The sequence below is a fragment of the Vulpes vulpes genome, chromosome 12 (genome assembly GCF_048418805.1).
Source record: "Vulpes vulpes isolate BD-2025 chromosome 12, VulVul3, whole genome shotgun sequence".
NCBI lineage: Eukaryota > Metazoa > Chordata > Mammalia > Carnivora > Canidae > Vulpes > Vulpes vulpes.
In genome coordinates, this window is record NC_132791.1 from 19721353 (window position 1) to 20008764 (window position 287412).

Here is a 287412-nt window from a genome sequence, read left to right on the forward strand (position 1 = left end):
AACTATTTACAAAACACATTATCTGATAAAGGACTGAGATGCAAAATACACAAAGAACTTTTCAAATTCAACGGGAAGAAAATAAACAATTATCAAATTTAAAAATGGGCAGAAGAGCTGAAGAGACATCTGAGCAAAGATGATGTAATGATGGCAAATAAGCATGTCCAAAATACACAAGGAACTCCTAACACTCAACAATATCTCAAATTGTAAACAAAATCTCAGAAACAAAACAAACTCATTAACTTAAGAAAAAATACCTCAAACAAACCATCTAAAAAAATGGGCAATAAAAAAGTATGGGCAATAGATCTGAACAGATATCAAAGAAGATAAGCAGATGGCATTAAGCACATGGAAAGATGTTCAACATCATATATCATTAGGGAACTGCAAATTAAAGCCACAATGAAACACCACCAAACACCCATTAGAAGGATTAATGCAAAAAACTCCTGATATATCAAATGCTGACAATGGTGTGGAACAGGAATGTTCCTGGCAGGAATGCAAAATAGTACAACCATTCCAGAAGTCAATTTGCCAGTTTCTTAAAAAGCTAAACATAGTCCTACCATATGATCCAGCAATCATGCTACTATATATTTACCCAACAAGAGCTGAAAACATGTCTACATAAAAACCTGCACACAGATATTTAACAGGAACTAATAACTGCCCCCAACTGGAAGCAACTGAAAGGTCCTTTAATAGGTGAATGGAAAAACAAACCATGATACTTCCAGATTATGGGTACTATTCAGCAATATAAAAAAAATGAGCTATCTAGCCACAAAAACACAGAGAAACTTTAAATACAAATTGCTAGATGAAAGAGGCCAGTCTGAGAAGGCTACATACAATGTATTTCTAACTCTTTGACATTCTGGAAAGGACAAAACTATAGAAAGGGTAAAAAGATCAGTAGTTATCAGTGTTTGGGGGAGAAAGAGAGAGAAGAATAGCTGAAACATGGGATCCAAGCATTGTACAACTATTCTGCATGATATAATGGTGGATACAGGTCACTATGCATTTGCCAAAATTCATAAATTGTATGACAGAAAAAGTAAAACCTAATGTAAACTACGGATTTCAGTTGTTAATAATGTGGACCGGTATTGGTCCATAAATTTTAGCAAATGAACCACACTATTACAAGATGTTAAAAATAGAGTAAACTGTCAGGGTAGGTGGGGTGGGATATATGGGAATTTGGTGCTGCTTGCTCAATTTGTCTATAAATCTAAAACTGCTCTAAAATATAAAGTCTAACTTTTAAGTGTTAAAAAGTGAGACATTTTAAGAAAAAACAGATAGTACAGAAAGTCAATTGTAGCTTATCTACTTTAATTATTAATTGACTGCAACTACTCATATCAGGATCCATTTTTTTATGTTAATTGGTTTTTGGCCCAGATTCTAATTTACTGACTATGGATTCTGCTATTGTAAATTTTAGGGATTATTATTTTTACCAAGTCATTTTTCTGAGGTCAAATTATGCATATCAAAATGTTTTTCAAATATATTTTTTCTTCTACTAATTTTTAGTCAACAATAAATCATGAACTTCACCATAAGCTGTTTAATAAAACTGTTAGTTTTATTTTGTGTGTTATTATTTTAACTAGTATATGAATAGAGGCACTGAGAGGGTCATACACCATGGGGTCAACAGATTCTATTCTTTGATTTACAGAGATATAATTTTGACTCAGCTTTTTAGGAACATGTTGCCTGCTTAAAAGACTTTGCAACCCCACCTCTACCCACCCCATTTATGAAAGAGAAAAGGTTTTTCTCAGATCTTCTGATAAGGGACAAGCAGAGGAAAGCCAGCACTGTGGTTCCCATCATTCTGCTGGAAGCCCAAAGTAGAGGTCCCACTCACGCACTACAGTTTAGAACTGAGACTCTGCTCTGTGAATGAGATGCTGTGGATGCCCCATGCACGTGAAAAGAACCCTCTCTTCTCTTTATCATGGAGTTCCACAATTTTCATTCCCCCTTTGCTTAAAAACCAACAATTTTAATTTGGGTGGCAATTCAACAAACGGAAAGACTAAAGTTCCTAATCTCTGGGGCAGCTCAAGACAAAGTGCAGGCCAATGACATGTGATCAGGGTGTGGTGTGGGACTTCAGGGAGGCCAGCCAGGTGGCACAGACACAGCTGGGAGGGCCTCTTTTGCCCTCCTCCTTCCCTCCTGCCTGCTGTCTCAAGTGCAGACCTGGTGGCTGGTCCAGGCTGGAGTTCCAGCAGCCCCCCTGGACCGGGGCAGACTTGATGGTGGAAACCACATGCTCAGATGCTGGAGAAAGACCGATGACCTGGGGTCTTCCTGACGAGCAGTCCAGGATCAGTAAGGACTGCCCACTTCTAGAGTTTTTTGGAGGCTTGGGGGCTTTGGTTTGGTTTTGGTTTTGTTTTATGAGCAAATGTCCTGCTCTGCAGGCGATGTGAAAAAGTTTTACTAATACAGAAAAGGGCGGGTTACAGGGGACAACCCATCTTCCTGGACATAAGTGCTTTTCTCTGGTTATTTTAAGTCACAAATAAACCAGTGCTATTGTCCAATTGCCTAGGGTGAGGGTCCCTGGCATTGTCCCACAACAGATTGTTCTTTTATATGAGAAGGAGATAAATCTCTCTCTTGTTTATGCCCATTATTATTATTTTTTTACTACATATAGGCAAATCTAAGCCTAACCAAACTATGAGCTTTGCCATGGAATCGCTGTGTTATCTTGGACAAAATGGGTCCCTTCTCTGGGGACAGCCCCTTGTGCATAGTGGCAGAGACAGATATGGAGGCAGCTTGCATAGTTCTGAGACTGGGTGCTTTTGCCTGGCTGATAATCATGTCCTCTTCTTCTGGGAACAGTTCATCAGTATTTCTTTGGGGAATTGCCCTTCCGCACCCTCTGTCCTAGTTACATGAGACTGACACCCCTCCCTGGGTCCGGTGGTGAACATGTGACCCAGGCCTCAGCAGCTGTGGGGTGCACAGAACTGACTGAAGGAGACCAACCTCATGTGTGGAGCCCCTTGTGCAATGCACATGTGTACACGTCAACTCACGTGTATGCATCTTCTTGGCTCTTCCCTAGAGCCCGTTTGTGTGTGCCTAGCAGCCATGCACTATGTTCCTTTCTGCACCCACGCCATTCCACCCTGACATCCCAGCCTGTTTTGATGGAGCCTGACCTCACTGAACATTCACTTATGTGGTTCTATATCCAGTCTCTTCTTGCACAATTGGGAAACTGAGGCCCAGAGTGAGTCAGGGACTGGTCTGGGACCCAAGAGGTAAGCAGAGTCTAAAGGAAAAGGAAGAGTTTTAGCCCAGGGCTCAATATCTCCCTAGGGGATTTACTTGATGGTGAGAGCCTCTAAGATCCTAGGGGGACCCCTGTCTATACTCTCTCCATATAAGATCATGTTCCTCTCCACTCCCTCATACATGCACAGGCACCCTCACTCATACTGACTTCTCAGGTTGGGGACATGGAGGCGTGGTCAAGAAACAACAGACACAGGAGAACTTATGAGCAGGAGAGTAGAAATAGGTTGGAGGCAGCTCTGTCATGGGGCAGTGGCATCCGTTTTCCGGATACCTGCTCAATAGGTGAATCCCTAAGGTCCCAAGGGTAGCTTTGAGAAGACAGAACTGGGGTCTTGCAGTCCACCTCTGGAACTACAATGAACTCACAGCCCCTAGTGTGGACAGTGGCGTCAGGAGAGCCAGGTCAGTGACAGGTCAGAGGACAGGTGATGCAGAGTGAGGGACAAGTGATGAGGACGGGACATGCCTGGTGGGGGTGGGGAATGGCAGGGGCCAGAAGCAAGGCCAGGGCTCCTTCCAGGTTCCCCTTCACCATGGTCTCACTCATGCTTCTTGGGATAATTTCCAAAACAAATGAGTTGTCCTCAAGTCCTTGTCCACTTTGGGGGAAACAAAAATTATGCTGGGGTTCTATACTGGCTGTGTGCCTTTGAGCAGGTTGACTCAGCCTTCTGGACTTGAGTCTCTACACCTGCAAAATGGGGGCAAAAGCCTACCTCATCAAGTCATTAACAGAGGTAAAGCATGGGAAAATCCAAACTAATACAAAGTCAAAACACAAACCAGGTAAAAGAAACAGGAGTTGAAGTCAAGAAAGGAATGTACACAGCCCATCCAAGTGCCACGGAAAGCTCCTGACCAATGAGACTTGGCATGGTTAGGCCACCTAATCCAGGAAGATAGAATCAACAAGGAAGATAGCACAATGGAGACTTCCAGAGAGAAAGATATGAGTCTCACAAGATCTAAGGGGCCCATGCCTAGAAGATTTTCCTCAAAATGTTATAATTTGGTCAGGCAAATTGCCAGACAGATACCCAATCAAGACTGGATTAATTCTTTGTTGGTTGCATGGCTGTAATTATTTTATACTATTAAACACAAAATATATTTGTGCCCATACATTTTAATTATTTTGTTTTCCAAGATGGAAGTGCCAAGCATGCCTATTGGAATTATGTCCTCTGACATACTGGTCTCTATTTTAAGTGGCCCACTCCTGTGACCCACCATCCCTGCTAATCATGTGGAACTCCCCTTTCACCTCTGTCCTCCTCATTGGAAATGATCTCCACATGGGCAGGGACCACACCATGTCCTGGTCACTGATGAAGCACAGTGCTGGGTATAGAGCAGGGATGGATGGATGGATGGATGGATGGATGGATGAATGGATGAACAGATGGACAGATGGAGAGAGAAGGAATCTATAAAAAATAAGCCTTTACATGGGGAGGGTTGAGGGTGTTACAAGTACAGGCTCTGGATGGTATGCACGGAACGCTTCCAGCTGTCCTTCCAGCACTGAGCCACCTTCACCTGTGACATGTTGTCATCCTGGATCTTCTTCAGCTCCTCTTCAAATAGTGCTAAATATTTCTGGGAGCAAAGCAGCAGGAGGAGGCAGATGAGAAGGGAATTCTGCACTCTGTGCCCTAAAGGAATGCTATAAGCCGCTGGCAAGTAGCTTTTAATCTACTCCAGGCACTGGCAAGAGTTCCTCAAATCATCTCACATGTAATCTGCCAACCACCCATCAGGCAGGTCCAGTTGTTTTCTTCATTTTAGAGATGGGGAAACTGAGGCTCAAAACCTTGCCTGGGGCCACCCCGCTAGAAAGAGTCTAAGCAGGAACTAGGATCCACTTCCCTGACTTTGGATTGCACTCGTTCCTAACTGCCATCCTGCACTGCGGCCTCCTTGGAGCTCAAGGGTCTCAGCTTCCCTTGTAAGGCTGATCCCTCTACATCTTGAGCCCTCACTGAACACACCAGAGTTGTCCCCTCTACCCTGGGTTTGGCGTGGTGGCCAGGGCAGGGCCTGGGCTCTCCGAGTACAGGGATAAGCCTATCTTGTCTGCAGGCAAGACAATGTTCCTCTCTGGGCACCAGAACCAAAGCTCCCACAGGTGGCATCTGGGCAGAGCCTCCTCTTCAGGCAGGCCCCATGGGTGTCTAATAGGCACTGGATTCAAATCCTGCCTTTGCTACTTCAGAGTGGCATGAGGGGGACACATTCCTGTAAGCCTCAGTGTCCTCACCAATAATGAGGACACATCTACCTTCCTCGTGGGATACTTGTGAGGAGTCAACAAGATACCTCGTGTTGAGGAAAGAAGCTACCGCAGGTGCTTAGTAACTGCCGCCTCTTCCACCCACTGCCACCCACTGCTCCCATGGCCACTGTGCCTCTTCCTACTGTACCCCCTCACTCTGACTCAACTGCTCCTCCAGAAGGTCCTCCTTTATCCCCCAATCTGGGTATGGTGTCCCTTGGCAGGGTTCCCTCAGCACTGGGGCCCAAGCCATCAGACCCACACTCTCACTGAGACTGGACATTACCCACAGACCCCATCCTTGGGTCTGAGAACATTAACTGTCTTGAGCATTGGCACTGTGCCCTGGGGCACCCTGCCAAGGGTCATCTGCTCCATGGGCCAGACATCAGGGCACCCTGTGATGGGATGCTCCTTTCTTCCCAAGGCAGCCACACTGAGCCACCCTGTGCTCCCTGGGACATGCACGCCCCTGCCCTGTCTGTCAGCTCACCAGGTAGACGGCATCTCGGGCTTCCACAGCTGCCAGGTGGCCCAGGGTTGTTTTGGTGGTGGTGATGGATGATGTTTTCCGGAGGAGAATCTTATATTGGATGGTGACATCAGTGGGTTTGATTCCTGGCCACTTCCTACAAATAAACATGTATGTAAAAGCCTGATGGGCTTGTCATCCTCATGGTTCACAGTGTACCCTCCAATCCTGGTGGGAATGTTTAGCATATCTTTTTTTTTTTTTTTTAAAGATCATGTTTGAAACATCTTCATTAAAAGGAAAACCCTATTGAGCACTTAACGTTAAGCTTCTTTAAGTTCTTTCTTGTACTTTCACACTGTTTAAGTCCAGTGCATGTAGAGGGTCTGGGTTCTGCGTGGAGGGGGAGGGGAGGCCTGCCACAGCTCTGGCTGTCTCCCTTTTCCAGGCCTGTCTCCTCAGGAGGGGGCCAGCCGGGTGGCAGGCCCATTTTTCCTGGCCTATTTTTCCTACTGTGCTGGGCAAATCACTGCCTGACTTCTCCTAGAGCCACATTCTTGGGGCACAGGCAACAAACTGTGCAACACTGTGGCAGCTCACGCACGGTGACTCACAGTGCTATGAGCGACTCGAGACTGTGCCCCACATTGGGAGGGGCCTCCCTTTCTTTGCAGGCCGCTTTGTTGGTTCTTATAAAGGGAACTAATAGCTGCTGAGCTCTTACTATGTGCCAGGGGCACTCTAAAGACAATCTCCTTAAACTTTCTCTTTATAATAATACCATGGAAGGTAGGCTGACGTGCCCATTTCACAGGTAAGGAAACTGAGGCTTAGAACATAGTGCCTTTCTAAGGCTTCCAGGTGCCCCTAACCAGTCCACTGCACTGTGCTCCAGCAAACACAGCCGTGGGTGGTATTCCTCAATGCTCTTGGCTCTTACCTGCTCCCCCGTTCAATCAGGGGCTTCTCACTTTCTTCCTTCAGGGAAAGCCTAGCGAGTTTCCTCCGTATGAGGATTGATGTCTTCTGTTTGGGGGACTCCATCTCTAGCAGGCAAAAGACAGGTTATGACCATGGCCTCATTCACAGGCTGACATCAAGAGGATTTCCCCCTGACCTTACGTCTGGAGGGATGAGGGCTTGTTTGTTCCTCTCTTCCCCACTTGGAATCTCCAGTGGGACGCAGAGCCTGGCCCCACAGAGAAGCTGAAAGCACCAAATCTGTGGGCCTGGGGTGGAGGCAGGGGGGCGGCCAGTGGCAGCAGGCAGAGGGTCTGGCTGATGGATGGGGGGGTACGGTTTCAGTGCTCTTCTGCGCTCCATCGTGCAGAGCACGATGCTCTGACCTTTGTGCAGCTTCCATGAGCTTCCAGATAAGATTCTTTGGTTTATACTATCTCAAATGGGTTCTGAACTAAGAACTACCCCTGGGGCAAACATATACTTGTTGTCCTTCTGATGTCTGGCTCGCTGACTGTCCTTTGTTGTGTTTTCCCAAGGGGGCTGTGCCAGTGGTGTGCAAGCCAGCAGACAGCAGCAGCCCTGATCTGCCTGCTGTGGAGGGCAGGGCCATGCTGCTCGGCTGGGAAGCCTGACTTATAGCAAGAGAGGCTTCTCTGGGGCTGCTCCAGGGGGGCCCCCCAGCTCTATGGTTCCTTCCAAGGTATCAAGAGTGCCTTCCCTCTTGGGCCTCATCGCTAGTGCCTTGGCAGGTGCTGCTTCCTCAACAAAAGACCTCCAGAAAATGCTTGATACCTCAAAATGCGTATGCATTTTGACCCAAAAAAGTCCACTTCTAGGAACCTATTGCCCCAGAATAGAGATCTAAGGATGCAGATGTTCCCTTCAGCACAAGGATGGAGTGAAAAACAGGAAATGGCCCAACGTTCGACTGCAGGGGAGTAACTAATAAATTACAACACCCAGCAAGAGAAATCGCTCAAGGAGGTGACTGACTGGCTTGGCCAACGTCACCTGAGGGTGAATTAAGTTATAAGAGAGCACACACCCAGTAACACTCCCCAACACACACACACAGGCAGACACACTCCGGCCTGTGCCCCAAAGGAAAGAACTGGAAGGATGGACAACAAATGTTAAGGGCACTTAGTTGTGGGTAGAAGGACTGTGCTCTTCACCTCCTTTGAAACTGATATTTTTAGTTTTACTATAAAAAAATTCTTATTGTCCTTGTAATAAAAAACTTTTAAAAATAAAAATATTTTAATTACTAAGTGATAAATGGATAACATTTAATATATGATTCAAATCTTTATATAGTTGTAAAAGTAATACAGACATGATGAAAATTTAAACATCACCTAACGGGGCGGGGGGGAATAAACAATTTTAGGAGTCTCTCACGGTTCCACCCACCAGAGCTGATCACTGTCAGCAGTCCTGTACCCGTCCCTCAGGCTCTGTCTCTCTCACTCTCTATGTCTCTCTGTCTCTGTCTGTGTCTCACACAGATTCATTTATATATATGTAAGTGCACATGTTTATATCACATATGCAATTTTTTAAAAAAAAATGCTATCATAGGTAAATACCAATTATCGACTTGTTTTTCCCATAACAGTATCCCCCCAACTTTCCACATTGGCATGTGGAGACCCACTGCACCCACTTTGACAGCTGCATCATACGTACTCATACATTGGACCATAATTTACTGACCCAATCCTCTATACATGGATGTTAGTGTCATTTTCAATTCTCTGCAATCTCAAACAGGGCTGTGGTGAATATACTTGAAAAGGTATGCTTGAAAAATTAGGTAAGTATTTCTGTCGCATAAATTCCTGGGGTTAGAACTGCTAGGTCAAAGGTACACACGCTCCCAGTTGTGACAGGTACTGACAGAGGCTTCTCTGACACAGCGATACTGACATGTGCTTCTCCAAGGGTCTCTGTGGTGCTTGGGCTTTCTGACATCCTCACCAGGGCTGCTTGTCACTAAATTTGAAAACCTTGCCAGGCTGTGGGTGAAAATGATATCTTAATAGATGTCTTTGTTCTCATGATTCATCCTCACCGTCAAGGTCAAGCATCTTTTATACTCACTGGCTGTACGAATTGCTTCTCTTCTGAACTGCACATGTTTGTCCTTTGGCTCTTTTTACAAATTTAACCTATGCCACAGGGATGTTAGGTCTTTTTTTGACCTATGGCTTATTAAGAATATCTGTTCAGCTTGTGGTGTATTTTTCAATTTTTCAACATTTTTCTTTGTTTTTATTTTGGCCATAGAGGAGTGCCTGCCATTTCCTTAATGACTTCTGGCTCTCATCTCATACTTAGGAAAGCTATCCCTACCCCAAGATTATGAAAATATTTACTATTAGGGTTTTATTTTTTTACATATAATCTTTGACCCTTTGAGTGTTTTCTTCTTTTTTTTTCTTTTCTTTCTTTCTTTCTTTCTTTTTTTTTTTTTTTTTTTTTTGAGGGAGAGGTGTTTGCTTTTTTAATTAAAAAAAAAAACCTTACTTTTAATGAAAACAAAAATTCATCAGTCCTCTCAGTGGAGAATCTGTTTTCATTCTGGTGGAATTGGGGAAAAACAAATGCCCCCAGCCCATCACCCTCCATTCACCAACCCCCTGGGCCCCAGGCACAAGGCTGGTGGTACCACTTACTTGCAACCCGGACATCATCGATGGTGACCACTTCATCCAACTGCAGCAAGAACTTCTCGGCAAAGGTGGCCAAGCTGGCTATGAAAAACCGGCCATATTTCCTGGTGAATTCCTGAGTGAAACATGGGGAATCTGGTGTTGCAGGGAGAGGAGCTTGCCTCTCACGGCAGGCTGAGGGAGGACTTGGGGAGCCAGCAGGTGAGACAAGACCAAAGCCATGTGTCAGCTATGTCCAAGGTACGTGGCATCTGGTCCTCAGCCAAGAGGCCTCTCCCAAGAGCTGACTGGGCTTCAAGATAGGAAATGATTCAACAATGGCCACACACAAACAATTCACTGAAGAGTAATAAATAGACATGGATCTCAAAAAAAAAAAAAAAAAAAGATTCCCATTGATAATTTTGTGGTTAATTAATTTAGAAATCAAAGATTCTCACTAAGCCAGCAAATAGTAAGCAGCCAACCCTCTAAGACCTGTGGGCTTTCATGCCCCCCCTTCCACCAGGGTGCCAGCTAGGGGCCATACTCAGCGCTGTTGCTGGACTGTCAGCCAGGGGAATCTCCCTGGGGGTAGTACAGCCCTCAGCACCCACACCTGGGAGTTGATGGCACCACTGACCTCAAGCTTCTCCCTGGTTGTCATAATCACAGTGTCTAAATCGTCCTGCCTTTTCTCTTCCACTTGACACAGAGACTCCATTTCTTGGAAATGTGCAGGATGTCCGAGATTTTGATGGAGCTTGTGGGCATTTTCATCCTTCAAACAATCCATAAATTAGTGGGGACTTTGACTTGGTCTTTAGGTCAGGACCAAAATGTCATTGGCCCATGTCCTCTGCTAATAATCATGGCCATGGCCAGAATGATGTGTGCCCTGACCTGGGTGTATGAAGGGCCATGGATGAGCAGAGAAGAGGCAGAGAAGGTAAGATAGGGCCATGGCTGGAGCTGACACTGAGGGCTAGGGACTGGGAGAACTGAGCAGTTGCTTTAGTACAACCAGGTCCTTAGTCCAATAAAATCAATGGCATCTATGTCCCATGCCACCAAGGACCAGTAAGACCATTGTTGTTCATGTCAAGGATCACACTCCCAAAGAAACAGCAGACCCACCCAGTAAATCTAAAAAGAAGTTTATTGAACACCTTCTATGAAGAAGGCATTTCTCTAATGTTCCGTGCCCATCAGCCCCCTATCCAACAACCCCAGCCAAGCCAGTTCTGCCTATGCCCCACCTCCATTTCTGAGCTCCCAGGGCTCTTGGTCCCAGAGAGGAAGGATTGGTCCTGGGGCTCCCACCTTTCTTTTTTCCAGCTTCTCCTGATAATCCCAGAACTGTCCTCGGATCTCATTGGCAGAGGCGCAGAATCTTTTCCAGTGGTGTTCCTTGAAGTTCTCCATTACCAGCCAGCACACTTGGGGCAGCAGCTCCTCAAATCTCCTCATCTGGGCCCGCAATTCTATAGTAATTGGAGGTGGGGGACCAGAGGAAGGGACAGAGCAAAACCAAGGTTCTGAAGGAATCACTCCCACAAAATCCCAAAGCAGTGACCCAAAGAGAAAGACTTGATTTACAACATGGCAATAACTATCTCATCAGAAGGGGTCATGTGGTCAGAGCAGTATAGAAAACACTGGATTAAGCAAATTCAAAGGACTTTTCTTCAACACTCTACAGCTGAAGAAAAGTGCAGCAAGTCTTGAGGAGTTGTCCTTCAAAGACTGCCTCAACTCTAGGCCCCTTCTGTCCCTCCAGACCCCTAGGCAGCTCTATGTTAGACCTACCTTTTCATCAATATCCCTTTACATCTCACCCAGATTGTCATCTCTTTATTTTTCTCTGTTGAATTTTAGATATTTTCTTTGATAGTAAAGCCATTCATAATTTAAAAATCTCAACTATTTATTCTTCCAATATAGAAGTTCTATGTGGTTTTCTTTCCTATCTACTTAGTCCCTTCTTATTTGTGCTTCCAGTATCCTTTTCTAGTTAATTCAAATAAAGACATGATTTTATATTCTGTGTCTGATATGTTCAATCCGAAGTCTCTACTGATCTCATTCTTCTGCCTCATGCTAAAGGGGCCCTTTACGTGTGTGTGTGTGTGTGTGTGTGTGTGTGTGTGTGTGTGTGTGTGTGTGTTTTACTGGGAGCTCTTATTCTGGGCATTTGATTTGTGAGAATCCTTAGAGGTCTGAATTGAAGGCGAGTTTTTTTTTTTTTTTTCTAGAGAGGGTTTGTAGTGTCTCTACCAGATAAGCATCTGGGGACAACTAAAATCATTTTAAAAATCATTTTAAGCTAAATTATCAGCTAGAAGTCTTTTGGATGATCCACAAAAATAAAGTCGAACTCAGGCACAGAGGCTGCTTTACAGTGATGGATTCTTGTTGGAGTTTTCCTTCTGCTTTACCTGGTAGCAGAGTTTTTAATAAGACCATTTCTTTTGGGGCACTTGGGTGGCTCAGTGGTTGAGCATCTGCCTTTGGCTCAGGGCATGATCCCAGGGTCCTGGGATGGAGTCCCATATCAGGATCCCATCAGGGATCCTGCTTCTCCCTCTGCCTGTGTCTCTGCCTCTCTCTGTGTGTCTCTTATGAATAAACAAATAAAATCTTTTTTTTTTTAATTTTATTTATTTATGATAGTCACACAGAGAGAGAGAGAGGCAGAGACACAGGCAGAGGGAGAAGCAGGCTCCATGCACCAGGAGCCCGATGTGGGATTCGATCCCGGCTCTCCAGGATTGCGTCCTGGGCCAAAGGCAGGCGCCAAACCGCTGCGCCACCCAGGGATCCCACAAATAAAATCTTGAAAAAAAAAAACAAAAAAAACAAAAAAAACAAAAAAAAAAAAAAAGAAAAAAAAAACAATTCCTTCTGGTCACTGGTGGTGGCAGTGGTGTGGGAGTGGAAAGGGGGACTTGGTTTCTGTCTCATTCACCCTACTCTGCAGCAGTTGCCCTGTGAGGGGGGTGGGGCAGTTTTCTGTGGCTTTTGTCCTTCCAGACTTTCCATCTTGGGTGGTCTGGGGCTTTGTCTCCTGTTCCCAAGGCCCTGGAGGCCATAGAAACAAAGCTCAAATTCACCTGGGAGTCAGCAAAGGCCTTCAGGCAATGTGTTACTGTACAATTTCTCTCCTGGAGTTTCTATTTTCACTCAATCTGAGGGCCTTGTTATATTTCTTGCTTTATGGGTAGTTCATCAATACATTTAAAAGACTTTATCACTGGGATCCCTGGGTGGCGCAGCGGTTTGGCGCCTGCCTTTGGCCCAGGGCGCGATCCTGGAGACCCAGGATGGAGTCCCACGTCGGGTTCCCAGTGCATGGAGCCTGCTTCTCCCTCTGCCTATGTCTCTGCCTCTCTCTCATCTTTCTCTGTGTGACTATCATAAATAAATAAGCTTAAAAGAAATTTAAAAAAAATAAAAGACTTTATCACAAAAATGTTATATCCAATACTTTTAAATGTTTTCATTGGGAGAGTTGGTCAGGATACTGGACTCCCACTGACTTCCTACAGAAGCTTTCTTTTGAGGAAGGTCATAGAGGATGGGATCCCAGAGTTCACGTGGGGAAATTCTGAGCTAGAGAAACAAAATGCTGCAGTACTTTGAATTCCAGTCACTCCACAGTGACAGCCACCATGGATGATCTTCCCTGGATGTGGCAGGTCTCTGCAGCCAGCTTAATCCTCAGAAAACCCCTGCATGTGAGTGCTGTCTTAATCTCCAGTGTACAGACAAGGAAACTGAGGTGAGGTGACTGGGTTGAGGTCATAAGGCAGGGAGACGGCAGTGCTGGGTCTTGACCCTAGGTCTGGCTGTCCCCTAATCCTCTCCCTCTTCTACCCATGCTGCCCCTCAACCAAGACAGCAGGCCTTAGAGGCAGGAACAATTAGGACTTACAACTGTATACAACATACATGGCTATAGACAAAGATGCAGAGGAACATGGAGAAATGAGCAAAGGTAGGCACCGGGTATGTTTTCACAGCTTCTTTAATGTTGTTAGAATAAATGTGAATGGCACAATGCAGTCTATCTGCCTGTGTTCATGTCCCTCTTCTCTAAGAGGCTGTGTTTATCAGGGTCATTAGAGCCCAGCACAGGCTAGGCATACAGTAGGCTCTTAACAAATACCTGTGGAAAGTTTTCTTCAAACGGTCAAATACAGAGTTACCATATGCCCCAGGAATCCCACTCCTAGTCATACAGCCGAGACATATGTCCACACAAAACGTGTGTGTGAATGTTTGTGGCAACGTTATTCACGGTAGCCAAAGGGCAAAGCAGCCAGATGTCTACCAATGAATGGATAAAAAAAATTGCAGTACACGCACACAATAGAAAAAGAGTCAGCCATAAAAAAGGAATGACATTCTGACACCTGCAATGAAATGGACGAACTTTGAAAACATTATGCAAAATGAAAGAAGACCACATGGTATATGTTCCATTCATTTGCAAGCCCACAATAGGAAAATCTAAAGAGGGAGTAGCTGAGTGGTGCTTAGGGCTGAGGCAGGGATGAAGGGACAGGGTTTTTTTGTTGTTTTTTTTTTTCAGATTTTATTTATTTATTCATGAGAGACACACAGAGAGAGGCAAAGACACAGGAAGAGGAAGAAGCAGGCTCCCTGCGGGGAGCCCCATGTGGGACTCGATCCCAGGACTCCAAGATCACACCCTGGGCTGAAGGCAGGCGCTAAACCGCTGAGCCACCCAGGGATCCCATGGCACAGGGTTTTAAAACTGACAGCAGTGATGGTTGCCCAACTCTGTGAATATACTAAAATCCATTGAATTGTACACTTTACGTGGGCAAATTGTAATGGTATGTATCTCAATAGAACTGTCAAAATCATCTGTGCAATGAACAAAACATTCTTAGTGATACGAACCACCAGATTTCTCAAGAACGGTGATTTTTTTCAACGTTGTTTCTTCCAGTTAAATCTGATCAATGTTTTTACCTCATTCTAAGATGCTAGCTTTTCACAGGGGAGCTCCTGGGCGTCCCCCCCGCCGGTGGCCTCCAGGTCAGGGAGGCGTCCTCCAGGCTGTGAGGCTCAGGCCCTGCTCAGTGGGTGGCACAGGTCACACCCTTGACCTGCCTGCCCACCTGCCTCCCGCACTCACCTATGAGGCAGGAGTTATGGTACTCCTCTGTCTGGGCGTGGTACTCCAGGATCTTCTTGCAAATGTTCTCTGCGCACTGGTCAAAGTTTTCATACATGCAGTCAGGCCTGGTGACTGAGCGCTTCTCTCTGCGGTAAAACTCCTGCAAGAGAGGTTGACGATGTATGGGCGAGGACCTTCACCAGGAGGCTCTGGTCCATGCTCCCCCAACCTCCACCCTGTTCCCCATACCACCTAGCCCTTTCTCCTCATGTCACCTCCACTTGTGACACTTCCTACCCAGCCGCCCTTTACTCTGCTGTCATTATCCCAGTATGCAAGGCATAAGGGACCAAATGGCAAAACTCTATTTGTCCTTCAAGACCCAAATGGAATCTTATTTCAATGACCAGGTTGAGAGGTTTCCATGAAGCTTTCTATGAAATACCACGCTGGGTACTAGACCAAGCCACAAATATGGAAGATCCTACAGAATTTGCAGCCCCGTGGGAGGCTGACAGGAACATGCACAGACACCCCTATGTAGCTCCCACTGAAGGCCCCCCCGGGTGCCTGCTCCAGCACCCCCACCCATCTCCCTCTGGTACCACCATCTCTGTTGCCCATCTGCAGGGTGCTTGCCTCCCAGGGACAGAAATTGGGCTTGTTCCGCTTGGGCCACCCAATATCTGACACACAGTATCCAGGAAATGTCTGGTGGCTCAATATATGGTAAATGAATGAATGAGGTTTAATTTCTAGGAAAACACATTAGGTGACAGAAGCTGGGTAGCTGTGGTCGTGGGAGCTGAAATCCCATTTCCTCAGTTTCACCCACAAGGGCATTATCAGCAGAACACAAGAGGCAGAGGCAGCTGGGGATGTGTGGCCAGCAGCCGGCCAAGAGACAGACAGAGGCCTGTGGGTAGCAGCCCTCACCTCCACAACGTTTAGCAGATGCTCATTGCTCTCCCAGAGGAGGGTCAGGATGATCCCTTTAAAATCCCTGCAACACACAAAAGACAGATCCCTGAGAAGCCTTGTCTAATCTTACCAAATGCTGTGGACTAAACCAAATGGATAGCACATTCTGAGTGCTCAGCAGCCTACCTAGAATTGGACGGTTCATGTGATGCCCAGGTTCTCTCACCTGATATTCCTATTTGCCTAGTTTAATGCCTCTTGTATGTGACAAGCTGGGTTTGGCCTCTTCCAAGAGTCTATTCTCTTTTGGCCTCATCACTTCTTAAAGCTAGCTATGTGCTCCTGCCCCAGGACCTTTGCATACACCAATGCCTCTCCAGAGAACACTGTTAACTTTCCTATTGGTCATATTTGCTACTGCTCTTCCTCAGATCCCAGTTTGGTGGCAATTCCTGACCATCCTATTCCCATGCTCTCAGAGTGGTCCCTAGCCCTATAACACTCCCCACAGGGGGATTTGGGATTGATTTGTGTGACTGGCTGATTAACCTCTCTCTCTCTCCCAGAAAAATGGTAAAGTCCACCTGGACACAGAGTGTTGTGTCTATTTTTGCTCACCAAGAAATCCCCGCCCCCATCCCACTACAATGTCTGCACTTGTCAGTGCGTCAGTATTGGTTGAAAGAACAATTTCTTATAATTATTAATTAAATGAGCAAGACTTCCTGTAGGACCAAACATCTTCCTTCTGCCACTTCTGGCCTTGAGGCTGACTGTGCACACACTGCGGCTTTGTTAAACAAATTTGCACAGACCCATTGGATATTCTTGTCCAGTTAGGTCAACCTTCTCTATAGTTGGAGTGAAACAAGGGAGAGGTGTCTTAGAACCGCATGTAGCTGTAGGACACTTGATTTTTCAGTTTCTGTTAAGTGATTCCCCAACTGTTGTTCACGTACATTGTTGGCCAATTTCTAAAATAAATGTGTATAGGTCACTTGATGTTTCATTTGAGAATTCACTCATCACAATTAAAGAAAATTAGTAATATACTGAAGAGCAAAGGGAAAAAAGGCCAACATTTTATCATGTTTACTTCTGCTGCTTTTAAAATCAGTTTGGAATTAGGTTCATGTGTATTTCACATTCTGTTCACTTGTTAAGTGTTCCCCCACATTACGATATCTTTTTAAATGCCTGTGTAACACCATCAAGTATGGAAGCAGCATGGTTTACAATCCCCTATTTTTGAACTCTTAGGGTTTCCCATTTTTAACTGGGATAAAGAGTATTCCACGGTGTATGTTTTTGTGCAAGTTTTCTCTTCTTGATAGGATGGTTTCCTTGGGAGAGACACCTAAGGAGTTGCACATAAAGGCATAACCTTTACTATCTTCCCAAACTGCTTTCTGGAAAGATCATTTGCTGTTGGCCATGACAAAAACTGTTCTTGGCCAAGTGTTAGGCAGGCTCCTTCATATGTTTTCACCATCCTTTCCCGAACAGTATTTCATTGTGCGATTCATGCCACTGGCATGATTTTACTAAGGATAATGTGGAATCTCACTGGCTTCTCTGGGAAACTTCACATCTCTCCAGACTGGCCCATCTAAGCCCTCTGCCCTCACCTCACCTCTGCTCCTTGAACTCCTCCTCTTACCACCTCCATCTCCCCTTTGGTTTCCTGGTACCTGGTTCATTACGCCCCTGCAAGTGCCACCTCTGTCCACCTTGCAAGACCCCTCCTTTCCCACTCCCTGCCCTCAGTTCCCACAATCCCTTGAACTTTGGGATTCCCGTCCCCCCTGGGGTTCTTAGAGGACCCTAAAAACAAATACCTGAGATTGAAAAGGAAAAAGGGCTAATTGGAAACAGGCTGAGTGTTTTAGCTACTTGTATGCACCCCAGGATTTGAAAACTTGTCGAGTATACCTCTTTTCATGGCAATAAATCTATTCACATGAGTTCAGTAAGAATCATCCTTCTTATAATGGGACATAACTGGTAATGCTGATATATAACCAAGGCTTTGACTGGGATGTCATATGGAGAAGGACACATAGAATCAGATATGACCAGACAATTTTAAGGAGCTAAGGTCAACTTTATGGACCCAACGCTCACAAAGCCCTCTTGGGAAAACCAGCCTGTACCTGGTTTACAGGGTTCCTAGCCTTATAGGTGAGTAAGGAAGGCCCCTTCCTGGCAAGCCCAGGAATATTAGGATATTGTGGGGGCCTCAAAAAGAGAGGTTTCACCTAAATCTAGAGGGATTACTGGTGAAATCTGGCCTCGTTTCCTAGCCTCAAGAGGCTTTTAAAAGTCTAATCTTATGAATGGGTAAAGAATATGTGACACACACACACACACACACACACACACACACACGCATGCAATGGAATATTACTCAGCTATCAAAAAGAATGAAATCTTGCTATTTGAGATGGTGTGGATGGAACTAGAGGGTATTATGCTAAGCAAAATGTCAGAGGAATATAAAATTCATATGATTTCACTCGTATGTAGCATTTAAGAAACAAAATGGCTGAACATAGAGGAAGAGAAGGAAAAATAAAACAAAAACAGGGAGGGAGACAAACACATAAGACACTCAACTAATAAGAAACAAACTGAGTTGCATGAGGGGACGTGGGTAAGAGGAAGGGGTAACTAGGTAATGAGCATTAGGAGGGTACATGATGTGATGAGCACTGTATGTTATATGCAACTGATGAATCACTGAACTCTACCCCTGAAACTAATAATATACTATATGTTAATTAAATTGAACTTAAATTTTATTTATTATTTTGTTTTTACTTTTTTGTATATATTATTTTTTATTTTTTTGTATATATTTTTTAAAGATTTTATTTATTTATTCATGAGACACACACACACACACACACACACACACAGAGGCAGAGACACAGGCAGAGGGAGAAGCAGACTCCATGCAGGGAGCCCAACAGGGGATCGAGTCCCCAGGATCAAGCCCTGCCTAGGCGGAAGGTGGTGCTAAACCACTGGGCCACCAGGGCTGCCCATTTTTGTATGTTTTTTTTATTGGAGTTTGATTTGCCAACATACAGCATATCACCCAGTGCTCATCCAATCAAGTGCCTCCCTCAGTGCCTGTCACCCAGTCATCCCCAACCCCTGCCCACCTCCCATTCCACCACCCTTTGTTCATTTCCTGGATTTAGGAATCTCTCATGTCCTGTCACTCTCTCTGGTATTTCCCACTCATTTTCTCTCCTTTCCTCTTTATTCTCTTTCATTATTTTTTATATTCCCCAAATGAATGAGACCATATAATGTTTGTCCTTCTCTGATTGACTTCCTTCACTCAGCATAATACCCTCCAGTTCCAACCACGTTGAAGCAAATGGTGGGTATTCGTCGTGTCTAATGGCTGAGTAATATTCCATTGTATACATAAACCACATCTTCTTTATCCATTCATCTTTCGATGGACACCGAGGCTCCTTCCACAGTTGGGCTATTGTGGACATTACTGCTATAAACATTGGGGTGCAGGTGTCCCGGCGTTTCACTGCCTCTGTATCTTTGGGGTAAATCCGCAGCAGTGCAATTGCTGGGTCGTAGGGCAGGTCTATTTTTAACTCTTTGAGGAACCTCCACACAGTTTTCCAGAGTGGCTGCACCAGTTCACATTCCCACCAACAGTGCAGGAGGGTTCCCCTTTCTCCACATCCTCTCCAACATTTGTTGTTTCCTGTCTTGTTAATTTTCACCATTCTCACTGGTGTGAGGTGGTATCTCATTGTGGTTTTGATTTGTGTGAGCTTAATTTTTTTTTGAAGTCTCATCTGAAATTCTTTAATGAAGAGTTCCAGCAACACAAACTTAAAAAAATCTTCTCCTACATCTACATTAATAATCAGATCAAATCTGAAGGGATCAGGTTTCTTTTGTAGGCAAGCATCAGAAAAAGGAGTGACAGAAGTTTTATGCCTCAGTGGAAAACTATAGCACAGTCTTGTGGGGTAGAAAATTCTCATACTGTTCACTGTCTTTGAGATTTTGTTACTTGCCTGTAAAGTGGACTGGGATCTTGCCGTCTGCCACATTTTTTTCAGTTCTCACCAACCTCTCAATTCTTCTAGTTTTCTTCAATTCGTGGCTACAACTCCTCACATTAATATTTCCAAATTCTCTCCCACCCTCCTGATTTGATGCCGCTGAGAACTTGATGCCTGGATCTTTATTGAGACTTTTTGCATTGTATAGCTGGCTTTTCCTCCAAAATATAACAAAGTCCAACAAGCTGATGCTGGATGATGGACAACTGTAATGCCTGAAGCTGCTCCTGTGTGGGCCACTCAGGATGCCTCAGGCCCAACATCTAGAAATCTTGGCTGGCTACCCTACTACCAAGTCTCAACACATGGTTCACCTGGTCTTTAACAAATGAAAGCTGACTGAATGAGAAATGAACTGATACTGTCCAAAGACAAGAAGAATTAATCTTTCCTTGAATAAGAGGAGCGGGATCCCTGGGTGGCGCAGCGGTTTAGCGCCTGCCTTTGGCCCTGGAGACCCGAGATCGAATCCCACGTCGGGCTCCCGGTGCATGGAGCCTGCTTCTCCCTCTGCCTATGTCTCTGCCTCTCTCTCTCTCTCTCTCTTTCTGTGACTGTCATAAATAAATTTAAAAAAATTTAAAAAAAAGAATAAGAGGAGGGACTGACCATGACTCCCTGCTTGACCAAACTTTAGACAGGCTCTCCTGAGCCTCCTTCTCGACTAGGCCTCATCCTTGGGCACCCCCGCTGGGTCCTATGTTAGCAAGTAAGTTAGTTTAGTTTATTTTTTAAAGATTTCGTTTATTTATTCATGAGAGACACAGAGAGGGAGGCAGAGACATAGGCAGAGAGAGAAGCAGACTCCCCGCGGGGAGCCTGATGTGGGACTTGATCCCAGGACCCCGGGATCACAACCTGAGCCAAAGGCAGATGTTCAACCACTGAGCCACCGAGGTGTCCCAGCAAGTAAGCCAGTTTATGCACAACCCCCCACCCTGATATCTGATCACCTTTGATATCTGATCACCATGGCCTGCCTGTACCAAGAATCCTACCAAGCAGGCTTAGCAAGACTCCCATCCGCTGACCCCTTGCTCTGCACATTGGTTAGAAATCTTCTCTTGCCCTTACTGTGTTCTGAGTTGAGCCCTATCTCTCCCCTATTGGAATAGTCTTAACATCTATTGCAACAGTCCTGCACAAAGCCTTACTATTTTAACAAGCATCAGAACAATTTTTCCCTTAACACCTTGCACAGGTGTGCCTGGGAGGGACCATCCATACCCTCCCTTAATAAACTGAGAACTTCTTCTAAAGTCTATTTACATATTCCTTAATCTCAGGCAAAATATAAAATGGATTTGTTCCCTTTACATTTGTTTGCATTCTAGTGAGAATTAGTGTCTTCTCCACATGTTTATTCCTAATTTTATTTTCTCCTTGCATGTGATCTCTTCCAATTCTCCCCTTACCCTACCGAGTGCTGGTAATTTCCTTAGCAATTTGCTGGGTCAAAGGAGCAGGGAGAAGAGCCAATTTGTCCTTTGTTGGCCTTATTTCCCACTACTGTGTCTTGGCTGGTTGCTGTCTAATTTTTAATTGCATTTTACCTCAAAAGAGTTTAAAAATTTATTTGACAAAATTTTCCATCTTTTTCTTTGCGGTTTCATCTAGCGCTTCTTGGGGTGATGATCCTGTATACTCAAAGGAGGCCTATGGGTGACACACTGGCTCCTCTCCACAGCTTCAAGGGGAGGATTCTCTTCTATCCGCAGTACACAAAGAAGATGAAGGCTTGGGACTTAACCAGAGTCGCAGTATGGGGGTAAAAACATCAGCAGTCTGATTCCATTTTCTGACCAATTCACCACTGTGCTAGGGCCAGGAAAGTCTCTTCCCTTTCAGAGATTTCATAAATGTGGGATGCCTGGATGGCTCAATGGTTGAGCATCTGCCTTCGGCTCAGGTCATGATCCTGGGGTCCTGGGATCGAGTCCCACATCAGGCTCCCCACAGGCCTGCTTCTCCCTCTGCCTATGTCTCTGTCTCTCTCTCTGAGTCTCTCATGAATAAATAAATAAATAAAATCTTTAAAAAGAGAGAGAAAGATTTCATAAGTGCTCGATTTATTTATTACATTTTCTGGTTAGCCTGTGATTTTTTTTTTTTTACCACTAAAATACTGTGGTGTATCCATATGGTGGCTAACTATTTAGCAATATAAAGGGATGAACTATTGATACATGTGACCACTTGGGTGGATCTCAAAGGGCCTTTATGTTAAGTGCAAAAAGCCACTCTGAGAAGGTCACACAGTATGTAAGACCGTTCATATGACGCTCTTGAAGTGACAAAATGATAAGGATGGTACACAGATTAGTGGTTGCTCAGGGTTAGGGATGGTGAGGGAGAGGGTGGGTATGGCTATAATGGGGTAGTGAGAGGGACAGAACAGTTGTGGTGATGGTACAGTTCTGTTTCTGGATAGTGCTGATGGTTACGTGAATATACACAAGTGATAAGATGACAGAACCATACACAATTGAGAGAGAGTCAAGGTTTTTAATGATAAAGAATGTCTTTTTTGTGGGGGGGTGGGGGATAAGGGAGCATCTAGCTGATGACCTAGGACCCAACTTCTGGGCCACATGAAGTGAAAGCCACCCTTTTTTTTTTTTCAAAGTTCACAAAACCCCAAAGATAAGACCAGTGGGGCAAAAAGACTAATAAGTAGGGGTGTTAAGATGGTGAGTTCCCTGTTCAAGGGGTACGTGTGTGTCCATGTCCACTGTAGATCTTGACTTTCTCTGAGTGCTCCTAATTTTCTAAAGTTGAAATCCTGCTTGTTTGCTTGAAGGGTAGCCATATTACGTGGAACAGTGTTTGTTTTAATCAGTGAAATTGGGCAGCCTGGGTGGCTCAGCGGTTTAGCGCCGCCTTCAGCCCAGGGCCTGATTCTGCAGACCGGGGATTGAGTCCCAAGTCAGGCTCCCTGCGTGGAGCCTGCTTCTCCCTCTGCCTGTGTCTCTGCCTCTCTCTGTGTGTCTCTCATGAATACATAAATAAAATCTTAAAAAAAAAATCAGTGAAATTAAAATAAAGGAAAAGAGGAATGGGAAAGGTGAGGCATTAGAAAAAAAAATTTTTAAACCCCACAAACAAACCTCAAACTTGAAAGGGGTATGTTACTCTGCTACCCCAAAAACCTTAGCTTGGAGGATGTAAAATTTTGGTGAAAATGTCTCTTGGGATGAGACACACTGACCTTGACCCCTTCCTGTCCCCTCACCTACCTCTTGTGCTCTGCCCATCCCCCCCCCTCCCCCGCTTTCTTGGTTTCCCTCAGTTGTGTCAAGGTGAGCCACCCCCTGACTGAGACAATGGGTTAAAATGGAGTTGGCACTTACTCAGCAGGAGGCGGCGGCTTCTCCCCCAGCACCTGGTACTTTCTGTCCATGCGGTTGGGCGGCTTGGAGTACCGCGTGAAGCTGTGAGACACAGGGGAGTCAGCGCTCTGGAGGCTGGCGTAGGCAGGCTGGTCTGCGGGAGCCCCACCTACCTGGCTGGGGCTCTGGGTCGGCTTGTGTGACACTGTGACTCCCAGGTCTGAGGCTGACTCCTTCAAAATACTTCTCTACTCCTCCACAGCTGTGGAGACAACCTTAGCGGGGGGGGGGGGGGGGGGGGGGGGGGGGGGGGGGGTGGTGAAGGGGTGGGGTATGTGTATGGGGGGGGTGAAGTTCTTATGGCTAAAACTGACCTAAGGCCCCTGAGGGGGGTAACGAAGGCCCAGAGATATGTGTCCTTGCTTCCCTGTGGTGAGGACCCAAAGAAAAACAGGTGGAAGTGCTTTTTAAATAAAAATACAATATGTCCAGGGACACCCAGGTGGCTCAGCGGTTAAGCACCTGCCTTTGGCCCAGGGCGTGATCCTGGAGTCCCAGGACCAAGTCCCACATTGGGTTCCCTGCAGGGAGCCTGCTTTTCCCTCTGTGTCTCTGCCTCTCTCTGTGTGTGTCTCTCATGAATAAATAAATAAAATCTTAAAAAAAATACAATATATCCAGTTAACCTTGAATTTCATGGAAGCAGGGAGTAATTTTTGGTGTATGTCCCATATAACACCAGACAGCCCCAGCAACATGGACTTCATTTTGTAACCACTGAGAGACTGAATATATGAACGGATAATAGCTGGACTGTACCTAAGTACAGAGCTCTGACCCAGAACCTGCAGCAACCTGCCTGGGAAACCAGCTCCTTGTCTACAGTGAACACTTCAGGAAGTCAGCCTGATGCAGGTCAGGCTTGCCGGAAGCCATGTTGTTCTCTCTCATGGCAATCCAAAGTGCTAAGCAATAACTCCTGTGACAATCAGCTCCAAATGGTTGAGACTTGATTACTAACTGACAGCTTCCCTAAATTTTGTCCCTGCTTCTAACCTAGGACCAACCAGAGAAAGCCAGATTTGCAGCTGTAAATAATCACACTGAATGCCTGCTGCTAGCTAGCCTGCTTCTAGCTTCCCTACATCAACAGCCTCCAATAAAAGCACACCTAAAGCCCTTCCTTTCTCCACCATACAGTCTCCCTTGCCTGCTTTTGAGTCTCTACTAAAACCTAAATGGTGATGGTTGACCCCCTTGCTGTACCAAGCTCCGAATAAATAGCCTTTGCTTTTCTCACCCGGTTGGTCTTAGGTTTATTTCCACATTGCAGATGGCATTCGTCCTCAAGAGGACCTCTCGGAGGTATGCAAAGCAGGAGATTCCTCACTGCTACTTCCTCAAAACCAGGAATTAAACCACATCAATGGTTCCCACAGAGAACACAGAAGTCAGTTCAACCACTGGCTCTATTACTCGCCTTCTATAACATCAGCATTGGGGGACAGTGGGGCCCCACCTGCAATGGACCATGAGTCTGACGACCCCGATGGGGGCATAGTGGGCAGAGTACACGGCCAGAATGCAGAAGTCTCGGATTCTTCCAACAAGCCATCTCCAATGTCCCTCTTTTTTTTTTTTTTTTTTAACCAGGATGATGGGTATGGGCAGAGGGCTGGGATTGCCCACTGTACTCATGGAAAACCACTGAACACCCAGATGGGTTCTCAAGGTGGAAGCCTATGTGAGCTGTGGCACTCAGCGGGAGTGAGCACAGAACTTCAGAGTCAACCGCTCACTGGGTCCCTTAGGGTCTCAGAGCTGTGAGCACAGGCGTTGCATTCTGAGGAGAGTCTGGTGAAGCAACAGGGTGGCCTCTGGCCTATGCCTAGGGGGTTGGGGAATGCACCTGGAAGGGGAGATCCTGGGCAGCCCAGCATCCCTACCTTCCTGCTGAAGTGGCACTGGCACTGGACAGGGCTTTTCTCACTGCATGTTCTCCTCGATTCTGGTGTCGCTTCAAGCCTTTGATTGATGAGGACCCAGGAAAAGAAGAGAGGACCTGGTGAGGATGGACCAGGTGGCAATACTGGCTTCCCCACCACCGGTGCTCTGACACCCACAGGCCTATTAGCCTCTACCTGTCTGGGACCGGTCTTTGTCACACTGCTGGTTTGAGCATTTTGTGTCAGGAAACCTGAAACCAAAGGAAAGGACATGAGCTTTTCCCCAGTGACCATGAGGACAGCTCAAGTCAGGCACTGGGTAACATCTCAGCCCACAATATCATGTGTACCTGTCTTATTATGACCCCCATTTCCGAGGGAGAAACTGAGGCTCAAGAGGAGTGGCCCTTATATGAAGTCACAGGCTGTCAGGGGTGGGAACCTCATATGTGGGAGCCCACAGATGGTCCCTGGAGACTCTGGGCCATGAGGTTTGGTGGCAGGGCCCTGTTGTACACCCCATGGCCACTCACTGCAGGATCTTCTTGACCACTTCCACAGCTGGGTCTTCAATCATGGGCTTCCCCATGTGGCTCGGCTGGGCGAAGGACTCGGGGGTGACCAAGTCTAACTTGGCCTCCTCTTCAAGGGCTTCTGAAGATACCAGGATGTCACTCTCCACCTCCAGGTCAGTCATGATATTGTCCTACAGGCCCAAGAGAAGAGTCTGAGTGTATGAGCCCTGCCTAGGTGCTATGGATACAGGCAGGTTGGGTTCATGTCCCATTACTACCTCACCCAGGTCCTGCAGCTGGAAGCCAGCTGCCTGATTCTTTGAGCTTCTATTTTTCTTCTAAAAAAATGGCAATGGTCATAACTTTAGATGGTCATTCATTCATTCATGCATGCATTCATCTATGCGCGCATGTTGGCTTTCGAAATGTTTCCCAAGTACCTGCTTCCTGCAAGGCTCTGCCTGGGTCCTGGGACACAGTGTAGGGAGGTAACATGTGACCCTTGTCTTTACGGGGCTTAAAGTCTGGTCAGACAGCAAGCATTTAATATGAACTCTACAAATAAATGTTTGGTCAAAATTGGGACCAGTGCTGTGAAGAAGTTCCAGAGTCTTCCATGAAACTGAGGGCCATAGACCTACGAAGCCAGCCTGTAGATATGCCTAGGCACTGTTCTTGAAAGGGATGAGTGAATGAAAGTGTGCACAAGTAAGTGGTCAACACCCCCTACAAGTTGGACCTTTGAGAAAGGGTAGGGGTGGTGGCCCACAATGAGTGCTTAGTTAGGCTATTCCTTATTTTATTTGAGCCCCGGCTCAGTAATGGACTGTAACAGGGAAAGACTCCAGATGGACTCCTGAGTTCTGTCGTGAAGGGTGCACTGCTAGTGGCATGATGGAGGCTTAGTATTGGTGATACGGTGTGAAGAGCTTCTCCATAGAAGGGAGGGCTGGTTCAAAACATGGCAGTGAGAGGGTAGCCAGAGCAGAAGTGGAGGGGTGTCCACTTATGCCCACATTGGTATATGTGGGTATGGGTATCCACTTATGCCCACACTCCCCCCCTGGAATTTAATTGAGTGCCTCTGGCATTCAAAGCCTGGAGTCAGAGGCTGAATGTGAGGTGAGGTTGACACAAGCTCTGCCCGTTTAGGCAGAGTCTAGAGAGACAGCTCTTAAAATGGAGATCTTCACTGTCTGGTCTCGTCTAACTGTCTGGTCTGAGAGAAAGCCCAGGGGAAAATGATGTCTTTGGGGTGGGAGTGAGGGCAAGAAATGAAGAGGCCATGGAGGGAAGACTGAAGAGCCTGCTGTAAAGGCCCAGTCCAAGGGTCTGGATTTTACCCTGAGGACAGAAGAGTGACACAGTCAGACCAACTTTCTTCAGTGTCAGGTCTGGTTTCAGCTCAGGGAATGGATCATGAGGGGAAGTGAGAGAAAAAGGGCACCAAGTGGGCGAGAAGGGGCGGTGGGGGTCGGGTGGGGAGAAGCCAGTGGTTGTTCCTAGATGTGGGTAGGAAGGAAGAGGCTGAAAGTTAAGGTTGCCTGAGAACCAGTGGGTGGGGTAAGCTGAAGGTCCTGGTGGACATGAGGAGATGGTGTCAAGAGGTGAGGGGTCTCTGAGGAGACCAAGGCAGGGAAGTGAACTATCTGGGATTTGAACCCTGATCTGAAGGGGGAGCCCATAGTCTTCCCAAGGCATTTCTGGCCTGGTGTCCAGCAGAAGCCTGGGAGCCTCCTCTTCCCTTAGGCTCTGCTGAGCCCTGCTGGTCTCCTAGGAGCCTGGACCAGACAGCTCACCCACCCTTCCCCACTGCCCAACCCCTTTCTTTACTGTCTGTGCCTTACGGTAAAGACCACTTGAGTCACGGACACTGTGTCTAGCCTGCAGTTGAGGTACTGAATCCTCTGGCCAAGTCTTTCCTTCCAAGTCTGGACGAAGCCAAGGATGTCTTCTGTGGTCACCATCTAAGGGAAGAAAGCCACAGAAAGCAGGTTGCAGGAGGGCCAATTGTCTCCATCTGAACTGTCAGCCTCTTGGTTCTTTGGATCTGGGAGAGCGGGGAATGCTGGCTGGCTCTCTTGGGCAGCTGCACTGGGGCAGGGAATCTTTTACTGATGGGGCATCAAGAGTTCTAGTCCTGGTTTTATGGGTTCATTCTGGGCAAATCATTTAGATTGCTCAACTCAGTTTCCTCATCCATAGGGTGGGGGCCCAGAATACTCTCTGGGGTCTCTTTTAGCTCTGAAACTCTTAGAAGGAAATGTTTGGCCCAAGATGGCCAGGCTGTGTAGAAGTGAAATGACCACAGCCTTTCTGGAAGGTGACCTAACAAGGTCACATACACATCCCCCTGTAGCAGCAATCTCACAGACCGTGCCCCGAGGTATGCCAGGAAGCACCTGTAAGGATGTTCACCTTCACTGTGCATCTCACCACATCACTCAGAAGTCCTCATTCATGGTCCCCTGAATCTTTAACTGACCTACATAGATGACCCAGGCCAGGGTGTTCCTTGGCCTCTTCTGCTTCCTTCATTTCCAGTGCACTCTGAGTCCTAACCATTTATTTGCTACTCAACTCTGGAACCAGAAGGTGTCTCTCCTGGTACCTTAGCCAGGCCACCATTCTCTCTGCCTCAGTCTCCCTGCCTCTCTCCTCTGTCCTTCCTGCCTTTCTGCACACAGCAGCCAGGAGGCCTTCTTCACAGGCCACGGAGCACATAATCATGACCACACCTGTCCCTGGCATCTGATGCATCATTTTCATCTCCCAATCAATGCTTTTCAGAAATATTCAACCAGTTGCTTCCATCAACACACAATTGCCTGCCCACCCAAGCTCATGCTCCCCTGACCTGGCCAGGTGGCTGTGCAAGCCACAGGCATCCTGTCCAATACCCTGACACCACCAGAGAGGACAATGAAGGGGATGGAGAAGTGAGGAAATGTGGAAGAGCGAATGTTTCTGCTCTGGAGAGGCAGAGGGGTCCCTAGAGGGTCTGTTGAAGGGGTTACTTCAGATTAATCTGGTTTCTTCATGCTGCCCGGGGGATGTGCATGAATAACTGCACAAAAATACAGAGGTCGCTGCAGACTGCAAAAAAGTAATAACATGAGGGACATGTACTCACTCTATGTTTTGTGGATGTTCAAACTTTCTTCACGAAGCATGTGTTACTATGCAAGAAAGAGCAATAAAGATAGAAACCAAATGTCCTCTCAGTGTTAACAAAAAAATAAAACCTCAACTCAACTGAAATGGAAAAGACAGAGCTTGGTGAGGAAAGACCATCCCACTAAGACAGCTCCAGCTGAGACATCTGGTTCTCAAGCGCCTGGTTGAGCTGTTGAGAAAACATTGCCCAGGGAGGCCAGGATGGATGTGGACCGGGGACAGAGATGTGTGCGCAAGGCGGAAAAAAGCAAGTAAACAACATAAACATCCAGAGACCTGCTGTGCTGATCCATTTTGCTCTCATTTGGCCTTTTCACAGTTCATATGTAGAGAAAACAGAAGTAACCAGTTTATGTGCAATGGTCAAAAACACCAGCAAATGAAAAATCAAACAAAAAGTGGTTGTGCAGAAGGCATAATTCTGCTTCTGTGTTTCCTCTATGGCTGAGTTCCAATTACAGGAGGGATGCCTCGTGCCCTCAGAGGAGGAGTGAGGTCAGACCGCAGCCCCACACTCACTGGACTCTGCCTGCCAGGGAGGGGCTGGGGGCTGGAGGAGGGCTGTGTTTTCTTTTCTTCCTTGATTCCATTGAATGGAACAAGGGTTAAGTAGGATGGCTCAGAGGCCCTCTGGAGCTGGAGAAATCTTGATGACAGATATAAGTTTACTTCCAGTTTATAATTCTTGGATAATGCAGGGGATCCCTGGGTGGCTCAGTGGTTTAGCACCTGCCTTTGGTGTGGGGCGTGGTCCTGGAGTCCTGGGATCGAGTCCCACATCGGGCTCCCTGCATGGAGCCTGCTTCTCCCTCTGCCTGTGTCTCTGCCTCCCTCTCTCTCTCTCTCTCTCACACTGTCGCTCAGGAATAAATAAATAAAATCTTAAAAAAAAAATTCTTGGGTAATGCATCTTTACTATTCATAGCTCAGCAAATACCGAATACTTACTTTTTTATCTCCCTTTGAGCTTCGACACATTTCTATTTTCCTTTGGAGCTGTTCCAGAGAAGAATTTAATCCATCTGTTTGTAAATTAGACTTTGCAACCTAGAAAAACCAGAGGCTCCATGATTTTTTTTTTCTAGAATACTTATTCTGATCAGGAAAATGTTCAGCAAAACATACTGAGATGAATTCAGTATTGGAAAAATGAAATGGGGGAGGTGGGGTGGGAAATGCACCATGTTATCAGAAACTAGATCAATGCAAATGTAAAAGGGCTTGGTTTTGTTTTCTTTTTTACTCTCAAACAAATAAGGTTTAAAAATAAAATCAACAACCCACAGTAGCAGTTGAGGGCATTGTCCCACTGGTGACAGTTGTCTGAGTCACCTGGAAAACACGAAGAGCCTTAAAACATTCATGAGCTGCCCCAGTAATTCCAACTCTGGGAGATACCCTATGGACATATAATCAGAGTTTCCTATGCAAGGGTGTTTACAATGCCATTGGTATAATCATAAATGAAATCCACCAAATGCTCTTCCAAAAAAAGAATAGATGAGTGAAAACGGCAACACACTCAGGAGAGGAAAGTTATCACAGCAGGGGTTTTGAAAGAATCTTTAAAGATTCTATAGCCTAAGAAACTGTATAAATAGCAAGAGGTCAGTTTTGTTCTTTGTGCATATACACATACACATGTACATGTATTATATTATATATAATGTGTATTATGTGTATTATACACTTTATATATTATATAATATATATAAAATCTTTCCATATATAGAAAAAAAGCTTAAAAATAAGTCAGTCATTCCTGGCTTTATTGAGAGACAATTGACATAACATTATGTAAGCTTAAGGCATACACGATGTGTTGATTTGATACACTTAGATGTTGCAAAATAATTATCACTCTAGCATTAACTGATACCTCCAACCACATCAAATAATTACCATTTCTTTTTTGTGATGAAAACATGCAAGATCTACTCTCTTACCAACTTTCACATATACCATATAATATTATTAACTATAATACCATGCTGCATCTTAGATCCCTAGAACCTATTTGTCTTATAACTGGAAGTTTTTACCCACTGCCCCTTATCTCCACATTTCCCATACCACTCAGTCCCTAGTAACCACCATTCTACTCTCTGTTTCTATGAGTTTGGCTTTTGTAGATTCTACATATAAGTGAGATCATACAGTTTTTGTCTTTCTTTCTCTGACTTATTTCACTATGCATAATGCCCTCAAGGTCCATACATGTTGTCACAAATGGTAGGATTTCCTTCCTTTTCGTGGTCAAATACATATCTTCTTTATCTGTTTGTCTGTTGACACTCTGCCTTTTTCCACATCTGTTTCCACACCTTGGCTATTGTGAATAATGCTGCAGTGAAGCATTATTCAAGACCATATTTTCATTTCCTTTGAATATATACCCAAAAATGGGATTGCTAGAGCATACGGTGATTCTATTTTTATTTTGTTGAGGAAACTCCATACTGTTGTCCACAGTGGCTGCACCAGTCTGCACTCCCACCAAAAGTGCACAAGGTTTCTTTTTTCTCCACACCTTTGTAATCAGTTATTATCCCTTGTTATTTTGGTGGCAGCCATTGTAAGAAGTATGAGGTGATACCTCATTGTCATTGGTCTTTCCCTGATGATGAGTGATGTTGAACACCTTTTCATATACCTATTGGCTATTCATATGTCCTTTTTGGAAAAATGTCTAATCAGTTTCTCTGCCCATTTTCAAACCACATTGTTTGCTTCTTTTGCTCTTGAGTTATATGAATTCTTTTTTTTAAAGATTATTTATTTATTTATTCATGAGAGACAGAGAGAGGCAGAGACACAGGCAGAGGGAGAAGCAGGCTCCCTGTGGGGAGCCAGATGTGGAACTTGATCCCAGGACTCCAGGATCACACCCTGAGCCCAAGGCAGATGCTCGAACACTGAGCCACCCAGGCGAACCAGAGTTATAGGAGTTCTTTATATATTTTGGATATTAACCACTTATAGGATACATTATTTGCAAATATTTTCTCCTATTCCATAGGTTACCTTTTCATTTTATTGTTTCTTTTGCTATGCAGAAGCTATTCAATGTGATGCAGTCCTACCTGCTAATTTTTGCTTCTGTTGCTTGTGCCTTTGGTGTCACATCCACAAAATCATTGCCAAGACGAATGTCAAGGAGTTTTTCCCCATATTTTTTTCCAGAGTTTTATGATTTAGAGTCTTACGCTTAGGACTTTAATCCATTTTGGGTTAATTTTTGTGCATGGTATAAGATAGGGGTTCAATTTCATTCTTCTGTAGTGTTTATGCAGTTTCCCCACACCATTTAAGTGTTTGAGTATAGTACACTGAAATAAGGAATTGTGACGCTTTGCTCTACTTTCTCAGGAATGCTTTAGCTATTCATACTCTATCACTGTTACATACAAGTTTTAGGATGGATTTTCCTATTCCTGTGAAAAATTCCACTGGGATTTCATTTTTACTTGGCTTATACTTTTTTGTTTTTGGTATTTTTTTTTTATTGGAATTCGATTTGCCAACATATAGTATAACACCCAGTGCTTATCCCATCAGGTGCCCCCCTCAGTGCCCATCACCCAGTCACTCCATTCCCCCGACAACTTCCCCTTCCACTACCCCTTGTTCGTTTTCCAGAGTTAGGGGTCTCTCATGCTTTGTCTCCCTCTCTGATATTTCCCATTCATTTTCTTTCCTTTCCCTTATCCACTGGGATTTTGATAGAGAATGCACTGAATCTATAGATAGGTTTGGGTAGTATGGATATTTTAATAATGTTAATTCTTCTGATCTATGAACATGGGATATCTTTCCATTTGTGTCTTCTTCAATTTCTTTCATTAAATTCTTGTAGTTTTCAGTGTATAGATCTTTCATTTCCTTTGTTACATTTATTACCAAGTGTTTTATTGTTTTTGGTGCTATCGTGAATGAGATTGTTTTCTTTATTTCTTTTTTAGATATTTTTACTATTAGTATATACAAATACGACTGATCTCTTGATGTTGATTTTGTATCCTACAACTTTACTGAATTTGTTGATCAGCTCTAACAGTTTTTTGCTGGATTTTCTATATAAAAGATCATTTGTTCTGCAAACAAAAACATTCTTACTTCTTCCTTTTCTTTTTGGATGCTTTTTATTTCTTTTTCTTGCCTGATCATTTGGGTACTATGTTCCAGTACTATGTTGAATAGGTGTGGTAGACAGAGTACCCTTGTCTTGTTCCTGATCTTAGAGGAAACACTTTGAACTATTCATTGTTGAGTATGATATTAGCTTGTCACATATGGCCTTTATTATACTTAGTGTGTTCCTCCTTTACCTAATTTGTTTAACATATTTATCAAGAAAAGACGTACATTGTCAAGTGTTTTTTGCATCTATTGTGATGATTAAATGATTTTTATCTTTCATTATTTCATTAATCTTTCATTATCTTTCATTAATATGGTGTCACATTGATTGATTTGTATATTTAGAACCATACTTGCATCCTAGAGATAAATGACACTGGATCATGATGTATGATCCTTTTCATGTGCTGTTGAATCTGGTGTGCTAATTTTTCTTAAGGATTTTTGCATCTCTATCCATCAGGGACATTGGTCTGTAGTTTCCTTGTAATGTTCTTATCTGTCTTTGCTATCAGGGTAATTCTGGCTTTGTAAAATGAATTTGGGAGTATTGCCTCCTGTTCTATTTTTTGGAAGAGTTTGAGAAGAATTGGTGTTTTCTTTAAGTGTTTGGTAGAATTCACCCATGAAACCATTGGGTCCTAAGTTTTCTTTGTTGGGAAGTTTTTGATTACTGATTCAATCTCCTTACTTATTATTGGTCTGTTCATGATTTGTCATATTTGTTCATGATTCTGTCATATTTGCTCATGATTCTGTTTCTAGAACTTTTTCCATTTCTTATCCAATTTATTGGTATGTAATTAGTCATAGTAGGCTTAAAATTCTTGTAGTTCTGCAGTATCATTTGCATTGTCTTCTCTTTCATTTCTGGTTTTATTCAAGTCCTTTCTCTTTTTTCTGTGTCTAGCTAAAGGTTTGTTGATTTTGTTTATCATTGAAAAACCATTTCTAGCTTCATTGATCCTTTCTATTGTTTTTCTGGTCTTTATTCCATTTATTTCTGATCTGATCTTTGTGATTTACTTCATTTTGCTAACTCTGGGTTTAATTTTTTTTTCAAATTCCTTAAGGTGTACAGTTAGGTCATTTATTTAAGATCATTGACCTCAGTTCACATTTTGACTTCACATTCGAGAGTTCTGTGTTCTTGTTCTAAGTCACTTAATTACTCTCCGCCTCAGTTTCTTTGCCTCTAAAATAGGGGGGCAAATACTTGCTTCATATAGTTCTTGTGAGGACTAACATAGGTGATCAAAACAAGTCAGTTAGCAGGATGTATGGTACATAATAACTCAATGAATCCTAGAGGCTATAATGATTTAACATCTGTCTTCTGGCTGGAGTTCAAATCCCATGGGGCAGAGCCCACAGTTGTATTCCCAGCACTTGGGACAGTGCCTGGTATGCAGGTAAAGAATGAATCTGTCCTACCTCACACTTGATGTTCACTTGCAGATTTGTCAGCAACCGCTGGATTTTCTCTATGAAAACAAGATCCACAGATAGGTTATGGAATTTGCTTTCAAACTTGTTGATGACATCATTGGCCTGTGAAGAAATATAAAAAAGTAAAGGAGGGGGGTTTAATTTGGAACTTACAGACTTTGGAAGCAGAGGGAGACAGGCTCAATTTTTTGGAATGGGGGCTTGGCAGGCCTGTCAGGCAATGAGCAAGGATGTCTAGGACCTGGCTGGAGGTCAAGGGCAGGGCTCTCCCACCTGGTCCAGGTATTCACTTTCCATCTTCTCCATGTTGATCATGATTAAACTTTCAACAAACTCTATTCGGGAAGCTTCCTTCTCCAGTCGATGACACAGTGAGTCAATTTCTTCAGAAGAAAAGTTGCCTCCCTCAGAAAACAATCTGAAAATAGTTCAAGAGAAATAAAAGCCACTGATCAGACCTGAAACTTCCCACCCATCCCAAACACTGTGGTTGATAAAGCTTTATATTAAAAGTATAAGACATAGAAAAATGAATAGAGGTGGTTCAAAGATAGAAGCAGTGAAATAACCCAAATATCTTTAAGGGATGAACAGAGAAACAACATGTGGTATATACACACAAAGGAGTAGTATTCAGCTTTAAGAAGGAATGAAATTCTGACACATGCCACATGATGAGTGTTGATGACATTAAGTGAAATAAGCCAGACACACAAAAGGACAAATACTGTATGATTTCATTTATATGAGGCACCTACAGTAGTCAAATTCATAGAGACAAGAAAAAAAAAAAGGAATTCTGCTGCCAAGGGCTGGCAGAAGAGAATGGGAGTTAGTGTTTAATGCATTCAGAGTTTGAATTTATGAAGATGAAAAATGTTGGAGATGGTTGGTGTTGATGGTTGCACAACAGTGTGAATGAACTTAGTGCCACTGAACTAACTGCACACCTGAAAGACAGATGAATGGATAATTTTATGTCCTATATTTTGCCATAATAAAAAAATTAAAGGGGGAAACAAGACCACTTCTCAACAGAGAAAGCCCAGTGCCCACAGAGGCCCCCGATGCTGGCTCCCACCTGCAGTGCTTGATGAACTCAATGTTGGTTAAGCAAAGCTTGCCCAGGCTCTCCTCCAAGTACTGGCGGAAGCTGCGCAGGGACACTTGGATGACATCCACATAGCTAAGCAGCTCCTGGTGCAGTGTGCTGCTCAGAGCAACCAGCCTAGGGGACACAGGAGGCCAGGGTGGTGACCCAGGGATGGAAGGGCACCCTGGGGGCCACTTGAGCTCCATTGCTGTGCCCAGCTGTGGAGCCACCACAACCACAGCCATGTTACTCTCAGTAGAAAAAGAGGCCAAAAGGAAGTTCAAAATGCCAGTGTGTGCAGGACACAGCATGGGACTCTCAGTGTGCTGTATCAGAGGACATCTGTCTCCTCTCTCTGGCCCTTGCCGCCAAATTACTAAAGGAATCCCCGTTCCTACTGGATCTTTGCCCTCCCTGCAGTGCTCGCTCTCTCTAGCTCACAGCAGTGTGGCTCCTGTGGCTGGTGCTCTCCCAGAGGAGCACCCTGCAGGTTTCCTCTTCACCTTTAAGACCACCCTAACCAGCTGCCTATTATGTCTGACTGCTCCTGTGAGGTCCCCTCATGTTACCTGACTGAGGTCTCCCTGAGTTCACCAGAGCCTCCATCTCAATTCCCCGAATGGTCTCCTTGGAAGCCCTTGCTCTGCTGTGAGCACACCCCCACCCCAAGCTGGGTCAGTGCTCCTTCCTGAGGTGAAAACTCTGTCTCCTCTTTACCGTCCTCCATCCCAGGCCCTCCTGCAGGAAGCTCTTCCTGATTTCCCTTGAAGGAAGTGGTTTCTTCCAGCATGGACATTTCGGGGCTGGTTAGGAACATCCCTGCACCCTGACCACATGCACCCTTTTCTGTTCCTGGCTGCTCACCCAGCCCCCAGCCCCCAGCCCGACATTCACACAGTTGGACTCTTACTTGTGTGAAGAGGTGAGCTGAAAAGAGGAGGTTGCTATAGGGCCTAGACAACTGACTCTTATCCACCAGGGTGGGACCACTCCTTTGAGAGCAGCTAAAGGCTGGCATTTCGTGTCTGGGATTCTAGGCCCTCAAGACTTCCAGGGCCCTCACCTCTGGCTCTTCGTGGCATTCAAGAAGATGTGCTCCATGTCGTAAATCTTGCGGCGGAAGTTTTTGCTCCTTATGTTCTGCTCCTCTTGGAATTGGAGGAACATCAGCCTCTCCTTCCTTAGCGTCTCGGTCACCCCAGCACAGTGGCTGTCCAGCCGCTCTTGATGGAGCAAGAGCTCAGCTGAAAAAGGATGAGGGGGAGCTGAGGCCCTCCAGGATCTCAAGTCACCTCAGGACATTCCTCTCCTGGATGGTGACCGTTGCCCTCGGTGTGGCTTGGGAATGGGTGCAGATCTGAGAAAGGCCATCTGAGACTGCCCCAGCGTCTCTAACTGGAAAGGAGGCTGTCCAGGCTGTGAGTGAGAGGTCGCTGCTTGCAAAGACACCCAGGAGCAGGGGGATGGGTGGAGGGTGTTGGGAAGGTGGGGAGTCTGGTGAGAGAGTCTGGAGAAAACAATCAGCACAACGCTGGGCAGTCTGAGTTTGTTCCTTTCTACCAGTGGCTACTCTTTCCGGGAAGCTTGAATTCCATAGGACTTCTAGGGTGGGCTAAACAGAACCAGGATTTAGCTTCAAGAGCTCCATCGTAGGCCTTTCGAGCTGCAGACAGCCTCAGATCAGCCCACCCCATCTTCCTGCTGCCTGGAAGGGAAAGTGCTGCCATCCCGCTCTGCCAAAAAGGAGTGCAGGGACTCTGGGACCTTGTTTCTCTGACCTTGATCTCAGCATCATGCACTGGGGCAGGGAGCCACGGAAGGGGCAGGAAGACAGTCTTCACGAAGTGTCTCAATTTATACTTATATTTAATGAACACATTTTCCAGATGAACACAATGAGGTTCCAAAGGCAGGGCAGCCTGGGTGGCTCAGCGGTTTAGTGCTGCTTTCAGCCTAGGGCGTGATCCTGGAGACCCAGAATCGAGTCCCACGTTGGGCTCCCTGCAGGGAGCATGCTTCTCCCTCTGCCTGTGTCTGTGCCTCTCTCTCTCTCTGTCTCTCATGAATAAATAAATAAAAGCTTTAAAAACAAAACAAAGTCAAGCAGGGTTCCCAAGGCCCCAAGCAGGGGGACTCCGGGCTGGGCTGGCTGATTCCTTAACTCAACTGTCACTGCTCCAGACAGGAGGAGTTCGGTTGGGACCATGTGAGGTCACTCTGGAAGCTCAAAGGGTCATGAAGAAACTTGAAGTGTGACACAAGTGAAAACCCAAAACAGTCATTGAGGATCCAACTAAAAATATGTTACCCACTAATGGAGCCCTGTGCCTAAGTGCAAGATGGCACCTCTTTTTAAGTTATAAATTATAAGCTTAAATTAATGGGTAACAGTTGCTTAGGATTCCTCACTGTACCCTTTCAGGGACAGTTAATTACCACCAGAAGTATCCTCTTCTGCAAGGGAAGGAGGGATCAGAGAAGTCAGGTAACTTGTCCAGAGTCACACAGCTAGAGAGGCTGAGCCTGGTGGCTCTGATTCGTGAGCTCAGGTTTACCCCTAGAGCATCTGAATGCAGGTGTATATCTGATAGATGTGTGAACAGATCATCTATTCACGCTGCTAAAATAGGACTATACTCTTCATTTTGGCATCTAAATCCTTGTTTAAAAAAATTTTTTTTTAAATCTCAAATGCAGGTTCTAAGAACTGTCTTCTCTGCCAGTCTGGAGGTGAAACCCTCACAGAGGGGCATCTACTGAATGCAGAACTGATACCAGCTGTCTGGGACAGGGTGGTCTTCCCAAGCAGGGTCCATACCTGCCCTGACATTATGGATGTCCTTTTCAATGCGCTCAGCTCTTAGCTCATGTAGGTGCAGACGCAGCTCCAATTCTGAATCAAGTTCATCAATCTTGGTGGCCACGGTGACCCGGGTTTTGAGGACACATTGGTCAAACCACTTCTCTAGGTGCTCAAAAAAGCCAGTTCGAAGCCTGAGGAAGATACCAGTGACAGTCAGCTCTGCCAGTGGCAGTGACCAGGGAGAGAGCTTTCCATATCGATACATAAAGTGCTTCCCCCTATCACTTCTTCCTCCCCCCCCCCACTATATTATATTCCTTTGTCTGGATGGACCACCATTAATTTAACCAGACTCGGCCAAAGGACATTAGATGGTTTCCAACCATTTGTTCTTCAAAAAAGGCTACAATGAATAACCTTGTGCGTAAGTCAAGTGTAGAAGCATTTCTACAGGATATATTCCCTAAACTGGAATTGCTGAATCAAAGGCTAAAATACATCTGTGGTTCTTAAAGATATGGCTTAACTGCTTTCATGGCAAGGCACCCAGAACTGCCATCCACAATGAATAATCATTTCCCTTTCTCCACAGCCTTGGAGTGGATTGCCATACTTTTGAATTTGACAATTTCATCATGTTATGATTGAAACTGAACATACTGGCATCTGTTTAAGACTATTTAATTTCTTTTTCTACATACTATTCATGAAAATCTTTTGCCCATTTTTTCTCTATTGTGTAGATGCTGTTTTTCTTACCAATCTCTTTATATGGGCACTCCTTATATATTGGGAACATGAGATCATTTGACTATGATGTGAGTTGCAAATATTTTTCCCAACTTACCACTTCTTCCTTTTCAAAATTTATGTTATTATTAAGATGCCCATGTATTGTTAAGGTGTTGGTTGTCCCCAAATTTATCTATAGATTCAATGCAATAAAATTTATCTATACATTCAATTCAATCAGGGTGCCTGGGAGGGGCTCAGTCGGTTAAGCATCTGCCTCTTGGTTTCAGCTCAGGTTATGATCTCAGGGTTGTGAGATCAAGCCTCATGTCAGGCTCCATGCTCGGCGGGGAGTCTGCTTGAAAATTCTCTTCCTCTGTCCCTACCCCCCACCCTTGCGTGCACACACTCTCCTCTCTAAAATAAACGAGTAAATCTTTAAAAAATAAGAAATAAAAATAAAAAGCATAGCAGATGTCTTCCTCTAGAAACTGATAAGCTGATCTCAAGTTTATGTAGAAATGCAAATGGCCAAGGAGAAGACCAAAGCTGGAGAACTTACACTACCAGATATTGACTTAGTATACAACTACAGGAACCAGGCAGGGTGAGGCAGTGATGTGTCAGAGACACAGAGATAGAAAGGAAGTCTGGCAGAGCGGTGGGGACACTCCAGCCTTCTGGAGTCAAGTGGTTATCCACATGGAAAGACATGAATCTGACTCCTATCTCGCACATAAACAAAATTAATTACAGGTAGATTATACATCTCCATGTGGAAATTTAAAATGATAACATTTGTAGTAAATCCCATAGGAGGATATTTTCAGGGCCTTGGGGCAAGCACAGATTTCTCAGATAAGACAGGAAGTACATTAACCTTAATGAAAAAAATTGATGAATAGGATCTTATTGCAAATAAGAATTTCTCTTCATCAAAAGATTCCTTTAGGAGAGAAAAAAAAAAAAAAGGCAAGCACAGAGAGGGATAACCATTTGCCACGTATTAACCTGAAAACTCTTTGGTACTATCTTTGGTTGTATCTTCTCAAGAGGGACACACATAGAATCCTATGTCCCAACAATTCCACTCTCAGTTATGTATCTAACAGAAATGGAGACATATGTTCACCAAAAGACTTGCACAAGAATGCTCAGAGCAGCACTGTTCCATTCCCCAAAGAAAAACAACTCAACTATGCATCAGCAGTAGAATGGATAAAGAAAATGGATTATGTATTTTTATAATGGAATACTACACAGAAATAAAAATGAGCTAAGACCACATTCAAAAATACATACGAATCTTGCAAACATAATGAAAGGATTCCAACATAAAAGAGTATGTTTTCTATGATTCCATCTAAATAAAGTTCAAAAACAAGCAAAACTAATTCAGAAGTTAAAATATTGGCTATCTTTGAGGAGGAGAGGGCAATGACTTGAAATGAATACATGAGGGAGAGTTGGTAATGTTCTATTTTGGGGGAAGTACTGGTTACCAGGTGTGTTCCCTTTGGGTAATTCATTGAGCTATACGTTCATGATTTCCATACTTTTCAGTATTGTATCCTTCAACATGCAAATCAAATCAGTTTAACACAGAACTATTTTTCTGGTTAATCCCAAGGCCAGATGGCATAAATGTTTGGCTCAAGACTCTGGAATCACATGGTCTAGATTTACATCCTAGATCCAACCACTTCCTATCTCAGAGATCTTATCAAAATAGCTAACTCCCTGAGCTTCAGTTTCTTTGTCCATAAGATAATTATAATTATAAGCTAATTATAGTACCCCTTTCATAGTTATTTCATAGGTATTTCACAGTTATTGAGAGTATCAAATCCTCTCAATAAATATTAGTTCTTGTGGTGGTCCTTGCTTTTATTCTTTAAGGAGAAGACAGGCAATGGCCTGTGACAGATGAAGGAGAAAGGATGAGTTTCAAGTCAAGAGACATTTTCAAGGTGAGATGATGCTGAGGTGAAAGAAAAGAGTTCAAAAAGCCTGACTTAACCCCTTCAACTCCCTGCCAATGTCTATACATAGGAGGTAGACTAATCAGGTGATCTCTAGCTGGTGAGTCCTAGCTATGACATTGTAGAGTCAGAGTGCAGTGGAAATGCTATCTGAAGCCAATTGCAAATTTCCACATTGGGTCCAAATTCTAACACAGAGGCCCAGAAAATTGGGGGTTAGGGGAAGTAAATTCTCAGTGGCAGAATTATGGGTCATTTTTATATTTTTTATTATACTTTTTTCAATTTTCTAATTTTCTGCAATTATAGTGTTATATAATCAGAGCTAAATACCATATTGATATATACTCATATATACTCAGGAGGGAGGGAAAGAAAGGAAAGAAAGAAAGAAAGAAAGAAAGAAAGAAAGAAAGAAAGAAAGGAAGGAAGTGGCAAGATTACACATGTGCCAGGGGTTCTAATATCTTGCAGGAAAACACTATTTCTTACATACAAGGCCCAGGCCAGCAGGCATCCTGGGACAGACGAAGGGGGTCACTCTCACAGAAGATATCTGTGTCTACAAATAATTCCTGGAAATTTACTTTTTATTGTTTCTCATCTCAACCCTCAGTTACCTACAAATTTTCTTTTTCCAGCTGAAACTAGGCCAATCTTTTGTTGTAATACCTCACCTGGTTAACAAAACTTAGGAGAATGAGAATAAAAGGGGTTTTTACTCACTGTTTCTTAATTTGTAAAACTAGTCTGGGTGGAATGATCACTTGTTCTAGGAAGTTGGCATTGGACATGTCATTGATGAGAATGGTAGAAAGGTTGGAATGGGACCACTTGCAACTCTCTTCTTCTTGTTCCAGGGTTAGGAAGACAAAATAAGTGTGTCCACTGGAGGTAGTGAAGGACTCCATGTCCTCATGGGAGATCTCCCCCAGACTCTCTTCCTGGGCTTCAGCCTATGCAGAATAGAAGATTTTAGACTTTATGTCATCAAACAGACCTGGGGATCCAACCATAGGATCTTGAATATCAAGGTTGTAAACCTGTGGGCTGAATCTTGCCTGTAATTATTTTTTCCCCAGTATAATGCTTTCAAAATTGGGAAATTCTACAAATAATTTGGATTTCTGATTTCTCTTAGAAATCAGAAAATTTGTCAATTCTGAGTCTCCATTCCCACATGGCATTATTGGTTGGAGCTGAGTAATGACTGCACAGTTGCCTTAGACTGAATGTTGGGTGTTCTCTGAAATTCAATGTGTTGGTATTTGGAGGTGGATTTTTAGGAGGTGATTAGGTCAGGAAGACAGAGTTCTCATGAATGGGATTAATGCCCTTATAAAAGAGTTGGTTCTTTCCACCATATGAAGACACAGTGAGAAGATGGCTGTATATAAACCAGGAAGTGGGCCCTCACCACTCACCAAATCTGCTGGCACCTTGATCTTAGACTTCCCAGCCTTCAGAACTGTGAGAAATTTGTTGTTCATAAACTGCCCAATCTGTGATATTCTGTTATAGCAGCTCCAACAGACTAAGACAATAGTCTTATTTTATACTTGGTCTCCAGACCTTTTTTCTATTACATGCCTATGGGCATTTGAAATAGGGATCCCTGCACAAGATTTAATAATGAGAGTAACTTCCCTGCACTCCAAGGAGACCTCTGTCTGCCAACTTGGATATGGATCTTTTGTGCTACACAGGAGAATGGAAAGAGAGAAAGAATAGAGAGAGGTTAAGTTGGTCTATACAGGAAAGAGGAGCTCGGAAAGAGATGACTAGGGAAGGACAAAGAAAGCAATACAGTTAAGGGGTGACTTCAGAGTAGATTGCAGGATAAGATGTTAGGAGAAGAAAGTAAATTTTAAAAAGCTTTGTTGTGAGATAAGAATTGGATTCCTGTTGACAAAATAAAAGACGTGCATACGTTTGTAAATCCCCGTGAAGACTGCACGGCCGGGGACCCCAGCTTGGGATATGCAGAGCCTAGCACGCTTTCCCCATACCAAGAATGAATACATTGCTGGCCTACCTCATCCATAGATAAACTCTCATGTTCTTCTTCCTCCTCCTCCTCCCTTTGCTTCTCTTCCTCTTCATGCTTCTCCTCTTCCTCTTCCTCCTCTTTCTTCTCCTCCTCTTCCTTCTCCTCCTCCTTCTCCTTCTTTTTCTTCTTCTCACTCTCCTTCACTTTTTCTTTCTCTTCCTCCTTGTCCTCCTCCTTTTTCTCCTCCTCCTCTATCTCCTCTTCTTGAACCATCACGTTTTCCCGGTTTGGGGATGGTTTTAAGGAGCTGTCTCGTTCAACTTGCATTTTTTCTGATTCCTGGACAGATTCCTCACTGAACTCATCCATCTTGTCACTCAGTAGAGATTGTTCCTGCTGGCTTACTACCATCTCTTCAGTTAAGGAAGACTCCATTTCTTGATCTTCTTCCATCTCTTCTGCTGACCTGGAGGAACTTGTCTCTCTTTCACTTTCTTCACTTTTGCTCATTTCCACTTTAGCCCTCTGTTTGCACCTCAGTTTTCTCATACTGTCCTGGGAGCGCTTTTCGTGCGCTTCTGTGATGACCAATCCCAAAGCACAAGGAAAAACAGGTTACTAAGGTGGCCTGGATTGGGCCCACCCAGCCCATAAATGTACAAGAGTGAAGTCAGAGAGGATCAGACTTGAATTATAATGGTGTTACCTGGTTCCCTGCATTTGAAAATGACTTCCCCCTCCAAGGTCTACAAGGAAAAAACACAGGACACTGAGTGAGCAGCACTGCCCTTTTCCAGAGCGCTACTTCGGACGTCATTTTTCATTTAAGTAAAATGGCCGACACATCGCCTTTAACATCTGATGCAAGCCTTGACTTTTTATTGTTTCTTGTTTCAACCTGCTTCTTACTCCTTATTTCATTGTGGTCATCAGAGTGTTCCCAAACCAGGGAATCAGTTTTCCTTAATCCCAAGCAGGCTAGCAAGACTTTTTATCACACATTAGGCATTAGTAAATAAACTCTCATTTTGTAGTGATGTGAGACAAAGAGCAAGAAAGTATAAATTGGTGGATGTAGAAAAAGGGGCAGGAATCTGCTGCTCTCGGTGCTGGATGTGAACATACAGAATGAACATGATTTATGTCACCTGAGAGCCCCTTCATTAACCCTACAAATTCCCTGTTTCACAGACTCTAGATGAATTCATGAATATACTGTGTCATGGATAACAGTGTGGGCTCTAGGTCTGGATTTGAATCCCAGCTCCATGACCTTGGCCAAGCTCCTTAAGCTCTATAGGACTCAGTCTCCTCACTTATGACACGGAGATCATAATAGCACCTGAATTTGAACCCAGGCAACCAGACCGATCTCAAGGTGCAACTGGTGATCTCACTCTCCTATAGCTTGAGCTCCACCTCAACCTACATACCAGAGAAAGCATTTATTAACAATTGAAATAAAGGTTCCTCCTCTCTGGAGGGGTTCTCTGAGGAGCTGGCAATCCTGTATATATGAGAAAGTCTCAGCTAGGTTCAGTGATAACCACAAGTATTGTTGGGTCTGGCCATATAGGACTCTGGCTGACTGTGTGGGAAAGGGATAAACTCTAGGAGTGTCAGATCAGGACATTCCAGCTATGCATGCATTTACCCAGGGAACAGTCACTGTGTCTGAACCACGTGCAAGATGCTGTGCAAAGGGCAACTGAAGCTGAATCAGAATTAGTGACCATATACCTGCCCTTCAGGAAACACCTACTCTGGATGTTCTGAACTCTGGTATTTGTCAGAACCACCATACAAGCACATCCAGAGACAAGAGAGGGGTCAGGGGGTGAGGGAAGTGAGTGGCCGGGACACTTGCCACTGGTAGTGGAAGGCTGGCTGGGTCTGGGATGTGTGGATGCCAGCAGAGGAGCAGGGTGAGGGAGGCCAGGGGGGCAGGGTGAGGGGGCATATGCAGGAAGAGTGGAGAGTTGGCTGAAGCAGGAAGGGTCCGGGTGGGGGGAACCAGACGTGGGGGCCTCTGTGCTCATCTAGGACTGGGAGTTGGACTTGGCAGGGGCTGCAGAGTTGGTGAGGGACTTTTGAGCCAGAGAGAGGGCAGGGCAGAGTGGTGGTAGGAGGGTGATGGGGTAGTTAGTGGTGAGGAGGATGAATGGAACTCAGAGTTTTAGAAAATAGTCTTTCCATCATAATTCCAGACAAACCTGAGTTCTGAGCCTTTCATCCTCTTTTAATCTAAGAAAGAAATGGTGTCTTTTAGAGATACCTTCTGCTTCTTACTCCTTAATGCCTGACAGATTCAAAGGTGTGAAAAGTTAAGGCAGATCAAAACTAGAAGATATCCTTTCCCCTTTGCTTCTCGGTGAGTGGCTGGGTATTTGCACCCCTGTCCATACCTGTTCAAAGATCTCACGGACGTAGAAGTGTTGGCTAAGGGTGGAGCTGTAAGAGTTCAGTTCTTTCAGTATGGTCACTGGGTACTCCATCACTTCCTTTATCAGGAGCTTGTGGAAACACTCATACCTGGGAGGGAGGGAGACAAGACCACTGCCTAAGGGGCGGTTCTACCGAGTGTGGGAGACCCCAACCAAGAGTCGCACCCCAGGATGCACCAAGATGGGCTGGAAGCCCACCTAGGTCATTCTGCACAGAGCCACTGCACATGCTTCCTTTCACTCTGGTAATCCTTGGTTTTGCTATTTTTCTGATCACACAAGGAATACATACTCTTTTGTAGAACATTTGTAAAACGCACACAGGAGAGTTCTCTATTGTAACATGGGTTCCCGTTTCCTGTCCACTGTCCTAACACAGTCTTTGAACTTTACCTACATCATCCATTCAAACCCTCCTGTGTCCCAGGGATCAGACTTTATCTGTTTCCCAGGTAAGGAGACAAGGCTAGGGGGTAGGGAGGTGACTTATTTGTCTCAAGATACACTTCTGAAACTAAGTGCTGCAATCATTTGGCAGTGTGGTTTCATTTCTATGAATGGTCCCTATAGAATTCATTGTACAAAGGCACAAAGATACACGACAGTTCACAGAGAAGTGTTTTTAATATTGAGAAACTGGAACCAATCTTAAAAAGCTAATCCATTGGGGGATGATTAGACCATTATGAAGCACCTGTACTGATTGATTCTACATGGTCATTAGAAAATGGACATCTACCTGCAGTTACAGATCTACTTGCATGGCATGATCCAATTTTTATTTTAAAAACACTGTATATCAGGCAGCCCAGGTGGCTCAGCGGTTTGGCGCCGCCTTCAGCCCAGGGCGTAATCCTGGAGACCTGGGATTGAGTCCCACGTCAGGCTCCCAGGATGGAGCCTGCTTCTCTCTCTGCCTGTGTCTCTGCCGCTCTCTCTCTCTCTCTCTCAAGAATGGATAAATAAAATCTTTAAAATAAATAAATTAATTAATTAATTAAAATACTGTATATCTATTTATATCCACATAAACGTACATGCCAACGAAAAGGAAGAGGTGGGCAGGAATGAGGGGGAAAGTTCTACATGTTTGTGTCAGTTAACTTTTTTTTCTTTAACAAAGAGCACAAATGTTTTAAAATTTGAAAAGGGAGTGAGACGGCCCATGCTCTTGACCTTTAAACTACATGGCCTTGAGATCTCCCTCCATAAATTTTTCCGATCAGAATTCCCCCTGGAAGCTTCTGTGTTGGCTGAGAGCAGAGCTGCAAAGGACCACGAGGATCTTCTCCAAAGCTAGATGCAACATTTTCATCATGAGCTTGCTGAGCACACCCTGGGCTCCTAAGCAGACGGCCTCAGCTCTTGAGTATGTATGTCAGACCATTCCCTTCTTTCAGGATCTGGTCTGCCTACCTGAATTTCATATTCTTCAGAAAATCTTTGGCTTTTTCCAGGTGAATCTTCAATGTTTCCTCATGGCTTTGCTGCCTCAGTTGGTCCAAGAGCTTATCAAGGCGGGCCTCCTGGGCCTGGCAGCAGCATCCAAAATAGGAGGAAGAAGCAGACATGAATTACCAAAACTCAAAACTCACAGAGTGCATGTGAGTGACATGCAGAGACCCTGACACCCGAGCTGAGGTGCGAGTATCTCAGGAATTTCTCCTCCACAAAGGGACACCAAATGTGTCACTACGCTTACCCTCAATGCTCCAGGCTCTTCTCTGTCGATAATGTTCTGCTCTGTCTACTTTACATCCCTGGAGACCCAGCTCAGATGGGACTCCTCAGGGACATGTCCCTTACACCTGTCCCACCTGGGCAGGCCCATGCTACACCTTCCCATGGCACCTGCCCCTTGCTCTCCTTGACATCAATTGTATTTGAGATCAGATGCTGGGTGTGGCCCTCCACTCCCTAGACTGTGTGAAGGCAGGTAGGGTTGGGGCCCAGCGCATCTCCTGTGGGCACAGGGTGACTGCCAGAGGTAGATGCTCCGCACTTGCCCCCACCCAGTCTGTCTGTCTCTCATGCGCACTCTCTAACAGACACATTTGGGTCCAGGGACCCATCACTAGCTCACACCTGACTGACAGATTTGTTCTACTCCCATCCAGGCCTATGGGGAAGGTGAGCCTCAATTTCTCTATCTGTGTTTTATAGCTAAGGTTTCACATTTGAGTCTAAGATAAGTCTGGGGTTAATTTTTAGCTATGCTGTGAAGTAAATATGGTGGGAACTTTTTTCTTTTTTCATCTGAATGCTGGCTGAGGTTACCTGCCACCAAGCAGAGCCATTGGGGCAGCTGACAGTCTGGGTGTGGCCCCTGCCTCATGCCCTGCAGAGGCTCCCCTGGGCCCTAGGAGCCACACCTGTTCCTCTAGGCTGTGCTTCTGCCGCTGCAGCTCCATTCTCTTCTCGAGCTCCAGGTCCTGCACCGACAGCATGTTCTGATGTGCCTCCCACAGCTGCACAGCCTCTTGGAAGTAGTTGAAGAGATCTGAGCTCTGCCATTCTGTCTGCTTTGCCAGGCCCTCGAAGGATTTCTGCAGTGGCAGGACCCAGAGAAGGGGGCTTGAAAGCCAACTGGCCCAGGATAAGGAGAAGCCCCCCCACCCAGGGCTCCCTTGCCAGCCAGTGGAGGCCCCACATCTCCAAGTACTGGTCATCACTGCCCAGGCACCATCCTTCAAGGGCATCTTCCTGGGTCACACATTGGCTCCTGGCCCTCCCTCCTCTGCTGACCCCGAATCCCCATCTTGGTACCAGGAAGGCCACAGCCATCTCAGCCTGGGCAGCTTTCCTTCTTCAGAATCCCCTGATTCTTCATAGCTGAGCCAAACACCACACTCTGCTATTAAATCCTCACCTATCCCCATTTTATAGGTGTATTGTATGCTTCCATTGGGGTGAGGCTCAGCAAACTTGGCCTAGGAAACTAAAGTTGGCTCTCTGCCTTTCTTATTTGCTTGGCCCTGAGAGAAGCATAGATTTTACATTTTCTAACTGTTGGGAGAAAAAAAATCAAACAAGGATATTTAATGATGTGGAAATTATATGAAATTCAAATTTCAGTGTTCACAAATGAAATTTTATTGAAGCCCAGCCACACTCATTTATTCTTGCATTGCCCACAGCAGCTTTTGTGTGACAACAGCAGAGTGAGAATCTGTTACTGAGACCTGATGGCCCACAGAGAACTGAAATATTTACTATCTGGCCCTCAGCAGACAGTGCTTCCCAGCCAGCTCCAGGTGCTAAGCGTCCTGGGGCAGCATTACCCCTTGTGGCCCTTTAGCACCCAGACTCAGCAATGATTCCAAGGAGTACCCACTACCCGAGCCGCATGCAGCATGGGTGCCAGCGGGCAGCTGGGGGGCCAGGGGTGAGACTGGAGCACCCGGCACAGAGGAACCACTCCAGAGCCCGGCCAGGACAAAGGAAAATGGACTTGCTAGTGACAAGGAAGTCGGAGCCCCCGGACTCTGGTCTTCTCATAGCCTGGCACTCGGGCGACACCCCTCCCCGCCCACCCTGCTCCCCAGCTGTGGGTCCCCAGCTACGTACATCTAAGAGCTCCAGCTCCTCCTCCACCTTGCTCTGCAGCGTTCCCACCACCTGGAAGAAGTGTGGGCTCACCAGGCTCTCTGCCTCCTCCTCAGTGAAGGCTTTCCAGTCCAGCAGCTGCTTCTGGAGGCAAATAAGACAAGAGCCTGGCTTAGGTCTGGTGAGGGCTTCACCTAGGGGCCTGTCCCTGTTCCCTGAGCTCTGCTTGTCACCTAGCCTCAGGGGAAACCCTCCTAGTGGTAAGAGATGATCTATATTTTTGGTCCACCCAGCTTGTCTAGGTGCTGCTTACTACCCATGGTCTCACTGAACCCCCTGAAGGTGTCCTCATCAGTCTCATTCCACAGATGAGGAAACCAAGGCTCAGAGAAGTGAAGACACTTGCTGGAGGCCGCCCATCTGGCAAGTAGTGGGGCTGGGATCTGAACTCAGAACCAACAGACCCTAAAGGTATAATCAGCCATCCTGCAGCCTCAGCATTGCTGAGAGTCAAAGAGGGCTATTTCCTATGACTGAATCCCTATTATGCCAACTGGAAAGCTGGCTCTTCATAGTAATAAAGCCTTGGTTTATGCACAAAATCTAATGTAAACCAACCTCCCCCAAATAAAAATGGTCTATAGTCATATACTTCCAATGCTGCTGAATAGGGATACCAAGCACCCTTCCTCTGTCGGGGCTAATACACTCTTGGGGTATATGCTGGCTGCAACTTATCCCCTGCCGTGTCTTACAAGGGGAAATGAGAATGGGCACAAGGATTGGCACCCGGGACCAAGGGCCACTGAGCTCCCCAGCGAGGTCCCAGGAGGCAGTGGGGGGAAGGGGAAGAAACTGCCAGGGGCACGGTGCTGGGAAGCCTCTCCTAGGGCAAAGGTTTCCCTCCCTCCTCTCCGTCCAGGCCTTGTTTCTGAGGCTTGACACCCTGAAAAAGCAGACTGAGAGGCATGTGGCTGCCCCTAAGGCCACAGTGCAAATGGGCAGCCCCTGGGCTTCTGGAGAACTTGGTCTTCTCATCTACAGATGGAGCTGGTGATACCTGCCCTGTAGGACCTTGCAGGATTCAATGTGAGCGTGTGCAAGTGGGTGGCACAGCCCCTGGGGAGGCTGCATGGACCATAAAGGCTCTGCTCCCTGTGAATTCTGCTCACCTGGGAGTCTCGGTGGCAGAACCACAGGTCTACAGACTCAGGAGGGGTGGAGTAGCAGGAACTTGCTGGAGCCAGGAAGCAGGGAGGGGTCATGTTAACAAAATATCTCTGTGGACCCCCAGAAAACCAGGCTTTGTCATTGAAGTGGTCTGCCAGTAAACTCACTGTCTCACCCTGTGACAAAGGCGGACGGGGTGGACAGAAGTCTTGGATGTGACAGCAGTGGCACCACTACTTGCAAAAGTGAAGCCCTGGAAATAACCCCTGGGATGCAACCTCCCTGGAAGCAATAATGTCAGGTGCTCTAAGTGGTGCAGATGGTCAAGGTTGAAGTCTGACGTGCTCAGAGAGTGTATACCTCTATCAGGGAGGTCTTCCTGGAGGAGGTCATGCTGGACTACCCCTTGAGTGACGATGGGTGGGCAGAGCTGAGGAGGAGGGGTCTAGGCACAGGGATGCCCGAGGCCAGTGAAGGCCTGGGGCCTATGAGGGAGGAAAGCAGGGGATCCAGGCTGGAGAGAGGCAGGGGCGGGGCCAGGAGGGGCGCCCACCTTGCACTTCTGCACATGCACCAGGCACTCCTGCCAGGTCTTCTCGTACTGCAGGCGGATCCGCATCATGCAGTCTATGTGGTAGTTATCTCCGTGGGCAGAAAGAAAACATGTTAGCTGCTCTTCCAGGAGGAAGAGGGGAGATCAGAGTTTCCCCCTTCACAAGGGAGGCAGCTTCTCCCTTTAGCAGAGGTAACTGAGGTGAGATCAGTGGTTCCAGTTCAGATCAGGGGCTGGAATCGCCTTCCCCACAAAGTCCCCGACACCCCCAAGAGAAGGGCCTTGAGGGAGTTGTCTTTATCTGTTCTGAATCTATTCTAACCCTGATTCTTGACTCTGCTTCAAGGCCAATAAGATTCTTTTCAGATGGTTGCACCAAATCATAATACAATATCAAGGGTGTAAATTAATGAGGGTTCACAGATCACATCTGTGGCTAATTCCATAAGAAGCGGACGGGCTAGCAGAACACTCAGAAGCTGGCCGATCAATTTTCACCCCTCCTGTCTACTGATTCCCACTTTCTAATAAACTCAGTGTGACTCTTGGTGTCTAAGATAAGCAGCTGAAGTTTAACGTTCCTGGCAGTTCTAGAAACCAAAAGACAGCACAAAAATTCTGTGGTGGTCGTTTTTTGAGAAGGGCGAGGAGGATGACAGGGCAGATGGAAGCAGGGTAATGTAGGACACCAGGAAGGGCAGATATGCGGTGGAACCGACCAGGAGAAGCTCTAAAGCTGGTGTCTCCATCTGCAGGGCGACTTCCTAGGCCAGCACATCCCTACCTGTCCAGTCCGGTGAAGTCCCTGTGGGGTCCTGAGGCTCTTACCCTTGGTATTATAATTATAATACCTTTGTAATTCTAAACCTAAGAGCCCTGGGAGCAATGATACTTTTAACCAAAGTACCCAGGTCACAGGCAGGTGTGACTTCATTAGCTGTGTGACCATGGGCAGAATACCTCACCTCTCTATGCCTCTGAGTCCTTCTCCATCACAGGGGGACAATGACACTACTGACCTCACCAGGTTGCTGTAAGCCTCAAAAGACATGGAAATATCCTAAATCTTCCAGAACAAGGCTTGGCAAACATTTTCTGTTAAGGGTGAGATAGTAGATATTGCCAGCTTTGCCAGCCATGAAGTCTCTGTTGCAACTACCCATTTCTGAGGCAGTAGAGCAGAAGCAACCAGAGACTACATGTGAACAAACGAGCACAGCTATGTTCCAATGAAACTCGCAAACAAGCAGAGGCCCACGGGTGGGAGTTTGAGGACCCTTGATATAGAGCATTTTTAAACATTATGATTTATTATTGAGCACTCAACTAGACCGCAGGAGGCAATCCTCACAACAACCCCACAAGGTAGGTACCTTTATTATTCCTCTGGAGATCCCCATTTTATAGAGGAGCAGTTTGAGGCCAAGAGTGGCCATAACTTCCCCAAAGTCACACAGCTGGGATGGTACAGAGCTGGGGGTCAAACCCACGTCTCTCTGACTACAAGACTTCATGCTTGGCATCTCATATGACCAGGATCTGGCCCGCAAGCTGTCCTCACAGGAGGTCATCAAAGCCATCCTTCTGGCTCCTTGCTATAGTCAAGATTCAGGGTCAGAGTGTGTGGCTGGCAGCCATGCCAGCTGGGCAGTGACCAGGAAGCTATGGGAGGGAGAGGGCTCTACCAGCAAGGTTTTAGAGACCCTATATGAACCCTCAGAGTTCACTCTTCCATCTACATTCCCTCCCTCCTCCAGGGGGGCCTGCCCCCACTCCTGAGTTAACGATGGACTCTAACATAAATGATTGGCTACTACTTGACCCGGATTCTGAAGAGACCCACGTGGTATCCCACAAACCTCACTCACCGAGGTTCTTATTTAAGAAGCTGAGAGCAGAATGCCATTCAGTCAGCTGAGTTCTGCTGTAATTGGGGGGCAGAAGGTCACTGGGGAAGGAAGATATGACAAGTAAGCCATGCTTGAATAAAACGTTCACTTGCCGGAGTTGACAGCATCTTTCAGGCATGTAGCCCCAGAGTAGTAACTATGTAAACATCGAACAAACAATTGACTTGCTAGGGATTTCCTGGTGCCAAAAATATAACCCATAAAAGGTCTATCAATCTTAACAAGTCTGTTACTTAGAAAATAAAACCAGGGACACCTGGGTGGCTCAGTCTGTTAAATCCCAGACTCTTGATTTCTCCTCAGGTCATAATTTCAGGGTCATGAGATGGAGTTGGTGTAGGGGCTCCTCCCTGGGCATGGAGACTGTTTAATATTCTCTTTCTCTCCCTCTCCCTCTTCCCTTCCCCTCCCCTACCTCACATGGGTACACTCTCTCTCTCAAAAAGAAAGAAAAAGAAAGAAAGAAAGAAAGAAAGAAAGAAAGAAAGAAAGAAAGAAAGAAAGAAAGAAAGAGAAAAAGAATGGAATTTTCCCAATGGGAAAAAGCAAATGGTTCACATCAATTGACAAAGGAAACCTACTTGCCTTCTTCTAGGAACCGAATCTGAGATAACGATGCATACAAAGTTTATGCCTAACAGTACTGTTTATAAGCACTCAAGAAATCACAAACTTCATATCCAACAAGAGTGTTCTAAATACAGTACAGTGAATTCTCTGAAGTCATTAAGAATAGTGTGGCAGATTGAAAAACCTGACAAAATCATTAGCTGCTGCCTCAGTCTATTTCTGGGGCGGGGCTGAGTTGGGTCACGTGATTTGCTTAAGCCAATGAGACATTAGCAAGCATGACAGTGAATTGGAAAGGCTTGGGTACCCTCTTGCCCTCTCTTGTTGCAGGGAGTTTTGCCACCACCGCCAGAGAAGCTCCAGCTGTTCGAGCCCAGGCTCCAGACTTGGGAGTGAGGACATTCTAGACCACCCAGTCCCAGCCGATCAGCCCAGACTGGAGGAAACACCTGTGGGAAACAGCCCACAGAACAGTGAAAAACAAGAAATGCTTGTTGTTTTAAGCCACTAAATTTTGAGTAGTGTTTAATAGTATGGAAAGATGCATATAACTAGGAGGACCACATAACTTATTGTCCAAACTGGGATATTTTTGACAATGAAGGAAGGGATTCTATTAACGATTATACCAGGACAAGACGTGTAACCCACGGTGGTCTTGGGCACCCTACTTATGGTGGACCCGTAAAGAGCAAAAGACAACTGAAATAGTGTGCACAGCATATCCTCACATCTAAACACTACAGTAAGTGCAGTATTGTGTCTTGGAATGAGTCTTGGAACAGAAAAAGGACGGTGGTAGAAAAACTGGTAAAATCTGAAAATGCCTGGTGTCTAGGTGATGGGAATGCATGCAAGTTCATTTCTGTTTTGTATGTAAGAGAACAATATTAGGGGAAACTAGTTAAGGGGAAAACAGGAATCCTGTGTGCTATCTTTGTAAGTTTTCCATAAATCTAACATTATTCCAAAATAAAAGTTGAATCTAAAAAATTATTTTTAAATGATATGCACATGATCATTGGGTCCAAGGAAATCCATGGGAACTTTCCCAGGACTTTGGAAAACTCTCTCTTGGGAGCCATGGGAATCTTATCAAGACACTCCAGTCCTATGACACCACTGCCCACAAGCTGCAGAGCACCTGCATGAGCAGAGAAGCAAGGTCTGGGACTATGGGGTTTCAGGAGTAAGGCCTGGAACTATGGGTCAGGATGGGGTATGGAATCCCGTAGGAGGCAGTTCCTGGGACAGCTCCTTGGGCTTGATTAAAAGGCTCCCTAGCTCCTTGACAGGGTAAGAAGACATAGGTGGCTGTCTGAACAGTGTGCTTTGAGGGTGCTGTCAAGACCTCCTTGTACAAACAAACCACAAACCCAAACCTTCGCTCTTGATGTTGACTGGAATTCTATGCTCAGGCTTTGCAACTTTACTATTAAGTTCTACATTTGAGCTTGTGTTTGCAGTACACACTTCCAGACACAGACTGTGTCCTAGCTTTACTCCTTTCTATAGTCCCACTGAGAAGGAGCTGCTGGGTCCTGTACATGCATACTCTTGCCTCTGACTTCACAGAGTTGCCCTCAACTTCCTCAGGTCAGATCAAGTCACCCACCAGCTCCATGCTCTGCATGCAGACACTGCCATTACATGGTGTTTCCCAGCAGTGGCCAGGAACACCAGGAAATGCATTTTCCTGCATGTCTTTGGCCCTGTCCCTCCCTTCTCTCAGGCAGGTAGCCAGCCAGCCCTCTGTTCACAGCCTGTGTGAGGGATGTGGCAGGGTAGAAAAGACAGCAGCCTAGATATCTTTCTGGATTTGGTTCTCAAAATCTAATTTTTCAGGAGAGTCTAGAGCACTGGGGAGGGGAAGCCTTGGTGGAAGTAGGCCAGGAGTCCTGGGAGGGGGGCTGGGGGAGCAGCTAAGAACTGAGGACCAGGACTCTCTCCTCACCCAAAGGAAGGGGGCTGGGAGCAGGGGCAGACTCAGAGGACAGAAGTTGCCTGGCAGTGGGAGCCTGGGTCCTCCTTCCTGGTGGAAGGCCATGGGGGCCAGCTCTAAGACCCAGGTATCTGCAACAGCTGCCTGGGTGTGGGGACACAAGGGTGCAGAGTAGCCTCCTCAAGATTCCTGCATCCAGCTGTCTTGATGCTGTGATGGTTGCCCCAGGGCATGTGGGTGGATCAAATACAGAGGAACAGACCCCTTCCCCAGGTCTGTGATGGGTGGGGATTCGCGGCTTCACCTGGATGGATACAACCCCAAGAAAGACTGAGTTTGGCCCAGCTTAATAAACAGGGACTCTGGGACACTGGGGTGGCTCAGCGGTTGAGCATCTGCCTTCGGCTCAGGTCGTGATCCCAGGGCCCCAGGATCGAGTCCCATATCGGGCTTCCTTCATGGAGCCTGTTTTTCCCCCTGCCTATGTCTCTGCCTCTCTCTGTGTCTCTCATGGGTAAATAAATAAAATTTTTAAAAAACAAATAAATAAACAGGGACTCAGTCAGAAAAAGTGGAGTTACAGAAAACAAGAAAAACACTTTACCTTATGCTGAGGTTTTTATCCAGCACCTTGTGAGTTTTATACCTGCTTAAAAATGTGCCTGCCCTGGAGGAGACTGTGTGGGGTTCTAATTGTCACTGATATCCTAGGAGAATTTAGGCGCTATGGTGGGGGGACCAGAGGGTAACCCAGGGTTACCAGGGTTATGAGTGGGTGGGACCAAGTTTCCCAGGAAGGGGAGGAGCATCTCCCAGCACGCGAAGCGTCTCTACTTGCAGGTCTGTGCAGGTTCCATCCTGCTGTTGAGAGTGGATGCTACAGGATTCCCAAGGCTTCCTGGGTCTAGGACATTCACTGTGCCCCTCACCAAACAGCTTATTAAGGAATCAGAGCTAGGTGAGCCCAGGTCTGAGGGGCGCATCCAGGGTTCCTGTCTAATGGCAGCAGCCTCCTCGCTGACTTCCAGGCTCCAGACTCAGACCCTCCAACTTACCCTCCAAACTGCAAGGCTGATGGAGCCACTCTGCTCCCTACCAACCCTTAGGAAAAAGTCCAACCCCTTAACCTCTCCCCCTCAACCCCCACTCTCCCCGCCCCCTTTGCCACTGCCTCCTCCCACATTTTTGGCTCAGTCACACTAGACTTCCCCAGCAAATGTGTCATGTTCTTTGTTGCCATTAGGGCTGAAACACCCCAGAAAGTGGGCCCAGGCAGCCAGCACAGGACTAGGGAACAAGGAGATGACCTGGCCTGGAGGATGCCTTAGGAGAATGGTCAATGCTGAGGACTGTGCCTGCCTCCTCCATAGCATCCCTTGCTACAGCCTCTTCCCAGTGTACCAGATGGTGCAGAGATGCTCCAGTCGCTTTTCCTGCAGGACTTTCTGGTTCTTCAGCATGCTCTCCATCTCCTTCTTCACAGCCGGAGGAGCCTGGATCCTCTCACTGGCCATGAACTCACTGGGCATCCAGACACACGTTGGCACCATGGAGAGGAGAGGAGGGGCAGGAGAGGTGGGAGAGTGGGCTTGAGATGCATGGTGAGGACATTCCGAACCTAAGTACCCTTATACCACTCCTGCTGCTTCCTCCCCATTGGGGGCCTCTGGGACAATGATGAAAGGAGGGAGTGAGGGAAGTGGAAGAAAAGAATCACAGAAACCCTCACACTGGCCCATCATCATGTCTGCCTTGCATAAGGAATAAAAGGCTCTAAAACGTTCAAGTACTTGATCAAGTTCACAGGGAAAATACAGGTGAAGCCAGGCCTTAGTACATCCATGAGGATGTACCTTTTCTTTCATCTAGGCCTTTTCTTTCATCCTCAGTGTCAGACTCTGAGGTTCTCCATCTGGAAATTCAGGTGTGCAGATGGGCCTCCCCTCCCCAGACCCACAGTGCAGATGGACAGACATTCTTTGGCATCCATCCTCCATGGATACCATGGCCCAACGAGCAAAGAAAGCCTTGCTTGTTGGCCGGATTAACAAAAATGCCACCTGGTGGAGGAAGCATGGAGATAGGCCTTCTCCCTCCCTCCCAGAGATGAAACTACCAGAGGCCAGGAAGTACTAAAGCCCAAGAGAGCACCATTCTCAGCTCAGTACTACAGGGTTACATGTAACAGTAGAGTGGAAATTGGGCAGATAACAGGCAGATGTTTTCAAACAATTGGTACTATGCTCAGAAAATGCTTATGTGATATGTTTATGAAGAAAATAAGATATAGAGCGACATATGCAGTTTGGCTCTAAAGAAGGTTGGGAGGAAATATACCAAAATATCAGCTGTGCTTCTCCCTGTGGTGAGAGATTAGTAGTGATTTTTAATTTCTTCTTTACATCGTTATCTACTGTACCTTTAAAAAAAGAAAAGAGCACATGGCTTTACCCCCCAAAAGAACAGCAGCATTTTGGAGTATGGAAAATAGGAGGGCAGGGCCACCTGCTTGCTGTGCCAGCCTTCCAGGTGGGCCAGGGAAGAGCTGTGGGCAGTGCAGGCAGTCACAGACCTGAAACTCTGCACCAGCACCTGCTTCTTGAGAGCCTTCCAGGAGTCCACCAGGCTCTGCCAGCGATGGTGGCTCTTGAGCTCCTGCTGCAGCGTGGCCTCCATCAGGTTGATGAACAGCTGGGCGATGGCCCTCCGGTTGGCCAGTAGGGCTTGGTTTATAACCTGTGGTACAGGTGGGCAGGCTCTACATGAGGCAGAGGCTTTCCAAAGTGAGAACTGGGCTGGGTTGGAGAGGGATGGCGGGGGGCTGCGGTGGGGGGGGGCCAGGTGAGGTGCAGGCTGAGGGCCTGGGGCCTAGTGGGGCTGAGTAGGGCTGTGGCGGCATCTAAGGGACACTAAGGGGTCACTGGACACTCGATGAAGTTGCCAGGGGCTGAGCAGCCCTGGTCAGTGACAGGGGTCTTTCTTGAAGGCTTACCTATGAATCCTGACTTACCTATGTACCTTCAACCCAGTCCCAAGACCATAGCAGATTGTTAAAGAAGCTGGTTTTAGTTCACTGGAGATAAGCACTCTATGGGCTCTTAGTGTTTAAATGTTTGGGTTGGGTTTTTTGGTTTTTTTTTAATGAATTTGTTCCAAAAGCAGAATGCTCATGCCATCAGGGACCAGTCACATTTGGTTGTGAGGAGAATGAAGAACCCAATTGCCAAATGAGGCCAGAGCTAGAACGTTCTTCCACAGTCCTCCCAGTGATCCTCCCCTGGGCATCCTTGGCAAGGCAGTGGGGACAATTCTTCATTTTTGTGGCACTGTTCTGCCACTGAGTAGCCTTCCCCCTTTCTGAGAGCAGTCTCTCCCATGGCCCCCCAGGAGTGCAACAGCCAAATGTCCCCATAACTGCCCCAAGCCCTCAAGGGACCACCTTGAGCAAGGGTGAGAACCTGCCAAGCTCAACAGGTAGAAATCCCAGTAACAATTTTCACTGGAATCTGAGGTTTGTTGCCAGCTATACTTCCTAGCTGGGGGGCACTGGCAGGTTTTTCCTAAGCCTCCAATTCTGCTGCCATCATGTGAGGCTATTGCTATTGGCATCACAGGGATTTTGTGAAATTAAATGAGATAGATGCACGTAGAGTAAGTAGCCAGTGCTAGTTGTTATAATGAGTAAAATAAGCATGTGGAAGTAAAGCAATGAAACATCCCTGGGATGCTGCTAACTCTGACTCCCCTAATAGATCCATTGCATGAAAGTTAGGCATTCTTGCTTGTCTCACATGACCACGGCCACTGCTAAGCTCTCTTTTACCACCTCCTTCCCCCAACAGGTATTGGTCTTTAAGGATCATTCCTCCCATTTTATGGATAGGGAGTTCAAGGTACAAGAACGGACTTATTTCAGGAGCTTGTGTATCTGGGTAGTGGAGCAGGGGGTCTGTGTCAGCTCCCTGTCTGTGCTTTGTCCAGGACTCTGAGGTGCAGACCTGACCCAGAGCCCCTCTGGGATTCTGAGCACTGTGCTCCTTTCACCCTGTGACTGCCAGGAGGCCCGTGATCTGGCAAGCCCTGCTTACTGCAGGGGACCTGGAAGCCCATGCAAGCAAAATGTGCTCCTGAGTAGCCAGAGGAAGCAACAACATGGATGGGCATAGAGGGTGAAATGCTAAGTAAGTCAGACAGAGAAAGGCAAATATCATATGATTTGACTCATGTCGAATTTAAGAAACAAAACAAATGAATAAAGAAAAAAAAATGCCTAAAAACCTCCCAGATTCTTAATATAGAGAACCTGTGGCCACCAGAGGGGAGGTGGGCAGGGGGTGGGTGAAACAGCCCAAGGGGATTAACAGCACGTTAGTCACGATGAGCACTGAGTGATGTACAGGATCGCGGGATCACGGTACTGAACGCCTGGGACTGACATCACACCGTGTGCTAATTACACTTGAAGAAAACACGTACATACGTACATAGGTGTCCTTTCACATGGTGGAGGAGTGAGGCTTAACTCTGACTTTGGAGGCATTTTGGACAACCTCAAATTTCTTGTTTTCTACACCCAAAGAAAGCAGCTGGGCAAGGGTGGGGTGTGAACAGGGAAGCAGCAGGGACAGAGCCAGGAGGTAGACATGGTTTAACAGTAGACACTGACAGCCCACAGGAAGGCAGATGAGAACCACTAGAAAAATAAACAGAGCAGGCTGGGGTCGCCGATGAGGGCACAAACCACCCTGAGGGCAGGACAGCTCCATCATCCAGCACCTAATGCACTGCACCCAGGTAAGCTGAGACGGGGCCCAGCAGTGCTTGTAAAATCATCAGTGCTCAAACCAGTGACACTGGGCTAGGTAACTGGGATTAAGACAGCAGGGATGTTTGCCATGTACTTTAGAAAGATTTCTATTGGAAGTACTTAACTCTGGTTCTGAACCCAAGTGACCAGCTTGAGTTACTTGGAAATGTGACCCATGAGAAAACCATCATTCCCAAGACATAGGGCTCTGGGGCATCCTCAGGCCCTGCTCCACCTGTGGGCTGATCCCGTAGTACATGCAAACCACTCACCATCGCTTCCTTATTTATCAGCCCGTACACGTCGGGCTGCACGAGGTAGGATGTTTTCTCTATGATTTCCATGTATTTCTTCAACACGCTTTTGAGCTAGAAACAAGGTGCCATTGTTAGCGACTCTCTTTTCCTGGAGACCTACAAGGATACAGACGAGGCCTCACACATTCCACAGGTGAAAACCACCACAAGCCCACCTGCAGGCCAACTCACTTTATCTGCCCGGGAGAACTCGGCCTTGTGGAGGGCCTCATCCAGCTTCTTGATCCCCTGCTTCTGGAACTGGAACTTCTCTGCCACCTGCTCCCACAGCTCCAACAGGGTCTATGCCAAGAAGCATAGGGTCAGGCTAGGAGGACAGATGGCAGGGAAGGAAAGAGCAGGACCTGGGTGGGACGGGCCTGGCCACAGGGAACCCCTACTTGGATGGTGTAGTCTTCAAGGTTGGTGTTGCTTTCCACCTTTTTGAAGAGTTGGTCCATGTCTTCATTAGACTTGGCCAGCTTTTTTAAAAGAAGTATTCCTGGCTCCAAGATGAAGGGTTCCATTTCCTAAAACAGGCCAGTAGGGCAATGGCCATGGTATTGACACCACCAGGATGGGTTGGGGGGGGGGGGGAGTGTCCCTTCCCCACCACCCCCTACCCTGTGATGGGGAAGTGTCAGGTGTGGTCCTGCCTCAAACTGATAATCATTACCTAGGCCTGAGGAGGTACGGTGTACTAATTAGTTCACAGCCTGAGCACAAGGTCAGGCACCATTTATTCAGTGCTGGGTGCTCTGCTCCTGGCTGAGCCCTTGTCCTCAGACCTACTTGGTCCTCATCACAGCCCATGAAGTAGGTGCTGACATCAGGCCAGGCCCATGGTTGGGGCTTAACAAATATTCATTAAAGAAGTGGCCAGTGATAGAATTCCAAGTTTACTTCCAATGAGGAAACTGGGGCTCAGTTATGTTGCACAACCAAAGCCACAGAGTCATGGGCAAAAGTAGAGCTCATGTACACCTGGGACAGATGAGTGAAATCACGACTGGCTGGGAGTGGGAAGACGAGTACCCCCCAGCAGGATTGAGCAGGGAGCTCAAGGGCTGGGCTCTGGCATCAGCCCTGGAGCCCAGTTCCCACCTGGCCCCTTATGTGCCAAGTCATGCAAGACCTTCTGGGTCTCATCTGTAAAGTAGGAGTAAAAAGTACCTGACTCAGAGAGCTGTGCTCATAACAAGCACTAATGATGAGCCACTCAAACATGGCTACTCTGATTCTGTCTACACCACTGTGAGCCACTCAGGACCTCTGAGCTGGAGGAGAGGGGTTAGGAGGGTGGGTGCAGTGACAAGCCCACGTTGGGAATGGCCCGAAGGGGAGAGAGGGAGGACTCTCACCATCCCAATCTGAGCAATCTCCTCCTTAAAGCTCCCCAGAGCATTCTCGTAGCCTTGCCTCTTAGAGTCTACACCGGTGGTCCCCAGGGAGGTGGCGCAGATCCTCTCAGGAACTGGGGGAGAACAACAGAGATGAGGAGGCTGCCCTCAGAGTTTCAAGGCAAGAAGAGAGTTCCCAGGAAAAGTCAGCAAGGCAGAAAATGCCTTGGTTCAGGAGAATGACCCCAAAACCAGGCCACAGTGTCAGAGGCTTAAGGAAAAAGGAGAAAAGACAAAGGTGATCCCTAAGCGTTATAAGAAACGAAGTCTCGCTTCAACAGTTAAATGCCAGAAAAAATTTCCAAATGGTATGTATAGGATGGGACCATTTATGTTTAAAAAAAGTTTTATGGAAGCAAATACATATACAGATAAGAATAACCAACACTTAGCACTTACCAAGTACCAGGCATTGTTCTAACTCAACTAGCGCTCCTGAAGAGGCCGAGAGGCAAGTTCTATTTTATCAGCCTCATTTTACAAGTTAGGACACTCAGACATGGGGGATAAAGAACAAACACAGTCAGTGGCTGAGCAGGGGTTTGGATGTGTGCTCTAGGGTATGCATTCCTGCCCTGTGCTCTGCTGTCCCCTGAATCTATGTGGGAACCTCAACACCATATGCCCCATGTGGTTTCACAGCAGGTGACACTCTTGGGAGGAGAAGCAGTGCTATGTGAAGGGAGAATCTTTACTTTCTGCTTATTTCCTTCTTTTGTTTTTCCACAAAAGCATGTACTAGGGGGTGCCTGTTATAAGTTCAAACCCCACGTTGCGTGTAGAAATTACTTATAGTGAGCATGTATTATTTTTTTAATCAGGAAGAAAAAGAGCCTTCCTCCATAGTATGAAGACAATGTAGACTGAGATCCTCTTGTGACATTGCAGTAAAGCAAGCAACATCCATTACTGATTTTCATCAGTAAATGCTGAGTGTGCAGAGCCCCTTGCTCCCTCCCCAGCTCCCTGCATTGAGGAGAAGGCCCAGGAGAAGAGGCTCGGGCAAGGAGGCGGAGGGGAGAAAGCCAGGCCTGCTCTCAAGGTTGAACAGAGGCTCACCGATGGTGTCCATGAGGCCCCGGACCTCTCGGGCAGCAGCAGTGCTCTCACTTTCTTGATATTTTTTCTTCTTGATCATTTCCTTTTCCCTGAAGTACAAGCAGAGAAGACAGTAAACCCCCAGCTGCCTCCCCCACACCAGGGCACCTCTGGCACAGAAGGGAATCTTCAGAGGGATCCTGGGTATTGGCGATAACCCAGGCCTACCCTGTCCCAGACAGCCCTGAGGCTGTACCCATCCATCTCCCAACAGACACTGCCCAGGCATCTACTGCCAGTAGGCTCCACGGTCCCTAGACAGGTAACCAAAGTCTGCTTCTGCTCTGGCCGCAAACCAAGTGTGGGTAGTAAGCAAGAGCCCTTTCTACATGGGGAAACTGAGGACCAGAAGGGGCGTGGCCAGCCTGGGAAAGCCAGGCCAGTGCTAAGCATTTAGCATTTGCTCCTTCAGCAAACCATCCTATGAGGCATTTGGGGTAACCCCATTGTGCAGGATGGGGGAGGGGGCTTAGAGAAGTCATGGTACAAAGCAGAGCTGAGACTCCTAGACCCATATGTGAGAGGCCAAGGTCCATGGTCCATGGGGTTTCAGCATGGGAGGAGAAAGCTAAGACCCAGGGTGGTCAAGTATCTCAGCAGGGGGGACCAGGGTGGGTGAGCATGACCTTAGCTTTGGAATAACACTGTCTACAGGACAAACAGCACAGAAACACAACAGGTCTCAATGACACCTGTCATGCCTCAGGGCCCCCACATGTGCAGTGCTTTCTACTCATTTCTCACGCAGTCCTCACTGCAGCCTTATTAGCGAGGAAGATCACAGGGCTTGGGCTGACCCTCCAGAGGAGGGTTTTTCTACCTTGTCAGTTAGGTGCCCATGGGAGCCCCAGGTACTCTGACTACAGGAATGCTGATGGCTCTGGCTTCTCGGCCACTTGACCCAAGAACTTGACACTGGTGCTGTTCTACCCCTACCTTGGGCTCCTCTTCCACTCACCCAGAGGCCCTGTCCTGGGTGAAGGAACAAACTGGTTGGCTTTGGCTGGCTGAATTTTCAAGAAGGGGACAAGGCCCTCCAGAGAGATGCCAATGCTGAGTCAGTGACCCTAGTCATCTGAGGGCAGCATAGCCTGGCAGGTTACAAACACATCTTTCTTCCTGCCACAGGCCACAGGGAGTTGTCCTCTGGATCTGGGTCCAGGGCAGAGCTGTCTTTGTCTGTTCCAGAAAACAAGCACAGCACAGTGCCAGCACCTTCCATGAGAAGTGCCTTTCTTAAAATACTGTCCTGTGGGGCAAAAAGCTCCTGACTGATGCTCTATCCGGTTATGGGATAACGGGTGGTCCTAGGCTAAACCCTGGGGAAGCGGGGATTGGTGGGAGGCACAGGTAACTCTCAAGTCAACTGAGAGGGGGCTTAGACCTTTGTGGGAGTCAGAGTTACAGCCAGGCTGCAGGACAGTCCTCCTGGGAAGTAGGGGTACGTCGGCTGGCACCCACCTCTGTGCCTCTGGATCCCTGCACTGGGCATCAGATACAGGGCCTAGAGAACACTGACTTCTAGTCTGGGCTTCGGTGACAGTGGGTTTGCCCATCTGGAGGTAGCTAAGGGTGCTGAGGGTCATAAACCTCAGGAGAGGGACACGTGAGTGGCTCAGTGGTTGAGCACCTGCCTTTGGCTCAGGTCGTGATCCTGGAGTCCTGGAATCAAGCCCTGAATCTGGCTCCCCATAGAGAGCCTGCTTCTCCCTCTGCCTGTGTATCTGCCTCTTTCTGTGTGTCTCTCATGAATAAGTAAATAAAATCTTGAAGAGAAGAGAAAGAAGAGAAGAGAAGAGAAGAGAAGAGAAGAGAAGAGAAGAGAAGAGAAGAGAAGAGAAGAGAAGAGGAGAAAAGAGGAGAGGAGAGGAGAGGAGAGGAGAGGAGAGGAGAGGAGAGGAGAGGAGAGAAGAGAAGAGAAGAGAAGAGAAGAGAAGAGAAGAGAAGAGAAGAGAAGAGAAGAGAAGAGAAGAGAAGAGAAGAGAAGAGAAACCTCAGGGGAGATTTCCCTGGGAAAAGTCAAAGGTAGGTCAGGGCAAAGACCTTTACCCAGCATTGGCTCAATCTCTGTCCCAAAGTAGGTGAGAGAGAAAACAAAGGCAGGGAGAGAAAGACTGACTTCCCCTTCAGAGCCCCAGACCAGGGAAGGGTCTATTGGCTTGTGCAGAGCTTGGAGAGCCAAGGGAAGCTCAGCCCCAGTGCCCCGGTGAGGTAGATGCAGATTCTCTTTTTCCTCTTCTTTCCTTTTTCCCTGCTTGAGGAGTCTGAGCTCAGGAATCTCAAGTTAACTTCTAAAGGTGGAGGTTCAGGAGGAACTCCCAGTCTCCAGCCCCAATACCATAGCCGCCCATCTCAAGGAATGGCGCCTCGGTTGTCCACGCAAGTGCTCAAGCCACAGACCTTGGACTCTCAGGAGCCCACTCCTCCCATCCAATCCACCACCTAGACTGGTGGGTTCTGCCTCCAAAATATATGTGAAGTGCCCTACTCTCTGTCTTGCAGCCCCACCAGGCTTATAGTGACAGCAGCAGCCTCCTCTCTGGCCTCCCTGCCAGGACCTTGCAGCTCCCCACATTCTGCACACGGCAGCCAGAGGCCTCAGATAGGTAAATCAGTGCTCACTTCAGTAGTCCAATATCCCGACTGCGGTCAGCAAGCCTCTCCTAGCCTCATCTCCCACCCTTCTCTCCAGGCCCACTGACTTCTTCAGCCTTCTGGATTGGACTGAGCTCTTCCTGCCTCAGAGCCTTGCCCCATGCTTCCCTTCCCTCATCCTCTGGTCTCAGGGGCTTTCCTGACTTCTGGGCCCCCATTCATCCTCTGGGTCAGAGTCTTCCCACCGTTGGGGGGACTTGTTTATTTATTTACTATCAAGGCCTCAAGTTCCAGGAGAGTGGGATCCCATACCCAGCACCCAGCCCTGGCACTCAATCAGTAATTACTGAGGAGGAAGGAAGAGGAATGGAGGGAGAAGCCTAGAGTTCTGCAAAGGAGGTGCTGTTACTTCTCTCTTTCTGAAGAGGTACCTGGGACTTCATTCCTACCTGGCCCTCATCTTGCATGAGATCTTTCTGAGTCTTTGAAGACTCTGACACACCTCCAGTGTGTGGAGGTGCAGTGTGGACCACAGGACCTACCTGTAGAGAACAGGGTTTTCTGTGATCCAGTCATTGGGTAGGCTGTGTGCCCACTTCTGCTGCCGAGCAGACAACATCTCCCCTTCAGGGATACCCATCCTCTTCATCAAGGGCTTCTTGCCATTTTGGGGGGTCATGGACCGCTCCACAGCATGCTTCCTGGTGGCCGCCAGAGAGCGGACCAGCTGTGCCTGTATCCACAAAAGATCCCAGTGGATTCCCCAAACATCCCAAAACTTCCACTCTCCAGCACCCTGGCCTGACCAGGCAGTCTTATAAGGTCACGGGAGAACTTGCCAGAAGGAAGACAATTTGCAGGGAGGCCTTCAACCCCAGGGTATTTGCCATGCAGGCACCCCACCCCCAAATATTCAGCCATCTAGAAAGGTATCTCTCAAGAAATTTTAATGAGGGCCAAGACGCTTATGCCAGCATCTTTCATAATCACAAGGAATTAGAAAAATGGGGCTGTCCAATTTTAGGGGACTGGTTGAGTAAACTTGCCATGTCCTTTCAATGGAATGTTAGGTATTTATTAAGAACAAAGGCTTTTTTTTATGACATGGGGAAATGCTTTTGATATACCACAAAACATATCAATTAAAAGCATAAATTAAAAATTATAACCAAAATTATACAGTATGATTTCAAAACTTTAAACTCTTAGAAAAATGACCCACAGAAAGTGTGCTAAATGTGAAGAATGGTGTGTTGCTTCCAGGCAGCAGGGTCACATGAGTAATTTGTTTCTGTGCTCTCCTTATGCTTGTACAATTTCCAAGTCTTCTACAGAAAGCATTATTTAGGGCTTAAAGTAGGAATGAAAACTCCCTTTTAAATAAGCAGTTACAGAACTTCAAAGGAAGGGTTCAAGTTTGTGTGTTTCTTTTAAGATATCTTGTCCGTGCAGTTTTTTATAGGCTTTTTATAGACAACAAGGCAATCCCAGCAACCTATACGGTTGTCAAGAGGGTGTTACTTGAATACATTATGGTAAGTCCTAGATTAACAATAAGGCAACCTCTCAGCATCCTGAAATACATGACTGCCTCTTGGCATGGGGAAGGTCTGTGTGATACTGTTAATAGGGGAAAAGCAGGTTTCAAAACACTGGCATTGAATCAAACCCATTTTTAAATAGAAAAAAAAAAAAAAAAAACTAGGAATGCTTTTGTGCATAGAAAAAGGTTCCAAGATATCCAGTGGTTAATTCTGGCTATTTCTGAATAATTTAAGCTTAAATTTAATCTAATTTAATTACAATTTTAATGTAAATTCTTTGCTTTTCAAGAATAGAGATTCTGATTTTGTATTCCTATGTTTTAAGAACCAATAAGAATTATTTTTAAAATGAAAGCAATTTCAAAGCCTTATTTCATTGGATTCCCAGGTGACAAAGGCCTTCAGCAGGAGGAAAGTTTGGGGAGCAGAGGGAAGAGGGTCAGACCTACCTCAGCCTCGAAGATCTGCTGGTAGAGTTTCCCACTGGGAACCTGGGTCACCTTCCCCACTGAGGACATGTTGACCTTGGCTGCTGGCTGGACACCCCTGTTGGGAATTCATTGTCCAGGAATCCTGTCTGGGGTTTGATCTCTATTCTGACCCACAGAGGTTGAAAAACTGACACCCCAACCCCAGGACAAGTCCTCTGCCTAGGACCAGACCCATCTAGGCAACCGGGCTGGGGCATGACCCACCGCACTGTCTGAGAGAAAGCATGGGGTTCCGCTCAGGCATCGGGGTTTTCATTTTAAACAAAAAGAGGGGAGGGGCAAAGAAGCCAAAAGGAAACAAACCTCAGGCAAGAGCAGAATTCAGAGAAGGCAGGCTCTTCCCGCTGCGCAGGGTGCAAATCCCAGAGGGACTTTGGGGGCAGAGATTAATGACAAATTATTGTTTTGTGCTTCACCGTCCCAAGCTTTCCTGGGAAAAGTCAGCATGCCCGAGGTGTCAGCTTGGATTTCAGCCTGGCCTTGAACTCCCAACCTGGAGCTCAACGTGGTTACAAGGACCCTTGCCGGGCCCCCTCCGCCACTCCCCGCCAAGAGTGGACACAGAGAGGGGGCACCGGAGGGAGGGCGCAGCCTGACTCTGGCCATGCTAATTAGGCACCTACTGTATGCTGAGAAGACCCAGCAGGCCCCTCTGCGCCACCAGCCCCGCCAGCCTACGGAGGAGCCTGGGGGTGGGGGACGGTCCCCGGCCTGGCCCCCTGAGCCCGGCCGAGGGGGAGGCCCTGAGCCCCGGCGCCCGGCATCCCACCTGCAAGAAGGCACCACGCCGGTCAGCCAGGCCCGGTCCAGCTTCAACTGCAGCTGGACGCACTTGGTCTCCAAGGCAACGCAGAGGGGGGGAGCCCCGCCGGCCCCGCCCTCACTTCCTTTCCGAGGTGGGCGGGGATTGCCCGCGGCCCAGGGAGCCGAGCCCTGAAACTGTTAGAAACCCGAGGGACGCCTGGGTGGCGCAGCGGTTTGGCGCCTGCCTTTGGCCCAGGGCGCGATCCTGGAGACCCGGGATCGAATCCCACGTCGGGCTCCCGGTGCATGGAGCCTGCTTCTCCCTCTGCCTGTGTCTCTGCCTCTCTCTCTCTCTCTCTCTCTCCCCCTCTCTGACTATCATAAATAAATAAAAATTTATTAAAAGAGAAGAAAGGAAGAAACCCGAGGGACGCCTGGGTGGCTCAGAGGTTGAGCATCTACCTTTGGCCCAGGGTGTGATCCCGGGGTCCTGGGATCGAGTCCCACATCGGGCTCCCTGCATGGAGCCTGCTCCTCCCTCTGCCTACCCCTCTGCTGTGTCTCTCCTGAATGAATAAAATCTTGCAAATTGAACTCCAATTAAAAAGGGAAAGAAAGAAAGAAACCCATTCCTCCTTGCCAGTTCTTCCTGGGTGCCAGGGGGCACCTCAGGAGCCTCCAGAGCAACACGCCAAATGTTCTGAAACTGAAAGAAAACAGGAGCTGTAACTCCCAGCCATGGTAGTCAAGAAAATCCATCCCATCTGCTTTGCTAGGTTAAACCAACCTGTGCTGTCAACTATCAGCACAGTGCTTGGCTGTAAGAAGCTGAACGCATCTCTAAAAAAGACCATCTTGTTGAAGATGAAGTGCTCAGAATTCAGACCTCAGGCTTGTCTGGAATTAGGATGAAAAGATTATTTTCTAAAACTCTGAGTTCCATTCATCCTCCTCACCACTAACTACCCCATCACCCTCCTACCACCACTCTGCCCTGCCCTCTCTCTGGCTCAAAAGTCCCTCACCAACTCTGCAGCCCCTGCCAAGTCCAACTCCCAGAACTAGATGAGCACAGAGGCCCCCACGTCTGGTTCCCACCCGGACTCTTCCTGCTTCAGCCAAGTCTCCACTCTTCCTGCATATGGCCCCTCGCCCTGCCCCCCTGGCCTCCCTCACCCTGCTCCTCTGCTGGCATCCACACATCCCAGACCCAGCCAGCCTTCCACTACCAGTGGCAAGTGTCCCGGCCACTTACTTCCCTCACCCCCTGGCCCCTCTCCTGTCTCTGGATGTGCTTGTATGGTGGTTGCTGGCAAATGCCGGAGTTCAGAACATCCAGAGTAGGTGTTTCCTGAAGGGCAGGTATATGGTCACTAATTCTGATTCAGCTTCAGTTGCCCTTTGCACAGCATCTTGCATGTGGTTCAGACACAGTGACTGTTCCCTGGGTAAATGCATGCATAGCTGGAATGTCCTGATCTGACACTCCTAGAGTTTGTCCCTTTCCCACACAGCCAGCCAGAGTCCTACATGGCCAGACCTGACAACACGGGGTTATTGCTGAACCTGACTTGAAGGTTTTCTGCGCTTTGTGAGGTACCTAACTCCCAAGAAAACTCCTCCCCTTAGCAGAGATCTCTGTTCCAATTGCTAGTAAATGCACCCTATTACAACTTCCTACAGCAAGTGATCATTCCATCCAGACTAGTTTCAGAAATTAAAAAACAGTGGGTAAAAAACCCTTTTATTCCCCTTTTTTGGTCCTGGGTTTTATTAACAAGGTGAAATATTGAACTAATTTTAGCTGGAAAAAGAGGAAAGTGTAGATAACTGAGGGAAGGGGTGAAAACCACAGTAAAAACTAGGACATATGGGAACACCTGGGTTAAGCATCTGACTCTCGATTTCAGTGCAGGTCATGATCTCAGGGTCCTGGGGTTGAGCCCCATGTCAGGCTCTGCTCCAGGCATAGAGCCTGCTTAGGATTCTCTCTCTCTCTCTCTCCCTCTCTCTCACACACTCTACCCACCCCCCCCCCTCAACAGGAAATGTGCAGGAATTATTTGCAGTCATCCATACCTCTGTCTTGTCTCAGGACATCCTGCTGGCTAGGCCCTTGCACATCAGAAGCAATGTTTTCCCTGTCCAGATATTTTCTGGATTCCAGTTTCTGGCACATCTATAACCTGGGTTTTTATATATTTTTTTACATATACAGATATAAATATGTAGGCACAGATATATCATGTTCAGTGTTTTGTTCTGAGTAAGAAACACACTTATTGTATAAAATATAAAAATATTCCATGGAGAATGTAAAAATAACCCATAGTCTCACCACTGAGAATTTACCTCCCTTAACTCCTGAGTTTGGGTCTTTGTGTTTGAATTTGGATCAAACGTGAGAATTTGTGTTTGGCTTTTGGATGCCATTTGCATTGCCCTTCCAACTCTGCAGTGTGATAGCCAGAAGACTAACCAGCCAGAGATCACCTGGTCGGTTCCTGCCCCATGTTAGAGGTGGGCAGGAGGTGAGAGACAGGGAGTGGACCTTAGAGGAGTCCTTAGTGGAGCCAAGCCTTTGCACTCTTTTTCTGTACCTCACCATCGTATCATCCCTCTCAGCCTTCACCTTGAAAATGTCTCCTTTCTTTTTTTTAAGATTTTGTTTTTAAACAATTGGGTATACCCAATGCAGGGTTCAAACTCACAACCCCGAGATCAGGAGTTGTGTGCACTACAGACTGAGTCAGCCATGCACTCCAAAAATATCTCTTGACCAGAGTTTCATCTATTCCTTCCTCTTCCACTGGTCATTATCCATTTCTCCACAGTCCATAGAACAAAAACCAACAAGGACCAACAAGAACGAATATTTCTTGAGAGGATTTAATCCCCTTAATAAGTATACACAGGTAGCATAAATGTCTATTTTATAGATGAAGAAACTAAAGCTCAGAGAGTGAATTACTTGGCCAAGATCTCCAAGATAGGAAGTGGTTAGATCCAGGATGAACCAAAATCAATGAATTCTAGAGTCTTGAACCAAATACTATGCCATCTGGCTTGGTACTAACCAGAAAAAAATTCTGGATTGGTTTTGCATGTTGAATCATAGCATTCATACCAAAAAGGTTGGAAATCATAAGTGTACAGCTTAATAAATTACCCAAAGGTAACATACCTGGTAACCAGTACCCCCAAGAAATAGAACATTACCAATTCTCCAGGAGCCCCCTCATCTACTCATTCCAAGTCACTGCCCTCTCTTTCCCAAGAATAACAAATATTCTAACTTCTGAATTAGTTTTGCTTGTTTTTGAACTTTATTTAAATGGAATCATACAAATGTACTCTCTTACATCAGACTTTTTTCATATGTTTGTAAGATTTCAAACATTTTTTAATGTGGCTCTAAGTTCCTTTTCATTTCTGTATAGCACCCCATTATTTTTTAAATGCCCCCATTTTATTTATCCTTTCTATTATTGATGCACATTTGGTTTCTTTCCTGTTTAGAAAATTACCAAATCAGGTTGCTGTGACCATTCTTTAGCATGGTGAACATATGTTGGCATTTATACTGGGTATTTACCTAAGAGTGGGATTTGGGGGTCGTAGAGTATGTGCAAATCCATCTTTAGCAGATACTACAAGAGTTTTTGAAAGTGGTTGTATGCATTTACACCAGTTGCTTCACATCCTCATCAACATTTGGCACTGTCAGTATTTATTTTTCGCCATTCTTGTTTACGTGTAGTGGTGTTTCATTATGGTTTTAATTTGCACTTCCCTGGTGAGTAATGATGTTGTGTAACCTTTTATATACTTTTTTGGCCAGTTGGTTATTTTTCTGTGAAATATCTGGTCAAATATTTTGCCCATTTTTTCTGGTGGATTGCCTCTTTCTCTTATTAATTCATAGGAGTCAGTTACATATCCTATCTGATGCTTTTTTCCCAGATACATATATGACAAGTGTCTATTCCCATTCTGTTCTTGCCTTCTAATTCTCCGGAAAGTAAAGAGAAATTCTTAGTAAGGTCCAATTTATTAATTTTTATCTTAATAATGTAATTTATACCCTATGAAATTTTTGCCTGCCCAAGGTCATGAAAATATTCTCCTACATTATCTACTACAAATGTTATTGTTTTAAGCTTACATATTTAGATTTAAAACCCACCTTTAGTTGGTTTGGTTTATGATGGGAGGTAGGAGTCAAGATTAGTTTTGTTTCCATATGGATAATCAATGACACTGGCCATGTACTGAGAAGACTATCTTCTCTCCATCATTCTGTGTACCTCTTTTGATATATACAAAATGTTCATATGTGTGGGTCTCAGTTGGACTCTTTCTTTTGCTCCTTCTGTCTGTCCTTGCACTATTATAGCGCATTGCCCTGATTACTGTTGCTTTATACTAAGGCTTACCATCTGGTAGTGTAAGCCCTCCAAGTTGGTTCTTCTTTGAGATTGTCTTGACTATTCTTGGCCACTTGTATTTCTATGGAAATTTTGAAATCATCCAGTTCATGTCCACAAGACAACTGCTGACATACTTTACTGCAGCTATATGAACCTAAATATCAGTTTGGGGAGAAATGACACCTTAATGACACATAGAAAAACAAGCAAACACACACGCCAAAAACAGAGATGAAAACACCACCAAACTGACCAAAAAATCCTAATAAAAGAGAAAGAAATTATAAACTGGGAATAAATATTTGCAATTCATATTACAAAGGGGTCACATCCCTCATACTTAAAGAGTTCCTAGAAATCAATTAGCACAAGAACACACATACCATGGGAAATTTGGCAAAAGACATGAAACCACAGTCTATAGGGAAAGAAATATAAATAGCCTTAAATATATGAAAATAGGCTCAGGCTCAGTCATAATATGACAAAATTGTGAAGGTTAAAAATTTGACAATACATTCTAAAGCTAAAAAGGGAAAGATAGAAAAGCAATTGTTTCTTCCCAGGGTCTCCAGGCCCACCAGGTCAGTTCCCTGCAGACCCACCTGATTGCATGGGGGGTGTCCATAGGGCTCCAAAGGACTCAGGGTGCTCAGATATGGCAGGTGGGGAGATTACAAAGAACTCACTTGACCAGAGCCATTAGTCCAGTGAGCAGGTGTACATAGTGGGCTCAGCTAGAGAAAGCAGAGCTTCCCGTCACAGCTCATTCTCCCCGCATTTCCAGGAATGCTGGATCCTCAGGAGCTTCTCCTTACTGCATGCCATTCACTGTCTGAAGAAGACATGGGAGAAGTTTCCAGGTCGGAGGCCTCTCTCCATAGGAGCGGGGTGACTGAGGAATCTCCCACATGGGTAGCATTGCCCTTTCTTTCAGCTGATACCTTCTGGGAGGCAGCCAACCATTGGAACAGGGACTGAGCCGGCTGTGGGACCTCTAAGCCTCCCTAGAACCAGCTCTGCTTCAGGAATCAGTTCCCTTCCAATGTCAGAGATTGGGCTGAGTCAAACTGGAGATTTTCAAGTGTTCACTTTATAGCAACAAATTCTATGTCCACTTAGAACCAAAACCAGTCAAAATAATGCTGCTTGGAAGAAATGAAAATGGAAGCCTTAACATGAAGACCAACTTGAAGGCTCCCCTCCCAAGGCCCATGGAGCTCTTTGAGCTCAAAGGAAACCAGTGGAAACCCTCATCTGGACAGTTTTGATCTTTTGAGTTCTCAAAAAGGAAAAAACTATTTACACTCACACCCTTCCCATCATTGCCCAAATTTTCCTTCCTTCTTTTCTTTCTTTTCCCCTCAGAAGAGTTCTTGAAAATTTCAAAAACTTAGTAGCAAAGACAACCCACCTGGTAAGGTAGAGTGGAGGCTAGAGATCTGGAAAGAGAGAAGGTGGGGAGGGGGGCCATGGTTTTCTCACTTGATCTTTCTTTGAAAATTTTTAGTCTTGTCTACATTACAGAGCGAAGGAACTGTTTGGCCTATGAGCAGGTGGCGGGGGGGGGGGGGCACTTGTGGGGCAGAAGGCCCTGGTCATGGGATACAGCGGTAGCAGCTGGGCTGTTCCAGGAGGGGTTGCTGAGCCAGCAGAATTAGCAGGTGTCTGGGTTCCATGCTGGTCCATCCTGCTGGCACTTAGTTTCCTCCAGGCTGTTGGGGGTCAGTGTGGGTTTCTTTCTTCCCTATATAAGCCCAGCCTGTCTTCAGGAAGCCAGGCTCCCCTGCTTCTCCAGTATTCACTCCATCTCCAAGAGGAGGTCACCCTACCCACACCAAGGTGGGAGCTGTAGGGGAGTCCCATGGGCCAGGTGGACAATGGCTGCCTAACCTTGGGTGCAAATGGCTGGACCAGGGACAGATAGATGTGCATTCTGTGACTTCCTACTTTGGCCCTGAAACATCACTGCTAATGAGTCACAGTCAGGAGTCTCATCTGAGTGTCTAGTTGACCATGACATACGTCCTAGATACCTTCTCAGAGTCTGGGGAACTGATGGATTCTTAGTGGGTCCTTCCTGAATGGAAGTCAGAAGCTTCAAAAAGAGGAAGTAAGATGTTCCCACCCTGTGCCCTGGATGCCCGTTCCCCTATCAGAGATAGCACCTCAGCAGCCCCTTCTGAGTGGATGAAGGAAGATTGCTGTGCAGGACAATGTCCTGTGGGGTACCTTGGAGAGGTGAAGCCTTCGGCATGGCCTTGGGCCCAGCCTGGGTGGCAGAAACTCTGGTGGGTTGGGCAGGCAGGGACCACTCAGTCAGGCTTCCAAGACCCCTGTCCCTCTTCATCCATGGCTTGGCCACATTAGGGACCTGGACTCACATTGAGAACCCAGAGGACAAGACTCTGGTCAGTGGTGGGGCAGGGCTGGGGTGAAGGCAGCTAGGGCATGGCCTGTGGCTGGGGATGGAAGTGGCATCTCCTCTGTAGGCCTCTGAGTAAATCATTGCCCCTCTTCAGAGCTCTGTCTCCTCCTCAGGAAAATGGAAGGTGATGATCTTGTGGTGCAGGCCTCATAAGGTGGGGTGTTAAGATCAAAGGGAGGGAAGGAATGTGTTGGGGTGTGAGGGAAGAACAATGATGATAGTAATAAGATACTGAGTCCTCGAAGACCCGGTAAGGTAAGTGGGTTCTCCTCACACTTTTCAGATAAGGAAACAGGCTCAGGGAGGCCAGGCCACAGGCCCAAGGCCACATATTCGGTGAGTATCAGAGCCAGGATTATTCTAGAATCAGGGCACTATGGAAGACAGAGTAGCACTCAGGTTAGTTGTCCAGAGGGTGGGGTTAGGGAATATCCTGGAAGAAATGGGCTGAGGAGACAATGGCCTCACCAACTTTGCCCTTGACCCTGGCGTGAAGGGATCTCCAAGTTTGACACCCTGGAGATGATCCCTCAGAAATCCCAGAAGAGGCAGCAGCAGAGGTGAGAATGCTTGTGGGGAAGGGGCCTCAGGGTCAGAAGAGAGGGGGTTCTTTCCTTCTAAACAGAGGCCTCCACACCAAGAGAGGAAGGGCCTCCCCCCTCCAGCTCTGCCTCCTGTTGCCACAGCGCCAGAAACTCCCCATTAGAAGTGACACCAGGACCTGGCACCACGTCCCCTGTGATTGCCAAAAGCAGGCCCTGGGAAGTGACTAGCAGGAGTCTGCTATTCTTGGAGGGTGATGGGAGGACTGAGGGTGCTGGACGTGGGAATCCTGCGGTGGAGGCTGAGGGGGAGGGGTCTTCAGGGGAGGGTCCCTGGGGGCACCCGAGAGCCAGAGCTCATCCCCACCCACGACCTGATGTCACAGGGTGTGTTCTTCCTTGGCACGTTTCTCACTGACCTGGGGACACCGTACCCAGCAATGCAGGATTATCTGCAGCTGAGAGAACCTGGGGAGGGGGGGGGGGGTGGACAGCAGGGCCAGGATGGGGGGCCCCTGCTGAGTCCTGAGGCACCGCCCCTGGCACACCTCTCCCCAGTGGGGATGTCATACTCCTCTTGGGGGATGGCCGAAAGGAGGCACGTCCTGGTTCCCCGGGCTGGGGAAGCTGCAGAGCTGCAGGAGGGGGACCCGGCCTCCCCTTCAGGAGGTTTGCATGGAGGGGAGAGAGATGTGGGGTTCCTCCCAGTCGGGCAACACACAGCGGCTGGGCAGTCACTTCTGCCTGAGGCCTTAGTCTCCCATCTGTCGTCAGAGTGGGTTGTGCTAGCCTTGTCCCAGAGTTTCTGCTCTTCTGTCCTCGTGTCTCTGGAGCCAGAGCCTGGCCTAGGTCCCAGTCCTGTTTTCTGTGCAAGCCCCGCCCCCTGGAGGGCCTCGGCGGTCCTGCAACATGAGAACGGGGTACGGGAAGGGACTCTAGTTCTGGGCTGGGGGCTCCTTCTCCTTTCCTTTTTTTTAATTTTATTTTTTTTTTTCCTTCTCCTTTCCTATCCTTTCCTGTCCTGCCTTGTCCTGCCCTCTCCTGTCCTTTCTTGTCCTTTCCTGTCCTGTCCCGTCATTTCCTTTCCTTTCCTGTCCTGTCCTTTCCTGTCCTGTCCTTGTCCTTTCCTGTCCTGGTCCTGTCCTGATCCTGTCCTTTCCTTTCCTTTATTTTCCTCCTCCTTTCCTTTCCTCCTTTCCTCTTCCCTTTCTTCTTTCTTTCTATCCCTTAAGATTTTATTTATTTATTCACAAGTGACACAGAGAGAGAGGCAGAGACACAGGCAGAGGGAGAAGCAGGCTCCCTGCGATAGTCCAATGTGGGACTTGATCCCAGGACCCTGAGATCACAACTTAAGCTGAAGGCAGACACTCAACCATTGAGCCACCCAGGTGGCCCTAGGGGCTCTTTCTAATGGGCCTTGGCTGTTTGCCTCCCAGGGGACTCCGACCATCCTCCAGAAAAGGAAACGAGGTGAACATCTGTGGCACTCACTGCAGGGGGAGCATGCCAGGGGGTGGAGGGAGCAGGACACTCCCTGGGAGTTTGAAAACAGAGAAGTGGGAGACCCATCAATTTGGTGGGTGGAGTATGTCCAACTTCTTAAGGAGGGACTATTTACACTCATCTCTGAAAATAGGTAGGACCTGGATGGAATTAGAGTGTTTCCAGTGTACAAAGAAGACCCAAGACTGCCCCCTTGCCTCTCTCCTCATCCCCATAATGCCCCTATAGCACCCCCTACCCATGCCCTGTCTTCATCTGTCCTTCCCTCTGACCCCAGGAATACAAAGTAATGAGGAAGATCCAGCTGCTCCATAGGGCTGCAAATCATTATGACCTTGAGCCCAGGGAGCAGTTTGAGGCTGGGTTCCAGGATATGGAGCCATTCAGGGAGATTAGAGGTGAGACCAGGCGGGAGTTGAGCAATAGTGGGTACAGACTGTCCCTAGTGGCTGGTTCCAGAGAGCCTCTGGCCATGACTCCCCTGCTGAGCCCAGACCTTGTTGCATGGTGAACGCTGGGGCACCTGGACTCCAGCTGCTGAGCAGGCAACAGGAGGGACACCTGACATGTGGCTTCTGGTAGCCTCATCGGTTCCACTCTGTCCCATAGCTATAGCTTGTCCTGCCAGGGAAACTCCAGTCCTCTTTGGCCAGCAGAACACTCAAGGCTAAAAAGAACTTGCTACCAATAAGCTCAGGCCTGAGGGAGCATCCAGGCTTGGCAGTAGCTGGACCCTGGGGGCTGAAGGTGAAACTTCAGATGAAACGTGGTTAATGGGCAGTGAGATCCCAGCTCCATTACTGACCAGTCCTGTGCCTGGAATGATTCATCCCAGGTTTCTGGGACTCGGCTTCCTCGTCTGTGAAATAGGTGATGCTAATTGATCACTCACGTGGCAGGGACAAATGGGGTACTGTTGACTGACCAAGCACTCAGCACAGCATTTGGAGCACAGTGCCATGAGGGCAGGGTGGGCAGGGTGGGCCATGACCCTGGGGGAGGCTCCCCCAAGGTAACCCCTCTCTTCTAGCCAGCCACCAAGTCCTCAGCAGAGCCCAGAGGCAGGCCACACTCCTGAGTTCCCCAGCAGCCGGGACCCTCAGAGTGCACTGGGTCAGCTACCCTGTCTGAGGTGCAGGAGAACATTGAGCCTTTTCTGACTCCCCTGACAGAAAATAAGAGGTGACCCTGCTTGCTCTTCCCCAAAGCCTGTTTACCTACCGTGGTATATCTATTTGTTGCAAAAAGTAAATGCTGGGTTTGAATACTAATATATTAAAATCCTTTTTTTTTTTTAACAGCCTGAGAATTAAGGTTTAGTTCTTTCGCTTCCAATGCTAATTTAAATGAGATACAGACTTTCACATTCCTTCTTGAACCAAGAAATCCTGCAGGGTCACCAGCTTATAGTATGCGGGAGAAAGGAAGCAGGCCAGGCCCCTCCCTCACTAGTGGAGGAGACCCCCCAAGCTCTCCTTCCTCAGAGGACAAGGCCTATCACCAACCTGGGCCAGGAGCAGAGACAGCCCCTCAGAGCTCCGGGGGTTCAGAGTTCACAGGCATTGCAACCAGGGAAACCTGAGTGGCTACAAATAACACTCTCCAGGCCCGCTCTGCCCGCCCCCCGCCCCCCCACAGTGGCTGGCTTTCCACAGCTTTGAAGGAAGAGGAAACATCTTCTGTTTCTCTTGTTGAGGTTTCTTTTGGCCAAACCTTAGGTTTAACCGCTGAGCCACCCAGGCGTCCCTTGGCCAGACCTTAGGAACTTGTCGTCTTCTAGGTCAGTCTCTGGAGTTGCATCAGCATGAAGTAGAGGAATAAACGTGAAGAGATCAAACCTTGCACGTGGAAAGGACAAGACCAGAGGAAGATAGTTCACAAGTGGACTAAGTCTCAGGACTCTCCAATCTCAGTCCCCCCACCTAGGGACTCCGTGTTTCCTCCTGACCTACATTAGAATCCTCCTGGGAGCTTTGCCCATGACCTCCATGCTCCTTTCCCCACTTGCATCATGTCTAGGGCAAAGATTTGTGAGGTCCCTTTCAAGCCAACAGCTGGGCCTCGTTCCATAAACATTTGCATACCTATGCATTAGGATTTCCAGCATTTCTGCACCTCCTTATATAATTCTTTTTAAGACATTCCCTAGAGGCTCCAGCCTGTCAGGTATATAGAGGCCACTCTTCCCTGGTCAGCACCTGATGGATCACAAATGACTTCTGAATTGCCAGGCTTTGGGTCCATATGCTTGGCCATGGGCAGACCCCCATACTCTTCCTTGCTGGCCAAGATGACTTCTGGGGCTAAGTCTGCTAGTAGGTCTAGAAGCAAGCAGAGGTCCTGAGGAAAACTGACAGTACTTTGGGTAGCAACTACCTCAGGGGAGACTCTTTTCTCCCAGCTGAGAGCATTGTGAGAGGTAAACAGACATTAATCACATCACCACGAAGTATTAATATTGCAAATAACAATAACTGATATTTATTGAATGTAGGATGTATCAGGGACTAGCTTAGGGAACATGAGAGACTCCTAACTCTGGGAAACGAACAAGGGGTAGTGGAAAGGGAGTGGGTGGGGGGATGGGGTGACTGGGTGATGGGCACTGAGGGGGGCACTTGATGGGATGAGCATTGGGTGTTGTGCTATATGTTGGCTAATCAAACTCCAATAAAAAATATACAAAAAAAAAAAAAAGAAATAAAGGATCACTGCAAAAAAAAGGAGTGTCTGTGGGTATTAACTCATTTTATCCTCAAAATAATTTGGAGTGTTACAAGCATTGCCCTGTTTATTCATAAGGAAAAAGCAGCACAGAAAGGCAAAGTCATATAGCCGGCGTCACATAGCTAAAAGTGGTGGTAAGGGATCCCAACACTCTCACTCCAGTTGTCTCAGTTTCTAAAGCAGAATGACAGAGTTTAGAGCTTGCGAAGGTTAAATTAAAAGAAGTCTGGCAAACACATCTAGCAACAGGACTAAGTTTACAGTAAGTGCTCGATAATGATTACAGGATTTCAATGGCTCTGCGACTGGTGAGATGGATGGGGACCTCCCTCGCCCTGTTGGTAGGTCCTCTTGGCATTTGCATAGGCTTCATGACGGCCTTGGTCACTCTGCATGAGTCCTGAGCCATCAGAGACATTATGCATGGGTGCAAAGACTCAGGGTAAGTACTGGGCCCGCTGTACAAAGAGAAATGTCCAGGCTTCCCAGCCTGGCATCTGGGCCTCCCCAGGTGGTCTAACCAGGCCCCGATGCCCTGCACTGCGAACACCAGAGGCCTCCCCTCCTCAAACATGCCTGGGGCTGTCCTGCTCCCACACCTTTGCCCCCAACTAAAATGCCAGCCCACTCACATCTCTGCCTCCGCAGATAGACAGCTTTCCCAGGGGAGCCCCTCCTTGTCAGATCTGTAGATCTATTTTGTGACCAAGGCCAGATCAGTTCTGATCTGTTCCTCATCCCAGTGGCCATGACAGGGACAGCCTACTGTGTGCCTGCTGACCCTATCAGATCAGAGGCTGGGGACATGGATTTCCTTCTCTCCTATCACCAGAAGGCCCGGGAAGGGGGAAGCAGTGAGAATGCTGTTGGATTAAGGCCATATTTTCTTCCAGAGAAAAACTGTGTCAAACAGTTAAGCTCTCCTGGTGTAGACATTTTACCAACTTCTTCAGTGATACAAAGTTCTATCCCGTGGTCTAAGCTGCTTGCCCACATAGAACTCCCCAACACTGCCTCCTAACCATAGATAGGGGAAACCATTATTGAGAAAAGATTGTTCAACGGAAATTCTCTTTAATTCTCGATCTTTTTACTAAGGGAGTGGATTATTAGACCAGAGACTTCATGGTTCAATTCAGCCCCGGTGCCATCCCATGAGTGTCCGGTGCTGTGGACAGTGGACAGTGACTGCATCCCATCAACATTGCAGGGGACAGAGGCTGGGTAGCTTGGGCCTTGTCGTGGGGCAGTCATCCTGGAATGGCCTTGCAGCAATGCTGGAGGTTACCGTCAGCATGTCAACAGAATCTGGGTAAACTCCCGAGAGCCGTGACCTGGTCTTGATTTTCTGAGCATGACTAGTCTGGGGTTGTTGACCAGGGTCTGCAGCAGGAGCCACCGCGTCCTGGACCTGGTTGAGATTCGGGGACCTAGGAGTGAACCAGAGCAGACAGACTTGGGAGATGGGTCAGCTTGTCTCTGTCCTTCTCAGAAGCTCTAGGGGAAGCTGACTGTTAGGTGTGAGGTGCCAGAGAAGGAGCAGGACCAAGACGTGAAGATGGCTGGAGGGTTGTGAGTTTGTCCCAGAACCGGATATCTGCAGTTGGGAACAGTGAGGAACATAGTCCAGACTAATACTCACGAGACAATTGGTGGGTTTCCCAGCAGGAGGTAGAGCAGAGTAATAGGGATGGGAGGAGTGGAGTAGACAGTAGAGACCCTTGAAGGGGCAGGGGATGGTGACCAGCAGAACTGAGTCCCATCTTGGAGGGCATCTGGCCTGAAGTCTGGGATATAGGTGGGATCTCAAACAAATGGACTGGAGGACTCAGCAGAACTAGAGCTCATTTCTGGGAACAAGAATCCACTTAGAAGGATGGAAACACTAGGCCTCAGGGTGGCTGCAAGCTGTGCATCCTGATCTCCTAGGTAGAAGGTTCCCCAGGGCATGGGGTATGGAGGAAGGTGGGCAGGGAAGAGGGAAGCGGGGACATCTCCGGGATCCCAGAGAAACCTTAGGGTACTTGTTTCCTACCATGCAGCCCCAGCATAGGTTCGAACAGGAGCCTTACCTGCTGACTGATTTAGGTACCAGTATTTGATGGCTCGCTGCAGCCTCCTCTCCCTGTGCCCTATGATCAGGATGTTACAAAAGCTGACGAGCACAGGGTTGGTATGATAATGATCCACATAGAGCATGCCGATCCAGGCATTGAATCCTGAAATGCAGAAGGTGAGTCAGGCCGTGCAGTATGCCCTGTGTCCCAGGATGCTCGACACCTGTGCTTTCGATAACAGAATTGGACTGTCACCTTGTTCCTAAACGATACCCATGTTTTCACTGAGAATCTAGAAAATTAGGTATAAAGAACTCTTAAGCTCTTAAGGGTTCTTAAGATAGCATCCTAATCTATCCATTTTATGGGGAGCTTGCAGCTGAAATCAGGAGGAGCTGTGGCTGATACGCAGAAGCTTCCAGTCACAATGAATGGATGAGTGAATGAATGGACACAGGTCAGATATAAAACAAAAATGATTTTTTGCTCTGTAGAAGTGGCTTGATTTTGGAGTCTTTCAACTGAACAGACCATTTTCTTAACTAAATTTCCAACTAATGACACCAGTAATTCTGAGATATGTTCTTTCTCAAAATTTTCAGAGCTGTGCATTCATAAAACAATTACTTTCTAACTGTTGAGATGGAATTCTAGTACTTCTTACTGCTCTCCATGATACCTCAGAGGCCTTCAAATATGCAGCCATTTACTAGCCTGAATTCTCTTTTGACCATTAGGCCGAATATTTTTTTCTGCTCAGTGTTACAACTTCCATGAGAAGCAGAGCTCTGAGCAGAATGAAGAGTGTGAAGGCTAGGCCTCTGGTACCCAACCTGCAGGCAGCTTCCATAAAGCTGCAAGACCAGCACCCCCCCCCCCTCCCGTGCCTCACCCTGACTCAATGAGCAGCCACTGGGGGACCAGCCACTTACCCATGTCTGCCCCCTCATAGCCATTCTGCATGATGGTCCTGTCGATACGCGCGATCAGCCACGTGCCCAGGATGCAGCTGATGAGCAGCCGGGAGAGGCAGGCGCCCAGTCCCAGCAGCACGTTGTAGAAGAACAGAAAGTAGTTGAAGTTGTGGAATACTCTCCTGCAAACAGAAGGAGACAGAGGGGCTGCACCCTTTCAGTATGAGGAGGTGGCTAGGCAGGCTGGCTCAGGGCCCCAGGCCTATAGTCAAATCCTGCAGCTCCCATCTCCTAGCTATGTGATCTTGATTGTCCCTGCCACACAGCACTGGTATGGGCACTGGCCCAGTACATCATAGAAGGCACTGAGCCCATTGCAGGGTCAATGTCAGTAGTGGCTGTGATATTTCATGGGCTCTTTGGGTTTTGAGGTTTCCTGTACAAGAAAGAAATCTCATGTGGCCGTAGCTGACTTCGTGGTTACAGCAGAGGTTGTGGCTCTCCCACCTTCTGTAGTAACAATGACCTGCCCCAGCTGGAACTGCTCCAAGTCCTCCAAATGGAATTTCCTGAATGACCACTGGATCATGTGGTTTCCTGTTGCCTAGGGGATGAAGCCTGAACTCAGCATCCTGGTTTTCTGGGCCACTTCTGAGAGGGGCCATTTTTGGGGTCATCCCTTTGTGCACTTTCTCTGCCCCTCTCCATCCAAGGCCAGTGCATGGTCACCATATTGGATTATCACTGTTCTCTCCATCTGCCTTGCCCTTTGAGGCTGCCTGCCTGCATCTGCAGAGTGAGGGCTGCCAGCCACACCTTCTCCTCAGAGCCACCTGTAGGAACCCCACCACCCTATGGACTATAGCTCCAACATTCCATGTGCAGCTGAATGAACCATTCCTGCCTCTCTTTCTCCAGTACCTGGGTCACTCTTGTGAGGCTTTCACCCCCTCTGGAGTCTACTGTCACCACATCTGTGTCTACTGGCTCCTGTGGCCCAAGAGCTTCCTCAAGAGGGTCATGTGGGGATATCTCTGTATCCTTAGTGCCAGGACTTTGAATGAGTGAATCACAAAGGGTCCCCATGGGCCAGGCACTGTTGTTCTAAGTTCATACTTAAACACATTTCATTCTCAGGATACCTCTTTGAGGTGCACAATTATTTGTAAAAGGAGCAAATTGCACTTGATAAGGGTTTGGAATGGTCACCTAGGATCCCATAGCTCATAAGGGGTGCAGCCAGGATTTGGACCCAGGAGTTGGGTTTCAGAGCCCACTCTCGAAGCATGGCCCCTCACCCTGTCAGAGAGGGTACAGACCACCCAGGATCCTGCCAAAGGTGAAGAGGAAGGAACTAGAGACTGCTGAAGCCAAAGCCTCCAATCCCCATTCCTTCCTTTGCCCTCACTGGTTGTCGAGTGCCAAGGGCTTCTGCTTGTCAGCCGCTCTCATCTTTGGCTGCAGGAAGAAGCTGGAGGCGATCCACACCTGCAGGATCATGATACCCAAGACGATGGATATGGTGAGGCTGCAACACAGGGCAAAGACCGTCCTCAGGTGGCCTTGTCCAAGCACTGCTCCAATGGCCAGTGATAGGACAGAGATGGGACAGTCCACTGGGAACAAAAGTAGCTCAGGTCTGTGCTGTAGGCCTCTAAAGTATTTTCCCACCTATTATTGAGAAAATTGAGGCTTGGGTGCCTGGGTGGCTCAGTTGGTTAACCATCTGCCTTTGGCTCAGGTCATGATCCCAGGGTCCTGGGATGGAGTTCCACATTGGGCTCCTTGTTCAGTGGGAAGTCTGTTTCTCTTTCTCCCTCTGCCCTTCCCCCTTGCTTGTGCACTCTCTCTCTCTCTCTCTCTTTAATAAATAAATAAAATCAGAGAAGAAGAAGAAGAAGAAGAAGAAGAAGAAGAAGAAGAAGAAGAAGAAGAAGAAGAAAGAAGAAGAGGAGGAGGAAGAAGAAGAGGAGGAGGAGGAAGAGGAGGAGGAGGAGGAGGAGGAGGAAGAAGAAGAAGAAGAAGAAGAAGAAGAAGAAGAAGAAGAAGAAGAAGAAGAAGAAGAAGAAAATAATTGAGGCTCGTGAAGGGGAGATGACTTTCTCAAAGCCGCACAGTCAGGTCTTGGCTCCAGATCAGAACTCCAGGATTTAATTAAGTCCTTTTGTCCACAAGTGGTAGCTGAGATGCATGTTTAACAGCATGGAAATCAAAGAACAGCATGGAGTTTTTAAAAAGAGTTCATGAAGGCCCTGAGAATGGACGGACAGGCTCTGCCCAGCCTCCCACGTGGCTCTAGAGGAGAATGGAACCAAGAAGCTCAGATCAGGGAGTTCCCAGAGAGGGCCACATCCTGTATTTGCATTCCCTGAGCAGCAGTGTGGGACGGCAGTTAAGCGGGGCCCTGGCTTCAGATTGCTAGCTCACAACCCTGCCTCTTCCCCTCCTTGGACAAATTAGTTAGCCTTCTGTGCCTCTGTTTCTTTGTCTGAAAAATGGGTGTTAACATGAGATCTAACCTTCAAAGGGTTCTTAAGAGAAAAGATGCATGGTGAATTCTCAGTAATTCTGTCTTTTACTGAAAAGTCAGCCTTCACTTTTATCTTCTATCTGGGTAAACTGAGGCTCAGGGAAGCAATTTACCCAAGATCACACAGCTGATCTAGAACCTAAGCTCAGATTCCCTCTCTTCTTCCACTACACTGCTGTGACCCTCAGGTCACCTCCCTGAACTTCAATCTTCCCAGCTATAAAATGGACATATGCCTATCCGCCCCCTGACACAATTGTGAGCGCCCCAATGAACAGTGTCAACTGTATGGTGCCCATTGTGATGAGTTGCTAGTCTGGCCCATCCTTGGGTCAGAGTTGAGAGAGCAAGGGTCCAGGAATTGGTGAGAACCCAACAGGGAAGGATCAATCTGAACAGGAGCTTCAAGGGTCCTCCAACTCCTAGGCCCTGGGAGTTGACAGGGAACCCACCCAGCACTTACGTCCCAATGCCCAGTCCTTGGAGCATCTCCAGGCCCTGGTTGTGGATGATAGGCAACACCAGGCCGTACATGATCAGCATGCCGCATAGGCTCTGTACCACGTGGATGATGAGGTAGCCTGTGGGCCAAGGGAACCCACGGTCATTCGAGGCCCTTTATGACCTGTCATACATGCCCCTCCCTGAAGTTCCCCCTCTAACCTCTTCCCACCAAAGGTCCTGGCATTTTCACTTATGCTGTTTCCTCTGCCTGGCATTGCTGTCTTCCTGCTGACCTTCTGCACCTCCTGCCAGATGCCGTTCAAATGTCAAGTCCACTAGAAAGCATTTGTGTCCTGTCCTGGATATGGAGAGTCACCTCCTCCTCTATATCACCACTGCCTTTAGCATTTCCAGCCCATGGACTTAGGGCAGGAGGTAATGAGAGCTATGTGAGAGTGGGATTCTCTTTCATTCCAGAAGGAGGAAGAACAAGGACTGCTTCTTCCTCACCTCTCTTCTAACTACAAACAGCCAGGACTCTGCAGGTGCCTGCAGAATGGGTGCTGAATTGAATAGGTCACATGATGGCACTTACCCCACAGAATATAGGCTATTTGCCAGCCAGAGTACCTTGCAATGGCCACCTGAGATTTAAAAAAAGAAAAAGGGGTTTCAGAAGGAAGAAAACACTGATCACCTGTAACACACGGGTCCCACATCCCTGCCTCATCTGAGGTTCAGGTGTCATGATGGTCTTCGTTTTACAGATGAGGAAACCAAGGGCCAGATGGGGACAGTGACTATCCTGAGTCACCCAGCAGCAGAACAGACTAGAAGTGAGGCCTCTGGACTCCCAGTCCAGGGCTCTCCCTACCCCAGGATGCTGCTCTTGTCCCAGGGGCAGGAGAGCAGGATTCAGCCGATCACTTAGTTTCAGAGCAGAGAGAGGCCTCTGAGGACTTACCACACTCTCTGCTGAGGAAGGATTATGGAACTTCGAAGGAAGAAAGTGTTTATTTCCTGCCCACAACCTCTTCATGTGCTTTCTAGAGAAAAAGTGGGAAATTAGTGATGTTCATAACCACGGCTCCTTATGTACCTGGGACTCAACAGATGTAAACAGAAAAGCCTGTGGAAGGAGATGGTGGTCAGCTCGGCTTCCCTGTATTGACCACAGCTTGTGGGACAGTTCTCATGAGCCTTAAAAATATTTTAAAGTACTTTTTAAATTGAGATATAGTTGATATAATACATAAAGTTTCAGATGTAGAACATAATGATTCTATATTTGTGTATATTGCAAAATGGTCACCACAATGAGTCTACTTACCATCCATCACCTCGCATAGTTACAAGTTTGTTTTTCTTGTGAGGGGAGCTGTTAAGAGCTACATCAGGAACTTTCAAATATGTGGTACAGTACTATTATCTATAGTCACCATGCTGAATATGACATCCCATGACATTTATTTTATAACTGGAAGCTTATACATTTTGACTTCCTTCACCTACACCCACCCACCACCTCCACCTCTCACAATCTCAAATCTGTTCTTTTTACCTGTTAGCTTGGTTTTTTTTATTTTTTTAGATTCCACATGCAAGTAAGATCATACAGTATTTGTCTTTGTCTAACTTTCTTCATGAAACATAATGCCTTTTAAGGTCCATCCATGTTCTGCAAAAGGCAAGATTTCATTCATTTTTATGTCTGAATAGTATTCCACTGTGTGTGTGTGTGTGTGTGTGTGTGTGTGTGACATCCTTTAGCCCATTCATCCCTCAATGGATACTTAAGTTGTTTCCATATCTTGAATATTGTAAATAACATGGTAGTAAACATGGATGGGTGCAAATATCTTTTCGAAATAGTGTTTTTTGTTTTCCTCCGATAAATACCCAGAAATGAAATTGCTAGACCATCTGGTAGTTCTATTTTTTTTTTTTTTTTGAAGAACCTCCAGACCATTTCCCGCAGTGGCTACACCAATATATATCCCCACCAACAGGGCATGCTCCTTTTTCTCCACATTCTTGCCAATGGTTGTTACTTCTTGTGGTTCGGGGACTAGCCATTGTAACAGATGTGAGGTGATGCCTCATTGTGGTCTTTTTTTTTTTTTTTTTTTTTTTTTTTTATGATAGTCACAGAGAGAGAGAGAGAGGCAGAGACATAGGCAGAGGGAGAAGCAGGCTCCATGCACCAAGAGCCCGACGTGGGACTCGATCCCGGGTCTCCAGGATCGCGCCCTGGGCCAAAGGCAGGCGCTAAACCGCTGCACCACCCAGGGATCCCCCTCATTGTGGTCTTAACATGGCCACGCATTTCCCTGATGATTTAAAAATCTTAACATATTTTTTAAAAATAATATGTAGTTACCCAGTCTTCATGATGACTGAATGTGATCATTGAGACTCTATATGTGGCTTTTATTTTCTTCATTTGCTATATTTTCTTTTTTTTCTGTGATGAATATGTATCACTTATGTAATAATATTTCAAAACAGGTAATAATGGAAAACCATTTTTAATGATAAATCCACCTTATAACAACATAAATGAAACTGAAAAAGGTACCAGAGCCCCTCATACTCCCAGCACCCCTGCAAGCCTCCACATGCCTTCCCCTGTGCTAGTCTCAGCCTGGCCCCTTGTGTAAAGATTAGGTTGGTCATGGCTATGTTCATGGTCCATGTTCACATCTGTGTCCTGCTTTTTTCCTTAACATCCTATATCTAGCATTTTCCAGGATGTTTTGCAATTTTATGACCACTACATTGGGAAAACTTAGTATGAAATGAAGGATATGAATATCTCATTAATAGTTTATATACTTATTACATGATGAAATGATGGTTTGGGGCTATGTTGGATTAACTAAAATATATTATTAAATTATCTTCACCTCCTTTTTCACTTTTTACAAGTGTCTATTAGAAAATCCAAAATTGCATCTATGGTTTTCATTATGTTTCAGCTCAGCAGGACTGGAGTGGAGTATGCCACCAGGAATACAAACATACAGATATATTTGCATGATGTACAGAGAATTTTTGGAAGGACGCAGAAAATGAATAATGTTTAGCTCTAAGGCAACAAATTGGGGTCTGACTGAGAGAAAAATTTTACACTAAATATTTTTATAACATTTTTTTAAAAGAGACTGCAGGGATACCTGGATGGCTCAGTGGTTGAGCATCTGCCTTTGGCTCAGGGGGTGATCCTAGAGACCTGGAATCGAGACCCGGATCGGGCTCCCTGCAGGGAGCCTGCTTCTCCCTCTGCCTATGTCTCTACCTCTCTCTTTCTGTGTCTCTCATGAACAAATAAATAAAATCTTTAAAAAAAAATAAAAAGAGACTGCATATAGGTTGGAATAATTCTAAGAAAAATAAAAATACTGGCACAGTACTAGTGCTGTCCAGCTGTAGGTTTTTCTTATCCACTCTTTCCTTTGCCCCATGGTCCTGTAAAGCCAACAGGGCAGGGATCATCAGTCCTCAGTGACAGGTATGGGAGGGAGGGGCCAGCCTGGGCAAGAATAAGGCTTCCCTGTTACAGGTACCTTCTCTTCCCTGTGCCCTCCACCCATGTCAGTGCAGCCAGCTCTAAAAGGTGGTTGTGACTGGTTGTGGTCCAATGTCTCACTGATAATCTCCCAGGCACTGTCAGGCCAATGAAGGAAGGAGTAGGGATATCCCCGCAAGAGGCAGGGCAGGGGGGAGCGCCAGTGTCCAGTCCACCCCCGGGGTCCGGGGAGAAGAAAGGAGAGAGAGGCAGCAAGCTAGGGCTGTTATGGAGAGCTGGGGCCTCTTCGTGCCAGGAGAGTCCTTACTGCAAAAGATCCATCCTTGGGCAGCCAGATAGTAAGGATGTGAGGCAGGATGCTTCGGAAGGGTAGGAGTTGGCCCTAGGCTTTCTGTGACTGCATGTGAGCTAGAGACTGAGGGGGGACAAGGGAGGAACAGACAGGGGTGGGGGAGAGAGGGAGGGGTGGGGAGAGAGGAGGGCAGTTACCTAAAATTCAACTATCTGCAGTGAAATGCTCACTTCATATTGAAGGCCATCCCCTCCTGCTCTGCTCTTCTAGAGACTGATGCACCTGGTATCCTTGACCTGCTCTCCTTTGATGCTCCCTTGAGCCAGATGTACCTGCTGGGAACTCAGTGTGGTTAGTCCTGGAGACCAGAGCAGGTCTGACACTCAAAAGAGATGCTTAGTGTACAAGAAGCAATAAGGCCTCTCAGGGCAGAAGACATGGCCAGCTGCTAATGGCTTGGGTGAGTTATTTTGTTGAGTCTCAATCTTTTCAGCTGAAAAAACAGAGACAAAATTACCTCTCAGGGTTATGGTGAAAATCAAAAGATTATCTTTTTTAAATATTGATTGATTGATTGATTGATTTGAGAGAGAAAAAGAGAGCATGCTCACTAGGGAAGGAGCAGAGGGAGAGGGAGAAGGAGAGGAGCAGATGCCCCCCTGAGTGGGAAGCCAGATGTGGTACAGGGCTCAATGCCAGGACCCTGAGATTGTGACCTGAGCTGAAACCAAGAGGTGGCTGCTTAACCAATCATGCCACCCAGAAGCCCCTTAAAATCAGGAGCCTAATAAGCACAATGTCAAGTTTATAGTAGAAGCTCAAATCAACAGTGTTTTGGTTTGGGGTTTTCTGTTCTACAACCAATAGATGTGGCTGTTCCTGGGCCACATATACATTTCTGGTTCCAATTTGGGCACTGCTGTCACTGCTCAGGAATTTTTAGAAAATTCTGGCTGAAGACACACAAATGACTCCCAGGGCCCTCCTACCTGTAACAGGCCAATATGTGGAACAGATAGCTGACGCACGTGAAAGAGGCGGGCAAGATGGTCACCAGCCAGACTCCTGAAATAGAAAAAGTCACAGGACAGGCCTGAGAAGATGAGTCAGAAATTTATTTTCAAAATGCAGATGCTCGGGCAGCCTGCGTGGCTCAGAAGTTTAGCGCCGCCTTCAGCCCAGGGCCGGATCCTGGAGACCCAGGATCGAGTCCCATGTCGGGCTCCCTGCATGGAGCCTGCTTCTCCCTCTGCCTGTGTCTCTGCCTCTCTTTCTCCCACTCTGTGTGTCTGTCATGAATAAATAAATAAAATCTTAAAAAAAAAAAGGCAGATGCTCACATCTGAAAGGGCTGGGCAAATACATTTTACTTTCTTACTTTCTTTTTTACCCACATTTCTTGTGTAAATAAAGTTTTGTTTATATTTCTGTTTCATTTCAGACACACACACCCTCACTATACTTCACTTCTTGCACATGCCTCTCCTTTGGTATTAATATTTTCCATCTAGAGTGAGTAATGGGAAGAGAAAATTAGGGAATATACACATCGTAGTTACCTTCTGTCCTCGTAAAACCATTAATAGTTGAGTTCTATTTGCCACCCCCAGTAAAGAGCAACCACATACAAGGATAACTCGAATCAAGTGGTCTTGACTATTCTTTCAACCCTCTTTTGGCAAGTTTTTAATATGCTGTATCTGGTTTGCTTTCACGTGATCCTGTGTGCTTGTGAGAAACGGATGGAGAAACAGGTGAGGGAGATGATACGTAGGTATAAAAGCTTCTGGACAATCTGTTTATTAGTTGGTCCGCAAGAAACATTTCTTAAAAATCCAACACCTCTTCATAATTAAAAACACTCCATAGTGTAGAAACAGAAGAGAACTTCCTCAACTTGATTAAAAAGTATCTGCAAAAAATCCACAACTAACATCATACTAAACAAGAAAAGACTGACTGCATTCCCCCCACGTTCGGACACAAGAAAATCAATATCCACTCTCACCAATTCTATCCAACAGTGTACTGGAGGGTCTAGTCGGGGAAATTAGGCAAGAAAATGCAGCCAGGCTGTAAAGGAGGAAATAAAACTATCTCTGTTCACCAGGGTTCTTATGGTTAAAAAGTCCCAAGAAATAAACTCATTAACAAATGAGTTCAGCAATGTTGCAGGTTACAAGGCAAATATATGAAAATCAACTGTATTTCTATACACTAGCAATGAACAATCTGAACATGAAGAAAAAATTACGTTTGCATTAGTATCAAAAAGAAATATTTAAGAACAAACTTAAGAAATATACAACTTGTACACTGAAAACTATGAAAGACTGTTGAAAGAAATTAAAGAAGATGGAGATTAATGGAAAGACATGCCATATTCATGTATAGGATGTTCGCTAACATGGCAATATTCTCTAAATTGATCCAAAGATTCAACCCAATACCTATCAAAATTCCAATGCCATTTTTGCATAAATTGACAAGCTAATCCTAAGATTCATATAAAAATGAAGGGACCCAGAATAGGTATTGCCAATCTTGAAAAGGAAGAAGAAAATTGCAGGACTCAACCTCTTGATTTCAAATTTACTACGAAGCTACAGTAATGAAGATAGTGTGGTATTGCCATAAGAATAGAAGGGAAGGGAGAAGAAGTGTGTGGGAAATATCAGAAAGGGAGACAGAACATAAAGACTCCTAACTCTGGGAAACGAACTAGGGGTGGTGGAAGGGGAGGAGGGCGGGGGGTGGGGGTGAATGGGTGACGGGCACTGAGGGGGGCTCTTGACGGGATGAGCACTGGGTGTTATTCTGTAAGTTGGCAAATTGAACACCAATAAAAAATAAATTTATTATTAAAAAAACGAAAAAAATCATGATTGATAATACGAAAAAAAAAAAAAGAATAGATAGATGTGTAGGATCAATGTAATAAGAATTCAGAAGTTAGCCCGCATCATCAAATATTTTCAACAAGGATAAAAAAGACAATTCAATGAAGAAAAAATATGCTTTTCAACAAACGGCACTGGGTCACTGACACTCACATGCAAAACAATGAAGTTAGAATCTTACCTCACAGCATATACAAAAATTAACTCAAAGTGGTTTAAATGTAAAAGGTTTAAATTTAATGTAAAAGCTAAAATTATAAAAGTCTCAGAAGAAAATAGAATAAATTTTTGTGACCTCACGTTAGGCAACATTTCCTTAGATACACACACGTGTATAAAAGAAAAATGAATATACTGAACTCCATCAAAGTTAAAAACATCTATGTTTCAAAGGACACCATCAAAAAAGTAAAAAAGCAACCTACAGAATGGGAGAAAATACCTGGAAATTATATCTCTTAAGGGATTCTTATAGCTCAATAATCAATAAAGAATTCAATTTATTTTTTTAATTTTATTTATTCATGAGAGACACACAGAGAGAAAGGCAGAGACACAGGCAGAGGGAGAAGCAGGCTCCATGCAGGGAGCCTGACGTGGGATTCGATCCATGGGTCTCCAGGATCAGGCCCTGGGCTGAAGGCGGCACTAAACCGCTGAGCCACCCGGGCTGCCCAAGAATTCAATTTAGGCAAAGAATCTCCAAAGATATTACTCACAGATGATGTACAATTGGCCAATAAAGACATGAAAAGATTTTCAACATCTAGATATCACTTAGAAATGAAAATCAAAACCACAATAAAATGCCATTTCACACTTACTAGATGGCTATCATTAAAAAAAAAAAAAAAAAAAAAGACATATCATGTTGGTAAAGATATGGAGAAACCGGACCCCTGATACATTGCTGGTGGGAACACAAAGTGATGCAGCTGCTTTTGGAAACAGTCTGCCAATTCCTTGAGAGGTTAAACATAGTTGCCATATGATTCAGAATTCCACTCCTAGATATACACCCAAGATATATGAGAATATGTGAAAAATTTGGAGGTGAATGTTCATAGCAGGATTACTCATAATAGCCAGAAAGTTGAAACAACTCAGATTTCCATCAACCGATGAACGGATAAATACAATGTGATATATTCATACAACAGAATCAATTCCAGCAATAAAAAAAAAAGCAGAGTTCAGTCACATGCTATGACATAGATGGACTTTGTAGACATTTGCTATGTGGGCAAAGTCAATCAAAAAAGACCACATATCGTGTGATTCCATTTATGTAAGAAGTCCAGAAGAGCCAAATCATTGAGTCAGAAAAGAGTAGTGATCTAGGGCTGAGAATGTTGAAGGGAAATGGGGAGTGATTACAAATGGCCATGATTTCTTTACAGGGTGATGACATGTTCTAAATGTGATGGTGGTGATAGTCACACAATGGTGATAGTTGAGAATATACTAAAACCACAGAATTGTACTTGGGAGTTCAATGGATGGATTGCAAGGTATGTGAATTATATCTTTGAAAAGTTGTCTTAAAAAGAAGGAAAAAGAAAGCTGATCTCTATTTCTTTTAAGTTTTAAATGTGTCTCTCCCCCAGCATCACCAGGATTACACAATTGCTATATCCCAAATTTCAACCAACACAAAGGGTGCAGGTAAACCACCATAAGCTCACCCCTGTGGGCACATGGATCCTTGAAGAAAGGATGGGAGGAGTCTTGCCACAAGCAGAATGAGTGCAGACTTGCTCCAGCCAGCAGCAAGGGCATGACTCAATGCACACCTTTAATTTAATGCTTTTATCTACCCAAAGATGAAGCATTTTCAGCTTAAAAGTCTCTCTTGGTCAGAGGACAGCTGCTTTAAAGCTGGAAAAGATGAAGATAGAATAAAAAAAAATTTCATTCTATGAAAATTTTCTTTCTTTTCATGCATTGATTCTCAAATTAACTAAACATGTGAGAAATACATGAAAGAGGGCGTACAACATGAGGGAATATAGTGACATATTTACTCCAGTTCACCCAGAGCAAGTACCTGAGGTTGTCATTAAAAACTTGCCATACGAAAAAAAAAAAAAACTTGCCAGAAGAGGGGGGATGGGGAATGAAATTTTTAAAAAACTATGACTTAAAAATTATATGACTAAACTTAAAGATTAGACCACGCGTGCTGCATGGTGTACTCAGGGACTCGTCGTGCTGAGCATAAACCTGCATTAAAGATTGATACAGGGCACCTGGGTGGCTCAGTGCTTGAGCGCCTGTCTTCCCCTCAGATTGTGATCCCCAGGGTCCTAGGATCAAGTCCCTCACTGGGCTTCCTGTAGGGAGCCTGCTTCTCCCTCTGCCTATGTCTCTGTCTCTGTGTCTCTCATGAATAAATAAATAAAATCTTTAAATAAAAAAAAAAAAAGATGGATACAAATGGAGCACCTGGATGGCTCAGTTGGTTAAGCATCTGCCTTTGGCTCAGGTCATGATCCCAAGGTTCTGGGATCGAGCCCCACATCAGGTTCCCTGCTCAGCGGGGAGTCTTCTCCCTCTCCCTGCCACTCCCTATGCTGCTGCTCTGTATGCATGTGTGTGTGTGTCAAATAAATAATAAAATCATTTTTAAAAAGATGAATACAAAAAAATAAATAAATAAAAAGTAAAAAGATGAATACAAATGTTCAAGGGCAACGATAAACTATGGTGGTATGGAAAAAAGTGGTCCCTGCCCCAGCGCTCATGTAAAAGTAACTTTCCATGTCACATGCAAGAAAGAGAATTTCCCTCAAATAATTCACAGGAGATCTATATCCTTCTGGTTGCAATATTCCACCAGATTATGAGTCTTAAGTAAAAATATCATTTGCAACACCTGTTTCATGGCTTAAGGAACATTTAGCAATTTACAGCCATTAACTAATTGTCAGTGGCTTTTAGGAACCACTTAGCACCCTGTTTCAAGTTCCCATTTAAAGATAAGCAAGTCGAGGCCAAGAGAGTAATGACTTGTAATGACACAGAGCTTACCTGACATCTTGTCCAGGGCCTTTTTCAAGAGGAAAGAGGGAAGAACTCTCCTCCCTCCATAGGCAATGGACATAGAATTACAATATTGTTTTCAAAGAAAGCTGCTATTTTAAGGTAAAGTGACCACTATGGACAGATTCATATGTCAAAACCCTAACCTCAGGGACGCCTGGGTGGCTCAGCAGTTGAGCGTCTGCCTTTGGCTCGGGGCATGATCCCGGGGTCCAGGGATCGACTCCCACGTCGGGCTCCCTGCAAGGAGCTTGCTTTTCCCTCTGCCTGTGTCTCTGCCTCTCTCTCTCTCTCATAAATAAATAAATAAATAAATAAATAAATAAATAAATAAATAAATAAATAAAATATTTTTTTAAAAAAAACCCCAAACCTTAACCCCTAGTATGATGGTACTAGAGATGTGGCTTTTGGGAGTACTGCCCTTAGAAGAAGAGACAGGAGCCAGCCTGCTTCCTCTCCCGACTCTCTAGCATTGAGGATACAAAGAGAAGGCCATCTGGAAATCAGGAAGCAGGCTCTGAACAGACACCAGGTCTGCTGGCACCTGGAACTCCCCAGTCTCCTGAACTGGCAAATATGTGTTTGCTGTTTCTACTACCTGGTCTATGGCAATTTGTTACAGCAGTGTGAACTAAGCAGAAATTAAATTTGAACAACATATATAGATTTTTCATATAATCCTAAAGAAAAGCCAAGACTTGCTGTTTTATTTTTTCCAAAGTGAAAAAGATATGATGATTTCAGTTTGTTTCCACTGGCATCAAAACAAAACGGGCTATGTAAAATGGGAAAACTCTCAGGGCCTGTTCAACTCAGCTCCAAACAGGTTTTCACAAAATGGCCTAGATCCTGACCCCATTGGCCTTCTAATCACCCAGAGAGGCATGTTATCAGTTGTAACCCACTTTTCTCCAAAACCAGTCACCTTGTGCAGGTAATAGCAATCCTAGAGCAATCATTATCCCAGGTGTGCACCTGCCACTATCTCTCAGTTTCCCACACCTTCCCAGCAAAGGTGGCAGGACGGTGTTACCTTTGCTGACGCTCATCAGCTCTTTCACCTGCAGGATGACTGGGGTCAGGGTCCCCGTCTGGTTCATGGAGGCGATGTAGTTCTCCAGCTCCCCTTCAAACACATCCAGCTCGTCTCTCACAAACACGAACATGCAGAACTCAATGACAATGAACTGGTACAAAGAGCAAACATTTCAAAGTCTCTCCTGAGTCCAGCCCACTAGGTGAATAACACATGGATCTTTCTTTGGTTTTGAGGTCAAAACTCTTTGAAGTACAAAACTCATCTGAAATAGACTCTAAACAGTACCAAGATGAGTGGGATTATGACTTCTTTGGAGTCACCCCAAACTCTTTTCTTCACCCTATAGCATACAAGACTAGGTCCTACAAGGGCTCAGGGAACTCTTCCAACATTTATTACATCAAACTGAAATGAATGCCTGTGAATAAGGAGCGATATTGGGGACAACTCTAGCCGAATCTGCTCTCCTTCTTGGTGGTAACCAAGTTACAGAAGTACTGTTTCCTGTATATAGTATCTTGGTAGTAACCACATTATAGGAAGTACTGTTTTCCGTAAACATGTCACACGTGCTCACTCCCATCATCCTGGCATCATGCCTTCATGCCACCTACTAGCATACCAAAACTTCTAGAGTTCCCACTACCATTTTACTTCATCAACCAAATTTTGTCTGTTTTTGAATGCGCAGCCAAATGTTACCATCTTCAGGGAGCTTCTCAAACTAGAACAATTCACTAAACTTTCAGAGTACTTTCATCTTTTTTTTTTTTCTCTCTTTACATGGCAGGTACTTCATACCACATTGTATCCCCATCTCTTAGACCAGGTCTCTCCCAGACCAAGACTCTTCTGAATCAGCTGTCTTCTCTCTTCCAGGTCTGAGCATGGTGCTTGGCATACAGTAGATAACCATGAAAGACTTAAGGAACACAGTAACACCAAGTCATGTTGCAGAAAATTCCAGTTGTCCATTAAAACCCATTCTCTCATTCTTTGGGCACAAAGCTGGACTACATTTCCCAGCCTCCCTTGAGTTAGATGTGGCCACATGGCATGGTTCTTGCCCATGGAAGAGGAGTGGAAGGAATGTGTGCTATTCCACACAGGTCTTTGAACCTCCCCCCCCACCCCATGCATTTCTCCATATACCTTCCCCTTCTGCTGACTAGATGCAGAGGGTGAGGGATCATAAGGCATATGGTGGAAGAATCTGGGTTATGGAAAAACACACAGAGGACTGCTGCCCCCCTCAAATATGAATACCCACTCAACATTGTTATATGGGCAAATATACATATAGTGCTAAGTCACTGAAATTTAGGGGTTTATGTGGTACTTCAGCATTACCTACCTAGTACATTCATCTAAAACTCAATCACAGGATGAATTTATATAGGTATCATCCAAAAGATAACTTGGGGGCAGCCCGGGTGGCTCAGCAGTTTAGCGCCACTTTCAGCCCAGGGCCTGATCCTGGAGACCCAGGATCGAGTCCCACATCGGGCTCCCTACATGGAGCCTGCTACTCCCTCTGCCTGTGTCTCTGCTTCTCTCTCTCTCTCTCTGTATCTCTCATGAATAAATAAAATCTTTAAAAACAATAACAACAAAAGACAACTTGGTCTTGCCAGTTCTATCTCTCCATGTTCACCCCACTTTTGACTCAGACAAGTTACCTCAGGTAACTGACCACATGAAGTGTTTTGATCCTGTGTTTAATAAAATATTAAAGTCAGGGTGATCCCTGGGTGGCTCAGCGGTTTAGTGCCTGCCTTCGGCCCGGGGCGTGATCCCAGGGTCCCGGAGTAAGTCCCACATCAAGGCTCCCTGCATGGAGCCTGCTTCTCCCTCTGCCTGTGTCTCTGCGTCTCTCTGTCTCTCACAAATAGATAAATAAAATCTTAAAAAAATATATTAAAGTCAGAATTATGCCAACATTAAAAATTTTTATTGAGAAAACACACTTAAATAACACACCTATGCCAAAACATGATTATCATCCAAGCTCCATAGTTCACACGAGGGTGTGAACAATTCACTAAATTTTCAGAGTACTTTCATCTTTTTTTTTTTACTTTCATCTTTTACTGTCTCCATAATTTTGCCTTTCAAAATGTCACACAGTTGGAATAATATAATATGTGACCTTCTCAAATTGGCATCTTTCACTTACTATTATGCATGTAAGTTTCTTCCATGTCTTTTCAGGGCTTGATAGTTCATTTCCTTGTAGTGTATCCCCTTGTCTGGATGTACCAAAGATTATTTATCCACCCACTGAAGGGCTCTCGGTCACTCCCATTTTTAGCAATAATGTATAAAGCTGCTACAAATATCCACATGCAGGAAAACTGACTTTTTAGTATGTTAACCTTATACCCTGCAACCTTGCTGTAGCTGCTTATTAGTTCCAGTTGAGTTTTTTTTTAAGACTTTAAGTAATCTCTATACCCAACGGGGGCTTAAATTTACAACCCCAAGATCAAGAGTCACATGCTCTACTGACTGAACCAGCCAGGTGCCTCTTCTGGAGTTTTTTGTTGCTGTTGTTGATTCTTTTGGGTTTTCCACATACACAATCCTGTTATCTGTGAACAAAGACATTTTTGCTCCTCCCTCCCCGATTGGTATTCCTTTTATTTCCTTTGTCTTGTTACTTAGCTAGGATTTCCTAAGTAAATGTTGACTGGTGAGGGGAACAGTCTTGCCTTCTCCCAGATCTTAGTAGGAAAGCTTCTAATTTCTCACCATAAAGTATGATGTTAACTGTAGATTTTTTGTTGATATTCTTTATCAGATTAAGAAAGTTTCCCTCTATGCCTAGGTTGCTGAAAAATTTTCTCACGACCTGGTGTTGGATTTTTTTTTAATGTTTCTTCTACATCTATTGGTATGATCACATGATTTTTCTTCTTTCGGTCAGTGATGTGATTGATTACATTAATTGACTTTTTAACATTTACCAGGCTTGCATACTTGAGATAAATCCCACTTGGTTGTGGTTTATAATTCTTTCCATACATTGCTGGATTGATATGTTCCATTCCATTGTGGTTCTTTTATCTACCCGTCTCCAATTGTAGGGGCGGTAGTTTGTACCATGACTTCTCTTCTTTTATGGATCTAAGAACTGGATTTTTCAATTTGTTCAGATTTTTACTTGCTGTTAGAATGGAGTGGCATCTTGTGAGTTCTTTCCATGGTCAAAAGTTCTTTGACCCAGCTTTTAAAGAATCACCCCTGCCCTAAACCATCCACCCCCACTTATAAAAAAGAAAAGAATTTGTTCAGATATACTTACAAGGTACAGGCATATGAAAGCCAACACAATGGTTCCAATCATTCTGCTTGGGAACTGAAAGCAAGGGTCCCACTCATATATTCTGGTTTGGAACCAGGACTTTTTAGACTCCCTGTGAGTGAATAAATAACAAGAAAAGAGAGGCTGTGGTTGATAAACAAATGCCTGATTCTTCTGAAAATAACTTCATTGCCTCTGCTTATCTTAGAATCTAATGAGGAGAAAGAACACTGGTGGATTCTAGCTTTCTTTCTCCCCTTATTCTTAAGAACAGAGACTCAATTTTACTCAGTAGAGCAATTCACCAAACTAAAGGGCTATCACTCCTGAACTCTCTTACAGCTAAGAGTGACCAAGACTAAGCACAGGCCAATCAGATGTGACCACAGTGTGGTGTGGCGCTTTGGGGAAGGCGCTGAAGTGGAATTGACACAGCTGAGAGGGACCCTATTGCCCTTCCTTCGTTTTTCCTGCCTGCTGTCTGAAATGCAGACATGGTGGCCAGTCCAAGCTGGAGCCTTCCCAGCATCTACCTTGGACATGGACAGCCTTCGTGATGAAAATCATAAGAATGATCAGCAAAGTTCCATGGTGGGCAGTTCAGGGTCGGTATGAACTACCTGCCTCCAAAATTCTTTCACATGAGAAAGAAATCTCCCTCTTGCGTGTCCCACCATTATTTTGTGTTTTCTGCTACATGTAAGCAAATGTAGTTCCAACCAATGTACAAGCTTCGTCAGTGTATGACCTTGGACTAGCCACGTCCCTCCTCTGGGGTACATCCTCTTATACATGGTGGCAGTGGCACCATTTATTTTTGGTCACTGAAGACCAGGTGCTTTTGCTTGGCCATGAGCTGTGTCTTCTTGTATTAGTAACAGCACTGCAGTCTTTCTCTAGGAACCTGCTCCCTCCCATCAGTCCTTGTGGTTAAGTGAGGCTGAACCACTTCCTATGTTCCAACGGTGAATATGTGACAGGCTTAACAATCCACTTAATCTAATCACCCTGCCATAGCAATTGGTTTGGGGAAGGCTTGGGGTCCAATTGATCTAATAAATCACAATGGGAGTTTGGTTTGAATTATCAGAAAGAAAAATTTCTTTTTTTCTGGGATCTTAAACCAGGAGGGTTTAAGCTTAGAGATTCTGGGGGCCACCACAGGGAGGAAGCCCACCTCACTATGAGGCTAACACAGGCTAAGAGAAAATGAGGCAACCAGCCCTGGTTCTGATAACAAGGAAGTCACTGGCTCCATCTGCATCGGAGCTGACCACCTCTAGACTTTTAGTTACGGAAGGCCATGCATTTCTGTTTTCTCTTTAATTTAGCCCGAGTTGAGTGTCTGTCTTTAGCAAACAAACGTCCTGACTACTATGCGCCCTTCCAGTCATCTCACGGTCTGCCACACTGTCAGGGCTCGTCAGCGCTGGTGCAAACACCGAGGGGTGACTGAGGCACCCTGGGGCTTACTGCAGGGGGGGCTTCCTCAGGAGCCGTTTGACGTGCTCTGCCTGGTGAGCTTCCAGGAAAGGCTTTTCTTCCTGTGAGGCGAGAGAAGGGTGTATGCTTAGGCTCACAAATTCTTGTCAGGGTTTGGTCTCTTTAACTGGCTACTGTCACAGAGGCCAGGAATTTGGGTAAAGTTGCTCTTTTGGATTGAGAACAGCAGTTAAGAGAGAGCCTCAAGCCCTGAGCTCTCTGGGTCCAGTTCTGGCTCTGTTCCAGACCAGCTGCGTGACCTCGGCCAGTGCGACTCCCCTCCCTGGGTCCGCCTTTCCCCACGTAGAATGGGAGAAGTAGAACCTGCGCCTCCCTCACAAGGCGGTTGTGCCCACTAGACCTGCGGGGACACACACGGGGCTCCCCCTCAGTACTCACCATCGGCAGCTCCCAGCCCAGGTGGACCCTCAGAGACTTGACAAACATGTGCAGGAAGCGGCCCAGCAGGAAGGCCAGGCACAGCAGTGAAGGCCAGTAGAACATGACTGTCTCGTACCTCCCCAAAAACTGCAACAGAAGCAGAGCGTGGGGTGCAGGCTGTAGGTGGGCTGAGGCCAGGCCACCGGTAAAGCTGCGGACAGGGGTCTGCCTGTCTGCCCACTCCCTCAGAGTTGGGCGGCCAGTGGTCAATCTCTGCTCACCCGGTCCCGTGGCATGAGCAGTGGGCCTACAGTCTAGCAGCCCTGGGTGTGAGTCGTAGCACTTCCATTGTATTTTATACAAAGGGATTTCATGGCTTTTTCTTTCTTTTTTTTTTAATATTTTATTTTTTTATTCATGAGAGACACAGAGAGAGAGGCAGAGACATAGGCAGAGGGAGAAGCAGGCTCCCTGTGAGGAGCCTGATGCTGGACTTGATCCCAGGACCCCAGGATCACACCCTGAGCCAAAGGCAGATGTTCAACCACTGAGCCACCCAGGTACCCCACGGCTTTTTCTGATCAGGTATCAAATACTGCTACTTTTGGAAAATACACATAACAGAGAGAGATATAGAAAGAGGGGTAATGAGGAGAAACAGGGAGAGGAGGGTCAGAGAGGAGAAAAAAAGAGAGAGAAGGAGAAACAGAAAGAGAAGAAGGGAAAAAAAGGAAGGAAGGAAGGAAGGAAGGAAGGAAGGAAGGAAGGAAGGAAGGGCAGGAAGGCTTCATAACTGCCATCATGTTGGCAGCAACAGAAGTTCTCAAGAGTACAGGTCTCTCAAGATATTGTTCATAGTTTTTTTGTAATTTTAGTTTCATTTTAATGGGAAAAAAACCCACACAAAGTATTTTTTCACTATTTTAAGACAAATAATATTGTGACTTATCTTTCACAATTTAGTGATTAGTTTCATGGGGGTTTTTGTTTTTAAAGATTAATTAATTTATTTCAGAGAGAGTGAGTGTGAGTGGGGGGAAGGGCAGAGAGAGAGATAGAGAGAGAGAGAGAATCCCATGCAGACTCTGCACCCACTGCAGAGCCAGGTGCAGGGCTTGATCCCACGACCCCAAGATCAAGACCCAAGCCAAAAAGAAAAGTCAGACATTTAACTGATGGAACCACTCAGATGCCCCTGGTTTCATGTTTTTTATGTTTCCTGAGTACTTGCCCCCATGGGGAGTTAGGTTTTGATGCTGTGATGTTCAGGTACCAGGCAGAAGCATGCTGAGATGTGGGCACTCATGTCTCCCCCTCATCCTCACCACTGTATGCTCACCACTCAGACATCAAACATCACCACTACCAATATTCCAGTGTCTTTTCTTTGTATCTATCCTTACATATATGTCTATTATAAATTGAAATTATGGGATGCCTGGGTAGCTCAGCAGTTGAGCATCTGCTTCCAGTTCAAGGCATGATCCTGGCATCTTGGGATCGAGTTCCCCATTGTGCTCCCCACAGGGAGCCTGCTTCTCCCTTGCTTCTATTTCTGCCTCTCTCTGTGTATCTCATGAATAAATAAATAAATCTTTAAAAAAAATAAATTGAAATTATACCAAATACATATGCCTGTATACATCATAATCAGCTCCCCATGTGCTTACAAATTATTTGCAAATGTCACTTTTAATGCTCCGTAATACTGCATTACTTAGATGATCCAATTTTATTTAAAGTTTCTCCTAATATTTGACATTTTTTACTCTTCCAATGTCTCATTTTCATACATAGTGCTTCCATGAACACATTTGAGAACATTTGAGAATAAAGATGAAATCTTTATTATTACCTTGATCTGGATTCTAGTCCCATGATTTTTAACTCATAAGTCCCATTAGCCCCTGAGTCTAACTTTCTTATTTATTGGTGAGCTGGGTATAGCACTACCATACAGCCTTCAAAGTACCTTGAAGCGCCTTGAATCATGCAATAGTTAATCTGGGGGCCTGAGCCTAGGACAGCACCTAGAATAGCAGTTCTTAACATTAGTGACTGAGCATAGAGGTAAGAGCCTGCCATTTCCCTTAATTGACCATGAATATTTCGAACTTCAGAAGAACCTCAGGAAGTCTGGAACCTCTCCAAAGAAAATGTCTGTGATCTGGAATATCTGGCACTGTGAGCAGGGTGGAGGGTATCTCTTTGGGCAGAGGTATGTTAGAATGTTCTCGTGCATTTCAGCACAGAGATGCAGAGGGAAGGCCCAGCCCTCAAGCTTGTTTTCCAATCCAGCTCCATCACATCCTCCATGGTTAGTGAAACCTGGGAGAGACTTTGACAAGGCTCCCATTGGCTCCTGCTCCCGGTGGCCTCCTGATGCTCACCCCCCCCACCTGCCTAGCAACACTTCTAGATGTTGCTAGGCAACATCTAGAAAGATGTGACACTCTCTTTCATCTTGCTCCTTTTCCTAGCATACAAGGCTACACAGATGAACCAGTTTCTCAATTCCAAGAAGGACAATGCATGGCAAAGCTGGAGGGTTTATCCAGCCCAAGTCTCCCATTTTATAGACAGAGAAAGTAAGGCTATGTGAAGGAGTCAGCCAGACCTGGTCTCAACTCTCAAAATCTGCTACTACTTTAGAGCTACTTAATACACTTGGGCCTCAGTTTCCTCACCTATGAAATAGGTCTGCTGAGGAGTTCCCCACCTTAAGGGGCTGCTGTGAACATCAACTGAGAGAACATCTGTCTATGAATGAGCACCTTGATGAATAAAAGATGCTGTACAAATGGAATATCGTGAATGGCTCCAACTTTCCTTTTGCTCACACAAGGAAACTGAGGCCCAGAGAGTGGCAGAGGCTTGTCCAATACCACACAACAAACTGGTCACGGTGACAGGACTGAATACTCTAAACATAGCTCAGTGGGGACTCACCTGCCCATGGGGACACTCTGTGATGTAAAGGATGGTGACAGCAAACCTGCAGGACAAAAACAGGGTTTGGGGTACTATGGCTGCTCCCAGCATATTCCCTGTGAAGAAGCCCAAACGAAATCAGAGAGGGAGACAAGCCATAAGAGGCTCTTAACTCTAGGAAACAACTGAGGGTTGCTGGAGGGGAGGGGGGTGGGGGGATGGGATAACAGGGTGATGGGCATTAAGGAGGGCATCGGATGTGATCAGCACTCGGCCTTGTATGCAATTGATGAATCTCTGACCTCTATATCCAAAACTAATAATACACTATACATTACTTAATTGAATTTAAATAAAATAATTTTTAAACGATGAAAAAAAAAAAAAGAGGTCCAGATCCCATCAGCCTGGAGCTACAACCTCCCCTTCCCTTCCTCCTCGGGAAGGCCTCTGTGTACATCCTTCCCAGATCAGACACCCTGCTTATGCCAAAGTACATGCCCCAAATTCATTTAATATGCCTCGAATAGGACCCAATCCCAGAATCCACAGAGCAGAGCCCCTGAGTGATCTCCTTCCTCTGTCACTCAGGTGGGCAAGCCAAAGCCCACAGAGGGACAGGAATTTTTCCAGAGTCACACTTGGAGCCAGGACCAAGGCCCAGGTCTCCCGACTCTGGCATCTAGGCTCCTTCTGCCCAGACTGGCTTCATTTGTAAACACTGCCCTGAGGAAGGAGCCTAAAGCTTTTGCCCACTGGACGCACAATCCTCTTTGTGTTCCAGCCTGATTCATCTTCTGGGGAGCACAGGTTGCTGAGCCAGTCCCACTACCCTCTCCTCCCCGGGGTGAAGATTTGTCAGAGGCTGACAGACGGTACTGTATTACTCCAAGTCTGACCCTGGATACTCTTTTAATTTTATAGAACGAGCCATTTACAAACTTGGGAATTGTAGTCGCTGGTGCGTCAGCTGCTTGCAAGCCCCCGAGGTGGCCTGCACACGGGCCTAAGGATCCCTCTGTCACAGAAAGTGCTGCAGTGCTTGGGGCGGGGGGGCGGAGAACCAGCTCAGTGAGGGGGACAAACGCTCAAATCCTCTGGCCAGAATGCCTGTGGGATTATTCAATCAGCAAGTAGTCCTGGGGCCAGCTCCATGCTGGTGCTGAGGACATAGACATCAACCAGAAGGTCAAGAAGTTCTCCATCTGTGGGGTCAACAATCCATGAAGGAAGAGCATGTATCTATCACTAGGCCAAGTAGGGGAGGCTGATCCACAGGGGGAACAGCCACATATAGACAAGGAGGTCAGAATGCATGAACCACAAGGGTCCCTCTTATTCTCTAACATGTTCCCTGGGGCACAGCGAGGATATGACAGCATGTCTGCTGAGTTAGTGAGTAAACGAAGGAATGCAGGAGTGTGGTATGACCTGAGGTGTGTGCTAGAGATCGTGGGGGATGGAGAGAGAGGGGAGGCCAGACTGCAATGGCCCTCAATGTTGAGCTGAGGTGCATGGATTTTCTCCTGGGCTCCCAGGAGATATGTGACAATGCAGGGAAACATCATTCACACAGGACTCCTGCATCCCCCTATGGGATCCTTGGCAGTTTACAGAAATGAAGTTTGCTATATCCCTGACTTCTGGGAATAGTCTAATCATGAGTGGCCCATGAAGCAGAAAGAATGGTGCCCTGACCTTCTGCAGCCTTCAATGCAGGCCCACAGAGAGGCCACAATGGGACCTGGGACCAGTCACCCTGCCTGCCCATCATGAGCCTCAGGTCTGGGCAAAGATCCTCAGGGAGCTCTCAGGTCACCTCCAGCCCTTTGTCCAAGTTCAGCCATGGCCAAAGGAGTCACAGGAAGGCAGACAGGCAGCATCCGTCTTACCAGATCAGAGAGTAGCTGAAGCCGAGGATGGAGCTGACCAGCTGGAACTCCGACGAGAGGCAGGCAAAGAAGGGGAAGTGGGACAGGCCGACTTCCATGCCTCCAATCAGCAGCACAAAGGCTGGGAGAGACAGAGCCAGAGACGCTGTGAGTCCACTTCTCCCGGGCTCAGGGTGTCCCAAGGAAGCTATGGGACTTCTCACCGACTTCCAGTCACAGGCCTCAGGACCCAAGGAGATGAGAGGACAAGCCCCAGCTTAGCAAGAAGGAATGCAGGAATGTCTTTCTGTCTTGCAACAGACCTTCCCTGGGACTCTTCCATGCCAGGCACTGGCTAAGTATTGAGATGTAGAAGACCTGGCCCCTGCCTCTGGCCAGCTCACAGTATGATGTGTGGAGACAGGCCATATAAGTGAACAAACAGCAATCACCAAGAGAAGAGCCCTGCAAATACACCATAGCAACACAATGACTGGTGATGTGTGTGTGCAATACCTCTTGCAACCACTACCTACTTTCTAAACAAGGCAATGATAATATTCATTCTACCACTGACTCACTCTTAGAGGATCTAACAGGATCCAGGAAAATCTAACCATGCAAGATGACCTCTACAAAGTATCTGCTTTGAGCCAGGTTCAGAGCCAGGCACTCAGGCTATGGGAAGAATGAACAAGTTCCTTGCTCTGAGATGCTTACAGCCCCAAATAGAAGACAGGGAGGAAGGTGAGTGTTGTATTACCAGAGACATAGTCAACCTGCTGTGGGGACAAAAAGTAGAAGCCAATGACTTCACCTGGGGTCTGTGTCAGGGAAGGCTTCCCAGAGGTGGTGACATTTAGCAAGGCCAGGAAATGCAAGCAAGAGTTTGTAAGATGGAGAGGAGAAGGGAAGGAAGGGCATTCCTCACTCAGAGGAGGGGGGATGGCCAGCTGGGGTTGGTCAATATTTATGTGCATGTGAGCTATGGGAGGCTGGCAGGGACAGACTATATACAAGGAAGAATTTATGTAAGGATAGAAGCCACAACAGCATCATTTTGCAATCTACCTGAAATCCCCATCACAGAAGCAGACAGAGCAACTAAGATGGCAAAACCAAACCCAGAGACAACACCCATCAGAAATCTAGGTCTCGAGACCATTTGGTATCAATACCCGAGTAAGAAGAAGCAGAAGAAGGCAGTGGGACGTCTGAAGGGCCCAACAGTAGAATCCCAAAGTGCCAGCAGACACAAGACACCAAAGCTGAAATCCCAGCTGAAAGCAGGCAAGGTGCTGAAGGCTGAGATTCGCAGGTGAGAAGAAGCACGGTATGCTGGTGTTGGAGTGGGCAGGCCTGTGTCCTCCCTATGCTGAATACCTCAGGCCCCTGCTGGGATGGGGCCCCCCAAGGAGGTGGCCTGCGTACAGTAAACTCCAAAGTGGGAGGACCGTAAGACTCCTAGGAGCTGGGAAACAGCGTGTCCAGACACAAGTGGAGGAAAGAAGTTGACTCAGAAAGTATGAGGATAACAGGAGGATACGCCTCTATAATCACTATGTGAAAAAGAAGAGAGGAATCTAGAGCCATGAAGCAGGAAATGATGTTCTGACCCTGCCAGATGCTGCACAGCATTGGTCTTTAGGGACCTGTAAATCCAGACAGCAATTAGATACTAAGATACACACAGATACACATACTAAGATTGCTGTAATTGTTTTAAAAATAGAAAATACTGTTGGGGAGGATGTGGAGAGACTGAAGCCCTCCCATGCTGCAGGTCGATGGACCAGAGCAGAGTCCAGAAACAGACCCATATGTATGTAGCCAACTGGTGCCGACAAAAGTCCAAAGGCAATTTTGTGGGCAAAGGGTAGGTTTTTTAAATAAGCCGTGCTAGAAAAAATGGGTAACTAAAGGCAAAAAACAAACAAAAACCCCCCCAAAACCCTTCAATCTATACCTTACATTATATGCAAAAAATTAATTCAAAATGTATCATAAACTTAAATGCAAAATATCATAACTATAAAACTTCCAGCAAAAACACAGGAGAAAATCTAAATGACCTCAGATTAGGCAAAGATTTCTTCTATGAGACTGTAAGCATGATCCATAAAAGAAAATGAATAAATTAGATTTCATCAAAACTTTAAGTGAGAAAAAAAAAACTTTAAGTGAGCTTTCAAAATAAATTGTTGGAGCAAATGCAGTTCAGACATCTGATAACGGACTTATATACAGAACTAGATCTAGAACTATCAAAACTCAATATGAAGAAAACAAAAACCCTAATTTTTATTAATAAGGAAAGTGATTTGGACCTTCACCAAAGAAGCTAGAGGGACAGCAAATGAGCACATGAAAATATGCTCAATATCATCAGTCATTATGAAAATGCAAATGAAAACCACAATAAGACATGACTATGTGCCTCTTAGAGTGGCTAAAATTAAAAAGACTTTGTTTCGTTTGTTTTTTAGGTTCCACATATGAATCAAATCAGATGGTGTTTGTCTTTCTCAGTCTCACTTCACTTAGCATTAGACACTCTTGGTCCATCCACATTATTGCAAATGGCAAAATCTCATCCTTTTTATGGCTGAGTAATATTCCTACGTGTGCGCGTGCGTGCGTGTGTAGCACATCTTCTTTATTCATTTATCGATGGGCACTTGGGATGCTCCCATTTCTTGCCTATTGTAAATAACACAGGGTGCTTGTATCTTTTTAACTTAGTGTTTTCATTTTCTTTGGGTACATACCCAGCAGTGGAATTACTGGATCATCTAGTAATTCTATTTTTAATTATTTAGGACTCTCCATACTGTTTTCCACAGTGGCTGTACCAATTTACATTCCCACCAACAGTGCATGAAGGTTCTTTCTTCTCTACATCCTCGCCAACATTTGTTATTTCTTAAACAAACAAACAAACAAAAAGTAGAATTAGATCTATATTTACAGAGAACAAACTGATGGTTGCCAGCAAGGGAGTGCAAAGTGGATGAAAGGGACTTCCAGCCTGCCAGTTATGGAATGAATAATGAACAGGTCACAGGACTAAAAGGCACAGCACAGGGAAGATAGTCAGCGATATTGTAATAGTGCTGTATGGCGATAGATGGTAGCTACATTTGCCTGGAGCAGAGCATAACATACAGAGATGTTGAATCACTAGGGCTGTATACCTGAACCTAATGTAACATTGTGCATCAACTATACCCGGAATAATTTTTTTTGTGTGGAGAGAGAGTGCATGCACAAGTGGGAGTGGGAGAGAGGGGCAGAGAAAGGAGAAAGAGAACCCTTTTAAAAAAAGATTTATTTATTTATTTGAGAGAGAGAGGGAGTGCGGCAGGGAGGAGCAGAGAGAGAAGAGAGAGAGAATCTTAAGTAGGTTCTACCCTACTAAAACAGAGCCAGACCGCCAGACATGGTGTTCAGTCTCACAACCCTGAGATCATGACCTGTGGTGAAATCAAGAGTCAGGTGTTTAACTGACTGAGCCACACAGGTGCCCCCCAAGTTTTTAAATAAAGAGAACTGACAACAACAATATAAATAAAAAATAAAAAGACTGACCATGTGTTACCAAGGACATAGAGAAACCGGAAGTCTCACATATCAATGATGGTTATCTAAAATGGAACAATCACTTTGGAAAACAGTTTGACGATTTCTTTTTAAAAATATGATCTGGAGCATTGGAGTGGTTCAGTGGTTTACCGTCTGCCTTTGGCTCAGGTGGTGATCCTGGGGTCCTGGGATCGAGACTCACATCAGGCTTCCCACAGGGAGCCTGCTTCTCCCTTTGCCTATGTCTCTGCCTCTCTCTCTGTGTCTCTCATGAATGAATAAAGAAACTTTTTTTTTTTTTTTTAATCTTTTTTTTTTTTTTTTTTTATTTATTTTTTTTATGATAGTCACAGAGAGAGAGAGAGAGGCAGAGACACAGGCAGAGGGAGAAGCAGACTCCATGCACCGGGAGCCCGATGTGGGATTCGATCCCGGGTCTCCAGGATCGCGCCCTGGGCCAAAGGCAGGCGCCAAACCGCTGCGCCACCCAGGGATCCCTAAAGAAACTTTTTAAAAACTTTTTTTAAAAATCTAAAAATAAAAAAGTATGATCTACTACATGAAGTATATGATCTAGCCATTCCATTCAAAGGTAAAATGGAAACCAGGAAAAATGGAAGCACAGGTACACACAAAGATTTGTACACAAATATTCATAGCAGCTTTACTTACAATAGCTAAAAATGCGAATAAATCAAATGTCCATCAAGAGTTGAATGGGCAGGCACCTGGGTGGTGTGGCTGGTTACAAGACCAACTTTTGGTTTCAGCTCAGGTCATGGTCTCAGGGTCATGGAATTGAGCCCCACTTTGGGCTCCAGCTCAGTGCAGAATCTGCTTGAGATTCTCTCTCTCCTTCTCCTCCTGCCCCTCCCCCCCCACTCACTCACTTTCTCTCTCTCTCTCATCAATAAATAAATCTTAAAAAAAAAAAAAAGAGGTGAATGGGCACAGGAACTCTGTTTTCTCCATATAGTAGAACACAACTTAGCAATAAAAAAGAATGAATTTCTGGCATGTGTTAAATGTGTATGAATCTCAAAATAACTATGCCATGTGAAAGAAGCTATACCCCAAAGAAAAGTACATTCTGTATAATTCCATTTAAATTTTTATTTATTTATTTATGATAGTCACACAGAGAGAGAGAGAGAGAGAGAGAGAGAGAGAGGCAAAGACACAGGCAGAGGGAGAAGCAGGCTCCATGCACTGGGAGCCTGACGTGGGATTCGATCCCAGGTCTCCAGGATCGCGCCCTGGGCCAAAGGCAGGTGCCAAACCACTGCGCCACCCAGGGATCCCCCATTTAAATAATTTTTAATAAAAGATCAGAAATGAGGGCAGTAATGGAATAGGGGGAAGGAGAGATTACAAAAGAGGACAAGGAAACTTATGGGGTTCATTGTCTCAATTGTGGTCATGATTTCATGAATATAAACATTTGTCAAAACTTATCAAATTATATATGTCAAAGAGATATGTGATAGTATATCATTTCAGTTTTAATTTGCATTTCCCTAAAGACTAATGAGATCTTGATAGACATTTGCTCAGACAGGCCTGGAGGCCCTGAGAGAGGTGGGACAGAGAGGTTCAGAGTCACTGTATTAGGGTGACTGAATCTGTATACTAGAGTGATCCTTCAGGGAGAATGTGAGGCATGGGAAATGAAGAGGCTTCAGACCAATGGCCCCAGAAATAAGCATTGTTCTGTAAGGAGGAATCCCAGGGCTTGTTGATATGAAGAAGGCAGCAATGGCTAGGACTCAAGAGAGTTATGGGGTAGGTAATGATGAATCTAATTTTGAGCCTTTGTTCTATGTCTAAAGGAGCTCTAAATCTCACTGGGAGAAAGCCCCACAAACAAGCTTTGAGACCTGGCAAGCTAGACATTTGCCTTGGGCAAGTAACAGCTAGGGAAGAACACTGACTCTCATAACATTTATCCTTTGATCTCAGGGAACCTGTGCCAGGCGGTCTCTGAGAGCAAGACCTGCCATGGCAAAATGCCCAGCAGGTATGAGGCAGCCTTTACCTTGGGCCCACTGCGGGATCTGCAAGGGCTGGTAGCCTTCTGAGAACAAGAACATGACCTTGTTGGCCGTGGCCCCAAAGGCGATGCCATAGGACCACCGGTTACTAAAGGTGCCCACGAAGTCCAGAGGTCTGTGAACAAGAGAAACAGCTTGTGAGGCCAGAGAGTGGCTCATTCCCACAGGCCATCTCCAAGATAGCAATCTCACCCTGAGGAGGGATTACTGGGTAGTGAATTATTCATTTCAACTGACATTTTCTGAGACCCTCAGCTCCAATTCTGGGGTAAGTGTGGATTCAGGGTACTGAAGCAGGAAGACAAAAATATTTGCCCTTGAGAAGCTCAAGTCCTGGGGGAGGGGGACACAAGCAAGGACACCACTAGCCATGACAACAAACAAAATAGGATGAGTTTCACCTATGAGAGGCACAGGCAATAGGACTTAAGAGACCTAAACAAGGAGTATGTGCTTGGCAGGCTTGGGGGACCATGCCCTGCACCCTGCCACTGTGAGGGTTCCAATACCCCTAGGAAGATCTGGGTAGCATTAGCTGGGCTGGTTCCATGCAAGCCTACCTTCTCAGCCAAAGCTGATTGGACCAGGGGTGACCACCTGACTTTGGATGGGCCAATCAGATGCCTGGCCTTGCATTTTGGGTTTCTGACGCTGAGAACAGGAACCAGTCAGCTGTTAAAATTCTGTTCTGGGGAATCCTGGGTGGCGCAGCAGTTTGGCGCCTGCCTTTGGTCCAGGGCGCGATCCTGGAGACCCGGGATCGAGTCCCACGTCGTGCTCCCGGTGCATGGAGCCTGCTTCTCCCTCTGCCTGTGTCTCTGCCTCTCTCTCTCTCTCTGTGTGTGTGTGACTGTCATAAATAAATAAAAATTTGAAAAAAAATTCTGTTCTGGAAAGACATGCCAGGTTGGAATCAGAGTCGGGAGCAATGCATGGAGGCAGGGACCTGGGGGCAGGATCTGGATCTCACCTCCTGCCTCGCTTGTCTTGCTGTCTCCCCCTTCAAGGCTTAGCTCAATGAGCACCTCCTCTGGGAAGCCCCCCCCCCCCATCACCCAAACTACTCCCAGCAGGCCCAGCGGGTTGCTGCCTTGCCTGTGTCCCCTCAGCATGAACAGTGTGGCCATATTTCAGCACACCTCTCTTGCTATCTGTTGGTCTAGGAAACAAGAAGCTCCAAGGGGTGGGCACCTAGCACAGGCCATTGGAGAGAGTAAGTGCTCACTACATGTTCGCAGACACGCATTTTGTTGATGTGAACCAAACTTAATCAGTACCTCAGAGATATATGAGACTATTGCCATATCTTTAAAACAGATAGCAACCCCTGCTCCACTCATGTCAGAGACACTGTGGGTGACAAATGAAGAAATACTTGACAAACTGTCGTGTGCCATGCACATGTGAGGGGCTTTCAATGAGAACTACTCAGAAAAGCAGGGGTTTTGATGGGAAAGTGGCCAGGGAGCAAGCAAGTTGTGCCGTTAGCAACTGAATTCAAAGTAGTTCAACATGACCCATACAGAGCTCTTACCGCTTAAAAAGTCCTGCACCAGGCCCTGCGTGTCCAATACCTGGGAGGATATACCTCTGCGCCCCACCCTGTGTGGCTCAGACCCAGCAGTTTGGGAGCGGTTGAGCCCTCCATTGGGTGGTATCCAGAATGAGTCTGCTAGTCAGAGCTGGTACAGGGACTCCCTGGACACTGCAGGTGGATTTGTCACCGTGAAGCCTTAGGTCACCATTAGCCTTGGTCTTGACACCCTGGCTTCCTCTCCCTTCTCCAGATCCCACGGCGGAGACCTTCGCATGTTTACAGGCTTGAGCCTGCTCAGCATATGATACTGGGGGAATCAGAGCAAATATCAACCAGACCTCGGTTAAAGCTCTTGTCACTTAGTTAGCTGTGTGGACTTGGGCAAGTCACTTAACCTCTCTGAGTCTGAGTTTGCTCATCCACTACATGAGGATAAGAACCGCCAGCATGCTAGGTTGGCAAAAGGGTTCATCCATGGAATGTAGGCAAAACAAATGGTTCAGTGCCCAGGCCACGGTCCCTGTGCAATAACTGTTATCTGCTTTATTATCATTATTATTTTGAATTATTAAGGGGTGATGCAGCAGAGATATGAACAATTAGAGCTTAAGGAGAAACTGATAGCGGGTGCAGAGACAGGATGGCTGAGCCAGCACAGCCCGGAAAGCAGCCTGGTCCAAGCAGATCTCCCTGTGAGTGACTCATGGCACCATCCCAGCATGAATGCTTGCTGCTGCAGGCACCGACCCAGAACTCTTCCTCCTGCTTCCTGAGGCAGCCATAGTGCTGGGTGTGGGAAGGCCCTTCCCATAGTGAGCTGAGCCTCCTTGAGATGTTTTCATCACATCTGGGCAGCCCTGGGTGCTGAGACTACATGAGCTTGGACACCGATTCCGAACTCCCAGAACTGGGCTGGGGTGAGGCAGGAGGGGAAGAAGTAGGGGGAGGAGGCAAGGCCCCTTGCCTTGCCTGGAGAGGCAGTGGGGAGCAACCCTGGCCTTATAACAGGTGTTGGCCCCAAACACAGGGCACCCCAAGCTGTAGTGATCAGCCCTAGCTCCACTCACATGATGATTTCAAAGCGCTTTCCCAGGAGGTGGGAAGTTTCATCTCTCTGCTTACGGTGATCTCGTTTTTGGAGAAAGGACAAGACCAAAATGATGAAGAGCTAGGGGAAGAGAAGATGGGAGTGTCAGTGGGAAAATTCATCCTCAGTGCAGCCCTGGGGCCCTTCCCTGAAAGAGAAAGTGAGGGTCAGGAGAGGACGTAGAGTGTCTGACTCCTCAGACCCCCCCAACCCCAAGTCGAGGAGCTGGCTGCACATACCCCTGAGTTTTCAGAATTTTTTTTTAAGACTTTATTTATTTATTTATTTATTTATTTATTTATTTATTTATGATAGACAGAGAGAGAGAGGCAGAGACACAGGCAGAAGGCAAAGCAAGCTCCATGCTGGGAGCCTGATGTGGGACTCAATCCCGGGACTCCAGGATCGTGCCCTGGGCCAAAGGCAGGCACTAAACCACTGAGCTACCTAGGGATCCCCTTCAGAATGTTTTGTTTTTAAACAATTTTTTTTATTTTATTATTTATTTATGATAGTCATACAGAGAGAGAGAGAGAGAGGCAGAGACACAGGCAGAGGGAGAAGCAGGCTCCATGCACCGGGAGCCTGACGTGGGACTCGATCCCGGGTCTCCAGGATCGCGCCCTGGGCCAAAGGCAGGCGCCAAACCACTGCGCCACCCAGGGATCCCCCCTTCAGAATGTTTTGTATTGAGTTTTCCTCTGTGTTGCCCTGAACAGGTTCAGGTCTCGTCTCCCCCACATATTGACTGGAAGAGAGACCTAACTTCTCTGAACTTCCATTTCCTTATCTGTAAAAAGGGGTTAATGCCTGTCAGGTTGCAAATCCTTCTTTGCTTTTTTTTTTTTTTTTCTTTTCCTCCTCCTGTGGATTCAATCATATTCTTACATCCTTAATGCCCCTTTATCAGAAACTTCTTGAGGATTGTCTACACTTGCTGTCTTCATATCCTCACTTCTCACTTGCTCTTCAGCCCCTAACCTGGCTTCACACCCATCCATGGAAACAGCTCTGGTCAAAGCCAAAAATTATCATCAATCCAATGGAAACCTGAAGCTCAAATCTGGTTTGATCACTCAGCCGAGTTTCACCAGGTTGACCACTTCCTCCTCTTAGAAACACCCTCTTCCCTAGGCTTCCAACAACCATGAATTTCTGGGTGCTGTCCGTTACCTCTCAACCTCCTCTGCTGGATCATTCTTTATTCAACCACGAAAGTCCAGAGTTCTTCATAGTTTAATCCAAAGACCGCTCCTTCTACTATCGCATCCTCTCATACATGTCCATGCTTTCAATGGCCACCAAAGCACAGAAGACTCACAAGGCCACCAAAGCACAGAAGACTCTTCAGCCTAGACCTTGTACGTGAGCTCCACAACTGTTTATCTAACTACAGGGTTGGCATTTCTTTTTGACATGTTGAGAATTTCTTAAATTCAGTATGTCTTAAATGGAACTCATAATTTGCATCCCTGCCCTGTACCTTCAACCACCCAAATGCTGATCTATTCTGGCTCCCCTTAACTAGCGAACAGCAGGTACCACCATCCTTCTGGCTGCACAAGTTAGAAACCCATGTCATCCTCAACCCTTCCTCTCCCTAACTTCTTTATCCTACACGCTACCCAGTCCTAGTGTTTTACCTCCCAGATGTCTTGAGCTCACCACCACCATCCAGGATGAGATAAAATGTGACCCACAATGTGACCAGAATGATCATTTTAAAAGGGAAATCTGATCACACCAGCCGCATGCTAGAAACACTCCAGTTACTTCCCACTGCACTAAAAATGCAGGTACCACTCTCACTCTCCATTCCCCTCCTCCACAGGGCCTTTGCACATGCTCTTCCCTCTGCTTAAAAGGCTCTTCACCACATCTCCCTTCAGATCTCAGCTGTTATTGCTTCCTTAGAAGAGTCTTTTTTGACTCCCCTAAAAACCAATGTCCTTTACTCTTCAGCCCTTAAAAGCCTTCTTCTACCTGCCTTTTTGGTGCATAATACAAGAGAGCTAGTCAAGAAAATTCAGCTGATATCTCTCTGCTGATCTATTCAGGCCACTTTGGGAGTCTGTATATGGGGGTGACCCAATTCCCCCCACCCTCTGCTCCACACTCTCCCCTGCCTCTACTTACTGATGGGATGAGAGAATAATGGAGGAAGAGCTCCAAGTCCACTGAGCCAACACAGGTGCCATTTAGCTGCCTGATTCTGAAAAACAGCCAAAAACACATTCTCATCATCAGTCACTGCTGCAATCACTGACCCATCAGCCTTGAGCATCACTGTTAGGAGTGCAGCTTGTACCCTACTAAGATCATCTAATCTTTCTTAACTTTGCTTCCTCAGGGCTGATACTGCCTACCTGGGATGTGTCTTCCCTAGGTGAATTCATCTTCATTCATATTTCTTTCTCCACCTTGATTATCTATCCAACTTTCCTGCTAACTGGATCTAACTCCCCTCTTTAAAAAAAAAAATATTTTTAAAGTAATCTCTACACTTAACATGGGGCTCAAACTCAGGACCCCAAGACCAAGAGATCCATCAACTGAGCCAGTCAGGCATCCCTAACTCCTTCCTTTCTTGATGACATAGTTGGGGATAGATTCAGGCTCTGTGAGGCCCAAAGCTTCTATAATTTGGACATTTTTTTTCCAAATAGAACTATAAAGTAATCTTAAAAGTAATCTTACCTTTTTATATTTTCAGGAAAACATACCACCATGAAACACTTAACAAAGGTGCCCACCTCTCCCCCCAAGCCTTGGAAGGGCCCTCCCTAAGCAGTGAGGCTTGAGCTTCACTAACTTCACAGGAAAGCCACGGTCATTTGGACCACAGGCTGTGGACTGTGTCCCCTCCAGGCTTCCTTCTGCAGGACTGGGATGCTGGGGGGCCTCGTGTCTAAAACATAAGACAGCAGTTCCAAACTTCTCTTGACAGGGACCCTCTCCTTTCTGGGCTCCTTCATACTTTGTTCTTGATGCTCAGATGCCACCACACCCCCTCAGCATGCTCACCAGTGCCCATAGATCCATGCTGACTCTGTCCCCCATCCCTAAACCATCTGTCTGACCATCTCCAGGCTTCCTTCCCCAGCCAGCTCCAGCCTTTCCCTCGGAGGGAAAAGAGTGCTCCTTGGGGAAACCCATGAGCAGGGCACATTCCCTCTAGTTTTTAAAAATCCTGATATTCCCCAGTTATATCTAACCATGAGTCTGAAAGATCAAGAAGTGGTGGGGAAGGTATGGGAACCCTGGGTCATCAGAAATGTGATAGAACTATACGGTCCCGCTTCTGCCTTTAGGAAGGTACACAGAGCACATATATTAGCCTCCCCATCCCGCACAAAACCCTTAAAATGATAAAGATGTGGTTTTTCATTTTTATTTTTTTTTTTAAGATTTATCTATTTTGAGAGAGAGAGAGAGAGTACAAGCAGGGGAAGGGCAGAGGGAGAGGGAGAAGCAGACTCGCTACTGAGTAGGGAGCCTGACATGGGGCTTGATCCCAGGACCCCGGGATCACAAGCTGAGCTGAAATCAAGAGTCTGCTGCCCAACCGACTGAACCAGCCAGGCATCCCAAGATTTTTTTTTTTAAGAGAAAGAAAGAAAACAGAGATATTCAAAAGCAAGAAGGGAATCTATTAGGGACAGAACCTATGAGAAGACTCTGAATTATGAAGGGCATTTAGGATTACAGCAAAGAGAAAAGGCATGAGCCAATAAGGCTACAGTGTGGGACCCCACACAAAGGGCTCTACATCCACAGTGCCAGAGGGGAAGCAGGACAGGGTTGCCAACAGCCCACCCAATGATGAACTGGGGTCTCACAGAGACACAACTGTCCTCCCCGCTGTCTGCTGACCACCCAGGGGCAATGGAGGTTGTGGCCAGTAGTGTAGATGGGTCACAGAGAGAGAGACAGGTAGTGCTCTGGATCACGGGTTGTCCTGCGATAGACCAGGAGCTTCAGCTTCCAGATGGCCAGTCCCTGGGGCACTCCCCCAATGGTGCCTCCCCCTCCAACCTGCTGCCTTGACAACAGCCTTAGGACTAGCCACCTTCCACGAAGCAGGTAACCCACCCTCACCCCCCTAGTGGCCACTCCGTCACAAAGACGAGCACACAATCAAGAGGCATCAAACATCTGAGGAAAGATTACACCACAAAAGGGAGGCAAAAGTTCAAGAAGGAGAAACTTACTCTTGAGGAGACATGAGTTAATACAGAACCTCTCTGAGATCATTACTACAGAAAATCCTCTACAAGAAGCATAAATCTTGGAGGAAGCAGAGGAGTTCAAAGAGCTACAGCAGGAAAAGGACTTAGCAAAACTTACTGTTAACCCTGAGCACAGGATTTTAAGTAAATATATATTTAAATAAATATAGATAGATAGATAGATGATAGATAGATAGATAGATAGATAGATAGATAGATAGATAACATTCTTAGAAATACAAGGCCTCAAAAGACCCTCTGGGGAAAAAAAGAGACAGAAATTCTCAAGAAATAAGAGGATTCTAGGAAGAAGGAGAAGGGTTTAAAAGCAACAGCCAACAGAAAAATGAGTGAAATATATTGTTAAATATCAGGGTGCCTTGGTGGCTCACACCCTTGATTTCAGCTCAGGTCATGATCTCAGAGCTGTGAGATCCAGCCCCACATCTGGCTCTGTGCTTAGCATGGAGTCTGCTGGGGATTCTCTCCCTCTCGCTCTGCCCCTACCTCTACTCATTCTCTAAACAAACAAACAAACAAACAAACAAACAAACATCTTGGTAAGTAGTTACTGTGACAAAAAATGTGTGAAATGCCAATTTGGAGGTAAAACACTGGGCCATATCCCGCAGCGGGGGGGTGGGAGGGGCCCAAATATGCAATAAGTTCTTAAAATTATAACTAGTAGTAAAAGTAGAAGATAAAATGCTATCTTATCTATTAAATTGGGAATTATTTTTTTAATAGTAAATTTATTTTTTATTGGTGTTCAATTTGCCAACATACAGAATAACACCCAGTGCTCATCCCGTCAAGTGCCCCCCTCAGTGCCCGCCACCCAGTCACCCCCACCTCCCGCCCTCCTCCCGTTCCACCGCCCCTAGTTTGTTTCCCAGAGTTAGAAGTCTCTCATGTTCTGTCTCCCTTTCTGATATTTCCCACCCATTTCTTCTCCCTTCTAAATTGGGAATTATTTAAAATACTACCCAGTATTAACTGAAGGTTAAGACAAGTTACTATCCATTTGCTGGTAGTAAGAGTGTAAACAGGTATAACCATTCTGTGGATTAATTTTAAAATATATACACCAGGAATCTTCAAAACACAATACCACTTCTAAGAATTCTACTTTTGAAAAATAGAAGCTAAGGAAGTACTCAGAAAGCTACCTAAAGATATGCTCAGATTCTCTCTCTCTCTATCCCTCACTCTGCCAATCTCTAAGTATATAACACTTGAAATGTAATATATGCTCATTGTAAAACACTCAAAATATTTACAAATGTATAAAGTAGTAAATAAAAAGTCCTTCTCCTTTATAACCTTTATAGTACTAAGCAAAAATGGGATCTGACTACACTTGATTTCTTCATTTAATCAAGGAAAGAAGACGCATTTACTAAAGAAAGGAAATTTCTTGTGTCAGTATATACAGATGCATCAGACTCTTCTGGATGGGTGACTGCCACACAGATTCACCAGCAGGCCTGTGTCCTGCTTGGAGGGGCTGAGCCAAGAGCTGGTCTGGAAACAGGTGAGCTCATGTAGCCCCGGGGCTACATTTCCTCCCAGCAGCCACCACCTTGAACATCTGAAGCCTACCACAGGCAACCCAAGTTCGAAAACCACTGAGACCCCTTCCTGGTCTCTGCTACTCATACTGCTTCCTGGTGGGTAGAGGGCTGGTGGGCAGGTGGCTAAAGGGTGAACACCTATAGGGCAGCAGCAAAGCAACACCCCCAAATGTAGAAGATCCTCTTTCCATGGATGATGCCTTGGGAATGTGTTTCTGATATACTGCTAAGTGAAAGAAAATTCCTTCTTGATCCCAAGTTGTGAATAGTGGGCATCTCTAGGTAGTGGGATTTCAGGTCATGGTACTGTCTTCTTATGATTTTTTTTCTGAACTGCAGTACACAGAGATATGCTGCTTGACAGCTGTGTCCTTCTATCCGGATGAGTGCTAAGAACAGTGTCTAGCACGTAATAGAGGCAATAAACATGTGCTCTGTAATCTGGGGAAAAAATGAATGGTTGTCCTTAAGCCATAAAACACCATTCTGAAGTGAAGATGTGTGTGAAATCAGCATAAAGTGAAAATATGCAAGGTTTGTGGTGGTATAAATTACAAATCTTTAATTAAAAAAATGTTTTTTAAAGGTTTTATTTATTTATTCATGAGAGACACAAAGAGAGAAGCAGAGACACAGAGGGAGAAGCAGGATCCTTGCAGGGAGCCCGATGCGGGACTTGATCCCTGGACCCCGGGATTAGGACCTGAGCCAAAGGCAGATGCTCAACTGGTGAGCCATCCAGGCGTCCCTAATTTTTAAAAATTCTTAATAAAATGCTGTGAGGGCCAACCTGAGGCGTGCTATATACTGCTCCCTTTGGCCCTAACATTATCACTCTATAGAAATAAGTTAAACATAGGACAACAGCCCTCCTTGACAGATGGGTGTCACTTAACTGTGTGTCGGCTATGGCCGAGGCATTCTGCAATTTTAGATTACCTAATCTTAGCAGGAATCTCGTGTTATCTCCTAAAATTAAGAAGTGAAGCCAGGAGAGGCTTCATAGCCCGCCCAGAAGAAGGTGAGGCTGCCCATCACCACCCTCCCAGTCCCAGCTGCCAACTCACAGGGCTCCCTGGAGCTGCTATAGTAGCCTGGCCTCCCAGCCTGTGGCTGACCCATCTCCCACTCCCAGGGGCAGCCTGGCACCTGGCACAGAGAGGCCGAGGAATGCCTGCTACATTTAAGAAACAAAACAGAGGATTAGGATCACAGGGAAAGGGAGGGAAAAAGAAAACAAGAAGAAATCAGAGAGGGAGATAAACCATAAGAGACTCATCATAGGAAACAAACTGAGGGTTGCTGGAGGGGGGAAGAGTGGGGAGAGGGGGTAACTGGGTTTTGGACATTAAGGAGGGCATGTGATGTAATGAGCACTGGGTGCTATATACACCTGATGAATCACTGACCTCTACCTCTGAAACCAAGAATACATTATATGTTAATTAACTGAATTCAAGTTTAAAAAAATAAATAAATATGAAGGAGAAAAAAAAAAAAAGGAATTGGCACTGGGGAATGTTGAGTCTATTGATTTGGGTGAGGTCAGCTCCCTCTGAGTTGCTTGAGCAGAAGAGTGCCTTCTGCTTCACCTCCCAACTATCAAGTTTTAAGTAAGTAAATACTTTAGATCAAAAAAAAAAAAATTCCAAGGGAACTTCCCTCAAGAATCAGGCCCAGAGAGGGCCAGCGAGCAGAAGAAGTCAGGAGCCCAGGACTATTTCAGGCATAGCCCAGTGAGTTCAGGCACTGGCCTCCTCATGGGCAGCAGCAGCAGGACTGCTCAGTGTGGAGAAGGATTAGGGAAGGAGGAAGAGGTCTCTGTCTGTCCGTGTGTGTGTGTACGTGTGTGTGTGTGTGTGTGTGTACGTGTGTGTCTACATGGGTGCAGGCGCCTGCCTGTCCATGTGATACCTCCAGGAGGGCAGTAGTCTGTGTGTTGGGGTGTGTGATGTGCCAGCCCGGACCCACCTCTGTGAATCCCATCAACCCCCTCATGCACAGCCTCCCTGAGGGTTCAGGGCAGATGTAATGGTTTGCTCAGGCTGGCTTGTACCAGCTTGGGACTGTCCCATCATCAGGAATCTTGCCAGCCAGTTGCTCAAGACCAGCACTGTTAAAAAATAAAATATATAAATTTATAATTAAATAAGCCATATTAAAAAGAAAGGTAGGAAACACTCAACCATTATTTTACTATCATCTATGCTTTTGAGGTTATTTACATCTATTGTATCCATATGATGGAAACTATGTTACAGGGTGCCACTGAGCATCTCTTCCCATATTCACTTTCAGGGACATCAAGCTGGGAATATTTACATCATGTTGGGAATATTTACATGGTGGAAACAGGGAAACACTACAAATCAGGGCTTGCTTTATTGTTTTGTAGATTGACTATAAAGTGGCAGAGAAAATGTTAATAATGCAGATTACATTTAAACATGTTTGTAGCCATGGCACTGTAAATAGCGAAAAAAAAATTTTTTTTTTGAGGAAGTACTCTTCCAGAATTTAAAAACTCTTATCCTATTCATCTAAGAAATAGTTTCCATCAGTTGATAAATAAGTGAATTTCTGACCCATCCCTTGTCTTCATTGTTTCATATGGGTCTTACTCATTAATGTAAATAAAATGATCAAATAACATTCATGTCGAAACTATGCTCATTCATCAATTGCAGGTTAGCTACAGATAAGAGTTCAGCAAAAAATCAATGAAAGCATTCCACGAGAATTAATTGGTTGTATGGAATCTGTACTAAAGAGTGTTGTATATTTCATTATTTGTAAGTTGTGTGATACATCTGTTCTATTAGTACCATGTATGTTAAACATATATATTTTTTTCCAGAGAGCCAGTTTTTACACATTCCCTGGCACACCACTGGGCAGATGTGGCCCTGGCCCTGGGCATGGACGAAAAAAATGAGGATGTTGGAGTTTGGAAACTGATGTTGATATAAAATATGCTTTGGGAGAAAGATAAGTTTAGAGGAAAAAAACACAGGAGGGAGCCAGTGCCCTGACCTACTCTCTTCTCCCCATGCTCTGCAAAATGAGAGAATTGGATCAGTTTAGTATTTTTAAGTTTTTTTGACTATGAGTCATAGTTGTGGTCAAGTACACAATAGCCGTGACCCAGTTCACTTGTGTATGTGTGCGAGCACACGTAAAACAAATTTTCCCAACACAGTACTCTTCATATGCACAGTATCCTCTAGTATTTTTAATTTGATTCAATTCTATTCATTTTGCTCTGGTCCATTCCATTTTGTAAAATGCCGGTCATAACCACTAAATTAATTGTACAGCCCACTAACGGTTCTCAATCAGCAGTTTGTTAAAAACCTGACTATGAGGTCATTGCCAGGGCAGGGGCCCCCATCCCTGAAGGCCTCTGACTCACGGCACCTGCTGCAAGCATTTGTCCTTACACTGAGGGTTCCCAAACACCAGGCCTTGCTCTGATGTGTAACAGCAGGTGAGATCATCTGGAAACTTTAGATGAGGCCCTTATCAGCCTGCCCTTGGGGGCATTGCACCAGCCTCCTGGCCCTGGCTCACCTCCCTGGTGCCAGAGTCCATCCCTCTGCCCTCCCCTGGGAAGGTCTCTCCGCAGCTCCTTAGCCACGTGGCTCTCTGGTACTCATCACCTGTACTTCCTGTTGCTGGTGACTTCTTCAGGCCTGAGCTCTCACTCTCAGCCTGGGCTTTTCCAAAGCAAGAAAAGTTTCACTCAACTTCAAACTCCAACCATTTCCCATCCCAGCTCTACCCCCAGCTTTTAACTTGGGACAGATACATAACAAACCCAGTACGTGCTAAATGAATGTATGAAAAAAGATGGAAAGAAGGAAGGTAGAGGGAGAGAGAATGAGAAACACAGCACTGACACGGTGGGCTTGTGTGTGGCACAGCTATGCCCTGTCCACCTGAGGGAAAACGCTCTCATCCACCCATCATGGAGTCACAGACCTCCGCCCAGTCACCAGAAGTTTCTGGAATCCAACCCGTTTGGATGCCTGAATGCCTTCTAGGACCCTCCCCAGAACCCATACCGACACCCAGGCAGCCATGGTGTCTCATTTGGGCACTTCCCCACAAAGCCAACCCTTCCATTTCACTGAGTCTTTGGAGCCGGACAGACCTGAGAGGGAGCCCAGTTCCATGTTTCAGCAGCTGTGTGACGGTGGCCAACCATGCCTTCCTGGGCCATACTCTCCTCATCCTGAAAGTGGATCTGATGCTTCCCCTCTGGGCTGCCTGACAATTAGACACAGTGAGAGTCAAGTGCCCATCTCAAGTTCAGTGAGAACTGATGTTCTTTTTCATCCCTTTCCTGCTTTGGCACAGCTCTGACCAAAGAAAAGAGATTTGCCTTCAGTTGGGCTGAAAAGGTACTCTTGCTGGCCAACCCTGTCTGCTCCTCTGTCCTTGGAGTGTCTATGGTCAGCCCTTCTCAATCCACTGCACGGCACAGTCTGGCATCCCCAGCCTCTTGCTAGGCATGAGGGTATCGGGGACTCCCCTGCCATTGGCCCCCTGACCATGCAATGGACTGAAGTCCTTCACCTGGTTAACCAGTAGCCACAGTGTCTGCTACGCTTGGCCCTGTGACCGCCTCTCACTTCCATGCTACTGGCAGGGTGGCCAAAGCACAGCACCTTTACCCAGAAAAGCCCCACTGCCCCTTAGAGCCACCAGCTTCTGAGACCCTCACATAAAGAGGCCTGGCCAGGCATGACTGCTTCAAGGTCACCTAGCTGTGCCGCAGGTGCCACAGCTCCTTTAGCCCAGAGACCACACTTCTGTTTGGTCACTTGTGAACTAAGAAGGTTGAACTGCTTGGGGCACAGCCCACTACCACAGAAGCCAGCCCACTGCTTGCAAGTGTCTTTTCCTGGTTCTGCATCCCCCTGGATGGGGAGCTCCCTGGTGGCTGAGACCCTTCGCATTTATCTCTAGGTGCCTGGCTCCTGGGTGCACCAATAGGTGCTCACAAGAGTTCCCTAAGTGGTTGGAGGGATGGCTACCATTTTCTCAGGGCCCACTGTGTACCAAGCCACACTTTAAGGGTTGTACAATATTAGCTAACTTCATCCTCATGACAGCCCTGTGACAGAGGCACTACGATCACCCCACTTCACAGATGGGGAAATGCAGAGGCACTGAAAGGTCAGGAAGTTCATCTAAGCCTCCTCAGCTAGTAAGTGGAGGAGCCAGCAGGACTCGAACCCTGGCAATGTGGACCATCACATAAGAACCTTCTGTTACATTCTAGGACTCTTCGATGTCGTATTCCAGTTCCATGGTCAGGGCAATCTGAACTCTCTCAAAGACCAGAGTTGCACGGGGGCCTGTGAAGGACTGACTTTGTGTGCCAGGTCATTTGTGCACAGATTTAAGAGTTCCATGGGGGGAAGCAAACTTCCTTTCAAGCCTGAGATCCACGATGAAATGATAGGCTGTCAGGAGGAGTGGGGAGTGGGAGGGGTTCCCCAGAAAACCAGTCTAGCTGTGGGATTGGTGATGGGAAGACATGGGTTCAATACACTATTCCCATATCAGAAAGGGAGACAGAACATGAGAGACTCCTAACTCTGGGAAACGAACTAGGGGTGGTGGAAGGGGAGGTGGGTGGGGGGGTGGGGGCAACTGGGTGACGGTCATTGGGGGGGCACTTGATGGGATGAGCACTGGGTGTTATTCTATATGTTGGCAAATTGAACACCAATAAAAAATAAATTTACAAAAAAATACACTATTCCCTCCTCTGTTATAAATATGTACTTCCAATTTTAAAACTTTAAACTGTTTAAATAAAATAAAATTAAGTCCATGACTATCATAAAACCCACACGGGTGGCCGCCTGGCGGACGATCTCTTGTTTTCTTCCCTGCCTCACTACCCCACTCCAGGCCTACCTCTGACAGCCTTTCCAGAAAAGTCATATGTGTCTTCCGTCTGTTTCTCTCTTACTGTCTGCCTGCTGGTTTGTCTCTGTCACTTTCTGTGACCCTGAGAACCAGGGGAAAGCTATGTAATGAAAGATATCCACACACTCTGTTTTTATTCCACTTTTTTCCCGGGGCGTCTGTCTTCTCTGTGTCCAAATCCATTTCCTTCTCTTTTGCCTTGACTACTGTCATTCATTTTGCCCTTGCTGTACAGCTGGAAATGGTCGGTTCTGGGTCAGTAACCTCCTTAAGAGGGCATGTATAGGCTTATTTTTTATGTTCTTGTGGAACCTCAGATCTGTCTGGAGGGAAGAGTCTGGGATTTGGAGTCAAGCACCTTGCAACCTGGGGTGACTCATTTCTCCTCCCTGCAGCCTGGACTGCCTGTCTGCGGAATGGGTAGAGTGCCAGCACTTCCCTAGATCATTAAAGAATGGATATGGATGGTGCATTGTTAACTGAGGCCCACGTCCCCCTTCCCTATAGCTGCCCCCTCAATGCCTCAGGTGGATTCCAAGCAGCAGCCTGGGACCCTGGGGCACTCTCCTTGGGTGGCACCAGCAGCAGCATCGAGAGACACAGAAGCCACTGTACCAAAATCCTGACTGGGTGCCCCGGCTCCACCAGTGTCTCAGGGAGACCAGATCAGCTCGACCAGGTTGGGAACAGAGCTCTTCACTGGAACATAGGAACCATGGGGTCTTCCCCTGTGTCAGCTAGGGGGTACCTCGGGAAGGAACAGGGCTCTTCAGTTCCCAAATCATTCTCACTCCCAAGGTCTGGCTGGATCCTTAGAGAAGGAGCTTCAGAGAGAGGCTGTCACTTGTCCACAGGAGCGGAGGGGGGACTCCAACACAGGTACTGACTTCAAGCTCTGAGGATCAGAGTTGAGGTATTAATGGGCCTTTCATGCCTTTATTCCATTTTCTCCCAGGGCCTCTTATTTTCCCCACCATGTGCCAGGTCTTTATTCTCTGTGAGCAGAGCCAGACAACCAGCCTGGGTCCAGGGAGATGACCATGATAATGAGGAGGTCCTGGGAGGGGCACATGGAGGCCATGAGGGCATGAGGCTGACCTCAAAAGAATGTCAGGGGCCCAGAGGGCACAACAGCCCCATGAGGTACATCACATTCTCTGAGGGCAGCTCAGACTTCTATTCTGAGTCCAGACCATATAGCCAATTGCCTGCCTTTTCGTTATCTCGGTTTGGACGTCCCAAGCACTCCAGTCCAACCTGTCCCAACTGAACACTCCTGCCAACCTGCTCCTCCTCAGGGATCCTCAGGTCAGGAGTAGCATCACCGCCCGTCCATTAGGCCAAGCCAGAGGCCCAGAGGCATGCTCTCTAATCCACCCCTAGATCAAGCCCGGTCAGGAGGACTCTCCAATCCTTACTGAATTCAGACACGCCTCCATCCCCCCAGTCACCACCACAGTCTAGGCTACCCTCATCCTCACCTGGACTTCAGGATAGAATTCCCACCATGTCCTACACCTCCTGCACTGCCCCCCTCATCTGTCCTCTACCCTGTGACCAGAGGGACCTCCCGAAGTCCACATCCAACCACACCCCGTTGCTTCCTCTTACTGCTTCCTCTTAATGCTTCCCTCTGAGCCCAAGGAGTCCAGCTGGAGAGAGGGGAGAGAGAGACCAGCCAGCATCCTCAGGCTTCCTAGTTCACATCCCCCAGCACTCAGCTGACTCCCCTCTCTGTCCACTTGTCCTTCAGGACACCCTCTGGTCTGTTCCCTGTCCCACATCCTTCTCCACCCACTGCCCTCAGGCTTCCTCCCTCTTTCCCCATACCTAGGTCTCCAGGTACAGGTATGCTCTTCTTTTCAAAAACTCACATTAGGCCACCTTGCTTTTATAAAAGCCCTACGTTAGTACTCGTTTTCACTAACCAAAAGAAACCCAAAGGGGGTTTTCCCCTTTATGAAAAAAGGCCAAAAGCAAAAAAAAAAAAAAAAAAAAAAAAAAAAAACAGTGTTCAGCGTTTGTTTTATAGCAAGTTGTTATAGAAGCAGCAGGGACCCCAGTTATCGAGACGCACCCCCAGCCCCCCGCCTGCTCCTTCCCCAGGAAACACATTCATCATCTCCATCAAGCTGCCAGAGCTTGGAACTGTGTCTGTGAGCACTGGTGCTTTATCTTGATTTATTTTGTGCATCTGTTAGCAAGATGTGTCCTAAGATAACAGAAAAGCCTAAGAGAGTTTAGTTCTGGGGTCTGGGAACACTCAAAAATTTTTCTACATAACGGCTTTACAGCACTCTGGCTTATGAAAAGTTTAGTAACAGACAGCCTGCTTCCTCAAGGGACTCCCGTCATGTCTGTCTGTCCATGACTCCTCTTCTGTCACTCACCCTCCACGGCATCCCTCAACAACCTAACCAGACACACTATGACACCAGAAAGTGACAGTTCTACTTTCTGTCATATTTTGGGCTACTCTTTTCAGGTCTTAGATTATTTAAGATGAAAGGTTTAAGTTCCAATGTTTGAATGAGAGTTCTTAATCGCTGGCATTTGGACAGGACTTTATAGATCTCAAAGTCCTTTCACATCCTCTTCTCATATGATCTTTTTTTTTTTCTCATACGATCTTTACAAAGTTGGGGTTCAGTTGGACCAGAGTTATTACACCTGATTTATAAATGAGGAAACTGAGGCATTTGGATTTTCCAGAAACTACAGAGCCAGGATTCCAACTCAGGTCCTCCAACACCATCCCTGGGCTCTTCCCATTTGACTCTGGCTCCAAATTGAAGGTAAATAGAAATCTGTTCACTGACCCAGGAACCCATCCATGGTTCCTGTCTACATGCCAGCCTACCGACAAATCAGCTAAATCTATGCCTTTCTCCCAGTTTCTGTGAACCACCAACATCAAAGAAGACAGCTGACAAGAACAAGTGGTTGTCCAGCACGACTTGTCTTGAATCCGACTCTGATAACTCACCTTGAGTTTGTAGAAAGCATCTCGGTGGGAAAGCAGTTGCCTGCAACCCCAGTGAGCAATCTGCTTCTCTGGATTGTGCTGTGAGCTTCTCTGGCCTCTTGGTTATCAACTGCTTCTGATATTCTGGTGTTGTGCCCAGTTGCCTTCACAGCACCCAAAAACCCTAGAGAAAAGGCAAACATCCAGTCAAATATTTACCAAAGAAATGAAAGCAGGCAGGTGGCTTTCTTCCTTGTTTTGGAAGACAAACGGCTATTTTTCTGCTCTTCCTCCCCTTCTCCTGCTTTCTCAGGTAAAGCAGGAACGTCCCTCCCATTTGCTCTCTCCTGGACACTTGCTATCTTTTTTAGCCCCCTGGGGTGGGCGCCGGAGTGGGGGGGGGCTGCTGAACTATCAGAACTTTGCCCAGCAGCTAAGGCCTCTTTGGCTAGCTATAAAAATTATTATAGGCAATAAAGTAGGACTCTGTCTCGAGGCAATAAACCAGGAAATGAGGACCACTGGCTTCAAGATTCTCCCTGGAAACGAGGCCACCCATTGCCAGGAGAAGAGGCTAGGGACAAGTTCAAAACTGAACCCCACCCATGCAGCAGAACTGGCTTGCTGGCCGCCAGGATTCCTGATCCTTTTCCATAAAATGAGACTGTTGCTCAGAAGGAGCTGCCCAGCCAGGGCCATACTCCCCAGACTCCCCAGGCCCTGGCTTCTAGGAACAGACATGGAGCTAAGGCTCACCAAAGGAATGTGAGCAGAGGTGACAGGGGTTACTTCTGGGCCAAGACAGTTAAGAAGCAAGTGTGTCTTTTCCACCTTCCCCTTCCCCATCTGCTGGCTTAGAACACAAAGGACCTAAAGAAATGGGATGGACCAAGCCTGGGTCCCTGAATCACTATGTAAAGGAATCTGTTCTCTGCACCAGCGGACCTCTCACACACTGGTCCGTGGGCAAGAAATAAAGTTCTACTGTAACAAGCCAGGGAAGCACAGGCTTTTGTCACGACAAATGTTGCCCTCGCTGATGCAGCACAGAATGTGGAGGACTTATAACCATCATGAGGTCCAGGTCCTTTATTCTAAAGGTAAGAAAGCTAAGGTTTAAGGAAGAGAAGTGGACTAAAAGGACTGGCCAAGCCTCGGAAACCCTGCTGTGCCCGCAGAGCTGTGCCAAGGGCATGAGCAGCCATGTGGATGTCACAGGTAGAGACCCCAGGGCACTGCTGATTGGACCAAATGCCCGACCCCAGACAGCCAGTCATAAACTGCATCAACCTATTATCTGTGATGGACACTCTGCCCAGCGGGTCACTTGTCTCGGGAGTCTGACCTCGAGACAGAGCAAGAGCTGAGTGTTGGTCATTGGGACCAAGAACCAAGTGACACATAGATGCAGGACATAAGGAGGGGTGGCGGCCCGATCAGGGCCGAGCATGCCTCTCCTGCAGCTGAGAACAGTTATGATTTCCCAGGTACCGCAGCAGCCACGGATTCTAAATGGCTTCGCCGTTTCCAAATGGTCTGATTGGGAAGGAGAGGCCAGGTGTCCCCGTCTGTCAGTGCCCCCTGTGCCCAGCTCCAGGCCAGGCCAGGCACCACCCGCCCTCCTCCCCTCTCTCACTCCGGCCCCTCTCACACACCCCTTCCCCAAGCCCGGAGGGGGCCCACATCACAACGGTGCAGGCACAACCCGGAATGAGCCGGGGTCCTGCATCAACACTGGGGGATGGGAAATACCTGTTTGAGGTTCTCCAGGATTAAGGAGTAAATGTCCATCACGTTCGAGTCATTACGCGCGGTGGAGGCGGCTTGCTACAGCTGCTGGTCCGCATCCTCACGGACACCCCGGCCTTTCCGCTCCAGCCTCAGCTGGTGCCGATGACCTCGGAGCTCCCTGCCCCTCGCTGCCCCCCCTCCCCCTCGCTCAGGACAGGGCACATCTCCTCCCAGGCGCCGCTCAGGCGCTCCTGCCCTTGCCCAGCGCCCTCCCAGGGCCTACACTCCTGCCCTCCCTCCTCAGGGCCCTTCCAAACCTTCCAGGGAGTCGCTTCCACCTTCTTCTCTGGCCTTGTCTCCACTAGTTTCCTGCCACATTACGTTCTCTGTGAGTTGTAGTCCATCCCTAAGCACAACCTTCCATGCTCCTCTGGATCTTCAGGGAGCAAGGAACAGAGATCTACTCAAGGTGCCTGGGGTTAGTGGGGTTTCCTACTACTCCCCTGCAGGGTCCCAACCCGGGAAGGCTCTGGAAACTCAAACCAGCTCTTGAGAATTGTTCTTCTACCTCCCTCGCCGAGAGCCCTCTCTTGTCTCTCTCCCTTTGGGTATTTTTGCTTCTCTTTATGGTTCAGTCTCTTTGCTTTTTTATGGCTTCTGCTGTCTCGTGGTTTCAACTCACCACTGTCCTGAGGATTATCTTTTCAACTTCTACCCCCAAAGGTCACCCCCTCCTCTGCAGTTCCCTCAGTTGGAAGTGCTCACAGTAAAGCTCCGTCCTGGTTTATCTTTACCCCATGTAGGTCATAGACAAGTCTACGTTCTTCTGTCTTTGGCTCATGCAGCCCTTGTATATACTTTGCTAGGGCTGCCATAACAAATACCACACACAGGGTTGCTTAAACAACAGAAATGTAATCTTTCACAGTTCTGGAAGCAGGAAGAACCAGATCAAGGTGTCAGCAGGTTTGGTTTCTACTGAGGTCTCTGGCTTGCAGAGCATTGCCTCCTCACTGTCCCTGCGCCACCTTTCCACTGCACACGTGCATCACCAGTGTCTCTCTCTGTGTCCTAATCTCCCCTTCTTAGGCGAACACCAATTAGATTGGATTGGAGCCCACCCTAATGGCTCCATTTTAACTTGACTATTTCTTTAGATGGCCCATCTCCAAATACAGTTGTATTAGAAAATACTGGGGGTTAGGGCTTCAACATATGAATATGCGGGGGGACATGAGTCAGTCCATCACAGCTGGTCTAATCAGCTCTGGTGGAGTGGGAAAGGGTCACGTAAGCAGTAAACAGACACCATAACTGACAAATTCAGACCATTTGTTTTTTATCCCTTTATTCCTACATTAAACACCTCCTTCTCCTGCTTATCCCCATTGTTCTTGTTCAGTAAGTCCTACCTCAAGCGTAGTATCTGGCATGAAGTGTCACTGGTCACTACAGTATAACCTTATTTGTCTTGGTGTGGTCTGCAGCTCTTTTATGGCACATATTAGGTCTTCTTCATTTGCTATAGGACACATACTTATGGAACAATGGGTGCAGTGGTTCCGAGTGTGGCCTCTGGGACCAACTTCATTGTGAACTAGCTGCATAATCTTGACCAAGTTACTGTTACCCTCTCTGATCACTGGTTTCATCTGAGATAAGGTATACAATGCTGCGTGGTCACCTGAGGTTGAAATGAGCAAATACCCATGAAGCATTTAGGTGGGTGCCTGACACCCAGTAAGCACTCGATGGACATTAGCCATTTGGGGGCACCCCCAGTCTGCTGGGTGCTGACTGGGACTCGGAGTATATAGTCACATCCCAGGTCACTGTGTCCAGTTCCCCCAGTAGATCACAGTGACTTGGAAGCCAGCACTAGATCGGCTCAATGCAAAGTCTGCAATACAGGGGAGGCTTTGTAAATGCTTATTCTTGGAATTGAAAATAACAAAAGGAAAATGAAAAAGAGACAAAGGAGGATCAAGCCCAACACAACTCTGGTACCGGATGTCTAGAAACAAGGAAACACTGTAAATGTGTTTCCTCTAAAACCAGGCCCTCTCCTTCCTGGGAAGGAGCGGTTCTTGCCGTGTCCATGCCACATGGTTCAGAGGAAAGAACTGCAGAGCTCTTCTCCCTCCAGATACATGGAGATGCCATCTCTTCCAGGAGCCAGGTGCTTCCTGGCTTCATGGCCCAGGCTTCAAACGGCTATTTTAAATTCTTGGATTATAATGGTGGTTTCCCTCAATTCTACAATTCTTCTCTTCACACCATTCAGGAAAAGTCATTATTGAATTGCCACTGACCGCCCTGGGAAGGATGGGAACAGCCACTTCAAAGTGGGAGAAACGCTAACATGCTTGAGCTAAAATGCTCAAGTTCAGCAAAATTTCATCTGCAATAATAAGCACCCATTTCTAAGCAGCTATGATGTTCCAGACGTGGCCCCTCTGAACAGGAGGAAGCCCTCTCTGGTAGATTCCATTTTCTTTCTCTCAAGCCTTCTCATTTTAGTGTTCAATCGAAACAAAGAACCTGATGGGCATCTGTAGAACGTTTCAACATTTGATTTTTCTCTACCAGTCTAACTTATGCAAACCTTTCAGAATATTGCTTCTTCTATCCAAAGCACATTAATTCCTTCTTGAAGTTTTGGGGCACCTGAATACTTATGCTGAGTTCATCCAGGTTATTGATAAAAAAAACACTGATTATAGAGCCCTACAGCACTCCACCAGAGACCTCTTTCCAGCAGCGATGCGATGGTGCTGCAGTTGGCAGAGAGTGAGGACAGAGATGAGCAGCTACACCAGAACCCAGGTTAGGCTGGCTTACTGTCTTGCAGCTGTGTATTTAGCAGGGTTCAGAGTTTGGTGACAGGACAGAAGGGAACTCAGCACTGCATCTCAAAGGCTGTGCTTGTTCCCTGAGCGTGGGGAGCTTATCATAGGACAGCCTCTACTTATTCCAGACACGTGGCTGGCTTAATTATTAAATTTAGAAACAAAAGAGCCCAGCTATCCAGATGATCTAGTGCAATTTCTCCATTAAGTAGCTATGATGTGGGGCACCTGGGTGGCTCAGTGGTTGAGCATCTGCCTTTGGCTCAGGTTGTGATCCCAGGGTCCTAGGATTGAGTCCCTCATTGAGCTCCCTGCAGGGAGCCTGCTTCTCCCTCTGCCTGTGTCTCTCCCTCCCTCCGTCCCTCTCTCTCTCTCTCTCTCTCTCTCGAATAAGTAAATAAAATCTTTAAAAAAAAAAAAAGTAGCTATGACAGCTTTCTAGAGCAGGGATATCCCTTGACTAGGGACAATTTTCTCACTTAGAAAAAGAAGGAAACTAATCTATGTTCCAATCCTGCTCCTTCTCCATTGCAGACCAGCCTGGCTCCGCCTGCTAGGAGAATGAAGACAAACTTAACTGGGCATTCAGCGACCTTTGTGACCTGGCCCCAGTTTATCTTCCCAGACTAGACTCAACTTTGGACAAGTCCTCAGGAGATCAGGACTGACCTCTCAGGTACCATCCATTTCCCCTGCAATCACCCATTCATTCTTGTCACAAATATTTACGAAGTACCTGTGTGCCAAGAAGAATGCCAGTCCCTGAGGATAGGTACTCTAGAGACACATCTTGGGCCCTCTTCCCATTAGCCAAGAGCCTGGCTGAGGCACAGTGTGCTCCCTGGGGAGGGTTCTGGTACTCTGTAATTGCTCACAGATGGGATGCAGAGAATGAGATGACTACACCAGGAGGCTGGGCTGGGGTTACACAGGGACAGACCAGAGCAGCAGATCAGACTCTGCAAAGGCCATTTCTAGAGCATCAGGAGGGGGACCCAGTTAAACTCAAAGCCAACCACATATGGGAAAAGGAGTTCTGCGCTGGGACACCCAGAGACCCGGGTCTTCCCCTCAGCTCTGCCCTGCAGGGCTCTGGAACTTTGAGCAAGTTTCTTCCCATTCTGGCTCCAGTCACCCCCTTTTTAAAGTGAAGATGTCAGAGGTGGTCTCTAAAGACCCCTTCTCCCCACCTGACCCAGCTCTGATGAAGCCTTCCCTGAGCTCCCTCAAGAACCCCACTGCTTCAGATGGACTCATACCTCTGGAGCACGCTGTGATTATCTGTATCCATTTCTGTTCTCTTCTCCTAACCAAGAGTGCTTTATGCCAGCACCTTGGTTCATCTGAATGATTAGGGAGCGGGACACCTGGGTGGCTCAGTGGTTGAGCGCCTACCTTCGGCTCAGGGCGTGATCCTGGGGTCCTGAGATCGAGTCCTGCATCGGGCTCCCTGCATGGAGCCTGCTTCTCCCTCCGCCTGTGTCTCTGCCTCTCTGTGTGTGTCTCTCTCATGAATAAATAAAATAAAATGAATGATTAGGGAGCATAGATTGAACTAAATGAAGGAGGTACAAGGTCATTTCTAGGTCTGTAATCCCGAGCTTGTCCACAAGGTGGCACTGTGCACAGGTGGCCTTAACGCAAGCCTCGCGTTTGGTGGAAGCAAGCCCTGGGAAAGATGCTGATGGCAAAACACAGAGAACCAGGGATTTTCCTTAAAGATTTATCCTCTGACTCCCCGGTGGGTATGTACTATCCCTTTCCTCCCCATCTTTAAGGTGTCGGTCTGTCAGACAGCAACACAGACCTGAGCTACAGGGCTGAGGCCTGGATCCCATGTTTCCAAGCTCCTCAGCCGGCAGGACCAGCACGCTGACCTCACCAGCCTCAGCACTTCCCACTGCCCCGCAGCTGGGCTGAGCCTCCTCCTTGCTCCTGACTGTGCCATGCTCTCTCTGGTCTTCATGCCTTCAGACACTCCGTTCCCTTTCTCTGCCCTCCCAGACAGCATCTACTGGCCCCTCGAGGCTCAGTTTAGAGAGTGCCTTCTCCAGAAGGTGGACTCTTTGCCCCCAGCGCTTTTCTGTAGTCCTGTTTATTGCACTGAAATTGCTTCCAATTTGCCTTCCAGAGGCCACCCTCTTGAGCACACAGCGCCCGGCTTACCCTGCTGCCCTGCACCTGCCTGGCAAGCAGTAGCAGGCCCTCTGAGAGCTTGCCACATGAAGAATGAGTCAATGAATCTACAAATTAGGGACGTGATGGAGCAAGACAGAGAACCATCTCCCCTCCAACAGGGAGACACTTGAGAATAAGAAAAAAAACAACTACAGGGAGGGGCAAGATGGCGGCAGAGCAGGGTCCCCAAGTCACCTGTCCTCAACAAATTACCTAGAAAACCATCCAATCATCCTGAAAATCTACGAATTCGGCCTGAGATTCAAAGAGAGACCAGCCGAAACGCTACAGGGAGAAGAGTTCGCGCTTCCATCAAGGTAGGAAGACGGGGAAAAAGAAATAAAGACACAAAAGGCCTCCGAGGGGGAGGGGCCCCGCGAGGAGCCGGGCTGAGGCCGGGGCGAGTGTCCCCAGGACAGGAGAGCCCCGTCCCGGAGGAGCAGGAGCTGCACCGACCTTCCCCGCGGAAAGGCCTCCCGGGGAATTGGAGCAGGACCCAGGAGGGCGGGGATGCCCTCGGGCTCCCGGGGACAGTAACAGAGGAACTGCGCCCCGGAGAGTGCGCCGAGCTCCCTAAGGGCTGCAGCGCTCGGCGGGACCCGGAGCAGCTCGGAGGGGCTCGGGCGGCGGCTCCGCGGAGGGGGCTGCGGGGCGGGAGCGCGAATCCAACAGCGCAGGCCCCGGAGCACAGGGCGCCGGGACACAGCCCAGGATCCGGCCTCCCCCCGGGACAGGCAGAGGCCGGGAGGGCCCAGGACAGCGAGGACGCTCCTGCCTGGAGCTGAGCAGATCAGCGGCCCCGCCCGGAGCCTCCAGGCCCTGCAGACGGAGAGCCCCGGAGCTACTGCGGGAGCTGACCCCAGGGTCCCAGAGCTGCCCCCGCCACTGTGGCTTCCTCCTGGGGCCTCACGGGGTGAACAACCCCCACTGAGCCCTGCACCAGGCGGGGGGCAGAGCAGCTCCCCCAAGTGCTAACACCTGAGAATCAGCACAGCAGGCCCCTCCCCCAGAAGACCAGCGACACGGACCAGTTCCAGGGGAAGTCAAGGGACTTAAAGTACACAGAATCGGAAGATACTCCCCTGTGGGTTTTTTTTGTTTTGTTTTGTTTTTGTTTTGTTTTGTGCTTTTTTCTTTCTTTCTTTCTTTCTTCTTGATTTCTGATTGCTTCCCCCACCCCACCCCCTTTTTTTTTCTCCTTTCTTTCTCTTTCTCTTTTTCTTCTCTTCCCCCCCCCCTTTTTTTCTTATTTCTCTTTTTTCTTTTTCTCTTTTCTTTCCTTCTCTCTCTTTTTCTCCTTTTCCCAATACAACTTGTTTTTGGCCACTCTGCACTGAGCAAAATGACTAGAAGGAAAACCTCACCTCAAGAAAAAGAATCAGGAACAGCCCTCTCTCCCACAGGGTTACAAAATCTGGATTACAAGTCAATGTCAGAAAGCCAATTCAGAAGCACTATTATACAGCTACTGGTGGCTCTAGAAAAAACCATAAAGGACTCAAGAGACTTCATGACTGCAGAATTTAGATCCAATCAGGCAGAAATTAAAAATCAATTAAATGAGATGCAATCCAAGCTAGAAGTCCTAACGACGAGGGTTAACGAGGTGGAAGAACGAGTGAGTGACATAGAAGACAAGTTGATGGCAAAGAGGGAAACTGAGGAAAAAAGAGACAGGCAATTAAAAGATCATGAGGATAGATTAAGGGAAATAAATGACAGCCTGAGGAAGAAAAACCTACGTTTAATTGGGGTTCCCGAGGGCGCCGAAAGGGACAGAGGGCCAGAATACGTATTTGAACAAATCCTAGCTGAAAACTTTCCGAATCTGGGAAGGGAAACAGGCATTCAGATCCAGGAAATAGAGAGATCCCCCCCTAAAATCAACAAAAACCGTTCAACACCTCGACATTTAATAGTGAAGCTTGCAAATTCCAAAGATAAGGAGAAGATCCTTAAAGCAGCAAGAGAAAAAAAGTCCCTGACTTTTATGGGGAGGAATATTAGGGTAACAGCAGACCTCTCCACAGAGACCTGGCAGGCCAGAAAGGGCTGGCAGGATATATTCAGGGTCCTAAATGAAAAGAACATGCAACCAAGAATACTTTATCCAGCAAGGCTTTCATTCAAAATGGAAGGAGAGATAAAGAGCTTCCAAGACAGGCAGGAACTGAAAGAATATGTGACCTCCAAACCAGCTCTGCAAGAAATTTTAAGGGGGACTCTTAAAATTCCCCTTTAAGAAGAAGTTCAGTGGAACAATCCACAAAAACAAGGACTGAATAGATATGATGGCACTAAACTCATATCTATCAATAGTAACTCTGAACGTGAATGGGCTTAATGACCCCATCAAAAGGCGCAGGGTTTCAGACTGGATAAAAAAGCAGGACCCATCTATTTGCTGTCTACAAGAGACTCATTTTAGACAGAAGGACACCTACAACCTGAAAATAAAAGGTTGGAGAACCATTTACCATTCAAATGGTCCTCAAAAGAAAGCAGGGGTTGCCATCCTTATATCAGATAAATTAAAATTTACCCCGAAGACTATAGTGAGAGATGAAGAGGGACACTATCTCATACTCAAAGGATCTATCCAACAAGAGGACTTAACAATCCTCAATATATATGCCCCGAATGTGGGAGCTGCCAAATATTTAAACCAATTAATAACCAAACTGAAGAAATACTTTGATAATAATACACTTATACTTGGTGACTTCAATCTAGCTCTCTCTATACTAGATAGGTCTTCTAAGCACAACATCTCCAAAGAAACGAGAGCTTTAAATGATACACTGGACCAGATGGATTTCACAGATATCTACAGAACTTTACATCCAAACTCAACTGAATACACATTCTTCTCAAGTGCACATGGAACTTTCTCCAGAATAGACCACATACTGGGTCACAAATCGGGTCTGAACCGATACCAAAAGATCGGGATAGTCCCCTGTATATTCTCCGACCATAATGCCTTGAAATTAGAACTCAATCACAACAAGAAGTTTGGAAGGACCACAAACACGTGGAGGTTAAGGACCATCCTGCTAAAAGATGAAAAGGTCAACCAGGAAATTAAGGAAGAATTAAAAAGATTCATGGAAACTAATGAGAATGAAGATACAACCGTTCAAAATCTTTGGGATGCAGCAAAAGCAGTCCTGAGGGGGAAATACATCGCAATACAAGCATCCATTCAAAAACTGGAAAGATCTCAAATTCAAAAGCTCACCTTACACATAAAGGAACTAGAGAAAAAGCAACAAATAGACCCCACCCCCAGCAGAAGAAGACAGTTAATTAAAATTCGAGCAGAACTCAATGATATCGAGACCAAAAGAACTGTGGAACAGATCAACAGAACCAGGAGTTGGTTCTTTGAAAGAATTAACAAGATAGATAAACCATTAGCCAACCTTATTAAAAAGAAGAGAGAGAAGACTCAAATTAATAAAATCATGAATGAGAAAGGAGAGATCACTACCAACACCAAGGAAATACAAACGATTTTAAAAACATATTATGAACAGCTGTACGCCAATAAATTAGGAAATCTAGAAGAAATGGACGCATTCCTGGAAAGCCACAAACTACCAAAACTGAAGCAGGAAGAAATAGAAAACCTGAACAGGCCAATAACCAGGGAGGAAATTGAAGCAGTCATCAAAAACCTCCCAAGACACAAGAGTCCAGGGCCAGATGGCTTCCCAGGGGAATTCTATCAAACGTTTAAAGAAGAAATCATACCTATTCTACTAAAGCTGTTTGGAAAGATAGAAAGAGATGGAGTACTTCCAAATTCGTTCTATGAGGCCAGCATCACCTTAATTCCGAAACCAGACAAAGACCCCACCAAAAAGGAGAATTACAGACCAATATCCCTGATGAACATGGATGCAAAAATTCTCAACAAGATACTAGCTAATAGGATCCAACAACACATTAAGAAAATTATTCACCATGACCAAGTAGGATTTATCCCTGGGACACAAGGCTGGTTCAACACTCGTAAAACCATCAATGTGATTCATCATATCAGCAAGAGAAAAACCAAGAACTATATGATACTCTCATTAGATGCAGAGAAAGCATTTGACAAAATACAGCATCCATTCCTGATCAAAACCCTTCAGAGTGTTGGGATAGAGGGAACTTTCCTCGACATCTTAAAAGCCATTTACGAAAAGCCCACAGCAAATATCATTCTCAATGGGGAAGCACTGGGAGCCTTTCCCCTAAGATCAGGAACAAGACAGGGATGTCCACTCTCACCACTGCTGTTCAACATAGTTCTGGAAGTCCTCGCCTCAGCAATCAGACAACAAAAAGACATTAAAGGCATTCAAATTGGCAAAGAAGAAGTCAAACTCTCCCTCTTCGCCGATGACATGATACTCTACATAGAAAACCCAAAAGCCTCCACCCCAAGATTGCTAGAACTCATACAGCAATTTGGTAGCGTGGCAGGATACAAAATCAATGCCCAGAAATCAATGGCATTTCTATACACTAACAATGAGACTGAAGAAAGAGAAATTAAGGAGTCAATCCCATTTACAATTGCACCCAAAAGCATAAGATACCTAGGAATAAACCTAACCAAAGAGGTAAAAGATCTATACCCTAAAAACTATAGAACACTTCTGAAAGAAATTGAGGAAGACACAAAGAGATGGAAAAATATTCCATGCTCATGGATTGGCAGAATTAATATTGTAAAAATGTCAATGTTACCCAGGGCAATTTATACGTTTAATGCAATCCCTATCAAAATACCATGGACTTTCTTCAGAGAGCTAGAACAAATTATTTTAAGATTTGTGTGGAATCAGAAAAGACCCCGAATAGCCAGGGGAATTTTAAAAAAGAAAACCATATCTGGGGGCATCACAATGCCAGATTTCAGGTTGTACTACAAAGCTGTAGTCATCAAGACAGTGTGGTACTGGCACAAAAACAGACACATAGATCAATGGAACAGAATAGAGAACCCAGAAGTGGACCCTGAAATGTATGGTCAACTAATATTTGATAAAGGAGGAAAGACTATCCATTGGAAGAAAGACAGTCTCTTCAATAAATGGTGCTGGGAAAATTGGACATCCACATGCAGAAGAATGAAACTGGACCACTCTCTTTCACCATACACAAAGATAAACTCAAAATGGATGAGAGATCTAAATGTGAGACAAGAGTCCATCAAAATCATAGAAGAGAACACAGGCAACACCCTTTTTGAGCTCGGCCACAGTAACTTCTTGCAAGATACATCCACAAAGGCAAAAGAAACAAAAGCAAAAATGAACTATTGGGACTTCATCAAGATAAGAAGCTTTTGCACAGCAAAGGATACAGTCAACAAAACTAAAAGACAACCTACAGAATGGGAGAAGATATTTGCAAATGACATATCAGATAAAGGGCTAGTTTCCAAAATCTATAAAGAACTTATTAAACTCAACACCAAAGAAGCAAACAATCCAATCATGAAATGGGCAAAAGACATGAAGAGAAATCTCACAGAGGAAGACATAGACATGGCCAACATGCACATGAGAAAATGCTCTGCATCACTTGCCATCAGGGAAATACAAATCAAAACCACAATGAGATACCACCTCACACCAGTGAGAATGGGGAAAATTAACAAGACAGGAAACCACAAATGTTGGAGAGGATGTGGAGAAAGGGGAACCCTCTTACACTGTTGGTGGGAATGTGAACTGGTGCAGCCACTCTGGAAAACTGTGTGGAGGTTCCTCAAAGAGTTAAAAATAGACCTGCCCTACGACCCAGCAATTGCACTGTTGGGGATTTACCCCAAAGATTCAGATGCAATGAAACGTCGGGACACCTGCACCCCGATGTTTCTATCAGCAATGGCCGCAATAGCCAAACTGTGGAAGGAGCCTCGATGTCCATCGAAAGATGAATGGATAAAGAAGATGTGGTCTATGTATACAATGGAATATTACTCAGCAATTAGAAACGACAAATACCCACCATTTGCTTCTACGTGGATGGAACTGGAGGGTGTTATGCTGAGTGCAGTAAGTCAATCGGAGAAGGACAAACAGTGTATGTTCTCATTCATTTGGGGAATATAAATAATAGTGAAAGGGAATATAAAGGAAGGGAAAAGAAATGTTGGGAAATATCAGGAAGGGAGACAGAACATAAAGACTCCTAACTCGGGGAAACGAACTAAGGGTGGTGGAAGGGGAGGAGGGCGGGTGTTGGAGGGGAATGGGTGACGGGCACTGAGGTGGACACTTGACGGGATGAGCACTGGGTGTTTTTCTGTATGTTGGTAAATTGAACACCAATAAAAATTAATTAAAAAATAAAAAAATAAAAAAATAAAAGAAAAAAACAACTACAGGTGACCCTTGAACAACATGGAGCGGGTAGGTAGGGGCACTGACCATCTGCATAGCTGAAAATCTGCATATAGGGACGCCTGATGGCTCAGTGGTTGGGTCTGCGTTCGGCTCAGGCCGTGGTCCCAGAGTCCTGGGATCGAGTCCTGCATCGGGCTCCCTGCATGGAGCCTGCTTCTCCTTCCTCTTCCTGTGTCTCTGCCTCTCTCTGTGTGTCTCTCATAAAATAAATAAAATCTTTTTTAAAATCTGCATATAGCTTCTGATTCCCTGAAACTGAACTACTGTTAGCTCACTGTCGATCAGAAGTCTTACCAATAACGCAGGCGACTAACACATGTTTTGTATGTCCTATGTATTGAATGCTGAATTCTTACAATAAGGTGAACTTGAGAAAAGAAAATATTAAGAAACATCACAAGGAAAACGCATTTACAGTACTGTAGTATATAAAAGAAACCTGCCTACTTTAAATCCGTGTTGCTGGAGGATCCACTGTACATTTTTATGTTGACACTGGCTCAGGAAGAGACCAAATACTCCTTAGCACAATAAGAACACACTATTACTTTGAAAAGAGTAGAGCCAAGGGCATGTTAAAAGGAGGTAAATGCTTTCCTCTAGTGAGACTAGGCTGTGCTGTCCTCTAAGAAAATGAATCCTCCCCATGGCAAGGTGACTTCTCTTTCAATTATTTATGAGGAAATTGGTGGCAGCTGCTAACTCTCCTGGTTTAAAAAAAAAAAAGTTCCAGGGGCTTCCACTAGTCCCTGCCTCTTCTAATAGTCCACATTCCATATGTCACAAAACTGATGTTGGGATTTGGCCAGTTGCCAAATGTGTCTATTCACTGTGGATTTTTAAATAAAGATTTATTTATTTTAGGGAGAGAGAGAGGGAGCAGGGAGGAAGGGCAGAGGGAGAGAGAGAGAATCCCAAGCAGACTCCCTGCTGAGTGGGTAGCCTGACACAGGGCTCAATCTCATGACCCTGAGATTAGGGCCTGAGCTGAAGTCAAGAGTTGGACGCTTAACCAACTGAGACACCCAGGCGCCCCATGGTTCACTGTGATTTGAACATGGACCCTGAGTCCTGCAAGGCCTCCTTTGACTGTGGACTACAGTGAGCCACTCTAGTAAATGGTCAGAGGTCCTTCTGGGAAGGCTTTGAAGGAGGACTTAATAGAATTTGTATAGCATCCTTGTGTAAGGGATCTGGCCTCCCCTTCTAATTAGGCCTGCAAATTGGAAAAGAGAACCTAGTGATTCAAATCAGCTTCTAGACACCAGACCTGGAGCTTTTTCCCATTGTACACAGCAAGTAACATTTTAGTAGGATGCTCACTATTTCATTCCTAGGGACACTGTGACAACCAGACAATGCCAAAGATCCCTGTGAGTCAAAACCAGGATGTCCACTTCATCCTGCTGTCCATCATGGTAACTGCACCCTGCCATGCCTTTGGCAGTTAAGTGCTACCACTTGGCCTCTGCTCTCCTGCAATCTCACCATCCCCAGAGGACTCAGGGAGCCCCTTTCAATGGTGGCATCTCTCATCATCAAATGTGGCCAACAGAGGAGAGCACCCAAAGAGTTTTTCAAAGATAACAGTGCTCCCCTTGCTAATGAATTTCTCAGTGTCACAAGGAATGAGTGGTCCTCTGGATCCCCTTGGGGAATGTAGTAGGTGGTTGTGCGGTTGTCCATAATAAATCTATTTCAACATCTCCCCTAAGCCTTTTAATTTTCTCCTTTGCAACACCCTAAGGAAGTATTGGCATCTCAATTTAATTCAGTGCAGATCATCATTAAGCCTCAGTTTCACTTAAACAAGCTAAGTAAACTATAGAGTCACTACCAGCTACACAAACTGACACACTGAATCCACTGCACCTGTATCAACGCTATAAAAAGTTATATTCTGTTTTCTTTGGTCCCTCACCCTTAGAATCCATTCTTGCACATACTCCTCAAGTTGCTGCAATGTAATTTAGCAAAATCTTGGCATTCTTGTATATCTTCTTAGATCAGACTTTGTACTTGCCCTGCTCAAGCATATGGAACTCTAATGCCACTTGTGAGTCAGGGGCCACAGGAGGCAAGTGGAGTAGGTCTCGAAGAGAGAAGGTATGCCTGGGCAGCCCCAGGTGGCTCAGGGGTTTAGCTCTACCTTCAGCCCAGGGCGTGATCCCGGAGACCCTGGATCGAGTCCCATGTCGGGCTCCCTGCATGGAGCCTGCTTCTCCCTCTGCCTGTGTCTCTGCCCCTCTCTCTCTCTCTCTCTCTCTGTGTGTGTCTCTCATGAATGAACAAATAAAATATTTAAATATATACATATATAATTTAAAAAAGGAAAAAAGAAAAGGTATGCCTTGCAAGGTAACAGCCTTAAACAAGGGAAAGTGAATCTTCTCAGACATAATCTGCAAACTGCTTCCACTGGGGAGGGAGGAGGCAGGGAAGGCTCTGAATAACTCAGAGGCTCAAGATTCTTAACTTCATCTGAGTCCACCCAGATATCCCCATTCCAGGTCCAGCACCTACACTATGTCTGGGTTTTATAGTTATCTACAACAGGAGGGCAAACCCTCTATCATATCTTGGCTGCTTAGCATCTAAGTGTCCATCTTTGCAGAGCTCCACATCTTGCTATGTTCCCTCTGACACAGTATTGAATTGAAATCACAGTATTGAATTGAAATCTGTCCCTCCACAACTCCCACCCTTCATGCATGAAAACCCACCCCTCTCTCTGCTCTGAAACATCCCACCAGAAAACTGGAGACAGAGATTTTGTTTTCCCTCAGCCTTCTATGATCGGCCTGTTAAGCTTGAGATTCAAGACTATGGCCCATTTATGATCCCTGGGTGGCTCAGCGGTTTAGTGCCTGCCTTCCGCCCAAGGCGCAATTCTGGAGTCCCGGGATCAAGTCCCGCATCGGGCTCTCTGCATGGAGCCTGCTTCTCTCTCTGCCTATGTCTCTGCCTCTCTCTCTCTCTCTCTGTGTCTCTCATGAATGAATGAATAAATAAAATCTTTTAAAAAAAAAAAAACTATGGAGAAACTTCTCCTCACCTTAGGTCCTCAGACTGGGACAGTCACACCCACTTCAACAGCTGCTGAGTGTGCATGTATCCATCCTAACCGCATTATGAGCTAGTCTCCTATGTGTGCCAACTGTGAGCAGAGGAGGTAGAAATTCACACCATGGCAGCTCACTACCTAGCAGACAGCAGAGGTACCTCAACCCTCTTCCCTGCCAGGAGAACTCATCTTTTCTTTTACCCATAATCTTATGGGGCCCACAGATGTCACCCTCTGTGTTAACTGGCACTCTGGGAACCAGAGTTCACTGGGCTATGGGCTTGCAGGCAGTTTTAAAGGAAATGGACACCAATCCAAAAGGCTTCTCCATCTCTAAGAGTTCAGAAAAGAAAGAAAACTGCACACGGCAAATCAGGATTAAGGGGTGAGCAGGAAAAGCCATCCACACAGCTGAGTCAACAAGCCTCTCCCTCCACCCCACGTCTTCACTTCACCATACATCCAACTCCAGCAATCAGGACTCCCTAGGGTTTACTTTGCCGGTACCCTGCCAGGACGGAGCCAGGGAGAGGATCCACAGCCTGGCTGCCAGCAGGGGCCACGTGAATAAATAACTGACGACATGCTACCGTGTCTTTCCAACATGCACTCCCCACTAACCACGGGTATACTGACACCTGCGCGCCAGGACATTCATCACAGCATTATTTGTAGTAACGAAAGGACTCAAAACTGGCTAAATAATTGCAGTTTTCATGCAATTAAACACTATGCAAAGTTTAAAAGTCTGAGGCTAATCCAAAATAGATCATCAGATCTCATCACAACCAAAGTCACTTTTGACTGTGAAATATATCAGGGTTTTAGTAGCATTCAGGGGAGGAAACCAAATAACGCTGCATTGTTTGTAGAAGCCCCCTTTCCGAGACAGTAAGGGGCGGGGACACTACGGGAACTACTATGGATGGAAAAACCAAGTGCAGAGTAACATGCAGGCCACGCCACCGTGTGTGTGCGGGTGTGGGATCGGAAGGAGGGGCTTCACGGCCGTACGTGCTTTAATGGGCTACGAAATTTCTGCAAACACGCAAGAACCTGATAACGAGTGGCCTCTTGAGGCTGGGCTGGGTCACTGGGTCACAGGGTGCAAGGGAAACTCTTTTCACCATTACGCCCATTCGTAAAAACTCTGACGTTTTAAACCTTACAGGCGCTTTTCAAAAACACGACACTTGAAAACTCCTAAATGCAAACTAAAATTACGAAGCGCATCCTGTTGGGAGCGTCAGTGGACCTGGAGCCCGCACGCCCAGTCCCGGCGCTACGGCGGCGACCTCGGGCGACCTCGGGCGAGCTCCCGCCGCAGGGCCCCGGGCCTAGGGGCGCGGGCTCCGGGCGCCGCTCCGCCGAGCGCACCCGCCGCGCGGGTCCCGGGCCCCGAGGCCGGCGGCGGCGCCCCGCGGCGGGGGCCCGGCCAATCAGCGGCCAATCAGCGGCCGCGAGGCGGGCGGGGGGCGGGGGGCGGCGCGGCGCGCGCCGGGCGCAGCGCGAGCAGAGGCGCCGCGGCCGTCCCGAAGCCGACCATGGCTCGCCGCCGCCCGCTCGGCCCGCTGCTGCTCCCGCTGCTGCTCCCGCTGCTGCTGCCGCCGCTGGCCCGGGGCCTGGGGCTCCGCGCGGCCGGCGGCCGGCTCCCCGCGTGCGGCCCGTGCCGGCCGGAGCGCTGCCCCGCGCCCGCCAGCTGCCCGGCGCCCGGGATCGCGGCGCGCGACGAGTGCGGCTGCTGCGCGCGCTGCCTGGGCGCCGAGGGCGCGAGCTGCGGGGGGCGGGCGGGCGCGCGCTGCGGCCCCGGCCTGGTGTGCGCCAGCCGCGCCGCGGGGGCGGCGCCCGAGGGCACCGGGCTCTGCGTGTGCGCGCAGCGCGGCGCCGTCTGCGGCTCCGACGGCCGCTCCTACCCCAGCATCTGCGCGCTGCGCCTGCGCGCCCGGCACGCGCCCCGCCCGCACCCCGGCCACCTGCACAAGGCGCGCGACGGCCCCTGCGAATTCGGTGAGTCCCGCCTCTGTGCCGCGGTGCTGGGGCAGGAGGAGAAATAGGGACCCCAGCCCCCGCCCCCCGCCCCCCCGGAATGTGGAGCAGAGGATCCCTGCACGCACCGTGATCCGTAGAGCCTCGGTTCTCCCTTCAGAAGCAGTGTTTCCTACCTGGCCAGGTGCTCCAGGAGACTTGGGACAGGAATCCACGTCCTGGCCCCTTCCTTGCCAGGCTCATGGAGATACAAGCCCCTGCGCTGGTCAGAATTTTGGTGAGCCTGCTGTCCCTTTTGGTACTTGCCTGCCGAAAGGCCTGCAGTTAGTGCCGCCTGCCATGGATGCCTCCAGCTGACCGGGGGGGGGGGGGGGGGGGGGGGGGGGGTAGTGTCCTACTGGGTGGAAGTTCCCCGAACTGGCACTGGGCCGCGCAGGGTGGGGTTGATGAATGAAGAGGGAGGGAAGGTGAAGATGCTGGAGGAGGAGGCACTCCAGACAGGGGACTTGGGAATCACGGCCAGAACCCCAGGGTTGGGACCCTGCTAGGAGGACCTGAGGGATCTCCCACCCAGGACAGTTAAGACCTTTGAGGACCTAAGCTCTGAAAAGAGGATGGTGCCATCAGGGCCGGATCTGGATTTTGCAGGTCCAAGGCTCATATGATTTGAAGGGTAAAGGAATGGAAATGTTTTCATTGCTGGGTACCTAGAAACTTAAGGTTTATTAACATCCCAGTAAAGTCATCTATGGGTGCCGTTGTTGCCCAACTCTATATGGAATTTTTAAAACTCAAACAAAAATAGATCGAAAACATCAGTATAGGGATGCCCAGTGAAGCACCCTGATGGCCCACTAGGTTTTGGAGAACTGCCCCCGTCTACACTGCCTGGAGGGGGCAGTGGAGAGTTGGTGAGTGAGCTGGTGGCCAGGAAGTTCCAAGGAGTCTGGTTGGGGGTTCTGGCCTGGGCCTCCAGACCCAAGTCTAGACCTAAATGCCTAAATCAGTGTAATGACTTTAGCTCCAACAGGAAAGCCTTGGGGGTAGGAGTCCACCTTTTCCAGGCCCTGGGTAATTTTTAGTATTATTTCCCACCCCCTAAGCATTCCAGGTACGTGCACTCAAGTACAGGAGACCCAGAGGGTTGTTGGGGATGGGGTGGGAAGGTTCCTATCTCTGGAAACACAAAAACAATGTGCTGCCCATTGAGGGGGCTGCAGCAGCCCCGGAGCACAGGAGAGTCACCGTTGGCTATTCCTGGCCAGGGCTCCCAGGAAAAAGAAGGGAGGAAAGAGCTGGCAGGTGCTTCCCGAGTTGCTGCTGGTTCCCTGAGCGACCTTGGGCTGGTCCCTGACCCTCTCTGGGCCCCGACAGCCCGGTGAAGCCACTGTTGAGGTCCCTTCCACTTTGAACCTTTGTCTCTGCCCCGTGGCATTTAAACAGTCCTGCCTCCTTCCTTCTTCTAGCTCCCATCACTCCTTTTTACAATCTGCTTTCCTTAGCAGTTAATTCACAGGCAGTTCTCTTTGTCTCCAGACAGGCCACACTTTCACTCCACACGCTGGAGACACAAGAAATGCTGACCAAGTCCCCAGAATCTAGCCGGTGCTGATGGTCTCAGATTATTTCTCCCTGGAGTGATATTCTGTTCCTAAGACAGAGCCACCTTGAAGACACGTAGACCAAATCTGCTATTGTGCAGAGGAGACTAAGACCTGGGGTGGGGGTGGGGGCGCAGGGGACACAGCCAGGATGACCAGTAAAGCCTGACGGGCATCCGGGACCCCGACACCCTGTGTAGTGCTCTTTCGGGACAGGACTTGATAGTGTTAAGTCAGGCAGGTGGTGGTTGCCATGGTTACCAGAGTGCGGCCAGATGGCAGATGGAAACCCCATACCCCTAATTCACTGAAAATTACCAAATGACAAGTAAATGTGACAGCCCCTCCACTCTGATCTATGGGCTCTGAGGCCCACCCCGGGCACAGGCCCCGAGAGTAAAGATGTTCAAGGGACTAAAAGGAAGGAAAGTCAGAAACTGCTTTTAATGATCTCGTTAGTGACAGGCATCAGGCCTCCCCAGAATTTAGCTCTCCTTCCCCACCAGCAACGATGTCATCTGCCACAGACTCAGGCACTCTTGTTCCATCTCTTTTCGTCCCGAAATGTGCTTGTGGCCCCTGCCTTCGTGTCCTGGTGAAGCATGAAGGTGTGGATAGGGACCTCTTTCCCAGCCAGTGAAGGGGGCATCTCCTTGTGTGCGTCCCTAAAGCCATCCTTTATTCAGACGACACAGCAGGGGTACTTTTTAACAATGCCCCTAGGGACCCCGGTGGAAGGGAAACAGGCTGAGTCATAGTGGCAGCTGTTCTGCTTCAATATTGTTAATAAAATCACCCCTCCTCGGCGCTCACCTATCGTTCTGCAAGCGAGCACCTGACTTTAATGGAATGAGACCCCCGTAAATATTTATCAGGTTCCGAAAGGTGCGGGAAGTGTTCTTACACATGCCTCTGTGGGGCATTTGGAAACCATTTGCAGGCTTAAATTCTGACCTTTTCCTATGCTCTGAAACTCCCCCTGAACACCTAACAATAAGAGCAATCCTCTGATTAACACATTTAAGGAAGACTCACCCTGTTCGCTTAGATGAGGAATTCTTGACTGTTGAAAATCGCTCTTGCATCTCTTCTTACGCAGTTTTCAGAACACCAGCCCCTGGGCCAGATCTTACTCCTCTTTTCTTTTTTTTAAGGATTTTATTTATTTATTCATCAGAGATACAGAGAGAGAGAGAGAGAGGCAGAGATGTAGGCAGGGGAAGAAGCAGGCTCCATGTAGGGAGCCCGATCCGGGACTGGATCCCAGGACCCCGGGATCACAACCTGAACTGAAGGCGGATGCTCAACCACTGAGCCACCCAGGTGCCCTCACTCCTCTTTAATAGAAAGGAGAACGGAGGCACACAGAAGGGAGTTCCATGGAGCTGCTTGGCTAGCTCCTAGCTGAGGTGGGGCCTCAGCCTGGCTTTGCCCGGCTCTCTTCACACGGAGCCAGGCACGTCTAGCCTACTGGCCTCCTGATCAGGATGGGGCTGCAAATTGGCTACCCTTGAATCTTGAGGGTTTCTGGGTCTGGATCCACCTTCTGCTTTTCCCTCAAGGCTTGTTGCTGGCTCCTCTCTTCAGGGATAGCTTCACGAGGGGAAAATATCCGAGAGGAACCTTGAAGGACTTTTAGAAAATTCTTGGGGAGAGAGGGGAATGGGGAGGTCCTTAGGTGGGTGCAAACCTTGGCTGCTATGGGGGAGGCAGGTACCTAGCGATTGCCAGGGCTGCCATTGCCTTGGCAGGTATGGGGGAGGGGGTGTGCCTGGGGCCGGGGGTGAGGCCCATAGAGGTTTGGGGCCGAGACATTGCCAGCCTTGAGCACCAGGCTGAGGGATGAAGCTTCGTTCTGTACTAAGTTAGTGGTTTTGTTCTGAGCTGTAAAGTGGCATGGTGTCGTTGCTGCTGTCATTACTTTAAAAGGCTGTGTCGTTCCCTGCGTGCTCCCTGGCCATTTGCTGACACGGGGAGGGAACTGGGATCCTGCAGGCAGCAGGTTGCTAGCCGGTTCTGAATGCTAAATCAGATAGGATCAGGGTCCCCGGCCAGTACCCACCAGAGTCCTGGGCCCCCGAAGCTTCACTGAGCTCTTGAGATCCTGAATCTTAGAAAATCCACCTCCGTTGACATTCCAGCTCCACTTAGAAATCGCAGCCTGAGCGAGACGCGTGTTACCAGGTAACCAGGAGAGGCTGCAAGCGCCACTTTGTGAGAGGGACAAAGACGGGGGCCTCGTGCTCAACTGCCTTTCATGCCGAGGGAGGGGGTGTGCGGCATGGGCTGCGGGGAGCCGGATTAAGCTGTTTCTCCTTCCACATCCTAACATGACTATTAGCATAAATTATCAGGGCTGTTCAATGCGTTGATGATTAAACTCTTTGGTTGTGCACTTCTTTGTACAAGCAGATGGGGTCCTGGAGGACGACTTTTGATATTCTTTCTTTCCTCGGCACCATTGACTTGAAAGGAACCTCAGAGGCTTTTGGGAAGATCTTTCATTCTAGCCTTCAAGGACAGATCTAGTTGACAGTGTGGGGGGGACAGATCACCACACACTAGAAAAATACTGTCGACCCCTCTCACTCGTATAGACCCACATGGTTAATAATTCAGTCACATCCATCCTCTCCCTTTACCCCAGAGCAGACTCGAGTAGCAGTGACTGTCTTCATTTGCAGACAAGGAGGAAATGGTTGATGACTTGCCCAAGCTGCCATGGTTGGCACCGGGACCCTGGGGCATTTGAGTTTCCCTCTATGCATGCCCAGCGCTACCTCTGTAGGTGCACATGTGGGTGACTATTCTATTACCTGATGGGTGGATCTGTGCCATCCCAGCTTTTCTAGAGCTGTTGCTGGCATGGACAGAAGGAAGCAAGTATTTAGCCAGAAAGAGCTAGAGATACAAAGCTGGCACATTCACAGACTGGGCCCACCAGGCACCATCCTTCCTCCTGAAATCCACATCACTTTCGTCAAACGCAGGTAGAAAGGAAAGCGCTGGCTCTTCCAGGAGTGTGGCAGCCCTGGCAATCACTAGGTGAGAGGCTGTGCCCCAGGCTGGCCAGAAAGAAGGCTGTGGGCATGGGGTCTGGAACCTCTGGGCAAGGGCCCACCCAGAGGCCTGCTCTCCCGGAGGCCAGGAGGCGGTCTGGAGGAGGAGATTCCCCATGGGGCAGCACAGCCTGCCGTGTCCAGTTGCCTTTTATGGTTTGCAAGGGTTCTTAGAGCTCTTCCTCCCTAGGGGGAGGGAAGGAGAGGAGAGAGGAAGGAGAGTAGACACCACAGAAGAAATTGAGACCAAGTCACAGCATTGCAGGTGTAGCAGAGGCAGGATTTGAACCTAGGTCTACTCTGCCTGTAGGAGTCATGATGTTGGGAGCACCCCAGCACCACACTCGAATGAGCCCTTGGCGACAGCAGGATTGGGAATGTCCTGCTAGTGTAAAAGACACATCACCCATTTAATAGTGTCTTCACAAGAGCTGTTCCCTGGGGTGGTTTGGAGGGATTTTCCCCCTTCCACCACCACCACCACCACCACCATGCAGAAGAGAGTAAACAGAGCAGGCCTGGGACTTATCCTTACCTTAGAAAGGCCTCTGGTCAGGTTGACAATGGCTGGTGTCTGGGAACTTGGATTTCAAGAAGGTTCCTGCCATTTTCACACTGATGCCTAAACCGTACAAACAACCCGCTTTATGCTGCACGCCTGCTCTTCTTCTGGGACCCTGGAATTTTGGTCAAGCAGAGGGTGCCCAGGTGACCTGCCCCCAACAAAATTCCCGGGCATGGAGTCTCTAGGGAGCCTCCCTGGCAGATGGCATTTCACACGTGCTGTCACCATTCACTATCGGGGGATTAGTTGTGTCCTGTGTGATCCACCAGGAGAGGCTCCGGGAAGCTCATGCCTGGTTTTCCCTCTTGACCCTGTGAGCTCCTTTTCCCTTTGCTGTTTGCTTTGTCTCCTTTCGCTGTAACAAATTATAGCCGTGTGTAAAACTGCTGAGGCCTGTAAGTCGTCCTAGCAAATCACTGAACCTGGGGATTGTCTTAGGGATCCTCAATGCAGTCCCTAAGGAGCTCTTTCATATTCTGGAATGGAGTCCATACAGACCACATATGTTTCACTTTAAAACTCAGTGGAGAGTTGATGGGATCAGGGTGCCTGGGTTTGAGTCCCTGTTCCTCCAGGCCCTTCACCTTGCTGAGCCTTGGTTTATCTCATCTGTAGAATGGGGATAGAAGCACCTGCTTAGAAGAGTAGGTTTAAGGATAAAAGGAGTAGTGTACAGGTAAGTGTCATCCAAGTAGAGGACAAGACTCTGTGGGGCAAAGCTCAGAACCAGAGCCCTGGGCTCAAAGTCTCACCCAACCATTTAAGCCTGGGTAGCCCTCGCTAGCTCCACAGCTGATGAAATTTCTGCAAAGATGGAGTGAGTTAATCCCTGGGAGCAGACTAGAGTGCCTAGCACACAGCAAGCTCTCTGAGTTAGGTGGTGGCATTATTACCATTATTACTATGATGATGGTGGTGGCTGATTATGAGAAGCTATGATGGATAAAAATATTTTAAATTAAAAATCAGATAGGTTAATATTAAAACCAGATTCCTGTGACAAAGAGCAACATGAGGGAATTTTTTGCAGTAACTGGACTCTTCTAAATCTTGGTTGTGGTGGTGGTTACACGACCGTAGGCATTTGTCAAAACTCGAGAGTTGCACTCCACAAGGAATAAATGTGCTGTATGTAAATTTTAAAATCAATAAAAATGTGAACCTTACTTTATCATCAAAAGCCGGGGGCTCTTTTGTCAAGGAAGTGATATTTTCTGCCACAAGATCAGTAGCAAAGACACTGTTTCCACGACAGTCTTCAAAAGAGGGAGAGGGAAAATTTGAGGCACGAGAACATCGAAATGTGATTTACTGGTTTATTCGTTTAGGCCTGAGAGAGATTGATGAAATCTCATTTAAAATTTATGACTTTACATGAATGAAAGTAAAACATGTTGATTGAGTGTCCCTTTGGAATCCATTGAGGGCTTTGGAATAAGATAGGGTTCTGATTGTTCCCCCAGCGAGCTATTTGAGGAGTGTTGGGCTCCAGGGGAGGGGATGTTGGTGGGAGGGTGCGGATAAATTAGACTCTCTTTGTCATGTTGCAGATGGGGCCCCTGCTGGAGAGGAGGGGTGTTGTGGTTCTTTGTGGCAGTTTGCAGGTGGCTGAGATGCTTCTGACAATGTTAGAAGCCTAGGGCCTTGGTTCAACAAGGGCACTTTGGCTGCACTCAGCGTTGTGGGTAGAGCCATGGTGCTTGGAAAGCAATCAAATGGGCACAACTGAGGAAGCTGGCTGATGAGGCTGAGGGAGGAGAAAGCAGTGGGGGAGGGGGGAGGGATGTTAGTGTCTGTATTCCATAGAGGCCCATGGGGCACCCAGGAAGCTATAGGGCTCCAGTGAAGCAGCCCTACGATCAACATGTGGGATTTACAAGCAGGTGAGTTTTAGCTCCAGGTGAAGACAAACTTTCTTACCAGCAGGGCTCTCCTAGGATGGAAAGGCCTGGCTCTATAGGTAGTGAGCTCTCTGTCACTGGAGGCATGCAAGTGGATGGTAAACTGAACACATCATAGATGGTTAGGCACAGGATCTTGGGGGAGTTGGGGCCCTCCGGTTTGAAACTCTGGTTCTAAGACAATTTTCCGGAGGTTTTTTTTTGTTTGTTTGTTTGGTTTTTTTTTTGTACCAGCTTGACAAGTCTGTGTGCAGGGGCCAGACCAATCTTATTTCTGTGCCCTTTCACTTCTGGCCCTCCCCCTGCTCCTGCGGCCTTCTCCCTCCCTCCCCTGGCTCTCCTTTTTTATTGCAGCTGCACCCAGACAGGCAAGGGCCCCGTCCCTCTCCAGGAGAACACATGAGTCACAAGGCAAAGCCCCGGGAGCATAAACCCTGCAGTTTGTTTGCTCCTTCTTTGCCATGTGTTTCTTCATCTAGTCATCTGTTTACCAGACCTGCTCCTGATGCCCACTTATACGTCCTGGTAACTTAAACCACTACTCTCACACTCATCCCAGGGTAAGATCAGCTCAACAGCCCTGCGAGCAGGGGGTATGATCCCCATCTTACCGATGCCGAGCAGGGAGCATTGTCCTCACCAGGCCTCCGCACTGCATCTTGTCCTAGACGCTGCTGTGCCGGATGCAGGGGTGAGTCCCGCTGCTGTCAAGGCCAGGGGAGGCCAGGGGAAGCACCTGGACTGCCTGCCGGCTGTCATCCAGCAGGTCAGAGGGGTACAGACACCCTGGTCCTGGATTCAGACACACACCCTCCAGGTCCTGCGGGATGGGGAGCTGTCCCCTATGGACTTGGGGGGTCATGCATGCCAAGCAGAGGGGAGGCAGGCAGTGCGGGCAGGTCCGTCGAGGGCCTGGGTGCAGGGCCTGGAAGCTGAGGTGGCCGGACTTGATTCTTTTAGCGCCATTGCGAGCAGAGCACGTGGAGGGCACTGAGAGGAGGGCAGTGTGGAGTGCCAGCTAAGTACTTCCGACTCGGATACCCCATGGTCTCGGGCCCAGCCAGCCAGCACCGCCCCCCCTTTTCTGTAATGTTCTGGCAGCCTAGAGTGGCACTGCCTGGGTAGGGTGGTCCCAGGAGGTCGCCCCTCTCGGGGTGTCCTCAGACCCTGTGCAGGGGCTTCGGTGCCTGAGCTCTGCCCCAGGAGGCCAGGAGGCTGTGGGGAGGGGAGGCCCGTGGAGTCTGGAGTCTGTGATATGCAAACGAGCGTCTGGAAGGGCCCGCAGGGGGTCTCAGCTCGGGAGTGCAGCTGTTCCGCGGCCTAGTCTTTGAACCGCCCTCCACGTGCAAGGAGAAAAGCCCATCTGTCAGAAGGCTTGGCGTTGGTGAGGTGACACCAGCCCCTCCGTGAGCAGATGGCAGCCGGGGTCCCGGAAGGGGCCCTGGGCACGGGGGTGACGAGCCCCAAGCTCTGCCGCCGACGTGGTGGCGGATTTGGGAGGTCGCCTTTCCTCTCCAGATCCCTGTGTTGCTGTTGGTAGAACAAAGGCGATGGGCGAGGAAGCACGTAGGCGGCCCCCCAGGTCTGAGGGAACCGGGGTTGGCCTGCGAGCCAGCTCTTTGTGGCAGCTCCTTGCTGCCGCTCCCCTCACGCGGGGCTGCGGGCAGGATAAAGGTCGTGACCCCTTGTCATCCCTTGTCTTCTTCCTCCAGCTCCTGTGGTCATCATTCCACCCCGGAGTGTTCACAACGTCACCGGGGCACAGGTGTACCTGTCCTGTGAGGTGAGGGCTGTGCCCACCCCTGTCATCATGTGGAGGAAGGTATTTATGTCCAAGAATTCTGTGTGTGTGTGTGTGTGTGTGTGTGAGAGAGAGAGAGAGAGAGAGAGAAAGAGAGAGAGAGAGATCCGTGTGCTTGTATGTCTGTATCTGTGGAACGGATGGTTTAAAAAAAGATACCGCACGTGTCACTCTTCTACCTCCAAGTGTATATGCCTCAGAACTTTTACCCCGGAGCTCTCCCCAGAGAGGGGGACTAGCCAGCTTTTCCTTGTGCCATTTGCTCCCTCGGCCCCTCAGCTGTCCAGAAAGTTCGCCGTTTATCTAGCCTAGATGCACTGGAATGAAGTTAGAGCCTACTTCACGGGGTCTGGGTTTTAGAAAGACTCTCCAAATCCTATTCCAAAACTAGATCTTCCTGCAGATCAATTTGTGAGAGGCTGGCGTGGGTCATAGCGTAGCTTGTGCACCCAGCTCAACAGCCCCGGAAGGGTCACGAAACTCTGAACCACTTCTGTGGGATAACGGTGGTGTCGGCATCGTTACTGTCCAGCAGGGGGTGCTGTCTGCACAGACACTTAGGTTTATAAAGCCACTGACGTATTTTTACTGGGAATAAGAGGTGCTAGGATATGGCCTTTGAGTCAGTCGGAAGATGATGACAGTAAGGATGCTTTTTCTAAACCACCCATGGTTTTTCTGTCCTCTGCAGGTCACACAGTCTCCTGAGGGTACCCGGGTGCTGGAGGACCTGCCTGGGGACCACGTCAATATAGCCGTGCAGGTGCGAGGGGGCCCTTCTGACCATGAGGCCACAGCCTGGATTTTGGTGAGTATCTCATTTGTTTAGGATTATTGGCTATTATTGACTGGCCCTTATAAAGTACTGCTTATATTTCTATAGCACATTACACATTTCAAAGCTGTTTTTTTTTTTAAGATTTTTATCCATTTATTCATGAGAGACACAGAAACATAGGCAGAGAGATAGCAGGGAGCCGGTTGTGGAACCCGATCCCAAGACCCCAGGATCATGACCTGAGCCAAAGGCAGATGCTCAACCGCTGAGCCACCCAGGCGTCCCCTCAGAGCTGTTCTTATCATTTTCTCGTTGGACCCTGCAATAACTATGAGGGAAGTTTAACCCCTGAGAACATAAGTGACCTTCAGTGGTGTTCAGAATTATGGCCCCGGAAAGCTATCCACATCCCAGTCCCCAGAATCTGAGGATCTGTTATATGCAAGAGGGGCTTAAGGTTGCAGATGGAATTAAGGGTGTTCATGACCCAACTTTAATAAGGGAATTATCCTGGATGATCTGGGTGGGCCCAGGATAATTACAAGAGCCCTTTAAATGCTGAAGAGGGGGACGCCTGGGCGGCTCAGTGGTTGAACGTCTGCCTTTGGCTTAGGGCGTGATCCCAGAATGCTGGGATTGAGTCCCACATCAGGCTCCCAGCATGGAGGCTGCTTCTCCCTCTGCCTATGTCTCTGCCTCTGTGTGTCTCTCGTGAATAAATAAATAAAATCGTAAAAAATAATAATAAAAAAATAAATGCTGAAGAGGGAGGCAGGAGGGAAGGAGCCAGAGTGATGCCAGCATAGGGGAGATATGAGCCACCATCTCCTGCTTCAGAGATGGAAGAGGAGAGCCATAAGCCAAGGAATGCCGCCAACCTCTAGGATGGGAAAGGCAAGAAATGGATTTTCCCCTAGGACCCCTTAGAAGAAGGCAGCTCTGGTGATACCTTCTATCCTCAAGAACTAAATATAGGGGCGCCTGGCTGGCTCAGTTGGTGGAGTGTGTGACTCTCCATCTCTTGGGGTTGCGAGCTCAAGCCTCACATTGAGCAAAGAGATTGCTTAAAAATAAAATCTTTAGGGGCGCCTGGGTGGTTCAGTGGGTTGAGCATCTGCCTTTGGTTCAGGTCACGATCCCAAGGTCCTGCTTAGCAGGGAATCTGCCTCTCCTTCTCCCCTCCCCACCGCTTATGTGTGCTCTCTCTAATAAATGAATAAAATCTTAAAAAAAATAATATCTGTAATAAGATTTTTTTAAAAAAGAACTAAATATAATAAATTTGTGTTGTTTTAAGCCATGAAGTATGTGGTGATTAGTTACAGCAGCCACAGGAGGCTAATAACACTCGCCCAAGACCATGTGGCCGATAAAGAGGGAAGTCAGCACACTGGTGCCCCACCCCCACCCCCACCCCCGCTGGGCTCTCCTATGCCACTTGCAAGCAGTTTCGCTAAGTCACAGGAACACACTGTATTTGAAAGAGTGAGGGAGTGACGGGACAGGGATGGGTGTAGGGCTAGTCACTCTACCCTTGAGCTTCAGGTTCACAATTGTACGAGGAGGGCTTTGGACTACAGACGATCCAGGGGCCCTGTGACCCAGTAGTCTGTGACTTACCTGCCAATCTCCTGCAATATCAGGATGATGATGCCCCCCTTCCCCCACTATAAGCATGAGTTCAAAACGAAGTGCTGTGCGTAACGCCTGCCCAGTCTGCAGAGTGGCCCGTGGTGGACAGAGGTGGTTCTACCAAGAGAAAGCAAGAGAGTAGAGAGCCAGTGTGGGCCTGCTCTTCCGGGGCGCAAGGACAGGCTGCTCTCGGACAGTGCCCACCTCATTTCACTCCCATCTCTGCAATGTTTGGTGACTCCTCCACCTGGCCCAGACACTCAGAGTGCCGTCGTGCCCATGGCTTTTTCAAATCAAGCACATTCCCGTTTATCACACGAACGGGTAGAGGAAAATGTTATCCCTCTTGTTATTTTGTAAGTCTGTCTCCACTGAAAGCACTTACGAGTCATTCTTTGGTCAGTAGAGTTTTCTTTTAACTTGCTATATTTTCCTTGTGATGTATACCTATCACCTTCAATAAAAGGGCCGGGTAGCCCACAGTTAAAGGTGGGAATGCAAAGGAACCATTAAAATGAGAGCCCCAAGAGAGAAGGTACAGAGAATAAAATTTAACTCTTTAGGGTTAGGGTTAGGGTTACCTAAGACAAGAAGAGGAATAGCGAGCTCAAGCTGATTTTGAAAAATCAGTGTTCAGACATATCATTAGGAACTAAATAAGCCATATGTAACTACAGAAACGTGCCTGTTTTGTTTCTAGATCAACCCACTGAGAAAGGAAGACGAGGGTGTGTACCTGTGCCATTCAGCCAACGCGGTTGGGGAGGCCGAGACCCAGGGCACGGTGACAGTTATAGATCTGAGTAAATACAACGCGCCCCGCCTCCCAGCTCCAGACGACCGCATGTGATGGAGTAATGTACGTGGTCTAAGTCATTTCTGGTATTTATACACCTGTCTCACAAGAGATCGAGGTGGCGTACAGTAACGAGGCGCCTGGGTGGCTCAGAGGTTGAGCATCCGCCTTCAGCTCAGGGCGTGACCCCTGGGTCCTAGGATCGAGTTCCGCATCGGGCTCCTGCAGGGAGCCTGCTTCTCCCTCTGCCTGTGTCTCTGCCTCTCTCTCTGTGTCTCTCATGAATACACTTTTTAAAAATAATAAACTCTTTTATAAAATAAGATGTATAATAACAAAGAGGAAAACATACATAAATCAAGGAAACCAGAGGAATACCAAACGGAAGTAGGAACATATTGCAATTAGCAGATAGACTCTAGTTCAACACACCTACCACCCTGGGCTTCTCACACAGTGTGCAAACTCAAGAGCTGTGAACTCTGTGGGTGTCCATAGGTGGGGAAGACCAGGGTTGTTTTTTTTTTCCTGTTTCTGAAGCAGAAGAGAATATTTCCTTCAAGTCCTGCACAGAGAGCAGTGTGACGACGTGCCCACAGCGGAGACAGTCTGAGCGTCATTTGTCTGTCCCCAGGTTCTTGCTGGCGGGCAGCTCTGCTGTCTCCAGGCCGTACCTCCCTGTCCTCAACACCGAACGTGCTCAGCAGCGTGTCCAGGAAAATCTGCATCTCCCCTGGCCCCAGGGCTCTCAGTCCTTATTGCGCCCCCGGGTGAGAGCTGGGGTTGCATCTGTCCCCTGCCGACAGGTGGGCCATGAACCTAGGAAATCAGCCCCTTAATTAGCCGGCTTTTGCTGCATAACAACCCCAGAGCCCGCTGGTGCACAGCCACCAACGTGTATGTCTTGCTCACGTTCCTTGTCATGGCTGCCACGTGGCTGGCTGTGGCTCTGCGCCATGTGTCTTGTCATCCTGGCACCCAGCTGGAGGAGCGGCCCCAGCGTGGACTATGTCCATTCTTGTGGCGGAGGGAGTGTGCAAGACACTGAGCCAGGTACACAATCTCAGATTGTGAGATTCTGCTCAGGGCAGCCTGGGTGGCTCAGTGGTTTAGAGCCACCTTCAGCCCAGGGCATGATCCTGGAGACCCGCGATCGAGTCCCACATCGGGCTCCCTGCGAGGAGCCTGCTTCTCCCTCTGCCTGTGTCTCTGCCTCTCTCTCTCTCTCTTTCTCTTTCTCTCTCTCTGTCTCTGTCTCTGTCTCTCATGAATAAATAAAATTTTTTAAAAATTAAAAAATAAATAAATAAAGATTCTGCTCGGATGTGGCGTATGTCACGTCTGCTTACGTCCCGCCACGCCCAGCATCAGTGGGGTAGAGGACCCTGCTCCTGTCACTGGAGCCCCGGGGCCAGGCACGCAGGACTTTGCTGTGCTTGCATCCATATTCTTTCATATTTAGCCACTGTCGGTGTGTACCTTCTGTGCACAAGGCCGTACATCGAGTCTGCAGGGATGCACAGAAAAGCAAAACAGTGAACGTCACTAAGATACAAGAAGTGCAGTGTTAAGGAAGCGAGGGGTGTGCACGAGTTTGAGGCGAGAGAATCGGCTTAGAACCGGGTAGAACAAAATCACAAGGGGATCCCTGGGTGGCTCAGTGGTTTAACACCTGCCTTCGGCCCAGGGTATAATCCTGGAGTTCCAGGATCGAGTCCCGCATCGGGCTCCCTGCATGGAGCCTGCTTCTCCCTCTGCCCGTGTCTCTGCCTCTCTCTCTCTCTCTCTCTCTCATGAATAAGTAAAATCTTAAAAAAAAAAAAAGAACCTGGGAGAGCAGGGGTGAGTGGCACCAAGGAAGTGGTGTGGATGAGGTAGTTAGAGCTGCTGGAAACGAGAGGGAAATAGAAGGTGGGAAATCGTCAAGTAGGAATTCAGGCAGGAGATGGTTCTTTGTTTTCTATGGATGCGTATTGTTATATGTTATCATGTTGCATATCAGGACTTTGGTCCTGCACACTTGTATGCATATATATGTGTGTACATCTGTGTGTGTGCCTCTCTATATATTTCATGTTTTAAATATATATACAATTTTTGGGATCCCTGGGTGGTGCAGCGCTTTAGCGCCTGCCTTTGGCCCAGGGCGCGATCCTGGAGACCCGGGATCGAATCCCATTCGGGCTCCCGGTTCATGGAGCCTGCTTCTCCCTCTGCCTATGTCTCTGCCTCTCTCTCTCTCTCTGTGTGTGTGTGACTATCATAAATAAAAATTTAAAAAAATAAAAAAGTAAAAAATATATATACAATTTTTTAATGTATATATTTTTCAAAAACACACACACACCATGGTACCAGGCTATGAATGTAGTCTATTACAGATGAGTTTTCAAAAGGGAGCTACAAAGCACTATGGAACTTTAAGACCATCGCCACGCAGTTCTTCATTTTCCCCTGCAACATGCAGTATTTGCCAGCTCTTGTTTGCATACCTCCAGTAATGTGGAGCTCACTACCACTGACATCCATCTTTGGATTTTCCAGTAGTTGAAAGTTCTTCTTCGTGTTCAGCTGCATCCTGCCTCCCTGCAATGTCCACCCAGTGGTCCCACGTGCACTTTTGCATGCCCCCAGTGCCCCTCTGGTCCTCACCAGCACTACCCCTTGCCAGGATGATTTAGAGTTCAGGATCATTTCCCCCATTTTCCATTTACCACGTAGTTGATTATGACAAAGCAGCTTCTTTCATCTCATGCTTTTCTCTCTTTCCTTCCAGGGTCTTAGAAACATTGATGACAGGATGTTGGAAAAGTCGTCATGGATCGTTTTCTTTGTGAAGATTTGGAGAAACCTGTGTTTGTAGATGACCCCTTTTATATGTTTTTACAAACTAGATGCCAACTAGATTCGTATGCAGATGTAGTTTTTAGCAGGACAGGCATTGGGAAACCAGACTGCATGTGGCTTTTTTATACTTTTGAAACGAATTGCTCTGTGAGAATTCTTTTGTAACTAATCCCTCCCAGGGAAGGTCACCTGGTGGTGTATTCGTAATTCTAAAGGGCTGGAACCAGGCCTGTGTCATCCATGAGTCTTTACTTCATTTGTCTGTGACTGATTAGCGTGAGTTGTAGGAGGAGGGGGTAGGGTAGTGTCCTCTGCCTTTCTCTGACATGCTGTGTGGCCTGGACAGGCCCTTCCCCTCTCTGGGCCTTTTCTTCTTCACCTGGGAACCTGGTGTTTGGACTAAATGTTCCTGGGTCCCTTCGAGCCGTGTCATTCTAGTGAAATGGTCCTGTGGAAAAATACGAGAGACAGAGTCTTCGCATTCCTTTTATGTGGCAGTCCCTCAAAAAACAGCTGCAAGGCTGTGGAGCTGGCCTCGGCGCTCCCTTTCCTGCCATTTCCCGCCTTAAAGAGATGAAGCCCTGGGTAGGATACGTTCCCTAACTCGGGAGCCCCTTGGCTGGATGTTTGGGGACCAAGATGTCCCCTTGTCCACAAGCCCAGCACTTTCTAACCAGGTGGCAGTGGCTTCTGGACATCAAGCGGAGGAAAGGGGGTCAGATGCTTCTTTCTCTGGGATTAGAGTGTAACAAAATAATTTTACTTGGAGATGTTTTCACCTTACCTAGGAATAAGGCGGGCTGGCTTGCTTTCTTACTTTTCCTTTCTTTTCTTTTCCTTTCTTTTCTTTCTTTCTTTTTTTAATGGGAAGAGTATTTAATATCTGGGTGAAAAAATAGATCCCTTAGGTGATCAAAATTTTTTTAAGTCAGGACTGGGATCTCCCTTGTGTCTAGTCCTTCAAGCTCCTGAGCGCTTCTCTGTCTGTGGTCCCTCCATCTCCAGGAAGGCAGGCAGGGCTGCGCCCCCTCTTTGCAGATGAAGGAACTAGGCTCAGAGAGGGAGGTACCGACCTAAGGACTGAAGGCCTCCAAGAAGGACCAGAACTCAGGGCACTTGGCCCTCCTGGGCCCCCTCCCCTGCCATGGTGCTGCTTCTCAGGCAATCTCATAGCTACATGATGGAAGGTTCTGGAGGGTTCCAGGGATTCTTAGCACTGTCCCACTCAGCTTTTATAGCACACTCCCATGCCACTCCCGCTGGGCATTATATTCTGGAATCCTTTTTGGAATTAAGTTTTCTGCCTTTGAGCCTGGCCATTCCATCTCTGAAACACTGGGGTGGCATCACCCTGATGTACAACATGGCAGGAGCATGGCCTGGGAATCCAGAAACATGAGCTCCATTTGGGAATTCATCCCTGGCTTGCTGCCCAACTGCAAGCAAGTCCCCTTCACCTTCTGGACCCAGGTTTCCTCATTTCAATAAGAAGGAAATGACACTAGATGGGTGGTTTGCAAACTTTAAAACATCAGAACCCCTTTCTTTGAATAAGATCAGAGCTGAAACAGATTAACTGGAAGCTGTGCATGTCTGTTGGAGGTCGGGGCTGCAGGGGAACCCGCTCACATCCTCCCTACTCTGCACCCCCTCCTCTCTCCCCACCCCACCTTGGGGGTTTCTTATCCAAGGTCTGCAGCTAAGTCTTCTGTGATTTGAATAGTGAGAAGAATTGGTAAGGCACTTAGCGAAACTGTCAGGAGAAGTAGGGATGCTTTGGCCCTGGAGAAGGTACTAGAACAATCGCACATCTGCTGATAAATGCATTCAGCGAGATCGCTTGACTCCCCTCCCATTTGCCCAGTCACAGTTGGAGAGCTGGGTCTAGATGCCAAGAGCAGGGGGGCAGACGGAACGCTTGGTTGGCAGAGCTAAACATCAAAACCGCAGGAGGCTGGGTGAATGTTGTAATGATGTGCAAAATAATAGTGATCATCTCGCACTCTCTGAAATTTTCACCAAAACCAAAAAGATTAACAGGATTGTTCCAACCTAATGACTTTTCAACTAGGAGAGTCCAGAGACATTCCCCGCTCCGTCCCCAAGGCCGAGAGGACTATGCGATGGCTGTTGCCCTTCAGAAACATGATGCCCCCAGAGCCTGTGTCTTCTGCTCTGTTTTTATAAATGGTATGATGTCACATGACCCCTGCACCTAAAAATAAATGTTTTTAAGGACAGTCTTGGTGGTCTCTTTGTTCTTAGAATACTGCTGTGGGTGGGAGCAGGTCCCTCAGATACGTCTCCAACACCCCTGACACCCCTTGCCCTTTTCTTGCCCACATCAGCTACTTTGATCCGAATCCTCCTCTCCCCTCACACCTGGGCGGCCTTGCTCACAGTGTTTAACTAGTGCTAATTGCCTCCTGCCGGCCTGATCCTTCTAACTCCCTCAGAACTTGTATCTCCCACTGAATACTCATCCAAGTATTTCAGTCACTCAGAGACCTGTGCCCTCTGTCATCTCCCACATGCACACAGGGTGGTGTTTTCGAGAGGCCAGAAAGATGCAGACACTGGCAATATGAAGGTGAGTGGCGGGACGCCTGAGTGGCTCAGTGACTGAGCATCTGCCTTTGGCTCAGAGAGTGATACCGGAGTCCTGGGATCGAGTCCCACATCAGGCTCCCGGCATGGAGCCTGCTTCTCCCACTGCCTAGGTCTCTGCCTCTCTCTCTGTCTCTGTGTGTGTTTCTCACGAATAAATAAATAAAATGTTAAAAAAAAAAAAAAAGGTGGGTGGGACCTGGGCCCTCAGATGAGACTCAAGTGGGGAGGGGTGGGATGAGGTTACAGTCCTGCCAGGCAACACAAGGTGTCTGCTTTGTGATCAGCTCAGGGGGAAGTCAGAGAAGACTTCCTGGAAGAGGAGGCATCTGAGCTGGGGATTGGAGTAGGTATGGGGAACTCTGAGCTAGGGAAAGAGCATGTGAAAGGAGCAGGGGTGGAGAAGTGAAGGGTAGCTTGTGAAGGGGAGTAGTGACCTGTGGTAGATGCCTGGAGCTGTAGTGGCAGGTGGGGGACAGTGGTTTTCGGCCACACCCCTCACTGCCATCCAAGGAGGTTGGACCTGAAGCTGCAGGAGGTCGGCAGCCTGAATCTCAGTCTCCTATTGCTAAATGAGTTATAACTGGGCTTAAGGGAGATCATTCGAAAGACAATGTTCAATCCCAAATGTACCCACTTCCCACCTTATACAAAACGCCTGATTTTTAGTCAAAATGGATTTTTTTTTCCTTCGGATTTTATGGTAAAATTAATTCTATGTCTTTAAAAAACATTGCCCTCCCTTCTCCCCCAGGGATGGATGACACAGGAAAATTTAATAAGAACGAGCAAATCAATCGACAGTGAACAGTCCCCTCTAATGAATTTCCTCGTTCCCAGCCTTTGCCAGGGTCTCCTGAACATTAAATCAGAGAATTTTTATTATGTGATATTTTAATTAATTGAGGGAGGCTAAAGTGGCCTGGTGTCTGGAGCTGAATCATGACTTTGAGACGTGGAGCCTGTCACCCAGGGCAGGACCAGAGAGCGTGGTTACCCAGCCTTGGCAGGGTGGGACTGGCCTCTGTCCTCTGGAGTGTGGACTTTATGAGTCCAGGCTACCTCTGAGTTCAGGCGCAACTGCGTCCAGAGGCTGAGGACAGTGTGCCTGGTGGCAGGGGCACAGGAACACAGAGCAGACATGCTGGGGGTCTGTGGAAGACACAGTCCAGTAGGACCAAAAAATCAGACCCAGGGGCGCCAGAGTGGCTCAGTCAGTTGAGTGTCTGCCTTCAGCTCAGGTCATGGTCCCAGGGTCTTGGGATCGAGCCCTGTGTCCAGTTCTGAGTGGGGAGCCTGTTTGTCTCCCTCTCTCTGCCTCTCCCCCTGCTTGTGCTCTCTCTCTCTCTCAAATAAATAAATATCTTTTAAAAAAAATCAGACCCTTTTCATTATATGCTAACAAAAAAGAGCCATCACAGAACAACACTAAATGAAAGGTGGGCATTATGAGCCCCAAGGGGCCAGAGATGGCAGATTAAAACAGCCAGAGAAAGCATCCCGGGGGAGCCAGGCCTTCAGCAGGGCTCTCAGAAATCGGGCTGACTTCAGAGGGCAAAGAAGTAAGGAGGAAGGAAGAGCAGGAGCGAGGCTGGAAGGGAGTGAGCGAATGGTCCATGAAAGGACTAAAGTCTAAAACTATGTACGTGAGGAACACCGTAATCCTAGTGCAGACCCGCCTGATGGCGCGATGTGTCAGGGCGAGCTGCCCGCTGCACGTCGTGGCCCTTTCCACGGTGCCAGCGGGTCCCTGTAACTACAGCTCCCTGCCTCCCCCAGCACCTCAGTTGGGTCAGGTCATTTTGGCCAGTGGACTGAATGGAAACCAGGGCTTTAAAAAGTAAGTGGGGGGCATCTCGGTGGCTCAGTTAAACATCCAACCCTTGATTTGGGCTCAGGCCATGATCTCAGGGTCATGAGATTGAGCCCCAAGACAGGCCCTGCCCTCCATGGGGAGTCCACTTGAGAGTCTCTCTCTCCCTCTTTGCTCACACATTCTCTCTTTCTCAAAAAAACTAAAATAAAAAAAAAAAGTAGGTGGGCCTCTTTCACACTTTCGTCCCCATTACCACCTGACAGGGAGGCCTCTGAGGCCCCACACAAAGGTTTTCACTTGGGTCTGTGGACCCCCTAGATGGTTTCGTGGGGTCTATGAGCCCCTTGAAAGTGTGCAAAATTTTGTGTGGATGGGCATAGGTGCAGTTTTTTCTAGTAGCTTTCATTAGCTTCCCAAAGGAATATAGGACATAAAAATGGTTAAGAACCATTGTTGACAGGGGAGCCACCAGCTGCAAGGAACCTGTGCTTCTGAATCTCCATGTGGAAGACAAGGGCCAATTAACTAGGCACCTGCACTAGATTAGTGTAAGAGATTAACCAATTGGCCATCATTAATCATTAACCCTGGTTGACCATTGGTTAATTGCCTAACCAAGATTAAGCAAGAAATAAACAGTTGTTGCTTTGACCCCCTCGACTTGGGGGCTTGTTTGTTGTGGCACTCGTGTCACACTGGGACCCGTGGGAAGAGTACATGGCTGGGGGCCAGGAGACCTGTATCCAGGCCACACTCAGGCACCGCAGAGCCCTGTGGTCTAGCACTGGTTACTCGGTCCACCCTCTGCTTAAGTGAGTGGGAAGACCAGAGCTTCTCCGAGGCCCTCATAATGTGCCTTCTTGCTTCCAAGGTCTTCCAACTCTGGGATCAATGTACAGACCTTTGGGGCTTAGGGGGATTTAGTGGTGCTCTCAACCTACAGTGGTCTGGCTTCTGTCCCTACCCTTCCACATGAACTACCCTTTCCAAGTCTCCAGGGACCCATGGCTTCAGCCAGGGGACGCTTCCGAGTCCTCTTACCTGACTTCTCGGAACCACTTGACTCTGCCTATGGCTCCCGCCTTTTGCAAACTCCTGCCTTCCTAGGCTTCTTGACTTCGGTCTCTCAGGTCTTCCTTCTTGGCTTCTCAGCTGCTTCTCCTTGGCATCCTTTATGGAATTCTCATTCTCCATGCACTCTCATCAGAATGGAGCTATGTTGTCCTCCCTGCAATTTGCTGTCAACAAGGCAGCTCCAGTGATCCTTTTAAAACGTGTCAGATCATGTCACTGCTCTGTTCACAACCCTCCGATGGCTCCTTCATCATTCAGAGTAAAGGCCCCAATTGGCACAGTGACCTTCAAAGCTCCATGTGCCCCTACCCCAGACCCTCTACCTCTCTACCTCCATCTCTAGCCCTTGCTTACTCCACTCTGGCTCCTTGGCTTTGTGTTCCCAGAATCTCCAGATGTGCTCCAGTCTCAGGCCCTTTGCACCTGCCACTTCCATACCTCTTCAGTTCTTTGTCATCTCTTCAGTAAAACCATCTCTGAGCACTTTATTGAAAACTACAGTTCCTTCCCCACCCCACCCCCCTCACTCATGTTCCCTATTCTCCTTCCCAGTAGGACTTTTCTCCACAAGAACCTTATCTACCCGATGGACTAAATGTTTCACTTATCTTACTTGTGGTCAGTGTTCCCCATCAGGGAGAGTGCACAGGACTCATGTTTTGCTCCCTGCCGTGTCCCAGCACCTGGAATAGCTCACCTCTGGGCTGGAGGATCTACTGCCCATCCTCACACCAGGCTCAGGTCAGCATCACTTTGGCATTGGCGGTAGCAACCAGCTCCAGGTCGACCCCTCAACCCATCCTCCCACTGAAGCATAACCAGCTTTAAAAACCAAAATACAATCTTATCACTTTCCTTGGGAAGCCCTCCTGGCTTCCCATTACTGGACAGCCTGTGACTTCCTTGCAGGGCCTCCAGCCCCTTTACAATGCAGCATCTGCCTCCTCCCAGGTTTCTGTTTTCCTCACACCATTCCTACACCCCCCCCCACACACACACACACATACTTCCTCTCTCTCTGCTTGCTTACCTCCTTCTCCTCCAGCAGATCCCACGTCCCTCCCTCTGGGCCTGTCCCTTGGGCTGAGCTGGGTGCAGGAGAGAGTCAGGAGCCCTGAGCTGGAACCCTGGCTCCACTCACTGGCTGAACACCTCTGGGCCTCCACATTTACTTAGCAAGTGGAATGCCAATAACAAGTACCTTGAAGGTGGTTAGAAGCACTACATGAGATCATAGATATTGGATGTGCCTTATAAATATAGTGTGGGCTTCACATTATTCCTTTCTTTCTGTGATCTCATGGTCTCTGTGCTTCTACTTATCACAGACTTTTCTCCTCTTCTGAGAATGGCCTCTCTGCCAGGCTGAGAGCTCCTGCAGGGCAGGGACTGTTTCATTCAATTCTCTTTTTCTCTTTCCCCACAATCTGCCCAGAACTGGCACCTGAGCCTTTTTTTTTTTTTTTTTTTTTAAATCAATGACTAACCTGAGCAAATTGACTAACAGAGTGGCCACCAGAGGTCAGCCTCACACCCAGAATAGAACCAACCCAAACTAGAGCTCTCAAAAGGCCCAGGATCTGGGATCTGGGATCTGATCTAGAGAAGCCCTGGTGGATCCAGCAGAGAAGTAGGGTGTTTGCACTTGTTCAGCAGCTGCTGAACTGCTCTGGGCTCCTGAGACTTCTTGAGGCGTGATTAGATGCTCTGTCAGTTTGGCCCCCTTTCTGGGCCCTAGTGTATGCACAGAAGAACCTGAGTCCAAACGAGCCTCATGCTAAACCCCTCAGCTTCCACTTCCTCATCTAAAAAGAGGGTCACCCCACGGCCTCCTTTATGGGATTGTGAGGCTTCAGTGGCACGTAAAGACGACTGGTAGAGATCGTGTTGGACAGAGTAAGCGCTTGGTGTAAGCTTGTGGAATGGGTGCTGGCCCAGAGTCGCATCTATGACCAGGTGCAATTGTGTACTTAATGAGACCTGGTTCAACCTCCTGCTCACACCTCCTGCAGTGACAGCAACGAAGGAGGACAGAGGGGCCTTGGGGCTCAGCTGACTAGGAATCTGACCTGACTAGTCAAGCTCAGAATTTCAGGGATGAAGTGAAGGACCTAGAAGGAACCCCCACACATTGGGACACTCTCTAACAGTTCCTCTTGGCTTGGAAGTACCAAGAAGCAGATGACGATGTTGCTTGTTAGTTTGGGAAACCCCTGTTTCCTTCTTCCTCCCACCTTCCCAGGCTGTTGCTCACTATGCAAATGTGCCAACAGCCTCCAGAGAAAAAGATAAAAGGTGCGCTTTGGGGGACAGTCAGGGTCACCCCAGGCTTAGACAAATGGTGCAGAAAGGAGGCCCTAGGAAGGGGAGACTAGGGACCTGAACAGACCCGGAGTTCGCAGGAAGCAGGGTCGGGCCCACTCCTAAAGACACAGAACAAAGTCATCCCGATGCCTCAGTGAGGGAACAGGACATTAAAGAGATGACCAGGGCTGTGCATTCCCATGACTGGGTCTACTTGAGTGAACCAAGAAGTGTAATGAGCAACCTGGTCTAGAAAGATGGAAGACAAGGAGAGAGAGGATCGACATTGTTGTGGACCGTGGTCTGGCTGGCTTGGATTCACTCCCTTCTGACAGGGAATGAAGTTGGAAGACTAACAACAAATACACTCAACTCTGAAGTTTAAAAATCTGGAAACCAGGGCTCCTGGGTGCCTCAGTCAGCTGAGCATCCAACTCTTGATTTCGGCTCAGGTCGTGATCTCAGGGTCCTGGGATCAGCAGGTGTCAGGCTCTGTGCTCCAGAGGGAGACTACTTCTCTCTCTCCCTCTGCCCACCTCCACCCCTCCCTCACATGCACAAGTACTCATGCATGCTCTCCCTCTCTCTCTCTCTCTCTCTCAAATCTTTAAAAAATAAAAATAAATAAAATTCTGGAACCCCCTAGCATGTCAGAATGGCTGTGATGCAGGGCTCTGCTTGAGGGGTGGTGTGCCTGGTTAGGGGCTGGGGGAGAGTGTGGAACCCTAAAATGGGGACCCAAATGGACTTGTTCTAGGCAGGAACCAGGACTTTTCTCTGTGGGCCTTCAGACTGCACTTTGTCACCCAGCCAAGGGAAAACAAAAATGCAACTAGAAATATTGGGGAGGGAACTTTTGCACCTGGCTGGGGGTTGACTACATGACTACTTGTGTCCCTTCTGTTACCTCAACTCTAAAATTTTCAGTTAGAAGAGAATATTGGCACCCAATGGACTAGATTGGCAAACAACGTATGAATATCTTTTATTTGATTTTTAATTGAAATTAATTCACATATCATAAAAATCATCCTTTTATGTGAATCACCGTGCAATTCAGTACTTTTTAGTATATTCACAAAGTTGTGTGACCATCACTACTATCCATTTTCAGAACCCTTCGAAACTTCCCAAAAAGAAATCCTATACCCATTAGCAATTACTCCCCATTCCCTCCTCCCGCAACACCTGGCAATCACTCATATACTTTTTTGTCTCTGGATTTGCCTATCCTGGACATTTCATGTAAATGGAATCATACAATATGTGGCCTTGTATGTATGTCTGGCTTCTTTCATTCCGCCTAATGGTTTCAAGGTTCATCCATACTATAATGAATGTCAGTACATCATTCCTTTTTTTATGGCTGAATGGCACAAGGAATATTCCATGGAAACATTTCATTTATCCACTCACTAGCTGATGGACACTTGGGTTATTTATTTTAAAGGAATGATTTATATAAATGCATTCTTTGCTCACTTCTCCCTCAAATTAAAGAAAATCAGCAGCAAAATGAAGGTTAAGCAAGCAAAATAGCCAGCAACTGGTACTTAAAGGAAAAGCATTCTTGATTTTTTAGGTTAAGTCATTGAAAAATGGGGCCAAGATTTGGCACCCACTTAGTTTGACACTCCTAATGCTTTCAAATCCTGCGTCTGAACCGAGTCCATCTACTAAGCCATTAGGTTAATCCATTGGGAAGTCCTCGGATCAGAAGCAAGAACTAAAAGCCACTGCCCAGATCAGTAGTTTTACATCTATTTTCCAGACACTCCCAAGATTTCATGGAAATAACTCCGGGCCACCAAGGTGGCTGGGGCTGAGGCGCTATTAGATAGGACTCCAGGTCTGGTCCCCGGCCCTGCTTTACCAAGAGCAATTCTCATTTTAATTGTTTTATTTGTTGAGCTTCCCTATTAGAGTTCATATGGAACAAATAAAGTGGGGACTGAGGCTAAAAAAACTATTTGGCAACCATGGTCTAGGTGATTATGGAACCTGTGGACTGGAGGGGGGGTCCCTGTGGTAGCTTCTCTTACGAGTTCTTTTGCGGAATCTTGATGGTAACTGTCTTCACCTCCGTGTAAGCCTTAAGCCCATCCTCCCCCAGTTCCCGCCCATTGCCAGATTCCTTAAACCCTCCAAAGGGCGTGTGGCAGGTGATAATGTTGTAGGTGTTTACCCACACCGTGCCAGCCTGGAGCGCCTGCGTGAAGTACATGGCCTTGTCCAGGTCCTGGGTGAACACGGCAGCAGCCAAGCCGTACCTGGTGTTGTTGGCCCTCTCGATCACCTCCTCTATCTTCTTGAATTTAAATAAGGGCTGCACGGGCCCAAAGATCTCCTCTCTGGCGATCTTCATGTCATCCTGCACATCACCAAAGACTGTGGGCTTGATGAAAAAACCGCGATCCCCAAAACGCTCCCCGCCGCACAGCAGTCTGGCCCCCTCCTTCTGGCCGAGCGAGATGTAGTTCAGGATTCGTTCAAACTGCTCCTTGTCTACCTGGGGCCCCTGCTGGGTGTCCAGCTCAAAGGGGTTCCCGACTCTTCTCTGCTTAGCCTTCTCCACGGTTCGCTCCAGAAATTCATCATAGATGGATTCTTGGACGAAGGTCCGGGAGCCGGCACAGCAGCACTGGCCCATGTTGAAGAACAGGGCTTCGTGGCACTGCGCCACGGCGTGCTCCATGTCAGCGTCGGCCAACACGACGCTGGGGCTCTTCCCGCCCAGCTCCAGGGTGACCCTCTTCAGGTTGGAGTCGCCGGCCGCCTTCTGGATCAGGCGGCCCACCTCCGTAGAGCCGGTGAAGGCAACTTTGTCGATATCCATGTGCCGGGCGATGGCTGCACCTGCCGTGGGGCCGTAGCCGGTGATGATGTTGACCACCCCCGGGGGAAAGCCCGCCTCTTTGATGAGGGAGGCCAGGTACAGGGCGGAAAGGGGGGTCTGCTCTGCCACTTTCATGACCACGGTGTTGCCGGTGGCGAGCGCTGGGGCGAGCTTCCAGCCCTGCATGACCAAGGGGAAGTTCCAGGGGATTATCTGGCCACAGACACCAACCGGCTCATGCCGGGTGAAGCAGAAGTGCTCGCCATCCATGGGGATGGTCTTGCCGTGCCACTTGTCGGCCCAGCCAGCAAAGTACCGGTACACCTTGATGACCTCATCCAGGTCCAAGGCGTAAGACTCCTGGAAAGGCTTCCCGTTGTCCAAAGTCTCCAGTGAGGCCAGGTAGACGCGATCCCGCTCCACGAGGTCGGCCAGGCGGTTCAGCAGGCGGCCCCGCTCTGAGGCATCCATCCGGCGCCACGGAGACCCCAGGCGGAAGGCCTCGCGGGCTGCTTTCACTGCCCGGTCCACGTCAGCCCGGTCCCCTTCAGCCACATGGCCAATGACCTCTCCTGTGGTGGGGTTGACTGTCGGGAAGGTCTTCTTGCTGGCTGCGTCTTGCCACTCATTGTTGATGAACAGCTGGTTGTAGCGGATGTCCGGGTTCAGGATGGGGCTTGGAAGGGCTGCTGCGGAAGAGTAGGGGGCGGTCCTGCCACGGAGGCAAAGCAACCGGGGCGCCAGGAAGCGCAGCATGCTCTTGACTCTGCAGGGGGACAGGAGGAAACAGAGGGAACAGGTGAGAGATGGCCAGGTGGTCACACAAAGGCCCACCAGCCCGGACGTTCTAAGATGCCAGCGTAAAGGTGCCACCTCTAAAAAAATGGATTGTCAAGGGTATAAAGGCCCTATGGAACCTCTGGTCCAACGCCCTCATGTCCCATCTATCCTCCAGCTCACTCTCTCACCTCTTCTGGGTCTTGGATCAAATGTCACCTGCTCAGCAAGGCCTTCCCTGATTGCCCTTTATAAAATTTATAAAACTGCCACCCTACTCACCATCAGCCCCCTGTCTCCCCCATGCTTTATCTCTCCCCACCTGTGACACCAAATAGTATATTTACACACTTATGTGTACTTATGTGTTTATTGTCTGCCTCACCCCAGTAAAACATCAACTCTGAGAGGTCAGGCATTTTTTTTCCTGGTTCATTCACTGCTGTGTCCCTGATGCCTCAAAGCATGCCTGCCACAGAGCAGCTGCTCCACAGCTAGTTGCTCAGTGATACGCATCAAAATTTCCACAAACACTGTTCATGGTTTGACCTAACAATGGGGAAGAAACCAAAGGGGTTGAGAGACAGAGTTGTTCTCTGAGACAAGGGCTTGCTTCACTTCACCCCCGTGCCTCAGTTTCCTCTTATGTGAAAGGCCTCATGGGGCTACACTGAATGGGGCTGTGCACTTAAAAAGCTTGCCAGCCCTCGGCCCCAACACATCAGAGCCAGCAGCACCCTCAGGAACCAGCCTAGCCTGGCCCTCCGGGGCACAGGTCTCAGCTTCTCAGGAGGGTAGCAAGTCTCGGAGCCGCTGGAAAGAAGGGCCTGTTTATTCTTGCCTAAAACTCTGAAACATGCAGACTTTATTAAAAACAACAGCTATAACATTTAAACAGTATACAAAATGTATTCAATGAAATGCATTTCATACATATGTATGAATACAAATTCATGTATGAATTTCATACACAGGTGTATGAAATTCCTAGATTCATTGAAACAGTTACTCTTCAGCCATATCAACCCCTCCACCTTCTCTGTCTCACTTGAGTCTTGACCCATCCAGCAGCCAAGAGGGATTGCACCTGGCTTCTCCACCCCAACCCTCTGCCACGGGGCATCCTGGAAAGCAAAGCCCAGCCAGGTGCCTCAGCTTCATACAGAGCAGTGCTGCCCCAAGAAAGCCCTCCCTTGAAGGATAGTTGAGCCAGCAGACCTGTCAGGGGTGCATGCAAGTTCCATTCTGCTCAGTGCTCTGTCCCATGCTGGGACAGAAGCAGCTTTGTCTGAATCTGGGTCTGAGGCCGGGAGGGAACCCAAGGGAGGCTAAGTGGAGGTAACCAATCCATGGGGAGGTGGGGGTGGAGGGGCTAAACAGAGACACAGTCATAGACCAAGGTTGGCAAATCTTTCATGCTAAAAGCAAAGGCTGTTCCTCTTCTAGGGGCTTAAATGGGGTCCATGGTTGGAGCCTTCACTTGCATTTGGAAGATCACTGCTCGCAGCATACCTCGCTTGACAGTTTGCAGGCCATTTTCTTAGCACCTAAGTCCAGGAGACTCCCAGTAAACCCTGGAGTGATCTGGGCAGAGGATCATGACCCCCATTCTGGAAGAAGACTGGGATCAGAGAGAGAGGTCAGGGACTCACCGAGAACACACAGCAAGTAAGAACAGGAGCCTCAGCCTGGATTCCCACAGTCCTAGTTTTGTTTCCTCCCGACTGTGGGCGATTTCTTCCGGTTCCCAGCACTAGTGCCCACCGCGCCAAGCACCAGAGCTCTGGACCACCCTGTACGAGTGGCACCAACGGCAAGAGCGGCTCCTCCAATGAGGTGAATTAATAAGTGACCTGCAGTAACACTGGCTGTTAGCAAGGTTACACCCTTTCTGCGGGGAGGGGTACGTGCCTTGGCCTCCAGCAAGAGTGGGGTGGATGCGGCTCTCGGCCAGATTGGGCTGGATGCGCGGGAGCCCTGAGGTTGAGCTAAGGGGGGAAGGTTTGCCCGGATCTGCGTCCTGCGAGCCCCACAGCAACCACCCGGCGACCCGGGTGCAGGCGCAGGGGTGTTAGCGTCCAGGGGGTCCCACAGTGCACGCCTTGGGGTCCCTGGGGGTCCCCCCTCCAGGGCGGGCGGGGCGGGGCGCGGCGTGGGGCCCGAGGGGAGGGCGCTGGCTACCTGCGGCCGCCGGCTGGTCAGCCCCGGTGCGCTCCACTCCGGTGCGCTCCGCTCCGCCGCTGCTCGCTGCTCGCCCCGGCCGCCTCCGCGCTGGGCTCAGCCGCCGGACCCGGCCGAGGCCGCTCCTCCCGCTGGCGGTGGGGGCAGGGCCCCCCTCCTCGCTCCCGGCTCCCCCCACCCGCGGAGACTCCCCGCGCGGGCTGCGGCCCCCCGGCGCTCGCGGGGGAGCGGGGAGACCCCGGGGCAGGCCCTCGCCGCCACAGGTAGGCTGCAGCCGGGCGTGCGCTTCTGCAGCCCCTGGGGACCCCTCGGTGCCGCCCCCTCTCGGTCCCCCCCGCCCCCCGCCGCCGCTCTACCCCCTGCCCTGCCCCGTACCTCTGAGATGTTCTTTGTGTGCTTTTTAAAAATGCATTTTCTGGGGCCTGGGACAAAAAGAATATATGCACAACCTAGAAAACTTGGAAAACACGGAAAAGATTGCAAGAATTTTTTTTTTTTGATTGCAAGAATTTTAAGGAATACCTTCCATTGACAGTTTTTCTGTCAATTTCTGAGAAGACTGTTAAAATCCGTAAGGATTGTGCGGAGCTACTTCTTTGCATTCCGTCATTCCTTGCTTCATGTATTAGGTACATAATATGTTTATGATCATTAAGACTTACGTATTGACCTTACATCATTACGAAATTACATTTTTGACCTCTGGGGGGAAAAAACAGCTTCAATCCTTTCACCCAAAAGGTGCCATTTATCTTGCAGGTATTTTTAACTGTATTTTTTTTTCAAAAATTCATTTAATACAAAAGAAATTATATGGTGACCTCTATTCTGCTGCCTGCTTTTTTTCCTTTGCTTTCTTTCTATCGTTCTTCCTGTCTTTTTACTTATTATGACTTATTGTGAACCTTTTCTCATGTCATGTTAACTAAAAGGCAACACTGGCCTCTCCCAAGTGGCACAGAATTCTGTGGTAGGGTAGACAGTCCATGGACACTTAGCTTGTGGCCATCTTGTTGCCATAAAGCCTGAATGCACATCTCTCACTCGGCCTCCACTGCGCCTTCCCTCTGGTTGGAGAGGGTGGTGGGAACCTAAGAGCTGTGTTCCCACCCTTGTTTGCAGCTAGAGTTCTGTGCTAACTAGGTGCTTCTGATTTAGCGACAACCCTGCCAAATGTGGAAGGGGGAGGGTACTGTCCCGCCCCTTTGAGGGCATCGCTGACATGATGGCAGGTTTGAGGATTTTCTGCATTAGCCTTCCTGGTCCCTTCTCCAGCTTCCTGGATACGGGGTGGCAGCTGTGGGTGCCACCCCTAGACTCGGACCACCTGCTCTTTGAATCATGGCTGCAGGGCTGTGCCTGCAGCTAACCAGCTCCAGAGGTGGCCTCACACAGTAATGACACTGGTGGGCCACATCCATCTGGTGCTGGGACTCTGTCCTGGAGGTCTGGCTCTCCCTCCAGCCCTTCCAGCAATTCGGTCATCACCTGAATCAGTAGTTTCAAATCCCTGCTTCTGCACATATTGAGTATTCCTGTTTTCCTGCTTGAACCTGACTGACTCACATTATTGTTTCCTTAAGCTACATCTCTTTGGAATCTTTTGTTACCATGTCACCCTTAGCATGTTTACATCCTTGGACGCAAAATGTAGTTCTTTGCTCAAAGCAGCCCATCCCGCGTCTTGCCACGGCTATGTTCATGGCTTCCTCCGGCTCCCCCAGCAATGGTGTAGTCCCTTGCAGAGCCCTTCCGCCTCCCCCACAGCACATGGCCAACCCCGTACCCCTTGGGCACTTGGCACTCCATGATGGACTGACTTAATAATAATTCAGTCAATTATTAACAGCCTCATTGACAGAAGCAGTGAGTCCACAACAAGAGAAGTATCACTTTTCATGCTGCTGAGAAAGCTGTGGCAGGTGAGAGGCCAGTGGCAGACAGGAAGTGGCCCCATAGGGAGAGGTTGAAGGCTGTGTCCTGCGAAGAACAGCCGAGAAAGAACTGGTGTGTCCATTCCTTAGAACCCACGGGACAAGTTTGCACCCTCCAGATCTCCAAAGGACAAAAACAGGCATCTGTGGAGTGAGGGGCAGTTACAGGGAGCAGAGGAAGAACTTCCTGCCGGGCGCCTGGGTGGTTTGTGGTTGAGCATCTGCCTTTGGCTCAGGTTGTGATCCCGGGGTCCTGGGATCAAGTCCCACATTAGGCTCCTTGCAGGGAACCTGCTTCTCCCTCAGTCTGTGTCTGTCTCTGCTTCTCTGTCTGTGTCTCTCATTAATAAATAATAAATAAAATCTTTAAAAAAAAAGAACTTCTTGACAAAGCAGAGCCAGCTAAGGAAGGATAGGAGGGGCTGCTTTGAAAGGCAGTGAACCAAAAAGAAAAAAAAAAAATAGAAAGGCAGTGAACGGCAACCCCCCACCCCCCATCACTGGAGGAATACAAGAGGAGATAGACAACCATTTGGCAAAACCCTGTACAAGGGAGCACTAAATAAGGACTGAAGAAGACAGGTCGCTTCCAGACTTAGATGTGCATCAGAATTGCCTAAAAAGTATCCCCCCCAAAAAAATCCTAAAACCAAAAAAAAAAAAAAAAAAAAAACCCAACCTCACAATCTCTCTAGGTCTTACCTTCAGAGATTTTAAATTTTTAGGTGTTGGTTGAGACCCAGGATTTTTTTTTTTTAAATTCTCCACATGCTCTTGGTATACAACTATATTTGGGGAGGACCAACCTATCTGCTCTTTGGGGATTCTGTGACTACCATGGGTGGTTTTCAGAAAGGCACTAATCCAGCGAATGCTTTGTCTCTATCTATAGAGTCCATTCAGCATGCCCACCCTTGACATTTCATAAGCTGTGGCTGTCATCAGAACTCACCAAAGTTGTCCCATTGAAAGGCATTTGTAAAAGCATCCAAAAAGTTAAAAAGCAAAAACCTTCCACAATGCTTGACATTTATAGTTTAGAGACAAGGACACATGTGCCGTGGTTCAGGGTAAAAGGCATAAATTATTTTTGCGGAGAGTTGACTATTGTTCAGGAATGTTTTCGATTCAGCTTCCTAATTGGCAAAAAAAGATCCAGGCCTCTATAACGGATGTTGGGCCTGGAGCCACTGTGAGTGTTTGGACTAAAAGGATTGGAGGGGAAATAGTGAGATAACACAAGCCACAGCCAGGTCATTGTCAGCAAGGAATGTCACCCAGGGATGTGTTTACACTGGCCTGGTGGGAGAAGAGAAGCTATTTCTATCCTTCAGCATTTTGGGGCCTTATATGTCTAGGAAGTTACTAGAGAAGATTCCTGGCTCTGAGACAATGAACAGATGAGACAGATTCTGAACAAAAAGACATGCAAGCTGCACGGGGCATTTATTCTCCACGAGCCCGACAGGTGCCCCTGCTCTCTGCCTTTGAACTAGAGATGGAAACTGGGTCAAGATAGTGAGGGAGCTGCAGGGAATGAAAATTTAAAAATAAAAGTGCATGTAAAAGCAAACGAGAATAAACCCTTTGCCTCCCTGTCCTTTTCTCCTGAGTGAACCTCTATACTCTGTGAAGTTTACATTGTGTGAACACGACCAAAGTCTGAATGTTGTCAAACCAAACAACCAGCCCTGAGTACTGACCACTAATTCCATTTCCCTTCCACCTGCCTGCCTTCCTTCCTCCTACCCTCCCTCTGCACCTCAGGTTATAGTTGAGTAAACTGTGAGCCAAAAAGGGAGAGGGACTTGCCCAAGGACCCACAGGAGGTGTGTGGCCAGAGTTCAAGCTAAATCCCGGCTCTCGCACAAACACACAAATCACAGGGACATGGAAGTAGAATGTGGGGCAGCGCAGGGCATCTGTCGTTAAGGATCATGAGGTAGGGAGATTATACCGGATGAGAGGGGTGGGTGCAATGGAGTCACAAGGATCCTTATCGAAGAGGGATGGGGATATTAGCATCAGAGGAGATGTGATAGAGGCAGAGGGTGGAGTCATGCAGCCGTGAGCCAAAGCACGCAAGCAGCTGGAAAAGGCAAGGGAACAATTTTCCCACAGTGTCTCCAGAAGGAACACAGCTCTGCCAACACCTCCATTTTAGTCCAGGGACACACATTTCAGAGCCCACAGAACTGTAAGATAAGCTAGTATTGTTTTAAGCCATTAAGTTTGTGATAATTTATAATAGCTAACAAATGGAAAACAAATACATTGGCTCACTCATTTATAGCCCTTGTAGTCATTCGAGTTCATGGGCTCTGGTCTAGCTGGAGCAGGCCTAGTGGTCAACAGCCTTCCACTGTACAGATGCCACAATTACAGCGGACGTTGTTTCTTTTGCTCACCCAGCATTCCTCTGTTCTGAAAAGGGACCTTCTTCTGCCTCCACCCCAGTCATATTTTTGAGTCAGAACTGCCCGTCATAGCATAGTCCATATCCTGGGGAGCTCATTAATCCCTGTTAACTATAAATGCCTTCTATTCTGCATTTCTAACAAGTCACTCAGGGATGCCAGTGCTCCTAGTGCCAAGACCAGGCCTCATACAGCAAGGGTAGAGTGTGAAGGACGAGCAAGGGGTAATGAAGAAGCAGGTGAAAGTTGCAGGTAACAGGGACAGGCATAGGCATAGCATAGGCCTTGAGATGGGAGAGAGGTCAAGTGCATTCAAGGAACTGGGAGAAGACAGACAAGAGAGGTGAAGGGGCAAATAGCTCTGGAAGAGGCTGGAGGTGTGGGGAAGGGGCCAGACTGTTCTGGAGGCCCAAGTAAGATCTCTGACCCCTGGGCCAGGCCCCGGGGATAAACCTAATGTGGTTCTACCCTGGAGTTCCTCTGAGCTTGACCCGACCACACTGCTGGCATAAACTACCATACACCTCTGGTAGAGAGTAGCTCCAAGCTCTGTGGAAGAACAGAGGAGGGACCCTGAGTTCCTCCCACCTGGGACCTCTCGGGAGATTACTTTTCAGCTGAAGTCTGTGTCAGTTAGAACTAGTTCAGACACAGGGGCACCTGGGTGGCTCAGTAGTTGAGCGTCTGCCTTTGCCTCAGGTCATGATCCCGGGATCCTGGGATCGAGTCCTGAATCGGTTCCCCGCAGGGAGCCTGCTTCTCCCTCTGCCTGTGTCTCGGCCTCTCTCTGTGTGTCTTTCATGAATAAATAAATAAAATCTGTTTTTTAACGATTTTATTTATTTATTCATGATAGACATAGAGAGAGAGAGAGGCCGAGACACAGGCAGAGGGAGAAGCAGGCTCCATGCCAGAAGCCCGATGTGGGACTCGATTCCGAGACTCCAGGATCACGCCCTGGGCCAAAGGCAGGTGCTGAACCACTGAGTCACCCAGGGATCCCAAATAAATAAAATCTTAAAAAAAAAAAAAAAAGAAATAGTTCAGACACAGATCATTAAACAGTGGTTCTCAACTGTGACTACATGGTAGTAGCATCACCTGGACAGCTTTTTACAGCATCAATGCCTGAGCAACACTTCTGATCCCCAGTCAGAATCCTTTGGTGTTGCACAAGATTGTCTAATTTTCCTCATTGTCATTTGGGTTTTTTAAAAGATTTTATTTATTTATTCATGAGAGACACACAGAGAGAGAGAGAGAGAGAGAGAGGCAGAGACACAGGCAGAGGGAGAAGCAGGCTCCATGCAGGGAGCCGGAAGTGGGACTCAATCCCAGGTCTCCAGGATCATGCCCTGGGCTGAAGGTGGTGCTAAACTGCTGGGCCACCAGAGCTGCTCTTGATTTTGTTTTTAAGCTCCTCTACTGACTCCAGTATGTAGCTTTTTGTGGACTCCTGAAATTAGAGACAACCCAAAGTAAAAGTGGCTTAAGAGAGAAGCAAACTTTTCCTCTCACTTCAAAGAAGTGCAGAGATGGGCTGTCTGGGGTGGATGGAGCTCTGCTTTGCCTTCCTTCCTACGGCACAGAATCCCACTAGAGTTTTGAGGAAGAAGGAGGCAAGTTGAAAGGATCCAGTTTGCAATTTAAAGATTATTCTGGTTGTAGTGTGTGTCTCTTCTAGATTCCTAGGGGGTAGAGATGATTCCAAGTTATACTACCCAAAACAGCAGGTGTCAAGAACTACTTAAGCTGGCTGCTGATGGGCACAGAGAGGTCATTATATTTATTTCTGTGTATACTTAAACTGGTTCATAATAAAAAGTCAAAAAACGTGATAGGATTATGTCACCAGATCATTAGAATCTGTCCTCCTGGATCAAAGGCTCTGCAATGGATCTGTCCCTTTGTGCCCCTCATGGGTGGGTCTGAGGGGTCTATGTCTTTATCTAAATGCACAGTTAATTATTGGACAGCAATCACAGAACAGGGCCAGGGTGGCACCAGGGGCAAGGGGATGGGTGTGTGTGACCTTGGGTAGCTTCCTTCTCCCAGCCCCAGTCCTCCCCACTGTCAAAGGAGGGGCTATAAGCTATGAGATGCACAGAAGGGCCATTGGAGGATCAAGGCCCAGGAGGTTATGGTTTGGCTGATAAATTGTTAGCAGAGTCCTTGGACCACAAACTTCGGCCCCACACATGTGCTAGTTGTAAAACCGTCAGTTGACTTTCCCATCCTGTTATCACCGCTGGTTCTAGGCTGTAATGAGGCAATGACTGAAGTACAAAGTGTTGGCAGACGCCAAGTGTATTTTTACACACTTGCTGGCCTGGGATGCTGCCCCGCCGTTAGTGACACTTGGGGCAGATTTGCCAATGAATGTGCAAGGAAGGGCTTCCTAGCTCCAGGAACACCGGACCAGAGCAGAGGAGTGGGGATGAGCCACTGCTCAGGATACCCTTGCCTTTCTCCTCCTGCTTCCAAGACTGTTTCCACACTAATAAGCATCTGCTTCCATCTTTCCTCTCTTCACTCAGCATCTATTAGGGATGACCCTGGTGCAGAGACCCTGGCAGTGCAGAGATGAACCAGGCACTATCCCCGTCCTCAGGCCTTTGAGGCAGATTGGGAGGCACACAGATGTGGAAACTGGTGCATTTCTCTTACACAGTGTCTCTGTGAGAAAGCCCCAGGGTGCCAAGAGAGCAAAAAGAAACAAGAAATGGAACACGATAAAGCCTGGGAAGGTCTTGGGAGACTTCCTGGAGGAGGTAATACTTGATCTGAATATTGAAAGCTGAAGAGGGCCAGGGGAGAGATGGCATTTCTGGAAAGCTGAGTTATAGGTGCAAAAGACCAGAAACGAGGGGTGGCCTGGGTGGCGTGGGGAGCTGTGAGTAGTTCCTGCTCGCAGGTATTTAGGATGGGATGGGCAAGGTGGGGTGCAGTAAGAGAGCCAAGGCTGGATTGGGGAGGGTGACATACCAGGAGGGGCCTGAAGTATCATATCATGCTAAGGAGGGGGGAGGGAGGCTTGGACTAGCATTCATAGCAAGTCTTATTTATTATTCACCTGGTATCTAGTGTGGTGTTTACACAACCTTTTCATATAGGCTGCATCCTGGTTAAGGCCACAGATGCAAGTTGGGGAAATTGCCGTAGGGGTGGAATAAGAAAGGTGTTTCCCATTGCACATCTGTTCATAAGAATTATGGGGCATGGAATATTCCTTCCCCAGGACAGAGCAGTATGTCTGCAACAATGAGGAGGATGGAACCACAGATGAGAGAGGACACAAGATGTAGTGGGCAGAGACCTGGGCTTGGGGCCAGAGGCCTGGGTTCCATACTACCTGCCTCACTGTGTGCCCTCTGGGCCTAAATGTCCATATAGTGAGGGGACTGGGCTAGACCACAGACCCAAATGAAGTCTTACACAGAAGGTCAATGTCAGGGTGCCTGGGTGGCTCACTCAGTTAAGAGTCTGCCTTTGGATCTATACCCTAAAAACTACAGAACACTTCTGAAAGAAATTGAGGAAGACACAAAGAGTTGGAAAAATATTCCGTGTTCATGGATTGGAAGAATTAACATTGTGAAAATGTCTATGCTACCCAGGGCAATTTACACATTCAGTGCAATCCCTATCAAAATACCATGGACTTTCTTCAGAGAGTTGGAACAAATCATCTTAAGATTTGTGTGGAATCAGAAAAGACTCTGAATAGCCAAGGGAATATTGAAAAAGAAAACCAGAGCCGGGGGCATCACAATGCTGGATTTCAGGTTTTCCTACTACAAAGCTGTGATCATCAAGACAGTGTGATACTGGCACAAAAACAGACACATAGATCAATGGAACAGAACAGAGAACCCAGAAATGGGCCCTCAACTCTATGGTCAACTAATATTCGACAAAGCAGGAAAGACTATCCACTGGAAAAAGGACAGTCTCTTCAATAAATGGTGCTGGGGAAATTGGACAGCCACATGCAGAAGAATGAAACTAGACCACTCTCTTGCACCACACACAAAGATAAACTCAAAATGGATGAAAGATCTAAATGTGAAACAAGAATCCATCAAAATCCTAGAGGAGAACACAGGCAACTCCTTTTTGGAACTTGGCCACAGCAACTTCTTGCAAGATACATCCATGAAGGCAAGGGACACAAAAGCAAAAATGAACTATTGGGACTTAATCAAGATAAAAAGCTTCTGCACAGCAAAAGAAACAGTCAACAAAACTAAAAGACAACCCACAGAATGGGAGAAGATATTTGCAAGTGACCCATCAGATGAAGGGCTAGTACCCAAGATCTATAAAGAACTTACGAAACTCAACAGCAAAGAAACGAACAGTCCAATCATGAAATGGGCAAAAGACGTGAACAGAAATTTCACCAGAGAAGACATAGACAAGGCCAACAAGCACATGAGAAAATGCTCCGTATCACTTGCCATCAGGGAAAAACAAATCAAAACCACAATGAGATACCACCTCACACTAGTGAGAAGGGGGAAAATTAACAAGGCAGGAAACAACAAATGTTGGAGAGGATGTAGAGAAAGGGGAACCCTCCTGCACTGTTGGTGGGAATGTGAACTGGTGCAGCCACTCTGGAAAACTGTGTGGAGGTTCCTCAAAGAGTTAAAAATAGACCTGCCCTACGACCCAGCAATTGCACTGTTGGGGATTTACTCCAAAGATACAGAGGCAGTGAAACGCTGGGACACCTGCACCCCGATGTTTATAGCAGCAATGTCCACAATAGTCAAGCTGTGGAAAGAGCCTCGGTGTCCATCGAAAGATGAATGGATAAAGAAGATGTGGTTTATGTATATGATGGAATATTACTCAGCCATTAGACACGACAAATACCCACCATTTGCTTCAACATGGATGGAACTGGAGGGTATTATGCTGAGTGAAGTAAATCACTCAATCGGTGTCCTTCAATCGGAGAAGGACAAACATTATATGGTCTCATTCATTCAGAGAATATAAAAAATAGTGAAAGGGATTATAGGGGAAAGGAGAGAAAATGAGTGGAAAATATCACAGAGGGTGACAAACTATGAGAGACTCCTAACTCTGGGAAATGAACAAGGGGTAGTGGAAGGGGAGGTGGGCGGGGGGATGGGGTAACTGGGTGAGGGGCATTGATGGGGGGCACTTGGCAGGATGAGCACTGGGTGTTATACTATATGTTGGCAAATTGAATTCCAATTTAAAAAAATACAAAAAAAAAAAAAAAAAGAGTCTGCCTTTGGCTCGGGTCATGATCCCAGGGTCCTGGGACTGAGCCCCAGGTTGGGCTCCCTGCTCAGTGGAGAGTCTGCTCCTCCCTCTCCCTCTAACCCTCCTCCCTACTTGTGTTTTCTCTCTCTCTTTCTCTCTCTCTCTCTCTCTCTCTCTCTCTCTCCCTCCCTCCCTCCCTCGTAGATAAATAAAATCTTAAAGAAAAAAAAAGGTCAGTGTCAATCCAGGTGAAAAGGAGCTGCTCCCTGGACCTCCCCACCCCCAGAGGACCCCTGAGGCAGCTCCAGGGGTCTCTGTGGCTCCATCATCCCTCCCAGCTCTGTTCCTGGGCTGAGGTGTCTAGGAATGTTCAGGAGGGGCAGCATAAAGCGACTCAGGGGCAGGAACCAGGGCGTGTGGCCTCCACCTGGCCTGGTGAGAATCCTTCACAGGGTCTAGAGGACAGCTGGCCAGGTCTGTCCTCCCAGGACCAACTTTTTGGACCAAATGACCTGCTAGAAAGGAGGGTGGGTGGACAGATCAGGGATCCCTTTCTGGGCAGTGACTTCCCAGGGCTGTGAGTTTGTCCCTTACCCCACTCTGGTGTGTAAAGGGTGGGAGAGGCTCCTCAGGCAGACAATACAGCACCAGGTGGTGCTTGAGCCTATGGAGGAGCTAGGTGTGCCATTCAAAACCTGAACACCAGAAGTCCACACGGACTAGGAACATAGAGCCTGCTGGGCCAGGCAGGACTCCTTCGGATGCTGAGTCATGAGGAGGTTTGGGGGGGGTCTCAGGGCAGTGGTTAGGAGGCCAGAGTAGATATAGGTGGGCTCTTGGGGGCTCAGACACTGGCTGCTTACAAATTGGTTGGTGATCATTTCATATGAAAGCACCCATATGGCAGTACTAGCACTTTTCACCTGGGAAAATGAGTCCTGCAATGTCATTTATGACTTGAGCCAAAGGGGTTATCACTGTGACAGGAAGAATATGAACTAGGAGCGTTGTTACCCTGATTGTACAAGACAGGAGACTGAATCCCAAGCAGGGACAGAGACTTGCCCCAGGCCAGGCAGAGAGACCCTGGCAGTCAGGGCAGGGCATGATGGAGGAGAACCCCAAGTCTCTGTCTCTGCACCCTGAAGCCACCACACTACGCTGGTGGCCTTGGAAGTGTAATTACTGCCTGCTGGGGACAGATCAGTGCCTTTAATAGGCATGTTTATTTAAAGGGCTTCCAGACTCTCAACACCTAGAAGGAAAGAAGAGATAATTCAATCTTGTTTTCAAGCAAAAAGAAAAGCAAAGAGGAGGGGTATGAGGGCGCCGAATCATCCCCCAGTTGAGGAGGCCAGAGTCTCAGACTGCATCCCACCAAAGCCATCTCTGCCGGGGACAAAGGAGCTGCTGTACTGAGCGGGGCTGTTTCTTCTCCAAACCACATTTGCAAGCCTGTTTAATCATGGTCTTCTAATCAGCGCCACCATTCTGCGCTTCACAGAGCAGCGGGGGCTGGCAGAGAGGGCCCTCCTGCTCCAGATGTACAGGCTTCAGGCCCCACCAACAGGGGTCTGCCCCTGCTTCTTGTCTTCACTCCTGCTCCCGGGGCTTGCAGTCCCTGGGCTCCATTCCAAAGTGATCTCGAGCTGGGAAACTATTCCTGCCTCCAGCTGAAGAGCATTGAGGAGCATAGTAGAGGAAAAGCAATTATTTTTGAAAACTCGAGGTCACCCCCTCAGGGAGCCCTCAAGTCCATAGTAAACCGAACTCCTGGTTTTAAAACCTGAAGGATTTTTAAAATCTTCCTCTGCCTGCCAAATAGGCTCTACCCTTTCTGAGTATGCGTAAATGGGTAATTTCTTACAACCTTAAGGCATGCTGGGAGCAAGATACTCACGCAGGTGACACTGAACCAGGTGCTTGGCCTGTGCTTTGAGTGGCATGGGAATCCCATGAAGCCAGAGAGATGTCTGATTAGATCCTGCCTTATGTCTCCCTGGAATTTGAAATGCTTGATTTAGGGACACCTGGGTGGTTCAGTGGTTGAATGTCTGCCTTCGGCTCAGGGTATGATCCCGGGGTCCTGGGATCAAGTCCTGCATAGGCTCCCTACAGGGAGCCTGCTTCTCCCTCTGCCTATGTCTCTGCCTCTCTCTGTGTCTCTCATGAATAAATAAATACAATCTTTTAAAAAATGAAATGTTTGATTTAAGTATACCTGAAAATGTCACCATATTAGTGATCTACTGAACCTTTCTATTTATCCTGAAAATTTTAGAAGTGGATAAGGTAGAGGGTGCTGAAAGATATCTGTCAGATTATTGAAGTATAATATTACTTAACATTTGTTGAGGGCTTATCCTGTGCCAGGCACTTTACACGTGTTGCCTGTTCAAGGCTCATCACACCCACATATAGGTAACCGACCTCTGATTTCTATCTCCAAGGAGGAACAGATTTAGAGGGGTGTTGCCTGGCCACACGTTAGAATCACCAGGGGGTTTATAAAAACACCGATGCCCAAGTTCCACCCCAGACCACCTGAGTCAATCTTCAGGGATGGAGCCTGATCACGGGTATGATTTGAAGTGTTCTGGGTGATTCTAATGTGTGGGCAGAGTTGAGAAGATGGTGTTGTATAATCTGCTCAAAGTCGCCCAGCTAAAGAGTGGTGGACTCTAACCCAGCATGTCTAACTCCCCAGGCCTCATCTGAATATACCGCTAATCAGTGTCATCCGTTACCTTCTCAGAGGAACTAGGGATTTAGTTTCTTTTCCCCTTAACAACAAAGGCATATGTGAGCCTGAAACCTCTAGCAGCTCTGGAAGCAGATGTGTTTATTTCCTGCTCTAAATCTTCCTGATTGTACCAAATGAACGTGACACAGTGTATTAATTTGCTATTGTCCCCTGATACAAATGGCCACAAACTTATGGTTTGAAACAATGCAGGTTTATTCCCTTACAGTTCTGGAAGTCAGAAGTCTGAAATCAGTTTCACTGACCAAGTCAAGGTGTCAGGGCCAGACTCCCTCTGTTCTCCCTCTAAGGGAGAATCCATCTCCTTGCTATTTTTAGGGTTGTTTTGTTTTATTTTTATTTTGTTTTAAGGATTTTATTTATTTATTCATGAGAGACACACACAGAGAGAGAGAGAGAGGCAGAGAGAGGCACAGGCAGAAGGAGAAGCAGGCTCCATGCAAGCAGCCCGATGCGGGACTCGATCCCAGGACCCCAGGATCATGACCTAAGCCAAAGGCAGATGCTCAACCACTGAGCCACCCAGGCGCCCCGTTTTCAGTTTCAAAACTGTTTTTTTTTTTTTTTTTTTTTTTGGCTCCTTGGCTCATGGCCTCTTCCTTGATCTTCAAAGTGAGCAGCACAGTATCTGCCTCTTTCTCTCTCTCTTTTTAAAATATTTTATTTAGTTATTTGAGACAGAGGGAGAGAGAGAGACAGACAGAGACAGAGCAGGAGCAGAGGAGGGGGGGAAAGGGAGAGGGAGAAGCAGACTTCCTGCAGAGCAGGGAGCCTGACAGGGAACTCGATCCCAGTACTCTGGGATCATGACCTAAGCTGAAAGCTTGACCGACTGAGCCGCTCAGGTGCCCCCTTTTATAAGGATCTGCCTTTTATAAGGACCCTTGTGACTGCTTTTAGGGTCCACTTAGATAATCCAAAAAGTCTCCCCATTTTAAGATCTTTGGCTTACTCACATCTGCAAAGACCCTCTTCCATTTTACAGTCAGCCCCAGGGGCATGGTATGCGACTTTATAATCTGTCCTTGCCCCTGCATTAATCAGCCCACGGCTACAAGGCAGCTGACTTAAGTGAAACCAGAAAAAAATCCATCATAAAGGAAAGAGACGGGTCAAAAATCAGGGAAAAACAAAGCATTCCGCTGACAATAAAATGATGGAAAGGGGGCCCATCAAGGTCTCTCACAAACAACTGTGGTAAGATCTAATATTATCGGGGCACCTGGGTGGCTCAGTGGCTAAGTGTCTGCCTTTGGCTCAAGTCCTGGTCCTGGGATTGAGCCCCATGTGGGCCTCCCTGCTGGGTGGGGAGTCTGTTTCCCCCTCTACCCCCCCCCCCCCCCACTTATGCTCTGTCTCTGTCTCTCTCAAATAAACAAATAAAGTCTTTTTTTTTTTTTTAAAGGATCTAATATTATCTGGGACCTCTAGAGAAAATAGAGACAAGCTCCTCAATTTGTTTTTTTTAATTTGTTTTTATTGCAGTTCGATTTGCCAACATATAGTATAACACCCAGTGCTCATCCCGTCAAGTGCCCCCCTCAGTGCCCGTCACCCAGTCACTCCATTCCCCCACCCACCTCCCCTTCCGCAACCCTTTGTTCGTTTCCCAGAGTTAGGAGTCTCTCATGGTTTATCTCCCTCATTTTTCCCACTCAGTTCCCTCCTTTCCCTTATAACCTCTTTCACTATTTCTCATATTCCCCATATGAATGAGACCATATAATGTTTGTCCTTTTCTGATTGACTTACTTCACTCCGCATAATACCCTCCAGTTCCATCCACATCGAAGCAAATGGTGTGTATTTGTCGTTTCTAATGGCTGAGTAATATTCCATTGTATACATAGACCACATCTTCCTTATCCATTCATCTTTCAGTGGACACCGAGGCTCCTTCCACAGTTGGGCTATTGTGGACATTGCTGCTAGAAACATCGGGGTGCAGGTGTCCCGTTGTTTCACTGCCTCTGTATCTTTGGGGTAAATTCCCAACAGTGTAATTGCTGGGTCGTAGGGCAGGTCTATTTTTAACTCTTTGAGGAACCTCCACACAGTTTTCCAGAGTGGCTGCACCAGTTCACATTCCCACCAACAGTGCAGGAGGGTTCCCCTTTCTCCACATCCTCTCCAACATTTGTGGTTTCCTGCCTTGTTAATTTTCACCATTCTCACTGGTGTGAGGTGGTATCTCATTGTGGTTTTGATTTGTATTTTTTCCCTGATGGCAAGTGATGTGGAGCATTTTCTCCTGTCAAGCTCCCCAGTATGGTCTTCTTAGCCTAATGAAGGTGTTGCCTCAGGGAAAGCTGTTTATTCCTTTGAAGGAAGGCTCAGAAAAGCCAGGTGTGGGGGCAGCCTGGGTGGCTCAGTGGTTTAGCGCTGCCTTTGGCCCAGGGCGTGATCCTGGAAACCCAGGATTGAGTCCCAGGTCTGGCTTCCTGCACGGAGCCTGCTTCTCCATCTGCCTGTGTCTCTACCTCTCTCTTTCTCTCTCTCTCTCTCTCTGTCTCTCATGAATAAATAATAATAAAATCTTAAAAAAAAAAAAAAAAAGAGCCAGATGTGTTGTCAAGTGCTCTTCTGCTAACAGAGGAATTTGAGGGGTGGATCCCCTCACCTCTAGAGATTAGGGGTTAGGCTAATGTTGCCCTCTAGTGTCTACAATAGGGGGCGACCAGAGGTCCCATGTTGAACTAACCGATCATTGGTCCTACACTAACAAATACGCTGTCTCGCTCTAACAGCTTCTGGAGCTGCATGCATACTTATCTATGGAAACCTCTTGAAATCTGGTGGAGAAATAAAAAATAAATAATAAATTGGTGGTAAATTTCAGGCAAAGACCCTCACGGGGAGATACCCTCATTCATACTTCTATTCAGGTTCAAAGCCATCTGTGATTCGGCTGACGGCAACAGGAGTGAAATCATGTTGGTTGATATTAGTTTGGTCTGAATGAAAATTTGGTTAAGAAAAAAAAAATGCTGTAGCAAGTACCCAAGAGAGCCCCCGAAGAGCCTGGCTCATGGCACCCACACCCTGCCCACCTTGCGTAGCCCCATCCCGCACACGTGAGCGATGGTGAGTGATGGTGCCGTGTCACACCCGAGATTAGATCATGGAAGACTGAGGCGTCTGTCTTGGGCTTTTTCTCTCTGATCTCCTCCTCCAGGGAAGCACGCTGCCATGTGAGCTTTGGGGACACGCACCTCTGACAAGCTGTGGCATCCTTTCAGGCTGTCAACATCCCATAAGCGCACTTGGAAGTGGATCCACCAGCGCAGGCAAGTTGTCAGGGGGCTGCCAATGGCTTGGTCACAACCCCATGAGAGACTTGGAGCCAGAACCAGCCAGCTAAATCATTCCTGGATTCCTGCCCCTCAGTAACTTGTTTAAAAGTGCTAAGTCTGGGTACGCCTGGGTGGCTCAGCAGTTGAATGTCTGCTTTTGGCTCAGGTCCCGATCCCATGCAGGATGGAGTCCCCAATTGGGCTTTCTGCATGGAGCCTGCTTCTCCCTCCACCTATGTCTCTGCCTCTCTCTGTGTGTCTCTTATGAATAAATAAATATTTTTAAGTGCTGAGTTTATTTCATTTTTAAGATTTTATTTATCCATGAGAGACACAGAGAGAGCAAGGCAGAGACACAGGCAGAGGGAGAAGCAGGCTCCATGCAGGGAGACTGATGTGGGACTCGATCCCGAAACTCCAGGATCACGCCCTGGGCCGAAGGCAGGCGCTTAACCGCTGAGCCACCCAGGGATTCTCAAGTGCTAAGTTTAGGGGCAATCTGTTATGCAACAATAGAGAATGAATACAGCTGACTGTTCTGTCTCTGTTCTAGAACTGGCAATTTTTAGTTCCTCCAATGGGACATTTTGCAAAATTCCAGGTAACTTGAAGCATTTTGTCTATCTTTCAGAAGTGTGCAGTGACTGATTTGTCTCTTTTATAAATGTTCAGCCATTGACCTCTGTGTTCCCAGATTTTAATATGAAAAAAAGGCAAAGAGAAGATGACTTGGAATGATCTAATACCAAAAAATGGGGATTGGCTGGTCAAGGCACACAGCTTATCATCACTGGTGCTTCCCTGACACAGGGGCAGTGGAAAGTGGCTAGGACCTCCTTTATCAGGACAGACCATTATATCCCAGGTGACCCTCTCTTTCTGAAAACCTGAATCTTCCCCTCCACTCCTCACCCCCCACCTCACCTTTGCCTTGACCTTCACCAGGAGCCTTCAGTTTGAAGAACTTACTGTAGTGTTGGGAATCATCTTTTCTATTCCTGACCTGGGGTCTCGCTCTATCTGCTCTCCTAACTTGGCTTCTGGATACCTCTCTTCCTTGCTCCTGACCTCCTTTTCTCAACTGCACATTGACTGCCGTGAAGTGACCCTGACTCTCTTTCCTTAACAACATTTCCACCTCTTCCAAGTCAAGGGAGCCTCAGCTGGAGGTCAGAATCAGAAGGAAAGCAAAGGGATTGGAGTAATTCACACCAGGGGGTGAATGGCTGATAGCTCCATAACTGTAACTGTAGCCCACCCCCAGGACTTAGCCTTAAAAACAAAAACAAATAAGAGTGAATCATGCTGGTGGCATTTTACATGAACTGAAGAAGAAAAAAAAGGAATTACTCTGGTACTGAGAAAGATAAAGGGACCAAAAACCTTCCCCATAGCCTGAGATAGACTTAAAGCTCTGGGACCAGAGATGAGGCCGAATCAGCTCTGCCACTGACAGGCTTTGTGGCCTTAGCAACTTAGCAATCTCTCTGAGCTTCAGTTTCTACACCTGTAAAAGGCTGTGATGACCTCTGTATCTCATTTGTAATAAGCTACAAGCAAGCCAGCACAGGTGATGTGTCCAGCCAAGTGGGTGACCAGGTGCTAGATTTCCTTTCTTCTTTTCCACCACCGAATGTGGACTTCTTCCACCGCCGGCCCCAGCCCTAGGATCTGGTGTGTGGGCCACGAGCGAAGTGGACTGCAGGAGGAAAGCCAGATCTGTGCTGGCCACCAGGATGGGGAAGGTAGCAGATGACCTTCTTCCCAGAAGCCCCTGGCCCCACATGCCCTGACTGGGTACAGATGGTGGAAGCTGAGGGTTGGCTGCAGGACAGGGCTGGCGGCTCCCAAGTACCACGCAGGGTGGAGGGGGAAACAGCTTTCCTTTAAGGCAAGTTGGCTCAGCCCACTGCTTTGTTTAGCTTCAAACATTCAACTTCTCATTTCTATTTGAAAATCTGCATCTGATGTGACGTCCTGGCAGCTGGCGAGAAATGTGGGGAGCTGCATCTGTGTGTACGTGACAGCCTAGTCTTCTCTGTGCCTGGGATCACATTCAATCACTCATTCATCAAATATCCAGTAGGTGCTTACTATCTGTGCTAAATGCTGGGATCCAGTTGATGAACAAGACAGACATGGTCCCTGCCCTCAGACTGTAGGTTCATGGAGGGGAGGGGCTGCCAGTAGCTCATTACCCAAACAAAGCACACAGGTTGGTGTATGGTTGGGGCCGATGGGTGTTCTCAAGGACTGGAATATGCTACCATCAAGGTGGGTAATGGCCTTTAACCAGGTAGAAGGGGCTGGTGAATGTGTTTCTGTTAATCCATTCATCCAACAATTATTTACATCTACTCTGCCCTAGGCATGTGTCAAAGCCCTCAAGGGAACGTCGCCTTGCCTACCAGGAGCTCCTTGAGGGATGTGCAGACGTGTGATCATTCTCCTCTGTACCCTCCATGCTAGACTCAGGCTTGGTGATGCAATAGGGACTCAGATACTGAGCCTGGGATGGAAAGCAATGCAGAAAAGCAGAGAATCCTTCCTGGCTGAACAGAGATTTGAGGAAGGGGGAGGGCCCAGATTATCACTAGTACTACTGTGAACTTGAGGACCTGAGAGATTCAGGTTCTAGCTCTGGTTGTCTTACTCAAGAGCTGTGTGACTTCAGCCAAGCCCTCTCCCTTGCTGGTCTTCAGTTTCCCCTACTGTACAAGAAAGGGGTTGGAACAGTTCAACATCTGGGTCAAAGCCACAGAGCCCAGGACAATATCTGGGACAGAGCAAGAACGATTATGTCGTTTGTCAGAGGGGCCAGATGCAACCAGAGTTGGAGACGTGAGTCCTGCTTATGACAAACAGTACTAAGCAGTGCTGTGACACTCTCATCCTACCTGTTCATAATCAGGGTGATTTTGTAATCGGAGGAACACAGCATAGTTCAGTTTATAGTGATTCTTGGATCATTGAGTCTGACAGGCAAATTTCCCCTTAAAGCTTGAGGTTAAGTATATTTTCAAGTGATCATAGTTCATTGGTTTGTTTTAAAGAACAATTACAGTAGGGTGATAGGTACTATGGGACCTATAAAATAAGATTCTAGACTCTATCCTTGCTTCCAAAGACTAGAATGTAGAAAGGAAAAAGTAGTTAACTTTCCATCAGAGACACCTGGCAAATACCACCTCGAATGAGTGATCAAGGAGAACCACACCAGTGATGGCAGATGTCACCTGGTATGTCGTGATAAGAAGAGCACTTCACCTCTGTTATATTCTTCCCATAAATCTATAACCTCAGTCTAAGCATGAGAATAACATTAGCCAGGGACACCTGGGTGGCTCAGCAGTTGGGCAGCTGCCTTCAGCTCAGGTCATGATCCCAGGATCTGGGATCCAGTCCCTCATCGGGCTCCCTGCATGGAGCCTGCTTCTCCTTCTGCCTATGTCTCTGCTTCTCTCTCTCTCTCTCTCTCTCTCTCTCTCTCTGTCTCTCATGAATGAATAAATAAATCTTTAAAAAAAAGAGAATAACATTAGCCAAGCCCAGATTAGAGAACATTCTCTACTGGGCCAGAACTTCTTGAAACTGTCAGGCTCATGAAAAAATAAAGAAAGATTGAGAAACTATCATAGCCTAGAGGTGACCACGAGGAGACAGGACAGCTAAGTGTAACACAGTGCCCCGCATTGGGTCATGTCGCAGTAAGAGGACATTAATGGAAAAACCGGTGAAATCCAAGTAGAGTCTGGGACTTACTTACTAGGTCTGTACCAATGCCAAATGTCCTTGTTTTGACATATGTACCATGGCAACATGAGAGGGTCACAAAGGGGAAAACTGGACAAGGGCTATTTGTGAGCTCTTTGTACTATCTACACAATTTATTTTTTCTGTAAAACTAAATTTATTCCAAAATAAAAACTTTATTTTTAAAAAAGGAAATAGATGGGATCCCTGGGTGGCGCAGCGGTTTAACGCCTGCCTTTGGCCCAGGGCGCGATCCTGGAGACCCAGGATTGAATCCCACGTCGGGCTCCCGGGGCATGGAGCCTCCTTCTCCCTCTGCCTGTGTCTCTGCCTCTCTCTCTCTCTGTGTGACTATCATAAATAAATAAAAATTTAAAAAATAAATAAATAAATAAGGAAATAGAAACATTTTAAGACTAAAATAAAAGCATTTGGTAAAATGGAGGGAAGGATGATTAATAGACAAAATACTTTCCTTCTTAGAAAATACCATACTGGGGTCCCTGGGTGCCTCCATCAATTAAGTGTCTGCCTTTGGCTCAGGTCATGATCTCAGGGTCCTGGGATGGAGTCCCTTCTCGGGTTCTCCACTCAGTGGGGAGTCTGCTTTCTCTCTCCACCTGCCCATCCCTCCCCTTCCTTGTGCTCTCTCTTTCTCTCTCAAATAAATAAAAAATCTTTTAAAAAAGAAAATGCCATAGAATAATTTGTTTCGTCCTAGTTGATGGGGTTAGGGTTTTTGATAGTTAACAAAATTCCTAAGGGAATGAAACCAAACTACAAGGATTTATGTAAGGTGCTGCCTTATAACCTCATGCTTCAGCTTGGTGCTGATATAGAGGGTTGCACAAGATGAACTAAAAGCATAGGAGGAATCACTAACTCTGGAAGGGTCGCAGAAGACTTCCTGGAGGAAGGGGCATTTTGAATAGTATCTTAAAGGATGTATAGGGGCTATCAAGCTAATGAGAAGGAGTAAGGATAAGAATCTCTATAACTATATTTAATAAATATTTATTGGTTACCTACTAAGTGCCAGCCACTAGGCTAGGCTCTGGGGGTATAGCTTAAACAAAACCAAGAAATGTTCTCTGTCCTCATGGTGTTTTGTTTCCTGTTACCCTCTGCAACCTAGGTAATTACATGGCTGTAATTATGGAGTGGATGTGGATCTTTAGGTATGTGTGTTCTAGAAATATCAGCTACTGGGGCCTGCCCTGTCACCATCCTGGCTTCTAAGGGACACCACTCCATGTTAGGCTTCTGCTGCACACAGCACCATGTTTTTACCAGACTGGTTTGCCAGGTATGTGATCTGTGCAATTACACAGGACACTTGGGGTTTTTTCTGCTGTTATCATCTGGAAATGCTGAGTAATTTTACCTTTGAACTTGCGTTTTGTAAGTGAAGTCTAATGAGATAATGGAGCATGCATGTGAGTGGGAAGAGATATACGAGGTAGCAAGGCTTGCACGTGTGGGCTTGGCCCCATGGGGACGGTGAGCAGTGCACACAGCAAGCAGATGGCCTGGCCACTGCGTGTGCATACGCAGTACACCTGGGGTGGTCTCCGGTAACAGTAGGACCTGAGGGGGCAGCCAGGGCTGGGACATGAGTTCAGATTGCTGACAGTGAGGGTAGTAGCAACAGCAGAAGCAGCAGTGCTGGCAACAGCTGAGCCTCACCAGAAAGGAGACTTCAACTCTGAGATATCAACCTTTGCTTGATTAGTCCTTGCATTTATTGAGAGGCTACTGAGTGTTAGCTTCCGTGTTTGATAGAAACTCTAGTTATGCCCCACAAGAGGTAGAAGGAATAACGGGTTTTTTTCGTTAATTTTTTGTCTCAATAAAAAATATTATATAGCAAATTTGGAAGAAATAAAAAAGAGAGGAAAAAAAAAGACTCCATAGACTCAAAACCTCAACAAATAACTACTACCATTATGGTGTACTTTTTTCTAGACTTAGCTATGCACATTTTTACAGTGTTTAAACAATATATAATATATATTTTAGCAAGTGAATATACCACATTAACTTTCTTTGACATTTATGTGGTTTCCAATTTTTTGATAAGACTTTGCTTTACATCTTTGTGTATAATTGTACTTTTTAATAAACTCACTCATTTCAAAAGAACATGAAGTTCTTCATGAATATCAGATTATTTCCTAACCCAGAATTTCTGTTCTTTGTTGGCTGTGGTTGCTTTAGGCGAGTCATTCACTCATATGTTTGGTTATTTCAGCACTGACTTGTCTCTAGCTTTATAACAATACATTTAATAACTCTGATGAGATGGACAAATCCCTTGGAAGACACGACTACCAAAGCTTCACTCAGGAAGGAATAGATAACAAGAATGGCCCTGTGTCTGTTAAACAAATTGAATTCATAATTGAAAATCTTCCAACAAAGGAAACTCCAGACCCAGATGGCTTCACTCGTGAATTCGAATACCACCTTATTCGAGCAATGAAGAATACCAACTCTGCACAAATTCTTACAGAAACTAGAAGAGGAGGAAACACTTCCCAGTAATTTTATAAGGCCAACATTTCCCCAACACCCAAAGCAGACAAAGACATTTCCCTCCCCTGCGCCCATGAAAAAAAAAAAGAAAAACTATAGTCCAATATTCCTTATGAATATAAATGCAAACAGCTTCAACAAAATGTTATCAAAGCAAATCCAGCAGAACATACGAAGAATAATTCATAATGCCACATGGGGAAATAACCTGCATGTCTTTCAACTGATGAGTGGATAAACACGCTTAGGTGCATTCGTACGATGGAATACTGCTCAGCGGCAAAGAAATGAACTACGGATACACACAACATGGATAAATGTCAAATGCATTACAGTTAGAGAAGGTGCACGCAGAAGCTATATACATTACGTTTCTATTAATATGGCTTTCTGGAAAAGACAAAATTATAGGAACAAAAAACAGATCACTGACTGCCAGTATGAGGACAAAGGGTGACCAAAGAAGCTCAGCACAGGGGAATATCTGGGGTGAGAGAATAGCTCTGTGTCTTGATTATGGTGGTGATTATAGCACCATGTGTTTTTTGTCAAAACTTGGAATTCTCCACGAAAAAGCATACATTTTACTCCATGTAAATAATATCCCGATTAAAAAAAATAAGAAGGCCAATATCTGCTTCCATTTATGACATTCTGGAAAAAGCAAAAAAACAAAACAACAACAACCATAGGGACAGAGGCACTTGGGTGGCTTTTGTTCAGGTCATGATCCTCAGATCCTGGGATTGAGTTCTGCATCAGGCTGTCTGCAGGGAGCCTGCCTCTCCCTCTGCCTTGCTAGGCCTCAATAATAGTTATAATAATAGCACTTACTTCATAGGAATGTTGGAAGAATCAAATGAGATGGTCCATAAAGAGTGTAGCACAATGTCAGACACACAGCAAACATTCCACAAATGGCACCTATACGCTCAAGTCCTATCTGTCCTGACCTATGCAGAACTGTACAGGGAGATGAAGGGTTTTGGGGCGGGCATCTGTGACAGGACAAATAATGGGTCCCCAAAGATGTCCATGTCTATGGCCAGAGACCTTGCAAATGTGACAAGGATCTTGACATGGGAAGATTATCCTGGAATATCTGGGTGGGCCCAATGTAATCACAAGAGTCCAGAAAAGAAGGAGGCAGGAGAGCCAAAGTAAGAGACAGAGATGTGACAACAGATGCAGACGTTGGGCTGGTGTGGGGCCATGAGCCAAGAAAAGCAGACAGCCTCTAGTCTCTGGAAAATGTAAGCCAACAGATTCTCCCCTAGAGCCTCCAGAAGAAATGTAGTCCCGCCTACTATTTAGATGTCTGACTTCCAGAACTCTAAGAATACATTGTTGGCTTTTTAAGCCACTAAGTTTGAAGTAATTTGTTATAATAGCGAGAGGAAACAGCATCTCAGGTAAAAGGATCCTGTTTCCCAGATCACTGGGACTGAGGGTGATACACTGAACAAGTTCTTACAATTAGGCCTGGCTAGGACCATAGAGAATGCAAGGCCCCAGCAAATGAGGAAGCTTAGAGTAAGGTTTCTCCCCATCATGATCTGATCGATCATGGGCAGGCTGCCTCCCTCCTGGCCCATGGAGCCACCGAGTGGAAGCTCAGTGACCTTGCCTCCGTACCAGAGGATGAGTCTCTCACCCCACACTATGAAACTACTTGCTGCCTAGGGGCTGGCCCCTGAACAGAGTTCCTGGCTGAGTAGATGCCTGACCTCTCCTGCTCTCTCAAAGTCCATCCTAGAAACTTTGCCCTGTCTGTCGCCATAGGACCAGTCTGGAATTGGAGATGATCCAGATTCTGCTTTCTTTGAGGGAGCTTTGGGGTGCTTTCTTTTGATGTCCACTAGAGGGTACTGTGTACATGTATATAGGAGACTCTGAACACAAATTTGGGCATCCTCTCCTGCAAACACCCTAGTAGAGAAACATGGACAAAGACATCCCCACACATGTCCCTACAGTCACACACATGGACACATATAAACCCACAAATCATCACACACATAGCACTCACTCACACAGAGGGATAGATGTGTATATATACACCAGCACATGTGCATGAAAATATATACTCATGAACACAGTTACATGGCCATAAAACACAGAGACACACAATGTACGTGACCACATATATTCAGAATCATACGAATTCTTCTATGCATACACACACACACACACACACAGGATCAATCTAGACATCCATGTAGCCAATTTTGTATTGGCAGACGACACACAGTCATGTATGCAGCATCATAAATACATATTCAGACACACAGAAGTAATCATGATCACAGACAGGCACACACATTTAAATACCAACACATATGCACATACATGCACACCTAGTCTGGGCCTTTGTTATCTTACTTTTGTGGAAAATTAAGTCCCTAGAGGGATGATTACGTTGTGATGTTTTCTAAGGAAAACAGTGAAAATGCCAACTTCATGATCCCCATGGAACTGTTTTATTCGCTAAATGTTAATGAAAGGCAGTTCAGATAACAATCAGTTTTTACACCGAGACACCCTAAAACACACTGGTTAAAAAAATACTAGAGAAATTTCAATAGAATCAGGATAAACCAAAATATCATGTTAAGGTAAATAAGTCCAAACAAGTCCTTCCTTCTCAGAGCAATAAAGAAGCATGGAGCCTTTGCAAATGATTATCAGATGGCCAGGCCTGGAAATTTGCCTTCCATAAAACAAAGGCATTAAAATAAAGGAAAAGATAAAAGAAGGAGAAAGGGGGGAAAAGCCTATAAAAGGAGCTGATTTGCTAACAACGTTGTATAGCTGAGAGAAGTCAGCTGTCAGAAATGCACACCACTCCGGCAGCCAAGCCCTGGCACAAAACAGGTGAATGCTCTCTGGGCAATGGGCAGAGGATCAAGCGGAGGTGTGAATGGCTTTGCACAGACATACGCTGTCCATCTCTGTGTCTTTTTCCACAGAAGCCTCGTAGGCAGGGGAGACAGGCTCAGCTTCCAGGTCAGGACACCCAGGCCAAGTCCTCTTCTGCTGTCCCCTTGTTGTATGATACTGGCAGGTCCAGCCCATCCCTTGGCCTCAGCCTCCCCAGGTGCATAGTGAAGAAACTGGCTTCTCTGATCTCTGCAGGTCCTTCCTCTTGGGACACCTTACCATTACAGGTCCCCAATGCTATCTTTCTGAGACCCCTAATCTTTCTGATTCCCTCGGCCAGAATCTTTGCGAGTTGCTTGATTTGTGCATTTAACAAAGTGCCCGTTCCAGCCCATCAGTGCGATCCCAGTGAACAATAGCTCAGGAATAGATAAAAGGCATTCATCAGGCAGCCAGGCCCAATTATCATGTCACACTGAATGAATGTATTTTAAAATCTTTTCTGACAAGAAAATGTTCCAAGTAGATACCTTCAAATTAGCTGGAAAATCCAGAAAATTCGCTATTAGACCTTCTTTGAAGAGTCTTTATTCCCCCCTACTGTTCCAGAGGAATTCCTTGGATATTATTAATTCCCTCTAAGAGTATGACCTTGTGCCCCCTGCTGGGACTGGAACACTTTGTCTGCCTGACTTCCCTAGAGCCACGGCAGAGATGATACACACCACGGCCCTAACAGGGGATCACCTGTCCATCAATTTCAAGTGTCAGATGGGCTCTCTGGTAGAAATTCAGTTACATTCAATTCCACCAACATTTACAGAGCATTTTTTTTCTGTGTCTGTGAGCCCCGTGGTAAGAGCTGAGTTCCATCCAGCTCTTGTCCTTGAAGGGACACTCCACGAACAGAGATGTGCTTATAAACAGACACATGTCAGGGGTAGGTTGTGTGGCACAGTGGAAACCCAGACAGACTACACTTTGAGGCTTGATTCGGCTACTGGCTGTGTGACCTTGGGCAGGTGACCTCACCTCTCTGAGCTTTGCTTTCCTTACCTCGAAAAATGGGAGAAATGATACCTAACTCCTGTTAGGCTGTTGCTCCATGTCATGGGACATAGACTGTCCCTCCCTCTGACCTAACTATGGTCAAGACCCGGTGTTCCAATGTCATCTCTACCTCCTAGGGTCGAGGGGTCCCCTGACCCCCTCTCCATTCACACACATCAGTATTCCTGCTACTTTATTTTCCATTTCACGTTGCAGATGGCTCCATTTGGCTGTGGTCTGGGAGAAGAGATTTCTCTAGCCTAATGAGAAATTGCATCAAATGCAGCAATACCTGGAACTTATGGCTCTGATGTGGAGCTCTGGAAAGGCAAAAGCAGCATTTGGAGGAGAAGAGATTGCTTCAGGGAATTCACTTCCAAATGAATATAGAACAACCTGCTTTGGTTTCTTCATATCACAGGTTTGTGCAGGAGCAGACTGCTAATGAGGAGATTTTTTTTTTTGACCCTCAAAATTTCAGGACTAGAGGGGACTCAAGATGACCTAGTTCTTATTTTACAAATGAGGAAACTGAGGCCTAGAGATGGGAAGGCACGTTCCCAAAAGCACACAGTGAACCTGCAGCAAAATTAGGCCTGGATCCCAGAGGCCCTGAGCCCTCCCCCTCGATTCCCCCTTTCATTTGTGTCACAGACCATCACCCAGGGGACTGGAGATGGGCTTCTCTCTCTAGCTTCCCTTCCCTGCTTCTAGAGCCCCTGGCCCGGGACCCCCCCTGGCTCTGCCCTGTCCTGACCCTACAGGCCCTTCCTGTTCTCAGCTGGGATCATCCATGTCTCCTGAGGGCGTTAGATCCTGCCTCCAGCAGCTCTGTGGACCTCCCGGCTGTGGGAAGAGTTCAGCCGCCATTCCCGCAGTAAGAAGACACCCAACGAATATGAGTAAGGCCTGGTGGGGTGAGAAGACACACTGGGGAAGGCTATACAGGTGACAGCTTTTGTCCAGGGGAAGAGAACTCATTTGCCACCAGGTATCTGGGAACTTGTACCGGGCTTAATTTACTTCACAGTCTACAAAACACGTCCACATCCATGAATGGATGGGCTCATCCATCCCATTTTATAGATGAGGCTCTGAGAGTGTGAGAGTGTCACCTAAGGGTTCCAATGTCAGAACCATGGAGTTGAGATTTGACCAAGTAAGCCTTCCAGGGAAGAGAGGAGCTTGACATCAACAAAGGGGTCATTTGCATTTATTTTTGCATTCACCCTGGTCAGAGGGTTGATGCAGCTGCTGTGCCTGGGGAAGAGCAAGACACCTACCTGCATTCTCAGTAGTTACTTAACTGGTAGCATGTTGCCTGGTACTTTTCCCCAACACCTCTTTTTCGTTTTACTTTGACCAGGGATATGCAGAAGAAACAGTCAAACACGCTGCCTCCAGGACTTCCTCAATACCCAGGGAAGTGGAGAATGCTCTAAGAGGGGATGCCCAACTTCTCCTCCAGCAGGAAGGACGAGGAAGCAAAGGACAGGCAGCAAAGGGGTGGGGAAGGGCATGCCAGCCAGAGGGGGCACATTGGAAAAGGCCTGGAGGAAAGAAGGCACGTGTTCAGGAATAAGAGCTTTGATCTGGGTTCAGCGTGGAAAGTGCGAGTGCCCGAGGGGGAGAGATGAGGTTGTCACAGGGGATTGTAGTGAGTGGTCTTGACCATGAGGATGAGGGATGTAATAATATCTAAGAAATGGGGAGCAGAAGGATTAAGAAATGTTCTGATCTGTAGGTGAGCTGATGGTTGGATGGACAAGGGCAGAGATGAGATGAAATCCATCCACCAAACAACCACTCAGTGGGCAAGTCCGGACCAGGTCCGGTGCCAGGGTCCGCCTGCCCTGCAGAGATGGGATGCCTTAAGGAAGACACCCGCGCCCACAGCTCCGGGCCAGGCTCAGGCTGCCTGCCTTTGGATGTCTCTACCTCAGACTGTATCTTCTGAGGCAACACCTTCATAAGGCAGCCTCAGAGGCCCACAGCTGCCAGATTTCTCCTTATCTGTCTTGTAAACACAGATGTTTTACTACCTTGTCAAAGGACCGCTCTTACAGCTTGCCTTGGGGAAAACAGAAATTTCAACCCCTTCAGCATCCTGAAAAAGTGCCATTGTGAGGTCTCTGGCTCGCATGCAAAATTGTGCAAATCTCTCCTTTGAAAGCAGTGGTGGGCCCCCCCTGGGGCCTCCCCTCCTTCCTGTGGTAAAGGCCCATCTGGGAGCTGGCTTGGAAAGCCTCCTCCTTTTGTTTTCTGGTCCATCTCCCCACTAGCTTGACGCCCCCAAGGGTGAGGACTATCAGGGCTCACCGGTTCACCCACAGGGGAGTGCCCTGCACCAACCTACCAGTGGGTGTGGCCGCTCAAGGAATGTTTGTGGAATGAATGAATGAATGAATGAATGAGTAAATAAGTGTGGGGGCCTCCTTGACCTGTCATCCTGGGATTTCCAAGCGGTCTGAGAGACACAATCCGGAGGCTGTAGTCTTCTGCTTTCGGCAAACCCTTGACTCCACTAGAGCAAGAATTTGCTGGTGGCTCCAGGGTTTTACAGCTCATCTCTTTGCCACCAGGCTCAGGGGTGGACAGGGATTTCCCATTCATCACTTCAGATCAGAAGACAGAAAGGGCTGAGAGTCACTCCCAGAGGACACACATTTCTCAAGGACAATTGAGTCACTTGATTCACATGACAGCTGTTGTCTGGTTAAATGCCCACCTCCTATCACATTCCAGATAATGATCCAGAAGACCCAGTTCCTGGGACTGACGATGAATGACTGCCAAGGTCAGAGGGTAACTTCCACTTGGCTTCTTCATGGCCGCCTCGGAAAGGCAGTGGGAGTGTGGGAAAGAGAGAATTAGATATTGTGCCAGATGGACTTGAGTCCCTCCAGCCCCACCACTCGGTAGCTCTGTGATATAGACAGGTTCCTTGACACCCCTGTGCCTCAGCTTCCTTTTATGTAAGAGGGGAGAAATAATACCTGGGATCTTGGGGACTATTGTTGGCGCAGTTGGCAAGACATGCTCAGGGTAGTTGGTTCCTGTCCTGGGTCCCAGCTTTGCCTCCAGCTTCTGAGCCATTTCAGCTGGGTCTCCCACTCATCACCTGTAGAATAGGAGTCTGGTGAGGGTTAAATGAAATACTTTACAGGCTTCTAAACTGAGAATGGGTAGGTACTGCAACAGGACTAGTATTCTATTTTTTCAAATTGCTCAAACCAGTTGCTCTGCCAAATGTGAAGCACATCAGCCTCTAGACTACGGTTCGAGCTCATCCTATGGGTCACATCACCTCTCTGAGCAGGTCAATGGGTAGAGCTTAGGGTGTGTGACAGTAATGGGAATCTGGGGTGGTGATGATCAGGCGTGTGGTACAGGAGATGCTGCTAGGAAAATGATGAACGAATGACTGATTTCAGGCTTTATCCAGGAGGTGATGGGAAGCACATAAGGTCTTTAAGCAGGAATAAGGCAGGATCAGATCTATAAATTAGAAAGAACATTCTGATGGCCTGTGTGGTTTGGGGAGAGTGAACTTGGAGCAGGGAAACTTGCTAGGCCTCAGCTAGCAATGCGCATTGGTCCCAAGACCCAAGTGAGGGATGGTCAGGCTAGCACAAGGACTGTTTGACTCCAAGGTCTAAGTCCATGGCCACAGCACTTTGGTGCCTCACTCATTAATTAGAAATATGAGGAAAGACCTCTTGCTAAGAGCAAGGCTGAAGGTAAGAGCATTAACCTTTTAGAGGAGGGGTTAAACATCATAAGCAGGAGGCAAGAAGTGGTTGAACACAGCTTCACCACTGAGCCTCTCAAATGGCCAATCTTCGGCTTGGTAACGATTTCTCTGAAATCATTAAACAGGTGAGAGGGAAAAAACGAGTCCTATGAACAGATTTGTACTTTGCTATACTTGAGTGCATGTTTTTACAGAGGCCTTTCTTTTTAAGGCCACTTTCTTCCATTTAAGAGGGACAATTATCCAGGTAATGGAGTGGTACTTGCCAGCATGAAAATCCTGCAGCCCCTGGTGTCTGTCTTCAGAGTCTCAGCCTGGGATGCTTTGGGTAAGGGAGCAGCAGGATGACGTCCATGGAGGCCAAGATTGACCCCAGCCTCACTCTGTCAATATATTCCCCCTGGCATCCTCAGCCTTGGCGCTACGATGACTGGAGTCGATATCTGCTGTAATGTGTTTTGGTCTCATTAACATGGACTGGATTAAGCAGCCGCATGGGCTTTTCAATTAGGAAGACAAGTTTCTGACGGTGTTTACAAAGGGATTAGATCCCTGCTTAGCATGTGGCAATCCTTGCCTCTCTTTCCTTCCTTCCTTCCTTCCTTCCTTCCTTCCTTCCTTCCTTCCTTCCTTCCTTCCTTCTTTTTTCTCCCTTGCTCATTCCCTCCCTGCCTCCTCCTCCTGCTTTCTCTCCCTGTTTCTTTCCCTGTGTTCCATGAACAAATGGGTTTGCTCTGTTTTTCTTTTGGGGATATTTAGCCAGATATGCTGGTAAGAGTGGGCAGAGTATGATTAGGATCATTTAACCATCCTAGGTGACATCTAATCAAGCTGCCCTCCCACAATTGGTTCTACTCCTGCCTTTGTTTACACACCTCCCACCCCTGGGAGCTCACTACCTCAGGAGCCAGCCCATGTGACTGTTAGAAGGTTTTGACCACAGAAAAATCTTCCCAGATCTGAGCTGTCAGCATCCCCAGGAAAGAGTTTCCCCTCACACCCCAGGCCTGCTTTTCAAGTCCACAAAAGCCCAGCAGCAGCTGCCACGAGTCTGGGATGACCTTTGTGACAGAGATTCAGAAATCTCATGCTACAGGGTAGTCTCCCTCTGTGTGAACACCTCACTTCTCTCAACGGCAGCTCCTTTGCATGAACGCAGGCCCCGCCTCACACAGGCACATGTGCATATAGTTTCAATCATACTGTAAATAGCCTTTTGTTCTCTTTTTTTTTAATTAAAAATATACCATAAACATTATTCCATATGGTATGCCCACTCTTCAAAACATAACTACCCTTTTAGGCATTTCAGAGTATTTCATGTGGAAGCATTATGGCTTGATTCACCATCTACCATTAAGGGATGTATCCTGCTTGTTAACATTTTTTCACAGCATCTTTGTTCATTTGGCTTTTCCCTTCTATTGAATGATTTCCTCAGGAGAAATACACATTAGCGAGATTCCTGAATCATTTGTCTTGATTTGATTTTTGGTACACATGGTTAGATTACTTTATAAAACGTCCATGCCAATGCAGGTTGCCACCTCAACAGCTAGTGTTGCGTTTTTGCTAGAAACCTCACCTGGATTAGGTACCCTTTTTAAATATTTTTCCTATTTTATGAAATAAAGCCATCTTGTTTTAACTTGATGCCTTTTACAACTGATTTAAAAAAAAGAAAAATGAGGAAAAGACATCTTTCCTTGGTTTCGATTGCTATTTGTCTGTCTCTGGAGGGAAGGGTCTGTGTGTACCCTTTGCTCATTTACATATTGGGGTATTGATATTTTTCTTAGAATTTCTCATGAGCTCTTAGGTTGTAAAGACATTAACCCCTAGTCTGTCCCCGTCAGATTTCCCCGCAGCACTTTCACGTTCATTTTAATGACGTTGTTCTTGTTTCCTGCCTGGAGGAGCTCACTACTGGGGACTGGGAAATAACTCTGGGCACTGACTGCCCAGCCCCCACAAATGGCACCTTTGAGATGCAAAAAAAATATTAACAAAAGCACAGTACTAAGGGTTCTGAGGATATCTTCTCTAATCCTCAAAGCAACCCTGGCAGACCTATGCCTATTTTACTGGTGAGGCAGTGGAGCTCAGAGAGGTGAAGTACCCCGTTTCAGGTCACACAGCATGGGTGCTCACAGGGGCTAGTGAAGGTCAGCATTGTCTCCAAGTCTGCCCGCCCTCTTCCACAATACCAGCAGCCTGCAGAGAAGTAAGAAAACATCTGCTGCCAACATCTCCAGGTTTGTGACTTCAAACTCCCCTGGCAGAGGAGAGAATTACCATATTTGGGGGCAATTTACATCAAATTACCATGCACCAGCCAACAGCTGCCGCCTGGAGCAGGAGGCTGGCTGCACGGATACGATCACATTTGTACACACGATAATGAAAACCCACGCTTGGGCCTCCACATTCTCCCATAAATATGGTCATTATGATCTTGTTGGCATTGCTTGTTGAATTCCATCTTGCAAATTGTTTCCTGGTTGCCTGGGGGAGCTGACTTGGGCTCTTCTCCTCCTTTTCTCAAAGATGCGACAGTGCTTGGGCTCGCCCACTCTCCTCAAACTGTCCTCTGCCACAAGACTGAGGATTCTCAGGATGGTCTCTGCCTAACCTTATGAACGTTCATCAAGTGTCTGCTGCATGCATGGTGTGTGTGTGTGTGTGTGTGTGTGTGTGTGTGTGTGTGTGTTGAGGCGGATGACAGGGTTCTGGGGGCAGGCCCGGTCCTTCGTTGTACTTCTGCACTAGATCTGCCCAGAGAGCGTGAGAGACAGGAGCGTGGTTTAAATCCAAGATAAAAAAGGATGCTCTGTGTCCCCTGCTCTGGACCCTGAAGCAAGGGCACCCGGACCTCCCTGTAGCACCTGGATGGGGACGGGCAGGGCAGGCCATGGGGCTGAGTGCTGGCATGTTCCATTTTTTATAGTTAGGCCTTCCTAATTGTAAATAATACAAATCCTCTTTGGCTAACTGAAGGATGGGGGCGTGGGGGCAGGGAGAGGATTCTGAGCAAAGACACAGGAATCGCATAAAATCCGAGGGCTAGATCAAGTGATGCTCCAGAAGGACTAGAAACAGGAAGTGGAGAGCTAATAGGAACCCAGGGTGCCCTGTTTCTCCACCTCTTGTCCGCTTCTCTCTGCAGAGGATCTGATCTTCTCAGCCTGCAGATGCACATCCCCTGCTCCTCTGTGTACGTGGTACAACATGACACCCAAAGTGCACTGTTCAAATATTACAAGGGCGGCCATCCAGAGGAAGTTCCCAGGTCTCTCTGGTGTTCTAAATTGTCCCAAAGAACTGAGGGGTGCCTGTAATGATCTCAGCATGGGTCCGATGCTCCTCCTGGCTCAGTTACCTGCAGCGAAGAGGGTGGGCTCACTTCATAACACAGGGCTGTCAAGCGTCCACGGTGTGCCCTACCCTCAGTCTAGCACTTAAAAAAAAGAAGATTTATCTATTTATGTTGTGGGGAGAGAGTCAGAAGGAGGGGGAGAATCTCAAGCAAACTCCCCACTGAGGGCAGAGCCCAATGTGGAGCTCAATCTCAGGACCCTGAGATCATGACCTGAGCCCAAACCAAGAGTCGGACGCTCAACCGACTGAGTCACCTAGGTGCCCCAAGCACTTTTTAATTAATTGAAATGTGTATAGAAGTAATTGTAGATTAACATGAAGTTGTAAGAAACAATGCAGAAGGAGGTCTTGTGTACTTTACCCTGTTTGCAAAACTATAGTGCAACCAGCATATTGACATTTTTTTTAATAGGTGTGGTTTTTTTTTTTTATTTTTTTATTTATGTATGATAGTCACAGAGAGAGAGAGAGAGAGAGGCAGAGACACAGGCAGAGGGAGAAGCAGGCTCCATGCACCGGGAGCCCGATGTGGGATTCGATCCCGGGTCTCCAGGATCATGCCCTGGGCCAAAGGCAGGCGCCAAACCGCTGCGCCACCCAGGGATCTCAGCATATTGACATTGATGCAACCTGCCAATTCTACTCAGACTTCACTGGCTTTTACTTGTACTCAATTTTGTTGTGTGTGTTACGTTAGGTCCAACACCACAAGGATCCCTTGTGTTGCCCTCTGAGGTTGGCTAAATAATTCCATCACCACCCCTCTGCCGCAGAGATACCTGCACCTTATCCCTGGTAACTGTGAATGTTAGCTTCTATGGCAAAAGGGACTTTGCAGGCATGATGAAGGATCTCAAGATGGGGCAATGATCTTGGATTATCCAGGTGGGCCCTAAATGTGGTCACAAGAGCTCTTGTAAGACAGAGGGAAGGTCAAAGGAAGAAGCAGAAAATACACTGATAGACATGAGAGTTTAGAGTGATGCTAGGAAGGGCTCATGTATCAAAGCACACAGGCAGCCTCCTGAAGCCTGAGGGAAGGTGAGGAACGCAGTGTCCTCTAGAGCCTCCAGAAGGAATATAGCTCTGTCACAGCAATGACATTAGCCCAGTGAAGCTGATTTTGGATTTCTGGTCTCCAGAACCACAGGAGAATAAACCTGCATTGTTTTAGGCCACAACATTTCTGGCAATTTATGAACAGCAGCAATAGGAAACTAATATATCCTTTTACAACTACACTCACCTCTGTTCCTGCACCCTTGGCCCCATCAGCAACAACTCATCTGTCCTCCATTTCTAAAATTTTGTTATTTCAATATGTATTTCAATATATTATATAGATGGAATCATATAATATGTAATCTTTTGGAATTGGCTCCCCATCCCATTGCCCTCCACTCAGTGTAATTCCTTGGACATGCTCATTCTTTTTTATTGCTTGGGATATGCTCATTCTTCTTTATTGCTGAGCAGTATTCCGTGGTATGGATGTAGGTCTAGCACTCTCCAATGCCTGTGCGTTTTATCTTTATTACTAGGTCTAATTAAGGATATTTTGATAACAGTCTTTAGAGGCAGGATGTAGGAAGGAAACTTAAAAATCATTCCATTTTCCCTACTACTGTATCAGATACCTGAGTCCCTTCTAGGGCTTGCCCACCATGTACCCACCAGCTTCGGCTTGCATACCTTCTCTGACCAGCTGCTCACTACCTCCTGACAACACCTATTACAATAACTGTGCAGTTGTACCAGAAGCTCTGGTCTTGAGCTCAGCAAAGTGTCTCTCTTAAGGGAATGTGCTGAGAGGGGGATGGTGTCAGACCCAGAGAACCCCCTCAAATGAGAGCAATTTCAGCTGGAAAGAGACCTGAAAGGGAGTCAGCTGGGCACTAACCTGGGCTCCATTCACATACCCACTAACCTGGACATCTCCCTGCCCCATTCCGGCTCTTCTTCCTAGGAGCTTCATGCCTCCTGGCCCACAGCCAGGAGTCCCTACTCCATGAAATCCTCCTCCCCATTTTGCTCCATCCTCCTCTGTCTTCTTCCCCATGGCTACCTCCATGGGGAAGGAAACACCATCCTGCCAGCTGTTTGAGGAGAAGGAGCCAGCCCAAGAAGGAGAGGCCAAAGACTCACGACAGAGAGATGGAGCAGAATGGAAGGAACAGGAATCAGAATCTGCTGCCCACCCAGGCGATACACTTTAACAAAAGGGCTTCCTCTAGGCTCTTCCCTTTTTTCCTCCCTTCGAAGGGGGGAAGCTGGCTCCTCACAGGCCTAGGCCTCACTCTGAACTGTCCCCACCCCCAGCCCGTTGCCTGGTGAGAAGCACCCTGGGGATTCTTAACAAAGGCATCAGGGAGCTAGAACAAGAGCAGATCATAAACCACCCTTTGTGCTGCCAAGCCCCCCTTCCCATCCACACACCCCTGGGCTCCCGCAAACACTTCCTGGCTCGGGCCCAGCACTGGGCCTTCTGGTGAGAACCCCTCCCTGGGAGTGCTGCCTTCTGGGCAGCTTTCTTCTTCGGGACTGAGCTGTCAGGAGCCTCCAAGAGATTTCAAGACAGCTCCCCTCCTCCAAAGGATGCCTTTGTCTTTGTCTTTACAGAGGAGGTAGTAGCAAGGGTTTGGAAGAGAGGGGAATGAGGCTGGTCCTTACCCCCAAGGAGCTCATGACTGGGGAGGGGGCAAGACAAGGATGCTTTTATACCTTTACTGCAAAGGGGAGCTTTAGGAGCTCAGAGACCTGAGAGTTCACTGTCTTCTGAAAGGTGGTCAGAGAAGGCTTCATGGAAGAGGCAGCCTTTAGGCTGTCCTGGAAGGACAGTGGGGTTAGATGGGCAGAGATGAAGGGGAAGAGCATTCCAAATGGATATGGGAAGCACCAGCAGGAGGTGGTCTAGGATGCAGGCCCTTGAGGGGGAGTGTGCCGGGAAATGGGGCCAGAGAAGCCACCTGGGCAACTGGATTGTGAAGTACCTGAATGCTGGAGAGGTGAGGGCCATTGCTCAGATAATGGGGAGCCACTGAAAGCTTTTGAGCAAGGGAGTGACTTGACAAGAATGATGGCTCTGGTCACCTGAGTGAAGGATAGATAAGTTGGGTGAGATGGAGGCAGGGAGAGCAATGAGGGGATCCTGGGTGGCCTGGACAGAGGAGGGCAGCAGTTGGGGTGGAGAGAAAGGTGTGCACGTGAAGATCACTTTCAACAGAAGGCAGACCTTACAGAACGTGGGACTGACTGGAGGAAGGTCAAGGAAGAAACAGCAGTCAGGGATGACTCCCTTGCAGAGGTTAATTGAGTTAAATGGAGAACAGGAGGGTGTGGGGTGGCATCTTCTGAGCACAAATGTCTGTGTCCCTAGGGATGTCTGGGGCCCCACATATGGGTCTGGGAAGGTGGCTCTGCCCTGGGAAAGACTTTATTGCCTTCAGCTCCCCCCGTGATCTCTCAAATGCATGTGGAAGCTAGGACAGGCATGTGGAGTCTGCACTGTGAAGCAGGGCTGGTGTTCTATAGCCAGACAGGTGGAAGACTTGAGGAAGAGAGAAGGAGCAGGTGGGAGGTCAGCCACAGACCCCCCATGGTATACGTGAAAGGAGAACACTACTTGTCTTTCCACTGAAAGATGATGCTGACATTGACTTTTCCAGCATTCGAATGTTGACAGAGCCCCTCTCATGTGCCAGATAGTGGTTTAAGGAAGTCTCAGTCTAAGCAGGGAGGCTGGTGTGGACATAATGGACTCCAATACTAAGGCCCACAGTGCTCAGTGCCGTGAGCAAGGGACAGAGAGTGACAGGTGAGGGAAGGAGTCCTCAAGGTGGCTTCATCCCAGGGGCGTGGGGTAAAGAACAATTGCAGGAGAGGACTGAGCTTTAAACAAAGGCATGAAGATAGATTGGAGTCTATCTGCATGGACTGGTACCCAGAGGATTTGAGGTGGGAGATGGGAGGGCAGTGGAAGCGGTTCTAGAAAAGCAGATTGAGGCAGATACAGGGGACCTGGGTGCCAGCTGGGGGTGGGAGACTGTAGTGCAGGCAGTGGCAAGGGGCAGTGGGGGGAGGCAGGGAGAAGGATGATGGAAGAGTTTCATAAAGGCAGAGGCTGTGATGGTTGCCGGGCCCGAGAGGTCACTGGGTCCCAGCCACCCGCCGGCCTCCCCAGGACCTCTCAGTTTACATTACTGTCTGGGTCCTGACTCCTTTATGTTACATTTTTGGATCACCCACTCATAAATCCTCAATGTGCCTGGGGCTGGGAGCCCTTGAACAGAGAGCAGCTTTGATTTAAAGACAGAAATGGCAGTAAAGGAGAAGCAAAACTATCCAGAGAAGAGCACAGGCTTCCCCTGGGGGCAACAATGTAATTAAAATGGGGCCGGCTCTCTTCCTGGGATGGGGAAGTCTGGCCCTGGCTCTGCGAGGCTCTTAGAATCTCCCTAGAGTGCTGACAAGGGAAGATCACCATGTGCCACCTCCGTCCACTGTGCCAGCACACTTCCAGATCCAGGAAGAAAGGCCAACTCAGAACAGCCCAGCTCCCTGCTGTGGTAAGCAGACTTCTAAGACAGCCTCCAATACTCTCCACCTGCTAATAGTCATGTCTTTGTGTAATTCCCTCCCCTAGGGTGGGAGTCTGGAGTGACCGAGTGACTTTTTCTGATGGATAGAATGCAGCAAAAATATGCGGGTTGTCACTTACATGTTTAGGGTACAAGATCATGACTTCCTTCTTGCTAGCAGACCCTATTGCCTTTCTGCATGCTTTGAAAAGCAAGCTGCCATAATGAAGAGGCCCCCATGACAAGGAACTGAAGGTGGTCTTCTGTCCACAGTCAGTGAAGAAATTAAGTCCTCAGTACAACAGCACAGAAAGAATTGTATCTTGCCAACAACCACATAAATGAGTTTGGAAGAAGACCTTTCTTCCCCAGGTGGGCCTCAGATGAGACCACAGATTCTGGGCTGACACCTTGATTCTAGCCTCATGAGAGACGACGAAGCAGAAGATAGAGCTAAGTCGTACCTGGATCCCTGCCCCACGGAAACTGTGAGAAAATACTGTGTACTGCTTTAAGCTGACAAATGTGTTCACAGCAGTAGAGAACTCATGCACACGCTGATTTAAGTTGGCCAGTTCCTTGCCCTAAATCTCAATATTCTCATCTGAATAAATGGGCTGAATTGATACTCAAGCCAAGGGACTATTGCAGAGATCAGAGACAATGGCAGATGGGAAAGAGCTCTGCAGACTGTAAAACGCTGTGTGCACGGAATGCATTTTTGTGAATAATGATTATCTCAGTGAAGGGTTAAAGAGAACATGCTTCTTGTCTCAGCTTCTTAACTGACATGACAGGTGACCCTGTGTAAGTCAGTTAACCACGCTGTCCTCAGTTTCCTTATCTGTAAAATGGGGTTGCTGGGAGGATCAGCACCCTGAGGATGCAGGGTGCTAATGGGAGATAAAGGAGAGGAGGGAGTCCTGGGGACAATGTGCACATTGGCTCACCGACACCTTTTCTCATCTCTACTGGGTATTGGATTCTGACTGGGTAGCCTTTGGCCTTCTCACGGCCTACAGGTGAGGGGCTCTCTATACCCTCCTGCGCCATAGCCCGCTGGGCAAACCAGAGCCATAGGCCCAGGGAGACAGTGACTTACTTGCTCAGGATCACACCGCCAGTTGGTGAAGGAGTGGGAGCAGAAAGTGGGTCTGACCGACCTCAAAGCCCAAGAAAAAAATTAGCCTGCCAGAGCTGAGGTTCTAAGGCTGAACTCATTACTGCTCCTTGAAAAGAGAGGATGAAATTTCAGAGTTTAGCACACTTTAATCCTGGAGATTTTAGTCCAAAGGATGACCTTCTTGCCTTGTCAGAGCTTGAATGTATTCTGTTCTATACAATGACAGAGATAATGACAGATGCAAAAGAAGAGTCCAGTTCTGAGAGCAATGATAGGAGAGGCCTAATTGAGATAGGTGAGAGGTATAAGAGAAGACTTTTCTTTTTTTTTTTTAAGATTTTATTTACTTATTCATGACAGACACACGGGGGGTGGGGGTGGGCAAAGACACAGGCAGAGGGAGAAGCAGGCTCCATGCAGGGAGCCCGATGTAGGACTCGATCCTGGGTCTCCAGGATCACACCCTGGGCCGAAAGCAGGCACTAAACCACTGAGCCACCAGGGCTGCCCAAGAGAAGACTTTTCTGAAAACAGCTGAGATCTAAAGGATAGCTAGGAATCAGCTAGGAAGAGTAGAAAAATAGAGTCACAGGAAGAAGAAATAGCATGTGCCAAGGCCCTGAGGCAGGAAGGCATAATATGTTCAGGTGATGGAAAGGAGGCCAGGCTTCTTGGAGCTCAATGAACAATGGAATGGTAACTTAAGGCCAGAGTGAATAGTGTCTTTTTTTTTATGTGAATAGTATCTTAGAAGCCTTAATAAGCAGTTTGGAGTTTATTCTGTGTAATTCAACTGTCATGATAAACAGGCAAGACTGCTGGATATGAGGTGGTGGGGTGGTGGGAAGTGACAGTAGGGGTTTGGCTGGAGATGGTGCTATGTCCTAAGATTGGATGAGAGGTAGGGGAAGAAATGAATAAGGTAAGAAAGCACCAAATGCCTTTGAACAGGGCAGCTGTTTGGTTTTCCTGGGCAGCTTTGCACTAGGGAGCTTGCTTCAGGTTGCAAAAGCTCGACTGTCAGAAGGCATGGCACCCATCCATGAGCTCTCCAAGGTCCTGTGCGACTGTGTCCCCAGACAGAGGCTGCTGAACCCTGGCACATCTGGTCCAGGCTAACACACCTATTGTGACTGGCTGAGGGGCTCCAGGGGCAGGATTCTTCTTTTTATCCCTGGAATAGGCAAAATAACACACACACACACCCCATGTCTGTGTCCTAATCTCTGAAGCCTGTGAATATGTTAGGTTACATGGCAAAGGGGAATTACAATTGCAGATGGAACTCAGGTTGAAAAACTACTGATCTGAGGAGGGTGAGGATCCTGGATTACCTAGGTAGGCCTAACGTAATCACAAGGGTCCTTAACAGTGGAAGTGGGAGGGCACCTGGGTGGCTCAGTGGTTGAGTGTCTGCCTTCAGCTCAGGTCGTGGTCCCGGGGTCCTGGGATTGAGCCCTGCATTGGGATCTCCACAGGGAGTCTGCTTCTCCCTCTGTCTAGGTCTCTGCCTCTTTCTCATGAATAAATAAGTAAAATCTTTGGGGAAAAAAAAGAGTGAAAGTGGGGGGGTAGGAGAGAGGTCAGAGAAACAGAAAGACACGACATGGGAAGAACTTGACCGCCCTTGTTTGCTGGTGTCGAAAATGCAGTAAGGGGTCATAAACCAAGGAACACAGGTGGCGTCTTGAAGCTGGAAAGGGCAAGAAATGGATTGTGCCCTAGAGCCTCCAGTAAAGGAGCACAGCCCTGATCATACCTTGACTTTAGCCCAGAGAGACCTGTGTCACATTTCTGTCCCGCAGAACCGTATGATAACCATACATTTGCACTATTCAAGCCACTAAGTGGGTGGTAATTTGTTATGGCAGCAAAAGGAAACTAATGCAGTCCCCTTTTCCCCCAAGGGCAACCCTGAGGCATGTGGGGACCACCTCTGTGCTGATGAACAAAAATATCTTCCCCAAACAGGGGTGCAGTGGGATCTGGAGTCTGGGAACTTGAGCTGTCGCTGTGGCTTCGCCATCTAGATGTGAGACTGTGAGCTGGTCCCTTCCTTTCTCTGGCCTCAGACAGGACTGGGGCTAATAACTGCCCCCTTTGTCACCTTGCAGGGGGGACAGCACTCTGCAAACCATAAGGTGGTGCACTTGTGTAAAGGATGTTCGACAGGGTGCAGGAATGAGAGCCGAGGAGAGGGAGATCATAATCCCAGAAGGGTAGACATTCCAATGAGGAGAGAAAAAGACATGGGTACAAATTAGAATAAAGTAGAAAAGCCACTGGGAGCTGTGACTGGAAGACTCCAGAGCCAACACTGGAGGCTGGGCAGCCCTGAGCATGTTCAGGGCAGATGCTGAGCTGCCTGACTGCACCCAAGCCTGGGGCACGTGAGGGAGGGCTGGCCCTGAGGCTGGAGCCTGGCCTTGCAGGACCTCTAATGCCAGGCAGGGCAACCCAGACTTAATTCTGAATATGGACCCTGGGGAGCCCTCGTGGGGCCCCAGGAACTTACTGGAAGGCCACACAGGGGTGGGGGCACAGGACCACGTAGGAGATTGAGAGCAGAATCCCAGCCTTGGGCAGGTGTCTGTGGATGCGTGGATGCCCTATTTTGCTTTCCTGCCTCCCCCAGCGACTCTCTCCTCACCAGCCGGGAGACCTTGACAAATCCTTGCCCTCTCTCTTCTCAGTCTTTCCTCTCATAAAATGGGCGTTGTGAGGATCACACAAGAAAACATGTAAAACACTTGCTGTGAACTCCTTGAGTGCTACCCAAACCACCAGGCTCCCTTCTCACTAACCAGCGACTTCCATTCCGTTCAAGTGGACGTTTTGCACCCTGTCTTTCCCCCAACGAAAGCAACTTTTCTTTTCCGTTAACCTGTATATCCTGTTTCTGATATCTGCACGGAGCACCCCCACGTTCTTCAAAAGACGTGTTTGGAAACAAGAAATTGCTAGAGAGATGATTCAGTCTTTGGCCTCAGATTGTGTGTGGACATAAGCAGGCCCATCTGCAGAGCCTACACTGCCAAATTCTGTCACTCTTGCTCCATATGGTCCATGCACCCCCCCTCCCATCTTTCCGCCCCAAAGCTGCGGTCTGTGCCTGTCTCTCACTCCACTTGGTTGCTACGCAGAAAATTCAGCAAGAGGCGTCTTGACTCCAGTGGGTGGGGCTGCTAAGGGACCAGACCAGTTGGTGGTGGGGAGGGTATTGCTGGGCTCCCTTTGGCCCCCTCACTTCTTGCCCACGTAGGGCCAAGTGTAGAGTCCTAGAGCTGAGAGGGACCGAGAGAAGCTGTGAGCTCCTGCTTCAGAGGCAGAGTTAATTTCTAAAACGTTCACCAGTCCAATCCCCTTGTCCCAAAGCAGAATGGTGAGTCGCGGCCTCTTCCAACCACATTCTTGCCTGTGGGCAGCTTGATGTGTCATCGGAAGACCCCAATGCATGTCAAGCTGTGTGACGTTGGTCATTGGTCCCCCTTTCCTCATTTGTGACCTGTGAGTAGTGACTCCTGCCTTGTTCATGTCATAAGTTGGTTGTTGGGTCTAATAAGATAACAATTGGGAAAGAGTTTTGTAAACTGTGGAGCAGCAGATCTCAAAGTGTGGTCCCGGGCCAGGAAGTGCAGCATCGCTTGGGAAGTCATTAGGAATGCAGATGCTTGGCCCTGTGGCTGACCCACTGACCCAGAAAGCCCTGGAGGTGGACCCAGCACTACAGGCTTCCGCAAGCTCTCCCAGTGACGAGGGTGGGGATCACCCCTGTGGGAAGCTGGGCACAGGGACAAGACCTCATCAGCAGTGTAGGTCAGGCAGTCCCCTCAAGCATCCAAGGGCCCGTGTGCCACGTTGGGCTGCATAGATATTTCATCACAAACGGTTTATGGTTTCAAGATCTGCATGATCTCTCATGCGGGCAAATCCATTTCAAAATAAATTCATGATGTTCATGGTCAGATTGAAAAAGCAACTTCCCAGCGAGATTGAAACTCTGGGTGGCAAACTCAAAGCCTCCAGGAGCTAAGCAGGGATGTGAATGAGGAAGAGGCTGGGTGGGATCGGAAGAAGCAGAACCTAGCCTTGCTGCAGAGCTCAGACCCTACCTAAAGCCATTGAAGAAAATAAACCCCTGAACTGGGCCAAACAAAACACTTATGTTAGACAGATCTGGTTCAATGCCTGCCAGTTTGTAACTGGTGTAAATATTGAAAAAAAAAAAAAAAAAAAGATCTGGTCTTATGCATTGGCCATAGGCTTAACTACCCTGGAAAAGTGTTTGGCACACAGTTATGATTCCTAGGTTCAGCCTGGGCTAAACATGGTATGATTTCACTATATCAGTCAGGTATTCATTCTGAAAACACTATCTTCTAGGTCCTGTGCCGAGGTTTGTCTACCCAAAGCTGAATCAGACACTATCTCTATCCTCCAGGGAAGCCGGACGTAGCTGTGAATGGCTCCATGGCACCGTTTTCCAGCACTCTGTGGAATGCTACTCAATGAGATAATGAGTGTTCCATGACAAAAGTGGTGCAGGGTTAGTTAAGCATGGAAAGCACCAAGTTAAAGTTGAACCTATTACTTCACTACAGGACTTCTCAGAGCATTTACTTGGCCCATTAAATGACCTCCGAATATCTGGGCCTGTCTGGGGTCTGTGACCAGGACCTAGATGTCCTGACCTGTGCTGGGGTTGGTGAATGAGCAGATGTGGATGAGTCAGGGGCCCAGTTATACTTAAGCCTGGGGAGCCTCATTCCATGGGCCTCCTGATGAGGAATGGGCTGAGGCCCTCCCTTCAGTGGGGGAGGGGGTGGACAGTCCTCGAGGGTGGACTTCACTTTCTGGAAGGAGGAAAATCTCAAAGGGTTGAATCCAGGGGCCCCGGGTCCCAGTGCATTTGAGAAATAGGGCTGTGCTATGCTGGGGAGGAGGAATCCACAGGAGAAAAGGGAGAAGAACAGTGAGCGTCTCATGCAATGGGACTGCTGAAGCCTACTCCTATGGTAGTTTCTGGTTTTTATTACCAAGAAGAGAGAGAAAGCAATTCCGTGTGTACAAACAGAGCTTTATCTCCCTCCTCCAGTGTGAGCTGCTGCTCTGCCCAGGAGAGTAAAGAATCCTCAGACAGAGCCTACAGTTACATTAACTGCTGCTTTTCAACCAAGGCTGGCTCTGATTTCTATGAATAAAATTGAGAGGTTCAGGACAGATCTGAAAACCAATCTGCCCCTTTCTCTTCTCAACCCTCCCTACTTATTGTCTGGCTTTCTCTCTCTCTCTCTCTCTCTCTCTCTCCCTCCCTCCCCCCGATATATGAAGTCATCACAGTTTGGGACTCAATACCACTTTTGTTCTGGAAATCCCCATACTGAAGGTAGAATGAATTGCACTTGGTCAGGAATAATCTTTCACAGAATTAGGGTGGAAGCACATTCGTAGAAAAACACCAAACAGAACAACAAAAAACCTGAACTCTCCTGAAAGCATCATTCATGAAGATCACCTCCAAGAATTAACTTCTCAAACCAATAAAGATTAAGTCTAAAAGTGTCTGTTATGACTCCCTTTATATGTTCAGCTTCAGATACCCAAAGTACTTGTACCCAAAGTAGAATGGGTGGGAAAATCCCACTTCTTGATAAGTCAAGTCCTATTTAAGGACTCGGGGTAGGAAAGTTTACTCTGGCAGAATCCAAAAAAGCTGGAAGCCAGGAAGAGGAGACATATAAATACACACACACACACACACACACACACACACACACACACATTTATTTCACCCACAGTGTGCTCAACATTCTGCTGGGCATTTCCATATGGTTCTCTCACTCATAGTATCTCCACAATGACCCATATTCTCTATGCTCTAGAGAGTCAAAGGGACTTTCTCAAGGCCAGATGGGAAACAAAGGCAGCTCTCAGAGTTCCCACCTATTGGTTTTAAAGCTAGTCTGTTCTGTATCTGGGATGGGCCTCAAAAGATCTAGGTATTTGGAGGATGGAAAGAGAGAGAGGTTTCCACTTGAAGGAACAGCAGGTAGTGCCTGCTGCTGCCTGTCTTTGTGACAGAAGGAAGAGGGATTCTCCCCACAGACGGGCCTGGGGATTTCTTTCCTTTGCTTTGTCCTCAGTCTCTCTCCTTGGCAGCCCCTGGTCTGTCATTTTGTGGGGGATACGCCAGCCAGCAACCTAAAGTCGTGCTCCCAGACCAGAGAAAACCAAACTAGACCCTACTTCCCAACAGTGTGCAGGATATATACCCCAAACGTCATGGAGATCTGCTTCTGCAGAGCCTCGTCAGCAGGGACAGACATGATCCAAGAGCGGGGCTCACATTTCTCAGACATTTGGAGGAGGTAAGAGACCACAGAGAGCTCTGGCTTCAATCTGGCCAAGACTATAGAGAGCATCTGTTTTACGTGGATGTCTCTTGCTTTAATTCTTGTCCTGCTGTTGGTCTGTGTTGAAAGCAGGTCTGAACTTGTGGGAGCATCCGACAAGCAGATGAAGGAAATGGGAGTATTTTTGTAGGCACCAGAACGTTGGGTTTAGAATGAGGGAGGCCACGGCCCCACCTTGGCCACTGCTAGGACATCAGGATGCAAGTACAACCAGCACCAGAGTAAGTCCTCATGGCTGGCAGGTGACTTTTTGGGTCAACAGGAATGATGCTGCCAAAACACCTGTTCAACTAGGCAGTTTCCAAGGTCACAGCTGCTATTTTTGTTATTGCTTAGCTAATCAAACATTTCCCGAAGCACCTTTCCTTCTGCCATGTTAATAAGTGCTATATTATGGAAAAGGAGGTGTCTCTGATGAAAGTAAGTTTGGGGGGAAAGCTGAGTCAAAGAAAATTAATTAGATTTCTTTAACTAGAAGACTTCTCAGAGCCTTAAACTAATGTGCTTTATGAATCTCCGAGAGGCAAGTAGTTGGTAGCATTCCCCAAATTTCCTGACCATAGATTCATTTTCCCTTCCAGAGCACCTCAGAGGATGAGTGTTCTATGGAGCACACTATTGGAAAGGTGGTTTTCATGTTACACTCTGCATACTTTTGTAAGAACTGACATTAACCAAGCCATGGAAAAAGAGGACGTCACAGAAGGAGATAAAAGGGAGCATGGAGTGTGGACACCTCCAGGCTGCTGAGAGGTTTCTAAAGGTAAAGGCAGAAAGGGAAACACTGGGCTACTCTAACAGCTATTGTTTCCTGTTTCCTGAGATGTTTTCTTCCCAGCCCCTTCTGTTAATCAATGCTCTCCCTCCAACCTGAGTTATGTATATTTAGGATTAAATTTGGTTGCAAAGAACAAAGGCACCAAATTGGTGTCTTAAAAAGGCAGAAGGATATTTTTCTCTCACAAAAAAATGTAAAGAGAAGACAGCTGAAGACTGGTAGGGCAGAGACATGGGATCAAGGACCCAGGCTCTTTCTTTCTTGCTCCTCTGTCACATGTAGTTTCTATTCCATTCTTCATGATGTAGAATGGCTGCTGGAGCTCTAGCCATCACATCCACATTCCAAGCAATAGAAAGGAGAAAAGAGGGGCACCTGGTGGCTCAGTCAGTTAAGCTCCTGATTGCAGCTCGGGTCATGTTCTCAGGGTTGGGATCAAGCCCCAAGCTGGGTTCCCTCTCAGTAGGAAGTCTGCTTGTCCCTCTCCCTCTGCTCCTCTCTCTCCTTGTGCTCTCCATGTCTCTTTCTCAAATAAATAAAATCTTCTAAAAAGGAGAAAGAGAGGAGAAAAGGACACCTCTCCCTTTTAAAAGCTTCCAGAAATACCTCAGAACGCTTCTTCTTACGTCTCATTGATCAGAAGTTGGACACATGGCATATCTAATTGCAAAGGAAACAGGGAAATATATTAACTGGGGCAGCAATATGCCCAGCTCAAAAATGGAGGTTCCAGCACAAGGGGAGAATAGATATTGGGAGAAAGAAATGGATTGAGCTCTGTCACACATCAAATATTATTCTCCTGGCTAGAAAATTTAGGTCAAGGTGACCAGTCTGAGCTTTGCCCCAGGATGATTTAGTTTGAAGCTGGAGGGGAATATTCTATTTCTTCTATGGTTACTGAGCTGAAGGGAGTCTGAAGGTTTGAAGTGCTGCTCCCCAGCACGTGGAGAAAGCAGGTGCAAATGGGGAGGACAAAGCCAACGTGCAGAGGGACTGGGGAGGAGACTGGAAGAGGTGTCAATTGATTGATGGATCCCCAGGTCCAGCCATCCCTGAGACAAGCCTCCCCCTGTCTCTCCTGGTTACATGATCCAATAAATCCCCCTTTTTACTTAAAGTGTTTCCACTTGGGTTTCCATCACTTGCAATAAAAGAACACTAGCTACTAGAGTTATCACCTTTCATTGCTGAGAGCAGGGACCACATGGATCACTCTTCTGGCAGGGAAAGCTTTTTCCTGGAACTAAATCACAGAAGGACTTTATTGCCTGATTTCATATTGAAGGACATCAAGTAACATACTTACATGCCTGCACGTCTGCATGGCTCTTTACAGTTTACAAATCTCCTTTACATCCATTAGTTCACCTGAGTTTCAGTCTCTCTGAGCCATAGGCTTTACTTTCCCCTGTCCTAAAGATGAGGACCCTGATGCTTGGCAAGATAATCTGGCTCATCTACTTGGTTGGGCAGCAGTGGTACCACTCACCACTCAAGCAGTGTTTCATGTGCAACCCTCTGAAATGTGACCATTCTCATGTGACCATGAGAATGGTCACAGTATGGAGGGAAACAGAGAACATGGGGCGGATGAGCTAAGAAAGCCTGGCCCACATACCTAACTCAGTGCTAGACTTTAGAGTGAAATATTGGAGAATGGGCATGACCATAGGATTGTTTCAAATACTGGTTGAAATAAAATCATTTTCAGACCAATACTGAAAAGGTTTACCACCAACAGACCCTTTTAGGGGTTAAATGTAAATGTTCAGTGACTGTATAAAATACTACTAATAATCTGGAAGATATGAAAATAATGTAGGACTAAAATGCTGTGCAACAAAAAGACATGAGTGCTATGATGAATGAAATCCAAGGTCTTTGCATTATTTGGGAAGAAGGTACAGGAGCACTTGGGAGGCTCAGCCAGTTAAGTGGTTAGGTGTCTGCCTTCAGCTCAGTTCATGATTCCACATCAAGCCCTGCATCAGGCTACTTGCCCAGTGGGGAGCCTACTTCTTCCTCTCCTTCTGCCTGCTGCTCCCCCTGCTTGTGCCTCTCTCTCTCTGTCAAATAAATAAATAAAATCTTAAAAAAAAAAAAAGGTACAGATAGTGATTAACTTGATATTGTCCAGTATGCATATTAAAAAGTCAAGGGCAACCAATAAAAGAAGAAATAGTATGTATCATCTTTTGAAGACTGGAGAGGAAATGCGTAATAAAAGATTCAAGCACACTGACAGAAGGCCAAAGGGGGTGGGGGGGAGAGAAGCATGGTAAATCTAAAGCATTAAATAAGATAGTAGAAATAAATTTAAGAAAATTAATAGTAACCATATCTGTAAATAGACCAAAGCCTCTGATGAAAGAATAATATTTCTCAGATCAAAATTCTTATAAAAAGCCATATACTATGTATTCTGGGCAAATATGGATCAAAATCAAAGTGGTATAGATATTTGGATAAAATACACAATAGTGTCAAAAGTAGTATTAGGGATAAAGATGGTCATTACATAATAATAAAAGGGACAGGGCAGCCCGGGTGGCTCAGCCGTTTAGCACCGCCTTCAGCCCAGGTCGTGATCCTGGAGACCCAGGATCGAGTCCCACATCAGGCTCCCTGCATGGAGCCTGCTTCTCCCTCTGCTTCTGTCTCTGCCTCTCTCTCTCTCTCTCTGTGTCTCTCATGAATAAATAAATAAAATCTTTAAATAATAATAATAAAAGGGACAATTAATAAGAAATATAGAAATTCTCAAATTACAGAGACAAGTCTGGTGAATTGAAGGGATAGAAAGATGGCCAGTATGGCTCTGAACTGCCCCCATCTTCTCTCACTCTATAACCTCTCTCAATGTCATCCACCTAGTTTGGCCCATTGTAATCACCTACAAGCAAGGACTTCCAAGAGCTCTTCACCAGACTTTGCCTGCTGACCATTCCCATCAGGATTCCTTGCAGCTCACACCCAGCATACCAAAGCCACATTCCTCATCCCCATCTCCTCCACAGATATACTCTTCTTCCTGTACTCCTCTTCTTTCTGAGGCTATCATAACCAACTCATTACACAAGCTAGAAAACCATGAGTCTTCAAGTGGCCCACAGTCGAATGTCCACAGGCCTTCGCATGGCAAATCAACATGGCAAGCCAAGTGGCATTGGGAAGAGGCTTACAGGAGAGGAGGAACCATATTCCTTTCATTTTTGTTAGTTTTTCTGATAACAAATAATCCCAACAAAAAGAGGTAGATCTTAAAAGTCATTCAAGAATCCAGTTCCTAGGGGCACCTGGTAGCTCAGTTGGTTAAGCATCTGCTTTCAGCTCAGGTCATGATCTCAGGGTCCTGAGAATGGGCTCCCTGCTCGGCGGGGAGTATGGTTTTCCCTCTTCGTCAGGCCCTCCCCACTGCTGATGTGTTCTCTCTCTCTCTCTCTCTCTCTCTCTCTCTCTCTCGTGCTCTTTCTTAAATCAATAAATTAAATCTTAAAAAAAAAAAGAATCCAGTTCCTTAAAGACAGTCATTCTAATAATACACTACACATCCTGTCAGACCTTTTAAATGCATATATATCTACAGGTATATGTATATTTTAGATTTTTGTCAATTATGAATCTATTAATTGTCTAGTTTCTTGCTTCTTTCATTTAATATATCTTGATGTCTTTTCATATTAATTCTTTTTTTTTTTTATTAATTCTTTTTTTAACATGTGCATAATATTGCATTATGTGACTATGTCTTATTTCATTTAACAAATATCCTAATGGACATAGAAAATGTTTCAAATTTATCACTTGTACAAGCAGCCTAAGTGGATCACCTTGGGTGTGTATCTTTGTGCATTTGAGTGAAGAAATCTGCAGAATAAATTTCTAGAAATGGAATGTCTGGGTCAATACATAATCACATTTTAATCTTTGATGGATTCTGCCAAATTGCCTTTAAAATGTTCTCTCAATTCACCCCCTTCCCAACTGGGAATGCATTTCCCTACCATTGCACTAACATCAAGCATGATCCATTTTTAAAAGTGCTCTGCCAATCTGAGAGTTGAAACATATTTTTGCTGTTTTAATCTATATTATTTCATTAGTTTATGTACTGTGTTTTCCTATTTCTTTTTAAGTGACTTTCTAATTCAAGTCTTCTGCACATTTACTGTTCTGTTGATTTTCTTTTTTTTATTGAGTAGTAGAAAGTTCTTTATATATTAACACTATTAACCTTTAGTATGCCATAAATGTTGAACATGTTTTTCCTCAATTTGTCATTTGTACTTTTGTTTTATTTATAGTGTCATTTGCCTTACAGAAATTTTAAATATTTATGTAGCTAAATGTTTTCTGTCATGATTTCTGGCCTTATTTTCATTTTACCACTTTGTTTTTAATGATCTGTTAATGATTTTACTCTCTAGTTAATCATGAGTTCTTCGAAGACAGAGGCTACCTCTTACTCATGTTGGTAGATCCCTACTTTAGAAATCACTCACCCGGGGATCTCTGGATGGCTCAGCGGTTTAGTGCCTGCCTTCGGCCCAGGGCATGGTCCTGGAGTCCCGGAATCAAGTCCCATGTCGGATTCCCTGCAGGGAGCCTGCCTCTCCCTCTGCTTGTGTCTCTGCCTCTCTCTCTGTGCCTCTCATGCATAAATAAATAAAATCTTTAAAAAAAAGAAAGAAATCACTCACCCCTCAGCCTTGGCTATGATAAGTACTCAATAAATAAACACATTTTAAATTTTTATTGAATTGACAGAGTTCCTTTTGCTATAAAATAAGCAGGCATGGAAAATTTAATTCCAAGATTGAGGTTGAGGGAAAAGCTCCAAGGTAAGTTGGCCTGCAAACCAAAATGCATGGTGTATTAGAAAAGTGTAATCTCAGTCAATATGTGGAATAAGGTCAGGGTTCAATTCAGCTGGTAATAGAAAATTATTAAATAGATCACAAGAAATGTGTTCTATCTGTTTCATTTTAAAAGCTTGTTTTTGTCACTGAATTATCTGCTTTCAGAATCAGAGTTTAATATCAGAGTCATAGTTTAATATTAAAATAGTCACAGTTTAATACAAAAGGCCAGAATTTAATATAAAAATAATAAAATAGGGAGTGCAAATGATAATCTGGATCCCATGAGAGCCATGTGCCTGATGAACCACTTTGACCACATTAATGACCCTGTGTCTACCCCTAGCTGGTGGCAGCATACACTAATTGCTGGACACATAAGGAAGAGAGCAGAAAGAAGAACCTTAAGTGAAGGACTGAAGACCTCAAGGTATAAAAGACTATGGCTTATATTCTTAATGCTGCTTCATCAAAACTTGGGAAAGTCATACAACTCTGGGGGAAATCCCCTGGCCTCAGTTTGGCGATTTTAAAAACAAAGAGGTCACTAAGTAATCTTGGCAGCTCCTTCCAAAACGGAGGTCCTGGGAGTCTATGAACATCTTTCTGTAAAATGGTTTCCAGGGCCCTGCCTTCATGGGATTCCCTTGCGATTTAATCAGAGGTGTGAAGGCAAACCCATCGCAGCTGTTACCAGCTGTTCTGTGAGGCTGCTCTGGGAGCCCCCAAGAGTGTCAACACCGATGTCTGTATGAGTTAAATTAAATTCCAGGGTCTGGTGTGAAGCTGGAACGGGCCTTGATGTTTTTATCTGTCTGCTGCTAGGTCCCTGCAGGGCCTATTGCTGCAGCTGAGATAGCATGAGAGAAGGGGAATGGAGTGGAAGGGGCAGTCTTCTCTCTTTTTTATTTATGTGTGATTCACAACATTTTATTGTATAAATTAGACCCTGGTCACTTCCTAAAAAGACTCAAAATGATTCATTAATTCACTTGAATAGCAGGTAGTAGTCTGTGTCTGCTCTGTGCCAGACTCAAAGCTAGGGGCTGGAGGAGACAGAAAAACATGGAAAAAACTAATACTGTCTCTTCCATAGGACTAAGGAGGCCCTGTATATACAAAAGCTATGAGGACAGAGGAAGGAGTAAGCAATTTTGATAGCCCAGTTATGGATATGGTGAGGATCAGAGAGTGGAAAGGGAATGAGTACCTTCTAGGAGGCAATATGGCATAATGATTAAGAGCCTGAGCTCTGGGGCCAGGGTCAGCCTCTCTGAACCTTAGTTTCCTTATCTGCAAAATAGAATCGTAGAACTTCCTTTCCTGAGTTGTTGTGAGATTAAGTGAAAAATGCATATAAAGCACTTAGCATTATGTCTAGCACATGGCAAGCATGTAACACACCATTGCTATTCCTGTTGTTATTCTGTGATCAGTCACTAAGATGGGCTTTATCATCAAATATTGCATTGTATTCATTTTACAGATAAAATGAGGTTCAGAGCACTTATGTAACTTTCCCAAGGCCACACAGCTTGGAAGCAAAATTCTAAGTAACTTCAAAGACCATTCTCTTTCGACTGCTGTGATGCTTCAAGGTTTCCCAGAAGACCTGACATTTGAATTGAGTGTTAAAGAATGAAAAGATGTTCCTTTGTGGAGGTTAGGAAGAAGGACAAAGCATCAGGCAAAGTAAACAGCATTTGCCACTAGAGCACAAAGCAAAGATGGAATGAGCTGTCTGAGGTTGGGGTGGTGGGGAGAAGCTGGTGAAGCTCTGGGTTTCTGATGCTTCCTTCAGTGAAGGATGGGATGGAGGACATGAAAATAGACCAGATAGGACACTCAGTGACTCTGCCTTGTTCTCTGCCCTCCCTGAAGTTGAACCCTCACAGCAGGTGGGAATCAGAACCAATTCTGACCTTCAGGGTACGTGGTCTTATGGGCCTGGTGGGTCCCTGGTTCCCATCTGACCAACACTATGATCGTTGCTGGAGCCTCTCTACATCCCTTTCTCCACTGTATCCTACTCCCAGGCCCAAGAGGCAATTGTGTGTTAGTGCGTATTCTTGCTTTTAAACCAGCAAAAGGGGGAATCGAGATAGGGAGGAAAATCTCTCACACTCAGACACCAAACCACTCACCAGGATTTGCTTTATGGACTGCTGATTAGGGAAGACCTGAGTAGGACTGGGTTCTGGTTTTGGAGGCGTTCCTAGTCTGGTTGGGGAGACATAGAGCCGAACTCAACATTACCGACAAGCTGGCCTGAAAGCGGGTCAGGACTTACTTACTCAGGTCAGTGACAATACTAAGGGCTGGTCTGTAGAGGAGAGTTTTAGCATCCTCTTAATCTCTAACAGCCCTTTCCATTCTTTGATGCTCTTTCAGTTTTTATAAAGTGTGTTAAAGTATTTTTGGTTAGGTAAAATCATCTGGGATAGCCAGAATTCCAAGATGACCCTCGATGACCTTCATCTTATTTAATCCCCTCCCCTTGGAGTGTGTGGGTGGCACCTACAAATATGATATCATTCCTGTGATTATGTTATGTTTTATGGCAAAAGGGAGATTATTCTGGGTGGTCCTGACTTCATCAGGACATCCCTCTAAAAGCAAAGCGGAGCATTTTCTCCAGCATAGAGGGAGAAACCAATGAGACATGTTCCTGCTGGCCTGGAAGAAAGCAAACCGCTGCCAGTTAGGGAAGTCTCTAGTTGCTGACAGCAGTCCCCAAATGATGGCTGGAAAGAACACAGGGATCTCAGTCTACTACCTCCAAGAGTTGAATTTGGCCAACAACCTGAATGAGCTCTGAAGTGATTCTTCCCCCAGAATCTCCAAAAAGGAAGGCAGCCTAGCTGATGCCTTGATTCCAGCAGATCCAGGGCAGAGAATTCAGCCACTCTCCTTGCGGACTTCTGACCTCCAACACTGTGAATCTGACAGATGTGGGCAATTTGTTACATAGTAACAGAAAACTACTACAATGCTTCCCATATACAGATATAAAAGGAGCATATGTCCAATACTTTCTTTAACTCACTAGTTAATGAGGTACTCTGTAAGCTGTTACAACCAGTTCAAAGGAGGAATCACAATACCACCAAGCAGGCTATCAGGAATGTTGGAATAGATACAAAAGTAGTCAATATCCACAAAGCAATAATCATTTGCAACTCTAGTGGACAAAATTTATTTGCATTTCTATGGGTAGGAATCACCACACGGCTATCAGCTTTCTGCAATTTATAAAGTTGTAAAATAGCTCAAAACAATGACAGGAACAAATAAACTGAAAGAAAAGATCACCTAGGAGGACTAGATAAGAATTATCTAGAGGTTACTAGAAGGACATCCAGTAATCTTTACTGCCCAATTTAAAAGACTTTCACAATTTTTCCTAAGTGGTATGGAAATGCGGCTTCAAGATAGGTCACTGCTGCCACACACGCATCTCTTCCCAAATGCTGCCACCACTGTAATTCTACTGCATAGAGATTGTGGAGTGGCCATGGGCTGGGGTCCAGTGAGGTCAAGGGCTGGATGAGTTGGTCATATCTGTTATCTGGTTCATGATTCCGTCTTCTCCCAAGACTCCAGTGGCTAAGGTAGAACTGGTAACAGTTACCCCCATCATGTTGCTAAGGAAACTGGGGCCCAGGGAGGAGGGGTCACGCAGGGAGTCAGTGTGTCAGGGCTTGTTTCTTCATGCACCATCCTCCTTATCCTCAGGTGGGTTAACTTTCTGCCTCCCTTCCCCTCCACTCCCCTCCCCTCCCCTCTTTCCTGTCCACACTGCAGGGCCTCGCACCTGACTTGGGGATTAGCCAAGACCCCATATGCCCCATATCTAGCCATCCCAGGCTTCTGTAGAGCCTGCCTGATGCAGCAGCCCCCAGACTTCAACCACCCTTTGTGCACTGAACACATTTACGTCTATGTTCCTTTCTTTCGCTCTAGCAGACCGACAGCCCCCAGAATAGTGCTCAGACATGACTTGCTGAAACCTGCTGTGCCAGGGCCACCTGCTCTGCCTCTTGGGCTGCCCACCCCAGCCACCCGCCTCTGTTGGCTTCCCACTGGCACTTGGGCTAGGAAGTCATCTGGGAGGCCGGGCATGCCAGTCTGCCAGAGCCTCTTCCCAAACCCTGCCTTTGACTGGTGCCAAGCACTAGTGCAGGACAAGCCACTCACTGATGCCAGGTCGGGCAGCTGGCTGGCAAACTGGCCACCTGCTCAGTCTACAGAGCATAAAGTTTTTGTTTTGCTTGCTTTTCAACCCCTAGAGCTGAGACTCAGAGCTCAGAGGGTTGGAAGGGAAGCTAGTCCAGCCCTATTCCATTCAGACACGGTCACTGCAGCCCAGAGAGGAGATGGGCGCTGAGAGGGCTGTTCTCATCATCTGGGAGCCGGATCTGCCAGGTCGGGGGTGGGTGGGGGGGTGGGGAGGGAAGCTTAGTACTGAATGCTCTAGCTGTCTGCTCCTTGGGGGCCCTTGTGGGTACAGACCACAGGGGAGCAGCTTGCATCTTGATCGGGACTTTTGGATTTGCTAAAGAGGCAGAACAGCTGGGAAGTCTGAGTTTTGGAACCAAGCATCGGCTCAGTTGTGTGACATCAGTGTCTTGGTTTTTTTTTTTTTTTTTTTTTTTTTTTAATTTTTTTTCAGTGTCTTGGTTTTATTGCTCCTCATTCCCTTCCCTGTTTCTCTCGATGCCTCATGCTCCAGACCCATGAAGGAACCACGTGTTATTTCCCAGACACAACATGTTCTTCAAAACCACTAGGCCTTCCAACATGCTCCTGCTGCCTGAGCTGCCCTTTTCTGACTCCTGCCTGTTTTAAGATTCAGGCCAAGCTCCATGGGCATCTCTGCCCCTTCTTTCCCTGCTGCACTCCTGCTCCCTGCCAGAAGAATTCACCTGCCTCTATTTGCAATCCCTTGACCTCTTTTCAGCACCTGCAATACCTGGTTCCTCCTATTTTGCACCTGTTTATACCTCCTTTAGCTTGTGAGCTTCTTGGAGATGGCAGGCAAACCTTACTCGCCTCTGTAACTGCAGAGATGTTTGTTTGTCTGCAGAGATACAGTCTCTGCCAGATGTTTGCGGGATATGGACTACATTTGGAAAACAAAAAGGGACAAATATCTTCAGTGATATTTACTAAGGATTTAAAAAGCATCAAGTGTATTTAATTATGGAGAACCATATGGAAATAATACAACTAAGTTTAGAAATTTACCTTGGTTAAAAATATCACAATACAGAAATGATCTTAAGGACAACTGAATGAATTATTGATCTTAAAATGGAATCTCATTTTAAATATTTTAAATACATCCTATTTATTGGAATGGTAATAACTTTTTAAAAGGTCCAGATGTCTTGCGCAATTCTTGAGCATGAATATTTTTGAAATGTGTTAAACTTTTTTTTTTTTAAAGAGAGTGAAAGAAGGAAAGAAAGAGAAAAAAAAAGAGGGAAGAAAGAAAGGAAAAAGTTGCCAAAAAACAGCCCTTTGGGGCATCTGGGTGGCTCAATGGTTGAACATCTGCCTTCGGCTCAGGTCATGATCCCAAGGTCCTGGGATCAAGTCCTACTCCTCCTTCATGAACAAATAAATAAAATCTTTTTTTTTTTAAACAACCCTTCGATATCCTTCATGAGACTTGTCATACTCATTGCGCCATTGGGGCAAATGACGCCACCTCTCTGGGTCTTAGCTTCCTCATCAAAAGCCAGAGCTGGATGCTGTAGTGAGAGAGGCGGTGGGTGTTGGTGGAGGGTCACTGCATTGTCTTTCAATTACCCTGGACCCAGCAGTGGAGAGAAAGCATGGTCTTTTAGCAGGGAGCACAAAGTTACTAGCAATGAGAGAAATGTAGGACAAGGAGTTTGTTCTAGAAGGGCTTTTGATGTCAAGCCCGTCTGAAGTTGAGAAGCCTTTGGACATTTGAAGTCAAGTCTCTCTCTTCTCTGAACTTCAGTTTCTAAAATGAGAAAGTTGGACCCAATGAGTCTAAGCTCATTTCCCACTTCCACAGTCTGTGAACCCGCATCTGGCAGGCTGATTATAAAAAGCAAAATAATGTCAGGGCTGGAGAAAGTTCCAGTGGCCAGGCTTTATAAGAGATGTCTCCCTCTTTCCCACAATCCTCCCCAAGCCCCAGAACCAGATCATTCGGCCAGCTGCCGGTGACCTCTGATCACCCCCTCCACATTTTGGATCTTTTTTGTCCTTTGTGCCTGAAAAATCATTCAGTTTATCTTTGACCTGCTAGCACGCTCCTTCTATGTCAAAACAGCTGTTGGAAAGTGAAATGATTGGATCTAAGCAACTGGAGAAGAGTTGTTTTAAGGCTGGAGCCCCAAGAAATGCACACGGCTCCTTTTGTGGATTATGTTACAGTGCATCTGCAGGCCTTCGTTATTTCTAATTAGAAAGTATTCCTAGCTTAACATTGTCTCTTGTGCAAAGGGTAGGATGGCTGGAAGTCCTGAATTCACGTTGTAGTATGGCTGGAAAAGGAAAGGATGCTTCTGCAAGGGGACATAAATGTCCAAACTGACGGCCTCAGGAGCCAAGATTTATAAATCCGAGCTCTGAGAATGCTGTGGGTGGTACCACTCTCACTGCACCTACAACCTGTGGCTGAGTCATATCCCTCAGTCTTTTCACATGGGTTTCTGCTCAACTGTACCTCCCTATCCTGGGCATTAGGTATTTGTGAGGCAACCCAGACCAAGCATGCTAAGTGAGACTGTGACAAATGGAGGTACAGTGAAGCAAAGGTGATGCCAAGAGGAGCTATCACAAGATATTTTGACAAGTTTGGTGTATAAATATAAGCAGGACTTCTGAGGACCCAGGTGAGTTTTCCCTACTTGTGTCCAGGAGGTAATGGGACCAAATACCCCATAGACTGGTATTTGAGACCCATAATCTTTTGACGGCAGAAAGGAAACTGATGTGTGAGCTGTGACTTGCTTCAGGTCCCACAGCTGGTCAGAGGCAAAGTGAGGGTGGCAGCCCTGGGTCTGGCCTGACAGGCTCCTCTCCTGGCCCTGCCATGTGCCCCCCTGGGGCTTCCTTTTCAAGCCTCAAGGCAGAGCAGGGCCAACAGGAGCACAGAGTTCATGGAGCAGAGGGAATGTACTATTATCTGCAGAGCCTAGAATCTTGGGCCACTTAGGAGGAGATAAGGCATAATGAGACTCCTTGGGCCAAGAAACAGACCAAGCTGATGCCTGTCCATGGGTGGGCAGGCATGCCACATATCTGGGATCAATACACATTTGATGTGATTTCTGCCATCTACTTCTTGGCAAATGCTGACATTGGCAAGGAACATAGGGCCAGGCAGAGGAACGAGCTCTGGCCTGGGTTGGTGGACCAGGGTGCTTAGTGTGGTTCTCTCTCTGCCTATTTAGTGCTGAGTGCCTGCTCCATGCCAAGTGGCTTTCGGGTATGTTGTCTCATTATATCCTAGTACTGTGTGCTTCTGTGGGTCCAGGGTGTGGACGGGTACAATGGAGTCCTCCTTAAAGCTCCTCTCATTATACCCACAAAACTGTCATGTAGGGGTTGGCTACCTACTTTGAGATCAGCTGGCTGAGGCCCAGACAGAAGAGTGTAACCCATACATCCTGAGGGCTGTGGCCAGGATTCAAACCCAGGTCTGTTGGACTCTTGACCTGTGCCCTTTCACCCCAGCACTCTGCCTCTCAAGGAGAAAGCACCAGAAGGTCAGGCCTCTTCTTACTGTATATTCTGTCTCTGAGAGCACTTAACAGCATTTATAGCTTTGACAGCCAGAGGCTGAGCAAGGTCAGACACCAGAGACAGGCCAGTCCGTGTGGACTGCAAGACAGATGGTTGGGGGAGAAAGGGGTCAGTAGGGAGAGGACACCTAGAGAAACTCCCAGGGTGCTGGGGGCAGGAGCAAGTCCCTTCTTACTCCAAGGGTGCCCGTGTTGAGAGTGCTGAACAAATGGGTGAGGTCAGACTCCCCTGTGCACATCCACCAGGTGTGTCAGCTAGTCAACCCCAATTATAAGTCCATGTGCTGCCATGGCAGCTGTCAAGACTACAGCGCTGAGCTGTAAGAAGAAATAGAGTGAGTGTAGGACATCAGGGCATCGAGCCAAGTGGATGGAGCAGCCCTCTGCATGCTCACCCCAGCACTGAGCATGGGCACAACCCACTGTCACTCTGATGGCACAACCCACTGTCACTCTGGCCCTCAGCCTTAGTAGGACCTCTCCTGGAGCCGAATCCTGCCGACAGCTTGACCACTTGCCTACTTCCTCCCTCCCAGTCAGGGCAGTGAGCCATCCAAGCTCCTGCCCAGGACGGCAAAGGAGGAAGCAACTTCAGTGAATGGGAGCTGGAAGGGCATGGCCAGGGTGCCATCATATGACACTGATGGGAGGAGGGAGACGAGGTGTTAGAGGACTCCAGAACAAGCCTTGGGAGCCTAAGTGGTACACAGAGGATGGCTTTCCGGGGTACGATTTCCCATCTCGACATCGGTCTCTGGCATTTGAGGTTCTGAAGCCTGGAGATCAATGAGGTCCCAGGTCAGTTTCCCCTGAAAAGCCCCATGGTCCATTGACTGTATCCACTCTTCTGCTGTAGGACTTGGGGAGAGGTAGAACCACAGAGGACAGCTATGATTCATCAGGAACCCTCAGATTGGTGGAGCAGATCAAAGAAACCACAGGTGACTAGGACTTGTGCTTCTGGACATAGTGAGCCATGGTGTGGACGCGGCCAGCTAGGGAAGGCAGCAGCCAAGCTGGGCAACAGTGCTCACAGGGAAGCTGTGGAGTAGGAGGAGAGGGAAAGGAAGAGCAAGGGAGTGGGCAGGGAGGGTAGGGGACTGGAGGGGCTGTGGTTATGGGTAGGACAGTCATTTCTTGGCAGACCTTGGTGATGGGGAAGGTGTAGGGAGGCTGGGGGCAGAGACGGGACCATAGTCTGCCCTCCCTCCAGAAGAAACAAAGCTTCTCTTGAAGAGTGGATCTGCTTAAATGCTCCCTCTTAGCCCCCTCCCACTGTAGGTTTTAAGGGCTGGGCCTGTCCATGTGGGCAAGTTGAGTTGTGGACTGGGGTGAGCGAGAGGGGCAGCTGGAAGAAGACTCATCAAGCACCAGGCCAAGGAGAGTGCCAGCCTCTGGAAGACTGGCCTCTTCTCAGGTACTTCCTTACACTGAAGCCCGGGGCAGTGACGGATCCCAGCTAACTGTGGACTTTAAAATGGGAAAACCAGGCCCACCCCTACTTTTGCTGTTTAAAGGAGAAATTGTAAGCCAGTCACACAAATCATCAGCATTTATTTCCTGGTCCTAGGTGTCACTTATCTTGGTAGAAAGGGCAAAGAGTTGGTCAGACAGTTTTGAGCACAAAACCCCTTCCCTAGAAATGGATCTGTGGAGCTCCATGAGGGGACGCAAAGCTGCATAGATGGTCAGTTTAGCTTATAATGCCTCCCTCTCCCCCCAAAAAAGCCAGCTCTCTCCCTCTCTGCTGAAAAAAGGTTTAAAGTTTTTAAAAAGTTTAAAAGTGTTTTAAAAAAAAAAAAAGATGAGGAACAGGTAGAAATGAACAGACCATGAGCAGTGAAGCTCAGCTGGCTCTAGCACTCTCATTTCCCTAAGCCTAGGGACATAGAGGGAGAGAGGAGAAAGGCCAGGAAGACTCCAGAAGATGGATTAACACTGTTCATGCTTAATACCTACCCGGTGTGCTGTGGAGGGGTCTTGGAAGGACCTCTCTGTGCCTATCCATGCCCTGGATCCCAGAGAGCACGAGGGGTGGGATAGGAGGAAGAGTGGGTCAATAGGAGCAGCAGAGGCCATCCTGTCTTATTTAGACTCAGGATGGACTTAGATCACAGATGAACCAGAAGCATTGGGGAGCGAGGCAAGGACGCCATTCCTCTTATTTGGCCACAAAATCCCCAGCAAAGGGCTGCTCTTCAGCAACAGAGGGCCTGACAGAGATAGATGCCCAGTGATCTGAGCTGAGCTCAGCCTGAGACAGGGGCCCTCTCCTGATGAGTCAGACAAGGTGGAGGGGACCTGAACATGTGCCTCCATGTCGCTGCTACCTTATAAGTCCCCTAGTGTGTCAGGGAATCTGCCGTAGGTAGCTAGGTATTGCTTAGTGTGAATATTTCTAACCAACTGGAGCAGGATCTGACATCAGAACTATATATTGTGTTTTTGCTTTATCTTAACCAGATTTTAGACAAAAGGTTTCTAGAGATTTTGGAAAGAAAACAGAAGGGGGAAGGGGTGGGGGGAGGACGAATGTAAGAGAATAAATCCCTGTGTTGGCTTTGGTCAAAGTGAGCACAGACCATCTAAACCATCGCTTTCCACTTCTCAAGGCTGTAGGTAGTAGAGGGAAGCATAGGTATTCTGACCTTAGGCATGCCTAATATGGTGAAATTATGAAAGAAACTGGTAATTTCAGAGATGGTGTCATTTTTTTGTATTACTAAGTTGTTACCAAACGTCCTACTAAGTAGATTCCTCTGGCTCAGGGAATATGTTACTAAGTTTTTGACTTGTGAAAGGTAAAGCCAAGAGCATTTTTTGGAGTGAAAAATTTGAGACCAAAAGGAAACAAAATTTCTCCATATTAGAAAGCAATAGGAATTTCCAATTTATTAAGAGTGTGGAGAGGAGGGAAGGTCTCAGTAGGGAGAAGTGGGTCCCATCAGCAGGGCAGTGTGTGTAGAAGCCAAAGAGAGAGGTGGCTTGAAAGAGCCTCTCTGTGGCAGGATAGTCAATGAACTGGAGCACCAGTAACATCTGGCAGGTGATTTAAAGTTGTTTCTTATTCTGTGATGTCATTTCAGGCTTTGTGTTAGTGGTGCTTCGGGGAATGATAGAGATGGGGTACAGGGACTGGAGTTGTCCAAAGGGTGCTGGAATATGATGAAGACATGGTGTGATGGTTGACTTTGCATGTCAACTTGGGTGGGCCTCAATACTTAGATCAAACATGCTTCTGTGAAGGGGTTGTGTAAATGAGATTAACATTTAATTAGTTGATTTTGAGTGGAACAGATTACCCTCCAAAATATAGGTGGGCCTCATCCAATCAGTTAAAGATCTTAAGAAAAAGACTGACCTCCCTGAGAGAAGGGAGAGTTTTGCCTGCAGACTACTTCCAGATTCAAATTACAACACATCCCTGGACCTTCAACCTGACAGCTTACCTTGTAGATTTTGAAATCAATCTCTCTCTCTCTCTCCCCATAGACACAGACACAGAACACACACACACACACACACACACACACACACACACACAACCTGTTGGTTCTGACATAGTAAAGAGGTAACCAGAGATGGGCAAGTGGAAGCTATTATGGAAGTTTGGAACCAGAAATGGCAGGCTAAAGTAAGGAAATGTAAATTCCCCACCCCTCATATAAAAATCTTAAGAAATATTCAGGAGGGAACCAAGTTTCCCATCAAAATCAGGCTAGAGGCATGTGAAACAGCTTCCATGTAGGAAACATGCCCACTCCAGGCATGGTTGGCAGGAAGGGATTTGCCCCGGGGCATGGGGCGCTTCCCCAGTCATTGGCAGGGTTGCAGGAGTAGGCTCCAGGCTGGCCTCCAGGAAGAACCCTCAGGACAGCACAGAACACAACACAGAACTGAACCCCCAGGGTTACAAATGTCTCTGGGAACACCACTGGGGCTCTGCTTGCAGAAAAAAGCCAAAACTACCACGGTTGCTAGTGCTGCTGCTGCAAAGATTCCAGAAACCAGACAACAGGAGGATAGGCAGGGCACACGGCTACAGGGAAACTCTGTGTTTCCTGCTTGCTGGCCAGAGGGGAACAGCAAGCGGCAGGTAGGAAAATGGATCTTCCTCACTCCGCTTCCAAAACCCACACAAGTGCACTGAAAGGATGGCACCTGCCTCACACCCACAGCTCTCACCACGACAGGGTCTGGGAAATGTGGTCTTGAGCTGTCCAACCTCTCTGGCTAGGAGGGCAGAATGGAGGTTGAGCGAGTCCCTCCACGGGATGCCCCGGGGAAATGCCCTGAGGCACGTGGGAGGCTGTGGAGCATGAACACAGAGGGGTGAGGCCCACGGCAACAGGAGTCCCATCTCCGAGCACAGGGCCATCCGGGACGGGGCGATACGCCGCGACTCAACCGTCCCTGCCTTCCTAGGTGCGGGGCATGAAAGAACACAACTGCTGGAAGCAAGAAAACGTTCCTTGCTCTCGTGTGGAAGACGGAGAGCATTAGCCGGAGATGGGGCATTTCACTCCAAATGCAGTTGAGATCATATCTTGGCTTTGTTCCCTGAATCCACACAGTTATTTGTATTCCAGCATAAAATTCTAACACCCAGGACCTGGTTAACAAAGGCGGTGCGCAACGCACGCCCCCAGAGGCCAGCCAGATGGAAAGCCCAACGGAATTTCACTTTGAAGTGTTCTGTGTTATCTGACTCATTTGCAAAAGAAATGAGCTTTATGGGGTGTTCAAATGTTTCCAGACATAACCAGTTGCCCCCAAGCGAGAATAAAGTTATAATCTCTCCTTCACCTTGTGCATAGGCAGGCGGGAGTGGGCACAAATGTACACAGGCCCTTGGATTCTGTTTCCTCCCCAGGCTCCACAGGGGGTGAGCGGGAGGAGGAATCAAAATAAAAACACCTCAGATCAAGAAATGATGGATTTGTTTTTCCCCCACTTTGACAGTAGAATCAGAATGACTGTATGGCTGATCTAATGAATTACACACTCATTTGTCATCAGGATAATGCAAAATAGGTGATGAAATACACTCAGACAGCCTCCAAGCTCCGTGGTGTCAGGGACCAGCACAGAGATTTGGGCTTCCACCTCAGCCCTGCTGATTTCCAGCTGTCTGGTCCTACAGAAGTACATTCTGCCCTCTGAGCCTCAGTTTCCTTTCCTGTAAACTAAGCATAAAAATGTTGATCTCACAGTAGGGTTAAGAGGAGGGTGTGAAAGGGCTTCAGAAACCACAAAGGGCTGCTCACACATCACACATCCCTCCCTCTACACACCTAGTGATCCTATTACCCCAAACCATGTTGCCTTCCCTGATTCAAGGAGTAGCTTCCTCTGCTCTGTCCTTGTTCGTGCTCTTCCTTCTGCTTAGAAAGCTTTCTCCTGCCGATTTCTCTACATCCTTGCCAATATCCCCTTTTGGGGTGTGCTGCCCATTGCTCATCTGGGAGGTGGAAAATAGCGTGAGGTTTGGTTCTCTTCACTTCTTGCTAACTTGGCATCCCTGGGTCCCCAGAACATTAGAACCGAAAGGCCTCAGGGATCATCCAGTCCAACTCCTCACTGATGACATAGGAAAACAGAGGCCCTGAGAGGCTGAGGTGGATGCTCCACCTGCACCAGGCACCTCAAGGAGCCCTGTGACACCTAGGCCACTTGGAGGTACCTGCATTGGTAACTTCTTGGGCCTCTTCTGTTTTCTTCTTTGTAGAAGTCAGGGTTCTCCAGAGAAACAGAACCAATAGGATGGATATGGAGACTGGCAAGTCTAAAATCTGCAGAGCTAATGTCCCATTTTGAATTCCAAAGCCAGTTCACTGTTATAGAATCAGGATGAGCTGATATTCCAGCTCAAAAGCCCTCAGGTAGAGAGAATTCTCTCTTGCCCAGGGAAGGGTCAGCCTTTATTCTATCTAGGACTTCAACTGATTGGATGAGGCCCACCACCATAGAAATAGCAATCTGCTTTACTCAATCTAGTGATTTACTTATTTATTTTTCTACACTTTTATATTTATTCTTCAGTAAGTTCAAATCCTTGAGGGGTGTAGCATCACATGGATTCTACAGTCAACGGCTTCAGCAGGAAGGTTGTTTTAGAGTTTGGCATAAATCGTGCCACTGTTTCCATGAGCATGTGTTACCTTACCCCAAATTACTCTAGTTTTGTTTGGTTTGCCACCAGGACTGTGTTCTTTGCTTTGTGTGTATAAGCACATCTCTCACCTAGATAGAATTCAGTTTCAACTCAAGCATAAACACCCTCAATATTAAGAAGAGTTATGTATTTCGTCTGGTTCTGGAGACTTGTAGCCAGCAAAAATGGACTTGGACCACAGTCTTCTAGATATGTTTGTTGTTTTAGGAGTCGTGTTCAAACAGGACTCTACAGGCTCCAAGGTGGTGGAAAGAGAAAGACCAGTCTAGTGATTTAAATGTTAATCTCATCCAAAAACACTGTCTCAGAAACACCCAGAATAATGTTTGACCAAATATCTGGGCAGCCCACAGCCCAGTCATGTTGATGCATAAAACTAACCATCATATTCATGAAAGTTGAAAATCTTTCAAGGTTTAAATAGGTAGGAGTGTAACACAAGGAACTCCTACCTAGTTAAATAAGTAGCAGTGTAACACAAGGAACACAAGGAGTGTAACACAAGGAAAGAGAGGAGATTTGGACTTCTAAAAAAAATATTTATTTATCTATTCATAAGAGACACACACAGAGAAAGGCAGCGACATAGGCAGAGGAAGAAGCAGGCTCTTCACAGGAGTCCGATGTGGGACTCAATCCCAAATCCTGGGATCACGACCTGAGCTGAAGGCAGCTGCCCAACTGCTGAGCTACCCAGGCATCCCTGGACTTTTTTTTTTTTAATTGAAATATTTCTAAGTGAGATTTTCCATTTAAAATGGCACTTGGTTAGTACTTCCCCTTCCCACACCCCCCATATTGTTGGTTATACAATAATGAAGACAAATGCACAAAGACTAACGTGGACAGAAACTTACTCCCTAAATCTGAGAGAACACTTGATGAATGATAAGACAAGTAAAGTAGAGAAAAACCTTCACAGGTTCATCTCAGGAAACAGTTACTTAAAACAAACAAGAATTCCCTCCAAACCTCCTCCAACATCCAACCCTTGAAAAACCTACAGTCACACAAGAACAGTAAGGGCTGCTTTGGGGGGTGGCTGCAATTTCAGCAACCACACTCAAATACCATCTTCCTACTTAAATCATGCCCAGAGTCTCAAAGAAAACAGCCCTGTACATCGGGGAGATTAAAGCAAAGTAAGATATTATTCACACCCACCAGATTAGGGGGAAAAGCCTGACAATACTAGGTATTGGGGGGAGAATATGACCTCAACAATAACCTTCACATCTTGAAAGCTAATGGTAAATTCTCTGTCATCATCCATGACTTACCAATGGCACTTGAATGTTTTCTCATTTTGGAAAGACTTTCTTTATTTGGCTTTGGGGAAATCACTCATCGAGGTTTCCTCTGCTGGTTGCTGCTTCCCTGTCTTCTTTTCTGGCTCTTCTCCCCCAACTTATTACCACTGACATGCCCTGGGGCCCATCCGGACCTTTTAGTGAAGACCTTTCCTCACTATCCACACTGAGTTGATCTCCTTGGTCTCTTTTTAGATTTAACACCATCTAAATAATTGCTAATAATTAGTTGCTAATAATTCCCAAGTTTATATCCACACCCAAAATTTCCCTCCAGTGCCCTCCCTTGGATTTCCAATGGCCAACTCAACATCTCCACCTGGATATCTAAGAGTTGTCTTGCACTTCTGTTGTCCAAAATGGATGTGCCAGTCATCCCCCAGACTGTGCTACCCAAACATCCCTCTCTCAGTAAATGGCAACTCCATCTTCTAGTGGCTCAGGCCAGAGACCTCAGATTCCATTTCGACTCCTCATAGCAGATGCAGTTGGCTCTACTTCCCAGATCTGATTTTTTTCTCTCTACCTTCATTGAGACCACCGGGTCCAAGCTGCCATCTTCTCTTGTTGCCATTTTCTCTTGCATCACCACAACCTGCAATCTAGTCTCCTTCCTTCTATCCTGGTCTCCCTACAGTCAGCCACACACTCCCTGAGTGGTCCTCCTAAAATGTAAGTCAGATCATGGCACATTTTCCCTCAAAGCCAGCCATGCTTGTCATTTTTCACTCAAAGCCAAAATCGAGGTCTTAATAATCACCCACAAGGTCACTGTAACTGGCTGTTATCTCTCTAACCTTACCTCCTACTTCTCAACATGTTGGCACCTCTGCTGTACTCCAAAGCCTCCAGTCACTCCCATCCCAGGACCTTTACTCCAGCAGGTCCCCAAATACCCAAGTGGCATACTCCCTCACCTCCTCAAGTCTTTGCTCAGCATATCTTCTGATCCCTGACCACCCACTTCACCTCCTCGCTCTCCTTACTCTGTCTTGTTTCTTCCTTTACAGCATGTCCCACTTTCAAATGTACTATGTAATTTATTTATTTATCACATTTGTTGTCTCTCTCCCCCACTGACATTGTCAGGAAGAATTTCAATCAAGATTGGAACACAGGTAAGGAAAGGGAAGGCCAAGCAGAAGCCAGGTTTTTAGTAACAAGACCAGGCTGGTGAAGTCCCCACAGCTACCACCAATGAATCCCAGATGTGCCATTTGTACAGTTGACAATAGGACTTAGCCACTGCTGCTGGCCCTACTGGACCTGGAAACTCAGTGTGACCACCATTCATGGCTGGAAGTAGATTTTTAAAGGCTCCTACTTCTTTATCTCAATAGACCCTATCTAAGCCAGCTGCACTGACTTGGCTGAGCCTGGGCCCCAGCAGCAAGAGAGGCTGAGAAAGCAGGTGTTAGGCATCCTCAGTGCCAAACATAGAAATGGGGTTCAGGCACTGAACAGCCAAGAGAAATGTTTACCACACTGGGGGATACCAAGGATATGAAAGAAGCCCAAAAAGTTCCAGAAAGTTGGAATTAGTAATAATCTAGTAAATCATAGCTGTTTGGTTGAACAGAACAAATTCAATAGGATACAAACAGAAAAGAGGTTGATTCCTCCTACCTGCTATCCCTTCAAATTGGTTCTGTTTAGGTTGTTTCTTCTCCAACCCTTGGATGAAATCTCTGGTGTGTCCCACAATGCTTCCAGTCATCCTTGGATAAAACGAACAAGCCAAGAAAACCTCTACCTTCAGTAACAAACACTGTCTCATCTTAGTAAGGTAAATGTGCTCTCTCTTCAGTTAAAGCTTCTCCCTTTCCTTGCTCTGGCCAGACAGGGCTGGGAAGCCTGTGAAAGGGGAGGTGGCACGGAGGATCTCTGTCACATTTCCCCTCCTCCAGCCTCCTCCACCCTCAGCCTCTTAACCCAAGGCTCCCGATCCCTTCAGATGGGGCCCAGAGGTAGCGAATGTCAGGGGTAAATACACAATCTGAAGTGGCTGTGGCTTCTAGGGTCAATGTTGGTATTCTCTGGCACTTTCGCTGCTTTTGTACCACAGAAACCTCCCCACCTGGGACCCTGCAATTATAATCTCCAGGACAGGATAAAGCTTGTCTCTATTTGCTAGCTTACATCTCCAACTGATTCCAACTGACTCCAAATCTGAACCCTGGACTATCTGTGGTCCATCTCCCCCACATTATCTTTGTTGGTCCATCAACCTTCCAAAGAGACTTTTGGGGCAAAGTCCTTATTAAGATGGCCCCAGGCCCAGTCTCCCCATGTGACCCACAGTAGGTCCCTGAGAAAATGCATGCATCTTTGATCCTTTCTGTTGACAGAAGTATGACTCATTCTTTATGCAGTCTTCTTTGTTCTTGCCCCTCAGGTGGAAGGCCTTGGCCTCAGGTCTTTGAATTTTCCAGGAGTCAGTCATTCCAAGTCCACTGCTCCCAGACTCTAAGGGACACACATATGGAGAGGAGAGGGAAGCCTTCCCAGCCTCCCTCAGGTGAGGGAAGGGTAAATGCCTCCACCAACTTTCTCAGAGAAATGTCTTCCCCCAGACTCTTCACTCTCAACCTTGAGGTGGATACTGGGCTAAGGTGGTAAAACTTAGTTAGTTTCCAGATGCTTCCTTATCAAGACCTGTAGAGATGGTCTGGCTTCTCACTTGAGGACGTGGGGGTTTTATTCTCAGATTTTGAGGCTTCAGCCAAAGTGAGAAGGAGTCCCTATTATAAAGAATTTACTTTAATAATAAGTTTTTAAATAGGAAAAAATTGGAAATAAAAATATATTCCACATAAAAAGTAAGAAAAATGAAATTATATATTAAAAATTATAGTTGATTACATTGTCTAGAGAAAATTTCATTGTGTATTTTTAAAAAGAAACTAAAAATTAGTCATCTAAGCATTTAACTCAAGAACTTAGAAAAAAAGCAGCAAAATAAACGTGTGGAAAAATAGTAAGAAGAAAGCAATAAAGATTACAATAAAACTGAACACATTCAGTAACAAGAACCCAATACAGGGATTAATAAAACCAAGAGCGTTTCTTCCAAAAGCCCAATAAATTATACATACTTCAGGAAAAAGTAATCAAGATGAAAAAAGGAAAACAGAAAATGTGGCATTAAAATTAAGAAGGGTGACAAAACCAGATACTGATGAGATTTTACAGTGAGTTATAAGAGGACATTATGTATGTCTCTATGCTAAATATCTTTAAAACTGGGATAAATTGATAATTTTATAAGAAAATATTAGTTGGCAAAGTCAATTGAAGAGAGAAAATAAAAAACTATGGAAGGAAACAACACAATTATTAAGGACCATTACCAAATAAGGCTAAGAGCTCACGCTGTTTTATGAACAAATTTCTCTAAACCTTTGAGAAACAAGTAATTCCCATGCTGTTTAAACAGTTCCAGACCAAAGAAAAATATGGAAATCTTCCCAACTCCTTCTACAAACCCAGCATATTCCTGATTCCCAAGCCTATTGGAGTGCCACAATACAGAATGCTTGCCCACAGATTTTTTAAAACCCCAAATAAAGCAATAGCAAATAAGATTCAGAAGCATATTAAAATGATAATACAGCATGCCAAATTAGGTTTATTTCAAGAAGGTAAGAATGGTTTGATATAAATCTATTGATATGGTTCCTTACAGTAATAGGTCAAATGAGAAATACCATATGATTATCTTTAAAATGCAACAAAAGAACACAATTCAACCCCTATTCCAAATTCCGAATACTCTCAGTAAACTGGGAATAGAAAAATATTTCCTTAACTGAAAGGAGTATTTCCTACCAAAAGCTGCTATCACACCCAGAATGAAATGTCAGACACATCCCTGTTGTGGGCAGGAACAAGACATGAATGCCTGTGATTACCACTCTCATTTAAGAGAGGACAGATGATTGATTCTTAAACAAAGGGTATGAATAGCACAAAGAAGGAATCAAAGATAATATCTGCAGATTATATAATTTTCTAGCTTGAAAATCTAAAGTTATCAGCTTAAAAATTCTACTATTCATTCTACTATGGTAAAATGAATGAGAATATGCAGTAAGGTGATCAAAAAAAAGAATCAATCACTTTCAATACATTAGCAATAAAAATGGGAGAAAATATAGAGGATAAAACAGCCCACTCACAATAATAGCAAAATATAAATGATCCAGGAATTAATGTAACAAGAAATTTATGTGACAAAGACTAATGCTTCACTGAGACATGTAAAGACAAATAATGAATAAATGAATAAATGGAAAGGCATATCTACAGCCTCTGTCTATGGCTACACAGGCTGAACATTTTACAACTCCAGTGTGAATGGCACTCTCTGGAGTTGTGCAATATGGTGGCCTTGGACATATCATGATCCTGGGTGGAAAGATTCAGTAACGTAAAGTTATCAGCTTTCCCCAAGTGATTTTGTAAATTTTTAAAAATATTTTATTTATTCATGAAATACAGAGAGAGGCAGAGACACAGGAAGAGGGAGAAGCAGGCTCCCCACATGGAGCCCAATGTGGGGCTCCATCCCTAGACCAGGATCACACCCAGAGCCAAAGGCAGAAGCTCAACCACTGAGCCACTCAGGTATCCCTGAATTTGTAAATTTAATAAGATACCACTTAAAATCCAGCAGAACACTTGAGAACTTAGGAAATGATTTTGAAGTTCATAAATGTGCAAGGATAGTCAAGAACATTTTGAAAAGAAATAGTAAATGAGGAGACTTACACTACTGGGCATTAAAACATATTCCAAAGTGAGCCCCCATGGCTCAGTCAGTTAAGAGTCCCATTCTTGATCTCAGCTCAGGCCTTGATCTCAGGTTCATAAGTTCAAAGCCCTGCATTGGGCTTCACACTGGGTATGGAGCCTACTTAAAAAAAAGAAAAAAGAAAACCATATCCCAAAGTCACAATAAAGAAAACAGGGAGGTATTGATAAAGAAATTTGGTACATCCAGCTCAATCAATGAAAGAGAGTAGAGTCCACAAACAGATGCAAATTTAGGTGCCAATTTAGTATATGATAAAGGTAACTATTTAAGCATGTATGCTGGGATTTGGGGAAAATTGATCACACTAAATTGGTGTCAGGACTACCAGCTAATCATTTAGAAAAACAGAAACATTTTATATAGCATAGACCAAAATAAATTGCATTTGTAGACTAGCTCTAAATGGAAAACACAAAATGACAAAATATTAGTGGACATTGATATTTTTCTAGGTGTCATTTAGGACTCTTATTCAAGACAATATCTTTATTAATAGCTTAGGGATGAACAATCATCAATCATTTTTGCTGTTAGAAAAAAACATACAAAACTCCTAAATATTCCTAATTTACAATTTTCTATGCAAATGGAGAAAAAGTCTTGTTGAAGCTCTCATGAAAGAGCAGGTTATAAAGAGAAATGTGAACTTTATTTTAGAGGACCATATAGAACTTTTTAAAAATCAGCTTCATTGAGGAATAACTTACATACAATAAGTTAGCAATTTTTGTTGTATGAGTTTTTTTTTAAAGATTTATTTATTTATTCATGAGAGAGAGACAGAGACAGACACAGAGACATAGGCAGAGGAAGAAGCAGGCTCCTTGCAGAGAGCCTGATGCAGGACTGCATCTCGGATCCCAGGATCATGCCCTGAGCTGAAGACAGACACTCAACCACTGAGTTACCCAGGTGTCCCTATTTGTATGAGTTTTTAATTAAAAATTTTATTGAGATAATTGTAGATTAATGTGTAGTTGTAACAAATATTACAGAGATCCCACGTAAATGTTACCGAGTTTCTCCCAATGGTGATAACTTATAACACCACAGTACAATATCACAGCCTACATATTGACATTGATAGCATCCACTGATCTTATTTAGATTTTACTTGTACTCATGTGTGTGTATACTTAGTTCCACACAGAATTATCCCATATTTGTAGGTTGGTGTATTCACCAGCACAATCAAGATATTGAGCAGTTCCATCACCATGAAGATCCTCCCATTGACTTTTTATAACTACACTTATATCATCCCCTACACACACACACACACACACACACACACACAGTTTAATAAGTGTTGACAAATAAATACAGTCATGTAATCATCTCCACAATTAGACTAGAAAACATTCCTATTATCCCAAAAAGTTCTCTCTTGCCTTTTTGCAGTCAATTCCTTCCTCTCATTCCTCACCCTAGCCAACCATTGGTCTGCTCTATTCCTGTAGTTTTACCTTTTCTAGAATTTCATAGAAATGTAATCAGCATGTTTTTGAGAGTTATCTGTGTTGTTGAAAGTATGAGTAGTTCATTCTTTTTATTGCTACGTAGTATCCCATTGTATGGCTATGTCACGTTTTGTTTATCCCTTCATCCATATACAGACATTTGAGTTGTTTCCAGTTCTTTATTATGATGAACAAAGCAGTGAATATTCAATTCTTCATCTGAGTGTTTTCATTTCTCTTGGGTGGATACCTAAGAGTGTGATTGCTGGATCATATGGGAAGCATATGTTTTGTTTTAGATAGTTTCTAAAACTGTAGTTTTCCTTCTTCAAAGTCCAATCTGGTATTAATAGCATCCCATGTGTTTTTTCATTTCAGATACTGTATTTCCCATTTCTAGAAATTCCATTTGGATCTAAAATTTTTTTAACTTCCATTTCTTTCCTCTTCGTGGCCACATTTTCCTCTACCTTCTCAAACATATGGATCATGATAGCTATTTTAATGTTCTTTGCTAAACCCACCATTCTCTATCATTTCTTGGTTTGTTTCTACTGATTAGTTTTCCATCTGGTGCTGCGCCACATTTTCCTACTTGTTTGCCTGCTTGACAATTTTTTATTAGATGCTGGACATTACATATTTTACGTTGTTGATTGCTGGATTTTGTTGTATTCCTTTAAATACCATTGGATTTTGTTCTGGAGTACAAATCAGTTGGATCCTTTTGAGACTTACAGAGAAGCCTTTAGTCTAGGGTTAATTTTGCCTCTATTAAGGCAATACCCTTTTGAAGATTCTATTCAATGCCTCAGTCTATCTACTCAAGCTGATGGGAATATGAAGAATTCCTAGCCCCATGTGAACTCCAGGAAACTATCCTGCCTACTCTTGCCTGAAAACAGACATCTTCACTTAGGACTTTAAAGCATAACATTAAAGGCAGAAACTGTTAAGGAAAAGAGTTATAGATTTGACAACATAAAAATTTAAAGCCTCTCTCTTGGTTTCCTCTTAAATTCACTTCAAGTCAGCTGTTGTTTCTCATTAATTTGAATGCCAGTTGGTAGAGGGAGAATCAATGGGCCCTGGGTCTGGAGCCAGCTCTGCCACTCACCGTGCAACCACAGAGGAAATTCTCCTTTCTGGGTCAGTCTTCTGATCTGGAAAAGGGCGGGGTGCTCCCTAAGGCACTTTCAGCCCCAATACCATGAGCCCTGGCCAGATAGTACCAGCTTCTTGCTCATCTCTCTGCCTCCATAATAACCGACGCTCAGGGCCTCAGCTCCCCCTCGAAGCAGCCTTCTTATTTCTATTTCCCTTTTTAAATATAATTTAGTTTTTATTTGATTTATGGACTTGGTCCCAGTCACTGAACTTCATTTGGCTTAGACGGCTTATTGATTTTCAATAACGGTGGAGCAGAAGAATAAAGAGATGACAGCAGCACTTGGCTGCAGATCCGGGGCCAGCTGAGAGAGACAGGAATTAATCATCTCCGGGGTGATCACTCAGGCTGTCCCTGGCAGGACAGCGACCCAGGGAGCTTGGCCAGCCTAGGACAGCCCAGCAAGCCACACAGTGATTGTCTGCCTCTGATAACATGAGCTCACCAGACTTCTCTGCCTCAGTTCTAATTCTAGCATTACCTGATGGAAGTCAATTACCCATCCAGCATCCTCATCTCCACAGAGGGGACGATGAAACAGTTCTTGAGGCTAGCCAGAGAGAGGCTGTGTCATTTGGATCAACAGGGAGGAGAAGATGATTATGTACAAACGCGCCAACATTAAACAAATGAATGGAAAGATAAATAGACGATGAAAGGTGAAGGGGATGCAGATGTGCCGGGTATGCTTGTTGATTTTGGCGTGGCTTCTCCTGGTTGCCTGTAGCAGCTGAAAACAGCAAGTTTGATCTATTTTTACTTCCCTAAAGAAATGAGAGAGAGAGAGAGAGAGAGAGAGAGAGACAGAGACAGAGAGAGAGACAGAGAGAGAGAGACAGAGAGAGAGAGAAAAGCTTTTTTTTGTCTCTGGTCCTTTGCATATGCTGTTTTCTGCACAACATTCCAGCCCTCTCTCTGTGTGGCCATTCCTGCTTCTCCCTCAGGTCTCAGCTTAATTGCTACCTCCTCTGGGAAGCCTTTCCTGATTTTTCCCACCCCCGACTCTCTCAACTCTCTCTTTCCTGATTCCCCCACCCTTGGTGGCCCCCAGCCCATGCCCCCCCCCCCCCCAGGTTCTGTGTTGACCCTGTTAGGACATTCACCACACTGTATTGCAACAGTTATATTGACTATGTTGTAGTTCACTGTTACAGCAATAGCAATGGTCTGTTTTCTTTTTCTTTTTTCTTTTTTTTTTTAATGGTCTGTTTTCTTAACTATATCTCCTGCTTAACTCCCAACTCTGTGAAGGCAGGGACAATGCCTGTTTATTCACCCAGTGTCCTGGTATATAAGAAATAATAAATATTTGCTGAATGAGTGAAAGCTAAAAAGAATGATTTTCAAAGGTACACAGTGACTCAAAGAATATTTATTGGCAGTTAATTACATATTAACATTGTGGGTAGGTGTTGAAATCCGTTAAGTCCTTTACTTAATCTTCTCTACAACTCTTTAATTGTATGCATAATAAAACACTCAGAGAGGTAAGGTGACCAGCCCAAGGTCATGTAGCCAGACTCTGGCTAGGCCAATTTAGAATCTGGGTCTCCTGATTAATAATTCCAGTTCTGCTAGGGGAACTCGACTGGTTCCTTCTCTTCCAAGGACCCCATAGTTTTCTCCTCTATATGATGAGTGAGTTGAACTAGACCAGTTCTTAACCTTTGAGAACTGATGAAAGCAATGAACTATAGCCCCAGGGAAATGCACCTATGCCCTGAAAAAATCACACTCGATTTCATGGGTTCACAGACCCCCATAAAACCTAGCTTCAGTCCTCAGATTAAGAACCCCAAGCTCACGGATCATAAAGACCTTGCCAGCCCTCTCAGTCCTCCACAGTCTATGATTCACCCACTGACGTTGGTTTTATGAAGTGGCAAAATTCTTCCATTCGTTTTTCAAAGTCTCAACCCCACCTCTCCTCCCTGCCGGCTGGCAGCAGCTCCTCCCTGCTGTGAGACCCCATTAGCCCCCAAACCCCAGGGCCCTGCCAGACAGCAGCTGTCACACTAAGTTCTGGTCCTGATTTATTCTCCATGGTGTCTCTCTGGATGAGAAGTTGTGCATAACAGCAGGACTCAGCCCCTGGTAGAAGAAATGGCCAAGTTCAATCCTTAACAAATAAAACCACTGCTGTTCAGTAATTCCCATGGTTCATGAAAAATGTGATTCCCTTGCTGCAGCAAATGTGGAGGGTGGGAGACGTAAAGACGCTCCCACTTTGGTCTATGGAAGAAACCGTAACAATTTAAATCAGTGAGATAGATAACCTTCTCCTCTATTCATTATCTGGGCTGGCCAGAGCTAATGTGTTTGTTTTTTAAATCCCCTGTCATCAGCCCTTCCCCCTCAAGAATAGCAGCACTATCCTTGTCTGAAATCCACCAGGACACTGCAGCAAAGAAACAACTTTCAGTTTCTGAAGATAATACCAATTCTCCAGGATTTCTAAGGCCAGGCCAACAATTTTACCCCACAGGCCAAAGAGTCTTACCTAGGGGCATCCAGGATGGGGAAGACACCTGGTAAAGGTGCTGGTAAGACTGATGGCACCAGTTCTTTTGGGTTGGAAAGATCATTTTGGCTGTGCATGGGGATGCACGGGGGGACTGGGAGAGATGAAGATATAGATGAGGTGTGGTGGGGAGAAGCATGGTGCAGTCAGGAGAGAGGTCTCCTCTTATACCTTTGCTTTCTCTTATTCCCACAATGAGGATGTCTATTGAAACTGTGTGTAGATAGGATACTCTACTACTCTGAACGAGAGAGTGTCCAAGAGATGTGAGTGGAAGCTGTTGGGTGGAGCTTATTGGAACACTTTTTGGAAAGCCCTTTTGCCCTTCTTCACATCTTCTTTCTTCCTATCTAGAATGCAGATGGGGTGACTGACATGCTGGAGCTGCTGAATCAATGCCAGACACTGCTCTTGGAATCAGCATGTGGGAAAAAATCTCTGCAGAGTATCAAATGGAGACGCTAAATAGAGAGATAGGTGGGTAAGTCTGGAGCTGGAGTGTCAAGGGCATATTACATGGGAGTGGGTGAGATGATTCAGAGAGTAGATAGATAAACTTCATTGATTGATTAGCTGATAAAAAGAGATGCTCCTGGAGAACACCAACCTTCAAGGAAGAGGCTAGAGGAAAGAGGCTGCACAGAAGGAACAGCCAGAGAGAGAGGGTACCTTGATCCTATGGCGTCTTGGGAGCCAAGGGAGGACAGAGGCTTGGGAAGTCTGAGTGGTCAGCAGTACACGTGACAGAGACGGCCAGTGGCTGAGATCAGAGAAGGGGACTTGGTGGCCATTCTCACACGTCAATGCCAGTCTGCCCAAGGACCTCATTGTGCCCTCCAGGCTCTGCCTGTAAAACTATGGGCACCTCACAGGCTAGCAGCTCCCAGGAGTTTGCACAGACAAGACAATGGAAAGAGAATACTTCCTTCCCTGACACTGTGACCAGGAGATTTTGGACATGATTACTGCAGTGTTTTCTCCCTGCCTAGTCTGAGTTCAGATGCACTTGATCTTATTAGATTTGATTCTTCTTGGCTCAAAGAGCCTGCAGCCTTATGCTCTGTGGGCCTCAGACCACTCACTCAACAAGTTGAAGGCAGAGCAGAAGCTAGAACTCAGGTCTTCTGATTACAAATCTGCCAGGCCTCAAAACCCACGTGGAACATTTCCTAGGTCTGGCTTTTAACAAATGCATTGGGGGTTGGCATGCTGCCGATGTTTTGCTGGCTCAGGGTAGGCACCAGGATATTTTTTGCAAATTGGGTACTCTGTCATGTAGAAAAACATCCTTTTAGGGGGTAAAACATCTGGAGTTACATTGCATGAAAAGAAACTGAAGACCAGGTTACACAGTTAGCACACAGTTCTCCCCATCTTAATAATGCTCAAAGATTCGGAACGTTCAGCAAATCTGTTGGTTGTTGTTCTTTCGATGTTTCCTTGGGGAGGTGCCACTAGTTTTTTCTGTCTTGTTTAACCCAGTAGGATTCCTAGGGAAGGATGTGTCTCCCAGAGCTCGAACAAGAGCTTCATGAAAGCTCCAGATCTCACAGATTATATGTCACAAAACAAGCTTCTAAAAATAGAGATTGCCTGGCAAGAACATGGGTCTTGTCCTGCTCAACTCAACCCCACAGGCAGCCTTTATTTTGATATGAGTCCTGACAATATTAATATTTGGGGGCTTCTGCTCAAGGGGATAACTGTAGTCAGCAAATCTAGCAATGAGTAGAAGACTGGTCACAGAACAGAGACATGATGAAAGGCGGAGCTTTGCAAGGCTCTGAAAGCTTGGGCAGAGTGCCCAGAGATTTACAAAGTGCTAGTCTTGGAATCAGACGCCCAAACTCTAGTTCTGATTCACCAATGATTGTCTAGATACCTTTAGGGAGCCTCTTCCACTCTCTGGGCTTTAGTTTTTACATCTATAAAATAAGGGTGGTAAATTCCAAAGTCTACCTACTTCAGAGTTGCTGTTGAAAGCTGTACAGGGGGTCCTAGGTGGCTCAGTTGGTTAAGTGTCATGATACCAGTTGGTCAGGTCATGATACCAGGGTCCTGGGATAGAGCCCCACATTGGGCTCTCTGCTTAGCGGGGAGCCTGCTTTTCCCTCTCCCTCTGCTGCTCCCCCTGCTTGTGCATGCTCATTCTCTCTGTCAAATGAATAAATAAAATCTTGGGGGAAAAAAAAAGCGGTACAGATGTAAAGCATCAGCCCATATAAAAGGACCATCCTCTGGTGATGGTGCTCTGGTGAAGAATATTCAGACAGTCTGTGGTGGTCTGTGAGCAGCTATGGAAGGCTCTTCCAGGCAGAAGCATGTGTTTTCCTTTGGAAAGGACTTTTCTTATTGAGGCCATTCATGAAGGTGCTCACAAGGACTGTGTGGGCCACTCCTCAGCACCTGACATTAAATTGGGAATCAGCCCCTTCCCTTGACTCATCAACACACAAGATCAAGCTTCAGAAAAAGTGTGCAAGACAAATACTTTAGCTGCAGTGGCTACAACTGATGGCCTCTGCTTGATGTGATTAAATCTCCCAAAATAAGAAAATGGATTTGGTGGTGGGCTCGTGTCCAGGGAAATTGACCTCATCTTCACTGTCACTTAGGTTATTGCAGGTGCTTCTATGAGCAGGAGGACAAACCAGTCTCTTGTGTTTAGAAAACATCTTGCCCCTTGGGAACTTCTGAATCTTGTTTGTGAGTGTGTGCACATGAATGTGCATGTGCATGTACATGAGTATGCATCTGTAGGGCTGTGCATTCGGGTCTATATGTATGTTCATGAAGGCATGTGTGTGTCCTTATGTGTGTGTACATGTTTGTATCTGTGTGCTATGCACGTGCATGATGCATGCACGTGTGTGTGTGTCCAAGTGTACATACTTACTCTCCCTCACAAGGAGGGAGGTTTATCCAATTGCACCAGGGCCAGGGAATGATTTAATAAGCCCTGGGTCTCCTTGTCCAACATGCTGAGCTATGGAAATGGCAAAGCCTTTCCAAACCTGAAAGACGGATTAGTTCATTTTCAGGTTTTGCCATGAATTGGTGGTTCCTGGGATGGCTAATGGCTCAGAGAGGGAGCATTTGCATCCAGCAGTGTCAGAGAGGCTGTGGGATTAGTTGCTAGGGGGTGATTTAGGATAGCTATTTGGAAACATCTACCATTTTCCAATAATGCTTGAGAAATTGCCTCTCCTGAGAAATTTCACAAGGGCCTGGAACAGCGATGAAGGAGGCCAGGGAAAATGCAGATTCCTCTTGTGTGAGCAGTACAGCTGCAGGCCTCCAGAAAACCTGATATCCCAGATACCTCTTGGCAGATTGGCGGCATCGATTGCACTGTTGCCTGCCCAGATTTGTGCATGTGCTGGTCTCCCTGCACCTCCCTCGGGTCACCCCCCCAACATCTATCTGATGAAATTAGTATTTGAAATACAATAAAGTGATTAGTTCACTTGACTGTGACAAACATATTTAATCTTCACCGATCGATAGTGTCAGAAAACCAGCACCATTAGTTAAATTATCCCCTGGACTCAGAGAAGCAAACAGCCTAATTGAAGAAGGCAAACACCAAGGCCTCCTTTCAGCCCAAGCACGTCCTACCTTGTGGGTTTGGAGAGCTCTGGTTTGAACTTTAGCCATAATCTGACTTCTCTTCAGCCACCACTGTCTGAACCCACTCTGGGCCTCAGTTTTCTCATCTGTCAGTATAGTGCAGAGATGGAGAGGAGACTCTGGAGTAATGATCTATTCAAATCAGCACTGCTAATTAGCTGACCATGGACAAGTGATTTAACTTCTGTGCCTCAGTTTCTTCAACTGGGGATGTTGGGATAGGGATGTTGATACTAGCATATGGGTTCTAGAGACGGGCTGGTGAAGAGGCCTGGCCTGGGTTTTCCCCCTAACTCTGCAGTGCCACAGTTTGACCACCTTGGCTCCTTCCCTCTCTCAGCTCCAGTCTCCCCATCTGTAAATAGTGGAAAGTGAGATTCCACAGGCTCCTGCAGCCCTAATGTTCCATGAACCTGGGAGCCTAATGTTCTTGTTGATATACATGGGGGTTGCTAGAAGTAAGCCAGGGGTCGGAAGGCTAAGTGATCTCATAGCCAAGGGAGGATGCCTTTGGAGCAACATAATAATGTTTTCGTATGTGGCAGGGTAGAGGATGGGGTTAATAGCACAGGGAACCATGCTTTCTAGGTGTGAAATGAAATTGACTCCATTTCGTTTCAGCCCAAGAATCCTCAAAGGCCTGATATCCACAGTGGGTCCGCTGGTGCCAGGGAAAGGAAATGTCTCATTCACTCATCCAGTGTTTGTGAAGCATCATCTCTGTGGCAGACCTTGTACTGGGAGCTAGAGATACAGGGGAGGACCAACCTCAGCCTGTGTCCTTTGTCTTCAGGGACTGAGCCACATGAACAACCACCTCCAATATGATGTTGTATTAGTTTTCAATGGCTGCTGTAACAAGATACCACAAACTTAGTGACGTAAAGCAACACGCATATATTATCTTGGTGCTGGAGGTCAAAAGTCTAATTTGAGTCTCAGTAGGCTAAAATCAAGGAACTCGGGAGGACTGTGGTCCATTTTGGAGACTGTGACAGAGAATTCAATTATTTGCCTTTTTCCAGCTCCTAGGGGCTGCCTGCCTTCCTTGCCCTACCATTACTTGACCTCTGCATCCATTGTCACATACCTTTTCTGCCTCTCACACTCCTGTCTCCTTCTTGTAAGGACCTGTATGAGTAATTGGACCCACCTGAAATAATCCAGGCCATTCTCTCCATCTCAATATCCTTAATCACACCTGTAAAGTTCCTTTTGCCATAAGGTAATATATTCAAAGGTTTCAGGTTTATTCTACTTACTACAGACATAGAAGTCCCAAAGCTGGAATAAAAAGACAAGGAGTCAGTCTTCCCAGGAAGGTTTGAAAGTACCATTAGTAGAGGTCCTTGACACGTAAGTAGGATTTGGGCTTCTGGAGTAGGAGGAATGTTCTAGGCAATAGGAACAAGAGCAGCAAAGGCTTGGGTGGGAGATGGTGTGGAATGTTTGGAGAACACAGTGGGTAGAAATGAGCAGTGAGGCAGGAGAGAGAGGCAGAGGCCAGCACGGGAAGGCCTTGTATGCACACTTCTGTATGGGGACCCACAAAAGAGCTTTAGACCAGGGGCAGTCAGGTCAGACTTGAATTTCATGAAGATTATTCTGGCTACAAAGGGAGTATGATAGGAGGAGGTAAACTGAGGTCAGGGACTTCAGGGTGGAGGCTGCTATGGAGATTCTGAGATAATGACCTAAGTAAGGTCAGAATTCTGGTGGGGTCAGAATTCTCAGAGGCCACAGGTGTGATGCTGGCACCTAGCATTGACTGGGAAGGGAATGTGAGGCATACACCACCCCCAGGGCTCTGGCTGGGGTGAGGGTAGAGAGCAGAGCCCAAGCCCCTAAGAGAGGCCTCTTGTCTCTAAGTGCTTTCTTCAGTCTTGGGGTGCTGCAAGCTGCACACACATATGCTTGTGGTGACTGAGGCGGGGTCCGCTGTCCCTCTCCGGACCTGGCAGCTGCTCCCCCCACAGAACGGAACACCGATAGATGCTCAGCTGCCCCTGGAACGTTGCCTGGGCATTTCCACATGCTGCAGACCCAGGCCACCGCGCCCTCTGACGGGGGGCATAATTTATTCTCTCTAGCACTGATTGTTGGAGGGAAATCCTCCTGTTTCCAATTACTCTGTGGGTCAGGCTGATAAAATGTTGGACCGAAGGTAATTTCCAATGAATAAAATGTGTTGGGTGTGGAGTGTTATTAAGAGAGAACAATGCCCTGAACAAACACTTCCTCTAAGGAAGCCTTCAGTGAAAGGGACTCAGCCCCGAATCCTGCTCTGGTTCCTCAGGCTGGCAGACTTGCAGAGCTCACCTGGAAAGGACTTGGGAGTCACCTGAGCGCATTCCCTCCCTTCAATCTATTCTGTAAGAAACAGGACAGTAGGGTGGTCAGGCCACAAGCTAGGGAGTCTCACAGTCCTGGCTTCTATGTCTCAGCTCTCCCACTCTTCAGCTAGGGACCTCGGCAAGTTCTTCAGAATTCCTGTCAATCTTACTCCTCTTACAGTACCAAGGGAAGCATTAAACCTTTGCCCTCCCCATCACTGGGGCGTCTCTTGGACATCACTTGGGCTTAAAGTTCTCCCCTTAGTAGGGATCCACCTGGGGAAGGGGAAGAGCAATTAACACCTTTCCAATCCCTGGGGGACTGGCCCTGCCTCCTGCCAATTACTGCATCAGGACCCACCTGCTCTTGAAAGTGGTGCTCAATTATCAGGAATAAGTGTGAAGGCGAAGCCCAGAGCCTCATTACCTGCCTCTTCATCAGCCTGTAGGGGAGGGAGAGCCCCGTCCCTGCTCTGCTACGCTGGAGGATCAAGGAAAGATGAGGATTTTCTGAGTGTTCATCCACCTGCAGGAAGGAAGGGCATTCGCTCCGCATTGTCAAAGGAATGAGGCAGAAGCTTGTGGTTTTTTTTTTTTTTTAATTGTATGTGCACATTTCTAGCAGATAATGCATTTAGATATTTGCCTGTGTTTCTTCTGTCTTTTCCCTCCTGTTTCCAAGAAGAAGCCTGGCCTTTACTCTCCATGGACTCTGGAAGAGCTGCTTGCAGGCATCAGTTCCCACCTGGCCTTTGTTTTCCAAAACTCTGAGTTGCTAGAGGGATTCACGCAGGGAGGCAGGGAGAGAGGAGCCAGCTGTGAGAGCGGAGATGCCCCAGCAGAGCTGTGAGAAGCTGGGGCACAGACCCACTTTTCCAAAATGCCAAGGGAGATGGCAGTCCTTGGAGGCGATGGCTAAGTGCCCACAAGGAGGCTGGACTCTGTCCGCACAATACCCAGGTTCAGAGACCACAGGGCAGCTGGCGGTGAACACATACAGGCCAGCAGGGCAGCCGCAACAGACAGGCTGGGCTAGGGGCCATTATCCCCTTCTCCCTGTAATTTGGGGGCCCAGGGAGGGTGAGGTGCTCCGCATTTTCTGAAGTGCCTGAATCTGAATGTCCTGGCATCCTGGCAGAGGTAGGGAAGAGGTGGAAGCTGTGAGTGTGAGTTAGAAAAAGTGAAATAACCTGATTTGTCTTACTGATTTAGGTTTTGTGGGGTTTTTTAGATTCATTTATTTACTTGAGAGAGAGAGCATGCATGGGCCGTGAGGGGAGGAGGCAGAGGGAGAGGGAGATGGAGAGAGAAACCTAAGCTGACTCAGTGCAGAGCCTGACCCAGGGTTCGATCTCACGACCCTGACATCATGACCTGAGCTGAAACCAAGAATCAGACACTTAACTGACTGCACCACCCAGGAGCCCCTGATTCAGGTTTTTGAAAGAAATACAGGCTATGAGGGATAGCAAAAGGATAAGCCACCCCAGGCTCTGGCTTAGGTGATTGGGTGTCTATATGAAAATGACTAGAAGGAAATTCACTAAATCTTTGGTAACAGATTTCTAATGAACGTTTTCTAATAGGATGTTTTACTTCACTAATAATAAGAAAAAAAAAAACAGAATTGATGTACCACACCTTTAGTGGCCCCTTTAGAGGCTGCTCTGCTTCCCCCGTGGGATTTAGGGAGTAAGGGAACTGACGTGACCGTGAAGCTCATGCTGCTTGCTACACCATGGACAATAAAGTTTTTTGTCTCTGACCCAGGAGTCTCATATCTTTTGCCACCCTCCATGTAACTGTAGCAGGCTGGTTTGCTAGCTTTCAAGTAGGGGGAAATCTCAGACCTTCACAGTCCTTGGCAGGTTTACATTCAAAGGAAATATTGAATTTTATAAAATCAGTTTCCCGTTTTCTTGACGTTTTTTTTTTAAAGATTTTATTTATTCATAGAGACAGAGAGAGGGAGGCAGAGACACAGGCAGAGGGAGAAGCAGGCACCATACAGAGAGCCTGACGTGGTACTCGAACCAGGGTCTCCAGGATCACACCCTGGGCTGCAGGCGGCGCTAAACCGCTGCGCCACCGGGGCCACCCCTTTCTTGAAGTTTTATAAAACCAGGAATGAGGCTGGAATTTGTTGAAATGGGCGCCACCCTTTACACCCATCATCTCACTTATTCCTCCCTATAGTCCTGTGAAGTGTGTGTGATGAGCCCCATCTTACAGATGATGAAACCAAGGCGCAGAGGGGTGAGGGCATTTGCCCAGAATGAACTAAATTAGAGGCTCATCTATTCTAATTCAGCCCTGGTGCCTCTATCTCAGATCCCAGCAGTGCAGAGAGCTCAGAGCAGCCTTGAAGCTTACTCTGTGGCAAGACTCTACGAAGCAATAGGTGTTTCTATAGCAACCAGCTTCCCAAGGTCCATATCAATGCAGCAAACCTCAACCCTAAACCTGACCCTAAAGTCCCTAGGCTACAGTTTTGGGGATTATTCCCAGGAAAATATCCTTCTGGCCTCTCCTTGGTGGAATCAATTCAGAGAAAGAGGAGACCTCAACCTGGTAACCATTGGAGTTGAGAAGTGCTAGAATGTATACATCCTCCTAAAATGGTTAACATTGCCATGATGGATTCAAGCAGTAAATACAAATTGAAGACCTAGCATGTGCCAGACATTGTTCTAGGTAGTAGGCATAACAGCAGTAAAGAGGACATAAAACCTCTCTACTTTCACAGTGCTTTATTTTCAAAACATAAATATATAATCTAGTAGAGACTAGGCATAAGTGTCACAAGCAATAACAAACAAAACAAAGAACAAAAACAAAAGAGGATAAGAACATAGAGAATGAAGAAGGGGTGATGGTGGAGGTCAAGAAAAGTTTCTCTGAAGAGAAGAGGTTTGAGCTGATATCTGAGGAAAAGAGGCAGTGAGCCAGATAACCACATAGAGGAAGAGCACTCCAGACAGTGGGGACAGCAAGTGCAAAAGTCCTGAGGCAGGAGTGTGCTAGCATAACTGAGGAGCATGGAGCTGGCTAGGTGGCTGAAGAGAAGTGACCAAGGGTGAGACCAGGTGGAGATGAGGTGGGACTTGGGGAAATGAAGATGGCCTCCCGTTGAGGCTAGGCAAAATGGTGTTTATATCCTGAGGCCTGTTGTTTTCCTTTTTTGAGCTTGAATTTCTTTACCTACTGCATAAAGCCAATGACATCTTCCCTGATGAGATAATGTATCTAAAACATGATGTCCTGGCTTCTGCAATTATCATGGATTTATTATTGTTTAATTTCAGTGTCTTCTCCTTGTCATGCTCTTATTCTTGCACCACTAGAGTTGGATGCTGTTGCTGCAGTGACTTTGAGCCTGTGAGCTGGGGCACCGGCGGGGTGGAGGGTTGAGCCTTTACCAGTAATTACTGCTCCTGGGAAGCCCTCTTGGCTCTGCTCCACACTCAGCATGGTGAGGACGACAGCCACTTGTCAGAAGCCTCCCAGAGAGACCACCTGGAAATGAGAGCAGCCCTGACCGGGGGAGCCGTGCTGAAGGGGGAAGGGAGTGCGGGCCCCTTTGTCATTAGGCAGCCAGAGCTGGAGGGATCGCTCCGGTTTAAATTAAGGATTTAATGAGATGAGGCCAAATTAGATGCAATTAAAAAGACACTTTAGAGCTGGCAGCCAACCAAGAGAGGCAGTAATGACTTTCCTAGAAGGGAATCCCACAGGCGGGGGGCGGGGAGGACCAGGAGGGCTTGGTTTTCTACTCCTGGAAACATCCAGGGTTGGGGGATGGGAGGATAAAACAGAATCAGTTATTGACAATGCTGGTGCCCAGTAAGGGCTGGCTAGCCCTCAGATGTTGGCCCAGGAAGGGCCTTTGAGAGATTGCCAAGGCTTATGGTTTCCAACTGGGATTTTTAGTGCCCACAAGGATCCAAAGAAGACCTTTACTAACTTCACGAAGCACTGTCTAAATATACATCCTAAATTATTTTAAATCTTGAAACAAAAATGTAGTGCATGCTTTCAAATTTTAGTTCATGGGGGCTAGCCAACATGCTGCACAGTGAGATTCTATATTACCCCCAGGATGAAGCTTCCACGGTGAGCCTGGGCTCCCATGTGGATTCAAAGCAGATGCCCCATTGCTTGGGAAGGTCGCTTACCTGCCTCGCTGTACTGCTCTCATTGGGTGAGTCCCTGATTCCTGTCGTCCTAGGTGATTCACGTATAGCGCCCAATTAAATGTCTAGCACAGTCAGAGGCCTATTCTGGGCATCGAAGATGGGCTGCAGAGTAACAGGGGAGTGGGTAAAAGTGCCGGAAGTCTGAAACTATCCTGTGGGGACTATTGCTGAGTGGAAGTTTAGGCACTTCTTGTTTGATCTGATAATGAGCTCAGTATGGTCCCACGGTTACTCTGCTTACCATTCTAGATAATATGTTTTGGAGAAGCTTGGATTTGACATGCAAAACAAGATAAATTTGCTTGGAAATTGTGAGTGAAGAGTTGTCAGAGATGGGCACTGACACGTGAGGTTTTCCTTAAATGACAACCCTGGACACCCTTCAAACTGCATTTGAAAAGTATTTTTCTACCAGACAATGAATATTTAAATGAAGAAAACTATTCATCATCTCTCTCCAAATTTAATACTGTTTAAGGAATGAGAGCAGGACTTAGGTATTATTAATAATTCAACCCTGAAACAAAATAATTGCCTATTAGTCCTCTTGAAGTTTCTGGATCAATTTAATTGGAGAATGTTCTGAGATTGGAAGGTAAAGTGTTTTGAAAATCTGTTACCATTTGCAACTACTATTCAGGGTGGAACAGGATTTTAATAATACAGTGAAACCAAATCTAAATACTGAAATAAATTGGATATTGATACGGATACTGGATTGCAACTATTATTTATAATGCCTGATTTCAAATTATTTGGGTTACTAAAATAGCCTCATTATTCTCATTGGTTGACTTTATAATAAGTAGTGCTTATACATTAGAAATGAAACATAAATTTATAATAATGTCACTCTTGTCGGTTTTAGGTAATGGACTTCCACTGACAAATGTGTTTGAATATTACTGCTGAAACAGTTGGGAACCACTAACCTAGTCCAACCCTATGGTGATACAATTGAGAAACGGACCCCAGAGAGGAACAGAGGTTTGTTCACTCAGGACAGCAGAGTCAGCAGCAGGGCTGGGCATAGAAGGGGGATCCCCTGACCTCCAGCTATAAAGAGGCCCAGCTCTGCCTCCTGCCTTCACCTGGTCCACCCTCTTCTCTCTTAGTGGGACCCCCTTCCTCCCTCTACCATCCATCCTTCTCCATGCAGTGCTAATCTGTAACTAAATTCCCTCCTTCAAATCCTGGGGTGGATTAGAACACCTAGGACTATAAATTATAAACTATTATAAATAATAGTTGCAGTTTAAAATCCTTCTCCCTGGAGCCACCATGTCACATGGGGGAGCCTGGTGGTCTACCATCAGGGAATGGGGAGACTGAGAAAGCAGAGCACCAGCCCCCAGCCCCACTCCAAACAGAGATGGTGAATGGATCATAGCACAGTGCTTGAGCACAGAAGGCTCTGACACTGGGATGCCTGGTTCAAAGCCCACCTGACCCTCTAACCAAAGTAAACCAGGTATGACAATACTGCCTGCCCAGTAGGGATATTGTGAGAACTTAGGGAATCAATCCATGTAAGGCACTTGGAAACTAGCCACTCTTAGCCATTATTAGCTGTTTTATAATAAGGGATTGATGTAAGATGTTCTTTTTTCTAAAGGTTTTGGACGCTAAGGAATGTAGGGCAAAAAACTGCCTTAGAATATAAATCTAAAACATTTTACCCTGACAATTGAAGTCTTTAGCCTTCTCCACCCCTCTTCACCTGCCTTTCTCTGTCTTCTCACTGCCCCCAAGGTAAGCCCCACCACTCAGCCCCCTCTTCCCCACCCTGTGCCTTTGTGAGTCCCACTCCCTTCACACATGCCTCATCACCTGATCTCACTAGGCCTACCCATTAAGCCACCACTTCCCGGAAACCATCCATGGTAGTGGACCTTGATAGTGGCAACTCCAGAATTTCTACAGGAAGGGTTAATGGCAGCAGCGTACTGGGGCGTGGAGGCTGATTTCTGTGCCACACAGAGTAGCTTTGACCTGATCCAACTGGGTGCTCTGGAGTGTAAGTCACGCCTCTGGGTTATCCTGTCCCAAGACCAGGGAGCTGGGCACCTGCCAGTCATTAGCTACGAGAAAGCTAAATTCCCAGACACTTCGGTCTGTCTGCTCTTTGGGGAAGAGATTCCTGGTAGCCTGGGGCCATAGAACGGGAGTCACAGGTATAGGCCACTAGAAGCAAAAGAACACAGGATTCAGGGGAGGAGGGCAATGTACAGCCTGGTAAAGGGCCTCTGAGGGGCACTGGGTGGAACCCCTCCAGCCTCCACCTCAGAGACTACACCATCCCTGTATTCAAGGAGCTCACAGAGGGGAAAATGCATATGCTGACAGGTAAGTTGAGATTCATAGATGATCTGGGGTGATTAATTGTCTTCAAATCCCCAAAGATCACCTACGAAGCGGGGAGTTATAAATTGGGAATTGAAGTGTGCTTTGCACTGGAAGGGACTGACCTCACATTATCAAGCTTCATTTGCATCTCTCACTCCCCACCTCCAAGTTAGGGCTGCTGTCTATGCTGTTGCACTCCAGGACTGTTAAAACAAGGCAGGAATCACAGGGTTTTGGTTCCCCACAGACTAATTGCAAGCCCAGGATATCAAAACAGACTGATTTCCCCAGGGACATGGACATGTTATCATAATTCTGACACTCTCCTTTTATCCTACAACTCTGACAGAGCCAGGGTGCTAATCAAGTCACTTCCTATGCAAATCCACACTCCCACCTTTGGTTTTCAGGGCAGTGGAGATGGACACTGAGGAGGAACTGGGGATAGGGCTGTGAGAGGGCTGCAGCTAGGTGACAAAACTGACAGTCTGTGAAGAGGGGGCTCTGTCTTCCCAGTTGATCCTGAAACCCAATCCTAATCCTATGGAAAACTCATGGACTGCCATAGCTGAAGAGCTTTTGGTCTCTAAGTCATGGCTTCCAAATGGTGCTCTTCCAACCAACACAGCAAGAAGGGACCACCAAGGTCCCCAGGAGAGAAGAAGCAAACAACGTGCCCCAGTCTTAAGTGTGGCCTTCCATATCAGAGGCCACCTGAAAAGGTATCTGCAACTGGTAAAGAGTCCCAGATGCACTGACTTGGCAAAGCCATTCCTCTTAGGCTACAGAACCCCCTGGACAGAGGGCAAGGGGGAGTCCAACAAGTTGGACAAGAGCCTGGCCTGGACATAGAGCTCCTGATTCCTAGTTTAACTTCCTTTCCTTTACTGCCTCCCACTACTCCCCATCCCCAAGTACCTCTCACCAAATCTGAAATTCAGAGCATGAGGCCTGGAAGAGACCCAATAGGTGATTCACTGTACACCTCCTCCTATCAGATGCCTTGGTGCTCTCACAGCAAATGCTCAGCCAGCCTTAATCGGATCCACGCAGCCATGGAGAGTTCATTGTGTCTTGTGCTGGCCACTCCTGTCTTCGCATAGCTCTGTTACAAAAGTCTTCCTCCTATTTTTCCCCAAACTGTCTGCTGCTCAACTTCCTCAGTCTGCCTCTGGGGCCCCACAAGACACAACTGTTCCCCTCTCCTGGAATAGAGCCCTTTAGATGGCAATAATAGCAACCACCAGTTTATTCCTCAGAAAAGATTTCTACTAGTCCTTTCCACTCAACTGCCACCTTATGGGCCGTTCATAGTAACAGTCAAAATTCTTCACTGCTTTCTTATTCATTTGATATTTTCACCTTCACTATGGCTCCTGTTCCACATGAGAACATGGTCCAATATGCACAGCAAGGATCCTAACAGTCCATTTAACAGCAGCAGCCAACAGAAGTGCCAGAATTTGCTTAGGATCCCATAGCACAGCTGGACTCCAAAGTTTCCCATTTTCCTTAGGAGAATATTTGGGTGCTGAGTCTCAGTGACTGTGGAGCTCTCATTCTCTCATCTAGCAGGTGTCCCTGGTGCTTCCCTTAAGGGCCCATCCAACCTTGCAAGCCCCCTAATTGGGGTGACATTGAAAAGTGTGTCTGGCTCCTGTGGCTGTGATATTTAAATCATCTGAGCTCTATGCAGTAGGGTAGGGAGGTGGCTACATGGCTCTGATCACCTGGGACCCAGACTCTGTGAGTATCAATTCCCCTTCCTGAATCACGTGGGCCCCGGTGGTTAAATTCCACATAGAGAGCTGGGCCTCTGATGTCTGACCTTCAAATATAGGGCAGCGCTGGCCGGCGGGAGACAGCTGGAGCCGCTTACTCATAATGCCAGCTGACTCATTTTTTTCATTTGCTCAGCCAATTGGTGGGTGAATTAATTAAGTGATACAGCCAGAATGAACAGCTACAGGCTTCACTCTGCCAGCCTTAGCATCGTCTTGTTTTGGACTCTTTAGATGGATGCAAGGAAGGAGGGAGCAATGGCTTGGGACTTAGGATAAACTGTATTTGAATCCCAGTTCTGCTATAGCAGCTTGGTTGTATGGCTTTGGACAAGTCCCTTCCCTGATATGAGCTTCCGTTTGCTGCTCTTTACAGTGAAAGGATTGGATTCAGGGAGTACAAGGGGGTGCTTTTCAGGATATTGCTCTTTGTAGCCTTGTGCAAGAATGAGCTAGATAAATGATAAACATGGATGCAGAGGTTGCAAGCTGATGGCCTAAGAGTTACATCTGTTCCATGAATGTGTTTTATTTCATGATCATACTACTATTCAAGGATATGTTTTTACTTTGAATGTGTTGAAATGAGAAGTACATGTTTAGTTTGGCCTCATCCCCAACATTCCCTATTTTCCTATACCTAGTCTCTTTTGGGACCAATCTGGCCTCTGAAGACAATTGAGTGTGCAGCCCTCAGGGCTGGTTGAATCATTTTCTATGGACAGGATAATAACAGGGAAGACAATAATAGCCACTCTTGTTTTATGCTTCCGCTTTTTCCATCTATTGAAATATTTGGCGTGATGCTAGAGTCTCCAGGCAATTTCACAAAATCTCCAGTTTGTTATTCTCCATCCACATAGAATTGTGGTGAGGCTCAAGTTGGCCATGTGTGGTAGGGATTAAATGCTTGCCAGCATGATTGCAATTTAGAGATGAAAGCTAAATTCACCTTAGTGGATAATTGCTTTGTTTGGGAAAACACACTATCAGATCCTTGTTATCTAAAGGCAAGGCCCAGAGCTTGGTTTTGGGGAGTGGGGGACGGTGGTAAAGGTTGTGATGGATGAATGGAAAGAAAACTGCTCCACGTAATAAAGTAAAATTAGGTCATACTTTGGTAGAGAGTTTATAAAGTTAACTGGTTCCAGATTTCTTGAAAGCTCAAAAACAAGATTGGGGGTGGGTGGGAAAAAGACATAAGAAAAGGCTTTTGTCCTCAAACAAGAATGAACCTGAGCAGCATAGACAAGGGAAGTATAGTTAGTCAGTGATTCTCAAAAATGTTAAGTTAACAAATGTCAACACACTAGATTAAGAATCACCAAATTAAGGGTTGTGATTCAAATCCAGCTCATTGCTCATTTTTGTATTGCCTGCAAGGTAAAAATGGTTTTTATATTTTTAAATGGTTAGGGAAAAAATCAGAATATTTTGTGACATGAAAATGATATAAAATTTGATTTTCAGTGTCCATAAAGTATTCTTGGAACACAGCCACACTCGTGTTTACATATTCCTTACAGCTGATTCTGCACTATAATCACAGACTCGAGTAACCATGACAGAGACTGTGTCCTGCTGACCAGTAAACAATCACCTCAGTAAATGTGCTTAGAGCTCTTGGAAGAGGAATGGGGAACTCATCACCCTATAAACTTGTTGGTGTTTTGGGATCATTCCTCTTCTTCTGTCAGTGGGTTCCAGGTATGAAAATTGGTTCAGATCTATGAACTGAGAATATAGGAAGAATTTGCACAGAAATGGCACCTCGTACGGGAAAGGAAAAGAAAGAACAAGTCATCAGTCTTGGACCTCAAGTAGCTAAAGGAGAAAATGTGTTTGGTGTCTGCCACATATTTGCATCCTTCAATGACACTTTTGTCCATGTCACTGATCTTTCTGGCAAGGAAACCATCTGCTGTGTGACTGGTGGGATGAACGTAAAGGCTGACTGAGATGAGTCCTCTCCCTACGCTGCCATGTTGGCTGCCCAAGATGTAGCCCAGAGATACAAGGAGCTGGGCATCACTGCTCTCCACATCAAACTCTGGGCCACAGGAGGAAATAGAACCAAGACCCCTGAACCTGGGGCCCATCAGCCCTCAGATCCCTTGCCTGCTCAGGAATGAAGATTGGGCGGATTGAGGATGTCACCCCCATCCCCTCCAATAGCACCCGCAGGAAGGGGGGTCACCGTGGTTGCCGTCTGTGAACCGGATTCTTCAAACTATTTTCTGTTAATAAACTGCCTTTGTTTAAGGTAAAAAAAAAAAGAGAGAGAGAATATACATGCCTTTTTATGGAGCAGCCATCCATTCTCAGCCTTCTGCTCCTCTATTCTTGTCTTCTGATTGTAGATTTCAAGCAGTGCCCTGGTTGGCCCCTAGGAATGTCAACTTAGCTCAGGCTGCTATAAGAAGATGTTGTAGACGAGGTGGCTTAAACAATAGACATTTGTTTCTCACAGTTCTGGGGTGGAAAGTCCAAGATCAAAATGCCAGCTGGTTTGGTTCCTGATGAGAGCCCTCTTCCTATCTTACAGATAGCTGAGTTCTTATTGTATTGTCATACAGTTGGCGGCAGGAGATGGGAATGGGAGGCTGCTCTACTCTATTCCTCTTCTTATGAAGACACAGAGCCCAACATGGAGGCCTCACCCTCTTGACCTTATCTAAATCTCATTACCTCCCACAGGCCCTACATCCTAATATCATTGCATTGGGAGTTCAGGTTTCAACATATGAATTTGGGGAGAAAACAAACAAAAAGTCCATAAGAGATGCACTGCTCTATTAACATCTCCACAACTTACAGAGGTTAAATCCCATTTAACTATTTCTTCAACTTGGCTGATTGTTTTCATATTGGGGCTCCTCTTCCTGTGGTGGGGTGTTGGAGGGATAGCACTTCCACCTGGCCTCTGTTACTTCAGGGTCCATACTCCCCATGGCTGTCTACAAACCTAGCCTGTGACCACCTTTCCTATTATCAACTCTGGCTGGCGCACAAGAGCCACCAATCTGCTTATCAGCACAAAGGTAATGGTTCAGTGAATGGCAATCCTTGGGGCTCCCATGGAATGTAATCCCCTGGTGGGTCTTCTAGCCTAACATGAGATACCCATTCTAGTATGTCCACCTCCCTGAGCCCTTCTATCCCTCCTCTATCATCTCCCAGGACAGCACAGGATTTCCACCTTGCTCAGAGTGGCCATCACTATTGCCAGGCATTTTTTTTAAAAAGATTTTATTTATTTGAGAGAAAGAGAGAATGAGAGAGTGAGGGAGGAGGGGCAGAGGGAGAGGAGACAGTGTCTTAAGCAGATTTCATGCTGAGCACAGAGTCAGATGTGGGGTTTGAGCTCATGACCTTGAAATCATGACCCTGAGATCATGACATGAGCTAAAACCAAGAGTTTAGCACAACTGGCTGTGTCACCCAGGTGCCCCTATCACCAAGCTTTTAAGACCTGTCCCAACAGTGATTTTGTCTCAAACCTTGGAGTCCTTGCCAGCATGTGAAATCTTAGTGTCCTGAAAAAATGCCCCCAAGTCAATAAATTCCCCAATTTGGTCTCATGTTCCAGCTGATATTTTGAGGTACTTGTCAAGTACCTTCAAAATCCAATCCCAGGGCTACTCCCCTGGCTTCCTCTGCACTGTGCTAGCTAATTTTCTACCTCGTCCTTGGGACTCACCATGTCCCAAAACAAGTTATGCCGGGATATAACCCTAGCTATCAACATGACAGTCAACTGAAGAAGAGGGGATAGCTCCTGTGGACAGGGTTCTTATTCCCTTGAGGCCAGAAGGCATAGAATAATAGGTTTCCTGAAAGGAAGAAGAGCTAGCTCCTACTATAGAGTAGTTGGCCACCTCTGTAAGCTCTAGCGGTTCAGGTATGTCAACAGTAAAAATTCTTGAGGATACTACCCAGGAGTTTCCTCTCTTGTTTCAAAGTTTGAGGTTTTCCTAGCCAGAAAGCTTTAGCACAACAGACCAACCTTGGCTGAGGATTTAAACATCTATGGCCCTCCACAACTCTATCAAGTCCTAACTGCTTTCATTGCAAAGATAAGAATTTCTTTGTAATTTACAAATTACTGGCTCTAGCACTTAACCTTTAACTGTTTGTTAACTGTCCTCAGGTTCTTATTATCTCTATGCAGATTCCTAAGTCACCCTTGTGAGATCTTCAGCAGCTGGGTAATCACCTTGTGCCAAGGACTATCAGAGCCCCAAATGCCACTTGAGATGGGTCCTCCTTGACACAGTCAGCCAGTGAGTGAGCTAGGCTCCAAATCCCATCATCTTACTATCTGCCTTCTCATATCCTACCTCTGTTAGTTCAAGTCCTCTAAGAAGTAGATACCAATGGAGGGTTCCATGTACAAGGGAATTATTAGAAAAAACACCTGAGAAGGACAAAGGGGGATGGAGTAGAAAATAAGCAGAGACTTCAGACAATGACCCAGGTCTGCCACCTATAGAAGGAGAGAGGGAAGGAAGATTGCCAGGAAGAGTGTCAGACTCCAATGAAGTTCTGAGAAGGTCTTGGCCAGCACCTTGGGGAGTTCCCAAGCAAAGACGAGAGGTGTCCCATGATGGGAAGAAAGGGGCCAACACCAGTATCCCAGCTGTGTTCAATCTATGCTAAAAGCATCCCTAGGGAAGGGAAGTGTGGCCTCAGCAATGATTGCCATGATGGATTCAAATGTAGGGCAATGAAGACTGTCAGCCACACTTCCTTGTGCCCTCCCCAAAAGTTCTCTTAAAGAAACCTCCATGGCCACTGCTATATCTCCATTAGCTTGTCCCACCTTCTTTTCAATGCCACAAAAATTAGTTTACTGACCATAGAGCCAGGCAATGGCATGGAGTCACACAGAATCTAATTGAGCATTATTTCAAATTTTACTGCAAGTGCTATCCCTGTCAGAAAGGAAAAATAGGGAAAAAATAGAGAATTCAATTAGGTGTTGAATAAAGTGAAGAAAGTAGATGCAACACAGTTGGTGTGTGTGTGTGTGTGTGCATTGCAGACTCAAATCAGATAAATAATTTAGGTAATGGTAAAACATGCACCTAAGGGACTGGGTTATGAGTACAATTCCTATTTGAACACTATGGACTTGAAATCCCCTGGTGTCACATTAAAAAGTACATGAGAGGTATCACCCAGGATGATTATGTTTCTTTTTTTTTTTAATTTTTATTTATTTATGATAGTCACACACAGAGAGAGAGAGGCAGAGACACAGGCAGAGGGAGAAGCAGGCTCCATGCACCGGGAGCCCGACGTGGGATTCGATCCCGGGTCTCCAGGATCGCGCCCTGGGCCAAAGGCAGGCGCCAAACCGCTGCGCCACCCAGGGATCCTGATGATTATGTTTCTAAGTCTCTAGCGCCAGCCACAACCTCTGGACAACAAGCAGTGACTTCCCTCCAAGGTGGTAACTAGAGCATGGCCTTGAACAAGGGGCCAGAAACCTCAGCTCAACTGAAATAAATATTCCTGGAGTGGAGACCTCGATTTTGGGGGGGATAAGAAAGCAGTCCCCTTTGTGAAAGGAGTCTTTTTAGACTCTGGAAGGTATAAATTAAATATAGAAATAATGAAGTCCATTAAACTCATAATATTGATACATTTGTATTTAAATTTAGGAATGATCTGTACATATTTGGTATTTGTCGAGTTTGTGATTTGTTAAGAGAATTTGGCATATCTAAGATTACACTCTAAATATGTAATTGAGTAATTGATTTTAGACTTGTGATTTTAAATTAAAAGTTGTAAGAGAATTTGATTAGTTTTGTAAACAGTATTGGAATGTTTATGAGAAGCTGAGATTCACCATATTGAGGAGTTTGATTTATTAAATTTACAAGAGTAATTTAGGTGTTTGGAAAGGTTTTGCTCGTTAGATCAGGCACACAAAGTGCTCTGAGAGAAAAAAGGATGCATCAAATTTATAAACATACTTTAAAAGCTTAAAGGAATCCAATAAAATAAATTGTAAATGAGACTTTTTAAGGGAATATGGATTTATAATGAGGACAATGCAGTTTGAAATTAAACTTAGAGGCTTACGTTTTAAAATCTGTTATTTTTCTGCATCAAAAAAAATTATCCTGGTCAACAAGAACTCCTTCTAACACTCTATCTAAAAAAGGAGTCCATCATTGCTCTCCACCCCAAACATTGGTTCCTGAGTAGTAAACAGCACTGCCATGTACTCAGGTGTCCAGATGAGGATCCTGGGGGCACTTTGCCCTCCCTTCCTTCCTCTGCATGTCTAAATAGCTCCCTGTTACTTATACCTTCTTCATGGCAAGGGATCTGCCCTCCTGTCTTCCCCTACCCCTTAGGTCTCACTCCCCCAGGGTATTCATACACCTCAGGGGGCCTCTTTGCCTCTGGTCTCCTCTCCTTTCTTTTCCTTTGAGAATTGCAAAGACACTGCTAAGAGGAGTAGGGAGACTCAGCCTGCCTGACTCTGGCTGCCTTTACATCTGCTGCCCCTCTGGTAGCCCAGAAGTCTGCAGAGAGACATTCTCTGAGTGCCTTGTCCCTAAGTAGCAGATGGTCCTTCCAGATCTGAGTCACAGATTCCTGTTTAAAATGGCAGTATGCCTCCATGAGCCCAGTTACTGAAGACTACTGTTGGTGGTCACTGGGTAGGATGTGTGTGTTAGGAGAGGTGCAGCCTCCTTTCTACCCATCTGCTTCTGCTGCACCTCTGAGTTGGGGTAGAAGCCCTGGAGAGGTTGAGGGTGACAACAGCCACCTTCTCTGGGCCTTCCCCTTGCTGATCGCTTTCTTCTAAGGATCTGTCACCTGACCTAACTCTAAACTCTTAGAAGGCAAAGCCCTATCCCTGTCTCCCTAAAGGCAGAGATGGGCATTGACTAAAGGCCAAGAAGCAAGGAAAGGACTCTACCTTTGTAGCAAGAACATGGGAGCAGGGCAGGAGCCCAAGTCTAGCTCCACGGTGGGCTTTCTTTGTGAGCCTGAATAAACCATCTCCCTCTCTGGACCTGGTTTCCCTGTCCCCTACAAAGTGTTGGAGACCCCTTTACCCAGCAAAGCCACTTGGTGTGTTTGAGGAATATACTCTCACATGTGCACAAAGAGACCCAAATAATGGCAGCCTTGCTAGTAACAGTGAACAATGTCTATGTCAATGTCAATCAACAGAAGCATCCTTGAATAAATCACAGTATACACAGAGACTGTGTCTGTCAGGGTAGTCAAAAAGTAGAATTTGCTCTAGTTATTTTCCCCCTACAATATTCTCTTATGAAAATTTTCAAATATACAAAAAAAATTTTTAAATTAGAAAGTGAAACGTGCCTGGGTGGCCAATCAGTTAAGTGTTTGACTCTTGATTTTGGCTCAGGTCATGACATAGGGTTGTAAGACTGAGCTCTAGGCAGCCCCGGTGGCTCAGTGGTTTAGTGCCGCCTTTGGTCCAGGGCATGATCCTGGAGACTCGGGATCAAGTCCCATGTCGGGCTTCCTGAATGGAGCCTGCTTCTCCCTCTGCCTGTGGCTCTGCCTCTCTCTCTGTCTCTCATGAGTAAATAAATAAAATCTTAAAAAAAAAAAAAAAAGACTGAGCTCCAAGTTTGACTCTACGCTCAGTGCAGAGTCTGCTTGAGATTCTCTCCCTCTCTCTCTGTTGCCCCTCACCCTGCTCATGTGTGTGTTCTCTCGCTAAAATAAATTTAAAAATTTTAAACATCTTTAAAAAATTGTAAAGCAAATACTCATATACCTACTAAAGTGAACATTTGGCCTTAGTTGCTTTATCATATATCTATCCCTCTATCCATCTGTCTATCCATCTTATTTTTTGATGTATTTCAAAATAAGGTGCAAACAGCAATATGCTTTACCCAGAAATACTTCAACATGTATATAATTAACTAAAGTTCCATATTTGTTTACAGATTTAAGGTAAATTTTCATGTAATCAGATACACAAATCTTAAGTCTACTATTCAATGGATTTTGCCAAATTCGTCCACCTGTGTAATCCAAATCCCCATCAAGATATATATTACCATAAAAAAATACCTTCACTCCCAAAACTTCCAGGCCCCCCATGCTAACCAATAGGACCAAAATTACTTTTTTTTTTCCCAATCTCCACTGCCTCCACCTCCACTGCAAACACTGTTCTGATTTTTTTCAGTAGGTCTTAGTTTGTCTGTTCTAGAACATTCTATAAATTGAGCCCTGCTGGGCAAGATCTCTTTCAGTCTAATGTTTTCAAGACCCACCCATCTTATGCATTGTGGTTTGTTTCTTCTTTTTGGTAAGTAGTATTCTATCTATGATATGGGTAATCCACTGTTTGCTTGTCCATTATCCTGTTGATGGACATTTGGGATATTTCTGGTTTTTGTCTATTTGTGAATAAAGTTGCTATGAATTTTTAAAGACTTATTTATTTAGCTGAGAGAGAGAGAGAGAGAGAGAGAGAGAGAGAGAATGAACAGGAGGGGCAGAGGGAGGAGAGAGAATCTTAAGCAGACTCCACATTGAGTGCAAAGCTGAAAGTTGAGCTTGATCTCACGATCCTGAGATCACCACCTGAACCAAAACCAACAGTCAGATGCTCAACCAAATGCATCATCCAGGTGCTCTTGCTATGAATTGTTTTTAAACAAGTGTTTTTGAGGTCATAGGTTTTCATTTGTCTTGGGTGAATACCTAAGACTAGACTTGCTAGTTTATAGGGTAGGTTAATGTTCAGATTTATTAGAAAGACCCAGGGCACTGCTTGAGACCAAACCCCACCATGATCAAGCCTGTGTACCCTCCCATCCTTTGTGCTAGTGCAGATGCTGGCCTGCTGATGCCATCACCCTACCTTCATGGTGAATTTTCTCTTGGGGGACCTCCTCCCCATTCATCCTTATCATCTGGCCTTGGTCTGGACCCCTCCAAGTATGCTTCAGTGATTGTAACACTCAAGGGGAAGGGCTAGGTCTCTATCCCTTTTGTTCCAGAAACCCCTCCTTCCTTAAAAATGTCCCTATCTCTCTCCTAGGAACCTCTAGACTCCAACTGATTCTAGGGCCCAAATGAGCCCAAATGTTCCATGAGTAGGGCTAACCACCCATGGATACCAGACTGCATTCTTCTCAGACCCACTCAGAGTGGCTGGGGCAGGGGTAGAAAACTGGACTCCTTGGGCTCTAGTCCAAGGCTGCAAGACCAGAACCAGCATCCTGGCCTCATCTCCCAATGAGGACTACGAGGGGTCACCAAGAGACTACTAGTGCTCTCCAGCTTGGTTAGATCAGCCTTCCCCTATGCATATTATAGCACAGGTATTAAGAGTACAGACATCAAGCATGGACACCCAGATTCTAGTCCTGACTCTGTACTTCTCAGGCATTTCTTATTGTATCTATTATTATTCTATCACTGAAAATTTTCCAATATATTGTAAAACAGGGAGAGGAATCTCTGCTGAGCTCCTTCTCTTCTATACAACCTGAATTTCATGCCCTGGATGAGATAACCCCATCTGAGCCTTAGGTTTCTCATCTGTAAGGAGCCACAGGCTAGGCATTGGGGGGCAGGGAAGCCCAGGTGAAAAGAAACACCTCCTGTCACTGAGGGCCATCTGCTCAACCTTGAATTTGCACCAGATTCACAGTTATCATTTATAATCCACACTTGGGCTTTGGGAGGAGGGTAGCCACCCAGGAATTATGAACCTCCTTTACAGGGAAGGAAATTGAGGCTGAAAGCAGGGGATCTGATCTACCTGTCACATCCCTAGGCAGGGACTCTCTATGTGTTTGTCCAGCTGTTGAAACCAAGAAACTTGGTTTCTTCATCTGTAAATGAGTATTCTGAGAGGCATTATGTTGTTAATAATGAAATATTATTACTATAAGGCACCGTGAGAATTAAAGGTACTCAGGTAAAACACTGGTAAACAAGGTAAAACAGAATGCCTGATAGCAGATATTACATCAACATTAGCTACCAGGAGGTTTCCCTTTTAGTCCAGGGGGCTGGGCCTATGCCCCTGTGTACAGTTCCTCTCTCTACCTCTCCCTTCCCCCTCTTCATCCCTCACTCACACAGCTGGTCCAAGGATGCAAGGTGCTCAGGAACTGTTTGCTGAATGAGTGAATGCATGAATGCACTTAGGTCCCTGGAAGCCTCGCCTTGTGTGGATGCTAGACTTGAGAAGAGGCAAGCCTGGCTGGTCTAGGTCAGGTATTCTAGAGCTACCCCTGTCTGCAGCCACATGAACATGCATTTCCCAAACCCCTTCCCGCTTGCCCTGACCCTGGCAGGGTGAGCTGCAGGCCTGTGTGGAGCCATTTCTCCACAGATCATGGTGCCTCTCTCACTGCCAGCCACAGAAATCCCTCTTTGTTAAGACTGTTTCCGAAGTCAGACCTTCTCAGTCAGGACACTCTTCAGTTAATGATGTCCACGGAGATGGTGACAAACCTGCAATGCACAGGCTTGCCCCAGAAGTCAGTCCAGGGAGAGCAGTTGGCCGGGGGGTACTGCACAGTGGAGTGGAACAAGGTTAGCAAGCACATCCCAAGTCTTGTGTCAGAGCTGGAGGAGCCTTTGCAATCTCCCACAGCTGCCTCCTTGTATGGAGGAGAGAGGGGAGACTGGCCAGAGACCCTGTCACGGGGAGTCAGGCCCAGGCAGGCCCAGAATCTAGCACTGTTAACATCCCTCTCTCCCAACATAACACAGCAAGTCTCACACTTGAGTGGGCATTATAGTCACCTGGAGGCTTGTTTAATCAACAATTGATAGGCCCTACTCCCAAGTCTGGAGTAAGGCTTGAGCATTGGCATTTTAACAAGTTCCCAGATGATGCCAATGCTGCTGGTTGGGGACCACACTGAGAAACTCATTGTTTTTTTTGGGGGGGGGGGTGGTGACTGGGTGGCTTAGCCATTTAAGCGTCTGCCTTCAGCTTAGGTCATGCTGCCAGGCTCCTGGGATTGAGTCTTTCATCAGGCTTCCTGCTCAGTAGGGATTCTGTTTCTTCCTCTGCCTCCCTCTCCCTCTCCACCCTGCTCATGTTCTCTCTAGCTCGCTCTCTCAAATGAATTAAAAAAATCTTTAAAAACAAAACAAACACATTGTTTTAGGAAACTGCCTTATGCCTAGGAAGGGGGAGCGGAGCCTAAGAATATGGTGCTGAAGAGGTAGAGATAGTAACTGCCTTCTGGTACAAAATAGGACAGAATATAAAAAACTCAAAGTTTCTATGATGGGCAGGTCTCAGGAGAGGGCAGCACGGGGTGGGGAAGGAGGACAGGATCCTGGGAGGTTCAGGCTAGAGCAAGGCAAGGTGACTTGGGAGCAAAACTTAAGGAGACACTCCCTCTCAGGTCTGTCCAAGTGCAGGATCAGCAGCTTGAGGGGGAGGGTCTCTTTATTTCTTTTTAATAAATTAATTTTTATTGGTGTTCAATTTACCAACTCTTTAAATGTGCCCTAGGGCCCGACTTGCTTCTCCCCAGCCCCAGCTCTGCCCCTGTTGTCCTGACAAAAGCCAGCAGCAGTGTCACTCGTGTTTTCAGAAGCAGGGCATTTAAAGGCCTAGGTCAGGAGGGGGTATATGTGTGTGAGACAGAGATAAGACCAGGAAAGGTGGCAGAGAAAGGAGGAGCATACTGTGCAGCACAGACTCCATTTTAATTCAAAGGTGCCTCCTGGACTAGCAGCATTATCTGCTGGGAAGCTTTAAAACATTCTGAAGCTCAGGCCACACTCCAGAAACTGCATTTAGACGAGATCCCCAAATGACATAGCCCAGGAACACTGGGGCTCACCTGGGAGTTTTTTAAAAATACTGATGGCTGGGTCCTACTACCAGAGACTTTGATATAATTCTCCCAGGTTCTGCATGGACACTAGGTTTTAGAAACCTGCCAGGTGTCTGAGGGCTACTGGTGTAGATAGCATCAGTCTTTAGAATTACTATTGAAGGCAAGATACTTAGTAGAACTCATATGGCATTTTAGTGTCTGGGGCATGAGTTCTAATCCTGACTCTGTCACTAACTAGCTATATAGCCTTGGTCAGGTTACTTTCTCTCTCAATTCCCTCAAAGTAAATGGGAGTATTAACAACCTCTCTGGATCAATATATTTGTGATTATTAGAGTTAAAAGGGTCTTGGCTAACATTTAGGTCACGTAACCTCAATTTTACCATTGAGAAAGCTTAAGACCTCCCTGAGCCTTGGTTTCTCTATTTATTAAATTGGACATTGGCCACTAAGGGCCCTTCTCCAAAACATGTGCATGTTTCTGCCTTTGCATAATAGTTCCTTCTGGCTGCAATATCTGCTCTTCCTTTCACAATTCAACACTTCTACCTCCTTCCCCAGGCATGGCTCAGGGTTGTCTCTCCCCAACACTCTCCACTCTCACCCTTCTGAAACTTTAGGCTTCAGCTCAGAGTTTACTTCTTACACAGAGCTTTCACTGGCCTATCCAATAGAGAGAGAGAGAGTAGGCTCCATGCCTAGCATGGAGCTCAATGCAGGGCTCCAACTGACAACCATGAGATCAAGACCGGAGCTGAGATCTAGAGTCAGACACTTAACTGACTGAGCCACCCAGGCACCCATGGCACAGGATTTTCTGTCTAAATAGTTGTCTGATTTTCAACCAGACTTTAATAGTCCTGTGTGTACCTTGTATCCCCAGTAGGTGTTCACCAAATATGTGCAGAACCTTGAATAAGTGACAGCAGGAGGCTGTGTGATCAACAGATCTATAGCTAATTCTTGCTCCAAACTTATGGCCTTTACCAATTTAATTCAACTCAAAGTTTAGAAGGGAACTGAAGCATGAGGAAGACCTCTTTAATTTAGGTCTCTTCCCTCCTGACATTATCCTCAATTACCTAACTGCTGGAGGAACATAGTTTTCTGGATGGCTAAAGATCAACTGAGTTAGAGACCCAGGCAGAGCTTGACCACAGTGTGTCAGGGTTTACAAAACTTTGCCATCTGTGGTCTCCCCACTGGGAGGATGATGAGGCAGGCATTATGGCTACCACACTTGAACCTGAACTAACAAAAGGGCAGGCATCCTGTCTATTTTGTCCACTGAAATTTCCTTGGCACATGGTAGTTGCTCAATAAGTATTTGTTCTATGAAGGAATCTCTTGTCTCATAGATAAAGGAAAGGAAGGCTAAGAAAGGCCAGGTAGTTTCTCCCATGTTTACAAAGCTGGAGCTTCAGAACTGAAGGATCCCCTGGGCATGCAATTTTCTTGGTGCACCTTGGTAGCTCAGTTGGTTAAGCATCTGCCTTCAGCTCAAGTCATGATCCTAGGATCCTGGGATTGAGCCCCACATTGGGCTCCCTGCTCCTTGGAGAGTCTAATTCTCCCTCTCCCTCTGTCTGCTGCTCCCCTTGCTTGTTCTCTCTCTCTCTCTCTTTCTCCCTCTCTCTTTCTCCCTCCCTCTCTCTCTCTGTCTCTCTCTCAAAAAATAAATTAAAATCTTAGAAAAAATAATTTTCTTGCTATGTATATTCCTTATAAAAAATGGAAGCAAGCTGAGGAAACTCAAAATCACTTTTAATCACATTGCCCAGAAATAATTAATGTTTCCTATGAATATATGTTTTTCTAAAATATCTTCACGTAGTTATTCCTTGTATCTTTCCCCTGCTTATTATTTTGTGCACAGTTTCCATGTCATTCAGTATTCTTCCTCAACTGTGACTTTAATTTTGGGGGGAGGTCATGGATCTCTCAAAGATCCAATGGAAACACATACCCTGTCCCCCCAAAATGTACATCCCCAAATACACACCAGTCATGTTGCCAGGCAGAAGGACAGGCCCAAGTTTACCAGTTCTTTAGATGTTTCTAACAAGTTGGAAATCCACTTCTCATGTGAAATCTGGTTTCCAAAGTTGGCCAGAATAAAATTATTAAAAATAAGAACAAAACAAAACAAAAATAAATAAAAAATAAAAACAAAACAAAAATACAAGCAAACTCAGGAGAAGCCTCAGTCTGTTCTGGGGCAGCCTGTTTATAACCTCTACTGGGCAAGACCAAAGCCACAGCTATTTAGGGCTTATGATCAGACCCAACTCATGTTTTCAGTCTTGGCCCACCTTCTTACACAGCCAAACCCCTCTCTTTAATTCCCACTTCCACACCTTAGCCCGTACCACTTCATACATGAAACGTCTGCCCCAAGCCCCACCCCTGCCACCAGCATTGTCCAAATCCCACTGGAATCTATGTAAGGCTTTATGGGTCTACACCTCAACACTTGCCATACTCCCTCTGTTCCAGTCCTCTGCTGCACTGGGAAACCCCAGGGATGGAACTGTTTGAGTCATCTCAGTGCCCCCCACCACAGGCCCCCAAAGAGCCAGGCCAGAGCATATGCCCAATAAACACTAGCATGGGTGACACAACGGGCAGCATTCATCCCCATGCAAGTGAATTCCTCACTTGGAGCAGAAGGATGGATAATTACAGCCTGGCTTTAGCAATCTGCTATGCATTCACCCCTCAGGGTGTGTGAATTGCTGTGAAATTCTTATCAAGGGGAGAGCGGAGAGTGATTCTTAAAGGGAAAGTTAAAGGAAAGATGAGAAAGGAAAAAAGCCCTTACAGCTCTAGAGCCAGGCCTGTGTTGACCTTTGAGTCAACAAAGGAGGCAGAGCCAGATTGGCCACGGAATGCCCTGGTGTGATGTGGGGTAGGTGCCTTTTCCCTTCTAAATAGTAAGGAGCAAAACCAGATCACTTTCTAGGGCCCTTCCTTTTGTATGATCTCAGAATAATATCTGTGTGGCAATCAAGGGGATTTATAGTGTTAATAAAATCTGGGTGTTATAGGGGTTGACTTTTCTGTTGGTCTCTGATGGGGCTCCTGCAGGGAAAGGGTAAGGCCAGGAATTACTGCCCAGAACCCACTAGAACAGCTGCCCCCACTTGCCTTGGAGGTGATCATTTGGTGAAGTCCTGTGAGTCTCAAAATGCCTCTAGGCCAATGGAGATCTGGCTACTGGGCAGACCCTAAGATTCTTCCTGGGGCAGTGAGAAGCAAGGCCAAGACAGTATTTACAGAACCTTGAACCTTGAACAGGCCACTAAAACTCCTTGAGTCTCAGTTTCTTTATTAGCAAGATATGAACAATAAATCCAATTCTAGGTAGTTGAGATTAAGACATTTAAAAATCCAGCACAGACCCTGACACATGGCAGGTGTCTAATAAATGTTAGGTCTTTGTCTCACGAGCCACACTTTGATACAAACAGGTCAGCCTTTGGACACAGACCCAGGCAATTCTGCAGACTCCAAGAGCCTGTTGCTGTTTGGGGCTTTTTTTTTCCCTAAAGACTTATTTATTTACTGGGGTGAGGGGAGAGAATGCAAGGGAGGAGGGGCAGAGAGAGAGAGAGAGAGAGAGAGAGAATCCTCAAGCAGATTCCCCACTGAGCAGGGAGCCTGACTCATGGCTCGAGTCCAAGACCCCAAGATCATGACTAAGCCAAAATCAAGAGTCAGACGCACAATGGACTTGAACTACCCAGGGTGCCCAAAACCTGATTTTATTTTCAACTGAAAGACCACAGCCCCACTCTGATAAAGCTTTAGGGGAAATTATCCCAGCAGGGCAAGTGGGCATAGGATGGTGAATACAGGAGGGAGATTTTAAGAGAATCTGGATCAGGTGGTGAAGGACCTGAAGTGCCTCACTGGATGTGAGATTATGAGTCCCAGTGGGCTCTGTCCAAGGAGCTGTCTCAATTATCTGGAACCACCCCTAAGTGAGCAGGACCTGGGTTCCAGGGGTCAAAGGCTAACGGGCAGAGCCCCAGACTCTGAGCAGGGACTTCCAGCTGGCACCTCACAATGGCAAGGACTAGTGACCCCATGAGGAGGGGCACGGGTAAAGTGAAGCTACAAATGGGGAACTGAGGCCCACAGCCACTGGGGGAAAGCACTCAGGGGCAGGGGTAGAACCCAAGTTTCCTGAGCCCTTCCTGGGCACCCACTGCCTCCCAGGTAGAAACCAGGAGGCATATTGGAGTAACAGCTCCTGCACATAGACCCAAGAGCTGAGAAAGGAGAAACCACCCCAAGTATGAGGTCAAACGTCACCCCACCAGGCACTCTGCTCACCTGTGCCATGGTGCTCCTTGCCTTCTAAATAAGCCCTGAGTGTAGCAGCACTGGCTTCAGTCTTAAAAATTAATTACTAGACTCCTGCCTACTCTTTTGTTTTGGGGGTTTTTTTGTTGTTTTTTTTTTTTTTGAGAATACTTTTCATTTTTTAATATGAGTTTGTATATGTTCAACATGCTTGTTTCCTTTTAGCCTCTCCTTTGTCACACTGCACTACTTGCTCAGCAGCGGTACCTTCAGATTATAATGTAATGCCTGGGTCATAGTAAAATTTCAAGAAATGCATGTTAATAGAAGGCCAGTTCCTTTTGTTTATGAGCACGTTCTCTAGCCAGGCCCTGTGCCAGGTGCTGGGGGTGCAGAGACACATCTCCCTCACCCTGGATCACCACCACCAGTACTTAGTACCTTTGGACTCCATGCCTGGCTCCCTTGATTGGGAATCCTTGAGGGCAGACCCCATATATTATTCCAGTCTCCATGGCACAGGGTCCAGCTCAGAGCAGGAGCTCAGAAAACATGGGATTAGATGAGCAGAGAAGCAGATGCTTTGACCCCAATGCAAAAACCTTGATGAAAACCAGAGCAGCCAATAGCTAAAACTGCTACAATCTCTTGGTGTCTGTCTCCATCTCTCTGTGTCTCCATCTCTGGATCTATCACTTTTCTTCCCCCACAACCTTTTCTCTCCCCCAATGTCTTCCTCTAGTTCATAAATATGCTTACACTTGTTCTCATGGGTTAGCTTAGAAATGAAGATAAGCTCTCAGTCGTTTATCTAATGTACCACTAAAATGATTTGTGACAATAATCAGCATGAAATATAGTTGACAAGGGTAAAACCCCACATAGTGGAAATTCTCATTGACTAAAAATTGACAAAAACATCAAATCTTCTTGACATTGATTTGCTAAATATGGCCCAGGAAACTCGGGCTTGATCTAAATCGTGGCCAACATAAGAAAAACCACGATGGCAGATGTTATCATGAGTCAATTGGGAAAAAGACTGATTGATAAGCAAGTCTTCTTGAACAACAGCCTTGATTGAAACAATGTCAGTAAGACTGAGAAGAGATCAACTAAATTGAAGAGAAAAATGACCAAAGAAATCAATGAACTTATGTTGCTTGCCTTGAAAAATACTTTTCCCATAAAAATTAATCAATGTTGATATAATTCTTATGAAAATATTGATAACAGCAGAGTCAACTGCTCAGGCCTGGGGTGCAGTAGAGACATGGATGGGTGGGTTTGGCTTACTTGTCTGCTATCTCTTCCTACTTACTCTGCGCCCCCAACTGCTTGCCACGAGCTGGCCCGGTTCTTCCTGATTTGTAATCATCACTGTCCTACCAGTGGTTTTTGTACTTCCAAAGGAGTTGAGTTTTTATACTAATCGCTGCCTTCTTAATCAATTAATGAGACTTAAAAGGCCATTTATCATTGGAAATTGCAACCAGAATCACCAGAGCACTACATCGGTCCACAGATGCTAAGGAATTGCATCGTACATTGATAATTGTACCCTGGCTTTAATGAGATTCTTATTAACATATACATTATTAATTAGACCATTAATGCAGATGTCATTTTGAGTCACACCAGGATTCCCGATGGCTCACATGGTTATTAAACCTCACTAATTTGCAGGAGGAATTAATATTATATTAAAGGTTCTCTCCACTGTGTATTTTAAATTAAACGCTTGCTTTCGAATCTTACCCACAGCATCCACCCCCTACTTGTTAAAGAGAGGAATAAGAGGGAAGCGTTTCATTCCAAGACCTGAGAGCTTCCTATTTGGCAAATAACTTTGGTGTCTGTAAGTAGATGGGGAAGGAAAAGCAGAGAGAGTGAGGAGGAGAGAGGAAGGCCCTCCCTCTCCACCCGCCACCCCTTGGCAGGAATCTACTGTTCTCTGATTAGCAAGGTTTCCTAATGCATCTAAAATAGAATATTCATTTTTTTCTTATAATAAAGTATCATTTATTCATTGTAAATAATTTAGGAAATATACATAGGCAAAAAGGAGAACATTTTCAGAGCTCATTCTCTCTGCACTCGGTAATTACCACTCTGAACATTCTTATATGCTATTTTAGTCTATTTTCTCTATGCTTAAATAGACATCCTTTTACACAAAGAGAATCATACTTTCTATATCCTTTTGAAACCTTCCCTTTTAACTTCATATTTTGTGAACACTTTTCCGTATCAAGAAATGTTCTAGAGTATCATTAGCCATCACTAGAGTGATGGAGTATCATTATACATACCAATAGACTTCATTCTTTAAAATGGCCATGGAATGGTCAGCTTGATGCATCAACGTGGTTAGGCTATAGTCCCTAGTTATTCAATCAAACTCTGATGTAGATATTGCCATGAAGATATTCTACAGATGTAATTAAAGTCCATAATCAGTTGGCTGTAAGGGAGATTATCCTAGATAATCTATGCATGCCTGATTCAGTCGATTGGAAACCTGAAGAGCAGAGTTGAAGCTTCTCTGGAGAAGAAATTTTGCCTGTGGACCACAGCCTCCATCCATGCCCGAGTTCCAGCTTGCCTTTCCGGATGGTCTGTCCTATGGATTTCACTTATCTGCCAGCCCTGACAATTATATAAGCCAATGCCTTGCAATTAATCTCCTAATACATGTATCTCTTACTAATGCTGCTTCTCTGGTGGAATCCTGATACAGGCTGCATGGGATTTTACCATATGGCTATATCATAATTTATTTAACCAATCCCCCACTGTTGGACATTGTGCTGGATGGCCTTGATGTCAATTTGACACTCTCACTCCTGTTTCAGGCTGGAAATGCACTTCCCAGTTCACTGTTTCCAGAAGGTTCCAGAATAGTAAAGACTGTTAATTAGAGGAACCCATGCAAATTTTGAAAGGGAGAAGCTTTAGCTTCCCTTTAGGGAAGCCATTTTATTGGGAAGGCATGGTTGTCAGCCATGATGACAGTGTCACCAGGCAGTTTGGACAGATATAGTGGCTTTGCAGATCTCCCCATGAGCTCCCACTCCACGGCCTCACTTTGGCAGCCAGATGCATGCAGCTTCTCAGACTTTCCCACAAGCTCATCTTTCCCACTGCACCACCTGTGCTTCAGTTGGAAGTGGTTAGCAACTGCTTCTTGAATCCTTCAACTTCTCCCTCTAGAACCTGGCTCCCGTGGCTACTCCCAGATTTGTGTAAGCCCTAACTCCTGTGTTAAACCCTCTATTCCTATAATACTTATAAAAGCTCTGTGTTCCTGACTGAAATCACTAGTAGTTCAGGGGAACATATCCTTAAAACAATTTTCTTTCACTAAAATTGGAATTAAAGATGTTAATGACTCCATTGCTGCATCATGGTAGTCCATGGCACAAAGTGGCCAAAAAATCTAAATTATATTAAATTATTATTACTTGTAGTCATCTAAAGTATCTGTAAAAAGAAGGTCAGGTAGCCAAACAGCTGCTGCAATAGAACATTATGTTGGAAGTAACGATAATAAGGACAGTGGACTACTTCTAATTGTGCTGAAGAATCGGAAAAAAAGAAAACGGTGAGCTCAGGCTTTACGTTCCCCTCACAGCCTGAGTAAGAAAAGATAAAGCTTAGGTGACTGCCCTGAAAAATTCTTCAAGCTCACCAAATTTGCTGATCTGACCATGTTCCCATCACTGTGAAATAGAAGGCCTGATAACAGTGGGATGGCCTTTTGAATTTTATGGCACCAGCTGGATAACAAGCCTTTGTAAGACTGGGGTAATGTCCTACAGAATGAGGTATTGAGATATATGCTCTAACTCAGTAACCAATGTATGGTACTGTTTCTCCCATAGCCAAGAGTGGCTCATATCACTATTACCCTTAATGATGCACTAGCAACATATTTGTTTCCATCCCTGTGGCTTTGGGCTCTCTGGCATAAAAGTCTTTGTTCCCAAGGGAAAATTACTTCCATCAATGGACACATAATGCTCCATTCTGCACTCACTGGAGTGATTACTATACAATGGGGGCTGCTGTAGATTAAATGTTTGTCTCTCCCCCTCTCCAAATTCATAGGTTAAAATTAATCACCCAAAGTGATGGTATTAGGAGATGGGACTGTTGGAAGGTGATTAGGTTCTAAGGGCAGAGCCCTCATGAAAGGGATTATAAAAGAGACTCCACAGAACTCCCTGGACCCTTCTACCATCAAAGAGTAAGTGAGCCCTCACCAGACACCAAATCTGCTGGCACTGTGATCTTGAACCTCCCAGCCTTCAGAACTGTGAGAAATAAATGCTGTTTATAAGCCACCCACCCAGTCTCTGGTATTTTGTTATAACAGCCTGAACACACTAAGACAAGGGCAAAGAGGAGTCTTTCTGGGACCCAGGAGATTTTCTGGATATTTCCTAATGCTTCCATGTCCTGTGGTCAAAGTGGATGGAAAACATCAGCACAATTTAATGACATAGACTCTTCAGGAATGAAGGTTTGAATTATCTTACCAGACAGAGAAACATAACTAGCCAAAGTGCTTGCTAAAAAGCAAAAAAAAAAAAAAAAAAAAAAAGATTAAGAAATGTGTAGTAGAAGAGAGAAGTCAAGTCAGCTACAGCAACACAACCAGTTACCAAAACAAGAACCATTTGCTTTCTTGTTTCTTGCTTACTTTGATACATTTACGA

General features: G+C 46.7%; 4 protein-coding genes, 1 long non-coding RNA gene and 1 pseudogene across 16 annotated transcripts; 3 read left to right on the forward strand and 3 right to left on the reverse strand.

The window, feature by feature from the left end:
• Positions 1–1586: 1586 nt before the first annotated feature.
• CCDC180 (coiled-coil domain containing 180) lies at positions 1587–68248 on the reverse strand. 5 transcript variants are annotated; one of them, XM_072727884.1, is made up of 39 exons: positions 68183–68248; positions 67717–67784; positions 67372–67468; positions 65921–66111; positions 62745–62833; positions 61647–61759; positions 60687–60815; positions 60478–60588; positions 60262–60357; positions 57755–57918; positions 56584–56703; positions 52629–52708; positions 50761–50849; positions 49059–49181; positions 47864–48037; positions 46908–47023; positions 45453–45579; positions 43754–43793; positions 43093–43625; positions 41784–42013; positions 38359–38534; positions 36604–36784; positions 35529–35675; positions 34721–34865; positions 34433–34549; positions 29807–29905; positions 27529–27648; positions 25700–25872; positions 25362–25417; positions 25167–25245; positions 23242–23322; positions 15801–15867; positions 14883–15024; positions 11039–11199; positions 10359–10496; positions 9740–9851; positions 7039–7144; positions 6120–6255; positions 1587–4950 (listed from the first exon to the last, which is right to left on the reverse strand). In XM_072727884.1, exons 3-39 carry the CDS (start codon positions 67438–67440, stop codon positions 4819–4821), a joined length of 4962 nt encoding a protein of 1653 aa, XP_072583985.1. In that variant the 5' UTR covers positions 67441–67468; positions 67717–67784; positions 68183–68248; the 3' UTR covers positions 1587–4818. The 5 variants fall into 5 exon arrangements, with proteins under 5 accessions (XP_072583985.1, XP_072583986.1, XP_072583987.1 ...); XM_072727885.1 differs by having other exon boundaries at positions 60726–60815; positions 68183–68228; XM_072727886.1 differs by lacking the exon at positions 67717–67784 and having other exon boundaries at positions 60726–60815; positions 68183–68237.
• A 12596-nt stretch (positions 68249–80844) lies between these two features.
• LOC112930875 (stimulated by retinoic acid gene 6 protein-like) lies at positions 80845–150414 on the reverse strand. 6 transcript variants are annotated; one of them, XM_026013328.2, is made up of 18 exons: positions 129499–129655; positions 116903–116978; positions 114747–114847; positions 112127–112257; positions 106531–106651; positions 104657–104702; positions 101726–101854; positions 101318–101388; positions 99845–99956; positions 96535–96688; positions 90546–90621; positions 86700–86781; positions 86331–86379; positions 85755–85872; positions 84170–84289; positions 82780–82943; positions 81863–82009; positions 80845–81220 (listed from the first exon to the last, which is right to left on the reverse strand). In XM_026013328.2, exons 1-18 carry the CDS (start codon positions 129516–129518, stop codon positions 81081–81083), a joined length of 1857 nt encoding a protein of 618 aa, XP_025869113.1. In that variant the 5' UTR covers positions 129519–129655; the 3' UTR covers positions 80845–81080. The 6 variants fall into 6 exon arrangements, with proteins under 6 accessions (XP_025869113.1, XP_072583990.1, XP_072583991.1 ...); XM_072727889.1 differs by lacking the exons at positions 114747–114847; positions 129499–129655 and adding exons at positions 89787–89891; positions 127261–127399; XM_072727890.1 differs by lacking the exons at positions 104657–104702; positions 106531–106651 and adding an exon at positions 89787–89891 and having other exon boundaries at positions 129499–129636.
• On the forward strand, positions 147222–164915 carry IGFBPL1 (insulin like growth factor binding protein like 1). The gene is made up of 5 exons (XM_026013209.2): positions 147222–147716; positions 156534–156643; positions 157314–157430; positions 159733–159891; positions 162605–164915. The coding sequence occupies exons 1-4, from the start codon at positions 147254–147256 to the stop codon at positions 159880–159882; spliced, it is 840 nt and encodes a 279-aa protein (XP_025868994.2). The 5' UTR covers positions 147222–147253; the 3' UTR covers positions 159883–159891; positions 162605–164915.
• Positions 164916–171436: 6521 nt separating this feature from the next.
• ALDH1B1 (aldehyde dehydrogenase 1 family member B1) lies at positions 171437–176656 on the reverse strand. 3 transcript variants are annotated; one of them, XM_072727894.1, is made up of 3 exons: positions 176271–176656; positions 175742–175942; positions 171437–174078 (listed from the first exon to the last, which is right to left on the reverse strand). In XM_072727894.1, the coding sequence occupies exon 3, from the start codon at positions 174066–174068 to the stop codon at positions 172515–172517; it is 1554 nt and encodes a 517-aa protein (XP_072583995.1). In that variant the 5' UTR covers positions 174069–174078; positions 175742–175942; positions 176271–176656; the 3' UTR covers positions 171437–172514. The 3 variants fall into 3 exon arrangements, with proteins under 3 accessions (XP_072583995.1, XP_025869039.2, XP_072583996.1); XM_026013254.2 differs by lacking the exon at positions 175742–175942 and having other exon boundaries at positions 176271–176381; XM_072727895.1 differs by lacking the exon at positions 176271–176656 and having other exon boundaries at positions 175602–175787.
• On the forward strand, positions 175817–198838 carry LOC112930828 (uncharacterized). The gene is made up of 3 exons (XR_003237209.2): positions 175817–175925; positions 196808–196978; positions 197924–198838. It is a non-coding gene; the product is annotated as an uncharacterized lncRNA (long non-coding RNA).
• A 69455-nt stretch (positions 198839–268293) lies between these two features.
• Positions 268294–268775, forward strand: LOC112930818 (small ribosomal subunit protein uS11-like; annotated as a pseudogene).
• The last annotated feature ends 18637 nt before the right edge of the window (positions 268776–287412 follow it).

Excerpts from the sequence above, each read along its gene's own strand:
- CCDC180 (XM_072727884.1), bottom strand. The coding sequence starts at position 67,440 with ATGTCCTCAGTGGGGAAGGTGACCCAGGTTCCCAGTGGGAAACTCTAC. Across the intron at positions 48,038-49,058 it reads AGGAGCTGGAGCTCTTAGAT|AAATCCTTCGAGGGCCTGGC; the intron begins GTACGTAGCTGG and ends CTGCCACTGCAG. Across the intron at positions 15,025-15,800 it reads ATCTGCTAAACGTTGTGGAG|GAGTTTTACCGCAGAGAGAA; the intron begins GTGAGGGCTGCT and ends CCTCTCTTGCAG.
- LOC112930875 (XM_026013328.2), bottom strand. The coding sequence starts at position 129,518 with ATGCTTTCTACAAACTCAAG. Across the intron at positions 85,873-86,330 it reads AATAGCCTATATTCTGTGGG|GCTACCTCATCATCCACGTG; the intron begins GTAAGTGCCATC and ends CTTGGCCCACAG. Across the intron at positions 81,221-81,862 it reads GTACCTAAATCAGTCAGCAG|GTCCCCGAATCTCAACCAGG; the intron begins GTAAGGCTCCTG and ends GTTCACTCCTAG.
- IGFBPL1 (XM_026013209.2), top strand. The coding sequence starts at position 147,254 with ATGGCTCGCCGCCGCCCGCTCGGCCCGCTGCTGCTCCCGCTGCTGCTC. Across the intron at positions 156,644-157,313 it reads CTGTCATCATGTGGAGGAAG|GTCACACAGTCTCCTGAGGG; the intron begins GTATTTATGTCC and ends TGTCCTCTGCAG. Across the intron at positions 157,431-159,732 it reads AGGCCACAGCCTGGATTTTG|ATCAACCCACTGAGAAAGGA; the intron begins GTGAGTATCTCA and ends TTTTGTTTCTAG.
- ALDH1B1 (XM_072727894.1), bottom strand. The coding sequence starts at position 174,068 with ATGCTGCGCTTCCTGGCGCCCCGGTTGCTTTGCCTCCGTGGCAGGACC.